The sequence below is a fragment of the Pogoniulus pusillus genome, chromosome 24, assembly GCF_015220805.1.
Source record: "Pogoniulus pusillus isolate bPogPus1 chromosome 24, bPogPus1.pri, whole genome shotgun sequence".
NCBI lineage: Eukaryota > Metazoa > Chordata > Aves > Piciformes > Lybiidae > Pogoniulus > Pogoniulus pusillus.
This window is the reverse complement of record NC_087287.1, coordinates 15,314,019-15,577,604: the sequence shown is the minus strand read 5'-3', so window position 1 is coordinate 15,577,604 and position 263,586 is coordinate 15,314,019. Positions and strand designations below refer to the sequence as shown.

The 263,586-nt window shown below is 41.6% G+C and overlaps 2 protein-coding genes and 2 long non-coding RNA genes across 9 annotated transcripts; 1 reads left to right on the top strand and 3 right to left on the bottom strand.

Moving 5' to 3' along the window:
* Positions 1-23,346: 23,346 nt before the first annotated feature.
* Positions 23,347-25,563, bottom strand: LOC135186217 (uncharacterized). Its single transcript, XR_010306769.1, has 3 exons — positions 25,430-25,563; positions 24,174-24,516; positions 23,347-23,621 (listed from the first exon to the last, which is right to left on the bottom strand). It is a non-coding gene; the product is annotated as an uncharacterized LOC135186217 (long non-coding RNA).
* Positions 25,564-25,864: 301 nt separating this feature from the next.
* On the top strand, positions 25,865-107,352 carry LOC135186215 (uncharacterized). The gene is made up of 6 exons (XR_010306767.1): positions 25,865-26,022; positions 87,816-87,984; positions 102,014-102,212; positions 102,358-102,495; positions 103,727-103,827; positions 107,059-107,352. It is a non-coding gene; the product is annotated as an uncharacterized LOC135186215 (long non-coding RNA).
* RASSF10 (Ras association domain family member 10) lies at positions 68,973-70,719 on the bottom strand. Its single transcript, XM_064163769.1, has one exon. It carries the CDS (start codon positions 70,418-70,420, stop codon positions 69,071-69,073), a length of 1,350 nt encoding a protein of 449 aa, XP_064019839.1. The 5' UTR covers positions 70,421-70,719; the 3' UTR covers positions 68,973-69,070.
* Positions 102,600-259,788, bottom strand: TEAD1 (TEA domain transcription factor 1). Of its 6 annotated transcripts, XM_064163773.1 has the most exons (14): positions 259,695-259,788; positions 201,366-201,619; positions 147,237-147,301; positions 144,460-144,522; positions 144,309-144,371; positions 136,747-136,758; positions 135,400-135,534; positions 135,162-135,208; positions 134,189-134,250; positions 132,133-132,257; positions 121,812-121,985; positions 110,996-111,136; positions 109,466-109,618; positions 102,600-108,522 (listed from the first exon to the last, which is right to left on the bottom strand). In XM_064163773.1, exons 2-14 carry the CDS (start codon positions 201,511-201,513, stop codon positions 108,409-108,411), a joined length of 1,302 nt encoding a protein of 433 aa, XP_064019843.1. In that variant the 5' UTR covers positions 201,514-201,619; positions 259,695-259,788; the 3' UTR covers positions 102,600-108,408. The 6 variants fall into 6 exon arrangements, with proteins under 6 accessions (XP_064019843.1, XP_064019845.1, XP_064019846.1 ...); XM_064163775.1 differs by lacking the exon at positions 144,460-144,522; XM_064163776.1 differs by lacking the exons at positions 136,747-136,758; positions 144,460-144,522.
* Positions 259,789-263,586: the final 3,798 nt, after the last annotated feature.

The following is a 263,586-nucleotide window of genomic DNA, read 5'->3' as shown; positions in this document are numbered from 1 at the left end:
TTTCCAGATTCAAACTTCATGGAGATTGAAACACTTTCAAAGTACTAACAGTGTGCCCAGGTGGGCAAGAGAGCCAATGGCATCCTGGCCTGGATCAGGAAATGTGGCCAGTAGGATGAGGGAGGTTATTCTTCCCCTGTACTCAACAGTGCTCAGGCCACACCTTGAGTCCTGTGTCCAGTTCTGGGCCCCTCAATTCAAGAGACACAATGAGGTGCTGGAATGTGTCCAGAGAAGGGCAACAAAGCTGGTGAGAGGCCTGGAACACAAACCCTATGAGGAGAGGCTGAGGGAGCTGGGGTTGTTTAGCTTGGAGAAGAGGAGGCTCAGGGGAGACCTCATTGCTGTCTACAACTACCTGAAGGGACATTGTAGCCAGGTGGGGGGTGGCCTCTTCTCCCAGGCAACCAGCAATAGAACAAGGGGACACAGTCTCAAGTTGTGCTGGGGAAAGTATAGGCTGGATGTTAGGAGAAAGTTATTTACAGAGAGAGTGATTTGCATTGGTATGGGCTGCCCAGGGAGGTGGTGGAGTCACCATCCCTGGAGGTGTTCAAGAAAAGCCTGGATGAGGCATTTAGTGCCATGGTCTGGTTGACTGGCTAGGGCTCGGGGATGGGTTGGACTGGATGATCTTGGAGGTCTCTTCCAACCTGGTTGATTCTATGAAAGTATTTACTCCATTAAAACTACGTAAAGTAAAATCAGTGTTTCAGAGAAACAGTGTTCAGAGAAAATCTGAACTTGAACAAGAGATGGCAAATTTTAAATATGTTACTAAAATTTTAGAGAGTAAAATACTTTAAAAATCTTGAAGACTCCAGTCTTCAAATAACATTTTTCCATTAGAGGCTTGTCTTCCTTTTATTTTTTTAAACTTATTTATTTATTATTAAATATTTACTAAAGTTTTGTTTACCATTTTGTTGATTTACAAAAAATGTCTCCAATCTTGGAGTAATTTTGATTTAACACATCATGTATAAACTTAGAGTTAGCTGTTGTGTGATTCTTGTCTTCTCCCAGAAAAAAGAATAGAAAACTCTGGAAGCCATTTGAAGGTTTGAAGAGTAATTTTTCAAAAATGGATTAACAGCCACAGACTCTATTAATGAAGTCTAATAGCCTCCCTTTTATAAATTGGAAAAACAGGCCTGGAGATTAAATGAGTTGGCCAGGGTTGCACCCACATAGTAAGTCAGATGCAAAGCCACAGTTAGAACTGGAGTACTCACTAGCAACCTTCTGGAATGTCTAGTAAGCCACTCAGTACCTCTGGTTATTTTTTCATCTCAATTACACAAAATAGTTTAGGTGTTTTCCAGATATAAGGAAAACATGATGCTTAGGACACATATCCTGAAAAGAAGCTATGAAATATTTTAAAACTCAGGCCTTGATTCCATTTTCAGATATTACTGATAACTCTAAAAAGCTTAACATTCCATGGTTCTGTTAGAGGATAGTGTGATTTGAATCAATTCATTTAGGATTTCCAGAGTGAAAGACTGTAACACGACTGGGCCCAGTGGGACAGTGATTTTATTTTGTGCTATTTTGTCTTGTAAATACATTAGACTTTTTTCTGAAGTTTTTAAGTAATTCTCAGGCAGTCAAAATTCAGAACTGATTTCATATTGATTCCATTGGGCATTTGGAGTAAGGCCTGCAAGGTGAAGCACACAGAGTAAGTTGTACTTCCCCATAGGATTGTGTTTCTGTACTTTTGACAGTGTTTAAAAGCAACATACTTCTGCAGTTGCAATGAGCTGCAGACAGGAACCATAGTTTAAAAAGAACAGTGCATCTTTGATGTTCACAGTGAGCTATGATTTCTTCATTGTCTTCAGACAATTAGTTAAGTGGTCTGTTAATATTGCTTTGATATATTAACATCAGTTCAACAGCTTTTTTTTTTTTTTCCAGAGAAAAATGCATGATGTTCTAAAACCAGAGCAAACACAGACTATTTCCAAGGCTTATGGATGTCTCAACCAGTAGGTGTGCCTGGCATGTTGTAAATGGGAAAGGTAGGAGGACTCCTTCTTGTTATTAGTACATGCAGAAAGACAGGAAGTACTTAGGGAAGGTTTCCCTCTTGTTCTGAGTTCCAGGAAAGTTATTCAGCCAAATACATGAATCACAAAGCAGGCTAGGAGGGAGTTTCCAAGTGGCATGAAAATAACAACTGCATTTTGAAGCCTGAAAAGTCAATCTGGTGCTTTTTCACGGCAAATAGCAACCCCAGGAATATTTGACAATGAAAATCTTACTCCATGAAATGTGAAGTTTATATAAGAGATACCATCTTACTCATCAGCTGTGCTATTTTAAACCCTGCTCAGCAAGGGGACTTTCATTTTGTGATCTATTTGGACAGCAGCTGGTACATTAGAGTTTTACGTTAGCTGACATCTTCACAATCTAAAGGATACTTAACATAATCCTGTAAAATCTAGTCTCAGTCACTCATATTCCATCCTAGTGGAAAAATGGTCAGTGTGTTAACAGCATTGAAGCTAGTCCACAGTAATGTTTTGCTGTGATAAGATCAATATATATATATACAGCATATGCCATAAAATAGATGTGCCATTTCAGTCACTGAAAAAGGCAACAAAAAGGAATCCATAGTAACATATGTTGGTGATAAATTCCAGTAACTTGCACAAATAACAGAGAAGAGAGCATGTGTTAATTAATTATGTACAAAGCTACATACATGATTTAGATTTGCTTGTAAATATTTGTGTTGTGAAGTACAAAATGAATGCCAAGTTGCAACCTAGTTCCAAAATCTGACAATTATCAAGTAGTTTGTCTGTTACTATGAAGTCCTAGGGCTTCTTCTACCCATTCATGCAAAAATGAAAGTCTTTTACATCTCTGTGGATTTGAAATTCCTGTCAGCTCTTAGCATAAAACAAAACAGTCACAACAGAATCTTAAAATAGCTGTTCCTGAAGACACTTGGTAGGAAGATTGATGAGAAGAAAGCTAAAAATCATGGGCACTGTTGAGGTGTGGCAGGCATTGGACTCTTACAGACAGTATGAAGTGGGGCTACCTGTCCAGCCAACTTGCAGTGCTTTTCCCTGATTCTCCTATCTTCATCCCTGGGCATACCAGCCCTTGAACCCTGATGTAGTCATCTGACTTGCATGCTCAAGAGTTATGTGCTATAGTATGTGAAGAGTGAGAACTGAAGCTGGACATACCAGAATGTCATACTGGTGAGTTCAGGTGCTGCAAGGGTAATCTGACTCTTTTCAGAGTGTGTTAATGAAGGAAAACAAGGGGACCACTTCCTCACCATTAGTGATAGCCAAGAGTTTCTGCATCATGACTCCTAGTGTGTTCACACAGCCACGCAGCTCTACTTCCATGCTGGACTTGCATACACCACTCACTTCTGCAGTTGCCCAAATGACTACAGCCCAGGAGTGGTATAGACTGACTGACCAACCTTGAAGAGGGAGACTGAAGTTCCACCCTATTTTTTGCTGTGTGTAGTATGTGCTTCTGAGTCTGCAAGTCACAGGAAATGAAATTTGCCATAAGGCTTGACCTTACTTTGCTGTAGTAAATTTGCACTTGAAGCAGAGCTGCCACATCTGATACAGGTCCCACCCTCTCCCCACCCACCTTAGTGCCTTCATAAATCTGATTATTAATTATATGCATGTCACTGGGAGTGGCATAAATTGTAACTGTTATTGTATATTGCACTCTTTTGATATCCATCTGCTATTTATACTTCCCCAAGTGGCCACAAACATGAAAATTAGGGCCTTTACAGAATGGTTTCTACGAATATAAAGTATTTTTCTTTTCTTTGTAAGGAATTATTTTTTCTTTTAACCTCTGAAGAGAACAGCAGTTCTCAAGCAGTGCAAAGAGCAAAAGCACTGTGAGATCAGAAAGACTGTGAATGTCTCCTGCTGTACTATTCATCTGAGACATAGCATAGACCTATCCATTCATCTATGAACATATGTTTGGAGACAGGCAAAGATGGAGACTAAAATTCATACTGTTCTTAAGTGAGTTCTACTCAAGTATTTCAGAAGTATGATAATGCAGCTTGAACATGGATTTAGTCAGAGTCAATGGAGGGAGCATGACAAAAAAATGTTCATCATTGCCAGCTAATGAAGGGACCGGGAGTTTGTCTCACAGTCTCAGGGCAGTGCAGGTGGTAGAGACTGAGCAGAGGACTATGGCTTGCTCTGGCTGCAGCAGATTTCTCAAGGATATGTTAATCAACACAAAACCTGCATTTGTTTTAAATCAGAAAATGATAATAATCAGTTGCACTTCTTGGCCATTATTATTACTTTAGTGACTTTCATATAAAGTCAGTTACATTTAAGATAATTTGTGTATTGATATACTGTGTTTATTTTTCCTGCCATTTCTTTGCTTGCTTTGATGTGTGGGAAGTTGTCTATATTTAAAAGGTTCATACCATTGTCTTCTGGATCAATGTATGGACCAGAGATTTACAGGTAATGCATGAAGCCACTAAGAGTCTTAAAAACTTGGTGACAGACAAACTCGCAGCTCCTAACAAAGTAAAACTTAATTCAGTGGCTCTTCACGTGCTCCTCCTGCAGGCTGTCTTGGTCAGAGAGCTGAACCAAACTGAGCCTGCCTCCATGGCAAAGTTGGTATGATACCTAGAACTCTTTTCTTTTGATGAAAAGAAATTCCATGCTAAAAGTTTTCTCTGACTTTCAGGTATGTGGTTTTCTACTGTCATTTCAGACTTGATCTTTCAATTAATCCAAACTCCAAGTTGGAAGTAGCAGCTTGGAATAGCCAATTGTTTTGGATTTTCTTGGATTTGCTCCCATAATCCTCATGTTGTGTCATACTTAATTACATTGATGGCAGTTTTTACTATATACTTATTTTAATTTTGTCTTGGAAAATGCTAAGCCTGTAATAAATCAGACTTATATAATCCCTAGTATAATTTTATTTAAATATAAGCATTAACTGTGCAGTTTCATCAAGCTCCTTTTACTACAGATTTTAAGGAGCCTAGGTTTGACTGTTCTCTAATGCATTGTTTATGTTTAGTATCAGCTATTTGTTACATGACTCCAAAACCTATTTAAAAAAGAAAAGTTCTATTGCATGTATAAAAGCCAAGCATGAGAGAATTGGTAAAGGTGGATAAATATGCTCTTTACAGCACACACTTGGCTGAAATAATTGAATGTCTGCTTATTAGAAATATAATCTACATATCATTAAGTCAATTGAAAGACTCCCCTAAGTGATCTTTGGTGAAAGAAAGAAACATTCCTGTGTGTTTCTTTCAGGCTTTTATGTTTTGGGAATTGGATGCAAAGCTGTTGTTTAAGCCAAAGACAGTATCTGTAAGTGTGCAGATGAAATTAGTGAGTAATGAAATGCAGTCCACAGAAAGAGCAGAAAGACTGCCAGTGTTCCTAGCTTGTGTCCTGGTTTTAACTCAGTCAGCAGCTGAGCCGTGGCAGTCCAGTTTCAACAGAGGGGTTTCTTCTTCCTGTCTCCCCTGCCTCCAGTGTGAGCACACAGGAGAGGAGATGGAGGCCTAGGTGTCAGTTGAGATAAAGATAATTTCTCGATCTGTGTCTCTGACTTTTTGCTTGTTTGTAGTTAAAAGGAGGCAATGCTACTTGACTTTGGATATTGCTTCAATGCATCCCTTTAAAGTATTTTTAGTCTCTAAAGATTCTCAGTTGAAATGCAACATAAAAATCATCATCATGGTCTTCTTGACAGGGTGCTGTTGTGGTACATTTAATTCTTCTTTTGTGTTGTCTTTTTGTTTGTGATATTAGATACTAGCTTGAGATTCAGAGGATAAAAGGCTAGGAAGACATTCTTTACAGTGAGGGTGATGAGACACTGGAACAGGTTGTGGTTGCCCCCTCCCTAGAGGTGTTGAAGGCCAGGTTGAACAAGACCTTGAGCCACCTGCTCTAGTGGAAAGTGTCCCTGCCCATCGCAGGGGGATTGGAAGTAGATGATCTTTAAGACTGCTTCCAACCCAAACTGTTTTATGCATCTATGAATCTATGAAACAATATTTTAGGATAATCAGTAATTTTCTTAATTAGCTGGTATGAAAGTTTTACCTCTGTAGAAAAAAAAACAGACTTCTATTACTCAGCCTCTGTTCAAACATTTCTACTCATCACAGTTGCTGTTTCTCATGAATATTTAATTAGTGATTTCCCAAATATGACTCAAAATATAAATTCATCACACACCAAATAGAAGTATGAAGCACAGCCAAGATTCTCTTGAAACACTAGAAATTCTGCTGTGAGTTACATCTCTTGTAGCTCTACAGAATCCATTCATATTTTGTAATAAACCATTTATATTTTGCGATACTTTTGTGTTACGATTCTAATACATTACTTTTACTGCAGTAATTAAATTAGTGCAGCAGGAACTCCCATTAGAAGTGGGTGCTAGTATGCCAGATATTGTACCAGCTAATCTCTTTGAGAGTGTTTAAGCAGCATAGGAACCTGTTCCAGTTTTAAATATTTAGCCTGGCTTGGAGATGAACTTGGCTTGCTTGAAGTCAGGAGGGGAACTGGATGAGAGTACTGATTCTGTGCAAGGAAGAAAGGCAAAGAGGCAAATCTAACCAGTTTATCTGATGATGCTAATTGAGAGAATATCTGTTTGATTATGTTGACACATTTTGGCTTTTTTGAGTCATGACACACCTGTGTAACATAAGTAATAGGCAGATATATTGCTTGGGTTGGTTTTTTCCTGTCTGTATTTATCATTTTATTTTCTGAGAAGATGTAATTCATTGAGATGTAGTACTCAGATTTTTCTTCTGCTTATCCCTTATTGCAGAAAGGGATATATATTACCCTCTTTCCTTAAAGGTGCCTCTTTTTGAACATGACCATGTTTAAGGACTGTGATTGTCGCTGGTTAAACAATGTTTTGTGGGTTTGGGCTGTCACACAGAAGGCAGTTAAATATGCTGAAGCCTTATTACAAAACAGATAGTTATTTTGGTCAATAAATTATCATCTGAGTGGTTGGTTGTCTTGGGTGTTTCTCTGTCTGTTAAATTTGGGGATTTCTCCAGATTCTGAGAAAACATTCTTGATGATGCTTATTACAGGCTAACACAGACGTCACTGGCCATTTGTTGCATAATCTGTAACTACAGTCTGAGTCAAAGAAAATCCTTCTTCATGGTGGCCTTTTCAGACTTTTTGTGCACATTGTTACTGTTCCTGTTCAACTAGTAACTATTTTTGCCTCATTTCATCTCTGCTTTTCAACTAGTTCAGATGCACTCGGTGCTTTCTACACAAACCTTTAAAGGCATTCCCCTTTGTTTTCGCTGAGAAGTAAATGCTGAATGCTTTTAAGCATTCAGAAGGCTTTGCTTTCTGTGTTGTTAATGCAGTTGGTACAGATTCAGATAGCTTTTATGTGTATCAAATTCATCATATATCTATTTTCTGTCTCAGCACCTCTGTTAGTTTGATGTTGAGCTCTGACTAGCTCTTTATATTTCCATGGTTACAAGTAGTCACAAGGGTTCTGTTAACCCCCAAAGGCAGAGTGATTATGTCTCTCTCTCTCTCTCTCTCCTCTCTCTCTTTTTTTTTTTCTATAAGAAGCATAAAATAAACAAATTGGGCTATGTATATGTATGAAAATATTATTTTTAACATTTCAGTAGGACCTTTGAAAGTTAATTTTCATCCAGTCAAATAATGTTTGAGTCTTCGCCACCACTGTAACTATGTTGCATTTTTGTGCAGGTGAGTTTCTGTTCAAAAACTTGGAGGATTTTAGTTTCTTTCCTTTTCAATTTTGATTGAAATTTGCAATAGATTTTGAAGGCAGAGGATTTAGAGCAAACAGTGCAGGTTCAGACCTGTCCTATAATGAAATAATCACCAATGGGCATTAATTAGTATGTGCATTGTTGTTTGTTTTTAAAGATAGAAAACATGGAGGTAAGGAGCACACTGACTTACTGGAGAACACAGATGTGGACAGATCCAAACCAGACTAAGAATTTCAGATCTCAAAATGCTGTATTTCTTTCTAACAAAAGACTGACAGGAAGCCCTTTCTGACTTTGATCTCTAGTCAAAGCCTAGATTCTTCCCAGTAAATTAAATGCAGAGAGTTGCATCTTCTATGAGTAAGAGGTGTTACAGACTCTTCATAGGAGAAGGTAGCTGAAAGAGCAGTTGTTTTCCAAGGGTCTTTCTTTAGGTAAGATTAAAGAAGTAGTAACTTCAGGGATTTTTATAAAGAATAGACTTGTGTAGCTGTTATTTATTATAGTGTCTTGTGATGAAGAGCTCTGAATCAAGAAGATTCTGGATCTTCCCTGGACAGAGCAGTCAGTGAGTAACTGAGGTCAGAGGGATAATAGGGAGTGATGAAAGAAAACTGGAGCAAAGTCTGTAGTAGGAAGATAAAATCTTGGGTACAAAAAAGTTTTTGTACAGTGACAGAAGCATAAAACGTGACCCTGTTTAGTAGTGGAACAAAACTCTGCCAGGAAAGAGACAGAAACTCTCTGTCATCACATATATAGCATTGTTGCATCAATGCATGCAGCAGAAGCACTAGCATCTTCCTAATTGATGTTGCAGAAAGCAATCTGCAGTATCTCCTGTTCATAAGTCATAAAGCAGTAGATGAAGTGAAACTTCATCATTTTAACCTCCTTAAGCAGAGAATACTACTCAGATACCCGAGCATGTCGTTGTCTCTCAGAACTCTCATTAACTGTTTATCGAAGTTACGTGAAGAAAAGTACATCAGATTCAGAGGGGGGAAATATTTAGCAAGTATAAAATAAAGCATTAGTGAAGACCTTTTTACAAATAAAGCAACAGCAAAACCAGAACTGCAGTTTACTTTTGTTTCATAAATACATGATAGAAAGATCCCCTTCTAACCGCGAAGTCTTAATGCATGATAGATCAGAACCCAGAGACGTGATCGTCAGCCAGTTTAGTACCCTGTAACCTCCAGCAAATTACCCTTTGGCTACATTGCTGCTGTTCACATCAGTTCGCGATGTCTCTTGCATGTGTTAAGTAGACCAGGAGGGGGCAGAACCGCCTAAGTGTAGTCACTCGGATATGACTTCTGAGACCTCTGTCCCGTGTGGTTGAATGAAAATAAATTTGAAGCTGATCTATGAAAAAGGTTTCGAGATAAGTGTAGTTTAATGTTTACCTAAAATCAATTACTCAGATATTCCGAAACTGCTTATATGTGTTTTCTGTACAGGTCTTGCCTTGCTGAACACTGTCAAATGAACTTTTCAGAAGGAAATGTTTCCTAGGCATCAGTTGCGCTGCTAGCTCAAGCATTTAACAGGATTATTCAGTGTACATATAAACCAGAGTTGCCATTTTCACTATTGAAGGTCACTGTGAATCTAGTTTATTTTTGCTTAATTTATTTTGCTTCTAACTGTAGTCTTGCTTCTCTTACAGTTTCTAGAGAAATTAGTTTTGTGGGAGTTTTGTTTTCTGTTTGTTTTCCTTCTTGGTTTAGAGTAGAAGGTTTTAAACCAAAGTGCTTGTTGTTAATATACAATAAAATATTAGCCACATTAACTATAAAGCAGATTAAATTCAGTGCTTGTCTTGGGAAGTTGAATGGAATGGAGTGCAACAGTTATTTTTGCTTTCTGGAGAATCTAACAGTTATTTTTGCTTTGTGGAGAATCTAATTTAAAGACCATTCATTTAAATCAGTCAGTGTACTTTGTGTAAACTAAGCTGTGGATACAGCGTTGGGTTCTTCTCAGAACAAAGGCTGAGCTTCTTCCCAAACACTTTGCAGTTTGAGTAAAGAGAAGGGATGTCAGTCACAGAGCAGGTCTTGAGGTGAAGGAATGAGTGGATGAAGAACACCTGGGGTCACAGTGAGATTCACTGTTTGCTTTAATACAGTTTTTTAATTGTTGCAGACATTAGCAACAGGTTCTGTTGCTTTTCTTCTGGAGATTAGACTGAACCATATAATCAAAGAATGTTAAAATATGTGCTCAAAAACATGCATTCTAATAGTAAGCAGCTTCTGCTGTAGTAAGCCTTGTTTTATAAGGATGCTGCAGGTATTGGTTTTGAGCCTTTTGGTGACTTTGAAAAATGGCAGGAGTGCTTAAGCAAGTTCTTGAGCTCTGCAGTGTACCATAGTGAGCTGAATGTATTATCAAAATGAAATGGCTAAAATGATGTCATCATCTTCATAGTCTGGATGTGGAGCAAGGAAAAGGATTCTGGAGTCACTCAGTAAAAGCAAAACAATCTTCTGGAGGCAAATAATATCAGTATTACACTATGTTGCAGAAGTTCTTTTAGGACTTATAAATAGTCAACATTGACCTATGTCTAAACTAAGAGAAATTGGTTTGATTTTTGTTTAAAATTGTGGATCAAGAATGCAATCTTTGATATATATGATCATATAGGGGCTGCTGATATGTCTCTTCATCTGGCCCATCAGCAAGCTGAAGAAAGATTGGTCTACCAGAATCTCTGTTCTAAGAGTGATGCCAGATCAAATCTTTGTATTTGGGCTTATTGGACAAGTCTCATGTCATCTGCATGAACAATTTTGACCACAGTGCTGTACTGTCTACTAATTTGGAATGATATTACTGCTGTAATTCCTTGGTTACTTTTTTAAAATGAGCACTAAAAATACTGCTGGCATTGTGACTTAGATGCCTCCAACAGCAAATAACTTGTTATGGATTGTGTGACCTCTGTTCTTGAAACTGATTCAACAAGCTCATGTAGTTGTGTAGTATTTTAATACCAGCCCCATTACAGTATATCTGTATCTGTGAAATACAAACCCAGTACCTATCTGATGTGAAACAATTAAGATCCTTAATATATTGCAGGCACAGGATGCAAGTTTTCCCATTGAACCATGCAGAGCATCCAGCTGGTCATTTTAAGAGTGTTATTATGTGGGAGGACAAATCTCAAGAATCTGAACTGAGTGTGAACTGATGCAGTTTATGTTCCTGCATTTGCAAGCCAAACGATTTGAAAGGCCATCCGCCTTTGGTTTTTGGCATGTGAACTTGGCAACCCAAGCTTGACAATTGCTATGCCCACATTCATTTTCACTTCAAATCACTTTAGCTAAAGCATCCAGCTAGAAGTTTTAAATGCCTTTAATATTAACTCTGTTCTTTGGCAAATTCACCTGTCAAATTAGCGTTTGACAGGGATATGTATTCTGAAGGCCAAAATAGCACTGTATTATCACAGTATCACCAGGGTTGGAAGAGACCTCATAGATCATCAAGTCCAACCCTTTACCACAGAGCTCAAGGCTAGACCATGGCACCAAGTGCCACGTCCAATCCTGCCTTGAACAGCTCCAGGGACGGCGACTCCACCACCTCCCCGGGCAGCCCATTCCAGTGCCCAATGACTCTCTCAGTGAAGAACTTTCTCCTCACCTCGAGCCTAAATTTCCCCTGGCGTAGCTTGAGAGGACCCCAAATAAATATAGCATGTAGGACTAATTTTTAGGTGCTTGAAATGCAAATAAACACTCATCAATGTAAACTTGCTGGATGGTTCAGATGAACAGATGAAGCTGAGGCTGTAATTCTCTGAAAACACTATTTTAAGAATAGAATCTGTAGATTTTTCTACAGACCTAGGACAGGGTTTTGGGTTTCTTTTAAATTTGTAAGGATCTTAAACAGGTTTAGATGTGAAATGCAGTATTAAACTTTTGAATGTAAAAATATTGCTAAAATTAGTACTGTCAACCCCAAAAGTGAGCACTTCTTTTCAGTCACATTCACTGAAAGCTCTTAATACTAGAGTGTTATAGTTCCTCTTTTTTTGTGTGTGTGTGATGTGCATTTGCATGAAAGAACCTAAACGATACTGTAACTGGCAATTGTGAAGGCAGCATTCCCCTCACCCCCACACTGGCTAAAATAGTAGTTTGTTTTGCAAGTCACACATTGAAACAGTACATAGATTTACAAAAATGGTGGTTTTTTAGGAGGTATTATATAGAAAACGTTATTGAGCAATGGTTTCTGCTCAGGTTTATTTCAGAATCCTTAACTCCTTGCATATGAGGTGCCACAAATTTTCTAAGTGACTATAGATTTATTACTTGGTCTCATAATAGATGTGCTCAGTACTATCAGAGTGATAGTAAGAAGGTGAGTAGAGCTGAGCAAAATTTTATTGAATCTAGAGAAATTGGTAGCTTTCTAGAAGCTCTGGCTTCTTCAGAGAAACAAGAGCATGTAGCCTCAGAATGATAAAACTATGTTTTCCATGACTGGCTTCCTACCCTGTGTCTGAATCTTAAAAATTCAGTGATAGTGACAAGTTCTCATTATTTCAGTCTAGATGATCATGATTTGCATCATGCTTGAGAGAAGTTTTCCTTTCTTAGTGAAAAAAACACAAGATGTGTGTTTCTCTTTGCTTTTCAGTTTGTCTTCTCCAGTCTGACTATAATTGTAGCAGCATAAGGAAGTAAAGATATCCCTATGTAAATATTTCTTTTGTTCATGACTTCTAATGGAAAGTGGTCTTCTAATATAAATTGTTAATGAATGGATAATGTTTGAAGCCCTGAACATTTATGGTCGGTGTATTCAATTTACTCTCACCTGTAATCTGGCATATTGTTTATTACCTCTTTGGAATTTTAAAACCTTAAGAACTGCCTCAAGCATTTCCTCTCATGTGCTTCTCTGTCAGATAAACTGCCACATAACCTAATGAACTTCAGAGAAAGTAGCTTGTTGAAACTCCTTTTCTTTCACAGTTCCCAAAATTTGTACTACAGTCCACATCAGGGTAAAAACTTGCTTCAGTTCTACAGTGCAAGCTCTGCTGCTAGTCTGGGCTTTCTGATGTAGCCTTGTCTCATGAGAATTTTTTTAGGTGGCTTCTATGAGAAATTTCTCTCATCAGGCTAACAGTCATAAAAATAAGAGCAGCCCAGATATGCTGTTCTGCCCTGTGAACAGCATAGGGCCCACTGCAGCATCAGCTGTGTCAAAACTCCCCTCTGCCCTGCCTGTGATTTGCTCAAAACTTTTGCCACTGATGGGAGTTTTGCAGTATGCTTTGTCACATTGCCAGGTTATATGCACACACGGGCATGAAGTTACAAAGCACTGTGTGCCTCGATTCCAAACGTACCTGTTACAATCAAGGGGCCCTTTTTCCTTCTCCCATTCTTGTAAGCTGAGAGAAGTCACTAGGCCTTTCCAGGTATCAGGAATGGCTCTGTGCCACCACATCATTATGCAAATATGGGGCTTAGAGCAATCTTGATAAATGGTATGTACATGTAAATAGTTAACAGCTGTATTTCCTCTTTGTTTTGCAGCAGTAACTCCCTTGTGAGCATCCCAGCAGTGGCAGGTATCTAGCAGATTCCCTGTAACTTCAGGCAGAGCTTTCTCTTAGGGAATTATATGCTCAATTTGATGATTTCTGACAATAAGCTATTTTGGAACCCCTTTCCCAATGGGTAGAGATACATGATGGGTTTAAAAGTATCAGGCTGTCAGCTGTGCCAAAAAATTCTCTGGCAAACATCTAATTATGTCCACTGATAAGAGTCTGACAAAAATTTGCTTCAAGCCACAAGTCAGAGGCTTAACCATTGTTTGTGCCAAGTTACTTTACAGCTCTTGATTTCGGTTAGTTGGGTGGGAATGTGGCTGTCAAGCAGTGCTCTTTGTTTAGGACACAGGCCCCTGCTTTAGCCAGCTTACGGAGCCATCCGTAAAATGGCCTCTTTGCTTTCACTTAACAGGATGCTGTTCACCTTTCTGCTCTGCTGAGCACCATTTCATGACTTCACAGCCCAGGAATTAAACCCAACGCACAAAGCAGCTTTACCAGTAATTGTCTGCAGATTAAATTAAAAGCCTGTCCTCATACAGTGTCTCTGAATTGTATCAGACCCACTTCTCAGTTTACACACTTGTTCCTGTCAGTAAGAGGCAGCCACTGAAAAACGCTGCGGTCCTTGGGAGCTCACCTCTCAGTGATTCGATGAAAGTACTGGGGATTTTGTGTGTTCAACGTGATGTTAATTCTATTGTGTTTCATAACGACAAAAACAGCTTAGTCTGTCAGTGTAACACCACTGTATTTCGTTGAGGTAGCCAGTGCAGTAGCTCTGGTTTCTGCTGCAACTTACAAATTCTCACTGTCACAACAGGGTTTGCTAATTCGAAATCTTGGATTTATTGATGCTCAAAATTTTGAAGAGTGGTTGAAACTCAGAACTTTTTTTTTTAATTAGATGAATTGACATAAAATAATCCTGGCTAGTTTAATTAAGTTGACACTTTTCCTTTTACATTTGTGCAACTACATTTTCGTGTGGAGTATCTAAAGTTATTCATTTTAGGATGAAAACACTTACACATAACAAAATGAAAGACCCAGCCAGTTTGTGCTGAAGTGCATCTATGTGTGCATCTCTACTGTTTTTAACTTGTTTGTGATTGTTTACTGTATAACTGAATTGTGCAACTGCTTCAGAAATTCTAGACTCAGAATGTGTTGCAGCCTGCTTTTTGCTTAAAACATTTCTCTCACCACTAACTGTCCAGCTGGTGTAGGTGGCAAATAAGACTTTAGGGCTGTTCATCTTAAACCATCACAACCTCTAATTTCTCATTAATAGTGTGCTTCATGGTTGCCAAATTTATCCCACTGATCTGTCAAAGACCAGTACATTATGACATTAGTCAATACAATCTTTGCAGTTTCTGTAATGATATATAAGTGAAAGCCAACTCAAAACTTGAATCTAGTGCTGTATTCCAAACAGATGCAAAGTGATGATGGATTTTACCTTCCCTTTACTTAATGCAGAGGAGTCTGGTGAAAACTTGACCCTAATTATAGAGTCATGCAATTGTTTCAGTTGGAAATAACTTCTAAGACCATCGAGCCCAACCATTATCTAACTCTACCAAGACCTGAGTCAGATTTTATAAATGCCCCTGAGCTGTGATGGTTTGGTTTACGAAAAATGCCAAAGATCACTCCTTTCAAAAGAATGGTGCAGTCTTTAATGACCAGCCTTAAGAGTGAGGTGATTTTTAACAGTAAAGTTTTCATTCTTCCAAGTCTTAACATGTTCTTGTGAAACAGCTAATCAATTGGACAACACTGAGTCATTTTAGGAGTGGGTCAAGAATTAAGGTGGTTTTTTTAAATTGCACACTGCTTCCTAGTCAGCAAAAGATACAGATATTATTTTAAATGAATGCAGGTTACTTGTCTTCTCATAATCTTTTACCTTTAAAACAAAGCAAACTCCAAAAGGCCCAACAAAAACTGATTAAGCTTTTCTTAGTGTATAGAATATGGAACTTTACATGCTGAAGGAAAAAAACACTTTTTTTTCTCTTAAAATCTCATGTAATAGCATTATAAAGAAGACTTACAGTAAATTGTTTTGTTTACTAGTGTGCAGGCATCTTCAGGCAACTTCTCTTGCCTTTGTTTAAACTGATACTTCTGGAAATAACTGGTGAGTAGCTGGGAACACAAGATCCTCTCTGAGGGCTACTGAACTTAAAATATTTTGGCAGAAGAACCTTCATTCCAAAATCACGGCAAGTTTTGGCTCTAAACTGAGAGAATATTTATGTATTCATTCCTGAACAAAGTGTCAAGGCCTGTCAGATGGGTATCAATGCTCTTTAAAATCATGGCTTTGTCAGAGTTTGGAGGGGAATATCACATTGTAGTAGTGGAAGTCATCAGTATAATGAGGAAGGTATTCTTGCCAGCAGCACAGAAAGGACTTCAAGAAAGAAAAAGAAAATATAAGGAGTATATTTCTACTAAGACTGTGATGTTAGGAAAATCCTGAGGTTGTATGTCTTGTGTCTGCAGAACCAGCTGCTTAGACTCCTTCCTGAAAATAATTTGTGTTTGTCCAGCCTGGCTTTGCTACAGTTAGGAAGCTGAAAGTATCAGCAAAATGAGAACCCATGAGAACCACGTTGTTACCTTAAATGCCATGCTATCGGGGCAGTACGTGCGTGATTATACATGTTATTCCATGCTAGACTTCACTTCATTGCCTTTGGTTGGTTTTTTGGGGGGGTTCTTTTTGGTTGTTTGGGTTTTTTTGTTGTTTTGTTTTGTTGTTTTTTAGGGGGGGGTTTGGGTGGGGGTGTTTGGGGTTTTTTTAGTTGCTTACATGGTAGATTTACTTCTAAACTACTCAGTCTCAGTCTGATTCAGCCTTTGTTCTGCATTCACATGACCAGAACTCTCACCCAGGACCTTATCATTTCATGTCTTGACAGCTCTAATAACCTTCATTCTAGTCTCAACAGATACTGGCTTGCAACATTAGTATATTTTAAAATATTTTCCTTGTTATTTTGATGTTGCCTTGTTCCCTCTCGTACTGTAAGATTATTTGCTTTAACTTTGTAGACCACACCTTACCACCTCTTACACCCTCCAACTACTGACTGTATGGCATCTGCAGTGCCAGCCTGTATCATCCTTTTAAGTGTTTCCAACAAATACCTTTAAATTTCCCCCTATGCTATTCAATGCAGGTTTTTTTTTAATCCTCAGTGCTATATCATTGTCCTTACATTCCTTCCTAACAAGGAAGTTTTCTGACATATGGCTATGGTCTTTTCCCTCATGCATGCCAGTATGGTATAAACACCTAATTGCCATTTAGATACCTCGGCCTACGAGTTTCCTCTGAAAGCCTCAAAACTACTTAATAACAGCTTTAAAATGTCAGACACCCAAATTTCTGAATATTATCTGTTCTTTTGGATACCAAGTTACTTTAAAAGTTTGCCATGCATGATCAGCTCCTGTGCACTATGCAGAAGTGCAGCCTGGCAGCTAAACTCTCCTTAGGATTTTTACCCATAAGTGTTCACCTGTCTCCTTCCCCCAGGTAGAGTTGTCTCCACCAGCACAATGGATGGTGACTTTTGAGGCTGACATGCTACATACTTCCTTCATCTGGCTGGGGTTTGCTTTGAGTTTTTGTTCCTGTAAGGAAAGTATTGGCTTGGCTCAAATTCTTGGTGCCAAGAGAGCATTTTCATTTCAGACAAATCAATGAGGCATGGAGCTGGATATGATCTGTCGAGTTATCTTCTCCTATATTTATTGTAATCACTAGCATAAGTAGCTTCTTCACATTACTTTGTGTTCTTGGTGATCTCTTTGTGAGGTGCTTTGCTTTGCCCAGGCATTTTGTACAGGTCCTGTGTGTCTGTCTTAAAGTGCTGATTTCCATTATGTAGCCAGACACTTACAATTAGGCATTGCAGTGGTGAATGGAACAGCACTGAAAGCCTTCTGTGCATTCTAGTGTAAATCTCTTCTGAAAATGAGAATTAGGGTCACATGTACAGGAATCTAGAACATGTCTAATGGGGAAGGTAGGCAATGGTGTTTCCAAAGACATACAGGGAGCTTATAGTGGTTTTGCATAGCTGGATAATTTTGTGAAATTCCAGGTCATTCTCGCTGCTTTCTGTCTGCCTGTGAAATCCTACAGGTCTGTAAGTCAGAATATTTGGATGAAAAGCAAATGGAAGAGAAATTTATCTACAATTATCTACTTATGGATCAGAGTGGCTTTGAACTACTTCATTACATGTTCATTAGTTCATGTTACAGTTGATACCAAGTTAATCCTATTAGTATTTAGTATGTTACACAGCTTTGGAAGTGATAATAAGAGAAGCTCCTGGAAGGAAGCACTTTGTAGCCTTAGATTGCTATGAAAGATTTCTTGCCTTCATTCCAAGCTGGGAGAAGGAAACCATGGGCAAAGTGTCTTAGGGATCATGAAGATTACATTATTATAGAAAACAACAGTATTTTTGTTACAAGCAACTGTACTATAAGCTACCATAAAAGAGTAATGTATTGAACTACTCTAAGTAAATTTCTCAATGGCAACTTGGTAAGTACTTATTTCTCTTTCTAATTAATGATAGCATGATTGTGAGCTATCAAATTTTAATTTATTTAATTTCAAATGCATAATAATATGTCAGTTATTTCTGACAGCTTTAAATGTGAAAAGGTCTATAGGAAAGTCATCTGAAATTTAAATATGTGGATAAGTATTGGACCAAGAATTAGTGTAGCATTGTATGAAAAGTAGAAAGTAAGGAAAACATAGCAATAAAAAGGGGTGGGACAAAGTCTGCCAAAGTATTCCCATGTCTGTGCTCATTAATAAATGCAGTTTGTGAATAATCTTTAATGTTTTTATTATATTCTAATACCAAGCAAACTTGCATTAGAAAGTGTTTATGTGTAGATTTAGAATATTTAAAGAAATATTCCTTTATATCTGGGATTGAAACTATGTTTGTAGACAATGTCATAAGTGCAAGAGGGATATCCTGTGAAATGGACCTTTATTAAGCTTGATCACTGCAAAATAAAAATCCAATTAAGGTATTGAAAAGATAAAGAAAGACCATCTGTGAGGGAATTTGCCACAGATCTAATGGTAAGCTAATTTTTCAGATGAAGTGAGTACTATCCTTTGCAGGGGATAAAGCAGAGAAGCTAGAAATCATTTTAGATTGGGTTTTTCCAGGAATATGAACAAATGGGATAAAAGCAATGTGAAAAAAAAACCTTGCAAGTCAAACACAGGGTCACAAACACATTCTTTCTTTCTAGATGGTAACATTGCATTCCACCTTCTTTCTGCAAACACCTTTTTGCAATACTGCTGAAGTGAATTAAGTTTGTAAGAGGTCTAAACCATCACCTAATCCAGAGGTGGCTGTATATAAGAGTTGTGCCATCCTTCCTAGCCATTGTAACTGATCTCTGAGGCACAGTAGTCAAGCTGAATCTAAAGGAGTTATTGTCACTGTAGTCAGAGTTAATAAGTTAATGTCACTATAGTTAGAGGCCGGACCTGAAGTACATATATGCATGTGTCTCTGTTTACCTCTAATATATTTTCTATAGAAAATTCTGTCCTGATACATATTTTTGCAGTCTGCAGTGATAATAAGAACTCTACAAGCTGTAATACCCACTCTGTAATACATGCAGTATTTGTTCTATTCTTAACATGCCTTACTTATTTTGTACCAAACCCATTAGCCCCTATCTACCAAAGCTCTTAAGGGATTCCATATAAAAACAAGGGACATTTAATTAGTACTGGTTCTATGTAAAACTCAAACTATCAAAAAAACCTAATTTGTGCTACGTGTGTTTAGTTTTGGTAGCCCAACTAGTCTTTTTCTTTAAGCAAAATTGTGTTAGGCACAACAAATGAGATATATTTGTCAGTCTGGACATGAGTTCTTAGTTATTGAAGAGAAAATGGAAGGGATTTGCTGATAATTGTTCCAATCAAAAGAGAAATCAAACTAGAGGGACTGCATTTCTGCACTAAGAGAAACTGGGGTAAAGTCTGGTCTGTCTTACTTTAGAAGCCTCTCAGATATTTTTTGTGTTGGTCTCAAAGATGCTTTGCAGAAAACGTGGTGTCAGTAAGCCTACTGGCATTTTACAAGCAAAGATGATCCCTACCAATTTCAGATAATGCGCTTAAATCTATAGTCTGAAAGAAAGACTTGGGGTTTAATAGTAATAATCCTTTAATTGACTGGGTGTGGAAACACCACAGGGCCTCTTCTGGCTTCCCTGGAGAGAGGCTTTCTGTGTATAATCTGTTGCAGATGTTTTTTTGAAAATCCCTGTTACAAAGCTCAGTAAGTTTTAAATATTTTCTTTGAATATTGTAAAGCAGTTACTTTCAAAACATTTAATCATACAAACACACTTTACGCACCAGATGCTCAGGTACTTGGATGAAATAAGAGTTTAACAGAAACCAGAAGCAAGTTTTCATTTTGTCCACTGGGAAAAACAATCTTTTAGAACCAAATATAAAGAAAATGTAAATTATGTTGGAAAGAGAATTAGAAAGTAAGAATATAGGCTTCTTCAAATTAGTTTTGATTGTCCTGTGAATGTGTGCAACAAATTTGTAGTAGAATATTTACCAATAATACTGTTTGCTATGCTGTCATTTTGAGCACCTTAAAGTAACCTAGGAATAACAAGCAACATCTTTTTGACACACAGCAGCTTGAGCCAACAGAATAACACAAGACTGGATGAGGCACTTAGTGCCATGGTCTAGTTGATTAGCTAGGGCTGGGGGGATAGGTTGGACTGGATGATCTTGGAGGTCTCTTCCAACCTGGTTGATTCTATGATTCTAATTATCCTGGCTATCAAGAGCAGAAAACACTATATTAGCTCAGGAAATCTTATGCAATGTCTGTCCCGTGTGTGATACTTGATGATGTTTTGTCAAGTACTGTATATAATTTTGCTGCAACACTTTGCTTCTGGAATTAGAGATTAACTGTCTAACATTTCCTATCTGTTCAAGATACTCTTGCCAAGATAATATCCTTAAGAGCTAAAAGAATAGAATTTTAACCTCAGTTTTATATACTCTACCATTGTAACAAGAGAAGATTTTCATACTGTAACAGACATGTGGGAGATGCACCTATTTGAGAAGAAATTGATTCTCAAGGACTGTGCTGGGTTTAGAAGTCTGTTCTGGGGAAAACATCAAGTCATGTCAAAGAAGCAGCAGGAAAATCCTTATATGAATATTATGTGCATGTTAATTCAATTCTCAGCAACATTGTTTACTAGCTATCACTGAAGTTGGTATTAACAAAGACTAACAGCTTGCCACAACAGAACAATTTGGTGTGGAGAGTAGTCATTCCTTTTCTGTGCTGCCTTAAGACAATGATCTCAGAAGTCTGAGTGAACAGGACCTACTACTTTGGATGTTTTGCATTCCTCTTACTGATTTTGGGGGAATTCTGTGTAAATCAGCATTTTAATTAAACTGTTCAGATAGCTCTTTCTAATACGAGCATGGCTGTTTTAATATAGATGTGTATCTTGTGCATGTATTGTCAAATTAATCATAAATTTAGTTTCTGAAAGTTGGAATTCTTCATGTTGGAACATGAGCTTTTCTTTGCCTGCCAGAAAAGTGAATTTTTGAACTAGACTACTGTTTGTAGCTGTTAGAGAAGCACCCTAACAGTGCAGACACATGCATGTTTATGAATGCACATATTGCTTTGTGGAAATGCCTGTATTCATTTCCAGTTGTTCTGTGAATGCTGCTGTGGTTCTACCCTTAAGTACTTATTTCTTCTGGTCATGTTTTATTCTTAAATATAGGAACTTGAAATAATTAGCCAGACCAATAGTAAAGGTAATTTTATTTTGCTGGATGTTTCATTTTGCTCTGTTAACAGAGTAATATGGTAGCACAGATTCACTTCACGAAACACACCAGATGTACAGCAGGAGTTCAGGTATTGGGATGGTGTCTGTTGGTGTCAGGAAAAGGAAAGCCAGTGCTTAGCAGGAAAAGACTGTCTCAAATCAAAACATTACTTGTCTTTCCACTCTTTTGCCTTTGTTTTGATTTGTGTTGTTTGTGGCCCCAGTGGTACTTTTGTATTTAGTCAATCAACACAGAGGATCTCCTTTTTCGTTATGCATAGAATTTTTCTTTCCCCCTCTAGTTTAGTGAAGCACTGCTTCTTTAGAGCCTCAGTAGCTGTCCATACTCCCATCAGCACTGCACAATTGCTAACTCATCTCTAAATCCTTTCCCACCTCCACACTATCAGTATCTGATGGTTTGTCTGCCACTCAGGCTTTTCTGATGACTAATCTAATGCTTTCAGTCTTAACTTTGCTGGCTGGCTGAGATTCTGACCAACTGCCTCTCTAGGTCTTTCGCTCTATTTTTCTTCCCAGCTTCAAGCCCCAGTACAGCTTCTTCTTTGCATTAATGCCCTGTTTCTGTGCCAGCTTGTATGGTCCTTTATCACCTAATCCTTTATTTGGCATGTTCCACTTATAGTTTGAGTCACAAGGCTACACAGATTTTCTCACACTTTTTCACTTGCTTTTCTGCTTCCATGCCTTATTTGATTCCTCTCCTGCTTCCTTCTTTTGGTCTTAACTTCTCATCTGTCTATGTTCATCTCATCTTATCAGCAACGTATTCTTGCTACTAGCTCCTTGACCATTGCCAACCAATCCCCATTGTTTCTTTTCTCTCTAAATAATTTCTGGCCAATATGCCATATCCAACTGTCCTTTTGCTTTCCTTCTTTAGTTACTTGCATTAATGCATGTCTCTTCTTACATTATGGACTTTAAAAGGTGAGAAATTTGAAGTCAATGTGAAACATTATTTGGGGGCAGCACATTGTTCATGGAACATCAATATGACATGGATTATGTTTCCTTTCAGTCAACACTAAATGATCTGCTGATGTGGACAGGAGCAGTTGTGTGCTAAAAAAGTGTGTGCTCTAAAGCGTGTGTTTATATCATGCATTGTACAGCTGTGGGACTCTCTCTCTCTGTTAGACACAGAAAAGTCAGTGAGACCTAGTTCACATTCCTACATCCTGAATGGGACACATCTGCTCTGATGTTTAATGACTTCTAACTGTCATATGCTTTATAGTTTGTGAACGTTAAGGCATGAATCAATTACCTTTTAAAGAAGATAGGAATAGATTACAGAATAGGTGTTGCTATGCATTCTTGACATGCTGAGAAAGCTTGTCTAACCTGTAATACTGCTATGTGCTTCTCTAAATGGAAAAGCAAAATTCATAGTTCTGGTCATAAGTTTGTGTTGTTTGAAAAGATAGCATATAAAGTAGTTCTACAAACACCTACAAAAAGCCTCAATTTGTACTCCTGGATATAATCACTGTTATGCAGGCCATAAACAGCAGATGGCTGATATGTTGTGGCTTACTGCTATGCTTATACCTTTTGCTGTACTTTTGTGACTTAAGGCCTCATTCTAGTATAAGCTTCATTTTGTAGATGTGTGGTAGCCCAGATTCTGCTTTGGAAAAGCAACTTTTCATAAGCTCTCTGTCAATGTGGTTGGTTTCAAATTACTTTTCATATGAGAGTTCTTCAACCACCAGCTCTGCAAACTTGTTCTGGTTACTTAGAGCCAAGGCTGTGCACCTTTCAGTAGTAAAGATGCATCAGACAGAATGTAGGTACCAGTCATAGAAACTGTTTCACGCTGCTTCCAGACTTGGGGCACTAATTAACCGTTCTGTAAATGACACATGAGATAAGGGGCTATATAGATAAGACCAAAGACATGGAGAGCAAATGTCTATGGTAGAAACATACTATTTTATATATATATATATATTTCTCTGATTTTATTTCCATTTTAGTCACGTTAGTTTAATAGAGAATGGCAAATTTTCCATTAAAAAAATATATATACAACTGAAAATTAGTAGAGGTAGGAAGACCTTTATAAAAGGGAGGGCAGGAGGAAGGCAGAACAGGGGTTCAACAATTCACTAGCATGTGATTTTTTGTACACACAGCATGAGTCAATACCAACAGGGGCCTTAAGTCTTCTGCATCCCTCCACTCCTGGTAATTTCACTCCTTAAGTGTGTTGTCAGCAGCAAGTAGAAAGACATTTTCCTATTGAAGAAGAGAAAAGAAAAATCTGCTGGGCTTTACTCAGAGCCACATTAAAAGGAGAGCTTGCTTCCTTGTGGCATTACTTGTCACTGTCTAAGCATGTTATCCTTAGTGTACACTAAATCATTTGCTCTCTATGTGTCATGGCTCTGGAGCATGGGAAATAGTATAAAAAGTGGTATTACAATCTTAATGTATGAGAAGAGCTTATTAGCTGACTTGGAAGAGATTTCTTTTTCTAGCAGAAAAGCATCATTCCAAGGTCTATTAAACATGAAAAAAAATAAAATCACAGTCAGGAAAAAAAAATAAGATCACAGTTTAGTTTTCTCACAGGTTTGTAATAGGTGGTGTAGCTTAGCTGCTGGCATCTTCTTAGATCACTGTATTTCAGCAGAGGATTTTGTCTTAGGCAGACTGTGCCATACAGGATCCCTGCTACAGGAAGAAGGGGATGTTGATGATATTCCCACTTATCCTTTAGTTCTTATCATAATTAACAGCAAAGCTGACTGTGGTCCTAAGCCCACTTTTACAGTCAGTATCACTGACCTGTGTGACATAGCAGAGATCTGTCCACTGCCTTGTACGTGTACTCTCCAATAATCATTTTAACAGTCCCTCTTCCCTCTAGCAGCAATGCTTTCCCACAGAAATTTGCAGAGAGCAAAGGATTGCCTTACACTAGTATTTAGACTGCAGTTGAAGGCTTTGAGATTTTTCATCTAGCATTGATGATATCTCTTTGTAGCTCATTAAGCTCTGTAACCCAAATGAAAGACGCCAAAGGAGTTGTCTGTGAAGTAAATGTGCACTTGATTCTTGCTGTGGTGTTATGGTGCACTTAATGCTGTGTGGTTATCTCGAATGATAACATTTGGCAGCAAGAAGAAAACTGTGGAGATAGTGGAGAGAGGTCTTTTTAGTGTGAACTCATGTCACCCTTCTTTTTGTAACTTATTGTCTGTTGATGAATATTAAAGAAGCCCTTAAGGATTTGGCACAGAATAAAAGCATTATGTGAGCTTCTTATGTCAGACTATCCTTTCACCCTACTGTACACCCAAACCTGCTTTGTGTTGCTTGTTTCTTTCTCAGCTGGACTGATGAAAGAACTTGAATTAAAAAAGAGAAAACTGGAAATGGTTTGCATCATTCTGAAAGTCATGTTTTCTGACAGTCTAATTTAGGGTAGTTCTGTAAAACTCTCTCCACCTGTTATAGGTAACATCTTTTTTGTAACCGGTGCTACAGGCACTTTAAGTGATTATTACCTCGTGCAGACTGATCTTCAGAAGCCATCAGTCCATTCTGACAGAATTAGATGTACTTGTGATGAATAGGACAAAGGCTGGATTTAGCTACTAGTTTTAGCATTGCTGAACTTTACTTTTCAAACTGACAGTGCTTTGCCACTGTACAAATAGCTGCACAGCTATTTGAAAATCAGAAGATTGAATCATTAACTTATTAGACAAAAATTGGCATCTATTTTTCACCTGTCTTTTACATTCTGATACAGTAGAGGCTGTCTTCCTTCAGTACACAATCCTGCAAGTACTTGATTTGCTTTTCCAGTGTCTTTCCACTGCCAACAGTTTTACTGTCACTTATGACCCATTTTTGTCAGAAAAATGTGCCATGAGAGATACTAACCATTTAGCAACCACAACAGATTTACAGTAGCTGTAGTTCTGGCAGTGGTATCAATACATTTTCATATTTTTATTATACATTAAATTCTTCATCCAGAAAGTCTAAACAAGAAGTGGAACCCCTCACTGTACAGATTTTAACACTACTATTACCAAAGACCTCTCATCTTTAGTGCTGACAATCTGGTAACCAGACAACTCAGTAGCACCTTTTCTGCTCTTCTTTCCAGTGTTCCTTTGCTGTTCTGGGCCCTTATGACTCCCTGGTAGAGGTCAGGGAGAGCCCCTCCCCTGCTCTAACAAGATAGTTAATGCAAAACAGGTGGGCATCCAGGGGAAGCTCTCCTTTAGCCTGGGTGGAAAGTTGTGCTGGTCAGGGAGAGCCCCTCCCCTGCTCTAACAAGATGGCTAATGCAAAACAGGTGGGCATCCAGGGGAAGCTCTCCTTTAGCCTGAGTGGAAAGTTGCACTGGTCAGGGAGAGCCTCTCACCTGCTCTAACAAGATGGTTAATGCAAAACAGGTGGGCATCCTGGGGAAGCTCTCTTTTAGCCTGTGTGGAAAGTTGCACTGGTCAGGGAGAGTCTCTCCCCTGCTCTAATAAGATGGTTAATGCAAAACAGGTGGGCATCCAGTCTGGGTGAAAGATTGGGCTGGTGTTTTTCAGTACAGGGTCTGACTTCCTGACTTAGAGATCTACTTGCATATTGGACTTCACAGAGGCAACATCAGAGCAGAGCTTTTGGGGTAAGGAATGACTGGCTGTGTTTTTGCTCTTTATTTAGTAGATAGAGAATGCAGCTGAAAACAACTAAAAATGATAGGATTTTACTGTTTCTAAGTTGATAAGCAGATGCTTTGGGTATCTTAAGTACATATATTCAGCTCTTCATGGTTGTTTAATGTTCTCAGTTTGTTTGCCCTTGAGAGACTTAAAAGTGTTCAATATCTCTGAGAAGTGCTGAGGCATTGTAGAGGTTATCCTTAATATCTTTGGTGTGTTTCACTTTGCTCTGTTAAAGTGGCCTTATTGCTACAGACTGTGGCACTTTAAGAATAAGCACAGACATGTTGGTGTGTTAACTGTTAATGGATAAATTGGTCTCTTCAAGTCTATCTGTATTAGATACTCCTTGGAATAATTACTTGCACTACATTAAAATAAGGAGTGGGCCAGAAAAGCAAGGAGTTCATGAGAGACCTGTAGCACAGGTGTGATTGTTCAGGCAAATTCTAGAACAAACTTTGGGCTCTAATGAGTTCAAAGCAAACTGTAAAAGCTGCTGTGCAAGAAATCACACTGCTAAAATGTTTATATGGGCTAATGAGCCCTGACTTTATTTCAGAGGTTTCTACAGAGTTCTGTTCATGTGTTGTTGAAGTATAAGTCTCTGGAGAGTTTACCTGCTTAGGTTATTACATTCCTCAATCTCTTCAGTTTTACATACATGTGCTAACTACATTTCAAAAGCTTTCCTTTTCACTAGTGGCTAGAATTTGGCCACCTCTTTGTGTTGCTGTTACAGCTTTGCTTCATAACGAGCAGCCTTACTGCTAGGCTTTCGAAAGAGCACTGTGTTCTGGAGAGCTAACCTCCCCTTTTACCATGTCCACATAAAGCTCCCTACTCTGTTTTTGCAACCATTGGATTTAGAGGCTGACTTACAACCTGGAAGGCCTGAATTGCTGGTTTATTTGATCTTGTTCTAATGTAGTGCAGGGGTTATGCTGTTGGAAAAATTGTGGTGATGTGTCTGGGATTTAAGTCTGGGTTGTGTGAGCTATAACTGGCATCTAGTTTTGTTGATGTGGGAAAAAGGTTGACATTCTGGAGGCTGTCTGGGTTTGCCTTCATCTGGCTGAAACAAGGGATGTATTTTCATTCATAATATTGCTCAAGGAGTAATAATGTCCCAGAACTTCTTTCAAGGACAGATTCTGTTTCTGGTGAAATGCTTCTATTAATATTTAGCACAAGACTTAAGAAGTGACAAAGCTTACCAAATCACCAATACTCTATGAATCCTTTTAGAACATGACAATTAGAATTTTTAGTGTTACATAAATATTGAGTATGTCCACAAGGGTTTATCATCTCTCCCTCCTCCTCTTCTCTGTTTGAGTAGGGGAGGAGCAAAGAAAATTGCCATTAGCTGCTGAGGAGGAGTAAAGTGGAGTTTCTGCTCTTGATCTTGCAGCTGCTGGTAGCTAGGAAGGAGGGAAGCAAAGGTGGTGGCTCTGGGGCTGGGCTGGCTGCTGTTTCCCAGGAAGAAAAAAACTTTATGTGTCATGGGACACACATACTGTATTTATTCTGTCTTCCCAAAGCACTTGAAACTGGAAAGGTCTACAGAGTATCTTGAATCTCTGACATTAAAAAAGGGGCCAGAACAAGACCCCAGTCCCCTTTTCCTTGAATCTCCATAACTAATTGTGTTATATTTTGTTGGGGGCTTTTTTTGCTTGGAGTTGTTTTTTTTTTAAGAGTCAGTGAAGCTGTAAAATTTTTCTTCTACTTCACATTTTTCTTCTGATGGGATTTAACATGAAATTCTGGTTTGTTTTACCCTTTGATAGCTCATCTGAGTGATTTATAAAAACTTTTACTGAGGCACCACCATCTTTGATGCTTTGTTAGGAAGCCAAATCCCTCCAGGTGGCTTAGACAGATGCTAGCACCTTGGCTACGCCCTAGTTTGTATACTGTTTTAATGGTTACTAATTACCTATTCAATGTCATTACCATGTTTCTGGTTTTGGCACAAAATTAGAGAGCAAGTTACAACAGTCACACAAAGATCACTCTGTATTCTGCCAACAGGAGACAATAAGAATTGTTAGGATGCTTGCAAGGTATGCTGAGAAGTTGGTGTGTGTACTTTGCTCTTAGAATGGGTGTTTATTTTGGACTTTCTGCATTCTCTATGATTTGTTCCATGACTGGAATTGGAGAACCTGAAAAATTACTTCCTTTTACATGCTAGACAGCAGGTCCATTCTGGAGAAACAGTATATTCCTTATAGTTTGGGATCTGCCAGCAAGCAAAATGAAATCTCCTCAGATGGTTTTCAAAGATCTGTGAATTTTCAAAAGATGTAGTGCCAAATATTATTCTAAGATCAAGGTTAATTAAGGCCAAAATCCCCCCAAACAGTCACCTATATTGCTAGAAAATATTCTCTGTAGTAAATTAATCCTACTTTACAGTGGAAAGAGATAATCCTTGATAAAATATAAAGGAGAAGAAAATTTTTTTGGTTTTCATTTATCTCCCCTGACTGCTGCATGTCAAACTGGAATTTAAAAAACAGTTTATTTCCTTTTTCATGCCTCTTTCTGAAAAGTTTCCTAGTGAATGTCTTGTAGAGAGAGATGGTTTCAGCAGGTCTAATTACTTGAGGCAGAGCACCATGTTAAGGCAGATGCTTTTAGCTTTAGCACTGCCCTGTTTGACACTACCCTATGGGTATGTGCCAATGCTGCACTGCGCTGGGTAACCACACATGAAATACCTTTCTTTGCAGATTGGGTAGAACTTCAGATCTGATTAATTGTCTGTCTACAGCAGGAAGATTTCCTGGCATAACTAAGATGATTAGTACTGTGATTTGTTTTGGGAGCATTGCTATGCTCATAACAGACCATTTTATTTTTATGAAATGCAGCAGTGGAAACACCGTGAGCATTTTGGCTGACTTAAGTTAAACAGAAAAGAATTCATAGTGAAAAGTCAACCAGCCCCCTCTTTAGTAAGATATTATCTACAGTACAATACCTAAGTTCTGCATTTAAATTGTTGTTTAGTTTTCAGAGATCACTTCTACGTGAAAGATGCAATTAATTGTCTGGGGTGCTTTTGATGCAAAAATTGTTGTGCTTGAATTTATCAACTCGTGGTTCACATCTTGAAATGTAGCTTTTGTGTATGTCATCTAGCAAGTCTTTAATGCCTTTGTCCTTCTTGGTTTAGTAGTAATCCATGGAAGAATAAGAGTAATGCTCCCTGTGAATAACAGTAAAGGAGTTGAGCCCATCATCTATAAAAGAACATGCAGATTCTGGGTCACAGGACCCTTTCCCTATGCTGCTGCCATTGGGCAGAAATATGCCTCAGTCAGCTCTCTTGGGGTTGGAGGAAGTTTTATCATACAAAGATTTACTTTTTTTAATCTATTGCTGCTTATTTCTCATTGGTGCTTTGTCTGAATTTTCAACTGAAACTAGTTAAAAGCTTGCAAAAACAAGGGGAGAGATTTTGTTTTAATACTACTGTCAGTATCTGACAGCATATTTACATTGCAGGCCCGATTTGAGATGCAGCCTGCCATAAATTTGGGGGTGGGGTTTTTTGTGGTTAGTGCAGATTAAAACTTTGTTGCCTTGTAAACTGAACTAGCATAATATTTATCCTCTGAAATGCAAGCTCTGGTGGCCTGGGAGGGAGGGGAGACCTTCAGCTAGAGGCTGTGGTGCAAAATCATGCAGGAGACCCTGGGGAGCTTGCTGTACCTCATAGAATTAATTCCTGGGTAATTCAATCTTGTGCCTTAATCATCACATTGCAGAGATCCATTTGAATTGTCACATCCTCAGTGGTGATTCTGTGTGTACCATTGGTGTTTCTGGAGATGTAGCTTGCTTCTTTTTGCACAGGACTGAAACCTTAAAGCTCCCATACTTTTTTTTCACAATGAACTGTGGGGAAAATGTGACTCCTTGTAAGTTTGTTGGGGAAAGGATGTGGGAGGTCAAGTAGCAACAATTAGCCTTAGGCTTTACAGTCCTTTTAAATATGAAAGGAAGATTTATTTTTTTATTTGTGGGTGAGAAAGGGCAGCAGCCAAATAGGAGCCTGGGGTAACTGCAGTGAAAGCATATCCTCAGGTTAACACGGCCAAGAGCACAGCATAGGCTGTTTCCTATTCTGCTGCTTTTTGGACAGCATCCTCTCCTTTATGGAACAGCATTCACCACGGAGCTATATCAGAATGTAAAGTGAAAAGATTATGAAATGGGCATATATGAAATTCAGCTTGCAGGCTAAAGAATAAAGTATCTTGGTTCTTTTAAAAACATCTTTCTTCTTTTTGTTGCCTTTCCTAGAATAAGGGTGACTGCTTTAAATGTCATGGATCTTTAATTCTTGGTGAAGCCATGTTTATTTCTTGGCTACGTTAGGGCTATGCAGACATGCTTAGAACACTCCCTGGCTTTAATGGATGTATGAATTTAAAGTACTTGGAGCCAGCACATTTGTTGTTTCCCAGTTAAGGAAGCTGGCAAATGATGTTACAAATTTTTGGAAGAATTGTGGTTTTGCAGACAATGAAAGCAGTAGTTAGAGCAACACAATGGAGAGATGGTATGGCTGAGAACATAATTATGATCGGTTTTCTCTTGTATAACTGATAAGTAATATGAAGACCTCAAATAAATTATAACTGCAGGATGACACAACAAACAGCTCTGAAGTCTGGCATTTGCTAGATCTAAAAGGCTATGTGAGATCTTGCATATTCTTCATTAAAGGAGCAGTTTAATGACACAGCAGCTATATGCACTGTACCATCCAGGCAAACAAAGCTTACACAGAAACTTGTTCAGAACTAGCAGTTTGTTACCCAAGCTCTGAAAATCCAACAGAGATGAGCACATGTTGCAAATGTTGGCATTTGGAGATTATTCATTTCCATAATGCATGATCTTAATTTTTAAGAGTGTTTTATATTTTTTTTAAAGCTATATTTACACCACTAGAAAGCCCTACAAGCACCTGGCAATTATTCTATATGCTAACCTCACTGGGATGTTTTTAATAAAAAATACTTGCTTTGTAGTTATATGGTAGCAAAGTATGTTTGGCTTAAAAAATTAATTTATAGTATATTTCTTGATGCAGAGTTGTTTGTAGTTTTTCTCATACAAGACTTGCTGTTTATTTTGATATTTGCAAGTTGCAAGTGCTCTGAGAATCGAAGTAGTACTTGGATTTAAAGATACTACACCTACTGAGTAGTCTTCTGTTGCTTTGATTATTAGAGAAGAGAGGGGAAAAGGTCCATGTTTGCCTTCTGTCCATCTTTGCACAATCAAGATAATGGTTTCTAGGATTTTTATTTCTGAATCACATGAGAAATAAGAGAAAGGCCTGCTGTCTTTTATGTTATATACTTGAAAAAAATCTAGCAGTGCATACAGCCATAATGTAGACTATAATGCAGTAGTGGAAACTCCCAGCTCATAATACTTGTGTTTTATTAGGAAAAGGGTTAATTCATGACAGGAATATGTTTTTAATTTTAAGGAATAAATAAAGGAAATGGTTGCATCTTAACAGCTGGCCAAGAGTATTCAGAAAGGCTTGCAAGCTCCTACAGCAATTAATCCACATCAAGAGAAGATTAACTTTGAAGTTTAAAATATCCTCTGTGCCTGAGGAGGGACCAGTTTAAAGTGAATGGGGTGGATTGCAGATATGTAAGAGTGGGAGTTAATTTATGGATATGAAATCTGCTTATTGACTTTGCAGTATGGACTTCTAGATCTTAGTCTTCTATAGTGGATCAGAAGCCTGAGTGAATATGGAGTAAAAAATATCATATATTATCTTTGACTGTTATAGACCGTAAGGAGTATAAATTGCTTGCCTTGCTATATTCATTGCCTGAGCCTTCAGTGTGAGTTTTACAACTTCTAATAATCAATATTTCTAAGTAGACCAACAGTAAACTTGGAAAAGGTACAAATCTTTGTTTGTTTACTCACAATTTTATTCTGCTTTAGACCGAAGAATATCTTGATTTAAGAAAAATAAACAAACCAAGAACTATAGAGGGGAGGGTGAATATTTATAATGAGTGCAGTACCCTGCTCATTACAGAGCAGGAAAATGTAGAGTGAAACCAGTGTAGTTGTCTGAAAGGCAAGAAAATATGTATGCACCCTAATTTGAAGTGGTAGGCAAGTGGAAATGTGCACAAACCATAATAAATTTAGGAATTGCACACCTGGGAGCGGTTTAGAGAAATGTGTCTTCAGAGATGGAATTCCTCTGCAGCCCTGCTCAGCCAGAGAAGTTAGGAGGTGGGCTGAGGTCAGGATGGCTTTGCTGCCCAGTCTATTCTTGCGTCTGGACTCTCCCTTCTGTGCTTCAATCTAAGTTTAGGATTATGGAAGCAAGGTCTTACAAGCAGGATCTCCAGTGGAGTCCTGCTCCACCTGAAGAATGGGGTAGGGTCTTGGCTCAGGATAAAGGTGTGGGTCAACAAATATTTGAAGCTAGATAAGTGATATGTTCTGCTTTGGGATAATGGTGGTGGGTTTCAGAGATGGGATTGCATTGGAGTCTTGTCCAATCCAGAGAGCTGATGGTACAGTGTGGAGTTTAAAGGCTGATACTGATAAGCATTATGTCACAGGAAAGAAAAATCTTCCCATTTGTGAATGCCTTGCTGTAAGAGAATGCCTAAATGGTGCATGCTTCTGGCAATATCCAAATTCACACCTAGTTATTATGCTTCTCATTTAAAAGAGATTTTCTTTTCAAATCTGTAAGTTGAATTGAACATTTTATGCAACTCCAGGATATTTGTTTAATGTTAACTGTTAATGTGTTGAGTGATAGATCTTTATCACCTACTTAAGCCTGAAACATATTTTTCATGTTATTTATTTTGGAAAACCTACTTTAGTGCACTTCTCACTAGTTGAAATAAAGAACAACTTGGCATTTGCTGTGATCAAGCTGTCTGACTTAGAGTGGAATAGCAATTCATTCAGCACAAGCCAAAACTGGGAGGTTTCACAGAAAGTCAGCATCACCATGTAGCAAGGAACTATGCCAATTCAGGAATGCAAATCTTCTGAAAGAAAATTCTGCAGAACTTGGCCTGTATCATGTATTGGCCCTGGCTGGTTTAATTTTTCTGGCATGTTCTCAACTCTGACACTAGCTGATGATGATACTCAAAAGAAAATGGTGGGGAGAAGTATTATCATCGTTGCACCGCTGGTTTTATATACATGCACCTTCTATGTCATAGAGTAATATGCTGACAGATGGTACTTAGTCACCTGTTATGTCTGTTGATTATATGCTTTGATCTAAAATTCATTTTGCTGTTCTTGGCAGCTGAGCTGTGTCTTAATCCATTGATAAAACCTGCTTAATAAGCACTTAGAAAGAGATTGACATCACCAGAAACAGACTGTGTTGGTGAAATCATGACGTGATGCCCATAAACCCGAAAGAAGCCTTGTATTCAAGGCTTCAAGCAAAAAGCTTTTTACGAGAAATAACTAACAAAGCAGTTTTATTCTTGCTTTGCATAGTGAAGTCTGATGCTTCCTTGTATTTGTTTCAATAAGGAGAGGACAGTTCAAATAGGTGCTTTCTTACAAGGAATCTCTATCTTGCCATGCTAGAAGCTTCCTTTTCAATGTGTTAAAGACTATTTGAAACTTTTTTCATCTCCCTTAATTATGTGGGTAAATATAGTTTTGTTGCATGAAACAGCTTTAAGAGCCATTACCTTATCTTAGGGTGGCTTGCTGTGACTATAAGGAACTGACAGTTTGCCATGAGAAATGCAAGTGGCTAAATTTGGGGTTTTTTTTTTGGGGGGGGGTTTCTTGGCTTTTTTGTGTTGATGTCTTCTGAAAAGGTAAATCTTTCTGGGTTTTGATTTTGAGAGCCATGTTACTAATTAAATTCCTTTGGTAATGACAGTGTGACTAATAAGAAGCAGTTACAGTAATCTTTATAAACCTTGGCAAGAGCGAGTTATAAAATTTTTGATCTCTCCAGGACTTTATTGCATTAGCATTTTAGCAAAATCAGGTCTTTCCTACTAATCTCCACAGCTATCTCTGGCCAACTTGTACTGTTACCAAGCTTCCCTGAGAGGGTCATGCAATGCAGTTTTGCTTGCCGTCAGCTGGCTGGCAAGTCCCTTCATCCAATTATGAAGGCATATTTTGTCAGCATGTAAGCACTGTCTTTTGCCAGCTCCTGAGAGCTTTCCAGTCTTGAAGATGGGCAAAGCTGCAGCGAGGAAAAGGCTTTTGCTTAGCGTTCTCTTTGCCTAGGCAACTTGCTTGATGTCCTGTGAAGGAGTGTTGGAGAGAGCCTAGGTATTTAATTTAAACTAGGTGGGTAAAACTACATGACGTGATCCTGTAAGAGGTTGTCTCCATCCTCAGATGAATTAGTGAAAACTGATAGATTCCTTCCAAAGAAGTTATGTTTGTTTTAATGCAAGAAATACAAAATAGTAGACAATGATTGCAGCAGATTTCTGACATATTTAATTCTGAATCCAGCCACAGTATGACGCAGTGCTGTTGCTTAGATTCACATTGAGTTGTGTTCAGACCACCTCTTCTGCCTTTTAAACCAAAGGGACAAGGAATTTATTATTTTATTGCTCCTGTGGGGTGCTCTCTTGAAAATAGGAGCTAAGCATACTTACAAATTTTGCCATATGTGATTATGCAAGTTGTGTCTTTAAAGGTATAGTTCCTGTATTCTTTTTTTCCTTTGATATAAAGAGGAATCTGTTAAAATTCCTGAGCAGATGCTTAAAAAGATGAGTTCAAATTTAATTTATTTTCTTTACAAAGCATATTTAAAATATACTTTTTCCCCCCCCTGATTTGGCACAGGAAAGGCTGATTTTAAAATACAGGCCAGAAGACTATTAGTTAAACTGTAAAATTCTGAGAAGCATGTTAAGGCATGACATTGTTGCACAGTTAACGATCATTTTTTTTGCCTCATTGCTTCCAGAGGCACACTAAAAAGGGAAGGAGAAGGGGGGTTAGGCAAGCAATTCAGAGCTCATACTTAAATGCAGATAGGTTTTAAAAAACAAACAACAAAAAAGGCTCAAAATGCAACCTTTCAGAAACTCCCCAGTCCCTGGAAATCCATAATAAGAAATGCTCTTCTTTATCAGATATTTTTGCATGCCAGCCTTGGGGACATGTGAACTGCCAGACATACCATCTGTCACACAGCCATTTCAGTGTTTGGCTCTGCCAGGAATGTTTACACAACGCAGGGTACAGCAAGGGGTAGATGAATACTAGGGTGGAATAATGCCTACTTGAAACTTGCCTTTTTTTTTTCTGGAAGGAGAAAAATGGATTTTGTATGCATGTGTTAGGGGGAAAGGTCATAGGTATTTCATCTTAGGAAGCTCTCAACTGAAGAAAGGGAATGGACTTTGTAGGCTTTTTCCTTTAGGAAGGCTTTCCGATTCCACATGGGATAAAAAGACACACGAGAGGGAAAAAACCTCCACAATTTAAATGTGCACTTCAGGTATTTAAAAAAATATTTTGTGATAAATGTTCATCCTCTCTGTAGTGACTGCTAGGATAAATTCAACAGCTGTGGGTTTACCCTGTATTTAGGACTATGGCAATTAAAACTTCCAGTAGTTGTCCTCATTTGGGTTTTTTGGGGGTTTTGTTGTTGTTTGGTTGGTTTTATTGGTTTGGGATTTAGTTTTTGTGTGTGTTTTTGGGGGGTTTATTTTTTGGGGGGGGTTGTTAGGTTTTGGTTGTTTGGTCAGTATTTTTGGTGTTTGTTCTTTGCAGCTAAGTTGATTTTATCAAAAAGCTTTTGTTTCTGGGTTATTTTTTTCTCTTTACAACAATAATTATAAATGTGACATGCTAACGGAAAAACATTCTAAAGAGGGCCAGGAGTCAAACATTCCACATCAGTCTGCCAGATTAAAATGTTTGTAGTTTAGCATTTTACACAGTTTTTATTGGCATCTATCCAGATGTTTGCATGCAAAGAATTATTGCCCAATGACAAATTGTGTTGATACAATCTAGTATGTCAGGAAATTTCCACTCTAATATGGTTATGTGCCAAGAATGATACCTTTTGGGAGTAATAAAATAAGTGATGTCTTTTAGGCTCAAAAGATAAATGAGCAGCAAAACAGCAATTTACTGTAATTTTGAAAACATCAGTTTCTTTATCCCTAATCAGAGGTGATAAATATTTTTGCAAGTTTGTGGCTGAAGCCACAAATAATCTGTAGATGTCTGTAAAATACTCTTCCTTTCTGGTCCTGAATAGCAATTTCTGCCTAAGCAGTTCAGATGCCATTGTGCAAATTGCTTTGTGGATGTGGTTTGCAAAATTGGGGTCTGGCTGCGTGGCAGTGAAAAAAAGAAAACAAAGCACTAAGGACTGGATTGTTTCACCACATTCTTCTCTGTGTGTTGGAACCAGTTTCTTTTCAGAGCAGGGACTGGTTTTTCCTCAATGTTTAGGAACTGCTGTGTGTACAGAGTTGCTACTCAACTGCAAACGGAGTAACTCCTCAGTATTTCTAAAAGTACTCCAGCACATTGTTCTAATGGCTTTCAGAGCTGCACTAAATGGAAATCATTTATTTGACAGTTAACCAGAGCCAAGCATGAACTGACAAGAGTAAATGTAACCTGTGATAGGCAAGCTAATGTACTCTGCTAGCTAATGGATGCTATTTTAAATCTGCTCTCCTATCATTTGTCTTGCTTATTTTCTACTGTATAAATACTGGTTTGGAGTTTGTTAGTGGACACTTGTTTCTCCACCTCATTCACCTCCCAGAGCTGTAAGCAGCAGAGCTCTGCTTCTAATCATGACAAAGCTACTGAAATTTTTTGGTGACAATAACCCAATCCTGTAGTTAAGTGCAGCATATCTGGTAGTATTTTCATAAAGCTTCTTCTAAACCTTTGGGCAAACTGCAATAGTGTAAGTAATGTTCATATGCTGAAGTGGTCTGCTTGTGAGAGCCTGATCTTACCAGGCTGACATGCATCTGACAGAAAAGTTTGAACAAGTGCAGATCTGATTCAAAGACTGCTGCAGCCATGCAGGTACATTTTAAGCACAATGGCTGCTGGGTCAGATCTTTTCACTTTAAGTATTTTTTTGTTTCTAAGGAGTTCTAGACCAGGCACACACTGGTCATGGAGAACTGAAAGATATTTCTGTGTTCTGGATTTTAGAACCAGGTGCTGAAAGTCAGTCAGGAAGCTTTGTATGAGAAATCTAAGACCTCTTTGACAAGCTTGCCTTGCAGGTAGTAGTCTTAAGTTCCTTACAGTTTTCCTCTCTGTCTTTGCAGCAAAATCTGCACAGAAGAAGCTAAGCCTGAGAAAGGTGTATGCAAACAAAATGTATTTGTTGTACCTAAGTAGCATTCTTTTGCCTTTTTGGTAATAGAAATATTTCAGTGGAATAAAATGCCAGCTTTTAAGCTAAGAAAGGAAAGATCTTTTCCAATAGAGTTTTAGGCTGAAAATTCTGTTTTCTGAAATAACTTAGTATGTGATGTCTAGGATTTTGGTATTAACTTCAATGGGGACTTTCAGATAATTTAATTCACTTGTTGTCTTTTTATTTGACAGTAAAACAATTGTAAGAACAAGGATTAGTTTGTGTGCTCTGAGAAGAGATTACACTTACAATTTATTGCATTTCATGTTTATGTTGTAATACCACTGACATCACAAAGTAAGTTGAAAAGGCTTAACTTTTAAAATGACAGCCGAAGTCTTAGTGCCGTAAGCTCTTCAGTGATTAGGAGAAATGTTTTCTCTTGAGGAAGAGTGATATGGAAAAATAAAATGCTAGTGGGATTCAGGCCTCTGTCAACATTTTCATTACACAGCTCATGGGTTTTAATCGCTATACTTAAGTCTTGATTTGTGCATACCTCATATTCCTTTATGTTATTTTTTAGTTGTTGCCTGCTGACGGCTGGGCTATGTCACTCTGATGCAGTCAGTAACAATGTAAATGCCACTTTAAAAGAGCAGACTTTGTGTGTTTGTTTTGGTTTGATGTGGCTTTGGAGTGGGGTTTTTGGTTGTCTTGGTTGTTTGCTGTGGTGATTCTTTTCTTTTTGATGCAGTGAAGGGAAAGGTTTCCACGGTAAATTCTTACTAGTTTGCTGGCGTATGATTATAAATGTTTTGTCAAGTCTCATGTAAACTCCTCCTTCACCTATTCTGTCCCTGTGTGATGAGATTTGTGTACCAGTTTGCATGGTGATAGCTCTGTATGTGATTGATTCCATGGTTGCATTGTTGACATAAGATATTGGCTCACATGCCTTGTGAGGAGAAGATAAGTGTCTTTGGTTTCAAGGGCTAGCTCTGTTTGTATGGCGCTGATGATACCACTCTTAACCTATTCAACACCTTTCTTAAAATGGCCTACCAGAATACAGGTAAATAGTCTACTTGGCATGAAGCATTTCTGCCCTTGTAAGAATGCCAGTAACAACTAACTAATCTAACCATCTCTTGAGACATTCTTTTTAAGCAGGCATAATACATATACAGATGTGCATGTCAATCCTGCCTGCTTCATGTCTTACAGTCCTGAAAGGCTGGAAATAACCACATTTAAAACCTGTAAATATATTGCTGTTAAGTAACAAATACAGTTTTAGTGGCTTACTAACAGTTCAGTGTAGTTTATTTACGTCTTGAACTCCATAGACAATTTTATCTATTTATGAAGATGCTGTGGCAGAAATCTAGCCAGAAGTGATGCAAACTGGTCAAAAACTAGAAGAAACGTGGGAAAATGATGGTTTACTTTCTTCAGTAGCATCCTGGCATTGAGATGACACAGGCATATACAACTTTGCTTAAACAAAACAACTGTGTAGAGAAGGAAACAGAAAAAGCATCATAGTTTGCTGCTTTGCCTGTGCCAAGACCTTGAAAAGTTTGCTGCTGCTGTGAGGAGTCTGCATACAGATAGAGGCAGTTACTGCTGGGGAGGCAGAGCCACTTCAAAAGCTGTGCTTGGTCTTTCCATTTATGTACCACTTCAGCTGGCTTATCATTGTTCTCAACTCCCTTTCTTCCTGTTCCTGCTAAATCAGACTGGCCCTGGTCCCATATTCTCATTCAGGCTTGCTTCTGCTGCAGAGAAGCCCCGAAATGATTTGGATGTGTTGGCTGCCCAGTGATTTATGTAGAATGAGTTACTGACCTTTCCACTTCCTTAGAGGCAGCGATTACTTCACAGCTGACATTACATGGTGTAAATAACATAGCTGAGAGCTGTAGGAACTGAATGAGTGAGCAGGAAAACTGAGTGAGCTTTCAGTTCAGCCCAGCGTGACACAGCCAGTGTGTGGGGAGCAGTTTGTTTGCCTTCCCTTCAGAGGAGTTCCACTCTTGGGATGAGCAGCCTACCTTGTTCTCCAGTACATGCAGCCAATTCCAGTTTGATGAAACACAACACAGAACACATTCAACCTCCTTGGTTTATAGAAAGCATCACACAGTGCTGACACCAATAAGGATACTGCTACATGATGATATTTCATAGACTTTGTTGCAGGACATCTCAGTAAGAGAAATAATAACAAGTGGTTTGGGCTGTTTGTTTTAATATCTACTTTTGTTATAGAGTGAGTGACCTTCTGCAATTTCTTCTTGTTGCCTGTAGTCTCCCTTTTCAGTTGCCTTGCTTTCTGAAGACTTTTTCAAGAAACAAATCTGTTTATGTTCATCTATTGATAAGCAAGAAAAAGTCAGATCTATGTCAAGCTGAAAGCCAAAAGTTCTCCATGCTTATAATAAAACAGCAGCAATAACCCAACACTTGAGAGCAAAACATTGCTGCTGCCATTTGTTACCAAATGTTATGGAACAGGGTATATAAGCCAAACAGGAGTCTTGTTCAGTAGTAGATCTTGTAGTATTTTTCTTGGCAATCATATTCATCTTCATCTCTCTTTTTTTTTTCTCTGCTTCAACTTAGTTACTTATTGAGTAAGCTGTCCTAACAGGAGTTCCCTTTTCTTGGTACAAAAATTGGTAACATTATTAAACCTTCCTTCAGTTACTTGCTCTTACGAGAAAGTGTTGTTTGGTATTTCTTTTTCTCATCCTACTATGAGGTCTTCCAATTATTCCTTTCTTTAGTCTTGTACTTCATTTCTCATCAGCTTGCAGCATGCTAAGAGCTTGCTGGTTTCAGACATGTGCTAGTACTTTTGAACTGGTTGCTGTTTACATGTCAAACGTTAACAGAGATGGTTACTAGAATTTCATTGCTGTCTGTTTGCAAAGAATGTGATTTTTATGATGGTGTTTATGGACGCAATGATACTGGGCCCACTTGTGTGCACAGCAGAGGTTACACAAGTGAGAAAGGACAGGACCTTCATCGTGAGTTAAAAGGCCTTTTAAGAAAGGCTTCCATCTCCTTTCAGGCCTTGACAGAGTTGCTCATCTGTGAAAGTTTTACCAGTAGAAACTTGTTGGAAGGAAAGCAGATCCAGGAGCCTATTGTGTAAATGTGGGGAGACCTTGTCTGAAAGGGAAAGTAGATGTTTTAGCTTGTCCTGGACTCTAGGGCTGTTTTTACGTATTTGAGAGAGTTCTCCATGAGAAATTGAATATTTGTGACTAAATGAATCTGACTGAAGTTATGTATTACTCTTTATCCCTGCTCTCACAAACACTTATGTAGTATCTGTGTGTCCATCCAAGGGTCATTAGAATAGGAAAGGAAAATAAGAGTTTTGTTTCCCTGTTGGAAAAAATGGCCAGAATTAATGAAAACAAGAGATTTCACCAAACCACTGGGGACATGTAACTGAACACTGACAGGAAAATGGATTCAACTTGTACCTGTCTGTTGGCTAGAGTTGTTTTTCAGTACATTTTGAGCATAGATGATTTAAACTTTTATTATTACTGAATATTTTTTGGGTTTGTTGGAGGGATGACGCATACTTCCTTGTGGGTTTTTGTTGTTGTTGTTTGGGGCTTTTATTAAGAACTACTTAATTTCATCCTCCAGTAAAATTCTTTTCTGCCTGAGTGATTTTAGCTTCATTTTGAGCAAAATACGGGTTGCTACTTTGACCTATTCAAAGAAGTGTCTGTGCACACGTATCACATCACACACAAATACCCACATCAGTCTTTAGGCAAAATATCAGGCTTTATTTTCCAGAATTAGAAACAAAGCTGTAATGGAAATTCCATAACCATATGTTGACACTCCATTTTCTCTAGGAAGAAAAAATAATTGACTATGATTTTTTTTTTAATGAAGAAGCTTGTGAATTTTGTGTTTAATATTAAGAGAACAAAAATTCATAAGTAAATGAAAAAAGTGTGTCATTTTTTTTAATATAACAGAATTCTAAATCCATTCAATTAACAAGCTGATTTTACTTGATTTAAGAAGGTTAACTAATAGTCAAAGAATATCTGAAAGTTTTTACTTGACTTTTTTTGTTGTTGCTGTTCATAAGTGGTGTTCAGTCAATGAGTGTCATTGAGTAGTGAAGCAGTATTGCCTTTGCGAGGGCCAACTCTTTATAGATTGTTGTGTGCGCTTTTTGTGGAGTTATCTCTGTGGACTGCAAATGCCAGATCACCATTCTCTGATGAGGGTAGCTTCCTTTGGCAGATCTGATGCCACTTTTTGTTCCTGCTTATTCTGCATGTTTTGTATAGGGGAGGTGGTTGGGAAAAGGAGTGGCTCGGTGTGCTCAGTATCTACTGAATTATACTTACCATTTAGATCAGAACGATTAATGCCTGTTACCCTGCTTAGATTTCCACTGGCTTGGGTTGAGCTGCGCAATGCATAGCTGCAGTTGTGCTCAGCTGTAGATATAACATTCCCCAAGAATTCCAGTTTCGGGTCAGCAGCCTTGTCTCTGTACAGTATATACGAATTTCAGTGCATGCTATTTCATTAGCCTTGGTAAGCTGAAATCAATATGGGTTCCTGCACTTCTAAGCAACGTACTCTATAAGCAACTATGCAAGACAATCTCTCGGGGGAATTCTCCTTTGTTGTCACTTGAACTATATGTAATGAGAACCACAGAAAAAAAAAACGTCCCTTCAAAGAACATATTCACTGAAGTGCTTGGTGTGATTCAGCACTGCCTTGAAGGCCAGGGCAAAAAATATCTTAAAAGGAGGGGGGAGGAAGAGGGACATACACAGACACATGATTGTATCCAGTCACTTGAGGCAAATGTCAACAGCTTCAGGCAACACAAGTCAGGTATTTGTGTCATAATGCTTAGATTAGAGAAAAATAAGTGTTTTCTTTCAGAATGAGGGTGTGTACAAGATACAGGAGGATTAATTCTGGATACAATTACTGTTAAAAAAACCTAACATGTACGAGTTGAAACGCTACTCACAAGCATCTCACAGGCAATTACTTCTATCTGTAGAGGTTGAAATGAATTGTGTCATTTGATTTACAGAAGCAAAATTATTTTAAACAAAAACACCTGCTGTTTATTGAATACTTGCAGACCCCTTGTGTTTTGAGAAGGTGAGAATTAGTTAACAGCAAGTAGAAAAGTGTGCTCTTTTATCTGAGAAGTAAATTTCAGCCAAGACAGCAAAACAAATGGAAAAAAAAACAACAAATTTGTATTTTGTTTTACAAAATCTTCAGTTTGACTGTACTGGCTACTCAAACAATGCCTGGAAACAATTCCATTTAAATAAATAAACTTTAGGAAAAAAATTAATACCTGATAGAAAGTAAACCAAGAAACTTTTGTTTTGCAGATCAAGTTTTAAAAGTCATGACTTTGCCTTTTGTAGGCTGTGCATTGTAAGTATGTTTTACAATTGCTTCTTAGATTGGAAATGCAACCTCTTTTCTATCAGGAGCATCTCTACAAAGTAGGGATTTTTTAATCTTTTCACAATTCAACACAGTAATGTATCCAATTTATTTGAAGATTTTCAAAATCCCAGTGGCTAGATAAAAGCAGCCACCACAAAATCACCTCCACTTTAGCTGAATGACCTGCAGAACGAGTAGTATCCCGTCACTTGAGGCAAATGTCAACAGCTTCAGGCAACACAAGTCAGGTATTTGTGTCATAATGCTTAGATTAGAGAAAAATAGTTGGGAAATAGGATCCTGAATTTGACTTCCTCTACCACTCCTTTTGGATTTTCAACTTGCTGTAAAAAGTGGCAGGACTGAACTTGTGCAAGCAGGCCGAGGTCTTTCTGAGTGTGTCTGAGAAGCACAGGGAAAAGGATGTATAAAATGTTTCTCTTGCTCTTGCGTAACTGCATCAACCCACTGGGTATGTGCTTCCCTCAGTCCCTGAGCAAAATTGGACAGAGGAGCAAAGCTATGGTGCTCTCCCAGCTCAGTGAGCAGTGTTAGCATTGCCTTCTGTACATGACTTTATCTTTGAGCATAAAGAAATGTATGCCTTACTGAGTTAAAAGCATAATTAAGCCCATAAAAGAAGGATAATTCTGTCCTTTCGTAGTGATTAATATTGTTCTTTGGAGCAGGGGAAGGAGGCAGGCTCTCAAAGCCAAGTCATTTAATCTCAGAGTTTGTTGAAAGCATATTGGAATCAGATTCATTCTGTCATGTAGTTACCATGGCTTTGAGGATGCTGCAACTGCAAACAAGCGATGCTGGAAGATATGCTCATGGGTTTCTCTGCTGCTGTTTATTTGGGCTGTGCCACAGGCTGCAGTGAGCACAGAGAACAGGTGCCTTGGCCCGTGTAACAAATGATTATACATATAGTGGTTATTATATGTATAAAACAAATATTGGTTCCTGTTTGGAATATACTTCTGCAAGATTAGTTTGCAGTGGAGGGCAAGTGGATAAACAAGAGGTGGAACTTGCTTTGTTTTTTTGGCTAGGACTGGTGATGTCCTTGTTCAGTTAGTGTGTAACTGAGAATCATGACTTCATTTTGAAGAGTAGAAAACCAGTAGTTGATTATTAGAGCAAATTTTCTTAAACTCTTAATCTACTCTGTATCTGATAGTGCAACACAAATTGCACTTCTCCAGTACACAGGTAGGTTAGACATTGCAATTACCTACAGTCTGTGTCCATCCCTTTATTATTACTGCAACAAGAAAAAAGGCAGGATAGATGCAATTTTCCTATTAGAAAAAAAGCCAAATGTTTCCAGAGACAAGTGGCAGGGCTTTATGCTCTTTAAAGATTCTGGAATAATGCTTCAGGAAGAACAATATGCTCCTGTTTTGTTTGTTTTCCTCCAGGATGGCTGTGGATTTTTTTTTTGGCTCATGTATAACACTTGAGGTGCATCCCTTTAATGATTTGAACATACGTTTGGAGGATGCCACTTGCACAGCACTGTAACTTACCTAGTCATCGTTGCATGCCTTGTGAATAGGAATTCTTTCAATGCCTTCATTTCTGAGGAGCTGCAAGTAGTAAAGGAGGGATAATAAATGATGTCTGCTCAAAGCTTGCTTTTAGTTGTATGTATGTTAGAAGAAGTAAACTGAAAAGGGATTATCTTAGAACATGCTAAAAGCAGAAGCGTGTGACACTTAAAAACGCCTGATTCAGAAGAGAAAGGCTTTGGAGCTGGCTACATACTGGGGTACTTCACTTAAGCTTAGGTACCCACTTATGAAATACTGTCCCTAGGCTACTTGCCCTTGTGAGCATGCAGCCTTTGTTATCTTTTTACATGACTTTTAAGGCAACAAATGGCAAAAGAATGTGTGGAAGCCTCCTCGGCGCATCCTTAATACTCTTCTGTAGTTTTCAACTTTTCAAGGCCACGCAAACAAAGGCATCCCCCTCTCCTTGCGCCTGCAGGCGGTTAGGGAGTGCTGCCGAGGCGGCAGCTGCCCGGCGAGACAGACCTGCGAGTCCCAGCAGCCCCGGGGCTAGGGACGGGGGACGGCAAGCACCAGAAGCGTCGCCTGGGAGGATTGCCGTCTGCTGCTGGTACATGTGCACTCGTGCGCCTGTGTCGGGCGCTGGGCTTTGGCAGATCTGCGTCTTTGACAGCGTATTCTAGGCTTTAGAATTCAAAGCACTTGCTATGTACTTACTTATTTTTAGGGTGGCGTCATCTCTCTCCTGGCCCGACCTCACTGTTGAGAGTATTTTTCACAGGTTTCTGGCAAAAGTTTTGGTGCTTGCAAAGTATCTCACAAAAGCTAGCACTTTGTAGCTGTGGTCTAGCAGACGGGAATGAAAGTATGGAAACTAGAGGAGTCTTTTAATTCTTTTCACTGCAATAAGCCCATACCAGTGATGTTAGAAAACGTTAATGGTATGACACAGGTAATACTCTGATTTGATTCCATTGCTGCATGGAGAACGGAAAGCCAGACACTGGCCTTAGTTTTTTCTATAGAGCTGAGTATTTATAACTGCATTTATTGCATATTGTTTACATAACTAGTAATTACAGAGTGGTTATGAAAATTCCAGCTCTTTGTACCTGAATAAAGAAGTCTTCTCCATCCAAAGTGCTTCCATTCTTCACCTTTTTGAATTGCAACTTATGGCATAAGGATTTCTGTTCTTATTTGGGTCAAGACTTGATGTGTGACCTCTGTCACCACTTTGCAATTCATTTTTTTAATTACAATAGAGAAAACACAGTACAACCTGAAAAACTTTGTGAATTAGACAATCCTTCTGTTTCAGTCCAATGAGATCAATTACTATAGCCTTCACAATCTGAGGTATGAGACAATTTTAAAATAGATCACTTTTTGGAAACTTTGGTTATTACTTTAATTTCACATCCATCCTATTTTAAAACTAGGATCAATAGCCCTCTGAAGCTTGGCGTGGGGACTCATTTATTGCTTGGCAGTACAAGTGCAGTGTTAGCATCAAGACATCTTTGTTATCAGCAGAAATTGGAATAGTTATGGCAACCCAGGCAGGAGCTAGTGAACAAATTTGCCTGCACTTCTTGTTTCTCCTTTATAGAATGGTGCTGTGCTTATTGGCTGGGTGGTGTTCACTGTACTAAAAGTGTCATATAGAGACTCTGTCTATCTTAAAAGCAATCTCTATGAGTAGGTTGTTAGTTCGTCACCACCATGGTATTTATGCCCTGTTAGAATGATAAAAGCTAACCCATCCTCACTCCTACGTACTGCCTTCAGAGTGTTTCATCCTGCAGCTTCTTAGAAGTTGTAAATACGTGCATCTGAGGAGGAGGGGTCACCAAAAGAAATCCATTTCTGTTTTCTTCCAGTTCTTTAGCTGGCATTCAGGCAGTAACTGTCTCCTCGGGAGGTAAATGGGATCTCTTCCTTCCAGAACAGCTGCAGTCAGTGCAGCCTGATATGCTGGGCAAAGGGCTCTCAAGAATAATGCTAGGTACTTCCCCATCCCATGCTTCCAGCAACAAAGGGGGTGAAGTATCTGACGCTGGCAGAATCTGCTGTCGTGTGCTGAGGGGAACTGAGAAGAATCATCAGTCACTTTTTTAAATGACTGATGGGTAGGAAATCATTTGATGTTCATCTGTGAACAATTCCTAAGATGTACCGAGAAGTATCTGGAAGCAGTATATCCTTGTTGTATTATGGATACTAATGTACCACAAGATATTCTGAAACATGTGCTGCTGTGAGGTAACTACCATCCTCCAGGTACATGAGGAATAAATTGGAAATTACCCTGTTTTTCAAGCTGGTTCTGTGGTTTATGTCAATTTTTACCTTTCTTGAAGCAGGGAAGTAGATGATGCTGTATCTGCTGCTGTTCTTCTCCACAAGCAGGTATGGGCAGGTTGAGAGAGTGAATTGCCTTCATAGGTTGGCAATGTTGGACAGAAAACAGGTTGCAAGTGTGTATACTGTGTGGGGAAAAAAAATAGCACAGCTCTTTTCCTTCCAGTGTTGAAGTCTGCTCCTCTGAAGATCAGTTTTCTTAGTTCTTCCTTCAGTGGTAGGGCTTTAGGCTCTTAGCTACTGCCTTTTGCAGTGTCACTACAAAAATCTTACTCTAAAATATAAATGGCTTAAAAGAACTGACACTGGCTATATCAGTTTCTCATTCTGATACCATTCATAATGACTAGTTTCATCACTGGTACATTGAGACTGCGTATGTAGTACATGTTCTCTTCCATAGACTACATAAGAAAAAGTGCAATAGCACCTATTGGATTGTCTTTCTATTTTTTTCTGTCTCTGACTTTGAAGTATTTCAAAGAATCTCTGTGGCAATCCATTATTGATCTGCATAAAAGTGTGGAAAGCACTTCCCTTCAGTGCCTGATCCCCCAGATTACACCGTGTGAAACTAACCACCTAGTAACCTGCAGAGGTGAAATCAGTGAGCTATTCCACTACAGAATTGTTGGTTAGAATCTGAAGCATTTTTTTTAAACTAATGTTTACTTGCAGATGATCAATAGTGACACATTGTGACCTTCCTTAGCTAGAGTCAACAAGTACTTCATACTACTGTGTATTAAATCCTTCCTGGTCTACAACAAATGTGCCATTCATTTTCTTCAGTTAGTCGTGACTAGCCTGACAGTAGAGGGCTTTCACTCCTGTTTGCATGGCCATCCTTTGTATGTGACTGCTAAACAATGATGCACTAACTGCAGAGAATGATGTGATCAATTCATAATCTCAGAGCTACCAACAGCTATATCTATTTCAGTGGGCATGTTAATGAACTCTTAACCTGTTAGTAAAGTCGTTGCAAACACCAGACTGATCTCCTAACTTCACTTACTTAAGTTAAAGAATGTTCTTCAATGTAGAAAAATAACTGTGGTTAATACTAAGGCTGCATAAATTATACAGTTAATGTTGTTAGTGTCTACAATTCAAAGCTTCCTGTTTCACACTGAGCTTTTGGTACATCTCTGTATTCATGTGTGCTATTTAATGCTCTATTAAGCAATGTTAAAATGCCAGAATCATCCAACAATACAAATCATTCAGCAGTAGCATCCAAAGCCTATTCATAGTTCACTGAGACCAGGCATTTCCTGGCTTGTTTTTGTTTGCAGTTGTATGGGATGCTTTCATCTGCTGGATTACACCTATTGTTGTTTGTATTCAAATGATACCTAAGAGAACACCAAACTTAGCAAACATGGATGGAAAAATTCAGAACAACAGTCGTGAAAACAGTCTTTTCTATTTCACTTTCACTTCTTGAGGTGCTTGCATATGTCTCTTGATGTTCTTGCTTATTGTCTTTTTGCAGCTCATGGAGAACCAGTAAAATTAACTTTATTACTCTCTTTCAGGAGTTGACCAATAAACAGAGCTTTATCAAACTTCTTTACAGTTGAATATTAACGTCTATAAAAACATTAATTCTTTGATTATTTAAGCAAAATGCTTACAACCTGTCTGGGTAAACATCTCACGGCAATTAAAATGAGTCATGACCTAATTAAGTGATTTCCTACTTCATGCAGTCATCCGACTGTGACATCTCCATCACTATTTCCATGCAACCTCAGCCAAGAATTTGGGACATTTGTTTGAAGGAAACGGCTAAAGCAGAATTTATCTATGTGATACTTACCACCATCAAGTCCACAAGTGTCACATTTCTGGTCTGTCTAGAGGCACTCAATGTAAAATACATCTTCTAAAATAATGAGGATGGCAGAAGAACAATATACTTACTGCAGGCTTACAAAGACTCCTCTCAATATTGTTTCACTGTACTCAAAGGGTGTACCCCAATAATATATAATTTTTGAACCACGAATTTATTGCAGATACATTTTAGTGTGAAAGTATTCAAAAATAGAAAGGCAAAACCTAGTGCTTGGTCAAGCTGGTCATTTGGTTGGTTGGTTTTTAATCAGACTTGGTAAAAGTAGCAGAATTGATGGCTCAGAATTTGCTTTCCTGCTTTGCATAGAACAGGCCTTTTGTTTCTTGTGTGTAACTCGACCTTCTCTCTCTTATTCATTCCTTCTGTTTTTCCCAGTTTCTTTCATTACAGCTGTCTGTCGCCTGTTTATTTTCACAATCTGTAAAAATTCTAAGCCAAAATGTTATCTATCACTTCTTTCCTAACATCCATATCTTGTACAATCATTTATGTCTATATGTCCATTTTTCTTACACTCATTGTGAAAAGAAGTTTCTAGCTTTCTGCTGGATGCTGTAGCATGAAAACACTTCAGCTGAAGGTTACAGTGTGGAATGGTTCCCTGGTGCTCTGGGCATGCCACGGGGAGAGACTGTGCAGCACTGAATTAATACATCTTGCGAGAGGATTTTAAGGCCAGGTTAGATGGGGCTCTGAGCAACCTGATCCAATGTGAGGTGTCCCTGCCCATGGCAGAGGGGCTGGAGCTAGTTGATCCTTGAGATCCCTTCCAGCCCAGACAATTCTGTGATTCTATGAAATCTAGGGATAGTCTATGATTTTTTTTTCTTCTCTGGGTTCTGGTCAGCTGCCTTTTTCATTATTTCTTCTGGGGCAGGTGTGTGTGTGTGTGTGACAAATAATACATCTTAAGAGTATCTTTTTTTCTTCTTTGTCTGAGAGTACCATGTGTGCACTATTTTTTTCTTAGATGATGACACTTTCTTTTCCCTCTTCCCACTTCAAGCCTCTGTGAATGTCTTTGAGTCCTTTGCTTCAGTCACACAGTTTGAACACTATGCTGTTGTATGAGACTACCAGCTTGCTTACAACATTTTTCCAGAACAAAGTATAAATTATACTAGCGAAGCTCATTTTCTGTTTGCAAGCATTTTTTTTTTAATGAAAAGTGCTTTGATTATGAGAAATTGATTTTTGCATACCTGCAATTTCTGGGTGTGAAGGGGTTCATTCAGTACAAAGAGGAAATTTGTGGTGTGGTTTTTTTTTTTCTATGACCATAAAGACTGAGTAATTAGTGGAAACCTATGCATCCAGCAAGGAATCTGGGACACTGTCTGGTCTTAAATTATCTGTGCAGACATATCTCTGTTCTTCGTTTTGTTCTCCCTATGGGCAGCTCATGCTCCTTCAAGAAACTACATAGTAATTGTATTCCATTAGCTTCTTGCATCCTCTGCTTGTTTTTCAAGGTTTTTCTTTTCCCTGCAAGCATCTTAAACAGATGAGAAATTCAGTTATGATCAGGAGATCGTTCGAAAGTGATCAGACATGAATTGATTTAAAATAGAGCACAATGTGTTTGTGTCAGAAACTTCCAAGTCATTACAAACAACACATTTTTCTGACAACAAGGTAAATGCAGATAAATGCATCCTTTGGGTTCAGAGGACAGCTTATATGCAGGATGCTTTGGTCTTGTCCCTTCAGAATATCCTGCAGCTTCTCCCCTGACATTTTGGTTACACGGTGTTTATATGGCAAGGCCTGCAAAAACAAGGAGTGGTGCAACAGGGAGCAGGGATGACTCTATTCACCCCCGGCTGCTGTGCATCTGGACATGGATGCAGAATCCTTCCCCCCTTCTGAAAGGGACCTTGATGTTTAGGAGTGTTTTGAAATATTTGCTTTATAATTTGGAAACCCTCACATACAATTTGCTGTGTTTTGGAAAACTGGACATGTTCAATCTGGATGTGTGATAACTAAAATGCTTTGTAGTTCTTAATGATATAATTAATCAAGTAGTTTGAAAGGAAGATAAAATCAAGCACACTGTGACTAAACATTGATTTCTAGATGAAAAAGCTATTTCATGCTCCTAGTTTGCCAAGATTTTAAAATAGAGCTGAGAGAAGTGTTTAGAAATCATCTGTTAATGATTCAGATCTCTTCTAGAAGTAAGTTTTTCAAGCAGGCCAGAGCTGCTCTGCTTTTGAATGCTAACTACTGGAAACTGATCTTTGTTATACTGCTCCTTTATAATACAGGGTGTTCTAGGAATTGAATGTCAACTTAGTGTCCTGTGCAAGGCGCTTTTGTGACTCTGTACCTGTTTTATTGTAGTAGTTGAAAGGAGGGTTATCTGTTTAAAATCCTTTCCACCGCTCCTCTATTCACAATCATCTTGTCCTCCTGCCATGTCAGATGGTAAGATTACAGTTCCCGACCATTACCAAATGAAAGGTATTCAGACAAGTTGTGGGCAGTCACCAAACAGAGGAACAATGAAATATCTGTTCCCTGGGTGGGAGCAAAGAGATTCATCCTCTTTCTTTTGTCAGCTAGTGGAACACGCTAAGCTCTTGCAATCTGGATTTTCTGTTTTCTCCTTTGTTACTAATCTTTTAAGTATAGCAAGAAAAGTTTGCTGGAGAGCTCAGCTACTGTCTGTAAGAGTTCTAAGAGTGAGTAACAAATCCCTTGAGCCCATTAATGTATTTGTTTATGAGCAGTAAAAAAGTACTCGGAAGTATTAAATAACTCTTCTAATTTCCAGAATACAAATCCTTGAAAGAAAAGGCACAGAAGCTACTGCAAGAAACTGGATTGTGTTAAGAATTGGATCTATCTCATTCGAAGTGTGATTGCTCTTTTTACCTTTATGGGCCTGAAACCTGTGCTCAGTAAAAACATATTTTTGCCACTGATTTAGTGGCAGCATGCTAGTACCAGTAAATATTAGAATAGCTATGTAGATATCATGGTGTTATTTCACTCAGTAAACTTCTTTTTTGTTTAATATACTTCTGAAGTTTTCAAAACCTATCAAAAACTAACAGTTGATGAGATCTCAAAATACATATATTTTGATATGTTCTTAGGGAGAGATGAAGAACAAGCACTCAACAGCCATCCTGGCACTTAACCTTTCACCAGAGTTCTTCAAAGCAAAACAAATCGGGGAAAGGAAATGCAGTATATCCAGATTAAAGCTTTTTCTGTTTTAAGTGGAACTCTTTCTTGTCCAGAGCAGTTTGTAGGCTTCCTCGCTGCAGTCATATGGGATAAATAGGTTGTGGCTGATGTAGCACTGAATTTACACTAATTAGCTGTCTTAATTTTACATTCACCAAAGCTTATTGGCACGGAGAATAATCACCCTATGCAATTTGGTGCCCTCAGATGTTCTCCAAGAACCCTCCCCAGAGTTGATTTTCCCCCTACAGAATTTATGTAACACCAAATGCAATTAACTCTATGGGCTCAAGGCCTTCAGAAGTTGGGAGCTCCAAAGCTTTAGCATGTGGATGAACATCTTCCATCAGCTCTGCTCTGAGACAGAGTGCAGTTCATAGGTGGCATGTGAGGTACTCTGGGCACTTGTATCTTTTAGTCTATCAGTCTTATAAATATTATGTTTCCATGTTCCAATGGCTTGGTTTTAAAGGTATTTTACATTCAGAAAACCTCACTGAGTTAGTGAAGTGCTGTTTCCTTTTAATAGAGGGGAACAGAGGCATAAAGAAGGGGCTGATGTGGAGAGTTAGAGTCCCAAGGGCAGCTTCTTACAGGGACTTGAGAGCATGAGAGGACCTGGAGCTCAGTGAAGGAAGCCACCAGCCCCAGAGAGCACCATTAGGTAGCCCTGCATGAGGGGTGTGTGTAAAACCACACCTCGGGGCGTGTGAGTAGGAGAGGACAAGTAGTCCCAGCTTTGAAGTCTCATCCAGAAAGCAGGTTACCCAGGTTTAGATCCCTCCTTTGCCTAAAGGGATCCAAACCCACTGTTCCCACCTTCTTTTGGAGCTCCTTAATCTTTGTGCTATGGGCCGTTCTTGGGTGGCAGTTATCTCCACCCTTCCTGCTGAAGCTGTGCCCACACAAGGTCCTTGCAAAAGCATCCTAACTTTTCCTCTCCTATCTCCAGAGAGTACCAGAAGCTGCTTTGTGTACCTATTCCTTGTTGTAGGCTGAATGTGTCCTACTGTAATGGAAGTGCTGGTTAGAATTGGCATGCACAAGCAGGGTACCAGCCTGATGTAGTATGGCATCTGGGCACATACACAATGGAAAAGGCTCTGTTTATCCACAGCACAATATTGGAAGACATTCTTCAGGCATCTTTTTTTTTTTTGCATGAAAAGGATGTAAAACAAAAAGAGCTTCCACCTCAAGGTGGAAAACCTTCGTTGGGAAGCATCTGTGCAAGGCCACGTGACTTTTGACATATTTTCACATGTCTGGATGTAGGTTTGATTTGTTTTATATTCCGTATTTTTCAAGTGGAACTGTACAATCTAGGGCTAATTAATGCCAGTGTGAGAAAGAAAAGGCATCTGGGACTCTTTTCTGATCACAAAGTTAATAGATTTTAACACTAAAAGCTTTGGATGGGACACTGTATGAAATTTTATGCCAGTACAATTTGCTAAACCATGACATTAAACTCACCATTTATACATAATGTTCCAGCTGATATTAGGCACTTAATAAGCTTTTAATCTGGAGAGCTAAGTGTGTTATACAAACAGTAATTTATTTGAGCTTTCCTATGTCCTGAGAAATTTCAAATTGTAGCTTTTTAAGAAACAAAACTAATAAAGTAGGTTTTACCTGGGGAGTAGCTTGTTCGTCTAACCTTAATGTTACCCTAGCAAAGTTCTGGGTTTGTCTGTACTAAAAGAAATAGAGAAAAGGTTTTTCTTCTTTCACAGCCAGCCTCTTAAAACCTGAATTTAGGAGTGAATTGTGGAGTAGTCTGCCTGATTTGTATTAGTAAGAGCCATATATTTTCCCTACAAGTTGCATCTAATTCACTGCTGGGCCCATGAACATGTATCCCAACCTTTTTTCCCCAAGGTTGTGGGGGTGCAGAGTAGCATGGTAAATTTCTTAACAAAAGCAGTTGTTATGCCTTATTGAGCTCTTCTTGCTGTTACTTTTCTCAGCTTCTAGAAGCTACTGCATAAAACTCAGAGGTGTTTTGCATAGTCTTGACTAGAGCTCATATGTGCTTAGCGTGGATGCAAATGTTCAGAATGGAAATACATTCTGATTGTAAGATTAAAGTGTGTCTGGTGTAGAGCAACTGAAGTAGCTGGTATGCAAACTCACTGTCACATACATCTCTCCTAATGGCTGAAGACTGGTTCCCTGCATATGGGCAGGGCTTGTTCTTATGGAAAACTCTGTAGGAAAGGGAAAGGCTTCTCCTTACTTTTCTTGAGAGCTGCATTTAGTGAGACTTTTCAGTGAGAATATGGGATGTAAAGATTTCTTGAAATTAACTGTTACAGATATTTTCATGGTAGTCCAGCCTAACATATTGTAACCCACACAACAGGCTTGGTTCTGTTTAGCTCTCTGCTTTTCATGGGTCACAAAATAGCACACTCCAAAGATACCAGTTCAGGTTGTGTTAGATGAAGGAAGGCAGTTCCAAAGCCCAGGATTTATCCAGCCAGTAACTGCTTTCATTTAAGGCATATAAATATTTAATTTTAAGCTACAGTGTTGAAACCAAATGAAGTTAGAATTATAGATTAGTTTTAAGGACCATAAATTCTACCTCAGATATATCCTAGAGATTGACTGGGAGTAGTGCCAGTAACAGCACTTTGCTACTGAGTTCTTTTATTAGGTAAATCTTCGCAACTGTTTTGGGAGTTGCCTCCCTTCCATCATGTGTTCTAGTAAGACTTTCTCTCCTGTGTTCAATGTAAGAAAGAATTGGTCATAATTGCATATTACAGGCAGAAAAAAGCCCCAGTTTTATAATAGTTACAACTGGAATATGTAGAATCATTAGAAGATTTGATAATACTCCTAAGCCTTGCTTTTCCCAAGGTGGTGGAGAAATGCTAAACAAGACATAATGTATCATCCTTGTAGTTTCCTGTGGTTTCTCTGCTAATTCCTGTAGGAATGAAGTTGTGAGGCAGAGTTACAGACAGCACTTCTCCAGGTTTGTAGCCCAGTTAAATGCCTGGTAAGTGGCTCAGTTACACGGTTCTGCTCCTGGTTTGGCAGCAACAAAGTAGAGATAAAGAGCATCTGAATGAATAATTAACGTACACCTATAAAAGTGAAATCTCCTAGGGGGAGAGTCTCTATTCAGAAGAAATATTGCTATGGGACTTGCACTGTGCTGTTCCAAGGCTTTGAATTCCTGAAGAAACCTGGTGTTTTGCTTGAAGTTGTTCCTCCTGTTGCTCACCTTTCCCCAAGAGCTGGCTGCTCGTCTTCTTCCCAGCCTGCTCTCAGTGCCTCAAGGTAACTGACACTTAGCCAAGTTTGAGCCAAAGGAGTGCTGAGGGGACTGGTGCCTTGCTTTAAGGTCTGCCAATGCAGAAGGCAAAGGGAGAAAGAGAATATACACAGCAGGAAGAGAATGCAGGTGAACACATTTGTGTACAGAAGATGCAGCCACACTAAGACAGCAGATGTTATCACTGCTGACATGGATTGAGTTGTTAAGTATTGATTATATCTTGTAGCAATTCTCATGACTCTAACACACATCAAAATTGCCTACAATGCACTAGATTGTTTCTATAAAAGATTAGTATATTTTGTTTGCCTAATAAGGGCCCTTGGCAAGATGCTGCAGCTTTGCTGCTGTTCAAATTTGTTTGCTTCCCTTAAAGGTGTTCTCCAGAGCTATAGGACTTCTCCTTGCTTCCCAGCAAAAAAAAATGTTACTTCTGCACTCAACCTCAGCTCTCCTCTCAGCCAGAGAAAGTGAAACACAGGCATGTCTGCAGTATTGTTCCACTTTGAGTTAATTGCTTGCTGTTTAGAAAGGCCAGTCTGGACACTCCCTGAATGTTTGTTTCCAGGCTATAAATGCTGAAGATGAGTTTATAAAGCTGTCTAGATTTTTGTTTATGAATATGTGGTGATATGGTCTTACCTCTTAATTTGCTGATATAAACTTTTGGCAGCTTTTTCTTCTATGAAATATTCCCTGAGTTAAGAGGGGTTTGTTTTGTTTTAATGTTTCAAGTAATCACTTTTGGCTAGAAGTCCATCCAACAACAGGGACTAAGATTCTTCTGTTCCCTTTGGCAAATCATAGAAAAAATGGAGAGATTTATAGCAAAGCCTTACACTTGTGTCTAAGTGGATTTCTTCTTCTAGATTGTTTTACCAGAGTAAGATTAATGTTAAAGCTTTCTATAAACATTTGTTTTCGTGCAATTTTGCTCCATAGACATCTTGAAACTATCAGTGTAGCACATCTTGGGGATCTCCATGTGCATCTCTCCTCCCTACTTTTATGTACTGTAGTAAAGTCAGGACAAGTTGGGACAGAGTCAAAAATGGCACCCTGTATGGCATGATTCTCTGAAGTCAGATTACTGTTTGAGTTCATGTTTTGTGTGGATGCAACTTTTCCCACAGTCCTGAGTGTTAAATCCCTTGAAGTTGGTAGAATTATGGGTTCTAGTTCCTTCTCTGGGTAGGCTTATAGCACAAAATAATAAATATTTTTTCACTCCCTTGGCCAGTATTTAAAGCATGAACTTCAGACACAGGTTTGGTCTTGCATCTATAAGTTACTGATGGATTCTTTTTATTCAGTGAAACGATACTTGATTAGTTTATACCAGTAGGAAAAGACTGGGCTGGACAGCAGAACAGTGACTTTTGTTAGCTTGTTGACCTGGTAGTCTTGGATCCATTAGCAGTGGAACTGTAAGTTAGTGTCAGGAGCACATGAACTTGAGAGCTAGCCCTGCTTGCATGCTCTGCCCCTCTGTCAGACAAGCGGGCCACTTGCAGATATCTGTTAGTAATCTCGTGTGTTCAAGGCGATGGATCTGCCTATGCTGCCAAAGCAATTTGGTTACCACTGCTGCCATTCTGTACTGCCAATTACAGCAGGCTAGAACCCTTGCTGTCTTGAATAACAGATTGCACTGCTGAGAATTTTTGTATCTTGATCAAAGACACTCACAGGCTCCCACAGCTGGAACTGAGCATTCACATGCAGTGTTGTTTCTTACAGCTACTTTTAGATTACATCTCACTTGTGGGATCCCAGTGGAGCAGTAGAGCTAAACTTATGTCTTCTATAGTGACAGCTCTTGTCTTCAGTTTCATTCTGTGAAAGTAAACTAGCTATGGGAGTATTTCTTAGGAAGAGCTGTGACAATATATGTTTTTCAGTGTATGAAATTGCAAAAATTCTCAATACAAAAGTTTTCTCCTGATCTAAGTCAACACACTTTCCCTTCTTATTAGTTTACAGTTTAAGTATCAAAAGCATACAATTTTAATTGTGTAGCCAGGCTGCAATTCTGAAAAAGAATTTAGGTGACTTTTGGACACATTCCCATGTGGTTATCAAAAGTAACAACCTTTTGGATGACAGGTCTCACTGGAAGTCAAAGATACACGAGCCTGTAGTTGTTCTGAAAGCAAGACTTGGGTTCCAAAGTTGAGACGTGGCTTGGGTGTCTTATCCACGCCCTCTCGCCCCTCAGCAAATCTCACAAAGGAATCCCCTGCAGGCATATTCTGGGGTGGAGATGATGTTTGATTTGAAGTCAATGACTGTCAGTCCTGCCAGACTGGTTGGCTTGTGCTAATACTTCTTCAGAAACAGAGCCAAGCTTAGGCATGATACTCTAAATGGCGTGGTGTTTGCTTAGCATCAGGGAAGATGGTTGAATGCAGTCACTTGGGGACTACTGTTCTATTATTTTTTGAAATGAGTAATTGCTTTTTGGGGGGGTAGGCATATAGAGGATAATGCTGTTTGCTGAAAAGAAAATTGTGCATGGGTGTGTCCAAGTGACAAGTGAGCAACAGACTTCTCAAGCAACACTGGAGAACGTTTTGTTGTAGGCTTATATTTGTTTGCAGATAGACTATGCTCAGATGTGAATCTATGACATGAAAGTCATGGAAATTTTAGCATGTGTACCTTGGGCTGGAATTTGACCCTTAGTACTGCTACTGAAATGTGCAGTGGATTGTTCAGCTGCATTTCATACCATTAAGGATTTTCAATTAATTAAAAAAAAAACCACACCAACAAAACCACAAAAGCAGCAGCCACAAACAAACAAAAAAACCCAAAACAAACCCAACACCACCCCCCCCAAAAAAAAGAAAAATAAGAAAAAGAAAATGAAATGCACAAAAATATAGTTTTGACCAGTGTTTATATACTAGAAGGTCTTCTGTATATAGCTGGATCTTGTAACTTTTGCACTTGTATGTGTTTAGGCTTCATTTGCCAGAGCATAATAACAGATTATTTAATTAAGACTGATTACACATTGCTTACAAACATTCCACACTGAAATTAAGTTAATTTTTCTCCTTAGTAATTTGAATTTGTACTTGTCCTTCATTGGCATACTTTTAATCTACTGGTGTCTAAATGGTATTCATGCTTTAAATATTGGATGAGGAAGGAAAATTAAATCAACCTTAGTCATCTTGTGTTTAACTAAGTAGCTTAGGAGTACGAGTTTGGAATTTTTGCAAATGTTATGCTATTGGAAGAATTTGTTGGGAACTGTGAGGTACTTTTGAAGCCTCCTGCTTCAATTCGAAGAGTACACTGACATGCAAAGGATTTCTTCTAAAGAAGTCTTGATTACTTGTCAACTTCAAAGAAAAGGGCTGAAATAAGACCTTTTTTCATTGTTATCTCCTCATAGATTGATTAGAATTTTACTTTAATAACTGACTACATCACGATTAGTATGTGTGGTTACATTCATGATCAGTTAACTTTCAAATACACTTATTGCTTTTGAAGTTAATTTTTAAGAAAGGTCTTGCAAGACTTTAATCTGTTTTAGCAAGTGTTACTGCTGTAAGAGGAGACACAATCTGAAACAACAAAGCAGCAGGAAAAGAGCATATACATAAAGCCATATGAAATATTGAAAGCAAGTTCCATATGCACCATTTTCCCATGACTTCCATCATTTGCATCTTTCCATCTGGTAACTAACTATTCAGTGTCTGCTCTGACTAAAGCACAGAACTCAATCCCTAAAATATTTGCAGACTTCTGCACTAGGTTTGGTGCTTTCCGTTCTTGTGTTTGATATTATTTTATTCATTAGCAGTTTGAATAAAAATGGACATTTCTCAGGTTAATTATAAACTACATCATGGCTACCTTCCCACATGCAACCTTTTGGTGAGGGACCAAACTGTTTGGAACTTGAAGAGCACTAATCACAGTGGGTTTCTGGACTACAAAACCAGCCATGATGTTCACTTGTATTCTACAATAAGTAGGGCTTTCATCGCCACAGATCAAAAGATACGTGATAGTGTTTGGAGTTGCTGCTTTTGAGCCTTAATGAATCTTTCTTAGTATAAAATATTAGTGTAACAAAGCTTTTTGTGGCAATATAGAACATCACAGCATTGCCCTTCAGTAACTTTAAAAACCCATATAAATGGAATATTTTTAAGTAAAGAACCTCAGGACTGAGCTCAGTTCAAATGGCTGTGCTGGCAATAGTCTGTTTGAAAGAAATAATCTTGTTTCAGATGCTGTAGCTGCTGATACTGATCCGTGATGGAAAATGAGAAACTTTTATGTTGACAGCCACAGCTCAGACAGAAAAACAATAGCTAGAGAACTTGGAGTGATACCTGCCCACTGGGTGAACCACTTTTGTCAGTGTTGGCCTTCACAAATTGTTTTGCTTTTTCTATAATGGCAGACTAAAATAAGAGCCTCGTATGAACTTCCCCAGTGAACTCTGCTCTTCACTGTACATCATGTGAAAATTAATTAGCTCTTCACTAAGGCATGTTTTAATGCACTAGTCTGGCTGTTTTGATGAACAATGTGAGTATCCCAATTTCTGATACCCTGTCATAGCTATCTCAGACATTAGGCCAAACTTCTGTTTGCGTTTCCCTGGAGCTACTGAAAATGTATTGGTGTTGCTTGGACTTTAATTTATCTGAGAGAAATCTTCAGATATATGATATTGATTGCTGTATAACAGAAATATGTAACAGTTGTACATAAAGAAGAAAAACTACAGAGCTGAAGTCCTAAGTGAAACATAGGCTTTTTTTTTGTTTGTTTCAGTGTTAAGATTTCCAAAGCCATAGATTTGCTAAGTATATGTTGCTAACAATATGGAAAACTTTGGTTGGAAAATTTAGCTTGTGGAGAGATCTTTACAGTAGGTGATCTTCTCCTTGTTGCAGAAAGAAATACAGATATTCAGGACATGCAGAATGAAACACCTTTAAAGAAACAGCTGCTATTTATGCCCCTAACATGTAAATGAATCAAAAATCTTCTTCAAACCACAAATTCTCAAAACATAAAATTATAGGCTTGAGACTATTAGGAAACATGGTTATGAAATTTAATAGTCTAGTACAATGCTTTCCTAATACTCTTTGACCTCCTCTACTTCTTCAATAGCTTGAATAAGTCTCCACATGTTACCTGGTATATGGCTCCTGGGGCAGTAATGGGGTGGAGATGAATTTATACCTGGCCTGTTCTCTGTACTTTATCATAGGCTGGAAGTGTGACTCTAGCAAAGAAGAAAATGTATTGGGAATCAGAAGAGCTGACTTCTGCTCTCATCTTGGTTACTAACCTGTTGCACAGTTCCTGTGTCTGTTATCTCAGTCAAAGTCTGGCTTGTCTATCTGTGCTGTGGTCTCATCAGACCAAGGGCTGCCTTGTCCTGTGTCTTTTTAAAAAACATATTATCACTTTCTGTCTTGTGTGGTCTTATTGCTGTACAAGCACTGCTAAGAATGATACTATTTAACTCTAGTTGAATATGTACAAGTAAATTTCAGAGGTAACTGTGTACAACTCATGTTTTGTAACTTGTAAACCAGCAAAGGCTGTGCCATTCTGCATAAACTGGTTGTCTGGTGACCCACCTTTGAACCAGGATAATGTCCATTCTGTAGTTCTGTCAGGAAAAGAAGGCCTAGAGACTGGTGTGAAAGCAGGTCAGCTGGAATAACTGTGGCTTAGAAGTTGTAAGCCTTGAGTTTAAAATGCATGGCAGATGACTTCTCAACAGGAAGATATCTCTTTTCCTTGTTATTTGCAAAGATGAATGCAAATGGCTAATGACTGGAGGAAAAGAAAAAGGCTGGAAATTCTGTAGGGAAAATTATTAGAGGGAGGAGCAACCAGGGAGACATTAATAATGAAATATATGTTCTATAAAGGTAAAGTATTCCTTGAGGCACTTTAAAGACATAGGAGTTGATAATTATGGTGTTGGTTATGAAGGTGAAATGCAGAAAGGAGTTTAAGTACAGGTCCAATTAATATTGTCAAAACATGGTAATTGTGTTCATTAATTAGATTAAGTGATCTACATGTGAATCACTTCAGTGATACATGATGAGAGACTTGAAACAACTCAAATCTGGCTCAGTTGGCTTGTTTTACACAATCTAGTTTGCAAAATATACTTAGAAATGTCATTGCATATGGTTTTCAAGCTGGCCTGTGTAAACTGGAGCAATAGGTTTGGATTTGCTTTTACCTTAAGCTTGCCTGTTAAATTAAGCTAAGTGCCCTGTTTACTTTGTGCCACTGTACTGGGAAGTCATGTAGATAAACACTTAGGGCAACATAACAGCAATCCAGCTAGGGCTTAGTGTTCTAGGAAAGTAGTGAGTTGCAGAGAAACTTGGATATAAACTATCTGTTACCTAGGGAAATGCTCATTCCCCCATACTTACCAAATGGAAGCTAAAAGGGAAAGAAAAAAAAACCCAAACCAATATGAGAGTGACATTTCATCCTCACACTCAGCATGCTGGCATACTGCCCATTCTGCAGTCACTGGCCTTTACAGATGAGTTAACAAAACCTGAGGAAAGCTATAGAAATTTCCTTGACCTCTGTACTGTTCACCTGCCCACTGTGCTGATAGGCTGTGAAGATACTGTGCTGTGGACTCCTTTTCCTTACAGGATGCTGTTTGCTACATGGTAGAAGTGAACCAGCTTGAAGTACAAAATGCACAGTGGTTATCACAGACTCTTTTCTCCATTGTTACAATGCAGGATTTGTGCTTCCTGCTACCTTCCTGTCTTGTCCTTTCTTGTTCAATCCCTTTAACTACCTCCTTACCAGTCTGTATTTCTTCTGTTCAGTCTGGACATGCTCTTGTTCTCCATGCCCTTGTCCCTGTCCATCTCCAAATCAATTAGTGCAGAAGCAGGAAAGTTTTCCTTCTCCAACAGAACAGGTTGCTCATTGCAACCCTATATGGTTTATAGATCCCTTTAAGCCAGAATGCTGCCATTTAGAGAGTAGGGAATACCATTTGAACAAAAAAAAAAAACCACAACCTAAACCAAACACACTTTGAATTAGGTAAATGTGTACAAATTAATTCAAAATCATCAGATGATCAGGTTATTTGGTTTCACATTGGAATCATCTGCTGAAACTCATTGCTTACCCCTGCCAAGGCTAAGAATAAATAATTCATAATATTCTGCTTCTAACCTGCTGCTTTTGTGTGAGCCTAGGAAAGTAATTTCCAACCAACTGATACCTGTGGGTGGTGCACAGTTGTATGTACCGTTCTGTGTGTCACAGACACAGGACACCTGGAGCTGAATGTGCTCTATCTTCCTTTGAAGGATGGTAAAGCCTGAGTGCCCAATCTTCTATTATCTGGTCAGAGTCATACTTTTTGAGATGAAGCAGAAAAAGTAAGAGACAGAAAATGTGCAGGGCCAGGATTAGAAAAAAAGATTACAATCAGGGCTTTAAGCTTTTAACTTACTGATGATTCATGAGTCATCTGAATGCTCCAATAAGGAAACCTCTGCTAGAATCATGGAGAGACCTTACTCTGAGAAAGGGAGGAGTAACTGCAAAGCGACAGGAAACATAAAGGAGCTAGAAGTTTGCAGATGAAAGCAAGTAATTTGCTTCTCTGCTAGTGGTAGGAAGAACAACCACCAATGTTTTCAAAAGATAATCCACATCTCTCTTCATTTCCAAAGGGACTTTTCATCTGTTCTTATAACATGTCTATCAAGTGGAGATTCAGTGCAAGGCAGGGGAAAAAAGTATTATTGGGCTACACTGAAAATTAACTGCATAAACTAATTGCCCAATTACATGTTAAAAAAATACATTGCAAGAGATTAAAACAAGAGGATTATATTAAATTGAAATGAGGATTAAAAGGTTTTTCTCAAAGGCTTTAAACACATTTTTCCAAGGACCTGTTTATAAGAATAATTTGGCTGATGAAAAGTATTTCTTTTAGAGATAGTAGACTAAATAATCACATAATTAAGCCACGTGCAGTACTAATAAGCTTGATAATATGTAAGAGCTCCTTCTGTAGATTTATGTATTTTGCTGGAGAGGGTTTTTTTGGTGGTGGTTTTGGTTGGTGGTTGTGGTTTATTCTCCTTAGTAAACTCTATAAAATCCAAAGACTGATTTTAGCAGGATTATATTCTGAGATCACTTTGCAGCACTCTGATTTCACTGAGCTTTTAAATGAGAGAGATGATTTGAAATCATTGAGAAAAAGGAAGCACATGCATTTCAATGTTAGGGGAACTGAACACATTGAGAGTGAAATTATGTGACATTTTCATTATAACAGTACCTAGAAGGCCTGGAGTAGATTAGGCCACCTTCTGCCAGATGGTGTGCAATCACACAGTAAATATCTTCATCAAAAGCTTATGCTCCAAGGGAAATAAGATACCACTCATTACTCAAGTTATTCTTCAGGAACAGAAACTTTATCTCCCTACTCCAATGCTCCACAGTGATGCTCTCTCCAGGATATCTTTTGAGGAGCTGTGTGTCATCCTCATGTGAGAAATGCTTGTCTCAAAATAAGAGAAGGGGAAAATTTAGAAGGTAACTTAAAAACATGATTTAAAAAAAAAGGGGGGAGAAATGAGGGAGAGGCAGGCAGAGGAGAGGGAGCTAAGCAACAGCAGTGTAAAACTGTTGAGAATACATCCTTCATTCCTATGACATGTTATTACATAAAGGAACAATGAGTTTTTGCCAAGACATAGAAAGGAACTTTCTTACCAAGTAGGATCCTAATATGGAATCCATGGACTCCCACTAATCTGAAAGAGACTATTCATGAAATTCAGGGTAGGTGCTGATGAGAAAGGGAGGAGTATGTCAGCAAGAAGAGAAACTGTCTTTTCCTGGAACATCAATGGGTTTCTAAGTCATTTATTAAAATGTCTTTCCCTCAGTTTAAAAAGACTTCCTGACTAACGCTTTAAGTGTAAACAAACTGATATGTAGATAGTGTGTAAAGCCTGTAGGAGTTCTGGTTTAAGCATATATTCTAATGCCATGGTGGAGTTGCTACAGTGCACTGTAAGAAAGTGATGGTCAACTCAGTTTTGTTATTCAGCACACGAGAGGGTGCGACAGTCTATATCCTTTGAAATTTGACACAGTTAATGTAGTAAAAGATGCAAACAGTGTTTTTAAAAAGACTGTGTGGCAATTCTGCTCAAAGATATTTTGGCTTATTTGCATATAAGGCTGAATTCTGCTTTGAGTTTATTAAATTTTCTATTCTGTGAAGCTTCCAAGTTAATTTAACAACGTGAGTTTGTATCAAAGTACTAATATCTATGTAGACTCCTTGCACTTTGCAGTGCTCGTTTCTTTAAACTTTGTATGCCAGCTCAGGAGCAGTAATATCAAGTGACTTCAAAGAACCACTGCTTCCAACAATCCACAATAGCTTGCATTTCAATTCAGTAACCAGCATAGCTCACCAGACCTGTTGTTTTATTTTAAGGGCTGTGCTGCTCTCTTTACATATTGAGCTACAGTCGGTGCAAATGAAAGGGGGAGCATGGGGAGTGGAGAAGCCCAAAGCAGAGCAGAATCTCTCCAGACACAGGCATGCAGACTGTTTTTAAAGTAAACCCAGAAAATGTTTCATGCAAGCAGTCAATAGTGAAGCTCGATGGTGTGCTTTATACCCACTTATTTTCTTCCCTCCTTCAGCTACATCTTCTCAGAAACCAAGGTTCTTTGGAAAAGGATCTGTCACTGTAAATCAACCAGACTGATTTGGCTGGCTACATGCTGCTTTAGAATAAATAGCGTTAATTAATAGGTCATTCATCTTGCTTGTCAGTGGTGTTCATTACAGTAAATGTATTTGCCTCTCCTCTTCCCATTTAAGGCATTAAATGATATCCATACAAAGTGCTTATTCAAACTGGCAGATTTCTTATATGTGTTAAGAACTAGAAATGTATTGAATTTGACACAGTCTTCATTCTGGTAAAATTGCTTGATGGTGGGCTTCTGAAACAAGGTCAAGGATAAAAGCTGGATAATTTGACTCATGTTGGGTTTAATATGGGTAGCTGTAATTGATGTCAATGGAGCTTCAGTTCCAGCCTAACTCTTCCCCCAAAAAATCTTCTCTTCAGGCTGTGAGTTGGGACATATGCACAGTTTGAACTAAGAAGCTTTTGCTAATGTGCAGGTCAGCACAAGGCAGTGCCCTTTGCTGAAAAAAAGTCTGTTCCACCTATCCAATTGCTTTCAATTTCTCACTTTTACCACCCTGCCTTGTCACTGGCAGAAGCATTTGTGTGACTACGTTGAGCCACATCAGGAACACACCTAAATGAAAACTCATCAATTTTCTGATCTGCTTTGCTATCTGGTCCCACAAACTCTTGTACAGGCACAATTGAAAGTGCCATGTAGGGTCAGAAATACTGTGGCCAGGGGCAGCAACAAGACAGGACTTGTGTTGTAGTAATTGATAATGTTTGTTTAAAGGGTGCCTGAAACTAAGATCTGATTCTGCTCTGATTATGTCTCCCTGACAAAACTTCCTTTGATTTCTGTGGGTATTGTGTCTGGGAAAGGCCTGGCTGCCTCAGTCCTCGGTGATTGCTTTGAGAAGCAGATAGTGTTGAATAAATAGGGCAGTGTGGTGCAGTACACAGATTTATCTTAAATAGTTAATAATTATGTTAGATTTGTGTTTAATTCATGGCTGTAGCTTCTTGTCTGCTCTTAGGACAAGAGAAAGATTACGCTAGACTTGACTGTGGAAGCTAGAATTGAGTAGTATTTAAACAAGCAGGTGTTGGTTGGAGCTTTCACCTTTTCTTGGTGGTCGTGGAAAGTAGACTTCTGCCATGGTGTTGGTTGTTATGGTTTTGTGGTAGCGTGGTGGTTTTGTTCCATTCTCTCAGAAATAGAGACAGAATCCTGCCCTTCTACCTGTGATTCTGAATCAGCTTTCCTAACCATTGGCAATATGCCTGGCAAAACTCCAAAGCCAAATTTTCTGTCAAGGGAAGCATCCTGTGGCTTGTCTCTATTGAATTGAGTATATACAAGTCTAGAAGAAGTGGGAATGGAGAAATACCTGCTCCAGTCCAAAGAGTGATTTTTATCTTGTATACTACTATTTTAGTAATGGTTTCAGAGAAAGAGGGATTTGTGCAGATGTTTGAATTCACAGTGTGCAGGAATGAAAGCTGAGCCTATTGCATTTGTAACAATTTAAATACTAAATAAATATAACAAGTTTCACCGGCATGATATGAGACTATATTCAAATATATGCTTGTAGGAAGTTACCCAAAACCTTGAGATTAGAGTGCCATCTGCAGTGTTCTCACCCCTGCCCTCGTGGGACAGGGGGTCAGCAGCTCAGCAGGTCATAATCTAATCCATCATATTTGGGGTACCAAGAGCAAGTGCTGTGTGATGTTCTACAAGTGTAGATCTAGAGCAAAAGCAGTTTTGTCCTGGGTTTAAGGCTTTCTTTAGCTGAGGACAAGTAAGTAGATTTTGCTTTTCAACTTTGAATTTCTTGGCTTACTTCACCTCAAGCCCCACAAAATACCTGACGCCTGTATCAATAGTATAATGATGTTCAGCCTGTTGCAGCTTAGTTCTATGTGCTTGTTTTTTATTTGCTTGGTGTGGCTAATGAGAGAACTTACGTAAAGCAGTTTCAGGTTTATTGCTTACATCAGTCACTAGAGTAAACTATCAACAGATACTTGCATCACCTACCCACTACATCTGTGCTGGTTAATACAATGTGGGGCAAAAATGCCACTCCCCAACCCCCCCCCCCCCAGCTTATTCTTCAGCTTTACTCCCATACAAATGCTTCTAATTGCAGAGCAGGGTGAAATTCTATACTCTGGACATGTGCCAACTTCTGAATGCCCCTGCGCTAGCCCTGCAGTTACTAGATCAGAGGAACACACACTTGTACCTGAGGGAGCCCCTTGTGCCATCAGAAAGCGAGGGACGCTGCTGTCATGAGGCAGACTGCAGAGGTTTGCCTTAGTCTCTCTCTCTCTCCTTGTTTTGCAAGAAGGTAAATGATACCACAAGATAACACAGCAAAATCCCAGACCTGATGTGTGCGCATGTTTGTGGATATCTATATATATATATGCATACACTTAATCACTTTAGTCTTACTAAGAGTTTTATTAGCTCTAAAAATAGGTTCTTAAATATTTTCCAAGGTTGACTAAAATATGAAAAACTATTACACAATCACTGTTTAAAATAAACCAGGGTGTTATAACTGAGACCCATCCAGTGGAATAATGTTTATCAGGAATGACAGCATACAGGGAATTGTACAGCCTCCACAAATCCACAGACAGCACTTCTCTGATTGCTTTCAAACTGACCAGCTGCAGTCTCATCCTCTGTTGTCCAATAGAATTTATACAAGCAACCTGGTCTTCATGTGAGCAAATTGTAGGTGTTCTATGGAAAATAAGAAAACTGGTCTGTTAGTTTACCCTTTTTTAAAAATATACTTTCTTATTGTTAAATGAAGACTCTCATAAATAGCCTTAAATAAATCTCAAGTTTTAAGAAGTTCACATGGTCAGTCAGACCTGACTTGACATTCTCTGGTCTCTCGCTGCTTAAACTGTTTCCGCAATTATTCTGAAATAGAAGAATCCTTAATGTCTCTTACTATAAGAGCAGATAATACAAATTCAGTACGAGTTAAGCAGCAGAGGAAGATTTGGCAGTTAAGTGAAATGCATGTTACAGCTGATGCTATTTGGGTTTTTTATTGGACTAACTGAAAAATTAAGCTATAGTGCAGGTAGGGCTTGAGTCATGCTTTTATCATTGTATCTCTTGGCCTGATATGAACTATGCTATTAAAAATGGTAGCTCAAAGTAGAAAATCAGCTTATCTACAACCAACTTCAGCCAATATCAGGTAGCCTAGTGAAAAATACGGAGTTGAAGGCTCTGTACGTAGAGGCACTGCTAATTACTTTCAATGACTATCAAATGAACATTGACACTAATAGATTTCTTAGTATGCCCTTTAAACAAAGCACTCGTCTATGCATAAGAAAAAGCACTATGCAGAGTTAATACAACACATCTGTATTTTGATTCATCTTGTTTTTTTTTTTTTAAAGATGATTTATAACCAAAAGGAACTGCAGTACCTTTCAAAAGCAAGAGCCCAGTGCCAGTTTCAGTAGCATTGACACTTCTTTTCCTCTGTAGTGTTTAAATGATCAGCAGCTTTAGTCGCAGTGACTTTTTGCCTGTAAAAAGAGCCTGGTAAATGACAGCCCGTGTGACTTGGCCATGCTGAGCACCTGGGCAGATAACGGGCTGACCCTATGGAGCGCGCGTCCTGGGGTTCTAGTGGCAGAGATTGGTGTAGCCTGGACTAGAAGGGGTACCGAGGGAAGTGCAGGGTGGCGAGGGCCAGCGAGGAAACCTTCAAGCAGGCGGCAGGATTTTAAGAGGCGAGCAATCCCAGACGTGAGCGAGACACAAACAGGGATAAAAGTACCGGCGAGCTAGCCTCAACGCTGCCCGCGGATGACTAGTTTGAACAAGTTTAAACTCCAGAGCTAAAATTAAAGCGTTTTCCCGATATGCCTGCCTCCTGCACCGGCAGTTTTCACGCCCACCTCACACCTGCCCGTGGTTCTCCACCACTCTCAGCCTCGCTCCGCCTGCCCGCCTCCTGTCGAGCCCCGCACCGGCCGCGACCCTGTGCAGCGCTGCCCGGCGGGCGATGAACAGCGGGTTGGACCCGCACCGTGCCCGGTTCCGCTGCGAATCGGGCCGGAGTCCGCCCTCCGTTCCCGGGAGCTGCGGGGCCCGACGGGGTGGGCGGGCGCTAAACAAGAGACTCGCAGACGGGCACCGAGTCCGAGTCTTGGCTGTGCATGGAGCTCAGCCCCGTGTCCGAGTCCTCGTCGTTGTCGGCGCGGTCCTTGCGCAGAGAGCGCGCTTGCTCCAGCCACCCGCCCGCGCTGCCCCCCGCTCCCGGCCGTCCCCCGCCCGCCGCCCCGCGGGGCTCCGCCGGCGCCTCCGCCACGTCCAGCGTGCCTAGCGTCTCCAGCAGGCGCTGCAGCTCCCGCTCCTTGTCCTCCCACGCCCGCTGCGTGTAGTCCAGGTCGGTTTTGACGGCCTCCAGGTCCGTGCTCAGCTTGAGGCCGATGTAGAGGCTGGTGCTCAGTTGGGTCTTCACCCGTTCGTGCTCCAGGTGCAGCTCGCCTTCCCCGCCGCCGCTCAACTCCGTTGTGTCGCGGTCCGCCTCGGCCAGCCCGGGCCCCGCCGCCAGCTCCAACTCCTCCCGCCGCCGCTTCATCCAGCGCTCGTTGAGTTCCTCCTGGATCTCGGCGGCCAGGTGCTCCAGCAGCTCCTCCTGCTGCGCCCGCTGCTCCTGCAGCTGCAGCACTTCCTCGCACTTCCTGGCGTAGTCCTCCTCGGGGCGGCCGGCGACTGGCTGAGCTGTTCCGCTCGGCTCCCGGGCCGGTTCCGGCTCCCCGCCGCCGGACCCCACCAGGTAGGTGTCCTGCACGTAGTTGACGCCGTGCCGCCTCATGCGGTCCAGGTGGATCCTGGCCTCGTAGCGGTCGATCTCCCGGTCTAGCTCGCGGAGCCGCTGAATCTGCTGTCTGATGGTGTGGTCCTGCGAGAGGACCAGGTGTACCAGCGTCTCCATCCTTTCCGCCGCCGAGGCCTCCCGGGCCAGCGGTTGCTGCCGCCTCTTGTTTATCTTGGCCAGCTTGCGGAAGGCTTTCCTCACCACCCGCCGCTGCCGCTCTTGAGTGAGCGCCAGGCTGGCACGGGCCGCCCCCAGGCCGTGGCCGGGGCGCTCCTTGCTCAGCACCACCCGCGCCTCTGCGCTCCGCGGCCCCGCGTTGGGCAGCGAAGCCTCGCTGCGCACCAGCACGAAGCGCACGTTCTCCTGTTCGTCCCCCCACGCCACCCAGAGCCGCAGGATCTTCGTTTTGTTAGGCAGGATCCGTTCGAAGCCGCGCCACTTCTCCACGATGCAGTACGAGTGCGGCGGCCCCGACAGCATCCCGCCGCCAGGCTCGGGCAGCGCCGGCCGCCGGTGGTGACTGTCCTCCAGTAGTACCCGCACCACGTCCGAGCAGGTGGTCCGCCGGGAGAGCCCAGAGATCAGCTTCTCTTCTTGGCAGATCCACACGGAGATCTTGCGCTCCTCGGGCTCCATTGGGGACAGCAGCGGGCGAGCGGCCGGGACGGCCGTCTCAGGGTTGGCAGGGCAGCCGCTCCATGGGGAGCGCTCAGGGGAGGAGCGGCGCCGCTCGCCCGCTCGGTTTCAGCATGGCCAAGGTGCCTGCCCGCCTGCGGCACCCCGCCCGTAAGCTCCGCTCGGCCGCTCCACCCCTTCCTGCCCGGTGCGGCGGTCCGCCGGCAGGGGCTCGTCCCGGTGAGGAGCGGAGCCCAAAGCGGCTCCCACCCGTCGCCGCCGCCTGCGCTCTGCTGAGTCGCGCTGCTGCCGCCGCCGGGTTTTCCTCCGCCACCACGTGGGCGCCCCCCGCGGCTCACGCCCCGGCGGCGGCCGGCAGCCTCGGACAGCACCGCCCCGGCTCTCCGCGCCGGAATCCGTCGGCGCGGAAACTTAAAGGCAGGTCACCGTCGTCTCTGCTTTCCTCCCTGTCTTGCCTCTGCCGCGAACGAGAGGCGTCGAGGGATCTTCCAAACTGCCGAGGGACAAGAGCGAATCCTGGAGCTTCAAAGAGAGAGCCAGAACTAGGGAGGAATTTCCAGTTTTAGTAAATCACCCGCCTGTAATTAGGAAATTCGTGTTTATAAAGCGCTTCACAGATGAAATATGCAAAGGACGGGAACGTCTAAGCGTTATTAAAATACTAGCTGAGCCAGATTTTAATGGGAGCTTGCTGTGTACTTTGAGAACAGGATCGGTCTCCGAGTGTGGATTACAATGAGGAGATGTAAAAGGTGGCAATAAAACACAGGGTTGTGGCGCTGATTTTCGTGGTGCAATTGCATCGTGGGCGTTCACGGACCTGTGCTGTTCTGTGTGGCTAGAAAGCATTATAATGGGTAAAGGGGGTGAACTTTAAAAGCTGAAGGCTGATCTGTACCTTCTGGGGGACCTTTAGAGCCAATAAAATCGGTGTGCTGTGTGGAGAGGATTTTTTGTGTCAGTGTAGTTCACGTCCCAGTCAGCAGAAGGGAACGGGCTTAGGATATTGTAGCCTAGTGTTGCGATTGTGCTATTTGAAACAGCGGTGTTGGGACACAGTTTAACAATTCTGCAGCCCAATGGTCTCTTTTACCCCAGAGTACACAGGCTCCGTGTGGGCAGCTGCTGTGCTAGGCTCTGTATTTGCCTGGAAGGAGCAGTCCCAGGAAAGATCGCCTGCCTTCTGCTCTGTCTGAAGGCAGCTAATAACCATTGTGGTTTGTGCCGTGCAGCCTTCAGTCCCGCAAGGAAGTGGGCTGAGGGACTACCAAATGCCAGCATTCCTGGAGCTGAAGATCACGCAGATCATGTGCCGGCGACTTACGTCCCTTTCCTGTACTATGGCAGGTTGAACAATTCCAAACCGAAGTGGCCAGTGCATGTTGCAATAAGGACATGCAAGATAGGGATGTCGGAAACTGGCTGGGTTTTGCCACCTTACGTTACAGTTGCCTATCCTATCCGGTGGTTAAAGTCTGTCACGGCTAAAGTAGCGTTTCTCTTGTGATGTGTCACGAGTGTGAGAGTGCTATGCTTGCTCTGTACAGAGGAAAATGTTTGCTGATGGAAGGTTGTTCCTAAAGCGTGCAGGCTTTTTCTTCAGTGTGTTGATTATGCCTAAAAGCATCGTTTACTCGAGGGCAGAGGAAGGTGGACTGCAATGTTTTATTCTCCCACAGGAGAACAAAATAGCCTTGACAAAAGGGGTCGTGAGGACTATGGACAAACCCAGCAGCTCTCAATGACCCAAAATGATAGTGTGTGAAATGGGACTGTACTATTCAGATTTGCCTTCGAAATGCCCAAGGTAAAAAACCCCAAATACTTAAGGATAGAAAAAGAAAAAAAAAAAAAAACCAACAAAAAAAACAAAACCAAACTTGTTTGCTCTTATCAGAGTGGCAGACAAATGGAAAAAAAACATCCCTTCTTGTCCTCTGCAGCATCAGGTGCAGCAAAAGGGGTAACAAGGAAGTGAGAAATTGTCTGAATCTTTTATTGGTGGTTTCTTGCCATTCCCTTTTAGTTTTTACTTCATCTAACATTTATTTCCTATGGGAATGTCCGTACCTACTTTGTTCTGGTAAAGAGCAATACGAGAAGAGCAGGGTGTGATGTGAAGAAACATTGTATGCTCCCCACAGGTCAAGCTGCTCCAACTTGTCTGACTGCCTGTATCTATCCAACATCCAAGCCTGGCTTTGTGCAATGAAATTGGAGGGTGATTATTGCATCTTTTCTTGACCGCATCTCTGTGTACAAAAAAACTGGCTCTGCCTCCCTGGTGCATCCCCCCAGGCAGCATTGCCAGAGAGAGAATGAAGATGTTAGCAGTTTGGTTGCAGGCAGTAAGATTAAGTAAACACTTTGGTAGGATAAGCCTATCGGATGAGTAGGTATATAATCTGTGGTTAAAAAGCTGGCATAAGAAATGTCCATTGTTAGATTTCAAGTTTAGCCCTCAGGAATTTTGTTTCATGCTGTCTGCAGATTCAAGAAAATGCCACCAAAGCTTCAAAACTTTGAGAGGTTAAGCACATAGGCACTTATCTGAAGCAAAGTTTGGGCCCTGCCACACTGAATCCCCAAAGGCAACTGAGTGCAGGCAACCCTTTGCCTCTCCTCCAAGGATCTGAAAGCATCCTATAGAGGAAGGTAGGATCTCATTTCTCAGAAATAGAAATGCTAGAAATATAAATGCTATGGCATAAAGGAATTTAGTTCCTCATCTAAGGTTATATAGCAAGGCAGTAGCAGTGTTATGAAGCAAATCAGATTTCTTCACTCTGGTGCCATTAGTCACTGAACTTGACTGTCCAGTGTGCTGCCTCCATCCTCTCCTTCTTTTAATTATGAGAAAGGGAGATGAGGAAGTGTGCATTAGCTAGACAGCTACAGAGAATGATAAAATGAAAGTGCAAACTCAGCAGACTGTATTCTCTACCTCTGATGAGGCAGTAGGAGGCAGTGGCATTACAAGCTACTTCAGACATCTCCTGCCTGGTGAAGGCAAATCTTCTGCTTCACTCCATTGTACCTGCAGACCTAAAAGCCTCTGCAGTGATGTACACCCCTGTCATTAAACTACCAAATGCAGGGAAAGACAGTTGTTCCTCTTGTGACTTCTTTACCTACAGAGCAGTGATATGTGAGGTCTTTTATAATTTCCAAGACAAATGTATTGCACAATTAAAAGTCTGAAATGTAATAAATTTGACTTCTGCAATCCAGAGGCAGTCAGCAGGCTCTGCACTGAAGCAAAAACTTCCTTCACAGAATGCTATCCAGAACATCATTGCATAGAATGCATTTCTTTGGTTTATTAATTGCAGAAATTCAAAGTCCATGGTTCTTTTAACATCTGTCTAACCCTGAAAATGAGATTTATGAGCTTAGCATTTTAGACTGTGCTGGAAAGTCCAGGCCCAGGTATAAACAACTTTATTTTTGTCCACTACAGAGGAATTATAAAGCTCAGTAATGGGAAACCACTTGTATTCTGGCATTTCACAGAAAGTTCTTTTTTCCTCCTTTTCATTAAGGTGTGAAATCAAATTAGTAAGTCTTGTGTGCTAAGAACAACATTTCCCTTCATAGGACTGGATAGTGAGGTGTCTGGTTCTTTTCTTAGATTTACTTTTTTTTTTTTTTTTTTAAAGATGATTTATCAGAATGAAAATACAGCCCTGACATTTTTAATAAATAAAATGATGCAAGACTACTTTGAATACAAACCAAATAAAAAAACTCCAAACAATATTTCCTGCTTCCCCAATCCATATAGCAGGAAAGTGGAAGAAGTCTTAGAAAACTTTGAGACAAAATTAATTTCTTTCAAAAACATTTAAATGGAGAAACTGTAAGAATTCAATATTCAGGTTCGTTTTCTTCATTATTTTTTTTTTCCACAGTGAAGTTGCTTTTACTTTTTAGATCACTCTCAGGACAATTTACTTCTTTTTCTTGAGGTTACTGTTCAAAAGAATACAGCCTAAGTGAGATGAGTAAAGGCAGGCAGCAACTAGTAATCTGTTGAGCCATCACTGTCTGGAGAAGTTATTCTTTGTTGTGATGCTGAACTTGCCGCTTTCCCTGCTTCTTTTCTGATATTCTTTTTAATCTTATTTTGCAAGGTTTAGCTGTTGGTCCCTTATATCCATTTCTTTCTTACTTTTTGCCTCAGCAAACACTGATGAAGTCCTAAGACATCATTTGAGTCAATGTTAGTGACTTCTGCAGTGCTTGCTTAGCTTTACAGACACATGAGTAGTGGAAGGGGCTAATTGAGCTTAGAGATCATTCTCTCATGAATGCTTTTTTCTTTTGTACCTAGTTTTTCCTGAAAGTAAAAGCTGGCTAACCAAATCATGTTGTGAATAACCAAATCACTCCTAGTTAGCATGCACAGAATAATGTGCCTGAAAAACTACCTCGCTATTATCAGGAGTGTACAGACTTTAGTCAAAACAGTTTGTAGACTTAGACTTTAATTTGAAAGAAAGTAATTCGGTTTGCATCTGAACAGCTTTAGACATGAGATAAAGCTTCCTACGTTGAGGTTTTCTGTTGAAGCCACTGCAGGAACTGGCACTTTTCATATAGATGACTTGTAAGAAGGGTAATGAACTCGTCATCTGCTTCCTTCCGTTTCTTGAATCTGATGTGTGCTATCTTCCTTGTGAATGCCCCTATAGAGCCAGTACAGTCGACATACACAATCTGGAGTAATTATCTGCTTCATATCGCTGGTGATAGTTCTATGCTTGTGTGATCCATTTGGGAAGACCATGGTGTGGCCTGTTTGAGTAACAGCTGCTGATACTGGGTTATACTGCTTTGACTACTTTATCCAATTTCTTTTTTTAATATGCACACACCCAAAGTACAAATGAGTATGTCAGGAGGAAACTGTCTTTCAGTGAAATCAGTGGGGGCTGCATGGGTAAATCCCTCTGTAGCGCTTTGAAAATGCAGGTATGTCTATAGACTGCCATTAAAGAAAATGATGATGACTTGTATTAATGTTACAGTCCAGCCTGGAAGTCTCTGTGTTAGATGTAATGTAAATACACAGGAAGAGACTATCCCTGCCTTGAAGGCTTAACCAATCTTATACAGCAGGTTAAGGGCGCAGCAAAGATCAGTACAGAGAATACCAATTTCCAGCTTGTCTTTGAACACAGTCCATAACAAGTTGGATTTATTTGTTTGTTATGTGCCTGCAACTCTTAGGATAGAAAAGAAACCCTCTCCCTTCACACTTTGTTTCAGATTTTATTTTCTTAGCTAATGTTATTATACATTCAGTATTATTTGTGTTCTGCATTAATGAAGATCAGAAATAATTGAATAGATGAGACTTTTTTCCCTTATTATGTGCATGATAGACAAAGCTTTGATTCTAAGTCAGTGGAGTTTCACTAGTATGCTTTGGGGGGAAGTATAAGGAATGATCAGACCCAGACGATGGCAGTAACCTTCTGTCTCCAAATATGTTGAATGTATTTGAAAATGGTTTCATACTACTCTGATAGCTTAGTCTTAGCTTGAACACGCAGTCTTCATTGATTAAAAAAGGAATCAAGGATTAGATATAGTGACGTTCCCTTCCCTCAGCAGACGTCATCAGAGCAAATATGACAGTTTTAATTATTTAGCATATATAGCTTCTTTGCTTTTTCACTAAGCAGTTCTTTGTCCCTTGAGAAAATGTCTCTCGTGGTGACTGTTGCTTTTTGACCATTAAGTACGAAACAGAGATGCACTACATTCATTCATTATTTTGCTGAGATTTATTAGGGAGCCTTTTGACTACTTCAGGGCCAAAATAGCCTTGCTGCTTTTGTTTTTCCCTAGTAACTTGTGAATATCTATTAGAATATATCTTCAGAGTAAGTGAGCACTGTGGGCTCAGTAACACAGATGTTACAGTTTCCCATACTGACCTCTTTCGCAGGATAGTTTTGTATCTATGGAAGGAACTTTGGAGGCTTTCTGGCCTTAATGATAGTGACGGTTATGAAAAGTTGCCCTGTTTTTTTTTCTGTACAAGTCAGGTAGCAAAGCTGCCCTCTGTTTGCTGGGATCAATGGCAAAACTCTCAACAGGTTTCACTGGCAGCTGGCTGTAGAGCGGTAATAGTTGGAAACATTACATATGCATAAAGCAAACATCTGTTTTCATGCTGGCAGTGTGTCTAACATGGTTCCTCAGCATAACTACCGTGAAGAAAGAGGCCCCAGACCAGCCTTGGCATTGCATTTTGGCAAGCACGTCCAGCTCACATGTGCTCACAGGTACACTGTGTGTGTTACACTTCTGTAAGGTAATTCTTGCAGGTACAAAGAAAAGGGTTGAATTTAATTACATATTGTCTGAGCAGCAGAACAGTTAGTGATGTACATTCTCATCTGTGACTATGACGTATGCATTCTCATTTTGCCACCCTACATTTACTCAGAAGTGTGTAAGAATCAGAAGGTTTGTGTGCAAATGTAGGTATTGTCTACATATTGCATATGGATATCTTTTGTGGCTAGATTTAGTGACATCCTTTTTCTCCAGTGAAACACAGTGCAGGAAGCTTTCTGAAGGTGTCAGAAACCACCTTTAATTGAGAGATAATAAATTCAGGATGTATTTTCAGTAAGATGTTTTGGCAAATTAGAATGAATATAAAGGAATTTTTAATGTTGGGATGAACCAAACTTCCAGTATTACCATGAAACTGATTGATCTTGAAGTCTGTCCTGTGAATGTACTTAACAGGCAATTCATTTTACCTGTTCTATTTGTAGGTTCAGAGTTGTTTTCAGCTTTTATAGCACATAATTTTATCCAGATAAGGGTTTAAGCACATAGTTATGAATCTATATGTAAAAAGTATAATCTACTTTTCAAGTATAATGAAATCTTTACTGAATTAAGACTGTGAGATTATATTCTCCAACCTCATTCGAACTATGGCCTTTTTAAGTGCAGAAAACTTTCCAAACATCTTACTTGTGAACTTCTATATTACTACCTCAAGATATTTTACTTTGAACCTATTTCTAAACATTTTTCTTTTGTATTCTTTGTGGCCTAACTAAACTTCATAGGTGGATAAATAACAGTGCTTTACAAATCATTTCAACAAAAGATAATGCAGAAAGACTTAAGGAGAGTATGAAGCTGGATATAGACTCTGCATATTCATGCAGCCCCTGATCCCATTTTGACATTAACAGTGGCAGTTGAATTAGGTCTAGCGGCCAGGAGTCTCTTTAGAAAGCAAGTTGATAGCAATGATGCTGTGCTTTCCTTTGAGCAGAACCCTTCCTGGATGAGTTCCATGGACAGAAAATAAAATGGTATGTAGCTTAATTAAGCTGGTGGGGAAAATGGAGTGGTAATATGCAATGTGAGAAAGAAACCTAAAGTAATATGGAGTTAGATATATGCAGCAGAGAAACAGCGTGTGTTATTCCTTGAATCCTGCCTTTCCTCCAAGTCCTGGGAAGATGGTGTGATCTAAGGAAATGTCCATTTTTCCTCAAGATTGCCCAGTGTAGGAATGAAATACAACATTGCAGGAGAGACCTGAATTGTTTTGCACTTGTCACATTGCTATAAAAACAATGTCTGTGCTTTGTCCTTTCCTCAGCATAATAAGACAACATGATCCCTAGCTAAGCCATAAGTATGAAATTGTAATGAGAGCAAAGGAGAAATGACAGCAAGTACAGTACAAGTTAAATAATAGAAGAAAAATTCAGGGGATGTCAAGTAAATCAGTTGTATCTGGCATTTTCCAGAGTTTTCTTTTAAAGGAAGTGACAGCAGCATTGATAAAAACAGGAATTGACACAGCACTGTAAAATACAGTGAATGATCCTGGCAGAAATGGGGACAGTATCTAGAGCCTTTGTCTGTGTAGCAGCAACCGAGTTCTTAGAAGGCCTAAATTCTCTCAAAGCCATGCAGATATTTCATGGACTGAGTGAAAAGACTATTAACGTGCCTGCCCTTCCGTATAATGCTGTGCTTTTCACACAACAGATTTTTCAGGTTAGCTTACAAATTGACAACTGTATTAAAAGTGAGATTGTATCTGCTTCATTTACTTGTCATTCAGGAGAGAATGATACTCCATCCATCATCAGCTGCTTCTGCTGCAGTGGGCTGCTGCATTGTAATTCTTTTGTTATTGTAAAGAGCCTCCAGTCTTATCCTTTACTTTGTAAACCGTTCTTAGGGAGTCTCTTGGGGGTTTCTGAGGTGGGTGTGAGTTCTGCTGGCAACTGAGTGCTCTGGATGCCTTGCATGTGCTTGTAGTCACTTGTCAGAAGCTGACTATTCAGTGGGGAAAATAACACCTGCAGGACATTTACAATGCTTCCTGTTGACTGGCCATTAGTGACTGAAGAGTCAAGATTTTACTATTTACTAACTGGAAATACTGCTGTTGTAATGGAGTATATACTTATGACTTCTAGTGAGGAGTGAGGCCTTGAGACGTGTATATATCTAATTAGTACATATAAAATCCACCCAAATTAACCTTATTATTTTATGCAGAAAACAAAGACATCTGTTCCCTCTACAAGGAATATTCATAACAAATCAGATTTTTAGTATCTTAAAGTCATGCCTTCTTAAACTCCTTAAAGCCATGGTGACTTACATCAGCCTAAGAGTTGGTCCAGACACCTTTTTGAAGCTGCGTCTTCTTGTAATTCACAGTAACCTTTGAATCTTACCTATTTAATTTTAGCAAGGAAACCTACTTTGATTTCATTTACCAGGATAAAATATACTTGTAACTCTAAAACTGTCAGCATTTTAAAAGTAGAATACACTGTATAAACTGATTCGGTTTGAACTGATAAAAATCTTATCTACAGATTTTAAATCCCACATTGTTATGACAAGTCCTCTATTATTTCCAGTCTTTTATTCCTCCATTTAATTTCTCTCCTGCTTGTACCAGCATCAGTCATTGGTTTTGGCAGTGTTTCTTAACACAGATAATGAGAAGGAAAGACAACCTTTGAGTATGAAAAGTTAAGAGATTTTTCTCCATTCTAGAGTTTTAGCATTCTTGACAGCCTGAAGTCTGTTTTTCCTAAGGAACTTGCCAGTATTCGATGTACCACTCGTAGACACAGTCTTATACTTGTCAAATTGCTTACTGCTTATAGCTTTGGGTATCCAGTCTCCTAACATACTTCTTGGCTGCTGTTGTGCATGATCTAGCTCTGCTGAGCCACTACTTCTCTGGACTATGAAATGTGCTATATAAAAATAACAAAGCAAACCAATCAGTTAAGAAAAAAACAACCAAACTAAACAAACAAAAAAAGAAAATTAAAAAACCCTGAACCCATTGCTGCATTTTCATTTATTTTAAACAAAAAGAAGACAGGAAAACAAATATGCATCACATATTTGGCAGAAGCCCTTACTCACATTAGTAGCATAGAAGCAGTGTCAGGAAAGAAAAATTACCTTATTGAAAACCCCAGGGAAGTTACTTTCTGAATGAAGGCTTGATCCAGAGAGATATTGCGTTGCTGACACAGGCTTCAATGAAAGCTGAATATGTTCAGAATTATATGACATAATCCTCCAATCTTCATAGTTTAGGAAAGATTCAGGTCTCGTATTTCCCTTCTTAGAATATATGCTTAGTCATACTGCAGCCCAAGTTAGTGATATAAAGCCAAAAGTTGGAAGGAAGCTGAAACCCTGTGTCAGGTTGTTTGACAGTGACAGACTAAATGCTGAAAATGCCCTGCTGTAACACAGTGACTGGTGTAAAAAACATCTAGATGTCCACAGAGCTCTCACCATCTTTAATGAGGCTGGATCTATGTGAAAACTTTGCATCTAAGGATTGAAATGAAACCCGAGTGCAGAACGTGTTGAGTAATTCCCTCAATATATTTCACTCTGTTGTATAGAGTTTTCTTTATTCTTAGGGACAATAGTGTATTCCAAACAGTGGGTTGGAAGCCTTCATGTAGGTAGACGCCCAGAGAGATCACAGCAAGGGCCACACTCCTGTCAGAATGGTTACTGTATAGGCACATAGGTAGCGATGTATACCGCTCAGGAGTGGAAAAAGAGCAACTACAATTCTGTTTTACACAGACAAGGGCAAGGATGCAGAAATGTACCAGGCTCTGGAGTTCTAATTTGTGCCTTTGAAAGACAGCTTGTCAGTGGTGGGATTGTCTGAGTCTAGGGGAGAGTTAAGCTGGCAACCCCAGCCCAGGACAGAATCAGCTTTGTACTCTGGAGCTAGAGTGCCATCACCTTCGCTGCTGCTGCCCTCACTGCACTACTACTGGCCATGAGAAGCCGGTGCAGGCCAGCAAATGACGAGGCGGTGACTCCCACAACTTTTCCTTTGGGGATATTGCCCTTTAGTGGCCTGTTTCAACGACACTGTAGCACTACTTGAAACCTGAGTTTGTCTGAGGAGTAAAGGTTGGTGTGAGCAGGACGTAGGATGAATATGGATGTGTAATGGAATTGACTTGAATGCTCTCTAGCACTATTTGGCTTCTACTTGTCTTTTCCTTTTCAATCCAGTAGAAAGTTCTTTTGAAGGGAGATAATTTTACAAAGTGCTGAGTTCAGTGTTCCAGAGCCTCTGGCATTCAGCAGCAGTCTTGCATGCTTTTAATCTATCTCCTGTGTTCCTATATTAAAGGAAATGTTTTCAAAGTGATTCCAGTAGGTTACTTGCGTGAAACCTCTTAACAAATAATAGGATGTACATGTGTAACAGTTATTTCAATCTCAAAGTTTGCCCTTAGGAGCAGAAAAAAAATCTTATTGGTAGAAATACTTTCCTTTATATTTCTTTTTTCTTTCTTTCTTTCTTTTTTTTTTTTTTAAGAAAAAAAGAAAGACAAAGTTTCTTGTTTTCATTCTGTCTTTCTTCTGCTGATTTCAGTCAAACCTCTTGTCAAAGTCTAGGGGAGTTCTAGCTGAGTTACAAGCTACATGAACTGGGAAGTTGATGAAGATTTAGTGACTGTCTCTATAGGACTGAGCGACAATGGAGGCAAGAAGCAAATCTCAAACCCAGAGATCTCAATTGTTTCCCCTTCACCAATGTTTCATTTCTTGAGAGAGAAGATCCCCAGCATCTAAAGGGAGAATTCTGTAAGAGATCCTGCCCACACGGGTGCAGCATTTTCCTCTCAAAGACTTCACCTTGTAACTGCATTTAGGATGGTGAACACTCCCATTTCCCACTGGATTAGCGAATACTGAAGTAATTAAGACCCACAGGCAGTTTTGATAGGCTGTAAGCAACATGGAAATGGTGTTGTAAGTATGCATGTCTCTTTTTCCAATTAACAAGTGAATAGGACAAGAGAAAACAGCCTCAAATTATGCCTGGGGAGGTTTAGGTTGGATATTAGGAAAAATTTAATCACCAAAACAGTTGTCAAGCACTGGAACAGACTGCCCAGGGAAATGATTGAGTCACTATCCTGGGAAAGAAATATAGATGTGGTTCTTAGTGGCATGGTTCAGTGGTGGACATGGCAGTTTTAGATTTAACAATAGGGCTCAGTGATCTTGAAGGTCTTTTCCAAGCTAAAGAAATCTATGATTCTGTGGATGATGTTGCTTCTTATGAGCATGAAGTAAGAAATAAGAAAATGTGGAGAGGTAATGCACAGGTAGTGGCAGTCAAAAATCATGGATAATAATGGGTAGTGATTGGACAGTCATGGAGCATCAGCCTTGTTTGTATCCATAAAAACATGTGCCCCAGCAGCAGACTGCTAGAATAAAACATGTCATTGTTTGTTTTCATTTAGCATTACTTCCCATCAGGACTAACCGAGCAAAAGAGTTGGTGTCTTGATCTGACATCTGTAGGCCAAATAACTGCAGCCTGGTATTTGAAGCCCTGTTCTTCTGTGCTCACTCAGTGCCTTTCTGAAATAATAGGTGTCTGAGAACCTTTTAAGGTAGTTGTAGCTTTTAGCTAAGACTTTACTGATGTTCAGTACTTAGCAGGATCTTAGTTGTTCTGCATAGTGTGAATCTATAGGCCTGTGGTCAATCTCTAAACACTGTAATTATGAGTCCTCTTCAATTTCCTGAGCTGGTGGAAACTTCTCTAGGGATACAGTAGCAGGGACTATCAGTTATGAGTGAGGCTCAGAGTGCATTATTCTGAGGAACTCTCTGCTTCCCTTATCTGCTGTACTCAGCAGTGTACTCCACTGAGCTTGTCTCACCATACAGCAGGAAAGGCTGAGAGATTTGGTTGTGTCAAGAGCAATGTGACAGAGTTTAGAGGAGTTCTGTGTCAAAGAGATGGGTGTTGAGGAAAAGAAGTTTGTCTGCCAGGACAATGTCTTGCTGTTTCTGTGATTTTGGTCTAATAATAAAAGTGAAGGGTCCACAAAGTTAAAAAAAAACCTGTGAGGAAAGTGATATTGCTGTTAATGTTACTCTTTTGAATGCAGACTATGCACTTTGGGTGCACAGAGTATGTGCACTGCACTGTTGTTAAACTATTTCTGCTTGACTGACTTGAACTTTCCAGTTCCATTTTCCCAAATACATCTCTAGTGATAAAATATGGCAATGTAACTTAGCAGTTGTCCCTCCTGGCGAGAAAAGCCCGCTGCTGATTTTCTTATTTCACGTCTTCAGTACCTTTGCTACCACCCTGTTTTGTGTAGAAGTGATTTTTCTGCAAGTCTCTTCCATCATTAAAGCTCTTCCTAATTCAAAGAACTGCTCACACTGGTTAAGATGCCCACAGTGAAGTAATAGGATCTCCTTCCTAACAGATACTGGGGAGAGGATTTCTTCCTACCTTCTGCTCTGACCTGGCACCTTCATCTCATCTTACTCTGCTCCATGTGGTTCAGCTCCTTCTGCAATGTATCAATGCACCTGCTGTTGTCTTACCAATTTTTTTCTCTCATTGGCTTAGAATGGGTTAAAAGTAGGCTGTGATCCGTTCCATTTCAGGTGCTAAGTCAAGGTCATGCAGTGCTGAAGAGAAGGTTGCCCCTTTTTTACTGCTAGATGAAATTGATACTGTGTGAAATTAACGTTGTGCTGAGCCTGCTCCCAAGCTCAGTGCAGTCACTGGGAGTCATGGTGGCTGAGTCCAATCCATATTCCTCCTGCCACTATGGGAACTAACACATCACTTCTGAGGTCTGTGTTCCCCAGGCATATTAAATGTTTTGAATTGTATATCACAGACTGTAGTGGAATGGCTCAAAATCTACCTCACTGCCACCAATTTTCTAGTTGTCTTCTAGCTGGGCCTCAGGCAAGCACTGTGCCAGTGTGGGTGGCATGTCTTCTCCCTGTGGCAGTAGGCTCCACCTTTGGTTCTGGTTCTCCAGCCACTTCTAACATCACCAGCCAACAGGTCCTTCTGGCTTTCTCCTCAGAGAGAGTTTCGCTAGCGGTAAAATACATTCCTCGCGGATGCAAATGGGAACTGCCGTCCCAGGAGGTGTGGCACATGTCGTCCCACAAAGCTTTAACTCCATCACCAGGCTTCTGATACTGCCGATTTCCACAGCAGTGCCTGCTGTAGAAGGCTGGATGTACGTTGTACCTCTTCTCCGATTTCCGATTCCTCACAGCTTTTGGCTCCAGTCTGCGGTTCCCTGCCCAGTCTCCGCAGGGTCGTTAACTGGCACCGTCTGTCTGCGCGGCGCGACCAGCTGCGGGCACCTGCGCCGCCGCTGCCCGGTCTCTGCCGCCCTCTGCCGGCGCACGGCGGGAGCCGTTGGGGCAGCCGCTGGGGAGCCGTTAGGGGAGCTGCTGGGGGAGCCGAAGGACAGCTTTTGGGCAGCCGCTGGGGAGCCGTTAGGGGAGCTGCTGAGGGAGCCGAAGGGCAGCTGCTGGGGAGCCGTTAGGGAGCCATTGAGGGAAATGCTGGCGCGGCTTTTGGGGAACTGTTAGAGCAGCTGTTGGTGGAGCTTTTGGGGAGCTATTGGGGAACTGTTGAGGAGCCCCTGAGGGGTCTGTTGGGCAGCCATTAGGGGAGCCACTGTGAGCTGCTGGGTAGCTGTTGTGGGAACCAGTGGGACAGCCCTTGGATAGCCATTGGGAGAACCATTGGGGAGCCATTAGGGCAGCTGTTGGGGGTAGCTATAGGTCTGATTGCAAAAGCAAACAGTGAGTAGATTACAGCTTTTCCCTCTAAGAAAGGAATAAAATAGCAACGGCAGTCATGCTCTAACTCCTGATGGGCAACACTCAGCACCTCTGCAACATCCAGAGCAGGGCTAAGGCTGAGACCTCACAAGAAAGGCTCTGCTTGTGTTTAATTGCCCATCACATAACAAGTTGTTCTTCTATTTCACACCATCTTAGAATAAAATCTTCTGTCTGTGACACTTGGAGTCATTAAAAGTTGTGGAAGGTAAAGCCATATTCCAACACCTAATGTTAAGCTAGGCTTAACCCTAAGCCAATTTTTTCTCTGAAGTATCTGAGGCATGCTGACTGTAATGCTTTTGGAAGCTCTAGGTGCAGCATCTCTGCTGCCACAGGCAGGCAGATTGCTCACAAACAGGCCAGCTACCCACATCTGTACAGATGGGCCAAAAGCCCAAGGCAGACCCCAGCTCACCCATCTGTGCAGTGTATCCCTGCATAGGTGCGTTTGCAGTGGCCACTTTGCCAGGTGCCTGGCAGGCCAGGAATCAGAGTACCCCGAAAAGCAGACTGTTGCTATGAAAATGAAAGAAGGTGTCCTGTTAGGCGTTTCACGTCAGGCTGAGGATTTCACATTGCACTAAGGAATTACAATATCATATGAGATGTCCAGCAAACTGTATAGTCATTTTAAAACAAGGATCCAATGCGTAGGAGGATTTATGTCATGCTCACTGCTCTGTGCTATTGACTGTCATCATCACTAGCTCAATAGAAAGTATTACTGCATCACAGTCATTAAGCAAGGGCTCACTCTGACACGTTTTTTTCACTGTTAATCACAGGAACAGAGCCATGACTAGCTAAGGCATCACTTCAACGCCTCTGCTCAGCAAGCAGGAATCATTTCCATGTTAGAAGCCAAGACACTGAGGTAGATGGGCATGCTGCAGCTTGACAAAGGATGTCACCCTGAAAACTTGCAGCACCTCAGAGGCAGAAACCACAAGTGTCCCTTTAGCCTTTCTTTTTAGGTACTCTCCCATCCAATTTGCAGAAGAGACAGCATATTTTATCCTGACCCAAATCTGAGGATTTTATTGCACCTAAGCAGACATAAGAAGTTATTTCCTTGAGCATGTTGCTGCACACAGTTGTGTGAGCAGCCCCAGAGTCACACAGGACTAAACACAGTGTTATGCAGAGCTTCAATGGTATTTTAGAAGGCTTTCTCTTCCCAACTTGATTGATTCCTGTGTGCATAAACAGTGGGAGGCCAGGCAGACCTCAGGCATTTGGAGAGTTTATTTAAGTAAATTCTTAACTTTTTTTGTTTTGTTGTTTTGAGCATCAGGCATATCTGTATGTGGGTGTTGGGAGCTATTCATGACTTCTTAACTCCTCTGAAGATTTCTGTGTCAGAACTTTATGGTCAGCTCAAAGAATTTCTTGTCTTTCAACACAGAGAAAAAGGTGGAAAACATTGTTCTGAAACAAAGAGCAAATATTAAAACACCATCTTGGGACAGTGCCTTCATCGAGTCCTGAAGTAACCACAGGCCTCTGAGTTTCCCTCACTGTCTTCCCCTGTGTGATTCAAGGCTTTTAACAGCTTCTACTGTATCAGAAATGTTGCTGGAGGTGGAAGGGAAGAACTCTCAGTTCCAGCACTTCAACTGAAGAGCCTCCAAACACTTTTTGGAGGATGACAGCTAATAAGCCAAACTTTGAACCTAAATGCAGACGTTTACCACATGGCTCCTGCCGAGTACAGACTCTGGAATTTGGCATTGCTGCCTTGGGCTCTCCAGGATTTCAACAGATGTAGTGCATTGATTTAATGTTTAAAAGGAAACCCTGCTGTGGCTTCCACAGCTTGTTTCATCGCTTTAGAAATCAAGCAGTAACACACAAACAATACAAGCAATTTTGTGTTATAAACAACATCCAATGTTTAGGGAATTGGGATTAAAATAAAACGTCTTCAAGATTTTTGGCATTCTCCTGTCGTCCATCTGGAGATCATTTTCTTTTTTCCAGACTCTTCCCATTTTTGTCTATCTCTGAATTTTCAGTATGTTCATTATAATTTGTTCTTTTTTCCCCCTCCTTTCTTTTCTGTCTGTCTGCTTTTGTTTGTAACCACACAATTACCTTGACAGGGCTTGTTCTTTGCTCCAAACAGTTTGGAGCTAATAAAAAGGCTAACTCCACACAAATACAGTATTTGTGCAATGAGCACTGCACGGTGCTCCCTGCATTGTATGATGCTCACACGCAGTAAGACACAGCGCTCGCAATAAGGTCGTGTCTGTATTAACATCCATACTTTTTTCTGTGCATTCTTGGGACCTGATGATTAATATTAGGCTCTCTCAAAGTGCACGTGGTGTAGGGAGAAGGTCATTATGCTTCTGAAAACACTTCTAGAAGCTTTACTACATCTTTTACCATTTGCTTTCAAGAAGCTGCTTTCAGAAGCATTCGAAGGAGTAAGTCCAGGTTCCCTTACCACTGTGTCGTTGACATGATTACATCCCCAGAGATAAACAGCAGAGCTAGAAAAGATAAAGGCAGATAGGGTAGTAAAAGACATGGACCACCTTCTGTGCTGAGCATGTCATGGGGTTTTGCTGAGCATTATGTGAGGTTTTTAGCTCAAAAAAAAAAAAAAAAAGACAGCTAAGTGGGGATGAGTTACAAAAGTATGGAAGTCATGCATGGAATAGAGAATGTGACTAGAAAAGCATCATTTACCATTTCTCATAGTTCAAGAAATAGGTGTCAAATCTGAAAGAAATTAAGAGATACTTCTTCAAACACAATGTAGGAGCACTGTGAGACTTACTGTTAAGAGTTGATGTCAAAAGTTTAGGTGGATGTGGATTAGACCCATTCACAAGCTCCACCAAAAGCTGTTAAATACAAATGCTGCTGTCTCTGGTTTCAGAAATTATTCCCCTGTTTGTTTATCTCTTAAAGCTGAAAGTTTGTCAGAGAAAAAAGCACTGTATGCTTTTTCTTCCATTCTCTTAATCTTCTATCTACGGTTCTGTTGAGGCAGGATACTGGGCTTCCTGCTGTGAAGTCCAGAGATTTTTAATGTGTTTCTAGTCTTAAAGCTTAATTGCCTTCATCTTAGCTTCTTTTATTTTTATGTTGTGCAGTTTTTAATACTTTTTGGATTTTTCATCAACCCATATTTTATGCCTTCTTTACTAACTCTGGCATTTTCTACTTTCTTTAGGTCATCTTCAGAGATTGACCTGCTTGACCTGCAGTAGATCTTTTATGCAGAGACCTAGAAAAGAGTTTATCAGCATAACATCCATCTACTTGTTCTGGTTACCAGTGATTTGTGAGTCTTCAGAATGAAGTAGCCCAAAGATCAGTTGGAGTATTCACACCCTAAAAAAGTAAGTTTATATAAGGAATATCTATTCCAATTACCAAAGAATCATAACATGCAAGAATTTGGTTGTTGCTTCTATTTTATAATTGTTAAAGTGCTTGTTAAATTTGTGTGCCTTTAGCTGAGGGGTGATTTTTTAAAAGCAAGGTGTTGCGATTGCAATATTTGGCACAGTGGGGATCATGAAAAATACCAGATGGAATAAAATTATTCTAATTTTTTTTTCATCCACAAGGAGCCTGTCAGTCCTGCTGAGCATCCAGCAGCCCCCACTGAAATCAGTGGCCCCAGGCCAATCCTCCTAGGGACGCTTTGTTTAGTTCACTCAATTGACATTACTGCTGAACCTGCCTCACACACAGCTAAGCTTTAAGAATATAGAGGTGATAGTGTCAGTATGAAACAAGGAGGTGCAAAGAAGCCCCAGAGAAAGGCAAGAGATTGTTGCACAACTGTTCCTTTCTTTCTCTTTTGAAGCTCTTTTCCATTTTTAATTAAAGTGTTGAGTGTCCTTTCAGTTCACCATTGCTCTATTCTGTCAGATCTATTTTGATTTGGAAACCATAACTGATTCATAAATTTGTGTCTCAGCATTCTGAAGTCATACTTGCTGAACCTTTTCCCTATTTTTTTAGCACATTTGTATATCAGATTATGAGGGAAGATTCCTTGTGATCACACTTGATCATGGTACACTGGAGGCTGTGACTGCAGACAGCAGAGCAGTCCCTAAAAATACATTTAGGATTCAGTCATGAAGTTTATTTAAGGAATTGTTTAGTCTTCTGTTTTGCTTTAGAGTATTTTTCAGTCAGTAGTACAGTTTTGTTCTGAAGCACGTCAAAGCTCCAAATCAAAACACAGCTGAAACTGAAATAGTAAACTTCAGACCCAAACGTAAGGGTATTTGGATGTTTGTAACCATGTCTTGGCATTAGCCCACTCTTGAGAACAGTCAAAGTGTGATGCAGATTCATAGTCCAAACATAATTATTTTCTTTGAATCTATCTCTATATTAAAATAGCAAAATAATTACTGATAGAACTAGTAGTTTAGAGGAACAAGCATGCATACTCTGTTGAGGTGGTCTGTTGCTTTGTCTGCATGAGGGTAAACTGTTTTCAGAACAGAAGGATCTGTTCAAAATGTTTACAAGTAATAGAGACTGTATAAACTGCTCTCAGAAATGTAATCATATGCTCACCTGTGGACAGGGAGTGACATGAGTTCAAATTCACTTGAAGCACATCATGGACAGAAGGCTTTCTCTGAAAGCCAGCCTTCAGCATAAGCTGGTTTGAACTCTGCCATCTGCATGGTAAGACCTTTACATGAGATCGCATCAAAACTGAAGTCTTGCAAAAAGCATTAAAGTAACAGATTAGTTTTCCATAATGTTAGATTGTACATTTCCACATTTAAATTGCTTACAAACATGCTGTTTATGCTTCCAGCAACACCTTTCAGTCTAGACCACAATGCACCTAGGCTTGTGACGTATTAGTCTCCCAATTTGTATTGTAGAGAATGGTGATAGCTGGTAGAAAAGAAAAAATACTAGCAGAAGTAGGAATGGGAAACAGAAAGTGAGTGCTGGAAGCATTGCTAGTGGTTTCCCATGTGGAGATTATCAATCTGTAGGAGAGGCTAAGGCTGCTAATAATGGCTGTGGACAGTTATTGTTGTCAAAGATATGCAATTAAGCTGCTTGGAATGCCCAGTAATATATACAGTACTGGAGGTCTAGGATGTTTAATTGCCACTCTGCACCGTACCCATAAGTGCTGGTTACAATCCTCCTACCTTATGGCAGAGCTGCATGGCAAGTTTATAAATGCTCTGCCAACCCAGGTGTGTGCTTTCTGTGTGTTAGAAATTAAGCAGTTGGGGCAGGAGAAGGCTGGCCACCAAAGCCAGCAGATGGGCTTGTCCAGATGAGCCAAAGAAATCAAGTGTCTGAGAATTGCCAGCGAGCACCTGTAGCTAGGGCTGCCACATCTGAAGGAGCCAGACTTGAAGCTTTATCCCTGAGTTTTATGAGGCTTACAGGCAGCCCTTATAGGCAAAAGGGAAAACAAATGGAAATGAACATGATAGCAAGCTAATATTTTGCAGGTCTGATTGCTTTTTGATGTCACATAACATCATGCACAATTCTCCAGATGGTCAGGGCCTCCCTCCAGCTGTGCTTTGAGAGTGGGCTATAGGAGAATGGGATCTTCTGGCAAGTAGTTGCAGCATAGGAAGCTCATATTGGAATGTTGTAACTCTCTGTTTGCAGTTTTGACTGCCAGACTTGAACAGGCTACTTCTTTGTGTTTGCTTGCACTAATTTATAGCTTTTGGTGGCCAAGTTTTGCTTAGTCTATAGCCAGTGGGCAACTGTTTGCCTTGCACTTTTGTCAGCCTTCCTCTATGCCTGGGAAAGACAGTCTGTGCAAACTGTTACTGTCACAATGTTGTTATCCAGCTCTTACTCCAGTGGGAGGCAGTGAAAAGGTGTGTTTTCACCTAGCTTTAATAAGTGTATCTACAGATGAGACAGATGAGAGCTATGTGAGAGAATGAGGTGTGGTTGCTTACACCAGTTTACAACTGGAGGCAGATAAAAAGATGATGTGTTCAGGACTGGTCTTTATATGGTACTATGATGATTTTACTTTTTTTTTACAGAAAAAAAATCAAACAAAACCCCAACAGTTTATGCTGAAGGGCAGTTTTTCCTTTTGTGGGAGACATGGTGCAGCCTTTTCACAAGGTGGACTGTGCTTTGAACATTCAGAACAATTACTTGGGATTTTTTTCTGACTTCTGGCTATCTAAAGGCTTCTATATATAATGATGATGCATCCCTCCAGCCTCCTGGAGTGGCTGTTGAAATAGCTGGGCACAAATCCTGAAGCAAGTAAGCAAAGAAAAATAAGCTGCCTGTATTGTATGTGTGTATGAGCCCTGACTCTTCACACAAAGTAAGCGTGCTATCTCCTTTTCAGAGCTCTAGCTGTACTGTCTGCGTTGGCATAACATACTTTGCCTATCGCTCTCGGCTGACGGTTGCTCTGGCTCTCAGTTCTGAGTCTGCAGCTTGGAAAAGGCACTTGCCAATACACTGGCTGCTGTTCAGTGCAGAAATGGGGTTATTTGTGTCTGCTTGCATGGGGTTATTGGTCCCTGTAAATGTGTGCTTTATTCAATGCTGACAATTCCCACAGTTTTATGATATGGCTCAATATTCAGCCCTGGCCTAAGAGCCAGACCTGGAGCATTGTGTGAGACGTGTAGAAGTCTTGTGGTTATAAATATTTAAAGGGATGCTTTCTATTCTTGAATACAGTAGATTGGAAACACTAGAAAAGGGAATTTTCCCTCAAAACTATTCTTTTTACAATTTCTATCTCATACTTTTTGGGTGTGTGACACAGTTTTGTGCTGGCTGAAGCTAACAAGGCTGCATTCATCTGTCTTCAGTGAAAACATGGTAAAGTCAGTGTCTGCCTTGGCACCGCCTGCAGTTGGATTACGCACTGAAGCATCACAGATTTAGCAGCACGATGTTACTTTGTGGTGTTTTCTGCTTGCACATATCAGCTGCAGTTTATGCTCAGCATAAACGATGCTACTGGATGCGGTGGCATTTGGGGCAGAAAAGGACTGACACAGGGAGATGCTTCTTGCTGCTGACCTGGCTGATGAAGCACGACCACACTCAGGAGTTTGTTAACTGCCTCTCCTAGCGGTGTGATTGGTACCAGGCAGAGCAGAGATAAGGATGGTGGCCAGTGGCGATGGTGTGTTGTGTAATAAAGATAGAGAGCACTTTAAAAGTAGGTCTTCCGGCCAGGCAGAGACAACAGAGAAGCTATTAACTTGCCAACAGAATCTCAGGTTTAAACCCAGAAGGATTCACAGTGATAATGTCATCTGATTTCCTGTAGAATGTAAATTGTGGAACCTGCCTGGCTTGATTCCTGCTCCGTGCTCACCCTGTATGTCAGCATAAACACGACTGTTAGACAACTGTCCGAAAGCAATTTAAACGTTCCCAGTGACGGCAGCCGCCTCGTAGTCCTTGACCAGCGGTTGTAGCCATGGGGTGGGGTAGCGCAGCTGGGGTGCGCGGCTCCGTCGCTTTGCAGTCCCGCCGCAGGATCCCCAGGCTGTCTCTGCCGGGGCCCGGGGCCTGCCTGGCCGCCGCTTAAGCAGTGCGGGAATTGCGGGCAGCCGTCCGGGGACACCGGCGAGGGCTATGGGAGGCCGCTGGGGGGCGCTGTGGAGTCGCAGAGGCAGCGACTGCCGCTCCCGCCCCGCCGTGGGGCTTCCGCTGTGAGCTCCGCGTCGCCGCCCCGGAGATGTGCTGCCGGGAGTGGCTTCTGCTGCCGCGGGAGGCCGGAGCGAAGCGCTGCGGGGCGTGCGCCTGGCCCGCTGTCGGGGCCGGCTGCTTCTCTCACTTACTGCAGGGCACTCACCTCTCTCTTTACTACCTATCAGAGATGACATTTCTTCCAGTGACTTATTTTTACATGGAAAGTCCATCTGCTCTCCAGTCCATCTCGCTGGGCTAGTTATCTGTCGTTCTTACGGTATTGGAAAGCGCGAACTAGCCAAAAACCTGGTGACGATGGGAAGCACAGATCGCCCAGGCTGACTCAACTCTTTGCCGGGAGGTTTCTCCAGCTTGGACTGTTGTCTGTCTAAAAAGACATGTACTGGGTGCTGAAAATCGGGCTGCAGAGGGAGCTAGGCTCAAGGTAAAACTCCCTCCGTGCCCTTTTGCTGGCAGTTGATGTGATCCCTCAGGTTGTTCTCAATGCTGCAGAGGCTACTGAAAATCCAGTTTCCCTCAAAATATACCTCACGTTGTTCCCTAACATGGCTGTTTCCCAGGCCTTGTTTGAAGGTCGACACTTGATCTTGGATTTTGTTACAAGGGAGTGGATGAAGCAGTACTTTGGAGCGACGAACCAGCCAGAAAGAGGTGTTGGCAGAGCACTGCAAATATGTGCACCAGTACAGATCCAGAGGGTCTGATGGAGCCTTGGATATGCTGGACAGATGCTGCACAGATGGTCAGAGTAAACACGATGTAGTCAGAACGAATCTACCACACGTGTTTGTATTTCTGTGTGGAAAGGCAGCAACTCGGGGATCTGCTGACGACCACAATGACAAATCAGTCTGAGGATTGTAAAGCCAACGGCGCTCAGCCTTCTGGTGATCTCTGGGCAGCTCAGTACAGCAGAGATTTGCAGTTGCAAAGCCAGTTCAATTGCTCTCAACACTTACAGTACTGCTCTCAACACTTATGGTTGTCATTTTGCCTCTTCTTCTGCAACACAGTAGTAGGAGCTTACGTTATGTCCTTTGGCTTAGAGTATGGCTACTCCACAGCCTCAGCTGGAAATTGTGTCTTTCCTTCACTAGCTTTTAAAAAAACAAAAGGGGAGCATAAAGTGAAGAAAATGGTTCTCAGCTGGGCAGATTTCAGGCTGCTCTCTCATAGGAGGTGATGGTAGCTGTTAGCTCCATGTCGTGGTCTTGTGGTCTGGTCATCTGAAATGGACAAAGTCTGCCTCAACTCCCACCCCATGGCAGGAGGTGGCACTTAGTTTTCATCTGTCTTTGGTTGCTTTGCCTCTGGCTGTGCAACTGTACACAAAGTGTTTTAAATCTAAGTGGAGCCAGATTCCTCTTGACCATGGAAACTTACAAAATCACAAGTGAACAAAGTCTGATAATGCCAGAAACAGGGAATGGGATGCAAAGATTTTGACCCCCATATCCTCATCTTGGCAGATGCTGTTTTGTCTGAGTTTTTTTGTGGTCTGTGTTGTAGGGTCAGCTCCTACTTCATCTGCTCTACAGCCAGCAGGCAATCACAATGCAGTGCACTTGGATGAGCATCATGTCTTTATTTCTGGGATGTGCTGAGCTGAAGTGGTTTGCCAGAGGTCATGCAGGTGGTCAGTGACAGAGATGAGAGTAGATCTCTTTATCTTAGCTCTAGCCTGGTGCAGTAGTTACCAGACTCTGCTTGTCTCATGGCTCTGCACAGCTACAACCCATGCCAACATTTCAAAATCATTCTCTGTAGTTTTTCTGCATGAGCAAGCTGACAGACCCCCTTTTCCATTTTGTCTGAGTTTCATATCCACAAAAACCATAATTCTGCTTTCTCCTTTTTAACTTCTCTTTAAAGTTTTTCTTATCAGAATTGAAAAATAATCTATTTGACACTATTTATCATAACCTGTCTGTGTATATCAGTAACAGAGAAGCAAATGAAAACAAAGGTTCTAATGACAAAGCAAACTGTTTCAGAAATAGTTTGTTTCAGGCTGCAGTGTTATATACTTGTGCGTAGGAGCCCAAAAGCAAATGCTACAAGGAGTAGAAATAGGAGTCCATGTCCATCCTGTGTTGAAATTAAACCTATTTCTCAGCATGTCTCAGGCTTTGGCTGGTGGGTTGGCTTTCAGTAACAGAAAGTCTGCTCAGCACAGCTAGAAACCTTCACAGCCCCAGGAATCCTTGGTGCTTGGAGGTGGGGGAGTGCTGCTGGCACTGACTGCTCCTCACCAAAGGGGAATGCTGTACTGGGTCTGCACCACACACTGTACCAAAACAAAGCCTGTCAGCATCTGTGGCAGAGAAGTCACCAGTTGCCATATGTCATTCTGCTGTGCATATGTTAAGTGGGCCCAACCAATCGCATTTGCACATTCCCTGTGTGACTTGTTGTCCCACACAATGAGTGCCCTGTTGTCACCAGTGCTAATGCTATGCAATCTGCTCTGCCTGCTGCAGCAGGCAGCTCGCCTCTCCTGTCGCAGCACATTTTGCCACACAAGCGTGGCCCCCTGTACCTCCGGATGCTCTGCAATCTGCTGCTCTGCCGAGTGCAGACCCTGCTGTCACGTTCGCTGCAGCCCGGTGGGCCACAAAGGGGCAGGCAGGCTGCAGGCACAGGCACGCTCTGCTCAGCTGCTGTCTTGGAGCTGCACAGCTCCTGCACGGTGTCTGGGTTGCTTAGCAAGAATCGGTTATACAGCAGGAGTGATGGGTGCTGGTAAGAAGCTTCACCACTCTACTGTCCATAACGAATATTTTCTGTTATTTTTATTTGCATTTATTCCATATATGACAAGCACATCCCAGACTGTGAGTCAGTCTGACTTGCACAAACAGAGGAAATGGGGTACTTAGGTTACTTGAAGCACCTCTTATGCAGACAGCTGATGTAAGCAGGGTAGAGTAGTTGTCCAGTAGCCTTCTATGAGCTCACTGAATATTTGTTGAGAAACTTTGTGCACCATTGTATAAATCAAGTGTCAGAGACATACAAGACTTTCACCTTGTGAATTTCACTGAGACAAACCTCTGAGTGGCACAGCCTACCTAAGGATTGCAGGCTGAGCTTCTGCTCAGAGGAGCCTCAGAACAGTAAATACATGCCTCTGAATAATCACATACCATAAAGACCTTCTCCAGAATAGTCAGTGGTCCTAGGGCCACCTGTTGACCAGTGACGATGTGACAAATACTGAAAAGCTTGTGCTTTCAGATGTACCACCAAAGCTACTGACATCCATCTGCAGGTTGTAGAGTAATGTGTGTATACATGGAACCTAAATTAGGGCTGGGAGGGCAGATGTGATTTAGGCATGCCCTGAGACTAGGTTCTTGGTTCCCAGCCTGTAATTCCTTATTGTAGCTTTTCTCAATGCAGGACAGTTGGCCCTCCTGCCTGTAGTGTCTTTTGATGTAAAGTTGTATACAGTCAGAAAAACCCTCCTAATTTAGCAGTGTAAGTTTATAACCTTGACACGTCTGTTTCCACTGAAGGCTTTGAAGCCCAGGAAAATTGTTACAATAGAAAAGACACAAAGGAAAAAACCTGTCTGTAAAAACGTGACTAATGCTCAGACCTGTCTGTACTTGTTAAAATGTGCTAGAATGACAATATTAACAGCTTGGCAAAACATCAGAAAATCACTGCTTCATCTGATGCTGTTAGCCGAGTTATTCAGTGAAGGCAGAGCTGGAAAAACAGTGATGCCTCCCTGGGCCTCAGGGTGAAGTGGCAGAAGATCTCACACATGAGACTAAGAGATGCTAATCAGAGTCTGGACCCTTACACAAGCTGCCCCACACACTGTCTTGAGTGACCTGGTACCATTGGGCCTAAAAAGGTCTACTTAGCCAACAATCTGGAAGGCATGTAACACTAGGGACCCTTCAGAAAGACACAAAACCAGCACTTGTCAGGCTGTGTTCAGGCTGAACAAGAAATGTCTGGGCGAGTCACTGGCCACCCTGAGAATCAGCTGTGTGCCTGATAATCACTTTCCAGTGTTTCACTTCCTTGAGGGTGGGATGTTTGAACAGGAATACAAATCCCTATCAGCTTTAGTCATAGAATTTGAACAGTTGTATTTCTGCAGCATCAACACTAACAGTGGGATCTGTCTGGTGTTTTTCTTTGCCTATTCAAAGGCACACCTTTGGGAGGTGAAGGAGCTGATCTTTGGATTTGTGCCTCACAGATCTCCTAAAATGCTGTGCGCTGCCTTCAGGTTACAGGCCCTGTCATGTCTGTCTTCCAGTGAGGCATGACTCTCACCTGCCTGGTTGAGAGTGGGGGAGATCTGCCAGGTTGTGTTTGTGCCAAATCCCATCTAGCCAAGTGTTGTCCCCTGAGCAAAAAGTGATGCAGAAGAGGGAGTCTGTGATAAAGGTAGAGGTGCTTTATGCTGCAGCTTCATGGTTCCTGGAATTGTCTCTAGGAATAAAGGACAGTGCTTCAAACAGCACTTGCTGTAGGCATGCATTTCATTTATGTTCTTCATGCAAGGACATACTGAAATCAGTTCAAAGAGAGAAGAAAAACCATCTTGCAGTAACCAGAGATCAGATCATTTGGTAAGTACAAAAGCCTTTTGAGTAATATTGTGGAGAGTCAGACGGTTTCTATATACTTAGTAGTCTTAGTTTCCCTTGAACTTTGTAATTCAAGTGAGGTGCCTCATGAGCTCTTAAACCATCTCACCATCTCATGCCAACGTATCACCACACTGCTGCGTTCCCAGGCTGGCAAAGCTGCCAAGTATCTTGCAAGGCCAGAATCTGCAGTTTGGCCTTCGTCGTCTTTGGAGTGATATGAAAATAGTCCGACTGACTAATGGCCAAGTTGGTCTCCTCCAGTGACCTACCTTTGACAGTAGTTGGAAGCAAGGCCAGAATGAAATGGGTGCTCTATATTTCTGTTTGTGGTCCAGAGGTACTTAGACATCTTGAGAAGAGACAGAGCCTCTGTTGGTTTATGTGCCATGAGACACAGAGTATCACATAGGCTAGGTGATAGAGGATTCAGGTCCAGACATTTGGATGACTGTTGGCAGTGGTGTAGAGAAATACACAGAAATAAGTGGTTGACCTGAAATAGCACTAAAATTAGAGGGCTTTAAAGAAATAAAAAGGTTCTATTTGCTGTCTCAGCAGAAGCCAAGAAGCCAGTATGTTATGGTAACTGGTACGGTTTTCCTTCTTTTCAGCAGAGCTGAGTGTTAAATTGGTTTAGCAACTGAAAGTGGCAGTTAAGATGCTCTGGTGCTGGGAAGAGTTTTGGAAGGAAAAGACAATGTATTACATTTGCTTTACATCAATAGGTGCCTTGAAATACACATAGACTGAGGGAGTAGATACTATTACTGAGTACCAAACTGTGTTGCTGAACCAGGCCACAGTGAGAAAGGGGAAGAGGACCAACAGGCACTTCTCTGTAGAAGCTGTTCAGGTGGATCAAATCTTTCCAACCCTGGTGCCTAGTTTATGTTGATAGATAATTTTCTGCATTATATATGCAAGCTGTGCTGCAGAAGGCTGAGAAAACCAATCTTACCAAATCCTTCTCACTCTGTGCTGCAGCTCCTACTCAAAATGCTTGCTAATCATCTAGGCAGAAATCAGCCCAACTCCCAGAAAGGCTCGGAAGAGTTGCTTCTCATAGTTATTAATGATGAATGTTGCAACTAGCTCTTTCTGAACAGAGGTCCAGAAACAAGAAGGGAGATTACTCTCAGGACTTAGAGAGGATCAAAGGAAGTCATGTGGAAGGAAGGAATAAAGGTGAGAAGTTTCTGCTAAAGCACAGCAGTGACCTCTCTGCCTGCAGGTCTCCAGAATCTTTAAATTGGTAGTTCTTTCATGCTAATTAGTAGGGAATACAGTGGAAGTGCTTCAATTCAGTTAGACAAGAAGGTAGCCTGTGCCTTTTCAGGTATTCTTTTAGGGTAAACTCTTCTATTAGCACAATGTATTATCTAGGGATTGACCCTTCACTCGAGATGGTGGAAAACTTCCTGTGCCCCAGCTAGGGTCACAAGTGCATGCAGAAAGATGACAGACAGAGGCCTCTTGCGTTCCAGGATGTGTCCTAGCATTGAATGCACACACACAGAGCACTCTGAACAGATGGGTCATGATTTGTTTGTACTGCCTATATGTCCCATATATCTCTATGATTCTTATTTGGCCATTTACACTGATTCCCTTTATTTAAACATCCTCTAAATTCTATCTGCTTGTTTGCGCCTCCAGGAAAATCAATCTATGTAGGGTACTGAGCACAACTGTAATAAAGGGGAAAGAAATAAAATAGACAGTGAAATATGATGTGCCTTCTCCAGAAGGGAAAGTAGAAGCCTCAAGCCAAAGTCCAAAGGTTATGTACCATGGTAATGGTCTTATCTAACCTGGTTATGCCTAATACTTGCAGGTAAACAGATTGAGTCAAGAAATTACTACAGCGAAGCCTGGTAAGATGCACTGCTATCTCATGCCCTATTTTAGGGCAGTAGCTAGTATCAGAATACTTCAAGATCTAACTCTTCTCTTAGGGACATATCCTTCTTTTGGGCATCCTCCAAGATTTGGGCTGCTTCAGTGGAGGGTCTGCAGAGAAAATATGGAACATGCTTGAGGCTCCTGGCTGAGGGACTTTGTCAGATGTTCACATCACAAAGTGATACTTCACATAAGCACAAACCCCAACTTTGTTCTTACATGGAGGCTTAATACCAGTTCCACTAGAGAATGATACAGTCTTAAAGTGAAAGGAAGTAAGAGTTAATGTGGGGTTTTTTAAAGATACTTTGGGTCATACCTTGATCTTTCAAGCATGTCTCTCTCAAGCCTTTTTTTTTTTTTTTTTTGTTCACTTGCTGGCAGAGAGGTTTCTACTCTTTTATGTCTCAGGATGGCCTCTGTATGCCTGGCATACATATGCCTATATGAAGTGGGGCTGTGCACACTCTCAGCACTGGGGATGTTTCCTAGTTTTCAGCATTTCTGAGCTGTGCATACTGAGTCTTAGTCTCATCATGTACTGAACAGCATCTTTGTGCTTAAACTTTGAACAGAAAGTTTATTATACAGAATTTCTCTTTTCCTATTTGTCAAACAAACTGGCCACTCTCCCATGTACATCACTGCATGCCTGTTATTTGGGAGCTATGAGGGTAAGAAACCATTCCCACTGCACAAATGTCTTAATTATACTGTGCTGGTATCAATGTCTGTAGGTCTCTTTTGTAATCATGGCCATCTCTTATGCACAAATACTTGTCTGTCTTGTTAAGAGGCAGCTGAAAGCAAGCTCCAGATGACGTGCTGGTTTTCAGTCATGCCTCTGCACTTGGAGAGCTGTTAAGTCTTGCCACTTTCCTGTTCCCTATTTTGCAGACACAAGCACATCATGCTGCCTCCTACCACCGCATGCTCTTCTAGCAAGGAAGAGCTGGTTGCTGAAGCTGACGGACCATTTCACAGGCCTGTACTGTGCAGCTCTTGTCTCCATGGCTTTTATCTCCTCGATCCCCTCAGCCTCCTATCTGTCTCACTCCCAGGGAACCTGTGGGCAGTCCTGATTTTCACCTCTCCATCCTCTCCCAGATCTTTCTTGTCTGTAAATCTCACTACTCTTGCATCTACAACTTTCCCATGCGTCTCACGGGCACACTTGAGAAAGCTTAATGTCTGCAGCAACTTCTGATGTTGACAATGTTATTCATGACTATTTAGCCACTTGAAAACAGAGTTCTGCACCTGTTTTTTTAAGTATTTCAAGGATTTAATGATCTCCTCCCCTTCGGTGTTTTGTTTGCGTGGAAAAATGCTATGCTGATGGCAGAACTGGGCCCCAGTGCTCTGCATGCCCTGTGATGCCTCAGGCAGAGTGAAGACCAGTTGTATGAGCCTGGTGATCCTAGTCTCAAGTAGCAGCCTTTCAGAGGTGGATTCTGCAAAAATGAGGGGGTCTCAGCTCTTGAGAGCTCCCTGTTCATGTGCTAGTTCAGTCCCCACATGATATATTGTCCTTTTGTTGTCTGGGAGATGGATGAAAGCAAGCAGGAAACTGAAGTTTTGGAGTTTGCTTCTTACTGCACCACTTCTACCTGTTCCTTTGCAATTATCCAAAGCCTATCATCACTGGAGAGTCTTGGGGCACCTCCCAAATGTTACTCACCATCACCTCCCTCACACCAGATCATTGGAGGAGATAGGGGAATACAAACCCTGCTGAGACTAGTGTTCTGTCTCCACACTATTGCTGTGAATTCTGGAGGTGAACTGCCCTGTTGAATTTCCACTCTCCTGTTGCTCTGATGCTAAGGCTTATATTAACCCCTAACACAGTACAGTATCTGTAGTTTTACAATGAACCCATCAAGTTCTCTGCATCATGGCATAGTGTCATATGTGTGCAATGTAGCTGAATCTAGTACTTAATTTCCTTGATTTGTCGTACGTGGGTTGTTTAAAATGAATGGAAAGGCCAATATGTTTAATTGTAGCCTTTAGCTTTAGTTCCCCCTCCTTCTGATGGACTTTCTTGTTGGACTTCAAATGATTCTTTCCCTCCTTTCTTCCTTCCTATTTTCTGCTTTCCTCAGCCTTTCATTTTCTTTGAAAAGCAATACCCTGCTACTAATTGGTTTCCATGCTCCCTCTGCTCCTGGAACAGTCTATTACTCCCTTCTGCCTGTCCTACCTTCACAAGTTTCTAACGTCGCCAGCACAGCTCTAGCTCTCGCAAAGCAACAGCAATCGTGTAACAATTTACAACCATTAACCAATTAAGTGTCATACTTCTCTGCAAGGTAGGTAATTATCGATGAACAGGGCTAAGCTGCTGCTGTTTGGTGTTAACAGATTGTTCAGCTGTTTCTGCTCAAAGTGCCCCAGTCAACAATAGTAAGGCTCTGAAAGGTCAGGGTTGGGATGAGCTGTGAGAGGCAACTGTGGACATCTGCTAACACAGTGCTTAGCTCTGACCTCTCCTTTTGCTCTTGGGCTTATGAGTACTAAATGTGTTCTGTAGTGCCAAACAGGCTTCGTCTTTAAGGAAAAGGAGAAGTCTGTGGACCACACAGAGCTCATCATTCTACAGTTCCTAAGATGACATGAAGTAACTGGTCTGTGTTCTTTGCTCCCTGCCTATGCTGCCATGTCCACATAAACCAGACTGTGCTTAGACAGGCTGTTGTGCCTGCTGAAGGCCACTTGTTAATCAAGTGACCTTACATGGGGACCACCAGCCTGCAATGCTACATGGAAGATTTATAGTTTTTAAGAAGCAGAACCTTAATTGAGAAGCAGGTTGCTTTTGAAACAGCTAACCCACTTCAAAGGGATGAAGCTGTATACCTAATAGGGAACAAAGAAGAGAAAACAGGGTCAAAACAGACCCTATCTGTGTGTTGTTCTCAACCCATTCATCTTGCACATGGGGGGTGCGCTGCTGGCATTTTAAACATGGCAGCAGAACATCTGCCACCCAAAAGGAGAATTGGGGTGTGTGGGAGGGGCAAGTGGTTTATTCAAAAGCTATTGCTCCCCTTTTGATGCAGAAGATGAGCCAGATGTACCATTTTTTTCCTCTGCCAAGTCTTTGTCATGTTCCCATTGATTTCAGCTGATTCAGGATCTCTCTCTTACTCTAATTTTCCTGTCTTTATTCCTTTGTTTTTCCTAGCTAGGTGATTTCCACTTCATGAATGTGGCAGGCAAGTTGATCTGGTTTCAGCCTCTTATACCAGGCAGAGCTGCTAGCTGAGGAGCAAGTGGTTTAAGAAACCCCAGAAATCTGTCTTTTGGAAAAAATGAAACTATTTTAAGACCTCAGAGTTCCTACAGAGCTCAGTATCCTTCTGGAAGGAACACCTTAACCTCAGGTAACTACTGTATTCCTCAGTCAGTGCCAGTTGCCAGCTCTGTGATGTGTTTAATGCCATTTATTATGTAAGATTTTAAATAGGTCATTCCTGGAGGACAGGCCTTTTTTCCCATGCAAACAGTATGCTTTAAATGCTGTTTCAGGAAAAAAAACACCACCAGTTCTTCAGGAAGACACAGAAGCTAGAAGCAGTCACCACCTTCTTCCGAACAGCGCCTGTGGAGCTGCTGCTGAATTGTCTTCCAGACATGCCAGCCTGCTGGATTCCACTGCACCTTTAGGTAGGTGTGCAGGCATGGCTGCAAGTCTGGCCTTGTGCTACTCTGGGAAAGGCTTCTGAAAGCTGCACCCGAGGTTCAAAAGAGACTGATGGAAGAGATTAAGCTCAATGCACAAACCACTTTCATTTTCTTTATTTTCAATCGATACTGTATGAATACAAAGTTTCTAGAAAGCTACAAAAATTCTACCACTTTATCAAGAAGGCATCAAAATGTGTCACTTTGCAAAGACATGAAAACACCTGCAGTAACCGACACAAAAATAGCATTTTTAGAGTGATGAAATAATTGCACTTAACTGTCATGGATATTAAAGTTATCACACATATGTACCGCCAAAGCTAGAATACATTATTTTTTTTTTCCTTTTTTTTACAAAGCACTTTATAAAAAAATTCTCTGCACACAAAACCTATAATTTTCATATTACTATCATACTAAAGATAAATTCACTTTAAAGCCAACACTTAAAACATTTGAAACAAAACAAAAAAAAAAAGAAAGGTACCAGTACCTACACACAGACAATAACAAATACAAGAATACTGTACTGCCAAGAGGTTTGACTGAAACTCCTTTTGAAAGCTTCTGCAAATATGTTAAGAAAACATTGGAGAACATTCACTTTTTTTTCCCAAGAGCCTTCCCTCGCTGTCTAACCTAGAGGTACTTTATCATCAAAAGGCAAGTTCTACATCAAAAGTTACCAGCAGCAGTACAATATTAAAGTAACCACTGACCATATATGAATATGCTTAAGTCACAAACCCATTTTATACACATTACACAAATAAACATAAAGTGAGAATTCCATTAAGTCATTTACAAATGTGAACAAATGCACATGGCAAAAAAAAAAATTACCCCAAAACAAAACCAAAACCCAACCTGTTTTACATAAAAGGTACTGAAGAATTAAAGGCTATTCAGGTTTTCAATGTTATAAAATTCTTTTGTCTTTTTTTTTTTTTCAGGCACATATTGTATTTTTTGTCTGCAGTCATGAGCCTGAATCAGAGGCCCATAAAAAACAAAACAAAACCAAAACACATATTCTGTAAGGAGGTAACAGGGATCCATCTCCTTTTAGTCAGCTGAGTGCATTTAAGATTTAATTTACACACTAAAACTAATTACATGATCTCAGTGAGAATGACCTGAAAAGATTAAATGATTAAGATAACCAAAGTGTTCCTTGTACTTTGACTTATCCAGCCTCAATCTTTTTTAGGGGGCTAAACATCTCCTTATGAAAGATAAGCAGGGGGAAAAGAGATCATCCTGAGAAAAGTACAAAAGTGGACTCCACTGCGCACATCTGCTGTGTGACCGGTAAGTGTATCAGAATGGGTCAATAAAGGGGGGACAAAGGTTTCTCAGTGTGACTGAGTGATCTGGGAGAACGATGAGGGGAACTGCTTCAGAAGGCAAGTATGGCCTAGGACTTGCAGTGGGAAAATAAATAGGTATGGATTAGCACGTCAAATGTTGTATCTGCCTGGAGCTGGCCAGTTACTTACATTCAACATTAATGTACACCCTTCATTATTTCAAATAGCCTATTACTGTGCAGGTTGTAACGGAAGAAGCTACTGCCAACCTTACTGAGCTGTAGCTGTGGTAGAAAGGGAAGGTGAGCAATAGGCATTGTATCTGCAATTCCTTCACAATAGTGGTGCAGTACCTAGACGAGATCATTTTGGAATTCAAGTAAGTAAAACTACATTTGTTAGTAGTAATTTTGACAGCCCCAAATGGTACCATTATGCTTGGTTTAGTATTTTAACGAGACAGAAGTGTGGTTTATCACAACTGTTGACTAGTACAGCTGAAAGGTTTGGTAGTAACCGAAAGGATATGCTCTGCCTGTGGGGCAAAAGTGCCTTTGCCCTACCTCAGTCTCATTGAATTCAACAGGATTACTTGTCTTATAGAGGTAAGTGAGATTTAGAACTTGAAGGAATAACAAAAATAATATTTGAGAGACAGGGAACTTGAATTATCACAATATTTACCACATAGTGTCACAATATTCCTCTATATAAAAAGTTAATCTTGGTTTTCAGCAAATATTTTAAAAATCAAGGTAAAATTGTATTCACAACTCTATAATCCCTCTGACAGCTTTTGGTTTTGCTGATATTTCTTGTTTCTAACATTGTTTCCTTAAAATCCTGCTCCTCTTCTCATCAGTTTCAGTTGCAGTGTACAGTATGGCCCCCGTTCACAGAAGATATGAGATACAGACAATAGTAAGAGGAGCTAGTCGCTTTTTTTTCCTAGACATTATCTGGGAGAAAAAAAACAACAAAACCAAAATAAAACAACCCTGTGTTTTGAATCGTGCTGGCCAGAGTTCCTCTAACAGCACCTTCCTCCACAATGCTTCACGCTCAACATCTCAACGCTTATGAGCGAGCACACAATTGCGTTTACCCAAGCTATTCTCTGCTCTCCATTTTCTTCTTGATTTCTGCATCTGACTTTCAGTGTAAACAAAATCTCTTGTCTAAACAAAAAAATCATCTTCACAGATATAAAAATATCATTAAAGGAGAACAATAAAGTCACCTTTGTCCACTGCCTGAAATTCTGCAGTACATGGATCTCTTGTTATGCAGACGCATGACAGGATGAAGAGAATATAAACGTGAATCATTTTCACTTTTATGTCACAAACAAATCAGTTGCTGGTTTGCAATGCTGTCAGAAATGGCAAACAGTAGATTATTCTTCAGCAGGCTGATCACTAGCAAAATTGCCTTGCTATGAATGGTGCTTTTTAGTGAATGGAGGCCTGTAGATTCAACTTATTCCAATAAACCAAAGGCATTACGGTGATAACTAAATATTTTTGGTCTCTCTACAAATTGTCATTATGGCAGCACTTTTCTAAGCTGGAATTTCAAACCAAAGGCACTTTCATGCTAGAGTGCAGAAGAGTCACAATTAATTATTTGGTCATGAAATTTAAAAAGGCAGCATTTATTAATACAATTCACTTTTCAGGGAGAACTAAGACTCTGTAACCTTTCCTTTTGGTATAGGCATTTAACTGCGTAGTAATGACACTGACTTACAGAAGGTTGGTTTAGACCAAGCAGTCAAAGCGTGTTTCTGTGGGGAAAAAATACAGGTATTTAAAAAAAATGGAACCAATTAGTAAAACAATATATAAAATTTATGTTAAGAGGCTAAAGGTACTTCTAATATAATGCTAAGGCACTGCATATTGTAATGCTTTGGCAGCTCAATTAAAAGGTTCCTACAAAAAAGTAACAGTAACAAGATAAGTACTTCCAGCTTACAAAAGAGCTCACAGTTTACAGGCAGCCTGTTGGACTACACACCCCACACTGAACAGTTAGTTGAAGGATTAAGGCTTTTAAGAATTAACATATATAGGGTATGGATCATTTACAGAAGTGTAAAGAAAAGACGATGGAAGTAGTTTCCCTAGCATTACATATGTGAACACCAATAAACATTGTGACTTTTTATATCCTAGAGTCATGGCATATGTAGTGTGCCAGATTCTATTAAGAGACTGTACCTGGTTTTGCAGATTCACTTACATACTTTATATGCCTCAAAGAGTTTGCTTTGTCATTAAAAAAACAATTAAAATCACCAAAACCACAATTCAAACCCTAAATAAAAAAAACAACTTTTGAACAAAATACAACAAAAAAAGTAGTTTTTGACTTGTAACACCAAGTGCTTAGAGTAAAGGGCTACCGTTAGGCTGTTACAATGCAGTGCTTTTCCTGATGTGATTTGTCAGTGTTAAAAATTAGCGTTAAAAGAGACCTTACCATGGACATATTCCTCTGTTCAGTTCACAGAATATAAACTGAAAGATCATCAGCCCTAATATCCACAAGAAGGTAACAGCTAGACATCTCAGCAATGAGCCACCTGCTAGAGGTGACCTGGAGCTAGATCAGAGGCAGGCTAAGGAATTTCAGCAGTCACCCTTCCCCTCAGTGATGTCTGTATCATCCTCTAACCTGAGTCTTCACCAGTGTTAGGTATGAACATGATCTGACGCAGACATAGAGCAGCCCACTACCTCATCTAGGCTATATGCTTGTCTTGATAATTGCACAGCAAGCACTGTGCAGAAATAGAGCATAAAAAAATAAGACTGACTCTCTTAAAGACTACAGCACTGGGCCTGGGAGTCAATTCTGGACTTAAATTGTGCATGGACATGGATCAGTAAAGTGTAGGGAGAAGGGACCTGCTAAATGTTAACTTCTTTGACTCAGGACTGGAAAAAAAAAACTTCCCGTGAACTCTCTTTGCTGACACCTCACAACTGATCTTTAAGGTGGCTTGTGCTTGGCTGGGCAGCCCTCAGCCTTTCAGACAAATGTTTCACATAAGCGCCTACTGCTGGCCCAGCAGCTGCTGAAACAACTGCTGCCTGGACAACTGAAGGGCAGTGCTGGGTGTGCAGCAGAGCAACACGCTGGCATGGCCAGGAGGAATGAGATTTCTCTTTACGTGTGTACCTCAGACAATCACTCACACCTACATCCATGGTTCGAATCCTTACAGCATTAAAATATCTCCAGCTGTACTTTACTTCCTGGAGTCTTCCCTGAATATACCTGAAGGATGAATACTACCACATCTAGATGCAGAAGGACATCAGACCCCACGTGGTACTCACATGGTTGTCGCATGTAAGGTCTTTGCCAGCTGGAACTGGAGAGACAACTGGGAGAGGTGTAAAAGCACCATGAGAAAGAGGAAAAGGAGAAAAAAAATCTCCACTTCCCAATCTTCTTTGCCTGATCTTGGTTGTGATTTTCTAGCATCTCATAGATATTAAAGCTGTTGATCCTTTCAGAGGTCTACATCTTCTTCTTCCAAACACATCAGTGTTTTGCTTTCAGTTTGCAAACTACTCCATGCTGTTGCAGTGTCAGATGTTTCCATTCATCTGTTCCTTTCAGAGTTGCAAGTTTTGCGCTCAACTTATTAGAAAACATAGTTGTCCGTATAAAATATAACTGCACACACAAGACTACATATAATGCAAGTCTAAATCTTCAGTATTTACCTACTTATTGCAAAATGAGCCATCTTTTTTCATTAAATAATCAAATTTTCATATTAGTACAATACAACTTTATACTCTTTTTAAAATACACTAGATACGTTAGGGATAAAGGGATGCTGTTTTCTTTCTCTGCAATACCTGTCTGAAAGTTTAATGGATTAGAAGATTAGTTTCAGTGTTGAGAAAAAAAATACAAAATTTGCCTAATTTTAGGTCCTGTCTGTTTCTATCAGGCAATTTCTTAAGGCTCTGTTTTTCATTTGGTTTCAAACAGAAAAATGCTTCCTTTTAAAAAATAATTTAGTGAATTACATTCGTCCATAGCTTCCATCCTAATTCGTTACAAAGATAATCATCTAAAGGTTATTCGCTTTGTGTACTCATTTACAGTTATAGCTAAAGATTCATTTCAATTTCACTTGCATCGTAAAACAAGTATTTCACGAGGGGAAAAAAAAAACCAAACCAAAACCAAACCCAAACCAAAATAAATTCTTAGAAATGCTGTCAGTTTTTCCCCATGGCAAATGCTCTCTCATACATTTTTCTATCAGCATTAAAAATATGCCTCCACAGACAGAGGCGTCAGGTTCTTAAATACAGTCTTCCCAAAAGAACTGCCGTTTACAAATTTGAAGAACACTTAAGTTTTAGAAATAATTTTTACAACTGTACCAGAATTTCACAGCTACAATTATATATGAACACATTAAAAATGACTTCACTGAAACAGGCTTTAGAAAAATGTGAAAGTCGGGCCAGAGGCACTGCCACTTAGTGTTGAGGTTTACAGTCTGTGTTTTGATAAAGAAGTGAAATGAAGTGTATATATAAATAACTGCTCAGTCCTTTACAAGCCTGTAAATATGATGCTGTGCTCCATGTTCGCTGTTCGACACTTCAAATACACAAGCCATGCAGAGCAGGGTTTCTTGTGTATCCCTGTTTGTTACCACCTGTGTGAGGGGAAGGAAGAGGCAGACAGAGCGTTACAGACTGGGAAACACCCGAACCAGAAATGACATTGGCTCAATTGAGACACTCTCAGGCTGTGACTGCTTGAAACGTGTCCTCTTGCTCCATGGCAATTCAAACTGACCTCCACAACAGTGCTCACCTGCTGTGCTCTGGGGCAGTCGCTCCCAGTGGAGGACATGAGACAGCCCACCCTGGCGGCTGGACCTTGATTTGCCATCATGTGGTTTCAGCTCAGCCTTCCTCAACCTGAGCCCCACTTCAGGAAAGGGAAACCAGCGCACCTTTGTCACCAAAGGCAGCTAAGGGGCAGCACATAGCGCAATGCTTGTGGCACTACTTCTGCCCTGTGCCACCAGCCCTTGGTCCTGCTTGAATCCTCGGAGAGCTATGTACTGCTGCTGCTACAAGTACTCGGCTGAGGTGCTGCTACAAAGCCACAGCAAAAGCAAGCTGAGTAACTGGAAGAAACTGGCTTTAAGGCCACTGTGCGGCCACTCTTCAGGCATTAGATCACCTGCTGGGCGCACCCATTGCTGCGTGCGCTCCTGGCCCGAGAACCAATTCACACCACTGACGTTTACAGCATTATAACTGGCAGCTCACTAAGTGCACATGAGATGAATAGGAAGGTTCAAAGTTACTGCCTCAGGCTCTCTGCAAATGCCAGACAGAGTCCTGTATGGCAAAGAGAGGTAAGCTGAATTTTTGGAAAGGAACAAAGCTATTTTCTCGTGTTCTCAGCCAGCTTGGCCTTTTCATCCTTAGCGTCTGTAGCACACAATTCCAAGACACTACTCTGAAGTCAGTGAGGTGATTTGTTTAGTAAGCAACATGACTAAGGGGTTCTACATGGCACAGGTCGAGCAGGATGCCCGAAGCCTGCGAGCTTGCTAAGAGTGCAGAAATAAAAGGCGTGCGTACCAGTAAAATGGTGAAGTTTTCCAGGACGCTGTTCATCATGTATTTCTCCGGTAAATGCTTCAGCTTGTGGATAAAGTTGATCATATATTCACACATGGGAGAGCGATTTATCCTGTACACGAACCGGCCGTTCTCAAACCTTGCATATTCAGTCTAGAAAGAACAGAAAGAGAGTGTTCAGAGTAAGAGAGTTCAGCAATAGGAAAGAAAAAGTCTCTCGATCTGTTTGGGCAGAAGAAAGAGGAAGTGTCTCTCAAATATACACACCCCTACTGGCTAGCTCCCTGCCTGAGCTATGCCACTGTCTTGCTAAAAATGCAAAAGCCCTTAATTACTAAAAGCTCGAATAGAACTCCTTGTTCTCTAACCTGTGAATTGAAAAGCTGAACAGATGAGAATTACACAGAGGTAAGCTCAAGTCAAGTAAAAATTAATTAAGCAGAAAACTCTGTGGTAAGATGATTTTACAGTAGTTTCGAGGCAACTGTCTGCAAAAAGGAACCACAAAAATAAGCCTACATATTTATGTGTAACCATACAGCTACAAACATAGCTGTATTACTGTGTGATGTAACAGGCAGTTTATGAACTGCAGGAAGATGCAAGCCTACAGCTGGAAGAAAGCCAGAATGGTTTAGATTGTGGGAGCTCACAAGGGGCTGTAGGAGGATAAGGCTGTGGCTCTTGGACTCCTGCTGCCTAGCTACCAATTGCTCAGATGTGGGTTTTCCTTTTTTCTCTTTCTATAAGCTTGGGGTTAGGGAAATGATGGAAAACATTTTTATGGTCACCCGACACAGAAACATATTTAGTTAACCAAGGACTTGAACAAGTGACCAGGCCATACAAAGGCTTAACCTGCATTGCCAGACAAATTCCCACACAAAAACTGTCCTGCAGACAACAGATGTAGGTGTGAAGACAAGTTAAACAGCTGCAGTACCATTGCACAATAAAGCAGAGTCACCTGACCACACCATACAGTTCCGTGCTTAGAAAGGTAAAAAAGTGAAGAGCTCACATGTTAAATACACAACTTTGTATTCAAAAGCTGCTGGTGACTGGGCAAGTTGTGCCCTTGTGTCCATATCATAAGATAAAATAAGCATGGGTATAGACAAAACATAGGACACAAGCCATGGCTTTAAATGTTTCCAAAATGTAGATGGCAGAGGCTAGCTTGTCACTGCAGTATGGCTGCAGATGTGGCTGGTGAAGCATTTGGGAGTGGGAGCAAAAGCTTCAACTCTTTTCTGCCGCTTGACGGAGGAGGCAGCACTGATGTCAGCTGCAGGTTCCTCACTCAAAGGTGCCACAGGCAGAGTGTGGAAGGGTCTCCAACAGGTAACCATAGTGTCACCAGTCACATGGTGATTTAAGAGGAATGCAGACACTACTGGGAAGGAAAATACTCTTCCAGGAAGGAAGGAAAATCCAGAGAAGAGCAAAGTAAAGATAAGAGAAAGAAAAACCCAAGGAAAATGAAAGGGAACCAGAGAATCATCCCACATATCTCAGCACAACACCTACCTCTACTTTTTCTACTACTTGCTTCCCAAACGAGCAGACTTTGGTGGAACAGGTGATTGTCATGTTTTCTGAGCTCTCATACTGACTAGTGACTCCATAAAATGCTCCTGTGTCATCTTGAATGTTGCAGTTTAAGTCAGCCTGTTGAGGAAAAGTGATAGCCGTTGATTTGATGTTTCAGCTGACGTAAGTAGCACAGGCTCTAATTAGCTCATGATTATTTTCAGCAATAAAGGAGAGAGGAAGGAGTTTTATAGTGACAACAGTGACAAAAGGCTGTCAGGAAAGTTGCAGAATAAGCTTATGGGAAGCAGGCATTTCTTCAAACTTTAAACAACAAAAGACAATCCAGTATTCCTCTGGGCTGCAGGTGATGTTCTCATTTGGCAGAGAGCTGATGAAGTCCCTGGAGCAAAGGAATGATCACCTGCGAGGAGCCTGGCTCCAGAGCTGACTCCTGCAGGGAACCTGCCCCATGGCCTCAAATTCAAGCCATGCGGGTCCTGAAGGGCTACAGTTCACTTTCTCCTTTTCCTTTCTTAAAGCAATAAAATCCTCGTGGCAAAGGGAGACAGTTGCTGAACATGGAATCAATGTCTGATAAGACTCTGTCAAGCCATATGGCCCTGATTCAGCAAAAGGCTTGACTTCGTGGAGCCATCTGACACAATTCACAGGCTGCCTCACCTGAGCTGTGTGCGCAGAGCTGTGCCTACCACGCTGGCAGGACACGCTGGGAAGCATTTGCTTTCTCTCAGTATTTCTCTGCAGTCTGAAAAACTAACCAGCTGCCTTGGGTATCAACCAACAGAGACTGAGACCTGCAGGATCAAGTAAGGCACAGTGCTACCTTTAATTATTTATAACCAAATCCAAGTCCTGTGCACAGCGTGATTAATTTGGCTACAAAGCAGCAGCAGAGGTCACATGCTGAATCCGCCTCCCCCTCGGCCTGCAGCAGCACTGAAGCTGTTCTGCCACTGTGCTCTTTGTCGTCGTGAATTCATTTTCAAAGGCCCTCAACTTAAAAGCACGCTAATATGGACACAGGCAGAGTCCAGGGATGTCCACAGCTGGATTTGTTGATTCAGGCATTAGCTTTGCTGACATCTCTGATGCCCAAGGGGAGAGTGGACAGGGTTGCCTTTTCATGTGGAAATAGCTGATCAGCTACTCCAGCATGACATCTAAGAATTTTTTACTTACTCTGAGACGAGTGTTTCAGCAGGGAAATGCACTTTTGCCCCAACTGCACTTGCAAGTCTATCTCTGCTTGCTAAAGCACTAAGAGAGGTATTTAACACAAAAACTTTGAGAGACACCTTCATGTTCTGCCTTGGGACTTTCTGCAAACCCCATCTACAAGCTTGCACTTACTAGTTAGCATGGCACATTTATAATCCTGCCTTCACTATAGGTCAGGTCATTTGTAACTGCTATTTAATTTTTAACTAGGCAACAACTCATTAATTCTACTTAGTGTCTACAGTCCTTACTTGTGGTACAATGCTCCAAGGCACTGCACTGATAATAGCGCATACTGAGCAGTTTGTGGTAGAGAGAAGACACAGGTCTAAGATTACTTCAGTCTGGCTTTGGTAAATTAATCAGCAGAGAAGTCTCCTGAGGTTTGCACACAGTAACACAAACAGGCCTATAGTCACGTCTTTTGCATGAAAGAAAGAAATCCTATCGCTGCTACACCTTGTTTCTTGCACATGTTTTGCATGAGGTCAGCAGTTAATGTTTAATGCCCTGCTTTAAACCTAAAGCGGTGCGTTCCCAGTGAGCTGTAAGAAATTGTTCCAAGCTAACAGTAAATAAGCAATTTGCCATCGCAGCTGGCTTGCCATTGAAACATGACAAACATCTAAACGTGACAAACTGTAGCAGCCATCAGCCATGCCACAGCTGCTCCACCGGAATTTCTGAGAGAAGAGTTTCATTGTTGTAAATAATAATAAATAATAAATACTACTGCCACTCATTTTTCAACAAGTGGTTATTCCTGGTGCTACCACGATTGTATTTTTACTATCCATTTTTCTTTGTTCCTTTTCAGATACAGGCAAAAAAAAAAAAAGTTAAGAAATTCTAGCTAAAATGCAAACAATTCCGTGTTGTCAAAGGAGCCAGCCACACAGACCTCACAGTTCGAGCTGCAGTAACAACTGCTGACTAAAATGAAAACCAAAGGACTTCTAATCTGCTGCCTTCTGATTTTGAAGCCCACTGGAAAAAAACCCCAAACCTAATTGTTGTATTTACATGCTGACATTTAACCTGGGAAAGTAACACATGTGGCCATCTGGCACCCTGTTGATCACTTCTACAGCTCCTCCAGCTCTTGCTGAACTGACCAGGACTCCTGTGTACACAAAAAACACAGGCTGGGGCCATGATGTCTGAACGAGTAACACTTGAAATGATCACTCAAATGTCAGGATTTACTCTTAGGCAATCACAACATTATTGCAAATGCCTCGTGATGGTAAGACAGATTAGAATTACCTTTCTTTGCTCTATTTCTCCTTTGATTTTTTTGAGGCTAGCACACAATAAACCTTCTTTCAAGGAAGGATGTAATTTTCCTTTTAAATCAAAGTTTCCATGTTCAACAAATTAGAAAATGCTGAGAGCTGAAGCTTTAGGACTCCGCCAGAGATTATTAACACCAACATAAAAATATCATTAAGAGTTGTCTACAGCAAATATGCACAAATGAAGGCTTCACCAAAGCTTCTTTTAGCACTGAAAGAATTTTGTCCCATCTCCTTTACTAAAACAACTCTTTCCCCTCAGTCTAGTTTCTAATGTACACATGAACACCAGTGTTGAGTGTGTATCACTATGAAGAGGGACTGGTCACATCAAGGAAGTATTCTGAACCAGGTGCTGAAAGCTTTGTTCCATGCCAATTACCTTCAGAAATTAAGGAAAGAAAATCACCGCTAGTAAAAGATGAAATTATAGTTCAAACATTATGGGGAAGGACTTGCTAATTCTATGGTTTACATAGCAAGGGCTTCATCAAAACACAAAATACCTGTAAGTAAAGTTGCATTTCTTGAAATGCTGAAAGCTGCTCAGCATTAAAATTCATTTGTTTGGGTTCTTTTTCTTCTGAAAAGGTTGTGGGAATAATAAAAAATATAATAATAACAATAATACTTTTTAAAGGCTATGGTAAACATGGGCACTGTTGTGGCTTTGAGCAGGAATAAAGTGATGTTTCACTTTGAGTAGGCTCCTTACTAGAGTATTGGGGAAGTGTTCAGAAGAGAGTTAAAAGAATGATTTCAGGTCTGGAAAACATCCTTTGTAGTGAATGACTAATGAAAACTCCATCTACTTACTTTTTCCAAGGGAAGTTTTTCCACCACTTTGTCATAGCCTACAAGTTGCTACATGGGGAAGAGTCTTCTGATAGATTAAATCTTGCAGAAAAGGACATCAGAAGACAGCAAGCTAAAGCTATGCAAAAGCTAAATGAGGAACAAAGCAGAGGCTGGTAACCCTGGTGGCAATAAAATGCTGGCATCATTTTCCAGTGTGGTGGAGTCACCACTGCTTGGGGTCTTTATTAACCAAGCTCAAATACCTAACTAGCAGGGATGCTCTTGTTCACGTTTTGTTCTTCAAGGCTTATTGTCTGGACACAGACATTACATAGTGAGGTTCACTGCCTACATTAGAGGCAAGACTAGATAAATGTAACAACAGCAAGACTGAAATATAGGAGTTTATCTTATTAACCTCAAGTTAACCCTCCTCTTAATAATTTTCCTTTTTCAAGGATCCTGGTGAAAAACATAACCAGCCAAGCTTCTGGAGTGCTGTGCTTCCAGCCTCCCATGCTGCAACCACCTTTGTCTCGTTATTTCCTTGGCACTCTGTCTTTTGCTGTTCTCTTGCATTTCAGACTCAGACTGAAAGCCTTTCCAGGCTCTAAAGCAACCTTCCCTTCTGTACAGCTTCTCATGCAACTATGCTTGGACCCATGGCTCCAGGAATTGGGGTTGGTGAGCTCTGTTGCAGCATATACAGATACACCTTTTGAATGTTGCTTTCAAATATGATGCCATTTCAAGTATCATGGTATGATCACATGTGATAAGTGGAAGTCCATTTATTCATCAAATTCACAATATGAGACCAATGCAATTTAGGAAAAATAACCCCAACAACTTAAAAACACAGATGGCTTTTTTTTTTTTACTTTCAAGAGTAAATGTCTAACTCTGATTTATTTCTAAGAGCTGAGATTTAGATTAGCTGAATGCATTTGGAGACAGGAGAGGCACTCAGTTTCCTGGCACCCTGTCTACAATGGTTGTGTAAGAGCATGATTAATTCATTAATAAAGCACAGCTTGTCAATGGGTGGCACTGAAAATATTACATATTAAGAGCACCAAGTGTTTGACACTGCATGGAGAAGCTTCTGCCAGTGTGCCACAGCAAGCAGCACAACAGACTTGGCTGCAACCAAAAGAAAGAGTGAAACTAAATTAAAAAAATCTATCTTCACATTCGCATCAGAAGAGCTCTCAGGCTCTCTGCTAAAGGAGGGCAGAGTGCTTGTGTAATACTAACAGCTTTGGCTAACAAAAAAGCAACTCCAGCAAAACTGCTGAGAAGAGTCTAAATCCTTCCTGCTGAGTAGAAGGAAAACAGCACCTACTGAAACAGTGGGACTTGGGGAGGGCCAGAACAATTTACACTGGCATTCGGTAGTTAACGTTAAGCACATAAGGTCAATTATTAACAACATCTAGGCTTTAACAACTGCTGACTGCAGGGAGGTGTGTTACGCATATGACCACATCATGCCTCCCCCCCTCCTCTCCAAAGAGTGATCAAAGAGCTGAGAGTCCAAATTGTGAAGCAATTTTTTCCAAGGGGAGCATCTGGGCTGTTGGCACGTTTCACTGCGCGTTACACTGCAGCGCAGGAATTGCGTCCAGGTCTGCCACATGGTTGGGCTTGTGATGGACAGGCCAAGCTGCTCCGGCTTCCCAGCTGCTCGGCCCCTTCCACTCATTATCCAGCCCCAAGCGCTAATGCCCTTGCATCAGATTGCGAAAGGCTCCTCCACACAAGCACCACGTGAGCTCCCTGCTTCAAGAGGGTTGCGACGGGGAAAAGAAAATGGATGTCTGCTTTCTTCCATATCTAATTTGCTTTGCATACATTTGCATGCTGGCCACAGACCCATTCACATTACGGATCCCATTTGTGATTGCAGATCATTTGCCAGTCAAAGCTGGCGAGTGTGCAAGTGCGTGTGTGTGTGTGTAGGGAAATCCAAGACTCTAGATTGTGCAACATAAATTACATCTAAAAACAGAAAGGGAGGGGGGGGAGGGAAAAAGGATGGCAGTAGCCACAATTGTGTGTGTATGAACGAAGGACACAAAGAATCTCCGCACCTTTTAAGACGGCTGCAGGCACATGGGGATAAATTCAGGAGGGGGTGGGAAGTGCAAGCCATTTCTGAGCACTGATTACATGGGTAAATTGTTTGTTCCAGTATATCACAAAGAGAAGGAGCATTATTTTTCATGCCACAGCTGTTTTGAATAAGAATAGGAATAAACTTAACCATCCTCCTCATGTTACTTACCACTAATTATGGCATATATTTACATCTATAAAACAGTGAAATTTTGGGAGACATAATTTAATGCCCTTTTATTGTGTAGATTCCTTTATTTCCATCCCACATTTGAATTTCAAAAATGTTTAGGACTTCAAAGCATCTTTAAAAGCTTGCTCTGATTATAATACGCATTACTTTCTAAAACTCCTAGTTTGCATTGCAGATTCCTGCAAACAGAGGCATTCATTTTAAACATCAATTAATAGCATCCGTGCATCTTCAGATGAGTTTGGGTCTTTATTTCAAAGTGGCATTGAGCTCTGACTAAGCTTTCATCAGGCTGAAGAACAGTTCAAGCTACTGTAAACATTGTAGATGGAGCCAGTGGATCAGATCAGTAGAAAGCCTGACAGCTCAATATTACTTTCTATCTGCTGGCTTTCTCCTGTCTCACTAGTTAGAAAACATCCCTCCTCCTTTCAGACATACTCAGTTCCCACATCTGTTCCTGCAGCTGCAGAAGGCAGAGTTCAGGCTTGGCACAGGGTGTTAGGCAGTGTCCCACACACAAAATCCACTTTTGCATTACTACAGGGTGTGCTTACAGCAGCACTAAGAAGCCAAACAGAGGCATGGACCCACTGCATGATACCGTAGGCTATGTAGAAAAGAAAAGTCCTGCCTCAGAATTTGCAGTCAAGGATTGAGGCGAAACATTGGAGAAATAATTAATGTTTTAGACATGTATTGGGGAAAAGTTGGATGTGCAATCTATCATTGAGTCTGATCTCTTTCAGAAGGCCTAAGTGTACTACTTAGTATTACATAATGTAAGAATAGTAGTGAGTAATCAGTTGGGACAGCATTAGATATCAACTGAGTAGAACTTCCACCATACAAAAGAAACCAAGAGAGGCAATATCTGTTGACTTAGCTAATCAGACCTTCAAAGAGCAGAAAACACTGGGGCTTTTCTCAAGTCACAAAACCAGAGCACAAACTAAGCAACAGCTCTGTTGACCTTGCTCAAATTAACATTAGATGGCATGAATCATATCTGAGATTTGGCTGATTTTGCTAGTGAGCCAGGTAAGAGAGGCAGGGCTGTGCAACCCAGGAGAAGGTTTCATCTGCAGATACTCCACAGCCTTGCTGCAATTCTTTGCCAGTGTTCTAGGAAATAACTTTAAAATTTATTAGGCACATTTTCATTCTACACTGCTGTAATCTCAAGTTCACATCACTGTCACACAACTTTCCCCTCACCATGTCGTTACCACGGTCCTTATTTTCTCATTGTACTGAGAGCACAACATAGCAAGTGAAGCTCCTATCTATTACTGCAAAAGTCTGTCTCTGGAGTGACTTCCCTGAACCCTAGTTCCCAGAAGAAGAGTCACTGCATTCAAGTGTAAGACAAGGACCAGGAAATTGCTTTGTACGACTGTAAGGTTGGTTGTTGGTGTAAAGTAGAAGTCTCTTGCTTTTATAACTCCTGCACTGCTAGGCAGGAAGAGGCCCAAAGGTGTGACATCCAAATGCATCACCAGGACTGAGGCCAGAAGCTCATCCATTCCCAGCATCAGGCTATATTTCACAGGAGATAGGATCTGTATGAACCAATAAATCTCTGCAAAGCAAAGCAATACTTTGCTTTGTACTTCATACCTGTGATGCTTTGCAAAGTCAACTCCACAATTGCCAAACATCTTCTTGCAAGATGTCAGACCTTTCCCTCCCACTGTTTTTGCAACTAAATCTTACGACCTTTATCACAGGGAAAACCATGCTGCTGTGAAGCCTCAAGCAGAACTGAACAGGAAAGAGCAAGAAAAGTACTTTTCCCAGAGCTTTACCAGAGCTAAGCCGCATTCTGCCTTAGTCATCCTCAGTGTGAGTGCTCATCTCTGGTCTTCCTGTTTCCCATCCTTCTTCCCCACACTAGATTTAATGTCTAAACACAATACCCTTTGTGCTGCCTTCAGCCACATGCCAGCCTCTCTGTTTACAGGCTCACAGTCCCTTCTGGCATCACCTCCTCACCTTTCTTTTCAAACTTCCACATGCCATGACATCTGCTTGCTTTCCTTCTCTGGCTTCCCTTGACTTCTTTCACTTGCAGTCCCTGGCTTTATTTGGTGATTCTCCTTAGGCTGCTTGCTCACCTGTACTTATTTGCCCAACACAAATTCCTGTTCCTCTTTTACACACATTACAATCGAGCTCCCACCATAAGGTGGACCCTCACTGAACACTGATGCTCGGATGCAGTCGCTTACATCGCTAAGCACACTAATGATAATGAAGGGAGGGGGTAAGTGCTTAAATAAAGGGTGAGAGGAAGAATTTAGAGTAAACAATGACCATGCAACATGAACTGAACCTGAGAAAATAGGAGCTTTCAGAGTAGGAGGAAGTAGTGGATAGTATGGAGAGAGTGCATACTGATTCAGAAGCAGATACTTAATTTAACAGAAAAGGAGAAGAACAACAAAAAAATCTGCTTTCATAGTAATAAACCTCAAGTTGCTACTAAGGTAAAAACCAATTGTCAGATCTTTGCCAGCTTTACACTAGTAATATATAACTGTTTGGAACAGTTTCTTTACACTCCTGATAAAAATGGGAACAGTGTACTTTTTTTAATGAACAAATGTGCTGTCGAGGTGAAAGAAATTAAGGACAGTGAGCTGACAGTACAGAATCCAATTTTCATGTGACTTACTACTTCTGATTTTCCAGTACATATTTTTACATGGGAGGCACTGGTGTGAAGTTTACTCTTAGGAGGGGATTCATTGTGACTGTGCTATACCCAGAACACTGCTCCTGGCACACTCCCTTTGCCTCGCTCACTTGAGAGAGAAAATCCACTGGCCTGTTTTCAGATCATCGCTCAGGAAGGCATTCTCACCACATTTTTAATGTATAACTCAGTAGGATATTAGCTCTGTATGTTTGTTAATCTCTACAATTACACAACACAAAATTGTATTAAAAAAAACATTATGTTAGAAGGCACAGTGAGGTTAGGAAATGTTGGACTGAAGTTGCCTGCACAGCCTCACTGCTCAGCAGCATCTTTAGACTGCACACTTGCCCTCTGAGCATCTGTCAATATTTCTTTGTCTTCATTATTCAGCACAGCTTAATCCCTAGTTCTTGCACACTGCTCAATATCTGTGCTGAACACAGAATTATTAACTTATGAAGGTTTTCTTCCTGGCATTATCTTGATTCTTTATAAACAGCCATGAGTTTGATTTCTCAGTGATGACCTGAGGGGAAGCGATCGTTGTCACCCCCATATTACAGATGGTCAACTGAGGTAAGAGTGTTAAAGGTGTGCAGTGTCTGTAGATCAAACAGAGAAGGCTGGTGCTTAAAATTTCAAAGTTGTGAGTACAACACAGAGTGTAATGATTCAAAGAAGATCTCTAACTGGCTTTAGATAGATTTTTGAGCATCTAACACACCTGAAAATCTATTTCCCTATTGAGAAAAAGCAGAACATACAACACCTCAATGACTGCCATAGCAAATCTCTGCTGCCTCTATGTCTAATATAAAGGCTGAGGCTTGTCATTCCCTGTGGGAGCTGAGAACAGGCAAGTGAGGTGAGGACACCCCTTTTGCCAGTGGGTTTCACAAGTATTTACTATGCAAAGTGGATTGGTGAGATGAAGGTCCTCAGTTCAGGCCCAAGTCTTCAAAGACGTGCCTGTAGTGGTTACAGACCCTTAACCTCCAATTCTTCTGCAGCCAGATTTCTTCTGCTCTTATGCTCGCTTTGCTCCTGTCTCTCACATATCTGTTTCTGCTGTGTGTCTTTACCCCTGTTTTCTCACAAGCCAAATGTTCCCTTTTCCTACTGCCTCCCTCTTTCTGACCCTACATCATCACCTACCTTTGCCAGGCTCCTGGTGCTTGCTGTGTGCCAGATCCAGTTCTCTGCTGCCTCCTGTTCCTGGCCTCTTTGCTCAGCCAGTTCAGATATGCTTTGTCTATGGCTCCCATGCTCAGTATTAAGCCCCATAAATCTCTCAATGGATTTCTTCAGCAGTCCAGCATAGCTCCTGCTAGGTGGTTTATCCCTTCTACACCCAGATTTGAGAAGAGAGACCCTCCCTTATTCCCAGTTTCTAGTTCCAAATCTGGTGCCACAGGAGGTCTTGGCAAGATAGGAAGTCTGGAGTGTGTACAAGGTGGAGAGTGTTTCAGGTCACACAGATAAACTCCAACTGAAAGCAACAAACGCCAGGAAATCTGGTCATGAGCAGTGGCTCCAGATCAAGCTTTTATGAGTTCAGCCTCAACCTGTCTACCCTGTACTTTATGCACCTTTCACTGAAGTTTTAAAATACAAAACTAAAATGTTTAAATGGGCATTGTTGCTACGAAAAGGAGTATTGCACAAAAAATACTCTAACAAATTGATCAGTAGAAAAAGCTTTAGTATAAGATCTAGCCTGGAGATTTGGTGATCTCTTTGGACTATCCTTTAGCATTGTTAATGTGAAATTTTGTAAATACAGTAAGAAAAATCTGATTTATCAATTCAATGTATCACAACTAAATCAACATACAACACCTCAGCCTGCCAACCAAATTCTCTTTTCACTCTTGCTCACAACTGATATGAACAGATAAAACTTTTGGAGTCTTGTGGCTGACTGACAAAAGGCAAGGGAAAAGCAGATATGCTCTTGGAACCACAAAATGCTTAAGAAAAGCTCTGGAGCCCTCCCAGGCTCACAGTCATCCTGCTGCACACTTGATTCAAATCCTGCTTGCTCCTATCTGCATAAGTGTGGCCTGATTGCAGGACTGGTACTTGTTCTATTTGCATTTGGCAGGAGTTCAACGTCTGAAACACGAAAAAGCAGCTCCTCCGTTCCCGCGGCTCCCTCGTTTTCCCCTGGACCACTAGATGGCAGTTCCCCATCTACAAATGGGCCCTGGTACCTGCTTGCTCCTGCCCAGCAGCTGTGTCAAGCATAGCTGAGGCACACACCTGCCCTTGCACGTCATCTGGAACACACACCTTACGGAGCTGGCAACAAGAGTGGCTCTGGGCCAGCGTCCTACCTGCAGGACATACAGCTCCGTGCTTTAAATGATGACAGAAGACACTTCACAAGCACCCCAGAAGGTGCTAAACGCTAACCACAGGCCTCACCGACACGGCAGGTTCTCCACATCAGGTCCTACTCACCCAGAACTTGACGAGGAAGAAAGCGTTCTGGGGCCCCTTCCCGAACAGCTCCTTCAGCCCACCCTTCTTCTCAGGAAACTTGTCGTAGATCTGGCGGATGTCCACGGACTCGAGCAGGGGGTCGCTGTAGGAGTGGTTGGCGTGCCCGATGTGCACGAAGAGGTGCTTGTTGTACTGCAGGGGAGAGACGGCCAGGTCAGCGCTCTGCAGGAGGAGCGCTGCGCTGCAGCGCTTGCAGGCATTCAACCACTCACACGTTCCTCTGGGGACTGTGATGTTCTGCAGTGTGACTTCCATGCACAACTTCAGTGATCGTGCCATAGCCCCTTGTGATAGCCAGGTAGATATCAAAGCCCCTGCCCCCCTATACAGCAGACCACAAAACACGGTCACCTTCAAGGTGAGCCCTTCACACAGCATAGTAACATGGATATAAGGAAAACCAAACCTACTCCTGCCTCTGTTTTAATGCCCCACGTTCTGCTAGCTCCACACAGTACACACACACACATCTCCTGTTTGCCCATTAAAACCCCCAAACCTCTATCCAGAGCGTATGTAAATACTAAAAGAGAAGGAAGAGATTTTCACTCCAGAACGACACTAAGGAGTTACTGTGTTACTGTTCACACAGCAGGGAGGCTCCCTGTAGGTCCTCCAGTGTTTTAACCCTTGTAATATTAAAGAGAGAAACTCTTCTCAGGAGCTAGCTCTCTAGATGACCATCTCTGCCAAAACACACTCAGCTTTCCTTTCCTACTTTTAAACTTCATCCTATTGCCCCTCATTATAGTCCTGGGAACCACCTCAGCAATTCTTTTCCTGCCTGGGAGAAATCCTTGGCCACTGAAGTCCAGCAGCCCCTGCTGAGTCCAATACAGTTCTTCAGGGGCTGCCATTTCTCCAAGACGAGAGCATGTGAAAGTGGAAGGATGAACCCCGAAGGTCCCCCAGCAGTCAACCAGCAGCTGCGAGCGTCATGCGAGCCGAGAGATGAAATGCAAGAATGGCAGCATTACATATTGGGGGTTTTAACCACGCAGATCACAAAACATTTTGCCAGCTCAGTTAAAGGAAAGATGACATGCACTCAGTGAAGGCCAGAAAAAGCTGCCTTCTGGAACAGATGCTGTATATAAGGGGCAATTCCCCAAAGCTAATCACAAATAAAATATTTAAAACCTCAAAGCAGACCTCATTTAAGCTATTTTGTTTACAATATACCTGCTGAATGAACAAATTGAGATGACAAATCTAAATTAATTGGACATCCACTCAGAGCTTTCCTTCAGTGTAAGCAGAGTCTTCCCTAGCAGATGTCCAAAACTCTGGGGAAAAGGAAAAGGACTGGCTAGATTTCTGCACTTAGGAAATTAAATTGAAATCTATTTACAAGTCATCTAGCACAGCAAAACATGGATTTACAATCAGAGAACACTCATTTGCACGGGGCACCAGAAATGAGAGATGGTCCACGCTTTTTAGAGAGTTGCACTGCTTTTTTAATGTTGTGGAAAGGAAGAGGGAAGTAGCACACTTTATGGTTTGCACAAGCAGGTCCAAGTCTGAGAGCACCAGTTCCACAGACCTTCCCTGCAGCCCTCTTTCAAAATAATGCCATCTATGCACAAGGGAAAGCCTTGCCCAGCTTTTAGTTAGTGCATGTGCAAGACAAAAGGGGCAGAACTACACCCAAAGAAGCTGTTTCTACCTTGAAGAGGGAAATGATTGTGACAGAGGCAGATGAGAAGCACAACACTTGTGGGCAGCAGTGAGTGTGCCCGAGAACATGCACCAGCTAACCCTCACTCAGCACCAGTTCATTTTGCACAACCATCATTCACACACAGCACAGGAAATGACTCTGCCTACCATAACAGTGTCTGAGGGCAGATTTTGCACGTTACTTTAACCAGCAGAGGCAAAAGAGGACAAAGCAGACATTTGAACGTGACAAGTTAAAACAGAAGTAGTAAGAAAAAGCACCATGGCTCCAGCACTAGGAGTTTTGACACTGACACCTGTTTAGCTTGTGGTACTGTAAGGAAGTAACTAAAAGTCACACTGAACATTTTTTTATGTAGCTTGCTGCCTAGTGAAAATGGATCAGTGCCCATATACCTGGGAACTGGCCAGGAATGCAAGAAAGGGAGTCCAGAAACCTGCTCCTGTTGTGTTCCTGAGGTACCAGGGATGAAGAGCAGGACAAGGCACAGGATGGGTCACTGAACACGGCTGTCAATGGAAGCCTATCTAAGATCAGGCAAACACCTCTATTTTTCAAGCAGAATTATAAAGTATCCCTTATTCAGAGTAAGGGCTTGAAAAACCATTTCCATTATTTATTTTGATCTTGTTCCCTCTCAGTCTTCTCTGCTGTTCCAGAGTTTGTACAAATAACCAGGTTTTTATAGGGACAGAAGCGAGAGCTCAGTTCTCCTCCATCCAGGAAAACGTCCTCCCCAAACGGCACTCTCCAAGGCCCAAGGGTGGCTGTGGTGTGAAGGGGGAAGGGAGACCTGTGTTCCACAGTTTGGCAACTGCACATTCCCATGAGGATCGACACACTGTAGCTTATTCTGCAAACCAGGGAAACGTACAAATTGCTCTGTAGCCACACCTCAGTAAAAGCAAACACATTTACAGGAACGGGGAGCACGAAGTCTTAACACTGTTCAAATACAAAAGTGAAGTTGAAGGCAGCTGTAAAGCTACCACAGTTGTCCGTGGAGCTCGCCAAAAGACCAGATGCTGCTGCAGCAAAATTTCCAAGTGGGCACAGTAGGACAGATGGTATGACATCACCTGACAATGTTCTTAGGACAGAAATGTTTATTTTGATATTGCAATGTGTGATTATTTTCTCCTTATGTTGCTGCAATTCCTATGCTAAGTACAATCATTACTGATCTAATTAGATATGGCATATTTCTGCAAACCTAGGAATGATAATATCACATTCAAAGCAGGGCAAACAGACACTGAGATGATCCCTGTCCCACACTCTCTGACAGAAATTTATGCATAGATAAAAGCAAAAAAGCCAAGTTTTATGCTTGTGCTTCTGAACCCATTAGTGCCTGAAAAGCTTAAAAACATCCTCATTATATTAAGAATTCACCATTATTTTAGCTTGAGTATTCCAGAGTCATTGAAGTATATTAGGTGCTGAGGAATTTACTACAGCATTTAAAGTGTTTGCATCCGGCACTGGGGTAATAACATGCTTTAGATACTGTAAACACTGCAAGTAAAACCCTGCATTTTCTGAGGGTAGAAACTACACAAAGATACAAGGAACATCTCCAGCTGCATCCTGAACGTCTGCATTACATGGCATGCCCTGGAGATGGCCATCTCTTACTGAGCTCCTTTCCTTCAAAACATTCTAACTATCCCAAGAATGCAGCAAAGCCATGATATATGACTGTTGTCAAATAATACCACCAGAAAAATTATAATCCACTTAGGAATTTAAAAGAACCCAGACAAATTGCCAATGGCAGGGGATGCAAGCGTTTAAGGTGGTGCGGAACAAAGACAAACCACCTACATTTGTTTTATCAGCCAGCATACATATTTGTAACAGCTCCTCACCAATTCTGCACTTGCATTCTAAGGCCTCTCCAGTCCACAAAATGCTACAGTCTCTCCCTGAGGCAGCTCTGCGCTCCCTCACACCTGTGGAGCTAATGCCAAGCCTTGACAAGCCTGTATGGGACCAGGTTTTTTATGGAACAGCGATGGCCAAGATGTGGATAGCAGCGATGCCAGCCCTCCTGCACTCCTGGTGCAGGCAAGCTGGGCAAGCCAAGCTGCTGGAGTGCCCTCTCCTGCACTGCTCCTGTCCTCTGGGGCTGTGTGGCCTCACATAACCATACTGGGCAGCACACAAGAGGCAAGTGGGCCTGCTGAGGCTGGGTGACAAGGATGCAGAGCAAGAGGAAAGGCAGATGGCCTAAGAGGGCCCTCAGCAGCTGCTTCAGCAGGGGTGACCTTGCTCACGGACACAGCCCTCTGACTGCAAGGGCACTGTATCCTGCTGCTCTCAGGGGCACAGCTGTGATTTAATCCCCCTGAATTGCACTCGTATGCCTGGCAGTCACCCCCACACCAATGTGGGTGGTGTAAGCTCCTCTGGAAACACTTCTGGCCCTGGAGCAGGGCAGCAAGCTGGTGGTTTGCTGGACCCTGCACATGGGATGGTCGAGAAGGGCAAGGAGGTAGCAGCATTCTGCTGCCTTGTCTGCCGTGCACTGTGTAATAACAATACCTTGCTAGCTGGGCTGCCCTGTGAGACCTGTAGGTTCCTGAAACCTCAAGCACAACAACCAGGAGGGTGAGGCCACCTAAATCATTACTTGCACCAACACATCTCTATGAAAAGTACCATGGGAAGAGGTTGGCCACTTGAACAGATCAGTTTTGTGTGCCCAAAGAAACTCCACCACCCAAAGGAGAAGTGCATGAAAAAGGCTCTGCTGCAGGTCTTCTCTCTCCCTGACACAGGGACAGCCTCTCATCTCTCTTTGGACCAAATGCACTCTGTACTGGAGGTCGGATGAACTACTGCTGCAGCTCAAAGGGACAGGGGAGTGGAAGGAAGGTGAGACAGTATGAGCTTTCACTGAAAGGAGATAAACCAGAACTGCTCAAGCACCTGGTATCATGCAGTGATTCTCTCTGTACCTCCACAGGCCAGTCCAACCCATCTCTAAAAATGTACTGCTGCCTGGTCAGCAAGTGTGCTTTTGGATAATAAAGGAGGCAGGTGGGGTAGACTGACAAAAACCAATCGCTGGTGTATCTGCAGTCTGCATGTGGCTCTATCCTGCACCCTACCCAGCCACAGCTCTGCTGCCTCGCTGTATCTCGTAAATCTGACACTCTTTAATTTCCTGCTGATGCAAGAAAATCATTTGGCCTGCCAACAATTTTTCTTGTTCCTACCAAAACATTGGTAACTGAATATTTCATTCCTGTTGCTCTTCTCCCCTACTGACGCAGACTGGGAGTTATAACATTTTAATGCACCAACTCCTGTAGTCAATTGAGCTTTCTGTGCTTGTACTCTGTGATAGAACTGCCAGGTCATCCCAGCCTTTCAGATGCATGTCTTGACCTACTCAGAGACTTATTCAGGAATGTGAAGTAAAAGCAGACATTTGGCTACTTCATGGTGGCAGAAATAAGGATGAATATGATGAGCAAGAGCTATTTCCAGCCCTGACAAATTAATGTTGCCCAGCACTTGCCAGCTACTGCCACAGGAGTACCAGTATGAAACTGGGACTTGCTGGTTAGGCAAAGTGCTCACGCAACATTTTCATCAGCTTCTCTGCAACAGTAAAGAATGCATCCTTCAGCTCTGGCCTGTCTGATTTGAGACACTGCAGTCCCAATTCCACAAGGGCTGAGTGCTCAGATGGGAAAATTATCTCTGAATATAGGAAGCTCTCAATATCGCTAAGTATTCTGCAAAATCAGGCTCATGACAAATCAAAGGGGACTCTCAAAATCAGTGGTCCATTCATTCTTTTGCACCTGAACTTCTTGGTTTGTCAAATGTGAGTAATAATGCTCCTTCATTAAAAAAAAAAAAAAAAGACTGCTAATACATCTGTGAAATGCAAATGGGGCATCTATTAATTCTGTTTGGAGGAGAGGTTAGGCAGAGCACAGCGCGAAGGGCACAGGGCCACGCATTTCAACGACAGAAGAAAACAAACTACTGAATAGTTGCTTATCAAAGAAGGGCCATCTACACTGAATGGAGCAGGAACAAATAAACACGTGAGCGTGTAATTAACTGCTGCATTGTAGAACAGATGCATGAGGACATTTCCCAACTTCTGAGAGCTTGACTTTGCAGGCTAGCTACACCATTTTGGGTCGGGGGTGTATGGGTGGGAGAAGCTGCAGTGGAATGAGATGGGAAAGCGTGGGGCAGAGGCACAGCCAGGTGCAAAGCCCCTCGGGCCAAGCACGAGGGTGGATGCTTGGGGTGCAGCAGAGGCAGCTGTGGGGAGATGCACAGCTGTAGCCCACCACACTGCCAATGCCAGCCCAGCCTATGTGCTGCTCCACTTCTCTAACCCCAGAAGCAGCACAGTGCTGCATGAGGCTCCCCACTGAGATGACTCCCCTGATTCTACAGCTCTCCTGAGCTCACCACAGGGGCTGTGTGCCAAGGCTCTGCTCCAGCTGCCCCACAGCCTCACTCTCTCACTCCCTGATTCCATATTTCCCTGGCCGGGGCCTTGTGTAATACTGGGCAGCTACCTTTGCCATAGCTATTTCCAGCTCCCAAGATCTGGGTGAAAGTAGGTTGGGACACAGGCAGAGGGAAGCTGCCATTGCCACTCCTCAGCCATGCAAAAGCAGCACTTACAACTTTCCTGGGGACTCCCAGCAGCAGTGGTGGGGTTTGAGAAGAGGGAGAGAGCAGGCATGAAAGCAGCTGTGAGAGCACAGCCTTTCCACATCCTCAGCGCTTAATGTGGGCCAGCTTCATGGAGTAAACTGCTCAGTCTCTCTAGCACTCCACTGCCTTTTCACCCCAGGACTCTCCTTTGAAGACCCCGTGTCTTGACCCTACAACTAGGTTGGAGGCACTGGTGCAGGCCTCCTGCACCTCTCCATGAGGTCCCCTAGGAACAGCGCCAGCAAGAGGTTGTTGCAGTGCCATGGCTTCAGGACTCTGTTAATACTGGAGCCTGTTAAAGTGGTTTCTTGGCACTTCCAACCAAGTTGGCACTTCCAGCTAAGGACACCTGAACACGAACATTTTACAGAGTATGACATTCATTTCCCAGGGCCAACACACAGGCCTCCAGCACTGCAAAATAAATGACCCTTGCATTCAGTTAAACTTTGGTTCCAGATTAAAATGACCTCAAATCCTTAGACAGCCACTCTAAGACATTCATTCTGATGTGGGTTTGCTTCCTTATCCTTTCACATCACAAAGACACTAAACCAAGCTGAAATGCTGAACTGCTTTCTATATTGTTTCCAGGGAATAGGAAAAGATAAACAGTGCTTGTAACAATGGATTTTGTTCAAAGATGGAGGGCTTCTTTTGAAAAGATCTCATTTATTTTTCATCACTTAGGTGGTTTGATTAACTTTGTTGAATTTTACTGCATTTGGCTAATGATGGCAGGCTGGTTTTATGGCCCTTGAGCAATTGCCTTCACTTTCTGGTTCTCAGGCACAATTCTCCCTGGGCTCACAAAGCCCTTTTACAACAACAATAAAAAACGAATTAAAACATAAAGAATATTTTATTTCTCCACCACTTTAAAAATATATAGTTGGAAATTTAGATCTAATACAATCTGGATAGGTGGATTAATACTGAAAATGCCCATCAGCCATGTTCTTTACAGCCACGTGTGTATATCTATAGAGATAGATGCAAAGCTGCCTGGAGTGCTCACAGCCAAAATAACTGGTGGCAAGGGCAAGGAACCCAAGATGAAGATAAGAAAGTCTTGGATTTTTTTTAAATTGGGGGCTGGCAGAGTGTTTTGCCTAACTGGAAAGCATGCCTGAACACACACACACACACACATGTATCTAATGAAACTATTTGAATTATTATCATTTCAGTGTTACAGTCTTTGAATTTTCTGCCCTGTGCCTCTTCAGCAAATGTCCTTCTGCCCTGGGAACTGGTCACACTGCTTTGGGATTTTTCTTCCTATGCCCTCATTTAAGACCCAAATAATCAAATTTTATCTAAACAATGCTTCCCCTTCTCCTGACTCTCCTCTCTCAGGCAGTGGTGGTGGCACACTGCCCATGGGGGCTCATCCCTTGGCTGCCCATGGTGCCTGCCTGGCTGGATGAGGCTGCCCCCATCCAGCTCTCATACAGTGCTGCCCTACTGCACTTGAAGCACAGATACAAAGATCTACATTGGGAATAATGCATGACTGGGAACTGACTGTTCTTTGTGTCTTGTTTTTGCAGTGCTACAGCACACAAGGAACTTTTTTCTAAAACAAGTCTGGGTGGTTTGATGCTCTTGATTCTCTGGTAAACCTCCTGCATAAGTGCTTTGCATTTACTAGGTGCACTTTCTTAGCAGCATGCTTGCAAGCTGGGACAAGCTCAGATGGGCCTTGCTGCACTCTCAGGAATTCCAAATAATATTAGTTTACTCCAAAAAAGGCTTTTTAGACTACAGAACTGTCCTGGGCAGCTGTGTTTCTATTAAGGACTCCACTCTTCCACTGCAATGCAAAGGGACGTGGTACATCCCCCAGAGCCCAAACCTGCCTGAAAAGTGAGAGCCCCAACCCATTCCCAAGCCACCAGCCCAAGCATTATGTGTGGGCATGACCAGCTCCAAGTCATGCCACTGTGACAGAGTGGAGCCCATGGCTCCTTCCTCTGCCAAAGCAGCACCTTCTCATTTTCAGTCTGCCAGCAATGTTGCAAAGGAATTCATGTCACTCAACTGGTTTCATGTCACAGATACCAGTGATGTGATGGGCAACCAGATGGTAGCTCTTTGGAGCACACTTGGTTTGCTGAGCTCTCGTTCACTCTCTTCTTCACAAAGCCACATAGAAACTCTGCACCATATTAGTCTTGCAAATAGCTTTGCATTACAAAAACACATGGAAAAAGGACAATCAGGTGGTATACCAGCAAAACAACAAATCAGACTAGACTGAAATGCCATTTCATCCACACACAGCACAGTAACGCTGAGCGTTACATGGCCACGTCCCGTTCTCCCAGTTACCTCAGGGCGCACACACACCATCCTGGTGTGCAGCAACCTGGGTAGGGAAGAGCCCATAAATCTGCAGGACACATTACACGGGGTCAGCAAGCCAAGGACTCCAAAAGCTGTGTATCAATAAGGCTGTCTGATGAGATAACTTGGAGGTTGTGTTTCTGTAGCAGAAATACACAGTGTTGTCTGGATGAACTCAGGGCTGGGAATGAAGAAGGTGTTCCAACTATGGATTAGTCTGGACGAGACTTAGGTAAAGCTTTAGCCCACCAGAGCCAGAATTGCTAGGAGTCAAAGGGATTCCAGGGAAACCTAGCAGTCAGGTAAGCACTGAGATAGCTGTACCTGCTGCCAAACATCTCCACCCTCACAGTTAATTCAACCTGGCAAAACATGACATTTAGTAAACAACACGCTGCCACATATTTAGTATATGAATAGCTGAGATATGGTATATTTTCATTGGGATGTTTCTCTGCCAGGAGCATTCCTCTGTTGTAAGGTTTCTGGGCTATGTCTCCAATCTCCATTATGCAGAGTAAACACTCCCTGGATAACATCCCTGGCCAGAGCCCATAAATGCTATGGTTTCCAGTGCTGAATTGTAAAGAGCAAGTGATAGCTTTCTCTCTGCTCCAAGCTGCTGTATTTTACCAAGAATCTGAACGAGACTGGCCCATCTACATCATCCATTCATGACAGCTTTTGCTTTTCAGAAATTACCTCAGCAAAAATTCTGACTGAGGTTCGAGTGGAAAAAAGCCCTTTTGATTTATTCACAGTGCAGCAGAAACAGTGCTGGGCTACTAACTTGTTCTGGGCAAACACACAATTATTAAGATCAAGATTCAAGACTTTCTGGAGTAACTGAAGCATCACAGCCAACCTCATAAACTACCCTTACTGGTAATGCAGACTAAATATCAAAACAAACAAAAAAACTTCCTTAGAAAATACCAAAGACTTTTTTTTTTTCCAAACCTTGAACTGGACTCCTCAACACAATTAAAGATCAAGGAAAACTGAATCATTGGACATTCAGAGAGGCAATCTCAGTTGAAACAAAACCAACCAACCAACAACAACAAAAAGAAAAACAAACACCCCCAGACATGTGATCCAGTTAAATGGTGTATACTTGGGAGGCTGGAAGCAAAAGGGACATTCCCAACACTTGGAGGCCATCCCAAATGTCTGATACTGAAAATTGCATGCATAGGTTCTATGCAAGTCCTTGTTTTTGTGTCTGTTTAGGCTTCAACCTAAAGAACTGAACGAATGCCAAAAGCACAATGGAATTTGGTACAACTGCTAAATTAGGCTAACAATGAGACAGGCACCACAGAGAACTGTGCCTGCTTTCAAAGGGGGCTCCCAGTTCTGCAAAGGGGGAAAAGTGGGCAAGAAAAGGACGTACAGTACTACCGTGAAAGCGAGTATTACACTGAGCAGCAGCGAATGCAGAAACACTGAGTGTATTCCATCATGCTTAACCCTGGAAAACATCCTCAGAGGGTGGGGAGCAATGAAGTTAAGCTACAGATGTGTAGATGTGAGGGCAACACTTACTGATTCAGGATCCCTCTGCTGTTCAAGGAAAGCTGAAAACTCTACCAGCCTGAGCTTGGTCGTACCGATTGATCGGCCCTGCCACGCAGGGACTGATGGAGCTGGAGCTGACGTAGGCTCAAATCCTAAACAGAAGAGACATTACCATGAAGATGTTGACAATTCCTCAGTTTGTATTTTCTGAATTAAATATAATTGGGAATTATGCATGTAGCCCTTGGATGTTTATATTAATTTCAGCAAATAATGAATTCAGAATGAGTTTGAATTGGAAAAACAAAGAACAATATGCAGAAAAAGAGGTCCCCACCCAGCAAGTTAAGAAGAGGGCAAATAAAAGATCTGCTTCTTTCTTTCCTTGGGGCTGTAACTCACTGCAGATTTTTTGTTTATATTATGTATTAAATTATAGAGATTTATAAAGACCTCATATAGACTTACAGATGACCCTTCCCTGGAAACTGGCAGCAAGACTCATTGCCAGGAGATAGTACTGCCTTGGGAGTCAAGAGAACTGGCCTTCATTTCTGGCTCCTAATGTGCCACACGTTACAACTAAATCACCTCTTTTTGCCTGCTCCTTCTGCCACTCTCAATTCCCCTCACCTATTTAGAGTATAAGGCTTACAAGGCAGAGACTGTCTCTTACTATGTATTTGCACATTGTGCCTTTGACTTCTTTTGGAGCTTTTAGGCAGCATTATATTACAGATAATAATAAATAATTACTGTAGAGAGCTGAATCATACCCTAAAAAGAAAAAAGAAGGTTTTAAATTGATAATAAAGAGGGAATGACATGATCTAGACAGAGAAGAGATGTTAACCACCATCTCTAATTCACCTGAAGAGAAAGACTAAATGCTATCTCTTGCTCCTTATCATGGAAAATTAGATAAGAAGGAAACAAAACAGCAAAAGAAATGGGGAAAGGCAAAGCTGATCTTGAGAGAGGCACAGTCTCAAGGAAGGCAGAAGAGAGGCACCAAAGGTTAGAAAACAAAGATAAGCCTGAACTAGGTTGGAGACCATAGAGAAGTCACAGATAGTGGGTGTCCATACCACAGAACTGCAGTATTGTTTCAGCTGGAAACTACCCCTAAGGTCAATGAGTCCAACCATCAACCCAAGATCACCATGGCCATTAAACCACGTCCCCAGGTGCCAATATGCACATGTTTCTTGAACACCTCCTTAGAAAACACTGTTTTCAAATGTTTCAAGAAAGGGAAATAACCAGGGATGCAAAAAGATAGTCTTAAGTTTTAAGCATTAAGTAGAAGTTAGAAAATCTCAGAAACTGGGTAAGAGTCAGAAAACTGCAGCTCAAAAAGAGTCAGAAGCATGCTGTCATTCAGCAAGGGAAATCTAAAATTAGTTATCATCTGCAAAGAAATAATGACCTTTCCTGAAATCACCATGACACCAGCTTGGGAAAAAAGAGTAGGAAAATAGCCATGGGAAAGGATTTGAGCAATGGAAATCAGAATAAACATTACCCACTTATCAAAGTGGTACCAGGTACAGCAGAACTGTCAGGAGTCGAAAGAGTTACCAACAACCAGATATACAGATATACCCTCCTGTTTTATACTTTAGGCTAAACATAAATGGTTTTGTACAAGTTTTTAGCCTCATTAAAGCTTACTCTTGTTACAGATGGAAACAAGATTTAAGCTATTCAAAAAGAAACATGCATCCTACTACTAATTTTTCACTGTTTCCCTACAATATGGACTGCTGACTAGAGTTCACATATCACAGCTCTTCAAGTATACATTAGTGCTTCCTACCTTGAAATGGGAAAAACTCCTAAACCAACCAACCAGCCAACAAAAAAACCCAAACCCAAAGATTTCCCCTCAGATATAATCATAGAATCAACCAGGTTGGAAGAGACCTCCAAGATCATCCAGTCCAACCTGTGATTGGTGTTTGGTTTGGCTACAGGGATCATTAGATATGGAATAGCAGCTCTGTCCTTCTCAGAAACTAATACATCACATTCAGTATACAATTCAAGTTTTTTTAAAGGAGAGCAATAATGGGAGAATTACCTGAAATGGGAGCTGTGACTGATGGCTGTATAGGATAGGCCTGCTGAACAAATGGCTTTACACTAGAATAAAGAGTTACAGACAGATCACACACCATGCCATTCACAGTAAATCCCATTAAGAGTCACACAGTATAAGAAAATACATAGTTAATGACCTTTACCCACAAACATGTCTCTTCCTTGCATAGCACAGTTAACAGACAGACAGCACAAAAGTAATAGAAAGAGAGGGATGAGAATTACACCCAACACCTTAACGGGAAGAGTTCATCTGTGCTCAGTCACAACAGGAAACCTGACCTGCCTGTAGCAAGTGTCACTGAAGACATGCATGGTGATTTGTTTTCCAACAAAGGCAGAGGACACTGAACTACAGGGGCACAAAGACTCTCATGGACCTCAAAAGAATAAGGTGAGGAGAAACTGAAAAAATAAGTCTGGGAAGCATAACCCCAGAAACCACCACAGGGCTGAAAATGTAACACCTGACAGTGGGCAAAGGCTTCCTTCCCCATATGGTGCTGTTGCTACCGTGGTGCCAAAAGGCAGTAACCCCACTAATGGGCCTCAAGTAGTCATCTCCTACTCTGTAGAAAAATACATCCCACTTGCCTCCAGTATTACTCACATATTTAAAAAAGGATGGAAGTATTTGTGCTGGAAATGTATTCACAGGCAAAACCTTACCAGCTGCTTCCTTGGCATTATTATTGCATCTCACTGTGCAAACGGAGAAAAAAAAGGAGTGTGCCCATTAGATATTCAGCCTCAGCTTTCAGCTCTGGGACCCCTTCTAACTTTTGGAATGCGAGCTCACATCACTGTAAAGGCTCTTCCCTTCCACACAACTACCTCCTCTTCCTTTTCTGAAAAAAACTGCAAGCTCTTGCTTCACTGATACCTTCTGGCAGCAAAGAGCACAAGCCAGCCCCACACTGCATCCAGACACACATTCTAATTTCCAGACTTACTCTTGTGAGGATCCAGGCTGCCCCGTTTGAATCATGCCCGGCCAAAACTGAAAGAGGAAAAACAAACAGACAGACCCACAATTGTTTTCTTCCTTAAAAGGTTTTGGATATTTCTGAACAAGCATGACTCCTCTTCCAAACACAACTGAAAGCATGAATCCGTTCATTCAGCCTTAGTTTTCCACTGAACATTGTCAGAAAAAACAGGGATTTTTTGGGGACTCGGCTAACAACTTACCCCAGGTGCCCCAGGAAATGTAGGACGGGGAATTCCTGGCAGGCCCAGTTTGTTGTGAATAGCAGTAGCTGAGACTATCTGAGCTGATGACATTGCTGCCATGTGCTGGAGTGCTTTGTCCTTTGCTGTCTGATCCTTTAACATGACAATTACATGGAGTCTTAAAACATTTGGCACAACAAACGATGTTAAATAACTGCAGCTATAAGCACATAACTAAAAACTTAAAAAGCCACACAGATAATGCAAAAATAGCAAACCATGCAGGAAAAAAAATACAGCACGGAGGCTAACACTCAAACTACCTCAAGGCAAAACCTCCTCTCAGACATGCATGGTAGACCTGAATTCTCAGTCTGCTCTGCCAAGATGCAGGAAGCTCCGGGAGAGCAAACTACTGCCCACTTGTTTATCTGGGCAAATTCTGCTGATTTTAAATCAGGCTAGACTAAATGAGGACTGCTGCTAAGGCTGTCTGCAGGACAGGGAGCACTGAGATTTGAGCTCTATCACTTAGATCTAAGAGAAGTTTGCCTTTCACGTTACGCTGTAAAATGAGGACACAGGACTGCGACTGGCTCGCAAACAACGACAGATTTTTTTTTCTTCATGCTTATAGCTTTAGAAACATTTTGGATTCTGTTTTAAGGCAAGTTTTATAAAGTTATTTCACCAAAAAAAAAAAAAAATGTGGATAACATTCTAAACTTCCAGTGGTGTTGTTCTGCTGATTTACAGCGTTCCCAAAGAAAACAATCAGCCGCAACATTTTTGCTGTTTTCAAGCACACAAATTTGTCACAAATTTAGGAAAAGCTAAGTTATTGGTTACTTCTGTTAGAGCAGCACTTGGGATTTCTAGCCACTGCCCATCACATATGAACATAGACTAGAAATAAATAGGTACCTTAAGGCAACAGAATTAACTAAGTGGATACCTCAGGTCAGGTACAATAAGTAAACGACAGATTGTTACTGTCTGGTGAAGCGAGGTTCTTCATCCAGAAGTACTGTATTAATAAGTGCTACTATTTAGGAAGGTGACTTAGAACGAAGGAACACAAGCAGTTATTAGGCAAGGGTATTCTGGTTGTTTTTTTCTGGCTTTATTTTACAAGCAAAGTAGCAAGCATGCTGGCAAGGGATGCATGCTCTTATATATGTGACATATGCCTGCACATACGCTCCCCCTTTAAAGCTTGTATGTAGTAGTACTATAGGTGAGCAGCTTCTTCCTTTGAGTAGCTCCTTCAGAAACAGCACAGGCTGAGAGTACAGGAAAAGCTAGCCAAAAATTCTGCCAAGCACAGCTAAGGTACATAATACTTGGTTTAGTTAAAATACTTACCATGCTTGTTACCTGGATACAACAACAAACAGTTTATTAAAATGCTTGTGTAGAACAGCAGACTCTTAGCAAAATATGAACATAATAGTAAGATACAAAGGAAGAGCAGTTTGCTCAGCATTAAATATCAGCTCAAAACGAATGCATTATTTTCACCTAGGGACTGATTCATTAAAAGGATTAAAAAAGATCAAAACCAAACGACAAAACACTGGGGGGAAATAACCCCCACCTCCCTGTGTGAAAGCTGCAGAGAGTGAATGAAGGGATTGTTCCTGAGCTCGTGTCCCTGAGCTGTGCAAGGAGCTCCTGTGGGTGCCTCTGTGGGACGCAGCCCGGGAGAGCGGCAGGTGGAGCAGGGGAGTAGCTGCTCCTGCAGCACCTCGAGTTCAGGATATGAGCCTGAAACAAAACCTGCTGCGGTGCTGCCTGCAGCAGCCTCAACGCCTGCGGACTCACCTGCACTGCCTCCCGCGCAGCAGCACCGGACACTGCTGCCTGACCTGCCTAAGCCTCGGCACTGCCTCGCCACAGCTGAGTGCATCTACAGCGCAGCTTCTGTGCTGCTGCTGTGCGGCAGGCAGGAGCACAGGTATTCATCAGTGCACGAGCACAATTTGGTCATTTCTCAGACTTGTAGCATTTCCTACAGCCACAGCCAATTCAGTGGGTAAAAGGTGGAAGTCAGCTCTGGTTCTGCTGGCTGCTGATATTCACCTCTGCCTGCCCCAGCACAGGACGGCACACGTGGGTTTGTGCAAGGCATGTTTTACTGGCTGCCTTTGGATATCTGCAGACCACTGGGATGAAAAATATTTTGGGGGGTGTTAAGAGGTGGCAGCATCCTGAGATTCATGCAGCTCTCCAGAAACCAGCCCCTCTGCACAGTAAGAAAGATGCTCCATCATGAACACAAGGAGCTGTCCTTATGCAATATGGAGATGCCACCTCGTGAGACTTTTCTGTTCCTTCCCCCTCTCTTTTTTATTAAGTGAGCTGCCTTGGAAATGCTAAACCATGCAAGCCTCACTTGCAGCCTGCTGGCACATAACTAAACCCAAACATACAGGGAACTGATATCATGATTCAAGAGATGTGTGTCTCTTGGTCCCAGTAACCTTCAAAAAGTTTTAAGTACTATTTTTGTGGCTACCTTGTAGTTCTCCAGAACTGCTGTGGCACTACAGCCTCCTCTCCTGCACTGCCCCCTGGATGCAAACAGCCATGCCAGTGCCACCAAATGAAGGTGCAGCCAGCACCTGTTTGGGTCAAGCTCCCAAACTCATACTGTTCTACTGCTAGAATGGCCTTTACGTAGATCTAAACTAAAGAAGGATTTAAAAGTTACAGCTTTGTTAGGGATACAAAAGTCCATACTTGGGAGTTGCCTGAGCAACACGTTCATCCTGCTTTACATTAGCCGCCTAAAGTTCCCAGCCTTGCGACAAGGCCAGTCTTGATTTTCCATGACTCCAACAGTTTCCCAATGGTGACAAATCCACCAGCTCTGCTGAACATCAGTAGATGGAGGCCAACACAGAGCAGTAGGAAGTTTCCCCATTTGTAGGCTTAGGAAACTGCACATAATTCGAAGATTAGTTTTTCTCAAAGTAACTGAAACTTCACATACGAATATGAGAGAACAAATTCAAAATCAAATACTAACACCTGAGAGGTCCTGAATTCTACTGGCAGAAGAGCACCTTCAGCTCCAGGAATGTTTTGGAGAGTTGCAAGTTGTATAATCAGCCAGACTTAACAGTCTTCAAAAACAAGCAGGAAAACTACATTTAAAAGCTGATTATTTAAACTGGCACATGAGCTTGTCTGTCACTTTAAAAAGCCAAGTATATGTTGGGGTTTTGTTACATTGCAGCATAGTGGAGAGCATCTTAACTAGGAGGGAATGAGTCTTTCTACCTATCACTGCAACACGGCTGCTTCTGGGGTGAAACTTGGTAACTGATTAATAACACACAATGGTATTACATCACAGTTTAGGCAGCAAGAAAAGTAATATATCCAATTAAAACGGCAGGGGTAATTTAAACAGGCAGATTACAGTAATTACCCAGGTTGGAACGGGGCCAGGACAAATGGGTTAACACTTCTACTCTAAACAGGCACGTTGTGGGATTTTTAATGACCACAAATAGTTAAGACTTTGATTTGCTATCTTGTCCAAGACAGAAAGAAGTTGTTTTTCCTCTCACTTGCGCTGCTGTGCAAAGCTGAAATAAATCCTTTCAGGTCAATACCGTTTATGCTGATGTATGTAAAATAAAAGTTTGGCCCAGCGTGCTGCAGAGTTCCGTGCTGAGGTTCAGCAGAGGCTTAGGGGGACAGTACCTCCTACTGAATCATTAAATCCTTCTGGAGTTTAAGATATTCCTTGGATAGGTCCCATCTGGCCCTGACCTAGCTTGACCCTATTTAAATTTATGATCTCTGATGGGATTGCCACTGCCCAGGAATGACACTGCGGTAAGCAACAAACTGCATCTTAGGCTGTTGTCTTCCCCTCCCTTCTTAAAGGTATTCTGTGCTGTGGTATACAATTAGTAATGAACGTTACCATGGTGGATTTAGAGTACAATCAGTGGAAGTCTGGTCACGTTTCACTAAATCCCTAAAATATCCTCACTGTAAGGGAGCTCAGGATTTGCCTCAGGTTTTAGCTGACTGCTTCCGGCTGCAGAGGCAAACACTTTGTTTCTGGAAGGCACAAGTGCTAAGAGTCTAATGCAATATAACTTTTAATGAATCAGGCCCTTGAGGTTCATGTAACACCCATTAGTTTTGGAATGCAAAATACATAAATTAGATAATAATAATTTCCCAGTATCATCCAATTTTAAATCTTAGTATCTATAAAAGCCCCACATGAAACGAGAGTTCTACATGACAAGCATAAAAGTATTTGTGCTTGACTTTCTTTTAATCCAACATAAACAGAAGAATAATTCAATCAATCATTTCAAACAAGTTCTACAGCAAAACAAAAAGAAAAGCTGTTATCCTAGAATGATAAATGGGGCTCTGAATATCATGTTATCTATGACTTTGTGGGGGAAAAAAAGAAAATCTAAGACAGAACAAGGAAAAATGAGCACAAGTGAACACAGTATTAATTCAAGAAGCCCTAAAACCTGTACCAGTATTTAAACCACAGAACTTTTCGTGGAAGGAAAAAGAATTAGGTAAGAGAAGGAACAACAATTTGCTCACAAAATGGATGTTACAGTTACACTAACATAAAATAGATTCCTAATAAGCATTTTTGCAGATGTTATTTCTGCTCAGATCTCATATTGATTCAAATAACCTTTGCAATAATTAGCTGTAGCTCAAAAAAGATAAACAAATCATGAAAATATACAATTGTTCTGGACAAAAGATAGAGAGCACTTCAGTGTTTCTAGGCCTGATCTCCAATTTGCTTATTATTAGAGAAGACAGGAGTAAATACAAAAGCTGGCTATTTCAGCCAGGCAATAGCTAATGCCAAGAAGAGAATGCGCATTCAAAGCTGTCCCAACTTGCTGCCTAATGAATAGCAATTAATCCATCTTATTGTATTTCAAAATGCTGAAGACTCCATTCACATCAAAGGGAAATTTCAAGGCTTTTATCATTGTTCATTTAAAAAGTATAGAGCTATCTTTAGCATTTTATAATTGACAACAATATTTTCTTTTTATCCCTCAATGTGGAATGTAGAACAATGGATTTTAAAACATGTAATACATGTGAACTGTAGGCATTTTAATGTTTCTTTTTGTCTCTAATTAATCTTGCACTGTGAAAATATATCTGAAATGAAAGCCTAAGGTAGAGTCCTGATGTGAAGATCTTTATTTATGCACAACTTTCAATCTATTTTTTCTCCTGAATGGACAGAGGAGACTTTGGCTCCCTGACAGTGCAAAGGTGGGAAGTGCTGCAACCTAACACTATGGACTGCTGTATTTGACATGGAAATACAATACCAGATCATAAAAGTTCTGCTTTGCCTCCTCCGGTCTCTGCAGTAGAGGAAATGTCACAAAGGGGAACTGCCTTTCAGATCTGTCTCTAAGGATAGCTTTATCTCCACCTCTCTTTCAATTTTATGAAGTGAAATTTCTCAGACTTCAGAAAGGCTCTGACTGCTTCAGACAACTGAGATAAAAAATATCTAAACCAGGAGTATTTTCTTGCTGAATTGAAATGTACAACATCCCTGGAAGGGCTGATGGGACATTCTTACTGGTGGTCTTGAAATGCAGCAACAGTATTTACAGGCAAAATTTCTCTTTCTTGCAGGCTAAGGATCCATCCATCCAGAGTGACTGTAGGCACAAAGAGAAGGGACTTTGCTGGACCAAGCAGACTTTATGGAATGCAGGTGGGATTTGTGCCTACTCAGTAAGCTTCGGCATTGCTCTATCCAATGCCATGGGTGCAAGATTACTCTGAAATCCTTCCATCCATTTGGATTTTTGCAGGAGATAAGCACTAGAAGATTTGCCCGTATCTTCTCCCTGACATGGGCAGAATTCAGACCATGGTGAGACAAAAAGATTTCTTGGGATAAAACAGACCCAAGCAGGTACTTAACAAACAAGAGTTATTTGTGCATCGGAGGTGCGCAGAGATGTCTGGTGGGAAAGAGAAAGAACCGTGGGAGATGGACTCAGGTCTGAGCTCACTGAACTTACAGCTATGGACTGGCAGGAAGGATCTGATCATTAATCCACAGGGTTATTTCCCTTCACGCTTTAGGTAACAAACCTGACATCAGATACATGTGGGTTTTTTTTAGTAATAACTGCCCCTCAAGACGCCACCAATCACAGGTTTTAGAGAGTAATGGCAAGTGGCAGCTCACTGTTAAAAGGACAAGCGTGGCTTGGATCAAAAGCAATGCTTTCCTTGGGTATCTTCTTCTTAGTCACCCCTTCACCAAGAAACATGACCAGCACTCACTCCAGGGGAACAAGAGTCCATGATCTTCCTGAGGGAAGCCCATCATCTTCAGCCCAGACTGCTGCCAAAATGGCCCCACTGAAACAACAGACACTCACAGATGCCGGAATGTGTTCACCTTGTTCTCCTTCCACATTAGTGATGTCTTTCTCAGGCAATTTTCAAAGGACATTTGACCGTAGAGATGGCTCGATACAGGAATATTAAGAAAAACGGGTGTCAGAACTAACAAAATATTTTGAGGAGGCAGTATTTCATCTTGGGTCCATGGCTGCTTCTTCCAGGGAATAAGTGCAGAAAACAAATGAGGGCTCTCTTTTCACACAAAAGCAGCACCTTCTTGTGTCAAGGCTTCGGATCGTCCGCGTGGAGAGAAAAATGTCTGTGGGAGGCTGCAACTTCTCCCAAAAGGGCACGTGCAAGGTGGGCAGATGTCACTCCATCACAGCGTGTTAACTGAGACCAAGAATGGCATGAAAAAGGGGAGGTGGATGGATGGAACCTGGATTCTTTCCTCTTCCTATGCACCGTTTAGGCTGGAGGTTGTGGAGGAGTCACCCAGGGCCTGTCAGGGCTCTTGGGGGAGCTAAATCCTGGGGACAGCATGAAGATCCAGGAGCAGGAGGAGCAACCCGGGCCAGCAAGGCCAGGGGCTGGCAAACGTTTCTCATCAATGTGCTTCTGTCCTCAATGTGTAGTCAGTGTAGAATGGAAGCAAATGCCCCTCCTGAGCGTCAGAAGCGTGCTGGTGGGGGATTCTTCCTAAAGCAATCAATTCCTTGCGCCAAAACGGCAGCTCCCCACTTTTCTACTCAGGAGCTGCAACCCACTGATGGGTAGGAAGGGGCAGCAAGGTCTGAAGCCTAAAAGATTTTTTTTTTTTTTTTAGGTGACTTTTTAAAATGAAAAATCTCTCTGGATCTCGATTTACTGCAAATCTAGGCTAGTGGTCTCAGATGTATTTAGTGCTTAGCTATCTTCTTTCTTCTTTGGAAAGCTTTAATGAAAATCAGACAGCAGGTGCAGTACTTACAAATATTTTTTGCTTTGTAATTGTCTTCACATTTTAAGCTATCTGGGGCATTCAGAAAGGAAAATATTTCTTAACAGTAAAGCCAATATTTTTGTTAGGCTTCTAGGTCTGTAATTTAGCAACTAAGTGGGCTTCCTGATTTTTGTAATCCTAAGTGCTCACCAGTCCTATCAAAGTTCCTGCGAGCTGCTAGTGCTGAGCACCTCTGGAAGCAGGGCCACCTATTTACATACTTAATCTTAGGCATCAAGGATCGACAATTTAAGCTTAAAATGCTACATATCTCTGTATTATTGCACCCTCGGTTAAAAAGCAGTATGTTTAAGTTGTCTTAGTTGTTCTTTAAGAACCCCAACTGCTCAGCCAGTGCAGCTAAAAAGCCAGCCACCAACAGCCATACAAGCTTGCCAGCATGCTGCCCACTGCGGACGAAAAACCCAGTGCTTCTGTCAAGGAGGCCTGTTACAAAGCCAGGCTGTTATTTATACGCTGCAGTTCCAGGATTGTGGTAAGCATCCGCAGTGCTCACCCCTTAGCATTGTGCAATTACTTTCTGAAGCAGTTTTTGCTTTTCAGCTAGAACAAAAATGTGATTTGTTCTAATCTGGGGGGGGAGGGGAGGTAAAATGATAAAAGAAAAAAAGGAGGGAAGTAAAAGATTTACAAGTTCCTTTGCTTTTTATTAAGAAGAAAAAAATCAATAGCAAAAACTGCTAAACTCCCCCTTCCACTTTTTTTTTTGTGTGAAAACAAAACAATAAGGGTCTCAAGATCACTGCTGGAAAACTTCAAAATCCAAGCAATCCAAGAAACCCCTATTAAGTACTTCAAAGAATTTCTTTTTAACATTAGAATATATTTTATGGGAAGCAGAGAAAACAGGGACGTGTAGGATTCATCACATCACATTAAGCAAACATGCTTAATATTCCCTGAACAGGACTCCAACTGAGGCTTCTCCAAAGATTAAATGTCAATATTTTAATTTTAAAAAATAATCCCAGGGAACCTTGCAAATAATACATAACTTGAGATGATTCCAGATTGTACTCTAGAAACACCTTATAGTTAGAGCAATCCTGGTTAAGTTCTGCTCTCTGGCAGTTGGAATAAATTATCTATTTTAAGTATTCTTGATAGCATTTCAAAAACACAGGCAAAAAAAAAACATTTTGGGATGGAAAACAACTACCCAAACTACCTCTCTGGAAAAAGCAAAAAAATCCCCAAACTTCTACACAACTGCATAAAACCCCTGTGTATTTAAATGCACTTCTAGCATTCAACTGTCAAGAACTAGAGGAATGGGTTAAAAATCAGGTTTAGGTGCTGAGCTGTTACAAAGAGTAGTTCACTTTGCATTTGGACAGTGTTAAAACAACGTTTTTAATGTAGATGCTAGTGCAGAAACCAGAGATTAAACACAAAGAGACACAGACAGCTACCACATGCAGGAAAACGAGGTTACAGGCACAGCAGCACCAGGCGCTTGCCCATCACCGCGGGGAGGAGGAAGGGACAGGCATAGCAACCACAAGCCCAAAAGCAGAAAAGCGCATACCTTCAGCTTGGAATGAAAATCACGAGATTTCCTTCTGGCAAGAACCTGAATGTGACTAGACACCTGCAGGGTAGGGGAAGGGAGGAAACAAAGGAAAAGCCTGTAACCATGGAGATGAAAAGCCCCCTACAACTGGGCAAGCCAAACGTACCTTAATGGCGGCTTGAATTTCTCGAACTTTCTTTCTTGCTAAGACCTGTATGTGACTAGACACCTACATTGTTCAGGTTTATAGGGAAAAAAACAAAACAAAACAAAACAAAAACAAAACAAACAAAAGAAAAACAAAAAGCAAATCAAATTTAAGATGTCTAATTTTTTTCTTTAAAAGAAAAAAAAAAATAACGTTTCTGAGGGAAGGAAGTTATTTGCATCTTCAGTAAGCTCTGCTGTTACAGATACCACATTCCCAGCCAGATACCAAGCTCTTAGCACTGAGGCTTAACAATACAGGTCATCACTGCAGTGACTTGATTAAGGGGAGGAAAAAAAAAAAGAGAGAAGAAGAGTGTAACCCACCAGTCTGTGCATTCAGCTACAAGACAGAAGACACAGCTCGCAGCTGGACGCAGCCCACGCGTGCTTTGGTACCGATCCGTGGCCAGGCCCCGCACTCTTGTGCAGGGAGCCAAGAGGATTTCCACCCCATCTGCTGGAGATGCAGATGCGCATTCTGACCCACTTGCCACTAGCCTAACTTGGCACCCAGAGGTTTTATTAATTATTTATTTTGTTCTGCAGCTCCAATGGAGAGCCTCAGGCTGCATTATGACCCCACTGGCATGTTTTAAATTCTGGCACAGATGACAAAATGCTGGCACAACAGAGGTGCCTGAACATGCGCTACCTTCCTCAGTAATCTCAGCATCAAGGCAGATCACAAAACACTCTTGAAAGTGGGAACCTGTAACTTGACATCAGCTTCAGTGGTCTCCAGGTTTGGTCTATTATCATTACATTTTGTCAAGAAATTTGTGTAAACCCAGTCTTGCACTAGACCAGAAGTTGTTGCCTGTGCATTGAAGGCTCTGGTCCCAGACTCACTTTCCTGTTTACTCAGTCACATACTGAAGTCTGCGTTGATGATGAGGGTTTGATGATGCTGCCCAGCACCATCACATGGTAGTGCTCAGCATCCCATAGCCCTCTGTTGTGAAAATTTAAAACCTTCAGTGATGGCAAAATAACACTGAAGAGAAAACTGCTGTTCTCATTTGAACTTGAGCATACTGTATCGGCTGGCGTACATTTTTCCTAACTTAGCTACAATTCCTCTCTGGAAAGAACAAAGCAAAAGAAAAGGAGAAACAAAACTTGACTTCCTTCCTCTGTAAGACTATTTCATGACAACTGTACCACTATTTCACGACAACTGTACCAAGAGCCTGTGTTTTTCATGGGGAAGCAAACAATGAATAAGCTTAGGCCCTGAAGAACACCTGCAGAGACTTTTTAAAGCAGCAGCTCAGGAATGAGCTTGCAGTAAATTCAGCTACAATACTGCTTACTAAGCAATTTTGTAGCTAAACACGTAGATCAAGTTTTCACACATCTTCATTTGTTTTGCTCCAGTGGGATTTTAGTGGTGTTAAAGGTTATGCAAGATACACAATCATAACATTTAACTGATCAGCTAAAACTCAACATTAACAACAATCCAAATTCTATAAACACTCAGCCTACAATGATTTATGAATCACTATAGAGGGATGGACATGTACAGAGGCAGAACACCACCATAGCTCTACCAGCACACGTTGGCCAAGGATCTGGCTCCAAGGTTTGCATTTTGACTCCTGATGTAATTTTGAGATCCCATCATAACTCCTGACTCTTGGGAGCTTGCACTGGCATAGCAGGGCAGAATGGGGGACTTTGTGTTTTGTTTCAGATTTCTTTGCCAATCTTCTGTTTGTTTCTTCTTTATGTGCTGTGGTTTCTCTCCTCTCTCATGGCTTTTTTCATCCTTGTACATATGTTGTCTTCCTAACTGACAAAAGACACCACCCAGGGCAAAATATCAGCCAGTTCAAAGTGCGTTAAATCCAAGCACTGGCAGCAGGCCATCTTTGTGTGTGCCGACTCAGTGTCACCTTTCCCTGCACTACAAAACATGCATAGCATGCAAGTATGTGAGCCTCTGCCTTCCCCTTGGTCACACACGTGGCTGCAGAGAAGGAGAATCTTGCACTTAAGGTTACAGCAGGTGAGTGGATTGTGCAATTTGCAAAGCATTTTGAAACAGTATGAGGATTTAGTAAGTACCACAAACTACACAGAGAGTGTGCCTTCTGTGAGGCTTCTCAACACCGTGGATATTATCAATTAGAGGATTTAGTCATATGAGGTAAGGCAATAGTGATGTGATAACCATCTGAAAAATACTTATGACTGGTTAGAGGTTTATTCTGACTCTGACGAATGAAATCTTACCACTGTCACAAACCAGGAGCCTGTAGCATGTTAGCAGAATTTTAAAATTATCATTACAGTCAGTCCTGCTAAGAAGTTTTTATTTATTTGTCTCTCATATCCAAGGATCATAACCTCCATTATGTAGGCAAATTGGCTGGACTTTCAGAAGTTCCATTATTCACCGTCTCAAAATAATCATATTCTGTAACTGTCCTTATAGAGAAATAAGGCACAGTGCTTTATACTTCTGCTTCATCTATTTTCTCCCCAAATATGGAGGATAATAGCTTCCCACACACATAGGTTAATAAAAAATACATCCTCAAACTGCCACTGAAATGATGCGCAACTTAATGTAACAGAGTTTTAAGTATTTCCTAAACAGATGCTATTCCATCTGAACAGTCAAGTCACTACATCATCTCAGACTTGAAGCACAGAAAGCCCCTGCAGCCAAAAATGCCATGTTTTGTGATTCACTGACATGCATAGTTCCCCACTGGGTTATTTTACCTGCTTCCTGGTCCGTGTCTTCCCTGTTCTAAGTTTGATGTATCTGGCTATCAATTCATTCCTACCTGAAACAAAGAAAAGTTCATGATAAGGGACAAGCAGCACCACATCCACAACCATCAAAATACCACATTTAAACCTATAAGCTTTATGCATATGAGGCTCATGTTGTCATCTCACCTACTCCACTTTTCCTTTGCAAACTGTTAAGCAGCATTTCTCACTGTCAGTACTTCTCTTCCCTCTCCTTAGCAGACATTGTGCACACACACTATGCAGAGGGCTACGGGTTCAGTGCTTTCCCACCAGAAACTGTCCTGCACCTCTTTGCAGGCCAAGAGACACCTCCTTGGCCAGGTGGCACTCAGAATGATCTCTCACTGGAGAAGCCCCTAATGCTAAGGGCTGATACTGGTCTGGGCTCCTCTGGTTTTGTGTCTGACTGCATCGGGTGGTGTCTGCCCACCGCAGACTCTGCTGGGAGGAGCAGCTGCTCTTGAGAAGGTTGTGTGCTGCCCTAGATGAAGTGCCAATCACCCAGATGTTACAGCTTTACATCAGCTTCTCTCCAAGTTTTAATTCTACTAGGTGGACAGCAAAAATCTATCCTTTCTGCCAGGAAGCACTCTGTCTCCTTCACTGGCAGAAATCCCTGTCCCAGTTCAGCAGGGTATCAGCCACATCCTTAACGCTATGTATGAGAGCGATCACCCTCCAGTGCCAAAGCTGCTGCAGCAGTGGGGCTGATCAACACTGTGGTTTGTTATTCAGAGCTCTATTTCTCTTGGAAACACAGAGTATTTCCAAGTTGCTAAAATGGCTATTTGACTCCTCTTCAGTCACACACATTATGCCACCTAGTACAAACATACATGTTCTTTCCCAATCATTTCCTTCCTAAATGTTGCTGACATGCAAGGTAGCAGTTTCATGTGGTGTCCTGTTTATTTTCACTCTATGTTACTTCTCCATGACTCATTATAATAATTTAAATATACTTTTGCAACAAGTCCTGAGTTACAAAGCTATTTGCACTCAGCACAGGTGATAAGCAGCCCATATGTAGAAAATGAAGAAATTGATTTAGCAGCAAGCTGAAAACAAGGAGGTTAAAGCAAAAAGTACGTAAGTACATAGCTGAGGAATGCAGAAAGCTACTACATTGTTCCACAGAACTTGGGAAAAGGAATTGACAGAGAAGTCAAGAAGAGCTTGAGGCTAAGGCAATGAGAAGGGAGAGGAAAACGTACACAATGATGGCACATCATAGTAAATGCGTTTGGAATGAGATTTTTCCTCAATATTCTTCCTTGGTAATTTTTATGCCCCTACAGTGTCCCTTTAGTGAGTACCAGGCTAGCAGACAGCAAAGTGGTGCAAAAAAAAAATTAAAAGGAAAACAATAAGCTGTATTTCACCTGCCAGTGGGGAGCCTGAAGAGGTGACAGCCTGCAAGAGCAGCCCTCTGCTGTGTGGTGAGGTTCATAGATCACCATACTCTTCAGTCACTGGTATGATAAGAAATATGCACATTTTGATTCAGTGGGAGAATGACTCCTTTCCAGAAAGTACCTTCTTTGCATATTTTTAAGTATGTGCACACACTGAGCGCCTAGAATAGGTCTTTTTGGGTGTAAATCACATCAGGCTGTCCTTATCAGCAGAGAGTGAGTCTGTAAGGTGACAGAAGGGATGTATTGCCATCCTCTGTTCCTCTGCCTATACTGAACATGTTTCAGATATGTGGTCACAGCACATGTCACTCCAGTCAGCACTTGTACACTAAAGCAGCCCTATGCAGCCCTCAGCCATAGTGAGGAAGGAAAAGTTAACTGTATGATTTCACAGTTTACTTCCCTGTCAAGAAAGCTAAAGAACTGTTTTAAAAGGAAAGCTCAGATTTCCAGGCAGCTGCTTAACCAGAAAAGCAGCTTTGTAAAGAACACCAAGCGCTGAAAGTCCAGACTGTATTATTCAAAACACCAGTCAAGTGCTGTCTCCAGTTGAGCCCCAGTGCATCCATGAAGTGTTTTGGCTTGAATCAGCTTGGGATTTCTCTAGCCACTAGCTCGCTCGGCAGGGGTATGGCTAACAAGCCTGTGGCTTTACAAAGCGATCACTTGCCTTAAGATGAAGTCTAGCTGGAATCTACCTCAAGAAGAGCCAACAGTGAGAAAATTCATAAAGAAAAAACCTAAAGAGGAGGAACTCTACAAGGTACCATGCAAAGTGGTTGAGGAAAGGCCTCATGTTTTCTTTACAGTCATGCTTTCAATACAGCAAAAAAACATGCATCAGTTTTAGCCAGAGCAGGCAAAACTGTAGCCTCATGAGGCTCACTAAATGAGCTGGGCTCTGCTCAGCCACAATGATCTGAAAAGACTCGATTCCCTTTTATGACTACCAAAAAGCCACAAACACAGACATAAACGGTGCCTGACAAATACAAGTTAGACATCCCCGCCTAGAGGTTTACATCCTTTATGTTACCTACCAAACGCTGGTGCTCCTCTTTACCAGCTCTGGCTGACACTAACAGAAGAGACCTTATGTCCTGGTCAGCTAAGGCCCAGGGAGGATTTTCAAGAACAGAAGGCCTAAAAATCCTAAAAACTCCCTTTACAGCTCTTGGGAATGAAAGGAGTCTGAAACAAGTGGAGGCTCAAGAACTTCTTTAATTGGCCATCAGAAAACACAGGTTGAGAAAAGCTCACTAATAAATAGAGCTGTTTCTCTCTAAGGATAGCTCAGTGGTGGAAATACTTTTCCACAGATGCCCTCCCTCTCTCTCCCTGTCATACGTATCTGGGAAATCGCTTGGCAGGAGAGGCCAGGATTATGAACTGTAAATGTTCAGCTCCTTCTTCTTATCATCCTGCTTTGACAGTCTCCTACTTCGAGTGTTTTGGTACAAGTATCAAAGACAGGTGTGGGGATGTGCCCCGTCAGATAAAACACATTCACAGCACAGGAATCTTTCCCAAGGATCTTGAAAAGATCAGGAAAGGAGCATTACAAATATTTCATATAAGCGGTTTCTTGTGGTTTCCTTTTGGGTTTTTTCAACCTTTTAAATTCAGGCTGTATTTGTCATGTCCCTCTCTGCTGTCAGTGCAATTGCAAACTACGTGTCTCCCTGGACTAATGCTGAGGAAGAGGCATTTTACACAGCAAAGTATCTTCTATAATACTGGTAGAAAGTAAAAAGGGAGTTCGGATAGAAAACAGTGCAGGTGCTAAAAATCCCCAGGGCAGCCCTGCTCCTGCCAACCAGTGGGACACAGGCTCCTTTGCCTTCCCAAATTAATGTCCCATCCCTGAGGGGCATCATCCTAAACAAGGGAGTGTGTGGTGATCCTGGAAACCTCAAAGGCAGCATGAGGACTGACATTTCTGCTCTTCTTATTCAAAATAAGTAGAAGCAGCTGCAAAGTGGGGAGGGTCACACCCGCCTCTCCCTAGGGGAGGCAGTTGTTGTTCTGACAGAGGGCCCTTGTGCAGGGAAGCCTCCTCTACCAAAGCTATTTCCAAAACCAGCCTGAAGGAGACAAGCATTAGCCCCAACAAAGGCCTCCGGAAGACTGCAGGATGTCATCCTCGGTCCCATTTGCCAAGAGTGGACAAGTACTCTGAAGGTGAAAATCACCCCTGAATGATGAGGGTGTAACTGGCAATCCCTCCAGGGGCTGCAGATAGCACCAGCACCCCTGCACTGGAGCCACCGGGCCACCACCGGCATCTCTACCAGGACCTACACTAGTCGCGGACCCAACCCCAGCCACGTCAGATCCCTTTCTTCGGGTCCCAGCTACAGATGACACTGCTCAAATCTGGTCCCCACCAGCGCCAGGGCAGCGAGCCGGCGCATCGCGTCCCTGCGGAGCCACCAGCCACATGGCGGGCAGGCATCTTTATTTAGAACATTAATGACAGAAATTAAACCTCCGCCCTCCCAGCAACAGGCACCATCCAAATGCGATAAAAATAGGCAAGTGTGGGAAATCAGGCCAGTTAGCAATTTGGAAACAGACAGCTAACGTGAAAAAGTTCTGATACTCTGCAAAGCCATTCCAGCAAGGACCGAGCAGGAACGCCTGTTCTTTCAGAGGACGGCGTGCTGTGCCGTTCTTCAGCTTCTGTGACACTGCCTTGATGCAGGAGCTTCATACCCTAACGGCAGAGTCTGGAGACAGACCTGCACATGCATCCCACCTCACAACTCTTGCACATGTCTGCACGTTTGCCATGGCAAAGCTTTTCGTCTGGTTCTGGTAACCTCCATTTCTGGTCGCCTCTCTGCTCAAAGCTGTTACAAGGGCCTGGTGATGAAAAAATGCTGTGCATGTGCCCATGGGCCAGATCTGGACAGCTAGAGGGAATTTTACTTGATGAGGAGCCCGCTGAGGAGCTTGCTGCACCTCAGGCGAGCGCTCTCCTGGACAGCCTCTGTGCGCAGCACTGAGCCCTTTGTCTCGCTGCTGAGCAGGGGCTGGCTCCAGCTCCAGAACCTGTGCGTGGGCACAGCCAGCAGCCAGGGGCTGTTCCTCTGTCAGAAGGTGGCCATGCGGCCCTGGAGCAGCCCGCGGAGGAATCGCTGCTCCCCCGCGGCACCCAGCCTCGGCGCTGTTCTGCTCCATTTTGCTGGCGGAAGATCCGGCGCGGCAGAGCTCGCTGAAATTTGCTGGTGCTGCCTTCTGAGCCTGTTTTAAAGCTAAACTGGCTAAGAAAAAAGCCTCTTGTAGATAAAAGAGCTCTGCGAGTCAACAACTGGCTAAGCAGTTCAGACCCTGAAGTAAGGCATCCTCTATTTAAACGTCCTGCGCAAATCTGATTTAAGCTCTCAGAAGTGCGAGGGGCAGGTGCCTGAGCCGTGCGCAGGCTGCGCGGGGCGCGGCGCGGCGCGGGCGGGCGGGCAGCGTTTTGTCCGGACAAGCTCTCCGCGCCGGCGCATGTGACGCGGGCCAAACAAACAGCATCTGGGGATTTTCAATTACAGACCTTCCCCCAGCATGCCTGCACTGTAATCTCTACCAGATGAGGCTCAGGCCTCACTATTTTCAATAATTCACACACTGTGTACACATAACATGACAATAAGGGCATTCATGCAACCGCCTGATTCGCACATCAAAGCTCCCAAATGGCCAGCTGTAAGCATGCTTACTGCTGAATAATTCATTCTTTTCACAGGCTTGAAAAAACGCTCAGCGGGAGTTGGCAAGCTTGTGTTCTTTCCTGTGTGGTATGCTAAACTCAAATTTTGAAAGAGGTACAGCCCCGCTAAAAAAAGAGTCAGAGATCCAACTATTTAAATGTGCATTTGCAAGCTTTCGGATGGCTGCTCGCAATAACAAAAAACACAACACAAAACCAACAAAAAAACACCCCCACAACCAACCGGCAAGAAAAAGCAGTGCTACGTCTCCGAGTGGGTAGTGAAGATAAGATGAAATAGTCTACGTGTTTTCTGGAGCAGGTGTTTAATAGAAATAAAATGACAAAACAGTTTCCCAGATGGTAATTTTTTTTTTTAAGAGATATTATTCCTCACTAAGTATCTTAGATATACCAGAGGCAGTTAACAAGTTCAGTAGACTTGAAAATTCAACATACTTAGCATAAACGTTCTACTGTAAGGCAGAAAGGGTTTTAGCTAAGACTAACACGCATGAAAAAAGCAAACACAGAAACACCAGAGCTAATTCTGTAACTCCTGTTTACTGTTCTCACAGATAGGGGTTGAATACTAATTTCTAGGTGATATTTTAACAACTCTGAATTTGCAGCTGTGTCTCTAGCTTGCAACCAGTGAGTGGTCCAGATTTTGAAAATACTTTGGCTTTGCACACCAGAAGCATCATTTCTTTAAGAAAAAAAAAAATAAAGAAAATGTTTAAAAAAATTAAAAAGAGAGAGGAAAGAAGGGTCTGCTTCTTAATATCAAGTTTTCTTGACTGTCAGTCAGCTCCAGGACCAGCAGGATCAACTAGTCGTGACCTCTCCTTATAGCAAACACATGCTGCTTACCAGCTGTGGACTGTGTTTTTTACACCCTTTTCTCTATCATTCAGAATGGCTTCCTCCTAATCACAGTAATCCCAAAAGTGCTAAAACATATCAATCGTCCTCTAAGCCCTGCCTACAAAAGGCCAGCCGTCCAGCCTTTATGGGCTTGTCCAGCAGCAGCTGATACTTCATTCAACTACAAATCCAATTTAGCAGTTACAAGAGGTTTAGCATCACTGGAAAAATATTGGTGTTGATCCTGCACTCTTAAGTCAGCAAATATTCCTTTACCATATTGTTTAGCTTTTTCTGCCATATTTACACTTCTGCTGGATTTCCCTGAATGACTTCAACGACAGCATTTAACCTCTGAACTGGTAATATTTACCGTTGATCAAACAGTGATTTCTAAAATACGTTTACCACAATTACAGAAATATAAAGCCTATTTATATTCCAGCTGTTACAATTCTGAAAAACAACCCCAACCAACAACCCTAAAAACCAAACAAACAGTCATTTCATTCAAACCATAGAGGAGACTCTATGTGCTACTTATGTGGGATGTTATTTGTTATAGCCCTTTGGGCACGCTCATGGCAACTCTTTCACTTACGTATTTTTAATTGCCAAATGCAAACACTTCCTGGATCCCCCTTCACTTTTTCCCTTCCCTTTTTTTTTCCTCATGTTTTCCTCTTGCCTTAAAATTAGGAGTGGAGATCCAACCTAGGAAATTCACTATTCCCTAGCCCAAATCCGTGAATCTGTGGGACCACTAAGTTTATGCAGCTTTTATTAATGGGAATATATGGCAGGAGGTATCTCCTCGGGCTGTGTGGAAGAGAACAGGAGTTGATTTTCACTTGCTTTGTAGCAAAAATAACCTTAAAGCTGCATCAAGCACAGGATTCCCATCTCTCTGCACAGACATGCCAGAGGGCTGGGGCAGAGACAATGATGCAAGGCAGGTCCCCCCACATTATCCCAGGGAATGGAGTGGAGACAAAAAAAACCCCACCAAAACCACCAACCAAACAAACCCCAAACAAAAGTGATTTAGACTTGCTGGAGCTTGTATAACTCTGCACCAAGCTCTTGAACCAAGGCTGCATTTAGGTAGGGACTGTGCACAAACATGGGCATCCCAGGACAGGACTGGGAAGAGACAAAGACTGCAGGCTTCCTAAAATGGGTTGTAAGGGCTAGCTGAGTGCTGCGGGTGTAAGCCGGCACACACACACAAGATTACAATAAGCCACTTAAGTATTATTATACACAAATTATCTGCTTGCAAAGTGTACAGTAACTGGGTTGCCCAAGAGGACAAGGGAAAGAAAAGATCCAAGAAACAAAATAACTGAAATAATCCCCTTGGATTCTAATGAGTGAACAATTACAATGACTCACTGAAGTTATATCATAATGATACTTCCAAAGAAAAGAACTTTTTGTATGTTCTATTAAAATCAACAACAATAAAATGATTCTAGATTGAAGCAGTACCACAACTTAATTTATATAGCAAAAAGGAAATGATCTAAGAGTAAGACTGAAAGATACTCTTCTCATGCCAAGTCTCAAACTTGTGGGTTTTGTCCCAGGTCCAGTTTTAAAGACCACAACAAAAAAGACCTATGGATCAATCTGGTTCAAAAGTCTTCATTGACTTTAATGCAGTGCATTGGATTCTGTATGGCAGAATTCGTACTGGGGAATATTCCACACAAGCAATGTTCTTCTGCATTTTTGAAAACACAGAACACATTTAAAAGAGAGAGAAATGATCCAGAGGTCTCTCTTGAAAATTCATTAATATTTTGTTGGTGTCAGTTGCCTCAACAAAAGAAGGTTTTACAATTTACCCTAAGTCCCATTTAATTAAACTTTAAATGTTAGCAGAATATATGGAAATGTATTGTAATCCCCTGTAATTATATTATTTTCTACTTACTGGATTTTACTGCAACCAAAAATGCATTTCAAAAATATCAGCAATTTTTGGGCTTCAGAATATACAAAGAAATGCCCATAGGGAAAAAAAATAAATCCCCAAACTTGACCTTTGCCATCTCTCTGGATCAGCTACAGATGTTTTGTAGATTATACAAAACCCTACATGTCCTTAATCTGACATTCTGGGTTTTTTTTCCCCCTGCTAGGGTAGGAACTCTCAGTAACCTATGTGCAAAGGCCCCGTGTGACTTGCACATGCATACGTAATTGCTGTGCTGTTTTCCAAGGTACCTGCAATTTTTCAGAGGTGTGAGCAGTTCAGAAAGGAGAAGACTCTTGCCCAGTGCTACTGACAGAAAGTTTGGACAGGAATCCTTCAAATACACAGACAATGGGCTGCCTGACCTGTCATGCATGATGGATGAGTTAAAGGGATTAAACCCACTATTTGCATTAGAATAGACAAAAATTAGCAAAATAGAATTTTGCACTAGGTGGCTTCAGTTCTGTTTGTTCTCTTAGGCAAAATGAAGTTCATTTTTAAAGGATTTACGATTGTTTAAGTACTGCTTATTTGCAAAGGATAAGTTCTGGATGCCAGTTTGCTTTCCAGTGTTTACACTTTAAGAAATCCACTTTGCAGTATCCTTTTTTTTCCTCGCTTAATAGTAAAATAGCTGCAACTTTCTGATGGCTTTAAAATGTATGTAAATCTAAATGCTTACATACCACTAAGCTGCCTATACCCAAAATTCGATTTTGAGTTCACAAAGGTGATCAATAAGACCCCAAAATTACTTCAGCTTATGTTGATGCTTCACTGAGGTTCTAAGTACAAGCCAGTGACTCTCAAACTCTTAAGAGGCAGACACTTGAAATACTGCATGCTTCTTTTAACTAGATTTATACTGCATGCAGTGGTGGTACTTAAGAGTCAGAGATGGCTGCACAAAGTAATATAATGAAAGACTTGCCTTACAGCACAACATCATATTGTTTATACAATACGACTTTGAAAGAAACCCATATGAACAAGTCAGTACACACGAGCAGGCAAACAGATGTAAAAGCTCCAGAAACAGCCATGGACCATCTCCCCTCACTCCTACAGAGTGCAACCAAGATTTACCCATCAAACAAGACTTGCAAAAGAAATGGAGGTTCTCCTGTCTGCAAACCTCACACATCCAATTTGCAGACAACCAGCAGACTCCACAAAATCCAGCACACTTTAAAATACATCTGCATACTGCCAAATAAGTTTCGGAATCCCACACCCGTTTTAACAGTGAGCTGCAGTCAGACTGGTGATGGATTCCACCGTGCCCTGAAGCAGCATCAATGGAAAGCGCAGCTCCGACATTAAGGAGGTAAATGTCTTCCATTGAAGACATTACAAACAGGAAAAGCTGTGACATGAGTTCTCAACTCAGCATTTACTATAATGAGATTTTAAGAGAGCAGATCACTTCTTTTGCTCAGTGATGAGGTCCTGGCCAGATCCAGAGTCTCTATAAACCAGGCCAGTGCCAGAGCCTGCAGCCAGGGATGGGATCTGACCATACGGCTCCCAGGGAGGCCACATTCATCTGCATGCAAGGGAGGGCCCCATGATCTGCCTTCATTTTCAGCTCCACAGATCCTACGCTGCTATTTCATGCAGTTCTTTGCAAAAACTGTTTATTTAGCTTATGAATTATTTGTTATCTGTGTCCCATGCAGTTAAGATGCTTTATTTTCACAGCAGGTGCAACGAGGTATTTAAATCTGCATTATGTCCAGGGTACTTGGACTCAGTTTGTGTTAGATGACAGCTTCTGACAGCAGATGGACCAAGTGGAGAAATGTTTGACTGGCGTATGAAAGAGCTTGGTATACATCCAAGACTAACCTTGGTTTCCAAGCTATTTCACAAGCACAAAGTAACATTTTGTGGAGACTTTATAGCTAACAATGTCATTCTAGCTATAGTACAATAAATATTTTCCTCAAATTATGAAGCCACTAGAGAGACCCAGAACACACTCAAGCTACAGGGTAAGTCATTCCTTGCAAACCCAGTCTCAAAGCATGCTTAAAATTAGGACCTCTTTAACTCATTTTCAGCCAGAAGAAAGACCTGTCCATGCTTGCAGATGCGATACAGACCTGTCCAGATCAGTTATACACTCCCACCTCACTGGTGATCCCATCTGGCCACTGGTGTTTAAGTGGGTAACAATATCCCTGCACTTCTGAAGGATCTCAGCCCAAGGGGAGAAAAAGAAACCTTAATGCCATCTTGAACTCGGGTATGAGAACACAACAGGCCATTAAAAGAACAGAAGATGCTGCTGCTTACTTTGAAGCTCAGCTCTGAGACAGCAGGGAGGAGCTGAATAATCAAATAATGCTGCGCCACAAGGCATTTTGTTTAAGTTTGGAAGTGGTCCTCATAACCTGCTCAATCATCAGCATGAGAAGTGCCTCCTTGACTCCTACCTGTCTCCCAGGCTCCAAGGCCTCCAACAATTCCAACAGTCCACAGTGCATCCCAAGAGGTGCAAATACCATGTTGCTGATCCCATCATCGTTGAAAACTGTACTTGTGCCTTTCAACATCTGCAGCTTTATCTTTGAGAATCACAAGAAAATGCTGCTTTGTGTATTTGCCAAATGTGGGACAGTCCTACCATTTCTAATTTTTGCTGTAAATCTCCTTAAGGTGGTTGTTTTGGATGATGAGAACTTTTAGAGTTCTAGACATGTCAGAGAACCAAAGTAAGAGTTATTTATGATCTTTCTACCACTTATTTGTTTCTACAGTAAATCACTACTTTTCCCTTCCGGCTTATGCCTTTACATAACATTTATCCAAAAGCTGTACATTTGAAAACCTTTGCTTTGCTTTGGATAAATGAGTCATGGGGTGCAGACATGGTCTTATGTGCAATTCTTAATCCCATTTGCTTTAGGCCTGATGCAGTAGGAGAGAAACTTTACAGCCAGGTTTTTCTTGTGACTATTAATGTGGGACTGGGAGAAGAGACTGACCTTCCAGCCACAGTTCTGCCACAATCAATTTCCATGCTTTCTTCACAGGTTTTGCCTGTAACAGAGGTCAGCTCTCTTAAACTGTGGTGAAAAAGGCGCAGAAAAGACCAGTCCCACTCTCTACTTGATGTACCACCCACATACATACAAACATGGTTTATCATACTGAACAATCATATTAGTTCAACTTTAAAGGTCACTGCTCTTCTGCCCAGCCCATGTTGTACTGACTCTCCCCTAGTGAACATCCAGGCTGCTGCACACCATGGGCAGGTTATATTGCAGGTGGTACTTCCTAATGGGCAAAGCCTTGAGGAAGATTCCTGCATCTTCCTTCTAATGTGACCAGTGGCTGGCTGGATGCATCTTGACACATGGAGAACTGCAGTATGGAACAAGGGAGCAGTCCTGAGCATCACCAGTGAGCAGTTCCACAGACAAATGATAAAGGGTTTAAAATGCTAAATACTGTGTGGTTGGTTTCACTCTCCTGGCACTGTCCCCTTGGCAGAAAGGTATTTCAGATCAGTACCAGCGTGATCAACATCACCCTTCCCAATTCACAAGTCTCTCTGCCTATGCAAGCACTCAGTGCTTTGCTTGAATGCAGGCAGTGTACACAGTACTAGACTGTTCCTAAACTTCTGTCAAGTCCACCTGGTACCCAGTTTCTTAGTTGTACAAATATCCAAGTGCTCTACAATATTTTGATATTTTTATAGTAGATATAACTGGTCATTAAGGCATTTTCAATGAGGCAACTGGCAAACTCATCCTGATCTTGGCAGTCACACCAGCATCAACATTTTAGCACAGACTAGGTTTTAGCTATTAAAAGACATAAAGAAATGGTCACTGAGTCAGCCAAAGAAATTCTGCCTGACATCAGGCATAGCTAGAACATATGCACAAAGAGATTAAATTAGTGCTGCAGAGACTTACTCAGAGTGCTAGTGAGTGACATCCCTTTCTCTTTTTGTGAGATGCATATGAATATACCAGCACCCACCCCTCTAGACACTAAACTGAGCCATAGGCTGGTTTTCCATAAGAACACAGGGGCTTGGTAATGTTAGCTTAGTGGTCGGACCTGATCTTAAGGGTCTTTTCCAATCTAAATGATTCTATGATATAAGAACAAGAAGTTAAAAAATATACTGAATTACCTCTGAGGCTCACAAATGTTTATATGAAGTTATTAAAAAGCTGAGATTTAAAACAACACATTCATTTAAAAGAAAATGGAAGGCTGTTTCTGGTATGGCTGAGGCAGTTGTGATTTCTGTTGGGGGAAATTTATAGCCATATTATTGCTGTCAAGGAGGGTAGTGAGCCACAAGGATTTCCAGATGCCATGTGTGAAGTTTCTCATTTCCCCAACCATACTAAAGTACATTATCACCTGAATGCAAACAACCTTTAAAAAGTAACTGTCATTGAAACACGTGTGGTAGGAAAATTACAGCCAGAAAATCTTATGAGTGAACTTTGTTCCCAAGTGGATTTGTTTTTCAAAAAGGAAACAGAATATATGCAAAGGTCCAGCACAATGGTGCTGAAAGGAAGACAGAGATGGAACTATGAGAAGGCTGATGCTGCATAGTCCACACTAATTTTTTACTTACAGTGACAGCTGAGTCTTAAAGCAAGTGTTTTGTTAAATGATGTTAAACTGTAATCTTTTCCCTGAAGATGAAAACTACATGGGAGATGGAGAGCCCAAAACAGAGCTGTCCCTTCTGACTCACAACTGGAAACCTAACAGCCACAAGATCTTGAGTGGGAGCAAAAAAACTCTGTTTTGCTCAAACTCAGAATGAAATAGAAAGTCTGTTGAGAAAATAGGGACATGCTGGCATTCCTCACTCCAGCTAGAGCAATTCCACACTTCTATGGGCACAAAGCTTCCGAGATATGCTTAGCAAAATGAAGGCTGAGAAGGGCCCCATGCCAACACCAACCAAAATTACTGTATGCCAGTTTTATCACACAAGCTTTTGTCCATTATCTCAAGAGACAGTTTCCATGTCTCAGATCTTTCTTACAGTCCTCCTAAAGAGGGTATCCACGGCATAAACCTTAAAAGGACTAAAGCAAATCCCTGAAATTGTTTTAATAATCACATCAGACACTTGGCTTGCAGTTACGCTACAGCATTTACTGAAAGAAACTGAGATCTGAGTAACAAAAAAATGGTCCCTCAGAAACTCTCATGCTCCACATTGAGAAGAACTGAACCTCTGCTGTAGCAACAACTACAAATAGCTGAAGACTGAAGTGCAGAGTATGCACATTTGACACAACAGAAAACTGCCAATCCATTTATTTCCAGAAACTTAAGACAAGTGAATATGGACAAGTCCCCTTGCAAACCTACACAGGGTAAGTAAATGTCTTGCTGTAGTGTCATAATTGAAGCTGAACTGCCCAAGTCATCATGGCACTCACTTATAGCTAAAGGAACTCATCCAGAGTGCCTGCTGCACCTGTTGGTTCTCGAGACTCCAGTCTTGTCAAAAATCCAAGTTAGTACATTGAAAACAAAAGTGTCATTACAGTGCTTCTGAAACAATCACTCAGGCTTCTCCTTCATCTTTTCATTTCCACGAGATTAAAGACTTCAATTAAAATACAAGCCAATTTACTGAAGTTTTTTTTAATTCAGTAACTCAGCTTTTTCTGTTCTAGTATTTCTTTTGCATTGTAACATCTTGCATTGAGGCAGGATTTTGTTTGCATCTTTTCCCATTCTTATCTAGGCTCTTTTTTATTCTCCAGATTAAAAAAATAAAGATGTCCTAAATAAAGTTTTTCAGTGGTGAATATGAGCTAAACAGCCTCAGCAGCTCTAAAGTGGTTTACAAACTGCTATGCCTGAATTACTTGCTGATTCTCTGAGCACCATAAATACTTTAACTATGTGAGAAAGTGAATCTCCACAGATGTCAGATTTCAGTCCATTTTTTTTCCCTGTACTTTTCCAAGCAAGCCACCCACCCAAATGCTCCTGCCTGCCAGTCAAGAGAGAGGTGTAAATATCCTGCTATTCACATGAAAGAGAATGCAGTCAGGCTGATCTACATCTACCAGGCAGGCTCACACTGTTGTGCAAGGGAGACAGAGGACCATGTTGCAGCAGGATCAAGGTCTTGCCTTTCCTTAGCCTGCCTTTGCTGATGAGCTGCTGACTTTTATCTTCCTCCCATAGTCCATCCTGCCAGCATTATCTCTTAAATTAAGGGTTGCCCCTGTGCTGCTGCCAACGGTAGGCTTGAAAAAATACTTCTGTAAGCAGCAGAACTAAGGAAGCCTGCTGTCACATTAGTCTGGGTCCTGACATGGAGCTTTTGCGTGGATTCTTGTGCCTCACCTCCCAGTGACTACCAGCCTTGCCCTTGCAAGACACTCATAGGCACTCTCTCATTTCCCTGTTTTCAGGGAGCTTCCAAAGAAGTTTCCTAAAGATCATCATCTCTCCAGTTTGGTTAAACACTGAGCAAAGGATCTGCAGAAGCAACTGGGTAGAACTGACAGGCAGACATCTATACAAATATTTTCTCTTTTAAACCTGCACTTTGATGGCAGCGCTTGAGCAGAGGAGATAACGGAAACATGGGATAAAGCTCTTTATGCTGGAGACATTAGTAGACAAAAATAACAAATTCAGCCCCAGTTCCATATAGCTGATAGTTCATAACACAGAGCTCTTAGAAGAGTTTAGGATTTCATAGAAATTATTATTTCCAAGTGCAAAAAATGTTCATGGCTGAAGTAAAATTGTTGACCTTACAACACTACAAGACTAAACAAATGTTTGTCCACCTTTAAGAATGAGTCCATTGCACCAAGCAATATTAGCTGCTATAATTTAACAAATTTAAGCAAATTTAATACCTATGCTTAAGCTTCCTTAAGGTCAATCACATTCTTTGGAAAAGGAAAGGTTTCAATGAAGTTGTCATTAGCACTTCAAGGTATATATAAAATGAAGAGCTTAATTTTAAATACAGGCAGTTTTTTTTAAATTGCTGTCATAAAATAAAAGCATACTTAAAAATTCCTGTTTTCCTTCACATAAATTCCTTTTCTTTTTCCTGCAATGTGGGAAGTAAACCCATCTAGTATGCGATACCAGGCTCATTAGAAATCATTGGCCTGAAAATTCAGCATTGCTTTCTACAACATAAAATCTCATACATCCAATAACAGATCATGTTAAATTTGACCTAACCAGTGACAGGGTGCTTTATCCAGAAATAACACCCTTTTGCACAAAATGTTATTTTCAAAGTAAAGTGATCTATGGAAATAGAATGCCTCTTGGATTCCCAAGATTACACTAAACCAAAGCATTGTATGTGCTCACATCCTATAAGGCAGGAATATCTACTAAGCCTCAAGTATAAACACCCAACACTTTTTTCACCAACAAAGAAACTATGCTACTTCACCCAACAACAGTCTCCTTCAAATACGACCCAATCTGCAAGAAGAAATGACTCAATTCACAAGAAATGGACACATTTCCAGGAGACTTTCTTTGCTCAAGGTTTTCCCAGTTTTCCTTTATCAATCCACTAAACCTACAGTGCAAATGCAAGCTTTGGTTAAAAAAAAAACAACCCAAACCCAAAATAAAACCTCAGTATGCTGAAGGCATCTGAGAGAGTAGTAAATTACTAGGAGATTGGAAAGATTGATTCGTGATGAAGTTACAACAAAGTGGGACATTGCAATCAGCATGTAGATGGTGCAGAGGCTGAGTCTGGCAGCAATCTCTGAATGCCCTCGATTCCCAGCAGCAGACTGAAATCAGTGGGAGCTCAGGACATTCAACAATTCACAAAAATTAAAGCTGGGCAGCAACTGTTTATATTGTTTGTTCTTGGCAGTACCCTGGAAGAGCTAGAAGCAGAAGGAATGCATGATCTATGTTGTGACAACTTTGCAATTTAGAAAGATTTAAGCACAAGGGATAGGGTAGTGAAAAGGGGTGTACCAAGTGAATGAAGTCCTCAAAGCTGATGATGGTTGGCATTCTCTATTAATACAGCAATCTCTGTATTATGGGTAGAGACTATTCCCAAAGCAGCTCACCCTACCCATTATTGACATACTCATTTCCTACAAATCACAGTGAAAGTGCTTCGTGTGTGCTTCAGAAAGCTGTAATCTAGAGGATTGTGGGTGTTGTATGTGGAGAGGTTTGTAGGCCATGGCCAGCAGTATGATGTGCTCACAAGTGAGGCATGCAGCAGGACGTACCCACCGCAGGGGTGGGAGTGAAATGGGCTGATGGAAGGAAGCAAAGAGCAGCACAGGGTCCAAGGGCTGTTGCAAGGGCACAGGCAAGAGCACTGCAGGCTGCAGCATGAGGGAAGACACTGGAGTTGCATAGAGACAGAAGCTGAAAGAGAATTTTTTTTAACCTCATATGTGAGAATATACACAGAGGGATGGTCTTAAGGCACAGTTTAAATATTAAGCAATAAAAAACCTTCCAGATTTAAAACAGGATCCAAAAAATGTCCCATGTTGAGGCACTCGAAACTAAACTGGGTAATGCAGTAGGAAATGCAGTGACAGGAGGAACCTTCCACCTTTTTTTCCAGGAGATGCATATTTCATACTTTCTTCCTGTATGACCTAAAAATCTACACCTGTAAGAGAGCCCCAGGTGATAGGCAAACCATAAACCATGTGATGGGCCTGTAACACAAATATCCTTGAATCAGGCCAATCTCAAACTCTATGGTGCCAGTACTGTTATTTGACTCATATAGTTTCATTTTAGGTAGTCTGCGAGGTGCAGGGAGTTGGATCTGATGATCCTTGTGGATCCCTTTCAGCTCAAGATATTCTATGACTCTCTTCAGTTACATTTCTCTAAACCTGGGAGTTTAAAGTCATACCCAGCAGGCACTTTTGGCTTACCTTCCTGGTTTTCTTACATAAAACAAAGAGTAAGAAAAGTAGGAGGTGATAAATCATTGGATGAGTCCTCTTCAAGAATAGCTGTGGCAAGTTAGCATTGCACTGATGTCCCTGTTCTTGTTTATCTCACTTTTTCTAAGAAATTACACTTTTAATTTAAGCACAGACTCTGCATTTCTTACATAGCCAGAATATGCCAACATACTTCCACAAGTCATCTCCTTTTCTTGGAGGGAAAAATAAAGAAGGATCTACAATTCTGTGGTCTACTGTAAGTGGAGCTGCCTCACCTTTAACTTCCTTCTAACACATAACACCAGGCTTAAAAATTGTACACAGAAGCTGAAACACCACAAGCAGCCCTTCCATCTACTTTGCTTTACACATTAAACCACGATTCAAACAAGAGTCCATTAAGGCATCTAAATGTGACTTACCACATGTGTTAATTGGGTGGGGGAAAAAAAAGGAAAACACAACCCTTGAATGTGGACATTTATGTGTTCTCATTATTCAGACCCTCTTGATGCCACAATCTCCCACTTCTATAGTTTATAAATGTTTGATTTAAAATATAGCCATTTTATCATTTGTACCACATTTACCTCATCTTACCACTATTGTGACTGGATGAGAAGCTAATGTAGCCTACACTGTCTGGTCAATTATTGCATGGACACCAGGGACCAATTAATGCTATCCATAAAAGCCTGAATCATTCTGTCAATTAACTAGAACTAACTATGTCATCAGATATATTACTGGTGAGCAAGTCTATTTGGTTGCAATATGTCTTGAAGGAGAGCAGTATCAAATGAATCACAATTGACTTGGACAACTGCTAGCATAATTTCAGAAGATGAAAAGACAAATGTGGTAGTTATTAGTGGTCCCCTGAGGAATTACGGCCAAGCAATTGTAATGTGCTAAGACTGTACTAGCAGGTGCCCACAGCACAAATCAGGCAGAGGGTTAAATCAATATTTTCAATTTCTTAGGATCAATCCAGTGTTTGAACAAGATGGAAACTTGTTAGCAATTGGCAGAATGTGTAAATGAAAAGTCAAACTTCTTATTATTTGTTAAAAAGGAATCGGTGCTCTGCGTCATGCCCTTGGCACCAGGTAATGCTTTCATGATCCAGTTGCTTGGGCATTCACTAAACCTCTGGCAGTTCTTAAATTTTAATAGAGTGCAAAAGGTTACTTTAATACATGCCCAACATTCAGGATCTTTAAAAATGATTGAAGTGTCAATAGGAAAGTTTTTGAGCTGTGACAGCAACATAGTTATTAATGATTAGTGCAGAAAGCAGAAGAAAACTTGATTGCTTTAAGAAAGTCTCACCAGGAATGCAGCTTGACATCTTTGGTGCAGCTTCACATTTAGTCTGTTTCATACAAATAACCTTAAGCTCATTAAGTGACCCATTACCAATTAAGAGAGAGAAAAAGAGAAGTAGCCTTACAAATTGATTTCATTTATCACTGCTGAGTTTAAAGATGCCCATAGCAGGACTTAAAATGTCGGCATCGTATCCTTTAGTTTTAACACAAAGGTGTCAAATGAACCCTTATATCTTATTATTGCTTTACAAAAAGAATTCTCCAGCTACCCTGACAATAAGGGTTTGGATAATACACAAATTTGAGTTAAGAAGGCATACCCTTAAAACAACATCTTGGACAGGGCACAGCCAAATCTCTGAAAGCAGAAAACCAGCAAGTAACATTATCGTATCTGGGAAAAAAGCAGGTGATGGGCAGGAAAGCTACTTGTACACTTAACTCTATAACCTCATTATTTCAAACAGATCAGAAACATGAACCATTTTTCATGTTAGAAAACTAATGTAGTGATTATTAGGAAAAAAAAAAAAAGAAATCCTGATGGCTAATTAAAAAGAGGAAACACCACATAAGAGCTTTGAAACACATCTGTCTAAAGAAAGCACCTACGCCTCAGAAACGAACACACCTCTCTATCTTGGCTAGTATAGGACTTCTTTGTATTGTCTTCAGTGTTTGGATATCAGCTCACAGACAACTGAAGAAGTAGGTGAAGCTTCTCTTTGCCAGGGACAGAAATACTGGTCTGAATATGCTTTGTTGACTGCTCTGTAATTGTGAAGATAACAATGATCATGACTTAGGAAAACAGTTCATCTAACTGGAGTGTCTTTCATCCAAAAGATTTTGGGGCACCCTTAGCACCAGAGCAGGGAGATAATCTCTTGCTCATCATATGTTCAACCTGTGAATTCACTGTTACAGGAAGTTATTAGCAACACCTCTCTAGCTGATGTTTTTAAGTCAAAATAATAAAGAACATTTGAACTTCAAGAATCTGCACTCTTTAAAAGCTTTACATAAAAGCAAATGAAGTAGGAGATAGTTCTTCTTTCTCAGCCTTTGACCAGGGTGCTGAGCCAAATGAAATTTAAAAAGAGCAAAGTAGGTTTCCTTATTTCAGGGTTGATCCTGTTAATCTGTTATCAGTGTCTAACTCACTGCAGCTTTGTCTGATTCACAGAATACATTTGTCAAGATGACCTTTTCTTCGATGTACATTTAACACAACATGGGGGGATGTGCTCTGCTGTGAGACAAGTAAGCTAAATCTGTGGGATGCAAAATGTTGCAGTACTTCCTATTAAATTAGTCCCTATTAATCACACACACAAAAAAAGAGAAAGTACTCAATAATGATATAACTATTCTCTGAAGAATCGTGTAGTGAAAGTAAACCCTTTAATCCAAGATACAGAGTCAAGAGCTTTTTTTTTCCTTGCCTCACACCTTTGTGTGCTGTGTATCAGTGTAACAATGTGTATTTGGCACATCCTTGGATGAAAACCACTAGGTGGCTTTACGGAGGATACAGCATACATGCACTTCCTTCTGTTGGACTGGGGGATCTTGAAGAACCTAAGAAGCATAGTGAACAAGTGCAATCACTCGAAACCGAGGTTCAGCAAATGGGAGGCAATAAAACAGAGGGTAACTTGAAACCAGCCCACGCACTGCCCAAGAGAACTCTGCAGGCTGTCTCGCTCTCAGACACACCCTTGCAGCTCTTCTGGAAAGCTGTGCCCTGTTCACCAGACAAGGAGCTAATTGATTCAATCGCCTTCTGTATGCGCAACTATAAAATAAAGTGCCTAAAGAACAGCACGGACATAGAGCTCAGCTGACTGCATTGACAGACTCTGCTGTCTAACAACGTGCCCATCACAGAACAAGCGCCGCAATTGTTCCTGCCAGACGCCACCGGACCAAGAATGCATAATTTCAGTACTTGTGTGTCCAGCAGTAGGATATACTGGCAGCAGAATAGCAAACCAGCATCAAGTTCAGCCATCATTAACATTTTCCTCTACCATCTATGGAGTTACTGAGACAGTGCAGAAGCGGGGCTGGTCCATCCTCCACCACCAGCTCGCACACCTGCCAGAATGCCTCCTCTCCCTGCACGCAGCAACAGAATGTTGTCTTTACAAAGTGGCATTTTAGTTCCATCTAGAAATTGCATTCTTTAACTTCCTGTGTAATAACCTTTTTAGTTGGAGTCTCCACAGTTACACAAAACCAGAGAAAACAAAGTCAGTCCTTTGGACTGAAACCAACAGACCACTCACACCTCCATATCCTTTTTGTAATAGAGGCTCCTGAAATGGATGCAGTACTCAACGTGGGGTCTCACCAGAGTGGAGCAGAGGGAAAGAATCACCTCAACATTGTGGTTTTCCTTCCCTTACCTCTTTGCTCAAGCCTCAAGCCCAATGAAAGATAACAATCCATACAGTCAGCCGTACGTGTGATACAAGAAATTGAATCTGATCTGCTATTAATGCTCTTATCCTTAACTTGTCTTTCACTAATCTTTTAACATACCTGGGATTTGATTTTCCTCCCCTCCTGCATTTTATGACTCTCTAACTTTATCGTGACTTTGAGTACCCATAATGAAACTTCTCCTTCCCCATCAACCAGCCTCACAGATTGAATTCTTTTCATCTCCTCTGGTAGCAGCATGATCTATCTTGATCTTGCCACATCATCTTAGTAGGGTGTTCTGTCACATTACAGGTAAGATCCCAACATCTGCCCATGGTAAGCTAGGCAGTTATCCCACACTGCCTAGGAGACAGGGAAGGCAGGAAGTAGGAACGCTCTACAAGGCTAGACTGTGGCATAGTAGCCTTTGGGCTGCACCTTAAGAGGGGACAATTGTGATGGTCTTTTGCCCCTCAGCGAAGGTGGGAGAGCAGCAAATGAATGTCCATATGAACACCCAAAAGGACATTTACAAAGAGAGTAAAGCCAAGATTTCTCAAAAGTGTTGCTATACATACTCTATTATTTCTTCTATTTACTGTTACTGCTAATATTGTTTCCAGCATGTTACCAGTACTTTTCTGCTATGTAAAAACATACTCAAATTAAAAAACAACATATATTTTCTTTCCTAAATTACACACTTTAAAAAGCAGAATAGTAACTCTGTAGATTATTTCTTTGATTAGTTTCTCTCCTGTAATGCTGTGAAGTAGAGAACAGATTTTTACCTTGATCTATTCACATTTTTCTAGGAGGTGCTGATGCTGTTAGCCAAAACAAGAGACTGATCATCATCCAGGAAAGACACCAGAACCAGAAAAACCACTGCAACTAAATAACACCACTCCTTAACCAATCACAGTCATTTTGTGCTATACTTTGTTTCATACATTTAATTAAAATAGTCATTAAAATGTAGCTGGTTATTTACAATTCAGGCATTGTGTGCAAGGTTAAAATTGAATCCAGTACCTACTGAAGTCTGCTTAAAGGAAAAGGAGACCTCTGTAGCTTTGAAATCAGTCGAGAAGTTACTCATGCTCCCACGTAACTCAAATGCTGGTGAATGCTGATTTTATTCAGAAGGCAGTGCCAAATTAAAAAAGGAGAAAAGCTGTGTTGCCTGTTAACCTATGATGTTGATGATGCTGAACTGCTGTGTCACGTGGGTGATGTTCTGCAAGACAGATGTGTGTAGCCTGCATGATTTAGGCTTAGCATAATAAACATTGTTTTAATGTTAGATCAGAGTAAATCAGTGAAATCCAAGTCTGAGGGAATGAAGTTGTATCCCTAGACTTATTCACAGAAATACATCCAACCACTTCTGGATTCATGCAGATTTTGCTTACAGAGAAGAGGTGACTTCCTGCTTAACTTTGCACAAGTTAAATCTCTGGGAAAAAAAATCCCACAATTATAGGTGCAGTATCATTCACTGAAGACAACAGCATTTTGAATTTAATTACAAACCCTAAATGTACTTAGCTAATCAGATCAATTGCAACTAACAGTAAAGCACATTCTAATTTTCAAGATAGATGAAATTTTGCCACTCTCAGCTGCTGTGAGAGCCAAGACCAGGTGCAAACTAAGATAAAACAGACAGTGCAGTTTTCCAAGCACCACATTGTGGTGAATTTTATGGCCGTGTCTACAAGGACGTTCCCTGTAGATTTTTGATTTGCTAAGGCTGGTTTTACCTTGCCAACCCTCTACTGAGCAGCCACCACTCTTTTGAGGAGGCAACAATACTTTTGAGAGGTCACATCATGCTTTCCTGCAGCAGACCAGTTCTCAGATGCCTCTTTATGAATTTATGGGGGCAGAACTGAATTTCCACATATAGAAACATAAGTTAAATCTCAAAATATCTCCTAAGAGGCCCTGCTGCAGACCATAATTGCTGTGCTCATTACTCATGACAGACTTGTAGTAGACTGAAGTCACATCTTTCTTCAGGCCCTTGTTCCAGCAACAGGACTTGCTGTCTACAACTACCTGAAGGGTGGTTGTGGCCAGGAGGAGGTTGCTCTCTTCTCTCAGGTGGCCAGCACCAGAACGAGAGGACACAGCCTCAGGCTGCGCCAGGGGAGATTTAGGCTGGAGGTGAGGAGAAAGTTCTCCACTGAGAGAGTCATTGGACACTGGAATGGGCTGCCCGGGGAGGTGGTGGAGTCGCCGTCCCTGGGGCTGTTCAAGGCAGGATTGGACATGGCACTTGGTGCCATGGTCTAGCCTTGAGCTGTGTGGTAAAGGGTTGGACTTGATGATCTGTGAGGTCTCTTCCAACCCTGATGATACTGTGATACTGTGACTTTGCTACTGTTCTGCTGCTGCTAAGCTGGGGATGCTGTCATTTCAAGCCACCTCTGCATGATGACCACTGAATAACCAACCCCTCACAAGAGGAAGGTGGCTGATGTGCTGTGATTCTGGATCATCAAACACTTCTGGCTTCTGATTTATCTTTTCTGTAATATCAACTCTTCCTCTTTTCTGCAACAGTGAGTTTTTGGAGATGGGAACCACCTCCTCCTTGTAACTGTGCAGTGATTAGCATAATGAAAAATAAGCTTAAGAGTACAGCAGGACAGTCATATTTCTAGTGCTTCAGCTAGGTAACAAGCCAGCAGACAACGTGATACACAGCATCTCTCTTCACAAGCCTCGGGTAATTCTGCTTTGGTTGCACATGCTGTCATTCATATGAATGTTGTCTGGAGGGTACTCTGGGGAAAAAAGGCAAAACTGAGTCCAAAACAAATGGTTTGTAAAAGCTAAGATCATTACTGCAGCCAGTGTACTGTAAACAGAAGGGGGAAAATTAGCATATACAATAATTGGCAGTTTGTTACATGGTTGCATTTCCCTTTATTGTAAACATCATCTTAAAAGCTCCTGATGACACAGCAGTTGCAAAATGAACTGCTCTAATCGCAGCACACTCTCAGGTTGACACAAAGGCACTCTTCAAAGGAACTAGTATCAACATTATAATTACATGACTGTAATGCTATTTATTATTTGCAATAGTTGCAGTTACTTTGAGGTCTCAATTCCTCGTTCTGGCTGTTTAAAAGCAGTTTCTCAAAGACCTTGTTTAGCACAGAGAATCAGAGACAACAGGTAGATGTAATGGGCAGGTGAAAGGCACAGCAGAGAGAAAAGAACAGCCTGACAGCTGTGCCAGATAAACTAACCAGTATTTTCCTCCTCTTACATAAATTTTGGCACACACAGGGGCAGGCAAATCGAAGCAATTCAAACACTGCCAGAGCCCTATTGACATCTATACAGTGTGCTGCTTCTCTATGAAAAAATGAATTTCCTCCAAAACACTCCACGTCCTCCAAGGATGAGAGATGTGCCCCAGCATCACCATCTCTAATCTCAAACAAAGACAGGAAGCCTGGACTGAGAGAAACCCACTAAGAGGCATGAGGATCACAAGGAACATCAAACAGGTGGATGATCAGGAGCAAGGAGAGCACAAGAAAAAACACTGAATATGGTCCCACACATGAGATGAGGCTGGACCTGGCCAAAGCCTGGTGAGTCCAGTGTCTCACCTGTAACTAATGGAGGTTGAATGTGAAGAAGACTCAAGAAAGGTCTCCCAAATTCAATAACTTGCAGAAACACAGTGTCTGGAGCCAGAAGCAGTGCTTCTGGATATGACATAGGATTTTGCTTCTGTCCATTTGCTTTCTGATCCTACATAAGCATTTTGCTTCCACTGTATCTTCCAAAGAGTTCACAGTTGAACTGCCTTGTATAGAGAGCTAGTGCCTTTTGTTTGTTTTGACCCTGTCACCTAAACTTTAAATCGCTGCACAAACAGCAGTGAGCAGCTGCTCCTCATTCACCTTCTCAGTGCAACCTGATTTTACAGACTCTGGCCCTGTCCTCCTTTAGTCATCTCATGTGAAGTAGAGGTGCAGTCCACTGAGTCACTGTCTGTGCTGAAGCTGCTCAGAGGGAAAAATCTTTGATCCCCCTTGTCACCCTCTTTGAATCTTATCCAGGTTTGCTGTTCTCCTTTTTGAGAGGAAGAATGGAAGTGCACAGCCTATGTAAGGCTGTCCTGGCTTCCAGACACAGCAAACCTCCCCAGTCCTGCAGCACAAAGGAAAAGGCAGACTTCTCAAAAACAATCCTGGAGCACTTTGTGCACTGTTGCCACAAATATTCTCAGTTCTATCTCCTAATAAAATGTAAAGCTAAAAGTCAAACCATCACTTGGCACATTTATTTCCTCACATTTTTTTGCTTACTTGCAAGTATGGGAACATTTGCATGGACAGGACTGTTTCAGTATTTGAAACATACAGTCCTCTCACAAAGTCATTTGATGTTTTATGGACCTCCAGACATCCACAGACCACATGCTGAGTAACGCAGCTTTTCAGTGCTTTAACAAACAGCCAAATGGGAGTTAAGGGGACCAAACAATTTTGACTCAAACTGCCCTCTACAGTACGACTAACTGCTCAGGAATTTTGTGTGTATATTCAAAACCACTTGCATATAATTGGATGCTCATTTCCCATACTACAGATTCACACGTGCACACTTGAGCGTGGTTCACTGTCTTGGACCTGAGGCACAAAAGAGATTAGCGCTTGCTTGTGAAGATGAATCTTAATATGGAGGCAAACCCAAGAACCACAGGGTTCGTCACTGAACTAGCTATGAACCTCCAGACACAGCATGAAAAATATGGCCAAACCCCAGTGAGAAGCATTCTGCCTGTGATTTTAGAGCAAATAATAACAAACACCAACTATTTTCTCACAGTAGCTGACCTATGTGCAATTTTTTTTACGACTGGCTGAAAACTTGGAACAGCTGTAAGAAATGGCCAGTAAACTTAAGCAAGGCCAAAGTGGATTAGCAATTGTACTGAAACAAAATGTTACAAACCTGAGTGACAAATTGCATGATGCCCAGAATGGAAGGCTTGAGGCTGCTGTTGCAAAGGATCACCCATGAAGACAGAATCACTGAACAAGAAACAAAGTCAATATGTTCTTGTGTATTTAACTGTTTTATTGCTTCTCTCTAGCCTCGATAACTTTGTCGATCATAAACTGGAGAAATTCTAACTGAAGGAATGAAAATGTTACATTTATTTGAATGTATCACTGACTGACATCACAGTTCCAGCAATTCATAAATTTCCACACTGGTCAGCACACTACGACCCAACAAGGAAAATGTTATGCTGACCTCACTGCAACAGCAATGCCAAAACCTAGGAGACACAGAATTACCAATGTTTTAGCAAGGGCATTTAGATTGATTCAACTGCTTGAAAAACTACTATGATACTCAAAGGCAGATGTTGGAGTCGAGGACAAGAAAATGATTGAGGCCATATGTTATGGAAAAATACACGGGATAACAGCTCCTTGGGAAGAAGGCTGCAGAGACTAAATTTAATACTTAAAATCTAGGTAACTAAATGTTATAAATATTTATTTTATATTATTTAGACCTACTGATAGAACTAAGGAAGCCACAAAGAAGTTTACACTGAAAGAAAGTCTAGTCAAAGGCAACAATTCAAACAAAATCCCTGAAACTCTACAATGTAGGATTATGGCAACGTTCTTAGCATTTGATATGATGTATTCCCCAGGAAACATAAGAACTCTTATTCCACCTCAATAGCTCACCTATTTTAATACCCTGTTTCTATTAGTTATGAGCTTTAGATGTTCCAAATAAAGTTTAAATGACAGAGGAACTTGTCCACAGTTTATTTCCAGTTTGCAACATGAAGAACTATCCTCATCAGTTCCTGGACATATGCAGAGGAGAGTGAGAGAAGTGAACTAAGTCCCAGAGTTGTAGGGAGCAGAAGCACCCAGCCTATGCTCCAGTAGTGCTGTAAGACTCCCTCAGCCTTCACTTCAGGGCTGAGCACCTCTCCCCCTTTCAGGAAGGTTTATGTGTTTAATTACAGGCAGGTGCCAAGAGAGAGCCCAGCACTGAGTTTCCCCCTTCTCTGCCTCGTTATATTTGCAATACTTAATGTTCCATAATTGATTACATGCAAGCTGTACCAGCTGTAGCTACAAGGTTGTGCAGATTCACTTTGGATGTAGATGCAGTCAAATTAGAAATGCTCAGGCCACAGTGCAATTCAGTGACTATGTTTGGCAAGACAGAAACAAAAGAATTAGAGCACTGGAAACTAACCTTTCAGGAGCAAGAAAGGTTTACTTTGAGCATTTATTCTGAAAGGAATGAGGCTGTAGCTTCAGTCTTTAATAGTATTCATCATAAAAGCACTACAGATAATATCCCATAATCAGTGATTTCTGATCAGGAGAGTCCAATAAGCAATTTTCCAGCACATACTGGAACTAAACTACAGCTATAATCTGAAGAAAAAATAAACAAAACAAGGCTCCAGTCTACATATACCAACACAAAACAGGGGCAAAACAATTTAAATGTTTTGGCTGTTGAGCCATTTGAGGGACTAGCCACATCTTCCATTAAAATTAGCACTCAAACCCTCCTGTGCTTTGGAGCACTCACACTTGGAGTTTCTTAGTGTGTACAAAACATCATCTTTTATTGTTGCTTAGCAGTGGTGACTCCCTCAGTACCAGTCTTGGTCCAGAAAAGTAAAACTATGCTAATGTAATGCAAATTACTTTTTGATCTCTCTTGTTGGAAAAACTGTTGGAAAAAAACCAAAACAGTTCAAATTAAACTCAGTTCATCAGGACATTTCAATTTTACATCCTCTCTTTAAAATCAGTGTATATGGTTATTATTAATTTCTGGGTCACACCACGTGCACTTTCCTACAATAACTGCTAGCTGAAGTCAACAACAGTACTGTCATCCATTTTAATGGGCTGGGTTCACGCCACAAGACACAAAATAAAGACACTTCTTGTTTCAAAGTGCTTAGAATCAAAACAAGAAAAACACAAGAGATGCCCTGGGAAACCCAGAGGGATGAATGACTAGGAATTTAATTTCTCATTTATTGCTAATATTATTGTTGACTTGCTTGTTAATGTAACGGAGCACTTACATTAACGGATCTGTGTCAGAGTGACCCACTAATGATAATTTGTATCTGCTGCCAGGAGAGGCGGACATAGAAGAGACTATTTCAGTGGTGTTCAGGGGCTATTTCCCTGTCATTTAGGGGATTTAAAGCTCTTAAGCAGTTATGGCCTTGTTTATTTTTTAATAATTAGAGTTGGTTGGATGGTGAGTCCAGGAAGGCAGAGGCAGCACACAGGGCCTCTGACATCCGCAGAGCAGTTGCAGCACGAAGCAGAAAGCAGGTGTTACAAAATTGGGTTTCCTCGCCTCCTCGCTAGATGGGGAGTATGAAAGAGCCTCCTAATTCTCTTGCACAATGTCTCAGCCAGCATAGCTGTGTCCCTCTGCAGGTAAAGGCAGCTTTGCAGCCCCAAAGCAAAACAAAGGACAGGATTTCCTAAACCACAGCTCTCAGTGTGCGTGATTGGTGTTTATTCCTCACGCAGGACTGAGCAGACCTCCCTGCTGCACCTTTTCTGTGCGGTTCCAGTAGGCACTGTCTCTAGCTGCGAACTTGGCCGCATGCTCCCGACACAACCGAAACAGTCTGCTCAAACTGAGCTGCCACAGGAGCACACTCCGGCTCCCTGCTCATAAATCACCTTGGCTTCCAGGTTAGGATGGTCAGCACCATGAAGCCCTTGCAGAGGATCAAAGGCAGCTGGGGAAGGGGCCGTGGCAGGAGAGGAGAAAGAAATATCAACTGGACCAAACACTGGATCTAGTGAAGCCATAACTAACTAGCAAAACAAAACCCAAAAAAACCTAGCATGGACATCTGGGTATATTTGTTTAAAGTACAAGCATCAGGCAGTGACAAATACCCTCTTTTGCCAGAACAACCTGCATTCCTCATGGAGGGTCTGTCAGTAGAGCTGTGCTAATGAACCTTTCCTAGCATGCACAAGCCTAAAAGTCACATAAATACACCTCCAACCCAAGCTTTTGGAAACACCTTCCATCACATTTATTCTTTATTAGGGGTCACTGATCATGATCGCATAACAAAAGGCACAAGGGGGATACATACTTGGAAATGTCAAGACAAGATAAAAACAGCTGCTTGTAATGGCAGGCATGGATGGATGCACAAGGAAGACTGCCCTAAAAGCAGCTTGGTTTGGTTTTGTCTGCTCGCCTTGCAAAGCAGTATGCTTACTATTCCATCTAGGAAACTGGTATCACTTACTGGCAAAATCTGCAAACCTTTACCACAGTGAGCATTCATGGACACAAGCATCCAAGCAGAATAGGCCGATTAAAATAGGCAGAACACAATTAAAAATGTTTGAGTGGTACCTAAACAACTGCTGCTTTTAATCATGGGTGATGTTTATATCTGTGCAAGTGGGTGTAAAATTCTTTTGTTATTAAGGCAAAGCAGTGGGGAACCAAGCCTGTGGCTTGCACTGCAACAGCAATTATGTTACCCCGTCTCCCATCCTTGGCCTCCACTACGCCTAAGGAGAGCCAATACCAGCAGTAAATCAGTAACTCTCTACTCTTCACATCTTTGTTTTAATATCAGGATCATACAGAAGCCCTTATATATCTGTAGCAAACACTGGAAGGAGAACCAGGCAAGAGATATTATCCAGGCTCTTGCAAAGCAGTTGCAAACCAACAGTGCATCTTGCTGTTCTTCCCTTAACCAGGCTGGAGCTTTATCCACCCCATCTATGAGTATTTAGACTGCAGGCTCTTCAGGCCAGGGACCACCTACAGCGTGCATGTTCCTACAGTCCCTGAAACAAGGCTTCCATTTTTTCTGGTTCTCCTTAGGCTAGACCATAATAAATATGATTATTTTAACAATAACACACATTAATAATCGTTTATGCATTGCTTGAATTTCCCTTTGAAATGCAATCTGCACTCTCCTCCCTCTCAGCAGTTTAATAGTTGGCTGAACTCTTCTCAGTTAACTGTAAGTGCCATAGGTAAAACCCTCTCCATTATCAGCGCTTCTAATCTTCGAGTAATTTAAAGCAAACATCTTTCTCTATGGTTGCAAATGAGTCCAACGGTTGAGGCTTTTGTTCTGTTCGGTTCTTTTGTTTGTTTGTTTGGTGTGGTGAGGGGTTTTTTAAATATTTGTTACTTTTCTGAACATCTGAGTTATTTTCTAACAGCAACCTGTCCTGGCAGCAGTAGCACAGACATGACATAATGCTGGTTGTTCATGGCTACCTCACCCTGACTGTCAGCTCTCCCCATTTCAGTGAGTGCTCTCAGACCCTCTTGTGCCTACACCAAGCTCTTTGTGCTCCCAGGCTTGGCCGGAGCCACAGCTCTGTATAAGACAGTCAGCTCCTCTCGAAGCCTGTGTCTTCCTGGGCTCAGGAATGGAGCTCTACCTCACTTCAGCATACTGGGCTGTCTGCTCTTTCACAGGCATCTTCGAGTTCCCGGGGCTGTGAGAGGCCACACACCATTCTCGGCCTTCCAGCACGTCGCTCTAGGAGCGGGTCCGTGCCTGCAGCACTGGAAAGCGTGCGGGGGCAGAGGGGTGCCAGGGAACAGCTGCCTGCTGCAGAGCGATCACCTTTCTGGGCAGGCGTCTGCAGCCAGAAAAGTCTGCATAAATGTTATGAACTTTGCTGGCATGCTGAGGAAGTCAACCAATGCCTCCCTAGCCCTGAAAATAGCCTCACAGCCAGGCTGCTGGTTGGCCTCTGGCTCCCGCATGCCTGCGAAAGAGCACAGCGGTGTCACCGTGCTGGACGGGTCTGTCCCCGCTATGCTGCCTGTGCATGCAGCTCTGCCGTGCCCATCTGTGCCAGTGGTCAGCTGCACATTACAGGGGAAAAAAAATTGTCCAGTCTCCTCCAGGAGAAAACCACCCAGCATTTCAGCTGGCTGTTTAGATTGTAAAGAACTGCTTTCCTCTCATCTCACTTGACATCAAACACAATTCTGTGTAAGAGTAGTAAGGATGACATAGGGACCGAGGGGCCCCATCATGGACCTAAACCCCACTGCGCTAAGCACTGTACAAATACAGAGCAAAGAGATGATCCTTTCCCCAAAGAGCTTACATCTAAGCATAAAATGAAAAAATCTCATTATTGACAGATTAATGACAATCTGTCAGAGCAACCATTCTTACTAGGAGAGTCTTGTGCAGAAAAGTAGTACAGGGCCCCTATAATTAGCCAAGGATAACTAATCTCATGTGAAAATCGAACAGTTAAAATCAAGGACTCATATCTCCATGGCAATATTACATTAAAAAATGTTGATATAAGCACACTGAAACATTTAAAACACAACATGCAGACAGGTAAACTCCCAGTGAAGAAGCCAAGGGATGGATTTCTTCTGTGAACTTTATGAAAACATGCAACATGTCCTTAGAAGTGGTGTTTAAGTAACATCTGTGAATTTTCCTTTTCCCAGTCCATGTTTCTAAACTAGCTCTAATACTACTGCTGCGAAGACAACACATCACTGATAGGCTATGGGTTGGAGGCTTTTTGCATATTAGTGCTATGTTAGATATTTCTGCAAAAGGATTTCCCTCAAATTAGTGCTTTTGCTGATCATCTGTAATTAAGTTACTATTAGACAAACACAGTGCTAAACTTCCTGAGTTACATGGCTTCCAGAATTACAAACGTTAGTACAGAAAAGGTCATGAGTATTTGTTCTGCACATACAAACTGCATCCACACGCAGGGCTTGCAAGAACCTAAAGACAATTTCACACTCCTCTTGTTCAGTCTCACAGTTGCCACCTGAGATTGAGAAGCCTTTTGATATTCAATACAATATCTGATAGTGTCAGCACTTAGATGAAATCTAAGTATATGTCAAGAAACACAACTAGAAGAAGTAGCTTGTGGAAAAAATGATCGTACATCCCCATGAGGTGTAAAAAAGGCACACACTCGTGCACACCAGTGAAAATCGTGCTGATTTACAGGATGTGAACATCTGGCTCTTTTCCAAGGGTAGGACTTACTGCCCAAGGGCAAGAAACAGCCTATGACACTATTTCACGTGAGAACATGATTTTCCCTGCACTATTACTGGGCAACTCTCCCATCCTCAGAAAGGAAAGATTTTGACCTCAACTTCAAATGAAATTATTCAGATTGAAATTACCTTGGACATAAAATGTTTAGGCTACCAGCTAGGGCCTGAAGCACTCTGGTTGCAGCATCAGTTCTAACTGGAATATTAGATCTTGTGAATTTTCACACATTTCACAGAATCACAGAATCAACCAGGTTGGAAGAGACTTCCAAGATCATCCAGTCCAACCTAACACCCAGCCCTATCCAATCAACTAGACCATGGCACTAAGTGCCTCTTCCAGGCTTTTCTTGAACACCTCCAGGCACAGTGAGTCCACCACTTTCCTGGGCAGCCCATTCCAGTGCTGATCACTCTCTGTGAAGAACTTCCTCCTAACATCCAGCCTATACCTTCCCTGGCACAACTTGAGACTGTGTCCCCTTGTTCTGTTGCTGGGTGCCTGGGAGAAGAGACCAACCCCACCTGGCTACAGCCTCCCTTCAGGTAGTTGTAGACAACAGCGAGGTCACCCCTGAGCCTCCTCTTCTCCAGGCTGCACACCCCCAGCTCCCTCAGCCTCTCCTCACAGGGCTGTGCTCCAGGCCTCTCACCAGCTTCATTGCCCTTCTCTGGACACGTTCCAGCACCTCAACATCTCTCTTGAATTGAAGAGCCCAGAACTGGACACAGAACTCAAGGTGTGGCCTGACCAGTGCTGAGTACAGGGGCAGAATAACCTCCCTTGTCCTGCTGGCCACACTGTTCCTGATACAGGCCAGGATGCCATTGGCTCTGCTGCCCACCTGGGCACACTGCTGGCTCATCTTCAGCTACTATCTGCCAGTACCCCCAGGTTCCTTTCTGCCTGGCTGCTCTCCAGTCACTCTGTCCCCAGCCTGTAGCACTGCTTGGGGTTGTTGTGGCCAAAGGGTAGAATCCTGCTCTTGGCCTTGTTAAATCTCATCTCATTGGCCTCTACCCACTCATCCAGCCTGTCAGGGTCCCTCTGCAGGGCTCTCCTACCCTCCAACAGATCCACACCTGCTCCTAGCTTGGTGTCATCTGCAAACTTACTGATGATGGAGTCAGTGCCCTGGTCCAGGTCATCAAGAAAGATATTGAACAGGACCAGGCCCAGCACTGATCACTGGGGCACACCACTAGTGACTGGCTGCCAACTGGACGTGGCATCATTCACCACCACTCTCTGGGCCCAGCCCTCCAGCCAGTTCTTAACCCATTTCAGAGTGAATCTATCCAAGTCACAAGCTGCCAGCTTTGCCAGGAGCTTGTTGTGGCAGATGGAGTCAAAGGCTTTGCTGAAGTCCTGCTATTTACTCCTGTTATATGATCACCAGGATACATACAGTGTTTAGGTCAAATCATGCAGTTCTGACATTAAAGAACACTCCAACCACCCAAAATTCAGTTTCACTACTGCATTAAGACTTTCACTGCAGACCTGTGAAAGCTGTCTGAAACCAAGCATCACAGAAGAAAGCAAATCCTTTGGTGCTGAATTAAAAATACACACATTTTCAGCAGTTCAACTAAACCAAGGCAATAGTTCTAAAGTGCTTGCTGATCAAGAGGACAAAATGAATGTGAACTTAGAATTAACTGAAAGCATATGACAGAAGGCAAATAGTGCAGTTCTGCTTCTCTAAAAACTAAGATTTGTCAGATTTTGAAATGACAGCCATTGGTACTGAAAGAATTGTATTTAAAGCTTAAGCACTGCTTTAAAAGACTTCCAGAAATGAAGAAGAAAGAGTTCCAGATTTCATACAGTTAATATATTGTACCAGAAAATGCTTATTATTGATGATTTTAACTGACACACACTGATAGACATTATGCCATTTGAAAAACTAAAAAAAACCAACAGCTTTGTCTGTACTTAACTACAAGGCACAGGTAAGAAACAGCTAAAGCATAAAACCCTAAGGACAGGGCTTCAGTGTGAGCATTAAATAATTATTACAATGCAAAATTAGTCAGAGTAATATCTCTGCTTTACTTCAAGCAATATGAGGTCTGATCCAGAGCTGAATTTACTATCAACACTTCTTTTTTCCTTATCATTCAAGGGGCAAAATAAATTTTACTTTTTAATCACCCAGTTTAATTTCTTAAGTCCAGTTTCTGGTAAGAATTCATTTTAGAATGTAAACTTGCCCTGGTTTTATACCTAAGTGTATTTGAGTTTGTTTCATATGTAAAATGCTCTTTTCCACTAGCAATTGACTATGCAGGTTTCTGCCTGTCTTCCCTGAAAAATCACAAATAAATATTATTAGGAATTTGGAATTAATAATTTTGTGGGGAAAATAATGTTCTTCTAACACCCTCATAATTTTTACACAACAGTAGATGCAACATAGGGCCTTGCAGCTGGCACTATACTTCCAAATAACACGTGTATCAAAATTCAGTCAGCTTGTATATTTGCCAAAAGGAACCTGGTACATAAATTCTTCTTGGTGGAGGAGCTGTGGAATCAACTTACAAAAAATGTTGCATTAAATTGAATGTTAGCACTAAGAAATCTGCTACATACCTATCTGATTATTATTTATATTGAGTAGCACCCTCCATTTCAAATCCAAGAGCAGAACCTTGCTGTGCTAGGTTGAAAAAAAAGTGAATAAATGAATGAATAAACAGACTGCAGCAGGTCCAATTGGCAGGGCCAGCAGGGCTAATTGCCTTATGCTTCTTCCGTGGCTTGGAAACAAAGAAGCCCATACCTGAAAGCAAGGCCAAAAAATCCTGTCATGAGTGGCCTGCCACCCAAAGCCTGTACTGAGGGGTCCTGCAGTCCCACAGCACAGGTCTTTTCCTTGAGGAAACAGGTTCTTTTTTTTCCCTAGAGTGTATGCAGATCCAAAACAATGACAGCTGAAATATCTGTCATTCTAATGGGTTCTGTCATAACTGGGCATAACAGAGCAATGTTAGAAAGCATTCATCAGAGATATGACAGGGCTTTCAAATTACGCTGCCTTTCAACTCACTGCTTAATAGAAATGTGCAAAGTGATACACCACCACCTCATCAGCAGCACTAGCAGCAATAGACTTATTTTCTTTGGGAGCAGCTATTCAAAAGTGTCTTGACTGAACTTGAGAGTTGTAGAAACTACAGTTGAGGGATTAAAAAAACCAAACAACAACTACACTGCCTGTGTGACAAAGTAATTATATAAAACTGTTCTCTTTAAAACAAACATTTCAGCTCTAGTAAAGTTGCTTGCTCTCCTTTCACAAGATGAGCAAAAATTCCCTTGTTCATACCTAAGGGCTGCAGCATGGGCTCCCAACACCTCCACAGGACTCTTGCCACCTGAACAGACTTGGATAGTAAACTCTCTTGAGCTTCCTACTCAGTGTTTCTTACATGCTACCTTAGTGCAAGTAAGAGTAAAGAATATATTACTGTACATTTTCAAAAGCTTTCTATGAGGGTCACACCTTGTATGCCCTTAGAAATCAAGACCCCCAGCTGGGGTCAGGAGTCAGGGAAGCTCACCCCCCACTGAAGACAGTGAGAAGTTCTCACTAATTTCAGCTATGGAAACAAGCCCCCATCTAGTGTCACCCTTCAAGTACACACCAAAGATTTGTTTTAACACATACACAAGAAATCTCCTTCAAAGTCTAGATTCTAATTAAACCAAGAGCTCCCCAGCAGTGTTTGATGGACTGCAGTCCATCAAAGTATGCAAGCACATGTCCAGCATTAGTTGCTTTGGAGTCTTCTGGCTAGCTTTTGAGGGGTGAAATGTTCTCAGCCACAAGCCTGTACAGAGCAGTTCATTGTAAAGCTCTGGTTACCAAGGTGGCACATCAACTCACTATGAGCATTTGTGACTGGCAGGCTTCTTTGGTTCTTGCTTCTTTATGGATTTAGACATCTAGATTTAAGCAATTAGTTTTGCACATTTTGCCTTTTGGGTCTGAATCTGACTATTATGCCAGCACATTAAAAAACCCTGTTTATATCTTAATTGTTACATATGAAGAACTCCACTGCTTACAAACACACTTATGTTTCCTTACCTAGTAAATTAGTGAATTATGGGCATCTTTCTCTCTGCTTAATACCAACTTAAAGCCAAGAACCCTAACACCAAATTTCCATTGCTTAAGTTGCACTTGCTTTACATTTGTCTCACAGCTATTTCACTTCCTGTCTTCTACTTCCAGCACAGGAACAGAGCCAAAATCCAAATTCACCTCAGTTTCTGAAAACTTCCTTCTCCAGTTCCCCATTTCCTTATTTCTACAGTGGTTTGTTTTTTTTTTCAGTTTGTTCTTATGTTCCACAGCCATTCTTGTTTAACCCACTCTGACTGCTTCTGTTAAAGCCCTAAGTCTGCAAGCCAGGTTGTGAGATGTGACCCATCAGCTGTCGCAGGGCTTTTTGCAGGCACCTATGTCATCTTCCTGCAGAAAGCAATACACTTAGATTCCCAGTATGGATGTTCTGCCACAGAAAGAAGGAACCTTACTGCTGCCATGGATGCACTGGGATGCTGAAGAGGACAGCGTGCCCTGAAGGGGCAAAATCTTCCCTTTCAAAAAACTGTTACCAAGTCCACAGATTTCTGGGTGGAATTTTGAAGTTGCCCATGCAGCAAAGAACTCAGGCACTTGAATAGATACCAGTATTACAAGCTTGAATTGGACTAATACTAGATGATAAACAGCCTTGCTCTGTATCTACACACAGGCTTCCACTTCCTTCTAAGTGAGACACTAGTGTAGGTAACCCAGATACAAAATCTGTGTCTCTCCCTGGGCTTTCATTTAAGTGCCAGACCCTCCTATCTCTAGCTCACCACACTGACGGATCTGAGGAGTCACCACACCAGCACAACTCAGCCCCCACCAGAGTCTTGGTATCACAGATTATGAATAAAGAGGGCAATGCCTCTTCCTTGCTGATTTCTTTCAGAGCTCCTAGTAAGATGCATTATGACAAGACACACAGGCACACACAGACGCGCACGCACACCCCTATTTATCAGGCACAGAGCCTTTAGACTTAAGGTAGTACATCAGAGCCCTGACCAGAACTTTTAGTTCATATATTAAGCAACCGTTCCTTTGGCAAGACATTAATTTGAGCTTCTGTTTTCAACAAGTTACTGATTTCTTATGAGTTCTTCTGGAGTATTCAGACTAAACCATGCATGGCACAGGTGTTCAGCCCTAGCTGCCTGAAGGGACCTCCGGCAGAGCAGCAGCTACCCAGACAAGAGGACTGCTGGGCACACTGTGCATAGTGGGCTGGGTTTCTCAAGCATGCTGCACCTTCACATCCACAACCCTAAGTTGAAGGGAACGCCATTAAAAATAACCCATGACCTCAGTCCAGCCTTCCACGGCCACACAGTTTTGCCTGACAGTGGTCTTTTACTTAAATCCAACGTGAAATAAAACAAGCACCCTGCCAATTTTCATACAACATGGAATTCTGGCTTGTAACATCCTGCAACAGAGCAGTGAGAAATATATGCAAAAAAAAAAATCCTTGTCAGCACTCTCCTAACTGCAGTGGCTATGGGCCAGGTTTTTCATGATGCAATTTCCCAGAGGAGCTGGTTTTCACCTCATCTGTTCTGAAGGAACTCCACTGGAGCTGCATGAGTGAAACTGGTTTTTATATGTAACCTGCTATCACATTTTTGTCCAGAGAATTTTGTTCTCTATTTTAGCGTAATTCTTTGTAACCAGCTGCAAGACAATTTTCTTCAAAGAAAGCACTTATTAGGCTTTGTATCTATGACCTTAGGTTATCTTTTACAGTTTAAATGACACAAGCTTGGAAATCAAGTTTTGCCTGTGGTAGCCAGCCCATCAATTCACTCGATTGTCCAGTACAACTTGCAATTCTCACAAGCAATTTGGCAATTGCAAGTATTTCATACTGCATGTTATGGAGTCTAGTGCTGCAAAAATAATGATGCCTGGAATTGCACACAGCATTGCAAGTCTACTCATTTAACCATGAATTTCCAGGTAATTTAGATGTTTTGATAACAGCCATACTATAGGCCAACCTGTCACATTACTCTTATCCCAAAAATGTCATGTGCCAGTCTCCTAGCTTGCACACCTGTCAGCTCTCAGGCTCTCACCAAACCTTCCCCTAATTCACAGGCTACATAAGAAAAAAATATATATTTTGAATGTATGGTTTCATAAACAGTTGAGCCTCCCAGCCACTAAATAATGCCTGCAAGTAATGTACTACGATTTGTAATTTATTGAGATAAATATACGACTCTTCCTTAATGGGAAAGGCAGAAGAAACCCGGGTGAGCCTGGTCCCCTAGAGGCAAAGACCTGGACTCTGTTCCTGGTGGCTTCTGTTAAAAGCAGGTGAGGAGAGGTATCCTGCATGCTCCACAAAAAGGCGCCTTGCTTGCCTATCCTGGAGCGAAATAACAGTGCAGGCTGGAGAGCTACGCCCTGTGGCCACCCACTCCAACCCTTTGCTAGGTGTTAGGACACTTTTCACTGGCTCTTGATGAGTGGACTGGCCACCACACATCTTCTGCACATCTGCTGCCAAGAAAAGAACTTCTCATGGTCAAAGGTGGCCCATAAGGCAGAAGGGGACAGTGGTGGCCAGGAATTGCTTGGTCATGAGTCACCATGGCAGGGCAGCAAGCCCAGAGCTCCTGGTGGAAACTGAGGTAGAGGTATCTCACCCCAGCTGCCAGGTCAGGGTGCCCAGGTGCCCCGGGCAGGATCAGGACTCCTGGCAGCAGTGATGCTGCAGGTAGTGGCACCATAAATAACACGAATTAGGGAACATGAAGATTTTTTTTTTAATGCCACATGATTACAGTAAATCATAGGTTAATTCATAAATAAATATTAAAAAAGAAAAAGGCAGCCACCCAGCTCTAGAGACCAGAGAGCAGTCTCGGCTCACCACACCCACACAGTTATGGGTGGCTGTCCCACATCACCAGACAGCTTCTCTCCCACTTTGTCCTCCTGGCTAAAGCCCTGCCTGCCTGGGTGGGAACTGGGACAGGCTGCCCCCAGGCATAGCTCAGCGCCCACCCTGGGAATGTGACTTCACAACTGTTTGCACGACCCAAGTTTAGCAACCTGTAACAATATCTTGAATCCCTCTTACTGCTGTATTTAGTTAGCTTTACTTCTGACTGCTTTTATTTCTGCCATTAATTTGCAGCTTGGGGCCAGTGAACACTGAAGCCTTACAATATGCTGTAGTATGGGGTTAACCTGCAGGATCTCCTTAAATTACATGGATGGTTTCATTCAAAGAAAAATAAGCAGGTACAGAAAAGTCAGCCTGAAAGCAGATTGTAAACACTGCGTTGCTTTCAGCAAGTTCAATTCACTTCCCATTCCAATCGGATATTTTTGTAATGAATTTGTCAAGTTGATGCCATGCAATGGGATAAGTGAGCAGTGAGCTTTGTTGTTCAGGCTTTGTTTTCATGTTGACAACAACAACAAAGGAACCCAAATAAAAACAACTCACCCCCAACAAACAAGTAATTAATGGGAAACATTAAAACATAAGAGTGCAACAGCTTTTAAACATACGGGAGCCCTCATCTGAGCAAGAAATTTCCCTGGAAAAGGCTGAGGTGAGCTCACAACTTTCAATCAACGATCTCTCTATTTCTACAAAGCTTAGATCACACTGGTTAAAGTTATCACAGAGTAGGTGAATGTACCCAGCTCTGCAGCCTGGCTTCACTAGAATGAATTATTCATACCTTACTTTCATAAGTGAACAACTTGCAAAAACCAGTGTACAGTATGTTTGACTGCTGCAAGCTCTGCAGGCTTGTGGCAACTGTGGGAAAGTAAGCCCAGTTCTTTCTCTGACAGAACATCAATGAAGACAGGACTGTAAAGGGTACAATTATTTTGGAAATGGATCAGTCTTCAAATGTTAAAAACCATTTCTGTAGCTGGACCCTACTGATAATACATGTGGCCTTATAACTCATTTTCCTGTTTTCAGAAGTTTTTTCTCTTCCTTGCTACTTGACAGAAGCTGAACATCTATTTTAGTGGAGCTCTGCCACTTCATACAAGCTGAGGATGTGGCCCATATTTTCAAAAAGGGAGGTTCTTTCCACTGTTTTGCCATCTGCCAAGTCCTACTTTGAGCTAATTAAATAACGTCAAGTTCTAGCAGGCATTTTCAAGCCATTGGAGTTTTCCATTTCTGGACTGCTAAAGATGCCTAGCTTCAGGAGAACTGAGCTACAGATTCAAACATGCTGACAATTCTAAGTCTTTTAAAAAGGTCAGAAAACACTCTGAGTGATTTCCATCCAAAGTAAGTTTGTGTGAGATCTGCAAATGTGAGCAAACAGTCTTATACATTTGGAGTCACTAGAGGATTGCCTTCAAGCACCTGTTGTTTCAACTCTGGCAGTCACTAAATTGGGTAGCATTGGAAACAAACTTGCGTGATGCCTCATGGTAGATTGGAGGGTACAGACAGCTTACTCCTGATAAATAGTGAGGCTATTAATCACATTGAATTGTTCCCCCCTTCAGTAGTCCTTGTGTTGCCAGCCATAGTCCATCACCTCCACAAATTGCTTTACCCACTGCCTCTCCCCACATTGAGCCCTCTGACTTCCCCATAGCACCCCTACAGCTGCCACACTGGCTGCAGGGAGAAGCAGCAGCAACTGGTCACCCACAAAAAGAAGAGTATTTTACTTACCTTCTACTCTACAGTTACGACCATAACAAGCATTAAATGCCTCAGAGATACCTAAATGAACAGTCATTCAATGTAACCATGGATTTCATATCATTCATAGCATTTTCTTTCTCTCTTTGCTATTCATATGATAAACCTACTTACGCTACTGGTCTTAGAACAGACTGTAAACAGCCAGAGCAGAGACTGTCTCATCTTGTGTGCACAAGACCTACTACAATGGAGCCTTTATCCTGCCTGCAGACTTTCAGCACTGCTATAATTCAAATACTACTAATAACGATAGTGAATGTAGAATGAGACATTAACATGAACAGAAAATAATCCTCTATCAACCAGAAGCTTTACAGGAATAATGGAGTACACCAGCAACACTGGCAGGGTGTGCATGCGTCCTGCTTTTTGATCCTGAAGGAGCCCTAAACACCTTCTCAAATCTATGGAAAGACTGTTTCAAACGCATCATATCGAATGCAGCCTTTTATCAAGATTCAGCAGGCCCACATGCCATTGGGGGATGAAAAGGCAAACAGTCTTTGCCAGCTGAAACTGCCACTGGAAAAGGGAATGGAGGTCAGCACATACCACCATGGTTGAATGACAATCTCTGGCTTCTGGTCTGCCTAGGATAAAACAAGAATTACACCAGTCTAAATCAACCTCTCATCTACTGTACTCACAACTAAAAAAACACAACCAACCAAACCAAAACCAACCAACAACAGAAAAAAAAAAAAAACAAGCCAACAAAACAAAACCAACAAGCCAAGCATTAATAATCAAGATGTCCAGCAAACAAAAAAAACCAGTACCTATCACCCAGCCCTTCCTGCCAGGAGCATCCTGGTTTCAGGCCAGACATAAATGTCAGATCAAGACACCAGTAAGACTTCACCACTGTTTCAGGGACACACTCACTCCTTCAAGTCAGCCTGCATAGAGGTGTGTGCATGTGTGGACACACCTCTGTATATGATTCAAACATGATTTAAGTATGTCATCCTACACCAACAAAGGCATATTAGTACAAATCCATGCCTACTGTAACTGAGTCACATGAACACACAGCAGATGTTTTAACACCATTTTAATAGCTAATATAAAGAAGCCTAAATCTCTACCATACTTTGATTTATATGACCACAAGAGCTCTCTTCCTTCCTTTCCTAATTAACGTATCATATAGAACCTACGCTCAGAGATTTTCCTTGGAACCATGTTAATGCACAGGGAAACAAATAGGATTTTAATGAGAGATGAGGCTGATCAGGGTACATAGATGTCCACTTACTGGACAAGCTGAAGCTGCCTGAATCTGCCCAGTTTGGAAGGAGGCAAGTGTCCCCACAGATCTGCATGAAGGTCTGCCTGTACCTGCAAGGCTCACAGGTTTGGGAGTGCATTACAGACAAGGGAACACCCTGTGGGGCAGGCTGCAAGACAAAAGGCCCAGAAGTAAGGCAGAGTTGTAAAATGCACAGTACTCCTGGCAAGTCACATGCTTTAAAACTGGATGTAAATTACTGCAAACTTCAGCTTCTATTTCCACAGAACTTTTCAAATGTTTTTGCTTTCACACACAGGGCCCTGTTCAGCATCTTGCTGCCATGGTGTTTTTCTATCTTGACAATTCACTTCCGTGAGCAGGCATGCAGCCAACTCAAATGAGACTCAACGCAGTGAAAAGCCCTTCAGGTAAACAGTGTGATAAGCTAAACTGCAGAAAGGAGACAATGTTTTTGGACTATGAGGCAGTTGCTATGGAGACGGTTGCTAATTAACTGCATTCAGCCAAGAGAACAAAGGGTTTAAGGGCAGACAGGACTCTGTATCTTAGAGTGAGCAATGCATAACATCTTATGCAATCTGCACATCTCTCATATCTGGAATACCTGAGCCTTTGCTTAGGCTGCAAAATACCTCAAGAAATTACAAAAGGATTTTTTTTTCTTTTAAATTTGAGCTAATTTTTAGGTAATTAATGATCTATTATTGCTTTTAAAACAAAATCCATACTTATAAGTCAAAAGTATGGCAATGAATGCATCAAGTGAGGACTCTATTAAACACTGAAATGATATATGTTCATTCAGAGTCACTGCTTTCAGAGCTAATAAAAATGCCATTGAAAAATCACTTCTAAGAAAATATAAGGTACCTAATTTATTATTCTCTCTTGCATCTTAAGCTTACAATGGTTGGAAAGCTTAGAATAATTAATTCTTTAATTCCATCCTAAATGAAGTTCTTAGCAATATAACTTGGACATAAATACTGTATTTACATTCAAATGGACTGTTCTGAACAGACACCAAATTACATTAAAGGGCTTATATTTTGAGATAGCTATGTATTATAATTCTTTGCTATTTCTATAACTCACTGTAGACCTACACTACTCTAGAAAACACACAGATTTGTCAGAAGTGGCACAAATCCCAGTGCCACTCACAGTTCCAGCTTATGGGGTGGTCCCCACATGTCACTGGAGAAATTGCACCTCCTGCAAACCCAAGGGCCAGGGCATTCACCAAGACCTGGCGAGAGCTGCACAGACTAAGCTTGGGCCAGACCAGGAACCTTGTGCCGTAGATGGGCAGATCCTAGCTCTTTAATGATGGAGGCTGCAAGAGTTGACCTCTTTTCTTTAGTGAAAGCTGATGAAAGAAAAAAAAAACCCATCCATTTATTAGAAAGCCCCTTCCATTAGAGATGAAAAGCCAATGGATAAAACACATCTCTACTAACACAAGATCTCTTGAGGTCTGGATAAATAAAGCAACATTTTTCCTTTTAAAGTCATTAAATACATGATTTAAAGAAAAACAAGCCAGGGGATCTTATTATTATCATTATTATTATTACTATTTAGATGCTGTTAAGATTTAAAGGGTCACAGTCAACTCTGAAATGAAGTCCTTACTAAGGGGAATGGGATGAGTTCACACCTCATGTAAGGATATTACTTCAGCAAAGCTTGCTGCACACTGAACAAGCAGTATATTAATTTACTACCCAAAGGCCTAAGGTTTGGGTTTTTTTGACATTTTAAATTATGAGGCATCTGCAAACAGATCCTAAATCTGAATTGCACATGGATTTTCCACACCAGCCAATTCAGATTGCCCCTAAACACCCCCTGCAGCATTAATCACTCACCCACACAACCATAGTTCATATTTCTTTTACAGAAACAGAGGTCTGCAAGATTCTTAAACTCTTGCCTAGAAAACTGAAATTATTACTTATGTGGCAAACTAAGTTTTAAACATAAGGGACCCAATTCTGCCTTCAGATACACTGTCATAAATCTTTAACAACTCCATTAGATTTATAACAGTGTAACTTAGGAGGAAATTGAGCCCAAGATATTTTCTAAATCAGTAATTAAATAGAATTTTATCTTGGCACAGAGTAAAGACTCTTAGATTATGTCTTTGGATAAGTCTACATACTTTTTTGTTTCTTGAATAATGATGTTATGAAGAAATTAAATCATCTTATTTTCACCAGCCCTCTACACTGCTGTGTGGAAGGACCACATTGTCTCATGGAGCATCAGGGTGGGGCTAAATACTGCCTTACTTTCCCATCCACCTCCTCTGACTCTTCTCCATATAAATGTTAAGAGTTACAGCTGCCTGTTATTTGTATGTGGTATATGGCACCTCAAGGACCTTTTCTTATTTGGTTTCAAGGAACTCCTATATTAAACAAATGTATAATGATTATAAAATGGCATTTAGCCATCTCCTTTAGTAAAGGTACAAGGCATCTTGTGGTCACATTAGACTGTACTTGTCAGAAGACGCATGCAGCCTGCTCTCCTAGTGCACAGGATGTGGTGCAGGAAACATGGTTTTGCCACAGTAGCCCTAAGCTCCCCAAGGGCCACTGGATAAACTGTGAAAGGGGCCCCTTCACTATTAAAACATAGATGGCACTGGGGCAAAGAGAGCTCAATTCCCAGCTCTGCCATAAAACTCTTGATGACATCAGACAAGTTATTTAATCTCTCCAGACTTCATTTCTTCATTGGGATGAAGGCAGCCTGTAAAACTTACTGTCTTGTAATTTTAATAGAAGCAAGGGGTTTTATGGACATTTCACTTAATTCTTATATTTTTCAGTATTTCCAGTTCTAAAGCATCTTTCCTATTATTTCCCGTTTTGATAACCTCTTACTCCAGCATCCACAGTCCCCACCAGCTCTTATAGAGGTGAGTAGGAGACACTAATTGGCTACCAACTGGGGACTTAAGACACCAGTGGACTTTGAGGCATCCAAGGCAGGCTTTCTGAACTGTCCCCCCCTGCTAGTGACACTCCCTTCTGCGGAGCCCCAGTGGCCTTTTTTTCACTGTCTCACAGGATGGAAAATTCTGCAGATGGCTCCTCTGTACACTATCCCTTACAGTAGTTCTCCCTCAGCACTTTGACAGCCTCTGGTGATTAGATCTCCTATATTTAAAAATACATCGTGCAGTCTGAATATGTAACAGTCAATGTATGCCTGCATATCTCACCTACATAAACATACGCCTATATATCTAAGAACTACTATGAATATGAATCCTATTTCTTTGCAGATAGCTCTCACAGCAGGTTGCATTCAGTCAAAGCAAAGAAGGGAAGTCCCAGCCAAGAGTTAGCCAGTTCATTGTGTACAGATCTCCTTGCTGAGGTCTCTTACATACATGTTAATTGGCTGGAAGGGAACACATTCTATTCACACACACACATTTGCACATGTATGTGTGCAGATATGTATGTAGCCATTAGTAAGTACTTATTTAACCATCAATTGTGCTAAAAGCTTTGTTGCTGACAATCTATCCAAGAAAAACCAAACAAATGAAATGCCAATTATTGTTCAAAGAATTAAATGCTGAAGTTGCAGAAAACATGAAGGCACCTGTTTAAATGATTTGAAGACTACTTTCACAAGGAAAATTATTTTGCTACTTATCTACCATTGTCAACAACCATAAACAACAGCAAGCCTGCTGTACCCAACCACCTGTTGGAAACTCTTGGATTAATGTTTTTTTTCCAATGTCCAAGTCAGTAGTGTCATCTGTTAAAGGTAAACCTGATGCTGAATTCAAATGGCTGAGGATGCTTTCTTCATCTGTGTTCCCTATTCATCTGCATTACTAGCATGACATGAAAGGTAATTTAAACTACGATTTCTATTTAAGCAATGCCTTTTTTTTCCAGGCTAGACAAACACCAATTGATGATAAGGTATAAGGAAGCAAAAGTGCAGCAGCTTTAGGCTAATAAGCTTTAAATGTTTCAGCTTTGCTGCAGTGATTCGGCATGTTGAAAAAGCATTTCATTCCTCATCTGCAAATGTAGCATATTCTACCTCACCTACTCCCACAGATTACTAGAATATGCTCCCTAACAACACCAGGCATGTATTCTGTGCTGCTATCCTCCAGACTAGCAGACATCGTCTGATACTGCTGTCTACAGACAAACCAAGATTCAGCCTAAGTCAAATCCATTGCTGCCTGTTGGGTGTTCCAGCTATCCCCTCCAAAGAAGGCAAGAAGACAAGAAACTGAGTTGATGATCTATTCCTTTCTGATGGCCCACACACACTCTGGCAAGTTTACTGGCCCCTTACAAAGGCAGGTCAGGTTTGGTGTCAACTGAAATCCTGTGCCAAGTTCCTAAATTCTACCAGACTGTGTGGGTGCAAGATGGGCTAGTCTGATCATTGGATTTCTTTTCCCCTTCCCAATCCTCCTTTGACCTGCATCCCCACCCTGACACCTTTTTAAAAAACAACAACATGGATATCAATAAAAGTAGATCTTGATAAAAGCATGAAATCTGCCTACAGCCAAAGAAATCCTCAAGAGCTTGGCCTTGGTTGAGATGGTTGTTGTAGGAAGGCTGTAATTAAGCAACTGCAATAGTGACACTGACTTCTCACACCAGAGAATACTGTGTTGACCACAGTTTCCATTAACAGTGTTTGAATCCTTTGCAGGTAAAATTGCAATGATGTTTCCTTGACATCTCAGCAACTTTCACAGTATGCAATGCTTCCTCAGGATTTTAATGTCCTCATGAATTTGGGAAGCATTGTTACCCATTTCACAAGAGGTCTAAGAACCCTACCAGTCTACTTCCCTATGCTTCAAAGGGCATTCATGAGATGGCATTAGCATATTTATGTTCATCTGTCTCCTCCTTCCCCAGTTTGTATTATTCTTGCTTACAAAAACATGTCCTTTTATTATCCAATGTAAAAATCTCAGTATGCCTAGAACAAATCCAGAAAAGGCTCAGAGGAGCCTTGTTCTGTTAGCTAGACCATTACTTCTACTGTAGGTCTGTAAACTGTTAATCTGTGTCCAGTTCCTTAAACTATATGGTCAGACTAAAACCCTCACAAAGTCTGGAGCCTGAAGTGCTTCTTTCTGATGTTCCAGGCAAAGTGTCCCACATTAAGTTGTTTGTAAGACAGGAAAATATTCATACAATAGTATGAATCTCAAGGCATCTCAAGGGCACCACACAAAAAAAATCCTGTAAGCATCTGTGAGGAAATCCCTTGTAAGACACAGTTAAGAGACATAATAATTTTGAATAGCATGGCCCTCAGGGAATTGTGCAAGACTCATGTCACAACAACCACAGTGTTTACATGCCAACAGTTAGCCTAGGCTCACTCCTGTGAGGTGTACAGTGGGATATAAGCCTACTTCTCAGGAGACAAAGATGCAGGAAGGTGCCACTGGTCCTTGTTCATGATTACACCCACAGTGTGCAAATTCACTGGAAGAACAGGAGGAACACTGGGATGAAGTTTCCCTCTCAACATGGTTCAGATGCCTGGCTTTCACCACTCATTTCACTGGTCCCAGATGAGCCTGGCCTGAACAGCTGGTTTTAAGTCTCCTATTCCAACAGCTCTTGGATGCTGGTGCAAGCCATAGTGATTGGTGCTGCCGGTAGCTAAGGGGTCAATTTTTAAACCCCTTTTTGTTACTAACCATGTGAGATACTGCCTGCACTGTCCAAGCCTCTTTCTTTATGAAACAACAATGTCTATGTTTTCTTAGCTCTTTTCCTTCTGTAAGGACATCCAGGAGTGCCTAACAAATATAAGTCACCTTCCACATCCCTACATAAGCACTTCAGTGGGGATTTGGGGCAATGGCCTTTGATATGATTAAGTGAGATATTTCAGCTGGTATTTGAAGCTCGTAAGAAAGAAGACACTTCTACCATAATGTCACACTGGTCTCATGAAGACAAATATAAACCTGACATCCTACCATAACCCCCAAGAGCATGCAGGCCTTACTTGTCTAACTAAAGTTGTCTGCATGTTGTCTGAACCAGGTGGGATCCCAGTTCTGCAAGGAATGAGATCAAATAAAGTAGTACTTTTCTGGGGGTTTGTTTTTTTAATGGCAACGACATTTCTGTTACCTTAAGCTCTCAGTACTGTGCAACCAACTAACATACTACAGCAGCCTGATCGAGGTTGTTTTAACTACCTCCTAGAGCAACAATCTTAGGGCCACGAAACTGTGCCTTCTGCAATTATAGGACAAGTTCATCTTGTAAAATCAATGCTGGAAGAAAAATGGGCCAATATAAATCATACTAGATAATCACCTAAACACATCCTGGATGTTTTAGTGAAGTTGCATCACTTCAGTGCTCTCATGCTAACATGCGTCATTTCTAAACAAGGGTTTTACTAAAGGAACAAAGCCATAAAGGAAAAACATCCTCTTAATCTGTTTAGTAGAGCCATCTGAATAGGGCTAGCCATTAAATTACTCTAAAGTGGTCAAATGTCTGATCTGAACCTACCCTTGTACCTCCCACTTAGTTCCAGGCAAGAATTAATGTTGCTAGTAACTATACAAGGGTACCTACTAAACGGTGGAAGACTTAGGTAGCAGCCATACAGTTTACCTGCCATTGTTTCCTACAAACAGGCTATAAATAACATCTTCTTTATGGGTAACTGAAGAGAACACACTTAATACAGAGAGGATAAACCCCAAAGTGCTAAAAACATGCTTCCAAACGACATCCTGCATACATTTTCACCAGAACTTCCTAGTATAACTTCCTGTCTCCTTTGGAATACGTAAGTCTCCTGATCCAACACCACCAAACCTGGTCACTGTGCCATATGCTTGCACAACATTACTCACGCTTTCAGATGTGGTGCTTCCCAAAGCCTGCTCCCCAGGTAAGGGCTGACAGCCTTTATCATGCACAGCTCTTACAGTCCCACATAGATTTTTCCCTTGAGGATAGCAGCAGGAAAAAGAAAAAAAACTTAAAATGTCTCTCTCATGAAAATTCTGCCACTTTATCCCAGATCGCTGACAATTTACTCTTGAAAGCCCAGACAGAAAGATTAAACTGTTCCTTCACCTTTCAGCAATTCTCAACAGATAGGCCCCGTATACTTAACTTCCATTGGCAGCAGTGCCTATTACTCAGCTCAGAAAACCAAACTGCCTTCCTGCAACCACAGCAAGCTGATGTTGCAAGAGCATTACCAGACTGCAAAAATGTTTAAAGGCAGATTTTTTTCATAATCTGAGGAATTTAAGAAGTTACTTTTCAAACAGACACTGTATCTGTGGACCTTCCTTCACTTTTAACTGATTGCTCAGCACAGGCTTGCAGCCTGCCTTCATGCATGCCCTGTGCCATGACGTAACACAGTCAGCAATCACAGGATTGCAAGCATGTTTCTAGACAGATTTGTTTACAAACCAAGAAACCCAAGTAGACACTTTCAGAATAGAAGTCCTACCTCCAATGCATTTTGTGTATGCTGCTGTGAGACCAAAAAGAAAGAAAACCCACCAGACTCTAAAGAACATCTCTTTGTACAATGATTGTAGTAACAGATGAATAAACATGCAACCTGATACTTCACATCTGGTATTTCACCACTCCAAATACCTTAGTCACATTCAAACATACTCAGTACTGTGGAAACTTTATAAGGTAGTGATGTCTTTATAGAGGCAGCAACTTGTATGGAACTTTTAAAATAAATACTAAAAGTAATTTGCAACATTTTACTGTATTCTTCATAAAGCTAATTCCCTTGCAGTTTCCTAACAGAAACTCAGGAGGACACCCAATAATAGCAGCTAGCTGCAGAATCACACAAGCCCACAGAACAGGATTTCTTTTACTGATGTACTAGTTCGAAGTTCAACTTTAATGTTCAGCTTATACAAGATGTTTTGGAAATTAGAATTATTATTACTCATCATGCAGAAATTTTATCATCTTAACATTAGTTTGTATGAAAGTATCATTTTCCCTTTACTGTAATGGTAATGCAGGCCAGGAGATTTCATGCATGACATAAACCCCATACACAACAGTTCTGCAAGGCTGCTATGCACCTTCTCATGTTAATTAGATCTCATTCTTCTCTGTAAAATAACAAGCTAATTTTTTTTTTCTTTTAAAACAATCATTAATATGCTCTCAGCTCTAGTGCAGAGATGTATACCTCACAAATTATGATGACTAATTACTCTTCATAATTGAAGAGCTGTTTACAGGTCTCAAAAGTCAGGATTAATTTTTTCTTATCTTAGAGGCAAAAGCTACTTTTGCTACCTTGAGAGTAAGTTAGCAGTGCTGATAGTCACATGCACATTCCAGTTAATAACTGGCATTATTCCAGTTGCTAGCAACTTATGTTTCTTTGGCATCTTCTCTGGAAGTGGACTAAAGCTACTTCTCACTATATTAAAACACTGAAAATGAATAAAGAAAATAAAACATGCACACAGGGACAAATCCATCCCCGTGGCAACTCCGGTGACTTCAGTGTTACACTAGGGATAAAAGTAGGGCTGCGTTTCACAGCAGCTTTCATTCTTGTAATCTTTTCCAAAACACTCTCCCAGGAGCAAAGACAAGCACAAATATCCTGCCAATAAGTGAGTTCACAGAAATTGCTACAAGGAACTAAACTGTCAGCAGTAAAAGAGCAACAACTGGAACAAAGTACAAATGCAGGACAGCCAATGCCCTCTAATGGGCTGGAGTTTTGCTATGTGCAATGGGGACAGAGAAATTAATCAGAATGGATCTATGGGAAGGGAGGCAAACTGTAGGGTGTTCCACTTCAAGCTAGTGGATATTTGTGTTTTATCAATACTTCTTTTGAAACAGTACAGATGAAAAAAATTCTCACTGGTACCTTGCAAGACAAATGAAAATGGGTCTGAGAGTTGAATCTTTCCTTTATGGGCTACATATAACTGCTTCCACACAGAGTGCAAGCATCAATTTACTTCTTCAAGCTTTTGTATTTATTCCCTCCTTGTTTCTTTTTATTTATTTCTAGTCAGTACTTTACTAGGAGCAAACCCAAGACTGGAAGACCATCACAACCGCAGGCACAGGAAGGGGGAAAAGGATGAATACAGCCTTCCTGCTGAAACCTTATCACTGATCCCTTGACCTTACAGAGTACTCACTTCTCTCATGAATTTCCAAACTAAGGTTCCTGGAATTTGCCCCTCTGAACCAAAACAAGTCTCTGTGCTTCTTACCCAATCATTTCCTATAAATTTTAAAACAAGGGTTTCATTAAATTTACATTTTGTTTGCTGAGGGTTTCTTCAAGGAGCCATAACCCTGTACGGGTGGCAGGGTCAGCAGAAGCCTGATATGCTCCTGGTCATACATACAGGTCACAGCTTTGTCCTCCTTACAGCCTGTGGATGACACAGGCAAAAAGAAAAAAATCCCTCCCAAGCCACAGGGCCCTGCAACCCTTTACTGTGGGAGTAGGAAAGTCTTTTGTCCTCATAGTCCTCTGGTGTCACAGGTTACTTCTTTGGGAATGTAAAGGGAGAGGAAAATGCTCTCCCCTCCCCTTCTCCATCCAAGATCATAGCCATAGAGGAACAGCTGAAGCAACCTGGGCTGCCCAAAGAGGTCACACTGTACCACTGGGGTGGCTCTGCCAGCATTGAGCACCACTGCTGCTGCCCAGGTGGCACCACAGGCAAACATTATTCAGCCACCCACTCCACACCTCCTGGATTTCACTCCCCCCCATCCCCCCGAGTCCTGCTCCAGCCATTCTCTGCATCCCCCCCCCCAGGCAACTGACCAGGAGCCTGTGCATAGTCCTCTTTAAAATACCACTTTCAAGGACAGTTTTAGACCACTACAAAGAACAGTGAAGAAACTCTACCTTCTGTTTACACCAATGTCACAAAGCTCTCATTAAATCAGAAGGCAGAGACTTAAAGTATTTCTTCAAGCTAAATCTCTGCTCTTTGTAAAGTCTCTCTCCAAAGATAAAAAAACTGCAATTGCTTAACTTAATCCACACAGCGTGATCATTACATTTGCTTCTGTAAAGCTCATATTTGTTCTAGTGCCTATATCTAAAGGTAATTTCAGTTAGAAAATGAAATCGTGCTCTCTCGACCTTTTGTCTTACATGGTTCATGAATTACTGACGCATTACAATATCCCCCAACACTACAGAAGCTTAGAGATACTGCAGTGTCTCTCTCGTAAGTGAAATAAACTTGGTGTGCCGCTAAAAGGCATTAAATTATTTTCATTATGCCACACAGAATCTAAAACACTTACACTGTTTTGATTTCAAAATCCTTGGAGAACAATTATGCTCTCAGGGCCATAAGACTCTATTAGAAAGTCCTCAGAAACCTAGCATGGTTTCAATAAATCCGCAAACACTACAAAGCAGTTACTCAGCTTGAAGAATGAAAACATGAGTTCATCCACTGCAAAGCCAGGATGTAAATTCTGCTCATACAAAACCCTGCACTGCCTAACATCTTTTTTTTTCCCTCTTCCCATTCAGGGTGATGTTTTAAACCAAGTTTTCAGTATCAAACACACACATATCTTTAATTGAAAATAAGTAATACTTGAATTAGGATGAGAACAAATGTATGAGACGTGCATATACACTTATAGCCTTACTACCTTGCAACATTCATGAGCAATTAGAAAGGCTTAGATTTGTACAGCTAAAATTTATCCCATGTTAACACTCAGGATTAGAGAGCCATCAAATCAGTGACTGTGGAAATGAACGGATAAATATGGTAATTTCTTGCATTCATATGACAGCATAAAGAACGCTTCAAAACACTGAAAATTGGATTTTGAGGTGATTGCTGTGGTTTTAGGATCCCCACTTAAAACAACGCAGCCACCGAAGCTTTGCAAGCCTAAGTGGAGCTTTTGAACACAAATCCACAAGAAGCCTGTTTGTATATACGTTTGTATGCCCTCCTAGAAAAAGCACAACCTTCTAGCGCAGCAAGCCACCGCCTCTTCCTGATGAAAACAACACCCAACTGCAACCCCAACACGCCCCGAAGGGTGAGCAGCGGGAGAGGACAAGAGAAATGCTACTCGCCTGTGCAGGGAGAAAAGGGAGGCGGTGAAGAAAGAGGACAAAACCCAAACACCCAGGCAGGAAACTTTCTGCCACGGGCAGCTGAGATGTTTCATCCCAACTCTTCTCCAGAGCGTTTGGTGTGGCCGCAGGGTCCCATGGCAGCTGCGAGGGCCTCCCCCGCCCCGCCGGCAGCAGCAGTGTCCCTGTTGCCGTGACCTCGGAGGGGGCCGGGGGCACAGCTGGTGGCAGCTGCAGCGCCATCTGTTCGGGGCTGTGCCCCGGGGCCGGCCTCTCCCTGTTGCCCCATCCCATCCCCGGGCCTCGGGACAGTCCGGCCAGGTAGGGGCAAAGCCGCCTGTCAGTGTAAACCGCCTCCAACACACACAGCCGGCCCAGCACAGCCTCCGCCCGCCCCCGGGGAGCGGGAAGGCAGGCGGGAAGGCAGGCGGGAAGGCAGGCTGAGCCGCGGCCAAGGGAAGTCTGCGGAACGGGAAAGAAAAGGCGACGGGGAGAGAGAGCCCCGGCCAGGGCGTGCAGATGTCAGCATCCCTCCCCCGAGCCTGTATTTATGGAATGCTGTCATCTGATTTATAGCAGTGAGCATAGAGGGAAGGGGAAAGGAGAAAAAGGGAAAGAAAGGCACAAAAGCATCCTTAACTCATCTGTTTCATCGAGAGGCTTCTGAATGCGTCAAGAACTTTATCACTTTGTTATTTAATGTTGCATGTTCTGCCATGCACACTGTATTTCACATTCCCTTTCTTCACCATACATTGAAAAGTAATCTGCTTGCTCCCTTTTTTTTTTTGTTTTACGATGGTAGTGACACGTCTAAAAACTTCTCTTAAACATTCCCATTCAGTCACAGCACAACGTTCGCTAAAGGACAGAATTCTGCACCAGTATTGCCTCCCAGCAAAGGGACTGGTTCAAACAGTCCCAATCAACACATCAACCCAGTCGAGCTCCCTTAGCTTCACAGATTTTGTCAAGATTTACAGCAAAAATACCAGAATCAGCAGCAGGGATTTTGTGTAAAAACAAGCTGGGCTTTTTATAGTTCTCACTGGGACAACTGTTTCCAAAGGCTAAATGTGTACCACTTACCATACATTTTGCCTTCATCTGATAAGATGATTTTCCTCCTCCCACACGGTGGATAGATAGCTAGAGCCTCCTGAAAGCTCTGTTCAATGTCAGGGCTCCAGACACCTTCTGCATCGTTGTCAATAGGTTTATCTGCAGAATCACTCATTCTTTCAATATCTTCGGCAGGACTCTCGCTGCCGCTCCAGCTGCTGGGCTCAATGGTGATGGTTGGGGTCTCCAAGCCTAAGCCTGGAGTCTCAAATGAAATAAACCTACAAAACAAACAAACAATCCATCAATCCCAGGAGGCATTAAAAACGTGGAACTTCAGGAAAACATTTCTGTCTACTTCCAATAGTAAGTTAAGAGCAGCTGAGCAGTAATGACAACACAAGCATGGGAAGCACTCAGTAACAATTGTTCTACCTCAGATTGGCAGAGATGGAGAAGGGGAACTCTACCACATTTACTGTGTACTTTTACATGAAGGCATAGGGCATCAGGTTATTTTTCACAGGCAGTCAAAGTGGGTTTTATTAGTGTGGAAAACTGTGGCACATGATGTACTTCAGCTGGCTGAAAGCTGGCACCCTTAAAATAACGAGATCCTCAGGCAGGGGTAAATCAGCATACTTCCACTGGCAGGAAGGGAAGCACACCAGTTTATGCCACAGAGACCACCAGAGCTTAAAACCCCTTAAACCTAAAAACAAAAGCAAGCACTATTGTTCACATTTGTCCGGATGTCAGTGGAGTAAATGGAATTACACTCGCAATGACACAGCTCAATGTGATTAACTGGAAAAGGCTGTGATTTTCAGGTCTTTCCCAAATAAATAATACAATCACAATCTCAGCTACATAGAACTCTTTACAGTGATAATATCAGAGAAAGGAATTACGAGAAAAGATATATATACTTTGACTGTTCTAAAAGGTCTCTGTCACAGAACCATAGCAGAACAAAAATTACAAGCTTCAAGTTGCTGAATCAATTTAATAAGAAATAATTTAATATAGCTGCACCTGCTCACACCACCAGAGCTGCAGATCTGTCAGTGTTGCTTTTATATTTTTTGAGAGAAATACAACTCTGCTATAAAGACTTGCTCCAGGCAAAAAAAGCTGCTATACCAGACCAAATTCACCTCTGCTGTAATTCTTCAGTAAATCAGAGAAATAACACCAGGAAGAGATTTGGCTCAACATGTCAAGGCATAATGCAGTTTTATTTTGAAAAACGAAGAAGTTTGGTGACTAACTGGTCTAGGTGGATGAGAGTGTTCAAACATGCCTGTGTGAGCTGCACACATTTAAAAATTCAGTTAGCTGGCTAAATACTAATAAAAAAAAACCAAACCCTAAACTACCACATTTTTATCCTGCTGGAGGAGATAAGAGCAGGCCCTTTTGGCAAGCTTCCTTTCCTGCGCACCTCTCTGTGGGGGGTCTCAGTACATCCTAATGTAACAGATGAAAAGTGGCAGAATTGCATTCACCCTATGGATGAAGAAAGGGAGGCTGTATGATGAAGACAGCTCTGATGAAATACCTTTGGGCCGGAGAAAACTCCTTGAAAGAAGAAGTATTTACAGCAGCCCTCGCCCAAACTAACCAATCACTAGAGATAACCAAAACCTGATTGTCCGGTCTCTCAGGGGCTAGTGTCTTGCAAGAAACAAGCACAACTGAAACTTGAGAAGTAGTCTCTCAGTCTTGCTAACCAACGATATTGGTTAGCATCTGGATGAGGCATTTAGTGCCATGGTCTAGATGACTGGATAGGGCTGGGTGCTAGGTTGGACTGGATGATCTTGGAGGTCTTTTCCAACCTGGTTGATTCTATGATCTGACATTCAAAGTCAGACCAGTACCGTGGAAGTATTTCCACTTCCCCAGGCTCTAACAGGAGATTGGGGGGATCAGTACCTGCAAAATGGGCTTCAAAGATCTTTATTATCCTTACTTTCTTGTGTGTTTCCACAAAGAGGTATTTCTTTGCACTGGTTTGCACATTTCAGCACAGCTCATGGAAATGTTAGCACCTACCCTCCACTAATACCAAGGCTAATCAGTGTCTCAAACGCCTTTTAATAACTGATAATGAGGGAGCAGATGGATTCACAGGGAACTACCCACAAATGACAAGCGAGTGGGAAGTCTAGACAAATACATCACTTAGTCTGGGAAATCCAAAAGGTAGAAAGTCTCAAGACAAAAAGAGATATGTAAACCTTTGTAAAATAGTGGGACACAATGCTTCATAATTCTCAAAAGTCCAAAGGGTCGATTCAAGTCTTGCAAGCTCTGAATCTTGTACAAAAGATTTAGCCAAACTGTAAACACAGCAAGACTGGAAAATAACTGACAAAAACAATCACATCCACTTAAGGGAATTTTAGGTAAATGAGAGGTGATTTAAGGTTGACTGAGATAATTAAGGGGGTTTCAGTTTTATTACCACAGTGCGGAGAAAATGGCTACTGAAGATTTTATTGGCCTCACATGATTGAGAACACACCAGAAGACAGCACGCAGTGGGACTGTTTGCAGGGTCAGTTCTTCAAAGGTGACTCTGGGAGAAAACCCTACTCACCCACCCCAGCACAACAGCATGCAGTGTACTGCACAGCCATGTGCATCTTTCACCCAGCCCAACAACCCTCTGCTTACAAAATCTGCCACAGCCATAGCCTGAAGTCTTATTATTGTCCCATAAACCAGCCCTTGTTATTACATTATGCTGAAACAGTAATTAAAATGCACACAAGTAAAACAGAGAGGCTCTAAAGTAATTACTGTTACTTGATATTCATGTTAGATCTTGCATTGTGTTTACTGGTGAATTTTCACTAATGTGCTATCTCCCTTCCCATTCCTTTCTACCTGCTTGAATGTCATCTTGAGACATCAGTAGCTACTCCTCCAGCCTCTAAAATGTAAGGCAACCAAGTGTTTCTTCCAGAACATCTGTACAACAGGGGCAGGGAGCACCTCTCCTACTAATGGTTGCTTTTAGTGACTTCCATTTTGGTGAATGCTCACACTGCAGATCATGCTAGAGGACCAAGGAGTAAAAAACCTTATTCTGCAATCACTAAATGGCTCCCTCTTATTTCAGGGAAATAATGAGCTACTCAGTTAATCACTTCCCGCTCAGCGCTACATACCTAAAGGTAAATCCACCTCCTCCTTAGCTTGAATTCTAAGGACCCAACTGCGATGAAACATTTCAGACCTGTTATGCTGGAGTTCAACATGATTATCAAAAATAATACAAGCTGTCAAGAGATGACCTTTGTCATGTGATATTTAGAGCTCATTAGAAATGTAGGAAATGTGGATTTACAGTCCAGCTTATTAAAAAAATTAAAAGGTGCCCCCTTTTTTTTTTTAGAGCAAGCTTCCTTACGTTGGCAAATTCCAAATCCTACAACACCAGCTTGCAGTGGATAAAGAGTTAATCTCTTGGAGGCAATTAACCCCACCTCCCCAAAAGCAGAGCTTGCACACATGACAGTTTCCCTTTTAACATTAACCTCCTTCTCTTACATATTTCAAGACAACTTCCCCTGTGCATAAAACTCTTCGTTGCAAATTTCTTTCTTGCAGCTGGTTTCTACTCTTTCCAGCTAAGCCTATTCTCAGTTAATCTGGTTTTCTCATGTAGTTAACACACTTTTTCTAAACATGGCAGAGGCATGTTCCCCACCCCCAAACAATGCACTGTTACTTTGAGCAATGGAGAAACTGTTAGGGACAACACTGGATTTTATCAATAGGTTTTACAGCCAATCCATTCCATACAGCCTCATGAGGTAGAAGATATTCCTTTTATTCTTCCAGAAAGCTTTTTTAAAAGCTCTCAGAAACAAGGATAACTATTGTCAGAGCTGATCAAACCAATGAATTTAACAAAACCCAAATGATACTCTGCAACATCTCATCAAGGGAATAATTTCTTTTGCTTGCATAAAACATTCTCTCATGCCTTCATTTTATGAGCAATGCAAACCTGGACTTGCCCAGAAAGTTGCTGCTCACAGACCAACAACTGAGATCAATAGATCTTCACAGGAGTGTAGGACAAGTGCAGATTAAAGCCCTTGATATGTTTCATATCCTTCAATACTTGCACAATGAACTAATGTGGAAACACTGTCTTTCAGAAGTCAGCGCTGCATCTTCTTTTACAATAGCTTGCAAAAGTTAAACTATTTTCTCTGTTTAATTAATTTACTTTCTTGAATTTCAGTCCACAGGTGCTGAATGATGCCTTCACTGAGGTATCACATAGCCACTGGAAGAGATTTAATACTCTGCAGGTATTGGCGCAGAAACATGAGAAAGACTTAAAACATGCCTTGATTCTGAGAGAAGCCTGAGGAAAAAAACAACCAATTACATCCCTCCAGTCTTCTAAACTGTGTCTGCGTGAAGGGGACCCAAGACAGGTATTTTTGAAATGCTCTACAATGGCACTTTCAAGAGTTTGCAGGTGAGAAAGCATCAGTGTTGTTATCCATGCTGATCTTTTGGCCACAAATGGGTGCAGAAGGCTACCAAAATTCTTGCAACCAGCCTAATATTTGTGAAACAATGAGCCCATTAATTCAACAAGCTTTTTATAAAGATCTAGATGATAATGAGCAGATGAGAGAAAAACAAACCAACTAAATTTGTAGATGGCAAGTTTTTTCTCGAGGCTTGAAAAGTTACAGGCCCATGGGATTTTTCTTTTGCTTTGTTCAGCAGTGCAAATGCACAGCTGGAGCGCTAAGACTTCAGGAAAGAACGGCTGGAGAGAATCCAGAGGAAGAAAATTATCAGATCTAGAAAACATGACCTACCAAGAAAGGAATTAGGTTTGTTTAAATTTAGAGAAGACTGATGTGAGAAGATAACCACTTTCAAATAAAAGAAAGGTAAAAGCAAAGCAGAGAAGCAGCTCTTGGCCTATTCTACCACGGGTAGAATAAGAAGCAAAAGAGCTTTAAGAAAACCATAGACTGGGCATTTGGAAGCCTGTTCTGACCCTACCAACAGTTATACACCAGAAGTGATGAGTCTGGGGCAATGAAAAGAATTTCTAGAGTGAGAGAGCTTGTTAAGAACAGGTGACACAAACCTTTCTCAAGAATATTGCAGCTACCTGAGGTAGAGGAATGAAACTGATGATGCCAGAAGACTCGGCAGACAAGACAGAATGGAAAAAAGTCCCAGAGGGAAGCCTGCTGTAGGAGCACATCCTTGACTAGGCATAGGGGAACCCAGATGCCCAAGAGGCTTCACAGATGTCCTAGTGACCAGACAGCTTTGTCAGCTGCAGGGCAGAAATCCAAGGGAAATGAGGAATCCTGCTGCCAGTGCCTGTGGAACTGTGTGCTCCTTTGCTCTGCATGGTTTCCTTGCGCAGCTGCTGGGCAGTCTGTTGCATGAACATTACAGACAAATGCCACCTGTGAAGTAGCTCGTCAAGACAGGAAGGATGAGGAGGGAGAGCAAACCACCAGGCTGGGCACAAAAGAGCTCCTTCTTAGGGTGTTTGGGGAGATGAGGTTGCTTCATCTCCAGCCACCCTGCTCTCCTTCCAGATACTTGTTGAACTGAGGGACCCCTCTATATCACATCTGGATTCTCAAGATCTTTCAGCATTGATTGAAGTAAATACAGGACTGGTAGAAAGCTTGAATTTTACTGTATTTCTAATTTGCCAGTAAAACTATCTTTGTGGTGTTTATACAATTCAAGCAACATGCTCAAACTTAAAAAAAAAATCATTTACTTTTCTATTTAAAACAAATTCATACTCTGGATTTTGTAGCTGTGATGTGTAAGTGCATATGGATTTTTCTTTGAGATATGGAATTACCTTTAGGAAAACACTAAATATATATTCCAGCCATTTTACATATAATGTAGTTTTATGGGGAAAGGATCTAACACAGTATGAGGAATAAAAGTGTAAATCATTTACAGAGTATCCAATGACAAAATCATTAGCTTAAAACGACTTTATATTGTATTTTTGTTACAAGGTGTACCTATTGGCAATTATTCTCCTCTAAGAAGAATGAACACCAGGACAGACAATCAGCCAATTTCTAAGATAAAGTATTTCTTTAAAACTCAGCCAGACTAATTCAGCCATTCACTTCTGCCATTGAAATAAAATAGAAAGATTTTTTTTTTCTCTGACTGTTCAGGAAGAAATTCAAATGCTGTGCTTCTCTGGTGACCAAATGACCATATGTCATGATGCCTCCATGTACTTCCTATCACTCGCATAAACCACGTTCTCCTTGGATTGAAGTTGCCATTACTTGCTTAGGAGTCAACCTATTTACTGACTGTCAGCTACCTACTTCAGAGTCTGGGATCTGTGGTAGAATAACATGAACAGTTCATCTACAGAGCATGTGTGAAGAGCAGCACGATGTATTTCCTGAAGCCAGAATGTTAGGCAGCGAGTGAATTCAGGAATTACTTTGTTCCCCCGAGCTACTGCACTCAGAGTCTGCACAAAAGTAGCAGGAAAACAGTGCCCTGCAAGTGTGCAAAACACTAAAAATATGTAGCTTCAGTAAAGTGATTGTTTCCTTCAAGTATAACTGTACCCTGCTCATCTGAGAAGATTTAGATGTGTATTTTCACAAATCGTAAGGGAACTTACTGAGCAAAGAACTGTCTTACATCTGCAGGAGTAGGCAACATATGGGACTAAATGTGCAATTAGGATGATATGAACCATTTCTATAAAGAAACAGTGCATTCTCCTTGAACTGAATTTCTTTTGCTTATAGAAACAGATTACTCAGCAAAGAGTAGGCTCATGTTAATACATAGGAATTCTTCCTTTTGCAAACAGCATTCATCTCCCTGCACTCTTTATCCAACTGAAACGAGTATTTTGTACCACTCTGAGGGCCTAATTTTTTTTCCCAAAGCTACTCTTGCTGATATATAATTATTGTTGTAAGGATGCTGAGTCATTGATTCCAAACCAATTTTCTTTTCCATTAGTTTAATTTCATACAATTAATAAAATGGTTGTCTTCTCAGTGGGCAAATAACTGCATTCTGACTGTGACTATACCACACTCGAGGGCTCTATTGGCTTTGTGCTTGGCTCACCAGGATGCCTTCTGCAAGCAGCTACAGCTTCAAACCATCCAGGAGATCTAGCTAGTGCCCAGCAATGCAGCATGCAAAGTGCTTTGTAAGGGGCTACACATGACTTGTGATCCATGGTCTGCACTGATTACCAAGTCATCAGGATAGGTGAATCCTTGCATACACATTGTGAATCCCTATCTCATTACAGTCACAGCTGTTTGAGGAACAATTCTTTCCTCCTGATACTGAAGTAGTCACATTCATCCTAGGTGGGAGCACTTATTTATGCCCAGCTGCTTTCAATTATAAGAGTGTTCCTGGGATTTAACCCAGCTCAAATACTGCATTGTGCTGGGAACCAACAAAGATTATTCTAAATATGACTTGGCACTCAGTGGAAAGAAGAATAGCAAGCATCATCTCTGACTTGCTTTTGCTAATTATCAACATGAAGCAAAGGAAAGGATAAAATATTTAGCAGCTCTCAGGAGAAGCCATTCTTCCTGTAACTGCAGGAGGCAACTGTGCAACAACCCAGCTGCTGTGCTATGCAGCAGGGGCTGATCGTGCACCTACCGTCACCCAACAGGGATGGCTTGCGGATGGCAACGGCAACATCTATTACCAGTGTAACACCATGGCATGGTGTGCTTACCCCAGCTGTATTACAGCTGTGACTCTTCTATGGTAAAAGCTGCTATATTGGGAAGTGGGGATTATTATTATTTCACCCATTTGCCAATTATGCAGCTTTTAGAAGAATACTGTGAGACTTAGGCTGGTCTACCTATTCCTGGAGGAGTTCTGCTGCTAGGGCGAGTGAATTGTTCAGGCTGGCTGAAGGGCAATTCTTTGCCACTGAAAATACCTGTCCCCAAACTACCACACGGCAGCTCTACAAGGAACACTCCATAGCCCTGAAAGCCATAAGTACACAGTACAGACCATAGTATAGTCACTCAGGGTAAGGTCTGCAGCCACTGCTCTGCTTGGGCATATTTATGGAGCATGTGTTTTTCAGGTCCCTATAATTCATGCTGCTGTCAATGTGCTAGTTTGAAGCAAGCTAGAATGTTTTGGTAACAGAACTAGATAACAGGCAGTGAAATCAAAACAATTGATGTCAACTTCTCTCACAGTTACGCTGAGAACTCTGGGAAGAAGAAAGACTTTTTCTCCATTTTGTTTCTCACTCTTGCTTTGGCCTTAGTCCTGGTCACATCTCATTAACCCTGCTCCTACTAACCTTGCTCCCTAACCTCTTGGCTGCACCTCTCTTCTTCCTGAGAACTGGGGTAAGGTTGAGAGGGCCGGGGGGAGGTGTTGGGGTGGTTTTGAGAGCCCCTCCTGGGGACTCAGGTTTCTGGGAGGGGAGTTGTGCTTTTGTATTGTTTATCCTTTGTATATTTCTGTATATAATTGTATATAACTGTATATATTGTAAATAGCTGCTTGTAAATTCTGCTAGCTGTAAATAAATTGCTTCATCTATATTCCCAGGGTCCGTCTGAGTTAGCTGGGGCAAATTCAAAAGTGTGGGGGGGCGGGGTAACCCCCAAACCATCACATTTTTCATTGGCGCCCAACGTGGGGCTAGAGATTTCAGTGAGTGGAAATTAGCTCTGGGAATTAAGATGAAGCTAATCAAGCAGCTATTGTACTTGGTGGGGATTGCTGTGTGGCCTGTTTTCTGGTTTTTTGTGTACAACTGGATCAAAGATCAAATTGGTTATTTCTTACTTCATGTAGTTTTTAAGAAGGCTAAAGTTAAGCTTTCAAACATGTTCTGGAGCTGGGGTGATTTTATTCTTGGTTATGCTGGTTTTAGTGTCACTGAGAATATTACTAGTGATATTACAAGAGTTTTTGTCAATAATGTTACAATCAATCGAGAGTCTGCTTTATCTACTGCTCTCATGAGGGTCATCCAGCCCCAAACTGAAATGCCAAATCCATGCAAGGATTTCTACTCGAAACAGAGCATGGCAGGGATGCTGGGCATTATACTGGCTCTTGTAGTTTTAAATTTCATATTAATTTTGGCATTATTGGTGAAAAATTCAAAACCAGCTTCTGTAAGAGCTAGAAAAAATTCTGTGTCTCAGAAGCAGTCTCTTTCACAGCAAAACAAGGGAACACAGTTATCGGCTTCCCCCTTGCCAGCCTCTGCCCCTCCTTCTCCAAGTGCTGGGAACGCGGCCAATGTTCCCGCCACTAACGTAAACAATGATAGCAAAAACAAAAATAATGGTCAGAGTTTAGCAGGAGCCTCAGGAGCACAGACAGGTACCCAAAATCAGAATGTTCCTAGCAAAAATGAAAACACCTCAGGGTTGGCAGGCATCCCAGGAGGACAGGCAAATAATCCCACTAATGCTACTGCTAATGCTGGTAACGCTAGCCCAGTCAGTCCAAATCCTAATGACACCAGCTCAGCCAATTCGAACCCCCAGCCAGCAGACCAGAACCAAAATCCTCCTGTTAAAAGCAAGGCAGATCTGAACTCACAAGCTCCAAGTCAGACCTCCAATAATTCAAATGCTCCAGGTCAGACTCCTAAGGATTCAAACCCTCCAAGTCAGACTCCTAAAGATTCAAATCCTCCAGCAGACACATCCAAGTCTGTTGCTGCTCAGGCCCTTCTGGCACCTGCTAAGGCAAAAGCTAAAACAAAGAGTGGTTCGCAGGAGGATGTAAGACAGGGGACATCTGGTGATCAGCAGCAAGAGGAGGAAGAGGAGGCAGTTAGTCTGCGAGACCTTGTAGATGTGCTGAGACAACAATACTCAAGTGAGAGGAGTGCTGTGAGGTTAGCTGCCAAGAGAGAGGATGGTTCCCATGAGTTTAGGAATGCTATGAGGAAGATTGTGTTAGGCCCGGCACCACCAGAACAACAGGAGGAAGAGGAGGAGGAAGATGACATCCAGGGTTCCAAGGATCCACTCAGAGAGGTCAGGGAAGTTAGGAAGGAATACACAAGGGAATCAGGTGAGCCAATCCTAAGCTGGTTAGTGAGATGCCGTGGCATTGGTGCTAATGCCCTGCAGGTAGGAGACAAGTCTGCCAAGCAGCTGGGACCACTCACTAAGGAGAGTGGAGTGGACAAACACCTAGCAAGTCCTCTTGGTAGGGTTAGCTTGTGGACACGCCTTCTGTTGGCTGTGGCTATGAGATATCCTTCCCGAGATGATTTGCCATGGGCTGCCAAGAAGTGGAACACCGTTGAGCAGGGAATTAAGCTTCTGAAGGAGTTTGCTGTGAAGGAAGTGCTTTATGGAGATCATGGCACTCATGAGCCTGATGATATTCCTTTGGGAACAGGTCTCATGAAGAAGCTGATTAAGCTTGCTCCTTCATCCTATGCTAACATCTTGGCCAGTAAGTTTCTAGCAAGGAGTGATAATGGAAGATCTTTCACTGTTGGTGAATTCACTGACCAGCTCAGGCAGATTGAGGACAGCTTGTCCCATTCTGGTATAATCTGTGCCATAAAGACTATGACTACAGAGTTTAAAGATACCATGAAAGAACTGAAGGAGGATCTCAAAAACATTACTAATCTGGTAAAGGATACCATTCCTGCATCATCTGAATGGGTGCATGTTTCTGCAGTCAGGAACAGACGCCCACCTCCTGCAAGGCAATTCCAGCCCAGGAGGAGACAAATTCCACCCAGACAGCAGCAATCACGTGCGTCACTGTGGATACTTCTGCGTGACACATACGGGGAGAACATGAACAAGTGGGATGGTAAACCTACTTCAGCTCTTTCAAAGAGGGTCAAGGAACTGCAGAGTGGCAGAAACAGAGGCAGCAATGCCCGAAAAGTAGCTGTCACTTCTTCAGCTCCTGAGAGCAACTGCAATTGTTCCAACAGTTGCAATTCCTCTCGCAACAACAACAATCACTGTGTACACCCTACATGCCATGTTCAGCATTAGGGGTGCCCTGCCTCCAGCCAGGAGGAGGAAAGGGATAGTGGAGAAAACCGAATCTATTGGAATGTATTCATTAGGTGGCCTGGCAGTTCAAGAGTTCGGAAATACAGGGCTTTAGTTGACACAGGTGCTCAGTGTACTTTGTTGCCATCTAATTGCAAAGGGACAGAGTCCATTTCTATCTTTGGAATCACTGGTGGATCTCAAGAGTTAACTAAGGTACAGGCTGAGATCAGTTTAACTGGTAAAGAGTGGAAGACACATACTATTGTAACTGGTCCTGATGCGCCTTGCATTCTGGGAATTGACTTTTTGAGACAAGGTTGTTTCAAAGATCCTAAGGGTCATAAATGGGCTTTTGGAATAGCATCTGTAGAGATTGAGGATGATAAATTGAAATTGTCCATTAGACCTGAACTTTCTGATGAATCTGCAGTTGTGGGACATCATGACATAGAGGACCTGGAAGTGCCAATTGCAACTCAAACTGTTCATCATAGGCAGTACAGAACTAACCGTGACTCTTTGTTGCCCATTCATCAGCTGATTCGTCAATTGGAGAGTCAGGCTGTCATCGAGAAAGCTCATTCACCTTTCAACAGTCCCATCTGGCCTGTGCGTAAACCTACGGGCGACTGGAGACTGACAGTTGACTTTCGTGCCCTCAACGAGGTGACTCCACCCATGAGCGCAGCTGTGCCGGACATGCTGGAACTCCAGTACGAGCTGGAATCGAAGGAGGCTAAGTGGTATGCAACCATAGACATTGCTAATGCTTTCTTCTCTATTCCCATAGCAAAGGAGTGCAGGCCTCAGTTTGCATTCACCTGGAGAGGAATCCAGTATCAGTTCAACCGTTTGCCTCAGGGGTGGAAACACAGCTCAACCATCTGTCACTCAGTCATCCACAATGCACTGGAGAAAGGTAAAGCTCCAGAGCACATCCAGTACATCGACGACATCATTGTGTGGGGCCAAACTGCTGAGGAAGTCTTCGAGAAAGGTAACAAAATCATTGACATTCTGTTGCAAGCAGGTTTTGCCATTAAGAGAGACAAGGTCAAAGGACCTGCCAGAGAAATTCAGTTTCTGGGAGTGCGGTGGCAGGATGGTCGCCGTTACATTCCTCAGGATGTGATCAACAAAGTCTCTACCATGGCAGTTCCCACCAGTAAGAAGGACACACTTTCTTTTCTTGGTGTGGTGGGATTTTGGAGACTACACATTCCTGGTTTCAGTCAGATTGTCAAACCTCTGCATGATGTGACTCGTAAGAGAAACAATTTCGAGTGGGGACCTGAACAACAAGCAGCCTTTGATCAGATCAAGCGAGAAGTAGTCCATGCAGTGGGCTTGGGTCCTGTGAGATCTGGTCCGGACATTAAGAACATTCTGTACACGGCTGCCAGTGACAATGGTCCAACTTGGAGTCTTTGGCAGAGAGCTCCAAATGAGACACGTGGTCGTCCTCTTGGTTTCTGGGGACGTTGTTACAGAGGTTCAGAGACAAATTACACTGCAACTGAAAAAGAGATACTAGCAGCCTATGAGGGAGTGAAAGCAGCTTCTGAAGTGATTGGAACTGAGTCACAATTGCTTTTAGCTCCTAGACTGCCAGTTCTTAACTGGATGTTCAAAGGCAAGGGTTCATCACCACATCATGCCACAGATGCAACCTGGTCCAAATGGATGGCTTTGATAACCCAACGAGCGCGAATGGGTAATCTTGACCGACCTGGTCTGGTGGAGGTGATCACCAACTGGCCGGAAGGCACAGACTGTTCCAAACCTCCAGAGGAGAAAATAACTCGTGCTGAGGAAGCTCCTCCCTATGGTGATCTCTCTGATCAGGAAAAGAACTATGCTTTGTTCACAGACGGTTCCTGTCGTCTTGTTGGGAACAAGCGAATATGGAAGTCAGCGGTCTGGAGTCCAACCAGGAGAGTTACCGAAACGAAAGATGGCGAAGGAGAATCCAGTCAGTTCGCTGAGGTAAAAGCTGTTCAACTTGCTCTTGATGTGGCTGAACGTGAGAATTGGCCTATCCTTTACCTCTACACCGACTCGTGGATGGTAGCCAATGCTCTATGGGGTTGGCTAAAGGACTGGAAGAAGAATGGTTGGCAGAGGAAAGGAAAGCCTATTTGGTGTGCTGATCTATGGCAGGACATTGATGCACGACTGGAGAAAACTCCAGTGAAGGTGCGGCATGTAGATGCACACATGCCTAAGAGCAGAGCCACTGAGGAACATCAACATAACCAGAAGGCAGACCAAGCTGCTAAGATTGCTCAAGTTGATACCAACTCTGAACTTGACATTGACCTTGATCGGAAACACCGAGGTGAGTTGTTCTTAGCTCGGTGGGCCCATGACTCATCTGGACATCAAGGCAGAGATGGAACATACCGATGGGCTCGCGATAGGTCAATTGACTTATCCATGGACGCTATCACCCAAGTCATCTATGACTGTGACATTTGTGCTGCTATTAAGCAGGCTAAGCGAATCAAGCCCTTATGGTATGGGGATAGATGGTCAAAGTACAAGTATGGTGAAGCCTGGCAGATTGACTACATCACTTTACCTCGATCTCGTTCTGGCAAGCAGTATGTGCTGACGATGGTAGAAGCCAGCACTGGATGGTTGGAAACCTATCCAGTTCCACATGCTACTGCACGTAACACCATTGTTGGTTTGGAGAGACAAATCTTGTGGAGACATGGAACTCCAGAGAGAATCGAGTCAGACAATGGTACTCATTTCAAGAACAATCTTGTGAAAAACTGGGCCAAAGAGCATGGTATTGAATGGATCTATCACATACCCTACTATGCACCAGCTTCAGGGAAGATTGAACGCTACAATGGTTTGCTGAAAACCACCCTAAAAGCCATGGGGGGTGGAACTCTAAAAAACTGGGACAAACATTTAGCACAAGCTACCTGGTTGGTAAATAGTAGAGGTTCAGTAAATAGAGCAGGACCTGCACAATCAGATTTGGTCCAAACAGTAGACGGTGATAAAGTTCCTGTTGTACATGAGAAGAATCTGTTAGGGAAAACTGTTTGGGTATTTTCTCCTTCGGGCGAAGGGAAACCTGTCCGAGGGGTGGTTTCTGCTGAAGGTCCTGGTCATACCTACTGGGTAATGCAGAAGAATGGTGAAATTCAGTGCATTCCACAGAGAAATTTAACCTTAGCTGAGAGAGTTTAAATTTAAGTTGTTAGGAGTTTTCTGTTTTAGGTAACATCGGCGCCCAACACTGAGAAAATCTACGATAGAATCTACAGTACGTGAGCACGAACACATCTGGGAGTCCCTGTTCTGAGCTTTTGAATCACCTACATCTGATTGAAGTGTGAACTGAACTTGTATATATTGTTTTAGTGTAAATATTGGTTTGAATTAGATTGGATAATTCTCAGCGATACTCTGAGCGAAGTAGACAGGGGTGGATTGTGCTAGTTTGAAGCAAGCTAGAATGTTTTGGTAACAGAACTAGATAACAGGCAGTGAAATCAAAACAATTGATGTCAACTTCTCTCACAGTTACGCTGAGAACTCTGGGAAGAAGAAAGACTTTTTCTCCATTTTGTTTCTCACTCTTGCTTTGGCCTTAGTCCTGGTCACATCTCATTAACCCTGCTCCTACTAACCTTGCTCCCTAACCTCTTGGCTGCACCTCTCTTCTTCCTGAGAACTGGGGTAAGGTTGAGAGGGCCGGGGGGAGGTGTTGGGGTGGTTTTGAGAGCCCCTCCTGGGGACTCAGGTTTCTGGGAGGGGAGTTGTGCTTTTGTATTGTTTATCCTTTGTATATTTCTGTATATAATTGTATATAACTGTATATATTGTAAATAGCTGCTTGTAAATTCTGCTAGCTGTAAATAAATTGCTTCATCTATATTCCCAGGGTCCGTCTGAGTTAGCTGGGGCAAATTCAAAAGTGTGGGGGGGCGGGGTAACCCCCAAACCATCACAGTCAACATACATAAACAGAAAATGAAAACTAGTATATGCAGCTATCAGGACAGCAGGCGTGTTTTACATACAAGACTAAAAGAGAGGACACAAAAATAGATGTAATTCTTGCTACACACAACAGCTGTTTATTCCTTGAATGCCTTAAGTTCAGTCACCCAGTGGAGGCTGAGGCAGGGATTCAGCCTGCAGAGGCTCTGTGCCTTTTCCAGTGAATCCACAAGCTACGAATTACAGTCTAAAGGCTCAAAGAAAAGAGCCACTCGCTCTCCCTTCAGCTCCAGTGGTGCTCATCTCTCCATATGCCTCCATACACATGACATTAGCATCTAGAGACAGACACAAACACCCTGAATAGCTTCTCAGCTAGCTGTTTTGCGCTGTGCATCTAATGGTGGTTTTGCCACTGGTTCAGTCCCATCTACCTGGGACTATGTGAATGATATAAACATGGCAAATGATTTCTGTATGTGCAAACAATCTCTTCTTTGTAGCAGCTGCCCTCCTACAGCACCACTGAGAAGGACTCATTACTTTGTACCCCAGAAGTGAAACTGGAACCATTAGTCCCACATACCAAGTCCTACAGATATTACAACCAGGTACCTCCTTGATCTCTGGTGTGTTACTAGCTTCCTGCTGTGACCACATGTGATTTATTGCCCATGCATGACAGACCTGGCAGCAAGTTGCTCTGTCTAGCCTTGAAATCATTTATTCCCTGGATTCCCTAAGCCTCTCCAACTGCATTGGAGTTTTCTTGTCACAGACATTTGCAAACCAAGATTCAGTCCTTCATGTCCATAGTTCCCTTATTCTCTTCTTGGCATATGGCCAGCCAGTTTTTTATTCCAATATTAGATGTACTTTTTCCTCCCCCCCCCTTTTTTTTTTCAATAACTTGTTTTCAGGATGAAAAGATTCTCTCCAAAATGGCTACAAAACCACAAGTGTTCACTCCACCAGCTCTGAGAGAGGTAAGAAAAGAGACAGACAGAAAACCACCTGCTTGAACAACTTTATGTAAGATCAAGTCAGGAAAACTATTACTATTCGAAGGGTGGTCTAACATCCGACTGGCTCATATGTAACATAAAACTTCCACCTATATAAAAAATATTTTATATAATTATTTAAATATTCTCTTAAAAAGGTACAAAAAAGCCATAGTAAAGTAAAAGGTTCATTCATTTACTCAGGTGCATTTGTTTAAACAAGAAATAGCCACAAGATTAACTCTTTCCCTATTCCATGCTGAAGAAGGACTCTTACTTTATGAAACAGGAGAAAGGTAAGGTTTGGACTAAAAGCAATACTCAATTGGCCAAAAGCAGCCCTGGAATCCACTTGGCATCTTTTATCTCTCAAGTTCACTTGCTCTCTGCTTTGCAGATATTATTCAAACACTCCTGTGCCTAAATGCAAACACAGATACTTTCCCAAATATTTGCTGAAAGCCAAATTTTAGCTAAAATTCATTTTGTAAGTTAAGAAATTCTGACAAACACCATCTATAAGCTCTATCCCTTTAAATCTGCTGCAGAAGGTTGTGAATGCCTCAAGTGCACCTGAATGTGCTGATTTCACACCAGGCAAAACCGGGAGGAAACAGTTTTATTTTGCTTTGGTGTTACTACTTGAGCTGCCGCCTCGAGCTCTGATTCTGCCAACACAGAACCATTTGAATAATCACTCCAAATGTAATGAAGCTCCTCACATCTCCATTAGCAATTGTTTTGGCTGGAAAAAAGCCCTGCCCTATCAGCCCTGGAGGAGCCTGGAAATAGAGGAGTGATAATACTGGAGGGCTCACTGGGAAAGGCTGTGGCTTTCTGGTGATAGGACACAGAATCACAATCACAGACATTAAAAAAGGAAAGGGTGAAATGACAGCACCGTGGCCTTCAGCAGCTCTGAGATTCCAGCCCAGATTTCTGGCCTTGCTTTCACCAACTCTAACCCGAAAGAGATTTCAGAAACCAGCACATGAGATCAGAAAGGACTTGGGGTCCATGTCGACCGGTCACAACATGTCTTCACCACAAGCAAACACTGGAAACTCCACCTTGTGTTTTTGTGTACAAAGGAAAATCAAGGCAGCAGTTCCGTTTGCAAATGCACTAGCTGTCAAATAAAAATATTTCAACTCATTTTGTTTTCCAGTTGCTAGCAGTAGTGTTACAGGCAAACTATGAGCCAAATTAAATTTAAAGACTAAGTCATTTATCTACCTGGTACAAAGGAAGCCTCCTATGTAAGGAAATGAGCACTACTAACAGAGCATTTCTACACTTAGGCTTCTTTCTTCTGTCTCCCACTTGCTCCCAACACCTATACTTCCACAGACAGTGAATGCATCTGCATCAGCTTTACTCTGCCATTCTGTTTCATAGATAATGACAGATCTATCACTTGCATTTTGTCCATAATATAAAAAACCATTTCTGATATCTCAAGTAAGATTCTCTTGACAAGTAGAAAACATTCTCCTGCTGAGATACAGAAACAATCCCAAACTGTGGCAGTCTTTAATTGCTAAATACAAGTAAAACCTCCATTGGCTATGGTTATAGCCACAGCACTCTCAAAACTCAGTATAATAGTTATGTAGTTATTCTGTACTTGTAGTTATCACTTGCTGAGGAAACAATTTCTGTCTTAAGCTCTGACTTATGTTTCCAGTCTATTTCAACTCCTTATTCACTGTAGTTTAATCTTGCTTCAGGTGGTGTCAATTTGCCACAAAAATAACTTTGCAACCATTAGAATTGTGAATTCACTGGATGCTGGCAGAGTTAAAGAGATGGTGTGGAAAAAAAAAAAGAAACACAAAACAAAAGCAAACAAAAAGTACAAGCCTAGGAACTAATCCTTGTAATTCTACTGGACTTTTAAAATCTTGAATTTAACAGAAATATTGATTTCACAGCACACTGTCATTTCTGCCACAGCACCCCTTTCTCTCCTCTGCTCACTGTTGACAATTTCACAGGCAATCATCACTTGCTTCTCATGCTACCTAAAACCAGTTTGCCTGTCAAAGACCTCGTTTCTTATTTCCAGCTCTATCAGCAGGCCCAAAAGCCACTCACGAGCTGCTCTGATAAAGGTGTGCTAAACCTGTGGTGAGGCAGTGACCAGAACACCAGCATCTTCCCAAGCTGGGTGGGTGTGTGGGAGCAGAGCCCTGGCATCTTCCCTCACTGCAGCTAGAGCTGCTTTGTAGAAAGGGAGTGTTGGACTCATCCAACCACACATGGAGGTCTGTGCTGGAGATTTCCATTTCTGTCTGCTCACTTATGCCTGGGACTTAATCTGTCCCTACCACATGTGGAAGATCAGCATGGGAAATTAACACAAACAGAAAGTCTTGCAGAAAAGAGCCTGTCCAAGGCAATGAGAGCAACCCACAGAGTATAACAGAGAAAGAGAAAAGAAACACATGGACACGTATTGTCCTTTATTGCTCTTTGCTTGGGAACATCCACCTCCTCCCTGTCTGTTAGTCGTCCTCCATTTGGTGGAAGGGAAAAAAAAGGGAAGAGTACCCTTGGCAAGGCTGGTTTTAGTTCTCTCTCTGCATGAGCAATCGCCCCAACAGCTGGGTCATGTTTTCTCCATTTTCCAGAATGAAGCTGGCACTGTGCCCTCAGACAACTGCATGCTGCAAGCTCAGGGTTGCTTTGTCACTCACTTGTGAAGACCAAGTGCCTGGTCAGGCTTCTGCAGCCAAAGCACACCCAGCTCTCCCACTCAGCACCTTCTCCTGCATGGAAAAACAGCAACCAGCTGAAACGGTCACACAAGATGCATGGGTGCACCTCAGCTGGAGGGCTGGTGCTGTCAGCAGGATGATGATAACTGCCTGGTGTAACTGTTTTCTCCCTAAGACTCAAAGACCTGAAGCAGCTGTGTCAGCCACCACTGCATGCGCTGCTCCCAAAACGGTGCAGGCACCCATTATGTGACCAAGGTGGATAAAAATACCTTCCCAGACCAGCACTGTTATTTAGACTGCAAGGTCTCTGAAGGAAATAGATGGTGGGTTCTCATTTTTTTACAGTATAGTTTTTTGTAGTATGAAAATAGATTAAATTCTACAGATTCCCCAAGGGAAGAAGAATATGCCATAAAATGCCAATAATGTCTTGAGTGACAGAACTGTCACTGCCCAGAGTGGTTGAGAATATCTTGCTAAGAGCAGCTGATAGTTGCACTGTCTAGTATAAACACAGTGCCTCTAAGACAAGCATTATCTAGTATCTGAAGGTTAGACAGTATCAAAGTCTCTCTATGAAAAACACACAATGCTTGCACAGGCAGTTTTACATGAAATGTTTGTCAAGCTCAGAAGGATAAATACTCAATTATTTATACTTACAAATTATGCTAAAACAATTTGCTCTTCATATTTACCTCTGTATTTTATAATGTTGTCTATACACAAAATTTCCTTTCATTGTAGAGAAAACTGAGTGGTTATAGCATGGCTTCTCTAACACATTTCAAATTAGAGGTTAAGGGTAGTTTCATGTGGATTTAATTCACCACCACAAAACAACACTGAACTCTCTACTTTTGTCTTTTTAAATTCAAGGTTGCAGGCCCTCTGGACCTTGCAGGGTAGACCTCCCTTTGAGTCAGGACAATTTCTGGAATTGCATGGTAGACAAATATCTAAATTCTAAATGGCAAGTCTCTGGGAGATCTGATTATCAATCTTGAACCACCTAGTGGCATTTCCAGTAAATCTAATGTTACATGAAAAGGTTTAGACTGCCCTTGATTCTACACCTACTTAGCCACTTACTTGCTTTATGATTCTTAAACTTTCCCATGCTTTACCATTTGCCATAGCCTCTTTGTCAAGAAACTTGATCAGGCTGTGATCCAGTGCCTTCAAAACCAAGCAGGCCTTATTCTACTTACTGCCAGTTAAATCCTTGGAAATCCTAGACAGATGTATTTCATATGAGTATTTCTATTATTATTAAAGGAATACGAAGAAGAAGAAGAAGAAGAGTGTCCCAGAAAAGGAATGCACCAGGAAGCGACCCAGAGAAAATACAGTATTTTGGCTTCCTTCCTCAGACTACTAGTTGGATTTCCTCAGTTGACATTTAAAAAAATCTGAAAGTATGCATTTGAAAAGAATGCTGATGAACATTACAATAGCAGTAAGCTTGGCCTTTGGTAGAGAAACATCATGTCTTAGAGCCAGGGACATTTATTTTTCATATTTGAACTGTTTTTTGAACTGGCTCAGTGTCACTGCACCAGAGAGAGACAGGATAGCAAGCAGGCATATGAAGTTTTAGATCAACAAGAAGGCTGCTTTTACAATTAACACATTTGTTGTCAGAGCTCAGAAGTGGTTTTATGTCTGTTATGCATGGAAGATGTTCTATTACACACTGTTTTACTAATACACTTTTCTTTTTGAAGCAGAATATAATTCTAATGCTTTGACACTTCAGCTGCAATTTGATAGTTGGATTTGCTACCCATGTGGATTTACATTAACAAACTCCACAATTTTCTTCCCCTCCCTAGCTCACCTTTCTGCGACTTTGATTTATTTCCACTTCACAGCTGTGCCTACCAAAGGATTCTTACACTTTTCCACCTCTTTCTGCTGATGATTCAAACTAAACCAATTTTTCTTCTGGAAATGTGAAATTAAAGAGTTCTCACAGCAAGAATATAACATATGGAACCATGGAGAACAATTTTCCTGTGGTAAATTGGCAAACCAAATCTGAAGGCTAACGGTTCAAATTTAGAAAAGTCAAAAAAGTTTGCTTAGATTCTACCATCATCAATCACCACAGCACACCAATAACAATCCCACAGACTGTATGGGCTTCATCCACCTCTGATATTTACAGCACTAGCCACCATATGCAGTAATTGCTTGAGTTACTTAAATGTAGTCACAAGCCCCAAGCATTCCACTCTCTAGATTGGTATTGCTTCTATTAAAACTGGCACCAGAAAAACCTTAGTAGCACAAATATGATCCAAAATACAAAGCAATCCAAACAAATAATGAAAACCAGATCAAAAGCAAAGAACAAGAGAGCACAGAGGAGCCACAACATGAAATTAATAGGTACCATAATGAAGAAAACGGAGGCACTCTGCTCTCAGCTCCTTCCCTATAAGACCTCTTCCACAGGGCTACAGATGTGAAGAAGACCTGGATTGCAGGTACAGGGAACACCTGAACTCTTTGGGCTTGTTCAGCCCTGTGCCTCATCCAGCAGAGCTTCTTCTCCAGTGTTACACAGAATTCAAAAAGGCAGGCAAAAGATGAAACTGTAGCCCTGTGTTTACATATTAATTACTGAAAAGTTACTTAACCTTGAGCCATATCCTAATGTAATGAGCTTGGGCATTCTTAAGCGTCTCAGAAAGGGAGCTGAAGGCAAACCTTCTGGCTTGCCTTTACTTCCGAGCTGCCTCTGGGCCTTTCTTTATAGGTACTCGAGACACTACCAGCCAAAGGCAGGCTCTGACAGACCAGTAAAATGTGCAAATTTCAATTACAGGGGTTCTGCACTTTCAGTGCAGCCCAGCTGCCAACCACACAGAGATCTGCAGCGATAACAATTACACTTTAAAAGCGTCACTACACGTTTGAATGCATTTACAGATTCTCCTTTTACTCTCCATTTATTATTAATGGCAACTCAACTAACATCAAGACCCCAGTGTGTTTGGCACTGTAGGTGTACAGAAGGACAGCAAGTTCTTGTTCTGAGGAGTTTACAGTCTAATTACAAATGACAGCAGATGGAGGGTAAACATTATGAGCTGTTCTGCTTTTCATCAGGAAATTTAACCCGGGTAACAATTTTTAACAAGATAGAAACAATTGCACATTGAATCGTGCACCACAGGCTAGGCTGCAGGCATATCTCAGTCAATCTTATACACCGTGGTGACAGTGGTCACTTCCGAAACAGATAATCAGGTTAGAGAAGATTCAGGGCTTTACAGGCATCCACCTGTATTTGCAGCAACCAAATGGGAAACGTAGCTTTATTCAGTGAAGCCACATTGATGCTTACACACATGCATTTATTTAAATCCATGCCCATCCACCAAAGACTTCCATATGCAAGCCCAGCACAAGCATCTGATGGCATTTTGCACTTCCTCACATTTTCAGGTGTCATTTCGAAGTCCACCATAAACTATCTGCCTATGAAACTTCATATTAATTCAGCTAGATCAGAAAAGTCACATGTGATTGTTAAAGATCTCCACAAAGAATGACTTTGAAGATGTAACTGGCAACAGGTTGTGCCCCTGAGGACCATATTTGCCATTCACCAGGAGACTGTTTCACGCACCCTGAAACCTTACACCCATCTTTGCTGTGATGGCAGTTTGCAGAACCTTAAAAGAGACGTCACACCCTGTGAAGCTAGGTTTGAGCTGAACATTATGATTTGAGGAGCCCCTCAACAGACAGATAAGCAAGCACTAGGGACTGAGTTGGAGATAACAATAGTTGTGGGAGAAGAGAGTTCTAGAACACTAGAAACAGAGGGTGAAATCTCAAAGATGAGAAGGGTTTTTTTCTATCTCCCACACTGCATTTGAGAAGTAGATTTTCTAGGAAGCTCCCGTCTCTGCTGCAACACACAAACCAACTTGTGGCAGCCCAGCTCATCATCAGGACTTACCCAGATGCCGAGTAACTCCACTTTAGCAGTTGTTAGCTAGGGGATGTCTCACCAAAACCATAAAGCAGAACTGTACAGTGGGACCTGGTGATACAGATTAAGGAATCCACAAGTGGCTTTCTGCTGCCCAGCATTCTCCACCACATCAGTTAGAAGCTGGCAAAAATCCTTCCCCTCTGGCTTTCTCAGGTTTTCAGTAAACTCCAAGGACGGGAAGGGCACTTCGGCTTGCAGTACCACATGCCTGGTCCCCTCTCTCTTTCACTCAGACAATGAAGTTTCTGAAGGACTATCAGCAGAGTCAGGGCTAACAGCATAAACTGTTTAACAGTGGAAGAATCTGGACATGAGATGTCTGTCAGTAGGCACTGTGGGTCAGGGAGAGCCAATTCTGAATGATTCCTACCAGTTTCAGTGTGACTCAAGAGATGATACAATACTTTTGAAAAGCAGCCCAAGACACACATAAGACTTGTGCAAATGGCCTTAGTATTGGACACACCTCCACTTAACCCAGGAAATGGCTGTGGAGCACTGGCTACACGTAAAGGTTTTCCTTAACGTGCAGACTGCTTTCACAGGAATATTAAGGAACATAGGGAAAACAAATACATGCACGCATTCATGTGCAGCTGGGAAAAAATAGTTAAATCCTTGAAATGAAGGAATTGTTCAGTCCTGTTACTGGCTCCAGAGTCACTGTGCAGCACGGAATATTTAATTTCTATATCCTATTCTGACAAAGTTGCTCTGATTTGCAGCAAGTTTGGCTTCTACAATAGGGTGGACATGATTATGAATGATTTGCATGAGGGACTTTCCCAGGCATGCTTTATGTGATCACTAAGACTTCTGAAATCATGTCAGTCTTGTCTGTCCCACAGCAAAACTTTAAGATTTCTTTCCCAGGGACTCAGAACTGTGTGCACAGTACTTTGCTGTTAAGTGAAAAACTTCTCTACAAAAAACATGCAAAAATCATAGCATCTGTATCTCCTGTCTTGCCCTTCTCTTGTATTTCTCCCACAGTTTAAATGTCCTAAGTTCTGCAAACAAGTATTCTTTGGGCAAAAATTAGGAAATGTTCTTTCCAGGCAGGCACTTAGCACTGAATCTTTATCTATGCTCTATGAGCCCACTGAGAGTTTCACATAAATTCCAATTGCTTTTCCACTCTGCTCATTTTTCCATTCTTGAAGATGGTTGTTGCATAAAGGACTGTAGGACTCTAATTTTTTTTTTATTTTCTTGCTATATAAATTATTTATTTCTGTTATTCTTTTCCTTTCAATTATTTACTTTCCTATGAAGAAGGGAGAAGGAAATAGCAAGTTTCAAATATGCAAGCAAATACTCAGATAACTGCAGGAACAGTCCAGTAACTACACAACAGGAGATAGAAATCAGAACTAGAAAGAACAGCATGTAAATAACAAAAGCTGTCTCTCGATAGACACATCATGAGGCTGCTGTGACCTCAGACCTGTGGTCACAGAAGCCAAAATCAGTTAAAACCTGCAGAGCACATTGCAGATTCTATTTAAGATTTTCACTGAGCTCCTGACATTAGAAACTGCTATTATTTTCATTCTTGATTGATGTTTGAATGTTTAACTTCATTTTCCTTTTGCCTTTTTTTTAATTTAATGAACACCACCTAACGATTTCATTACTATCTTCAGGGTGGTATTTGTTTCATGTGCAAAGCAAACATTTAGCAAAGGGTGTGATTGCGGCCAAACAAGGAAATGTATTACAGAGATAGCTTAGAAGCTACAGCACAATAAAACAAGCAGGTATTTAGAATCATAGAATCAACCAGGTTAGAAGAGACCTCCAAGAACATCCAGTCCTGAAAAGCTAACCTGCATGTGTGCCTTGACTCACCCCATCTTCTTTTTCACTTGTTCTATTACTTTGCTTGCTATTTCATTCAAAACCACAAAAGAAATATATTGGGAGAAAAGAAATATTTTCAATCCTAAAATGAGTCCCAGTGCCCAGTTTTTTAAGAGGGTGTTGTCCATAGTATGCAATCTAAATAGAATTTACTCAAATTGCCCTCAGTAAGTATGGCAGAGTGTAAAAAAGGGGTAAGGGCAAACATTTGTGCATCTTAAGACTTTCAGCAACTGCTGAAACAACAGAATATATGTTTACCTCCAGCATTTACCCAGTAACTTGCCAGGAAGTAAACAGAAATGATGGTCTCTCAAAGGGACATTTATGGCCAGACATGAAGTTATCAGAGGGAGGGAAGATTTCTAATCCACTTCATTGAGGAATACCCAGTCATTGTTCAAGACGCACAGAGCCAAATCAGAGAGAGAAGCAGCAGGTCTGGACTCTTCTCCAGCTATTTTGCTCTGTCCCACAGCAGGGAATGTTTTGCCAGCACAGCACACCCCACAGCACATGGTACCCCTCCAGAGTCTGGCACTCAAGCCCAGGCAGGGGGTGAGGGGCTGGCTGGCAGGATTTTGTGGCGGGAACGCTGGCAGCACCAGGTGGCGGCTGAGCGCGGGCCAGGTAGCAGCCCGTGCCGAGCCATCTGCGCGGCACAGATACACCCACGGGCGTACAGCAGCAGCGGCCCAGGACTCGGCTTTCTCTGCAGGAAAACCGCTCACAAGACAAAACAGGGAGGTTGCTGCTAAACTGAAGAGAAAGTAATCATCGAGGGCAAAATCATTGGGGGCTAGCTACTGCATGTTTAAATCTAGGGAGTTTTCTTCGCAAAAAAAAGTGCCCACAAAATCCTTGCTGCTCCTATTTATGACAGTTTATGGAGAGGAGGGAAAACGCAGGACAGGCAGTAAATCAGCCTCCTAACTGATGCAGAGTCTATTAGCAAATGTTTTTCATTACAAGTATGGCTTCACTAGTTTCTGCAATGCATTGTAGGCTATTTCTGGAAGCTTTAAAGCTGCATGATGCTTCTGCATTGTAATACTTAACGGTATAGTTATTTTAGTTTATTAAACAAAAAAGGGGGAAATCTGCTGAACTCCAACTGGCTTTCATGTCACGAAAGGACTAAGCCTGTGCAAAAGTGGCCAAGCAGGAACCCTATTTAAGTCCACCATGAAGAAAACTTTTCTGACCTCTTATACCAATTAGGATAATCTAGGCCTTTTGATGTTAAAATCCCCAGGAATCATATGGAAATCATATTTAAAAAAAAACAAAACACCAAAACAGTATTTAAAACAGATTCAGAATGCAGATAAAATATTTTTTCCTTCCTAACAGTTTCACCAAAGCTGGGGGGACCATCAGCTAACAGATTCTCCATAAAGCTTACGTCACTTGTACCTCACTGTTTGCTTTTGGGCAGGGGAAATGAGGGAGGCTATTTCTAAAAGTAGCTACTCATAAAAGAGAGCACCTGGGAGGCAAAGCTGAGACGGGCAGGCACCGGGGCAAGTGGCAAGACCAGATCCTGTTCACAAGCTGTTTCCCACCAGGGGAAAGGTGACTGAACAATCGCACAACGCAATCCACTGGCTAGCTTCTGGAGTCTCAGCCCTTGGACGCTTTGGCGGGCTTTGCCCAGGCTTCCCTAAATGAAGGGCATCCTTCCTGAACATAAACAGGAGCTAGAGGCACTGAAATAACATGCCTGAATCTGTACAATGAGCTATCTTTAGGTGAAAAGCACTTAAGCCTTGCATTTTTTTTCTTTGTATTGGAGTATTTCTGAAGCACCCAAACTTCTGTAAGTGTCCTACTTTACACGGAAACTTGAGGCAAGACTTCTGTTTGCACTGACAGTACAAAAAAGCACTACAGGCAGGAAAGCAAGGAATGTTTTGCTGGATGTAGAGCTGGAGAGGTGTTCTAATTTCTTTATATAAAATTCTGATCAACAGCATTTTGCTGTGAAATCTGACACAGCAGCAAACCTTTGCCAAAACCATATACATAATATGAGAGAGAGAGACAGAAGGTAATTTTCTCTGTCCTTTGAGACTGTCACATAGCATTTTCTGTAATGGGAGAGGTTAAACACACCTTCTTGTGCAACAGAAAGCATCAACACAGCCTCCCTACAGAACTAGTTGCACACTCTTACTACATATGCGTAAGCTGTTGTACAATACAGTTTCCCCAGAGGCAACGAGAGCAAGAGCTGAAAAGACCAGGGTGGATGGGCACACACAGCTTGAGAACCTTACATTGGCATCTGAATAAATTGAAAAGTAAGCAAAAGTGTTCGTGTTTATACAAGCAACTTGACTGTGCTCTAACAGAGGACAAGGGTATGAAACTATGTCCTTATAAAGTAACGCTCATCTTTTACTTATCTAACAAAAAGAAACACAGGAGAGGGTCAGAGGCTGCTGAAGGAAAAACACCCAAGTGTTAAGGCCGGAGAAATAGAAAACAAAGTTTGCAAATGCTCCTATCTTTGTTAGATAGAGTGCAGACAAAAAAAACCCACCCTTAAACACTGCTTATTTTTATATTAAAATAAATATTGAATGCTGTTGCCAGTGGTATACACATCTCTCTAACAACCTGGTATTTAAATTCCCGGTTTAACAACCTACAAACATTATGTTAAAGACTAGCTTTGCAGTTCGAGTACAGCTATAAAAAGCAAATTGGCAGTACTGTTACATTATGAATGTGAAATCAGCCTAACTTATCATTCTGATTTTCAGTTATGTGTTATGAAATTCTCCTACAGATTTTGGATTTCCTTTCATGTCTTCTGGTAATACTAGAACTATAATTAACATTAATTACGACTCCGTAATTTCTCAGTGCCTAAATTGTTTGCTATTCCTAGCCTATGTAGGAAACAAGTCATGCAGTTCCTGACACAAATATTATTCCTTATTCGCTTTGCAGCTGAATAATATTCAGCCTGTAACAGAATCCTCCTAGGGCTGAAAAGTACTCTTGTGCACACGGATATACGCACAAAAACAACAACTAAAAGCAAACTTGCTGAGAACTTCTGGGTCAGCTTTTGACATCACCCATAGGAATGAAATCAGACACCCACCAATCAGGCACCATGAGGCTGGCAGCACAAAATAAACAAAAGCTGGGCCCAGGGCTCCACAATGAGCGAGGGAAGTGGAAGAGACTATTGTTCCAAAAGCTTTAAAATGATGCTGCTTTATTTATTTCTTTTGACAATGCCTGAACTGAATCTTTTAAAAGGGAAAGGACCCTCCCCCTCCCGGGAGCTGTTAAAACAGAACTGGGGGGTTGGAGGGGGCGGGGGGTGTCGTTCCCCTGTTGCTATTTGTTCTCTTTAACAATGTTTTGCGAGCCCTGTAAAGCAAACAGCGCTATCCCGGCGTGGCGTGTGGGAAGGCAGCGTTCTTCCCAGCATCTCGGCAGAGCCTCAGCGCCAACACTTGGTGCCAGATTTTCTGAAAAGCTGGGCAGGCTGGGTGCTAAGCTCTTTTCAAACTCTGACCCTTACTTCAGTGCCTTCCAGGAAGCCGAGGGCTTTAGAAATCTGGCAATGCGCATAGATCCCGGGCATTTCGGGAAGCTGGGGCAAGACCCGCACAACGAAACCACCTAGCTGTGTGCCTCCCCAGAAAGAACGTGTCTGCGTTCTGGGGGGCTTTTTGCACTGTGCCTTGCTGGAACATGCCCAGGCTGAAAGCCCTACTTATTCAGACAAGCGGGCTGAGGAGGACAATGCCCCGTGCAGCGTCAGAGCTGCGGCCAGCGTACAGCCGATGATTCACTTCTTGGACACTCTAACCTGCCACTGAAATCAAAAGATTTAGGATTAGGCCCAGAGTTCACTAAAAGCACACACGGTGTTTTTTCAAAGTTCAGCTCAGCTCAACAAAGCTAGCTGGATCACTTCAATCCTCTCAGTGCTTCCCCAAGGGAAAGAAAAGGCCACACGTCTACAGCTTGAACTGGACGTGTCACCTCTTTCCCATTTCTAACCATGCCACCTACTCAAGTGTACAGGGGCACGTAAACGCACTCCAGAAGCAAAAGATAAACTCATAGGTCCTGGAGCTGCACAGGTAAAGAATATCAGTCTTTCTTACATCTTAAATAAAACAGACCTTTTTCTACTCTTGTCAAGAAAATTAGTCCTAAGGTGCACACAAATAATTACATATTGCAGAACAGTGAATTATTACCAATGCCACAGAATTCAGGCAGCCCCAAGTCTGGGCCAGATTTTCGAATGTTTTGCAGATGTTTACGGTTTGCTGCAAGACTTTTGTCGAGTTACCCACACCACACAGCATTTAGTGAACGATTTTGGCACGTGGTAATGCATCTTCTTTATGCAGGTGTTGCATTCCAGAAATATTTTGTCTTCTTTTAGAAGACTGCTGGAACTCTACTTAATAAAAACAAACAACAAACCTCACGATGAAAGAAACAGATAGGAGAGAAAAATGCATACACACACTCCAACTCAGTTCATTGGCCTTTTCTTCCTTTTCAGGTAACAAAAAACCCTCTTACAGGTAAAAATCTATTCAAAGTCTGTTACAGCTGTCTGGTATTGATGCAGAATCCACGTATTGGAAAGCACAATCCACCTCAGCACGAAGCCCCTGGTTCTCTGATAAAGAGGTTTTACTTACTGGAAGCTCAGAGTTAGTGGGACTATTAAGGCCTAACTCTTGGAGGCCTGCCTAAGGCTACTCTAAATCTGGGGCTTGCTGAACAAAGTCTTCTTCCTTGACTGCAGTAAACTCACCATAGGAGACTTTGTCCACCAAGCTCCGGACAGAGCCACAGTGGGGCCCCTGCAGGCAAGCAGGCAAAGCTGCTGTAGGCAGCATCAGCATCCCCACACGAATCTGCAATGGTCCTCCTCAACCTCACCACAAAGGCACCACATGCACTCCCAACACTCCCCTTTGTCATAAGCCTTTATTCCACACTGCGTGGTGCAGGAAGCGAAACACAAAACGGGGCTATGCAGCACTTTGGACCTTTCCTTGACTGATAAGTTGCCTGGAGGCAAAGTGAAGTGAAACCCTTGGGACTTAACAACTTGCCCTTTTAAGCATATGGACATTAAACATTAAACCTAAAAAAAAATCCAGGAGCAGATACGAATTCAGATATGACTTTGTATATATGGAAAAATACAACCAGCTATCTTTGACTTCCTAGACATACAAGCTTTCCTTCAGGGTAGGAAAGCAAAGACGAAAATGCCAAAGGACTGTTAACCTTTAGAGACACATTTTAAAAGATAACATGACTGAACCCAGATAAATTGTCATTAAATTTAATCAACCTCCCACTCCCTAGCTACAGTATCAGAGGAGAAAAAAAAAAAATCTACAATTAGGAAAGAAACAGAAGGAAATACAGACATCTTAAACTGAGCAAGGTCCCATCCATGCTGTGCAGTTTTGCTGATGATACTAAATACTGCAGTTCCCACATGCAGTATTACAGACTTGCTGTCTTAACAGTCCTCGTAGAGGTAATTAGAGGAGGGGAATATTTAAGTAATATTTTGAAGCACATATCTAGATTTGGCTGTTCTCTCCTTTAGAACAAAAAGGATCCAAGTTTAGAATCTAAATACTTTCCATCAAATCCTTAAATCACCTCTCTTATTCTGTCAATGGAGATGTTAACATCTATCTGGTAGCTATGACTCGCTAATTCATGAGATCCACTACAGTGGCTAAGAATATATAATCCTTTAATCTTTCGTTCTGTGACTCCACCTACAGCTCCCTGGCACTAATTTCAGAATACGGACCATGATGCTTTTAATGAGCAAAACATTAAAGAAAGACTGACAGCCACAGTCCACATTCTGTTGCAAAATGTGCATGTGGAAGTTAAATGGGTATAAAATACAACAGAAATATTAGTTTTTAATTAACAGATGAGTATTCCATCACAAATACAGAAGCCTACCTCAGAAAGAATTTAAAAGATGTATTACTTAAAGACAAATCCTCCTATTGAGTTCAACTTTTTCTAAGTAAAACTGCTAAGTTATAATAACCTGTATTATATTTTACCTTATTCAAAACTTCCTTAGAAATGTGATTTCATGCTATGTTGAAGCTGTATGTGTGCCACTGTTCAACTTGTTATTTTTTCTGGAGAAAGCTAAACCACTGAATGGATAGCTTTCACTGCCTAGGCACCTAAACCAGTTTGTTGATGCTTCACTTTTTGTCCAGCAGTACTTTATCCATAAATCACAGCAATTATTCATTTTCAGCTAGTTCAGTTTATAATTATTTCTTAATAAGTTAGGGAAACAATTAGGAAAGCAGGAAAGCTTGTTTTCATGTTTCCATGGATTAATAACATTGGTATATGCAGCAGTAGACTACTTAAGAAGTTCAAAAAACTTTAAGTACTTGGTGCCCAGAAACAACAGGCACAGCACATTATCTGTAGGTAGTAAACCAGAACATCATAATTAAGCCACCAAAGCAGCCTGAAATGGTACTTTTTAGTGTTTTAATCAAATTAAAACCACAGCACTTTGCTGTAGTTTAAAAATATTTGTTATTTCTATTAAGAAATGTGATTTGCTATTTTTTAGCATAAAAGGAATGTAAAAATTTAGAACACAAGTGTATGTATGTAAGCAGCACGTGTAGAGAAACCCAATTGTGTACAACAAACAAGTCTGGTTAGGAAATTATATTGACCAATAAAAGAGCCTTTGTTTAGGAAAAAAGCTGGAAAGCAAAAATGCAAAACAAGATTACACTTAATTATTTAAATCAAAGTGCTCTGCTTGTTGATTTAAATTCTGATTAAAATCAGGGATTTAAATTAATCTACTCTGGATTGCATAAACATCATATTAATAAGAGGGAGCTGTAACTTCATCATCTAAGAAGTCATTCAGGAAAAGCATTGTGACAGAGAGCAAAGAAAGACTGAAAGAGTTTGTTAATAGATATTCCTCTGGTGCCTGAAGTCTCCAGTTTCTCCCAGAGGGAGAGAAAGCAAAATGTGAGTGGGAAGAAGTGTTTACAAGACTGTGCATGCACAAAAACATGTACAGGTACTAAGAGGGAAATTAACGACGATAATTTTTCATTAGACACAGGACTTCTCTCCTCAAACAAAGTGGATTACTCATGCATTCCAGTTATTCTTACTTATTTCTAGTGTCCCTAGAGTACTCCATGTTCATACTTTTATGAAGATGGAACATACTCCCTCTTTACCTGATGGTGACATTAATCGATAGAAATCAATACTAAATACTACATTGAAAAGGATTTAGGTCTGCAACGAGGTACCTACACCCAATTCCTGTTTCAGCTTCTACCAAACTGGACTCTGCATTTCCCCCTAGACAGCAGGGAGGCAACTAGCACAAACCAAATGGTACAACCTAATGTTGAAGGAGATCTACTCCAATTTATCCAAAAGTCCAACACGTTGCCTTAGTGACTATAAACTAAAGTATTTAACAATGCAACCCATGGCATATTTTCCCCAAAGTCGGTTTAATACCTTCCACAAAAACAACCTTTCAAACACTATGGTGTTTTTTTTCAGCAGAGGTCCAATTACAGTTGAAATAAAGGAAAGCAGAATGCCTTTCTTCTTTCTGCTTTGCAGCTTGAGAGGGAAGGACAAACTACACTAGCCGAGCCCACTTCTAATAGGAACTAGTTTTCTTTCTTGGTTTTACAAGAAAGTGTTTTACAATCCAGAGAGGATGAGTCATCAGAAAAATCCTTGTCTAGTTGCCAAAAACCTGCCCCTCTTCATTATGAACATAAAGATAAAAGCTCTTACAGTACATTAGCTGGCATACGCCTACACAGACAGTAAATAAATTAATTGTGCCTAGCCTCAAACATCCAAAGAGGTGTAGTAGGAGCTCAGTCCATCTTGTTTCATTAACAAATTAAACTGTAATAGAGCATCAACAGTTCTCTACCATACATAAGCTTAGTTTTGCAAGCATCATGCTTTCTTACATACATAGCAGTTATTCTAATATTTACATTAGCTTGCACACACTGCATAAATAGTAACAAACCCAGCATGTATTAGGAAAAAAAAAATACATATCTTCAAGTAAGTCTGTTGGTTGTCCTACAAAGCTATTCAGGAACTGCATAGTTTTTCTGAGCCACAGACTGAGGTAGTGATGTTTCCCAAAAAGGAGTTGTGAAGTATGCCACTGTTTTACATGTGTGAAAGGTACAAAATACTTTGCATCTGACAAGAAAGGCAAGTATTTTTGGAGGGGTAAGAGGACTCTGGCTGGTCTGCTATACTCAGGTTCCAATGAAAAGGAAACAACCTGCAAGCATCAAGGCTACTTCATAAATATACACACACACATATGTATTTTAAAATCCAGCCAAGAAGAGTACAGATCAGAAGTAAAGTTGCTGTACATGAAGCCAGAATTACTGGAAATAATCAACATTTACCATCAAACTCCTGCTACAGCTGAACTGTTTTCCTTCTGGAATGCTCACAATCTTTAGCATGAGAAAGTTATACACAACCAACTTGAAAAACAAGTTTAACTCTACTTAGCCACAAGCTAAGATTACACCCTCAAACACACCTTTCTAAGATTTCTTACGAGAGGTTTGTTTGTGCAATCCAGTTAAAGGCAATTTGTTAAAATTGCTCTGTGATTTTCTTTATCCTTTAACTGCATAATTTAAGCAACCTGCATTTTAAGTTCAAAGATTTTGTTTTTAGTAATTATTTTTCTTTTTATCTGCTAAAAAATGAGAAGGTGTAGAGAAAGGAGACAGCTAAAAGAAATGGAAGACAGAAGTTGAGTTTGATCTATCTCAGAGAGCAACTTCTTCATTAACGAGAACGGAAAGTGAGTTAACATAAAATACAACAGTTAGGAATGATCTGTTACTGCTGCTCTGCCTTCTTGGCTGCAACTCCGGGGCTGGGAAAAGCCACAGAGACTTCTCTGGAAGCTGCATACCACTGATACTTAAAGTCCAGCAGCTCCCACCTGTCCAAAGCTTAATGATTCACATACAGAGGATTTAATCCTCTGTGTTTTGGTCAGGCAGTTGTTAATATCCCTCTCAGGTTATTACTGTGGCTGTGACACTCTGGCTTGCTCTCAACCAGGACTTCTAGCTTTGTTCCCTCTTAATTTTCACTTTGTGTCTTCAACCAGAGGCAGTACTTTTCTTCTCCTCCTCCCCCAAGAAAGCACACCGCCGCGATCTGACGTTAGTAGTTGTTGGGACCCGGCCTCAGGGGTTACGTTTGCAGAGCCCCGCACGCCCCGTGAGGGGCCGAGCAGCGAGAGCGAAGCCGCGGACGTGTCCCTCGCAGCACTCCGTGCCTCACTCCCGGCGTTGCGCGTGTTTTTCTGCGGAGATCGGTTCTGACAGGCACCAAGGCCAGAGCAGACACACTGGCCCACACTCGTGACATCACCTGATTAATAAATCCGGGGCAGGCTTGGCAGCTCTGGCTACAGGCAGCCAGCCTGTGGGAGAGCGGCGGCCACGCATCAGCTAACGCGACGCTAACTCGCTGCTCCGCGCAGCGCTCAGTCAATAACGCTGCTTTCTCACAAGCCTCCCAAGCTAACCAGCACTTGGCGCGGCCCCTCCTCCTCTAGGCCCCGAAGACCTCGCACAAACCAAGCTCTGTCAGCCACCACCGCAGCGGCAGAGCTCCCGCTTCTGTCTCCCCAGCCAGGGGGACACATGGGACAGTGAGGACATCATCCTCATGGCAGCAAATGCAGTACTGCTGACAGGGAGGGGGCAAAGAGTCCCGGGACTGTGACTTTGCACTCACCGAGCGGAAGCCTGCTCTGCCCCGGCTCCAGTGAATTGCTCGGAGCCTGCTTGAGCCCCCTCTGCCCCTCAGCACCCAGCTGGGCTCACAGCCTTCAAAAGTGAGGCCTCTATAGGTCCTGTTCTTCTTTTAAGTCCTTTACAAACGGTGCCTCATTATTGCGGCATAATGCAAGTTCTTAATTAGTGCTATGAGTTAATCACTGTGCCTCAAGAGTTTCCCTCTCTTTCATAAAGGAAGCCAGCCCAGCTTCCGTTATCCAGCTCCCAGCACCGGCTCAAACAAAGCTCCATCTTCAGCTGAAGTCAACCACAGCCATCGCACAGATACACAGTGCCCGATGTGTGACTGCAGATATCCTTTCTTTTATGGGGTTAATGCTTGCCCTCGGGGAGAACTGTGCAGGACTCTAGATGAGAGATTTCCATAAAAGGCAGTAAGAGTCACCCAGCTAAAACCACACATAACTCAAGCTAGTTTACCTCTTTGCATTATTTAAATGTCTCCCTTTCATCTGAATGCATCAGTTTAAAGGCACAAGGCTGCCATTGCTTGCAGCAGACAGCTCCTCTCCGGCGACCCAACATGCCTCTGTAGAATTTACATTTGCATGCATTTCAAAAACTGTGCTATTCCCAGGCCTCCTGGGCTGTCACAAAGTGAGGTGCAAGCCTGCCCTTCATGCAGCTGTCAAAGCACAGTGCCAGGTTTGCAGCACCCCTTTATCTAGGTGCCTGAGAGGTGCACCAGATGTGGATACTGAAAACCAACCATACTGCCATGTTAAAATGCTGGTGATTCTCCTGGCAACTTCCTGAATGGACTCAGGGAAGGAAGAGGAACCATTGGCCACTGACATTTCCACCCTGCTTCCCTCTTCCTGGAGTGCTGACTCTGGCTCGTGCCTTCCCTGCAAAGGCTTCTGCTAAATCAAAACTTATACCAGTACATGTGGGTAAACTGAGACTTCTCCAAATTACCTACAGCTGGGCCTTCCATTTTAAGAGTAATTTTTTTAACAGCTTTATTTCTAGTGTATATTTTTACAAAGAGGACCAGCAAGCAATTAATGAAATTTACATTAACATTATTTTCTTAATTGTTTTGGTTTCAATGTTAAAAACGCTCAAAGAGCAATGAGACTGAGGTAGAAATGCTTTCACTTGCTTGCACGTCTCTTTCTCTGACTACATGCATGAACTTGTTTCCTGGTCAAGGGGAATTGCTGCGGGTAAGAGAAAATAATTCTGCCATCCACTCAGTCTCCAAGTATCTTGTTTTTACACAGCGCAAAGGTTTCGTAGTCAGGTTACCTAGGAGTGAAAGTTATGTCTCATAATCCGTAATTCTGTTGCCTATTACACACCATCTGGTGACTTAGTCAAAGATAATCTGATTTTTGCCTTTTAAAAACATCCCATAGCTGTATCATATGGTGCGTGCAATACGATAAATTGCTTCAGTGTTTCTGCATAGTTTGTGCATCCTGCTGAATTGGAAGTAATTTTAAGCAGGGCTTTTTGATTTGAAATATCTGAGTACCCAGCTCAGGGTTTTATCTGTTTACAGTTACACCTACCATTAGACGTTAGCTGTTTAATCATACAATCTAACCCATCTTTAAGAAGCTGTTACTGGAATTTTTACAAGGGACTTTTCACAAAGGCTTGTAGTGATACGATGAGAGGGAATGGCTTTAAGTTTGAGAAGGGCAGAGATTTAGTCTGGATTCTTAGAAGAAATTCTTTACATTGAGAGTGGTGAGACACTGGGACAGGCTGCCCAGGGAGGTCGTTGATGCCACCTCCCTGTCAGTGCTCAGCGCCAGGCTGGATGAAGCTTTAAGCAACCTGGGCTAGTGGAAGGTGTCCCTGGACACGGCAAGGAGGTTGGAAGTAGACAATCTTTAAGATCCCTTCCAACTTAAACCATTCTATGAATCTACGAATCCAAAACTCTGCATTTCCAGTGGACGAAATACAATGAAAAGGCAATGGCCTATTGCAGTTCCTTTGCTAGGAAGAGCCTGATATAATTTAAACTACTTGTCTGATGTGATACAGGTGGTCTTGAGTATTTCAAGCAGATTCTGGGAGTGTACCCATAAAGATCTCCTTGCACAGTCTGTCAATATGGCTGCAGGTTTGCAGCAGATTTGATTTTGTCACTTTATTTTCAGTCTCCAAAAGTAATCAAAATAGTTATTGGGTTGCCAGAAGTTGTAACCTCACAAAACAAATAGAAGACAAGGCAGAATCAATCAGGCTCAGGAAAAAGTTCTCACACAATGAACTTGATGAAGGGAAATTAGCCATTTGCTGTTGCTCAACTCCTTTACCAAACTATTTCACTGACCCTTACATTCTCAAAGGCCAACTTCAAACAACAATCTCATCCCTTTCTGATGCGCGAGACACACCCAAAACATTTTTAGGAGGAGTGGAAAGCAGTAAAAGAAGATTTCTGTGATTTGCAGTCAGGTTCTTCTGGGAAGATTACATATTTCTAGGAGATTATAACATACAGACACATCTGTACCTCAGATACAATCACACAATCAGTATTCAACTCTAGTAGCTATTTTCCCGTGTAGATGTTTATTTCTCTTCCTGGAATTCTTAATCACTTCAGGGATTTTTTTTAACTTAGGAACTCAAGGCTTAATTTTCATTTGAATCTTCAATTACAATTAGGAATAATTCCCACTTTTCTTACAAGTCAGTTTTAGATCAGCCTACCAGGCCTTTGTGTCCTTTTGGAGTGACACGTTTTGTTCCCACCAGAACCTCATAGCAAGCCAAAACCAAAGTACATCCCTACAATAATCTCATTTAGTGATGCACCTGCCATACCAGAAGCTTCCACAGTCTCAGGCTTAGTTTAGCAGAAGGCAGGCAGTAATGATGAAAGACAATCCCTCACAGAGTTTTGTGTTGGGTGATGGCTCACTAGCTGCTCAGCTGCTGGGATGCCAGACCATGCACCATGGGGGGACAGGGAATGTTTCTGGAACCTGGGCAGCACAGAAATGGGACACGACCCCCAGGTGCCAGGTCACAGGTCTTCCATTACATTGCCCCTCTCTCACCCGCTCCTACAGAGCCCTAAAAGCACCAGTCCTCATCCACAAAGGATAGGAAGTTTGCTCCATTTCCTCTGCCCTCTTAATGTAATTATCCTGTTCTTGCTCCCTATGACCAGATTGCTGAGCTGCCCATCAGGTACGTTCTGCTACTAGAAGTGATGTGAATAAAAGCATTTAAGTATCTGGCAAGCATTTTCTTTAATGAAGAAATGCTATGAACTAGGCAATCATATTTTCAGCTGTTCTGCCTGCCAGAGAAGTGCACAAGCTTCCAATAGCAAAGAAATGAGGTCAGTTTGGTCTACTGCCAAAATCAGCACATTTCCTCTTTTGGTTCTGGATGCTGCACCTCTACACTGTGACAAGTTGTGAAAGGAAGGTGCAGTCTTTCAGAAAAGGAAATAAAAAGATAAAAACAGTTGATGTTATTAAACAAAGGGATGTGGGAGGAAAAAGGGGGGAGGGGGGAAAATCACAAAGCATCTTGATGTCCAATGACCTCCTGAAGATCTACTTAACTGTATTCTAATATAACATTTCTAAGGAGATATGTATCTTGATACTGCAGAAATGTAAACCTCATCCTGTTAGAGGAATCTGTGTGATGCAACTCTTGGTTAGAAAGCTGGACTGGAATTTAGCAGATCAGGATTAAATCCTGGTTTTGCCACAAGTTCCTATACATCTTGAGCAAAACTAACTTCCCTTGCCTGGGACCCTATCTTGTAACTGTAAAAACTGAGCTGGGAGTAGGTCTTTACAGTAGGGCTGAGTCTGGAACAGCAGGCTTTGGATGCTCACTTAGGTCGTTTAATGCTAATGCAGCACAAACCAAAATGACAGTAGTAGTAGTAATAAGAATAATAATAGTAATTACCTCTCAGTCTTTATTTTCAAGTTATTGTCTGCCAAAAAGTGTTAGAGAGATTTCTTATTGTGGCAACTACTATATTTATATGTGTAATTTACAAGCAGCTCATCTGAATAATTTTAATTTTTTATTAAGATTATTTTCTCATTTTCCATTAGGGAGCCTTCTTACATACTGACTCACATTCAGCCTTGTAGGGAATAGTGCCAAGCATTTGTTTTTCTTATGTCTCCAGTAGTTATTTGACTCCTGAATCAAACTCAGCAAAGCCAAAACTGAGTAGGAACAACCTTAATTTAACTATTAAATGTATTTCAAGCTTCACCACGATTTTAAGGAGATCTTTCATGTGGGATAGTGGAAATAAGCCAGAGAAATCTGAAAAAATTCTCTGTGTAATACTCTCCACTCTTCTATTCTTTCAGCCTCTCTCAAAAGGAGGTTGGGTGAACTCAAATCTAGCACAGCTTGGTTGAGCTACTTTCACTTCAGGTTTGCTAGAGAAAAAAAGAGGCATGGGGCATCATGCCAAGCCTGCCACTTTTAGGATAAATATGACTTTCTTTCAGCAAGAGGCTCATATACTATGGCAATTCAATTGCAGGTTTAGCTATGCAGCAGCTGCCACTGCTTCATTGTAAACAACAGCTCACTCTGAAGTTCCCTTAAAGAAGTTTACAAAAAGGACAGTGTATTATCTGACGTCTGTTACAGCGGTGTGGAGATACACAGATGGCTTTTGACTCACCTTCATCTCAAAGTCAAAACCAGTTGTACAGAAAAGGTTAGACCTTAAATTTGCCTGTTCTTTTCCTTATGACACTCCCCTCATCTATTTGATGATTAGAGCAAGCTTACTTTCCTTGGGAGGGTCAGATTGGCAGATGAACTAGCCAGGAGAGGAAGCAAGTTAAGTATGAAAACATTCTCATGAGCTCTCACAGAAAAAGGATGTAGCTAACAATAAACGAGAACACTGCACTTCTCTGCCAAACTTTGTCATACAAGATTATGCATTTCCAGAATTACATTTATGCCAGTTAAGCATCAATAGTGCTACACATACAGGAGGCATAACCTGAAATCCTTTTCCTTTATTCCCCACGGTAAGTCAGTTCTGAAGATGTCTTTTTGAGGTTAGCACTAGACAAACATATCACCCCCTCACTTCACTCGGGATACTACCAGAGTGCTGGAAGTTACAAAGAGAGCCGTTTCGTGCTGTCTGACCAGTCCTGCGAGTGATCTCTCACAGGGAACACCTCCAAGAGCCACTCAGGCAAGGCTGTCAGACTGCTTGAAGCAAGCTTCATTCACTAGATCCTCACCCGTAGTATTGATGGCCTGGCCTCCTGCCAGGCACAAATACTGTTTGCTGCGCAGCTGGAAGGCTAATTACTTAAGGTTCATCCTTCCTCCTCTGGGGTTGTTCCCAGCACTTCTTCAGTTCTGAAAAAACTGGTACGGTAAAGCCAAAGAGCTGATAAAAGTATGGTCTGGTCATGGCTTTATGCTGCTTGCCTCTGCTTAGCTTCACAACCACACCATTTGCTGTTTCGCTGAATAGCTTCAGCTCTGACTGTTCTGGCCCAGTTTCACAGCTTTCAGTACCTTTCCAGGGAGCAAGCCAAACAATGTTTTCATAGCCCATCTCTAGTACAAGCAGTATTCCCAGAAATGCACTATCCAGCAGAGACCTATTGACCTCTGCCTGCTGTCCTCAGTGCCATCAGGACACCTAGTTTTGACTCATTCCTCATTTTGTTCACCTGTAAACCGAGTCAAACAGGCAGCACGGGTGAATTTTCCTCCACAAAGGCTCCCAAGGCAGTCATTTGCAGGCTGCCCTCAGTTTACGTTCAGCATCTGACTGGTGTAGTGAATGCCCAAAGTCAGTATCAGTTTTACAAGTGCAAAAGAAAAGCTGCTGGCAGCTCATTCTCAGAATGGGATACAGGGGGCTCTGAAACTTGCCTGATCCTCATGGATCTGGAATTGCTAAGAAAGCAAGCCTCTGAACATTTCACCAGCAAGCCTGCTTGCAGATTCTATGTCCTAAATTATGAATATGACTTTTTTCCTTGTTTGGTGACTATTAGTTTAGTGGAAAGTCTAAATTATTGTTATTACACCTCTAACTGAGGATTTTTTTAAAAATATTATTTGAATTTAAAAGGAAAAAAAACCCAACTGAATAAAAACCAAAACCCCATCACCACCAAAACCAAAATCCTCAGCAAGAATATCTGAAAAACTTGTGATCCTCCTCTGAGCAGTCTTAAATACTAATGTGGTATTTCTTCTGGTCCTGGGATACACTAGTTTCAGCATGTTACTTCAGAAGAGAATCAGCTTTTCAGCAAGTACCAAGACCTATGCATGGGTTGCCTTGCTTAAAAATGGTTCTTCACATGCATTTCCATAATAAAGCACTTTATAACTATTACCCAATTATTGCTTACAGCATTAAGTAACAAGGTATTATTACTCCAATTTTACAGATGGGAACGAAGCATGAAATCTGAAATACTTTTTTCTGCTTTTGCGTAGGCTTTCTCATATTAATTAATTATGAGACTTAATTACACTCAATCTCACCACTCCAAGCCAATTACAGAAAATTGTGTAAAGCAAAGCAGGGAAATCTGTCTCTGAGACAATCACTTACACTGGCAGCACTTTCCACTAAGGTATAGAAAAGGAATCCTACACTTGATGCAAAGGCATGGTTTTCTCTCCAGTTTTATCCCAGCTGCCCCTGCTCTAGTAATCTGAGCAAGGAACACTCCTTTCAGCTTCCCCCACTCAACTCTGCCCCAGAAACTGAATGTAAACCTCTGCCCCTGACTTGTGCCTTAATCACATGATCACCTTTCTTCCCAGAAGCAGTAAAAAAAATCCCCAGGCACGTTAAAAGCACCAGAGTAAATTTTAATCCAATGACTTTAAACGTGGGATGGCTAAAAATTAGTATACTCCATAGATAGACACATATAAAAATATGTTGCAAAATACTTTAAAACTTCCTATTTCAAATCTACAGCAATTTTATCTATTGAAGCTTAGCCATCAAGGGGAATGGTAAATCTTCTAAAACATCACTTCAACAGTTTTTGTTCCACTGAAGTACCTATGAACACTTCTGCATCCTATGTTGAAAGGTTAATTCACGATTTCCCACAGGGATTCACGACACATTTCTGTGCCTTCAACAGAAGCAGCATTCGGTGGGGCAACCATTCTGCTATTTCCAAGTCATGTATTTTATGAAGATGGACTAATCCACGGCAAACTGGCCTTTTTATATTAATAACAATCAATCCTTCCATAAAACATGCATATGTAAAATGAGAGGAGAAGCAAGAGCAATTGTCATCGCTGCCAGTTTGTCTGAAGAGAGCTATGAGCTCAAGTAAAGTCTACTTAGTTAAAACTAGGGAGAGACATTGAACTGACAAATATTAATCTGAGTTTCCTCAATTACTCTGTTTGCCAGTGAATGAAAGTTGCTCTAAGAGACTCTGCACGAGTAAAGGTGTCAATGTGGAAAAGACTCCATTTGTTTATGACTTTGACTCCTTTGGAGCCAACATTTCCCCCCAGTCTTCACAGTTATGACATTTTGTATTCAGTCTGGCCTACTTCAGCAGAACATTCAGTCTGTGCTTCTCACAATTATGCCTTGTTTGCATCACACCATAACAAGCATGCTACAAGACTTTCATACACTGGAACCTACAACAGAGTATTTAAAATGCTTTCCAGTTGTCTAAGTCAGCCTCATGGCACAGCAGCAGAATTAAATACAATGGGATCTATTAGGCTGCACTCACAGGATTATGCTGTAAAAAGGGGAAAATAAACATTAACTTTTGACCATTTCTTACAATTTTTCTTAATACTCTTCAGTGGAATGGAAGTGTTTTGCTGAACCTGAAAAACAAAGAGTTCGCAGGCACAGTTTTATCAGGCACCTTTCAAATATGCATTCCTCCTTGCTCAGCAAAGCTGAATATAGAGAGAAATAGAAAATCCAAGCTTCAGAACAGACATGTTCCTTGAAAACGCAAACTGTAAACTGCAAGGGTAACATTAAAGCATTAACCTACACCTACCTAACTAATATCAGCACAAATTCTGTAGATTCCATGGGAACCTGGGGAAGAATTTTTTCACTGCGAGGACGACAAAGCACTGGAACCAGCTGCCCAGGGAGGTTGTGGAGTCTCTCTCTCTCTGGAGATACTGAAGAACCATATGAATATGTTCCATTGTGATCTGCTCTAGGTGATCTTGCTCTGGAAGCAGGGCTGGACAAGAGGATCTTTCGAGGTCCCTTACAGCCCCTGACATTCTGTGATTTAAGTGACAGAGTTGTGTGTTCTCTGTGCTTTTAATACTAACCCCTGAGCTTAATTATGATATTTGGTGTATGGGGCAGCACCACTCATCATCAGTCCAGCAATTAATTGCATACCACTGACCTTTATAGAACACCATGGAAATTTTATTACTGTACAACTCAGCTGCATTTCATACAACAATGTCCCATAACTATGTCTTCTTACCAAAACCAAAAAACAAACCCCATGTGCTTACAAAAGGAATAGTTGAGCCAACTGGACTATTTATAATTTGCAGGGGGAAAAAATTCACAAGGTTTGCAACACAAGAAAAAAGAAACCTCTGCAGCCTTAATACAAGACAAATGTTACCAAGATTCACATTATAGACAAATGTGGAATGGAAAATATTCCCTGAAGTCATAATGGCAGGGTTATGCAGTATGCTATTTAAAAGCTATTCACCAATGTCCTTTTCCTTCTAGCCAGAACCCTATGGTAGAAATTCAGCTATAGAAAGTCAATTATTTGAAATTGTGGTTCTACAACTGAGGAACTGGATACGTAAGATGAAGCAGCTGAAGGAAGGACATTCTGTATACTATTCAGTACTAGAAAAGAGGGTCAGTAGTCATAGCCTATATCTCCTACCTTGGAGTCAACTGCTCTGCAAGTTTGACACTTTGAGGGGGCTACATCCTGCTTATGTCCTCTCACCGCTTGTTTTTAAGGAAATGCTGCTACTCAGGATGCTTCTAATTTCAAGAGCCCCCTTGTTCATTTTCCAAACCAAAGAGTTCACAAAATAAATAATTACTGCATGGCTATTCAAACTTAAGATTGCCATATTAAAATAATTCAGGGCAATGTATGTGCCAAAACAGAATGTAATTCAGGGCAAGGCAACTTTCTACCTGGAATCAAGGGCTACATCCAGGATGGAGTAGCTTCCAAGTTCCCAGACCAAAGATACTCTACAGGACACAACCACACTAATGCATCTGTACCAGCCAGAGACTCAGAAAAGGAACAGGAATAGGGCAGCAGGTGGCGATGGCCTTAGAAAGGTGCACACGTGCACCAAGGAGCCCCAAGAGCTGCTGTTTCATTTATCTGCACTATCCTTGTGCACTTCTGAGTCATCCTCCAAATTTCTTACTGGAGCCAGTAGTAGACATGGTGCTGGCAACAAGCCCACATGCACGGTGAGGTGAATCACCTATGCTCTGAAGTCAAAATCCTAAGAACATGAAGCGAGATCAATGGAGTAAGGTGGAGGTCACTACCAAACTGTCCCACAAATCAAATTAGTAAGATGTTACACTTTCAAATACTGCATCTCCCAAACACCTTCTTCAGTTTTCCACAGGCAACGAAAAAGCTCTCCACGGCAAGTTCCACACATCTCAGGAAAAGCATTTAATGTCACCAAAATGCAGTTACAATTGCATGTACCACATTAATCCAGCTTCAGACCTTATTAGGTTAATGATTCGTAACCTATACTGCCAACATCACTAAGATTTAGCTAACAAAACTTGCCCACAACGCTCTGCTTTGAAGAGCTGCCTACATATTGAATGGATTATGTCTCCAAGAGCTATATGAGGTTAGGGCTTTGGGTTTGTGGGTTTTTTTTAAAGAAGTTCATTTTTTTTCAGTTGATATCAATGATTTATTACCACCTGTTTTCAAAGATTCTTTCATTTCTACAATAGAGTGAAGGAAAGGTGAAATTAAACTAGTTTCATCATAATAAAAGGAGATATAATTCACTTTTCTCCCTAATCACAAATGCACAGAGAGCACAAACTAGGGAAGATATAAAGTGATGCTGTAACATAGCATTGTTTCCTGTAGTAGCATGGGTTAGAAATTAACAGTGGAGTACACAGATTATTGAAGTCATGGGCAAGGCAACAACACTGCTCTGTTTGAAAACAGATCAAAATTCCCATTGATTGTTTATACCTTGTCTTAGATATTATTGAGGCCTGATCACAGAGCATAATAATACACATATAGGTGCCCAGAATAACCTGCTATACAACTCGATGTAAGAAGAAGTTACAGAATGAGTGCAAAGATGACAGGCAAGCCCCTCCTCTCCCAGCCAGGAAAGCTTTTATTGCCATCTCTTCAACACTTTCACTCCTGCCAGAAGTCCCTTCTGCCCACATGGCCCCTCCAGCTGTTCAAAGTGCCTCCCTCCAGACAGTACTGCTGAGCAGGCGGAGCATGGATTAAACAGCATTAAATGTTCTTTCTGTCATTATGTTTTCAGTAATTTAGAACATTATTTTTCTTGTTGGGAATATTATTAAATGGGGTGAAGGATATGTTACAGAAAAAAAAAAACCTAAGAACTGCCAAGATCAGAATCTATCAGAAGCTTGACCAAACTAAGTGCCCATGAATATGTACAGAAACACACACATGCATGGACACACACATGAAGATTACAGTCAAGTCTTCTGGATGATGCTCACCAATTTTTTTTTATAAAGCCATGTTCAAAATGGAGAGTCCATTTACTGTAGGACTAAAGCAAGGTGCTGTCATTTGCATAGATCACTTGCAGTGACAGCAATTTATCAATTTCCCCCATAAAAATCGTGCTAGATTTTGTCTAAAGCAACACATTCCTTGCAGATCACAGTGTCTTTCTCATGCTGGTAATAAGATAATCTGTTACATGAGGCTTACAAATCCATTTAAATTGATTTTAATTAATGAATCAATCACTAGCTACTGATGACTTGGTCCACAGACAGCAAGCAATTCAAAGCCCCAGGCCTCTAATCCCAAACCCAAATCTACATTAGAGCAACAGGACATGCCTCTGATCAATGGTAATACAAAGATGTTCGGTTCGTACACATTTAAAGTGCATGAACTTAATCAAAATGTATCTCCAGATCTTATGGTTTACAGTTCCCACATTCAGGACTGTTCAGCTAGGATAACAATACTAAATCATTTACATTTTTTTTGCAAGTGAAATAAATCAAACAGAACTATAACCTGCTTCTAAACTTTTAGATGCTTATACAACCTTAAGATTTGAGGTTTGTTCTTAGACAATCAGTTGCTTAACATTAATTAATACAAAATCACACTTCATGAGGTCACAAACATGAACAATGCCTTTTATGTATGCTTTGATCTTGTGAAAATTCACTGCTGTTCTCCACTGCTAAAGTGCTTAATTTTTTCTTTAAAGAGAAAGCAAGAAAGGAGAAAGATTTCTGTCCCAAAAGCAGGATGCAGAGGCAGCGTGAAGAACATACTTGTTTCAGTAAGTTAATTATTATAATTATTGTTATTATAAGAAGTTAATTATAATACAGTTAAGTTAAAGCCACGATAAGTGGTGTGATGCTGAATGCTGCAATCCCTAAAGCATCAGCATGTGGCTGCCCATAAGGAGAGGGGACACACCTGAGTGAGGCTTCTTTTAATACATACACAAACAGCTGGTACTCCAGCACAGCATCTGTGAATAAAGCACTACTTCAGAAAGGAGAAAGGAAGAAAGAATGGCCTCTAGCCCTCCTTTCAAAGGCTGCTCCTTTTACTTAAAACGTGACAGAGAAGGAAGGATGAGACAAGTCAGTTCGCTCCAAAACAGTCTTGCTGCTTCCACAGTTACACTGTGCTAAGCCCAAGCTCACATAGTGCTCTACACAAACTCAAAGGTACAGAACTCTGCTTGCATGGGACACCTACTGAGTCCCTTCTGAGCTCCTCCACCTGATACCAACTTGTCTTCAGAAGCAAACCAGCAGGTACTTGGAGAAATTTAACATGAAAAATATACTACAGGAAGTTTGTAGAGATAGAGGAGCTGGTGCTGTGAGACCTGCAGTCGTGGACCAAGTAACAAATTTTTGTTTTTTAAATGCTATCTGCATCTTCATAGTTCTGTAGCCTCCCATTAAATATTCTACAAGTCGTCCAAATTCCCCTCAATTCATGAAATAATTTGCTTGTGTGCTCACTACTGGGCTGAAAGTCCCAGCAACCCACCTCCGGCATAGCTGCATTATAACAACACATCCAGTGGCCTGTCCATGGATGGATACTATCAGCCCTGCTGTGGGGGAAAAGAGCAGTTGGCATGGGCCATTGGAAGAGTGTCCATGAAATCTGTACTGATGCAAGCCTGTCAACCAGAAGAGTCTGTTTCTTTCCCTCAAGGGCAGCCTCACTCATAACTCAGCAGTCCCTCAAAGGCTCCAGTGTAATTTTCTGGGCAAGGGATTGACCCTCTCTGGGTCTTTCCCAGGGGCATGGAATTGTACAGAATGAGAGATGAGGTAGGAAAAATCTCTATCATGGGTCTCCATATGAAAAGGACCTCAGCATTCAGCTGCCTTCAAGGCAGTCTGTGTTCCTTTCTTTTTGCCCAGCCCAATCTTCTCCCACGCTGCCTGACAAGCACAAGACGTATGGGATCACCCATGGCAGCTCGGCATTTATTTTATCAATACAGGATATGTAGTTTAACCAATGCCACCAAAAGCAGCTTTTTTAAAGCAGTCTCTCATTTAGTGCTGTATTAGTTTAAGCTGACCGGCCCCAGAAGGAGGAACAAGGTGCAACATGCAGATGGGCTCTAGATCAAGGGGTGGCCTTAACCATGGACATTATTGCACAGGTTATCCATGAATGTGAAATGTGTGCTGCAATCAAATAGGCCAAGTGGGTAAAGCCTCTGTGGTGTGGGGAAGAGTAGCTGAAATATAAACATGGGGAAGCCTGGCAGATTGATTGGAAGAGCTAAGAGAATGGTTGGACTCAACGATCTTAAAGATATCTTCCAACCAAAACAATGTTATGATTCTATGATTTTCCAGTTTCATCAGCCAGGTATGATGGTACCTTTTCTCCTGAGGTGTTTGGGCTTTTTTGGTGAGCATGTTTTGGGGATTTTTTGTTTATCTTTGCATAATCTGATATCCCTGCAACAGAGTAGTAAATTGTCCTTATCTCAACTGACATTTTGGCTTTCCTAGCTCCCTTCCCACCTAAAGGAGAGTGGGGTGGAGAGAGGAAAGAAGAAAACCCCCCTGTCATAATTGGACTGCCAGGACTCAGCTGCCAGCTGAGTTAAACCAGAACAATTGCTCTCAATGCTTGTGTTTTCCCACTTTGTTATAAACAAACCATGTTTTAGAGGGAAGAACAAAAAGAGTAATTAAATCAGGTAAGTTTGGCTTCTGTGTTGCTAATTAGAGGGATGAATTAACCAAATAATAAGTACAAGATATGAAACTACCTTTCAGTGTTTAAGAAAAACAAAGAGTTGAATACTTTCCAGGTGTAAACGTATTAAGGATCAATGTACCAAATCTGAATCTGGCCCAGTTAGCTCAAAGAAGCAAACAGTGCATCCTCTCATCACACAGACTGTTGCAGTGTAGAGGCACTCAACATTTAAAGAGACAGATTTTGCAGCAAACAACGCTCCACTGACATAGTGATAATCAATGTGTCCTTGATTATGAGGAGGCAAACAGTTTTCATTACCAAAAAAAAGGAGAGGCAGACTGAAAAACAAATCATGTGTTTTGATTTTACAAGCTCCAAGTTTGGGTTGGGTTTTTTTCAAGGCCTTTTTGGAGTACTGAAACAGAATAAAAATAGTTTGCTGCACAAGTATAAAACAAAGTAATGGCTAATAAGCATCTTAAATTTACCCCTATGCATTCAGCTCTTGGTCCCATTACTCCTCAGGAGTTGGATGACATCACTAAAATATCTTCCCATTTTCTGGTAAACTGATTAGATGGGTTTTGTCCAACAATTGTACCATAAATACGTTCTCCCTTTCATAGTCTGACTATCACTGCTGGAAAACATACTGCAGCACAGAATGTAGTATATGCCAATATATCCTGACATTCAAATCAAGACCACAAATTATAAACAGTTTCAGCAAATTGACTTGAGTGCCTTTGTTCCTCAGACATACATCTTCCTATTGCTTACAAAAGCAGCATATACTAACCACTAACGCTGCTATAGCCAGTACTGGGAAAGGAAGTTATTGAAGCCTGGATTTCCTGCTTTCAGTCCTAGCCAAGAACTGTGAGGCTTGTAGTGGTTTCAGGAACTGAGTCATCTAATGATTCATGGATAAGATACTGGTTTTAATATATTTCTGATCATAAGACTTAAACTTCAAAACCAGGGATGCTTAATTTCCATTTTAAAAGTTAAAAAAATGTAGCACATAAATCAAGTAAACAAGTATTGTCACGGGACACACAGGCTAATAATTATAACTGCATTTTACAGTGCTCTGTTTTTAAAGTAGTATCTTAAGCTTCCTGGAAATCCAAGAGAATGTCGACAATTAATTCAAAATCCACTGTCAAACCCCCAAGTACTTTTGTTGCTGTTCTGACACAGCTGAAATTCAAGTGGAGGTCAGGTGGGATATCAATTGCATTTTTAGACACATCCTTAGGTACTTGTATCTCTACTGCTGCACATTAATCAATGAATCCAAGAGCTACGATTGTTAATACATGTGGTACAGTCAAAAGATCAGCTGGTAGTGATGTATTTGAGTGATTGAAACAACAAGAAAGTTTTGTTTCTGGAATCACTGGGGCTGCAAAGGGCAGTTTTAAAGCTATGGCTACCAGTGGATGGTAGGCACTCACAAACAGATGCATTTTGTGATAATTCAGAATCCAAAACCAGTCATTCTCACATGTTTAGTCCTTCCAGAGGGAAGCATGCCCTTCAGTGCAGCAAAACGGGGTTTTTTGCCCACAACACATCTCATCAGTATGCTGTAACTTGAACTACCAGGCTCTTGCACCTAAAAAATAGCTTGTGATGGAAGCCTGATTCTGTTAGGCTCACGTATGGAAAAGTACTGGTTTACTTTTTAATTTTTCAACTGCAAGCTGCAGCTACTCACTTGCTATGCACAGTGCTGCAGGAAGGGAGGGGGGTGTTAGCATTTCTGTATTTCACCATGTGCAAAACTAGCGCGCACACACACAAAAATACAACAAAGTGCATGTTGCTTGGAGGAAAAAGAAAAAAGAAAAACCCAGCAGTTAAAACAGTTGACAAGAAAAGGCCAAAGTGCGCTCAGTGGCTGGCAGTCATTTTATGGCTATAGTCCTACAGCAGATTTACTTAGATGACGTCAGTGGCTCAAATCCAGCTTTTCTTTGGTAGCATTTACCATTTGCCTCTTGAAGCCTCCACTATGCTACAGAGCAGTAGACCATAATCAAAATTCCCTTTGTGAAATAGAGTTTACCTCAGGGCATAGAGGCATTGCTAGCTGAATTGCAGGCTCTTCACCCTGTACTACATGCCCAGAAATAAATAACCTACAATACTGTACTTCCCTTAATACAGAAGAACCATTAAAAGCAGTCTGCTACCTAAACAACAGTTCTTTAATTTGTTTCCAAAATCTCAGAGGCCAGAAGATTAGTTTTCCAAGCAACCAAGAACTATGATAATTCTACTACCCTTTTTTACAGATTTTGAAGGATAAAGTCATTTATGGGTCACTGTTCCACCACCAAAAAAAAATATAAATACTACTAATGCTAGAGGTTAAAGTGAATTGATGTATGGGAAGCTGCATATTTTAAAACTGTCCTTCAAATGTGCCCTTCAACTGCTCATCCACATCTGGTCACTAACCATACAGTAAATATGCCAACAAAACTGAACAAGAAATTACTATGCATAAATAACAGTCAATTTAAAGAGCAAAAGGCACACTCTTTGGAGCTATGGATTTCCTATCACAAAATGATAACTGGAACCAATGAAACACGAGGAAAGCCACATCAAGCAGATATCAAATCAACTGAAACTTCATAGGCTCTGAACTAAATAAACAAACAACAAAAAACCCAACCACCAAACAAAACAAAACCACCACCAAACCAAAACCAAACCCCACAGTCATATGAAAGATGCATCTTACTGTACTAAATAAACAAAGATTTGTTATGTTTTAATGGACCCATCAGGCCAAAGACAACCAGACTCATTATGGGTGATAACTAGACACATTAGTGGACTGAAAATTGCCAGTCAAGCACTTAAAAATTACTTATAGGGCAGATGTGCGCACGCCTCAGAACTGGAAGTCTCAATAACTCTCCGTTCCCCAGCCTCCTTGCTTACCTTCCCCCTAATCACACCAGAATGAGAGATCACAGGTCTAAACCCCTCAAAGAAAAAAAAAGCTATTAACATGCAACTGCATGAGCTACATCATGAATCTGAACTCTAAGCACTTAAAATTTTAAGTGACCATCAAACTATTCAATGCCTGCCAGGTTGGCCTCTGCCAGCTCCAGCTTCTTCCATGCAGTTGAACTGGATGGACTTCAGTGGATACTAAAGAATGGCCACTCTTTCACAACCATATTGCTGTGTTTCAAAGAAATAGGAGAAAAATGTTCTTCTCTTTGACTTCCTTTCATTACTAAAAAAGTAGTGACAGGAAACAAATTTAGAAGATGACTGTACATTTGAGAAAGAATCTGGTCCCTTCTATTGGTCAATAAGGATCCTGGACATGAAAGGCACTGTGCAAGCACAACCAATCCTTTCTTTTCAATAGCCAGGGCAAGGAAAGAGTGGAAGCAACAAGGTGGTGAGGACGGGCAAAGAGATCCAACCAAAAGGCCACATCTGAGTGCAGCAACAGAAGAGACAGGATAAGGAGTACCTGGCAAGATAGTTAGCAAATGGAGGGTAACAAAGACACCAAACAAAAGAGACTTTTATCAAGTGATGGCCAAGAAAAAGTTCATAGCCAAGGAAAAAGGTTCAGACAACCAGAAACACATGCAGTGCCCTATAAGGAACAGCAAGATACAGCCTGTAGGGCAGAAGACGCAGAGGAATGTGCTGCAAGGTCAGAGAGCAAGGCAGACAGATGCAACCCTAAGGACATCACTGCAGTATTGAATGGAGGACTGTATTTATGGTTTAAGACTCTGCGAGAAAATAATTACAGCCAAAGAAAAGAGGGGGTAAGGGGAATATGAAAGAACCTCCACTGAATCTTGAAGTCTTCTGGAAGGCTTTCAGTTGACCGTAGAAAAAGCAGGAATAAATAACTTTAAAGATCAGCTGACAGCAAATATAGGGAGATGATTGGTTTTAAAGGTTAATGTATTTTTAAAGTATAAAAGTAAAACCAGGGCTGTAGAATGACAGTTTTGCCTTTTATTTTAAACTACCAAACAGTTTTAGGACACAAGTGTGTACACATGGTATTGGTAGATTAAACACCAGTAGAATTTCCTTTCTCCCATTAATTGTCTCCAAACCGATATATTTTTAGCTTTGAGATGCATTTAACAGAGGCTTTAATCCACTGAACCTTTATGAATTTACCTTTTCCTTCCAAAGTCTGTTCTGACATTTTCTCCTCTCAAAACTGAAATGTCATTCCTGAATGATAATCTCCCAACAGAAACACAACCACGTAAAAAAACCATGCCAGCTAATTCCAAATTAAGCGCCATTGTCCACAGCACCATGAGGTGAATGAATGGCCAGAGATTCCACCAAGGGAATAACTTTGATGTCTATAATGTTAAGGGAAAATCTGGCACCAAAAATACCCAAGGCCATACCGGTTGGCGATTCAAACACAAAGCATATCAAAACGCTACTGATAAGCTAAATTAACAGATAGCTTATCTGAAGCATATACTAGCCATATGGTGCCACAACTTCTGTTGCCTGTTGCTGGCATAACAATAGGCCAGTGCAGTCTTAGACTGGAAGCACTATTTGACAAACTGTCAACAGCATTTTTATTTTTCTGCAGGGCTCTAGGGCAATGGCACACTCGCCTATTTGCATTCTTTTTTAAACAGGTGAACAAAGAGTAAACCAGATGTCAACTTTAGAAATCGAGCTGTCTGGATCAGGAGATTTAACAGAGGCAGGCATACTGCTACAGCTCAAATCTAGACAATGAGCTTTTCTAAAAACACTCTGGCCTAGGGGAGTGGCTATTTAAAACACTTGGCTTCTTTTATTTCAGCACTATGGAAGTGAATTCTGCTCTTAAGTGCCAGCTCAAATGAAGTCATTTTGTTTCACTGAGGCTTTCTTTGCATTTTAGAAATGTAGCATGTACTGTAGCAAAGGGAAAGGCAAGTATGAAAAAAAAAATCATCTGATTCTTTTGCAGATAGAAGCTGAATAAAATGGGGGAGGTTGAAAGTAGCAATCTGATCACACAAAATAAAATCACTTTTAAAAAAAAAAATCAGTGAAAGGATAATTCGAGTGCAAGTTAAATGAAACGTAACTCTCATTGAAGGGGGAAAAAAAAAAAGGACCAAACAAAAAGCAGTCAAAGCCCACAAGACTTTTGAAAGCTTTAGTAAGAGCTGGTATATATGTTCCCAAGCTCTGCAAAGACAAGGTGTGGATACCCACCAACAAGGAAGATTCATAACGGGGCTTTAGTATGTTACAGAAACACATTTGTTTAATATATATTTAAGGGAAAAAGAAAAATCATAGAAGCTGTCTTGCTGCTTTCTTTCAGAAAATGCAATCACATCTTTGTTACTTTCATGCTGTTTGAGGGGGGGAGATCTTTTAACAGCAACATGGTAATCCACTCGATTTTCAAAATTGAAAAAATAAACCCTACTGCCAATCAACATACAGTAGATAAGTCTATGGTATTCAAGTATGGAAATGTGCTTTTAGTTCTGTTCTGTAGCAGTGTGAAAGACATAATGAGAGCAAAAGATAACTTTCTGTTCTAATAATCTATGCTGCTTTGATATGCAGTCATGGGGAACTTATTTATTCTCTGACTTATACCCAGCTAAGTATGTAGCATTTTTAGATTATCTTTTCAAATTGTTCTTGAACATTCTCGGTTTAAAAAAAAACCCAACACCAAAAAAACCCAAAACAACAACAAAAAAATACCCTCCTTTCATGTTAAGTTGAGATTGCACTTGAACTCTTTCCAAAAGCCAGAGCTGTACTGAATTATGATAATTAGAAAGCTGTGTGCATAAAAGGCAGCACAGTTGATGCATTTAAAAAAGTTCATGCCAGAGAATATAAGTTCAATATGTTCTCACATAATTAACATTTCCCATCATTAGCAGCAGTTTTCAGTTCATGTATCTGTAAAAACAGCACTCGTCATTGTTTTAGATTCCCAGTCAATAGCATTTTAATAGTTTTACACATAATCCTAAACTTTCCTTCCCTTCCCCCAATCCGGCGCAGAGGTTTCACATTTTACCTTCTGACCTGCTAGCAAATAAACTTGTATTTTCCCTCCTATGCTTCTGCTGCCACACAGGCAGTCTCCAATTCAAAAGTTTAGTGAAGAGTTAATAAGAGCTAGAAATCTAAGAAGGCCATTTGGAAAGGTACAACAGGATGCAACGGGAATAATCACGTAGTTCCAGTAAACAATGACAAGGAGACAAAGAACAAAAAGTTGTAGGTGATACCTTCGACTGGACAGGAGCCAAACTAAGAAGGGCTGCCTCTGATGAACCCAGACACAAGCTGAAAAGAGTAGGAAATGGGCTTGCAGCCCCAGAGCAGCCAGGCAAGCAGCTATAAAGCCCTTATACACAACACGTATTTCCACTGTGTTCCTAACATATGTACAGAAATTCAGCTAACAAACAGGGACATGTAGCACATGACGGGTTACTCCGAGACATTCGTGGGCTTCCTGTGTGGAGTAAACTCAAATTAGTTCTTAGGAACCAGATTTTGACACAGACTCATTGTCTTTTTTTCTCTTCACTCCATTCTTCAGCCCTTGTATTTTAACATTTATACAGTTCTGGTGGAACTTTTAATAACCTGATGTTTTTGCTTTACCAGCAACAAGATAAAACTCACAACTGCAGTAGGATCACGATTTTGTGCAAAACCAAGAGAGGTTCAGGGCATTAAATTAGAAAACTAGCTGAATGTTATGCAACAAATCTGAAGAGCAGATTTGAAGTTGGTGCCTCAGAAGACTGAGGTCTGCAACTTTTCACTGTCTTATACTCTGGAAATGAGCAATCATTACAACCAAACACAAAATTATTCCAGGAAATATTATTCCATCCTTGTTCCACTTGCAAAAGTCAAAGGGAGTTTTGTGCAAGAACAGAGACCAAGATATAGTCATAAAGTGGGAATTTATCACAGAGATCTTTCTTCTGAAAATGTGTCTTCAATGTGGCTTGGAGTCAGTTGGCTTTACAATAAATAATGCCATTTATCCATTCATATATCACAGGATACAACTTAAATTATACAGTACTTGCATAAACTGCCACAAAACCTCTAACAGCTGCTTCTTCCAGGGAGATGATTTACCTCTTACATGTTCTGGGGCTCTATTTATTTTTGGGTTTTTTTTTTAATAGTAAATGACTGTAGTTTAGGAATACAAAGCATTCATACTTGAGGCAAGCACTAGTGCTGAAGTGCAGCATGGTGGCAAACAGTAATTACATCTGGAGTCCCAGAAATAAGTAATGACTATTTCTCTCATGCAAAAGTAGGTCCCTCTGACAAATTGGGGATTTGAAAATATTTTTAAGTGGCCAATTTGCACCCTTATTACAGCCACTATAATACAGCAACAGGCCATATGAAGTTGATGAATTTAATCTGAGTTTAGAGCAGATTTTAAGCCACCCCTCACCTCCTATTTTCACATAAGAGCAATAATTGAACATCTGACAAACTTTTAATGAAAAAATTGCTTGCAAGTTTTAGACAAACAAGCAAAGCAGAACAACCCCATAGTAAAACTTGAAAAAGCCTATGAGTCAAATGTTGTATTTTTCTAATCAAAGACACAGAATAGTAGCCATGTCCTTCTTTAGACATCAGATATCATACTACCCATGTACATACTAGCCATGTATTTGATCCAGCAAATGTTTATTTCTATGAGTCATCCCAGTCACTTTACTCTGAGCAAGGACTCAGCAAACCTTTTCTTCTTTAATAAATGGGATCACTTTAGAAAGAGTTTTAAAAACTGTCTCTAGAAGACACAGAATTAATATTAACATCACAGCAAAACACTAGATAAAGAATGATGTATGCGTGTGTGTATATGCAGACAGGCACCATGTGCTCAAAACAGTGTTTGAAGGTAACCTTCTCCCAGGCAGACACATTCAGAACTGTACACAAAATCTTCGTGTTTTGGAAACAGTCTTAAGCACCTTTCAGTAAAACCAGATTACTTCTAGAGCAACAGTGTAACCATCCTACTTTATAGATTAAAAACTGACAGCCATGACATAATACAAAATCACATCTTTTTACCTTCCACCTTTTTTAAGGCACTCAAATTTATCTGTAGCTCCAGTATTACACTTTTACCTATAACCCATCTTAAAAGTTTTGCTTGCATATGATCTACAAAGGCAGCTCAAAAAGAAAGGAAGAAATATTTTTTGCTCTCTGCATGTGACTTTACCAAGGCACTTTTTCAGGCATGGACAAACAAAGCCTAAAAACCACTTTAACGATATCCAAAACCACTACATCGTCCAACAACAGCAACAGCAAAAAAACACTAGTTGCAAATTATACCAACCATGTTACACACATGCTTACACATCTCCACACAGCACAACACACTATCATTCCTCAGCTGGGAACTCATGGCGGGTCTGGTTGATAATTAAGTTTCTGTTCTTTTTTAGCTGTTTTAATTAAACTCCTTTAAGTAGAGGCTGTCTTTACCAAGACTCCTGTCAAATCAAAAATTTTCCTCTGCTTCATTACTCACAGACATCCCACTCAGCACTAAGAAATTGTGCAGAATACAAAGCCTGAATTTGAATCTCCAGAGCTGTTGTTACATACTCGTGGGTATAAAGGCTAAATAATATTTACTGCATCAAAGCAGCCATGTAAAACTGATGCTCAAAATACACCCAACATGTTTTGCAATAAAGTACTTTCCAAAGGTCTTTCTACATCACAGGCAAGAAAAATTGAAATAGTGCCTTCAAATTCAAAATTTCTGCTTGGTCAGCTGATAGAAATGCAGAATTATTCCTACTGGTATTGAAAATACCTTATGCCCTAATTAAAAAAACAGTGCAGTGTGAGAAGACACGTTTTACCATAATGGTGAAAAATAAATTCACCTTGAAAAAGTTTACCCTTGCTGGAACCCATTTCAAATAACTGGGTTTTAAAACTTGCAAGTTCAAAACATGAGCCAGAGACAAAATCTTCCACTCTGTGTTTTGAGAGCATTCATGGTATAAATTCCTGTATTTTTATTCCTAAACAAAGTGTGCTTATGTGCGTGTGCATACAAATATACACACACACACACACTCACACAACCTTTGCTCCCATGCCCAGAAGTAATTTAATATAAATGTCTGTGTCATTTTTGATAGCACCATTTTACCATCAGTACAATCTAATATTCATGTAATGGTATTCCCCAACTATTTATAGAGACAGAATACATCATACATTACAGGCACACATTTCCAATCTAGGGTTGTAAGAATAATCCTACATCACTTTAAATGAAGTCCTAATGCAATTATAATTATTTCTGTTTTCATATTCAATTGCAGGTAGCACTGATTTACATGAATTTTCCTGTAAAAGGCATTCCCACAGAGATTTCCATATTAGATGTACCACATAACTGAACCTTCAGCTGGAGAAAGCAGGGTTTTATCCACAGAGCTCTAAACTTTGCCATTATCCAGGTTAGGCATCTCTGTAAAACCGCTAACTGACAAGATAGTGCTTCTAAACTTTATCAGCACTCGGGGAAAGCAAATATGCTTCTGTTAGGACTACAGCTGGATAGATTTTTTTTTTTTTTCTGTTTCCCCCTAAGGATCTACCATTTCAGCTTACATGTCTTATATATACTATTTTACATCAGAAAATGCCACTGCAGTCTGATGTTTCCTGGCCTTTCTTTCCCAGGCGGTGTTCCAACAACGAACAGTTAAAAAACACCGGGAGCCATTTACATTCAGACAGCACAAGAGAGAACTGCTCCCTAACTTTCCAGCACTTCTGGAGGTCACTTTTCATTTCTTCCTATCAAAGGCAGGCACTTGTTTCTAATAAGTTAACTACTCTCCCGAGAAACGTGGGTGGCTGGCATTTCATTGTTTCATAAATAGTTTTATACTACAACACCATTCAACTTAAAACAGATTTCAAAAGGAGAAAAATCATGACTAGGATTACGTTCGGCTGAGGTGGGAGCACAAACTTCTTTTACATGGAAAAAAAACCTCGTATTTTTTGCCCCCTCTCGCATGATTTCTCTTCCTTGTTTTCGCCTAGCCGCTTGGAGGGGGCCGCTTTGTTGTAATTTGGTTACAAAAGCCGTACTGTAGAACTTTTCCCTCCCCCTCAGAAGTGTACTTCCTTTGAAAACACTCCTTCTGCGAACAAAGGCTGCCACCGGCCTCGCATCAGCGCCGAGGACATCTGCAGAAAAAACCTCTTCAAAACGGTACGGATAAAGAAAAAAAAACCCTACGGGTCCTACCGAAAGAAGTTTTCCAGGGACAATCTCCTCGGTGCTGTAGTAACTGCGACTTTGTCTTTTTTGGATACAATGTTTCTGCTGACTCCCGAAAATTTTCCACTTCAATGTGCAATTAACCAGCAGCAGCGGCAGCAGGGGCAGCTCTGGAGAAGGAGAAGCAGCGAAAAAGGACATTCCTTCTTTCATCTTTTAGAGAAAAATACAAGGGAGAGGGGAGAGGAAGGCAGAACCCGGGGCAGCGCACCGAGCAGAGCTCCGAGCCGGGCCGGGCCGGGCCGCTCGGCAGCCCGCACCGCCGGGGACTGCTCCTGAGGGCTGCGAGCCTCTGCGGCCAGCCTGGGGCCGCGCCGAAACTCCGTGCTGCTCGTGGAAAAAATGTGAAAAACGCCGAGGATGGGTGCGCGCTCGCGCGTGTGTGCGGTGCGTGTGGGGTGTGTGTGGTGTGTGTGTGTGTGGTGTGTGTGTGCGCGCCCCTGTGTGCGCGCCCGGCCGCAGAGCCGTGACTCAGGCAACTAAGTGCGAGCAGCGGCGGCGGCGCGGGGGAGCGGAGCGGCGCGGGGCGGGTAGCAGCCGCCTGTTGCAGCTCCGGCCGCGGCCCCGCAGCGCCACAAACTCCGCGGGAAACAACTTCTCCCCCTACCGCGGCCCCTCTCTCGCCTGCCTCGGCACCTGCGGGGGGGCGCCGGCCCCCCACCCACCCCTCGGGCCGACCCCTGGCGGGGGCCGACTACCACCCCACCCCCCCCGCCCCAGTGCACAAAGCGCCGGCGGCACGGCGTGCGCACCCGCGGCCCCCTCTTACCTCGGCGCCGCGGCCCCCCCTCCGCGCACCGCCAGCGCGCCGCGCTCCGACGGCAAAACTTCGCCCGCCGCCCCCGGGCCGCCCCTGGCTATTTATGGCCCCGCGCCTATTTTTAATCCGCCGCTCGGCTATTTATACCGCGGCGGTAGGTTGCCGCGGGCCGGCGGACGGAGCCCCTTGGAGGATGAGTTGCTGCCCGGCCGGCGGCGGGGCGGGCCGGGCTCCCGGCCGGGCTGCGCGGCGCCAGCGATGCGAGGAATGCGCGGAATGAGGGGAGGAATGAAATGAACGCGGGAGCGGGGCGGCCGCGGGGCGGAGCGCGGCCCGCCGCCCCCTGCGGCCGCGGGCGGGCGGGGCGGCGGGCGGGGCCTCCGCGCGCGCTGACCTCATAGGGGAGCCCGCGGGAGGGGGCCCGGCGGGAGGGGAGCGGGACCTGGGGCACTGCGCCCTCGGCCGCTCTACTGGTGGGCGGCTGCCCGCCCCGTCGTGCGATGGGGTCTGCAACGCCTCGTCGCGGAGTTGCGAAGTACCGGCGGCTACGGCGGTCTGCTGTGGGCCACAGAAGCCGGCTGAGTTCTGGACTCTGTTGGATGGGGGCGCTCCCCTAGGACGCCCAGCTTAACCACACACATACCCAATCCCTAGGTGCACTGTTGAACGCTGAGCAAACGAACCCAAGCCAGTGCCTAGGAAATGTAGGAAAGCACCTGGACGGCCACCTGCAACACCTCAGGGTCCAGCGGAGCCCCAGAGCAGGAAGGCTTGCTGCACGTCACATCCCAAATAAATGCAGGTGTAGCGCAGGCCAGGGATCCAGCCCTCACCCTGCACCCAAATCACAACCTTTCTCTCGAAACTGGCTCCAGCTTTAGATTTCATAACGTCAGTTTTGCACCACTCTACTTGTGAGCCTAAATGCCATTAGACTATCTTTACCCTTCTGGTACTGGCATAACCCATCCCCCAGCAGCGCTTTCCAAGCCTTATCATAAGGCACATCTCCTTCAGTCAGCAATCCGCTACCTCCTGGAAATAATCACAGGGCAGGCACAGCTGTTGTGCTTGTGAAAATTGGTATTTGCATAAGCAAAGCGGATAACGGGACACCTCCATGCCTGGTTGTGGAATAAACTGCCTATTCTGATGTGCAAACATACATTTTTATCCACCTTTGAAAGCTTGCCCAGCAGGGGTACCACTTTTGGAGATGTCAGGAAAATAACATTATTGCCTCAGAAGAAAAGCACATGTTGGTGTCATCAGACAGCATGCTCATGTTGCATGTAACCTCGTGGCATGCTGGTAGAATTTACAATAAAAGCCCTGTGCATTGCTTGTGCATGACATTAAGAAAAGATGCCAAGCATGTCTCTCCATGAATACCAGAAACATGTTCATCCTGATGCTCTCCCAGTACAGATCTTTTAAGACAGCCATGCTGATAGTAGCCACCGTTTCAGCCTGTGACTGACCCAGCAGCAGCCTCTTGGAAATGAGTCGCCTAAAGCTCATGTTGCAGTTCACATAGAGGCTGCAACTGTTTCTCACTTTTGTGGATCATTCACAGAGTGTGTGCCACAGGTAGTGCAGGCAAAAGATGCAACGTTCCCACTGCTCACACGAAGGATACTTTCAGAATTCTGCTAGAACTCTATTGAGTGAATTCTACCAGAACTTGGCCCTGCAGAAAGGGCATATGACAAATAAAGACAGCAAATTAAGCCAACACTAAGTAAATGCTGGCCCAAGGATTTTTGAGAATGCAAAAATGAACATATTTAGGCTGGGTTTCCCCCACATCATTCCACACTGGCTGTGTGCAATGCTTTGGAGGAATTTTTCCCCCAAAGCAGGCTGCAAGGAACCCCTTTGTGCACACGGAATTTCATTTCTCTTCCCCTTTTCCAAGTAATTCTAGTAGTATTGTCTAACAAGTAAGTGCCTGCACTGTCAGCAACATTCTATCATTTTGCAGACACTCATACAAAAGGCAGTCCCTTGAACGTAACCAAAGTGTAACCACTCTTTTTCATACCAGGTAGAGAACAATGGAGAAACCCCCCCCACACATGACATCCTAATACCTATTCCATTGATTTTTTTAGTTCATTGGACTTCAACTCACTTCACTATGGCCACTGCATGCACAGAAATGTGCAACAGCTTTAAGTGAACGTTTTGTTTTGTTTCTTTCCCATAAAGCTTGCAGAGAAAGTGCTAAGAACACTGACTCCTGTGTCTGTGCAGGGCCTGAAAGGTATCAAAACTCTGTAGATGTGGAGGGAGAATAGTGAAGTTTTGAACAATGAATAAAAAGAGTTTGAAAGCTTCTTTCCTACAGCAGTTCTCACAACTGAAAGCACTGAGAAATTTGCAGTACTATGTTACTCTAGTGAAAACTGGAAAAGGGAATTGTTTCTAAATCTGCGATTGTGGATGAACACAAATCAAACTCAAAACAAGTTGTTGCTGTTTGCCTGTATCTGCAGACAGACAATTCAGTACCTCTTTTGCCATTTACAACTCTTTCAAGGGGAATAATTACATTTACCTGATGTCTGCACATTTTGCTGTTAACCGAGGGCAGCAGAGAAAGCTCACAAAATTCTGACTGTATCTCTGAAGCTTTGTGTTCTTTGTAGGAAGCGAGGACTCAAAACCAAATGCTTGAGGAAGATTAGAGGTCTTCATTAGCACAATGTTTAAAAGTTCATCCACAACCCACAGTTCCAACTCAAGGCTCTATCCTGACTGTATCCTGCTCATAGGAAACTGTATCATTTAAACTGCCAAAACTGAGGCCAAGATGGACAGCAAACTAGTATGGTGACTACATCATGGCACCTGCTGAGCATAAGTCTGTGGGACAGCCAGGTCCAGATAAAACCAACAGCCTCTGAAGTCTGATGTAGGGAAATTTCATCAGGTTTCCTGCTTCCTATACCCTCTAGGCTATAACATCATGCCATGGAATGCCATTGCATACATCACCATGTTGGCATTCATTTTGATAAATACATACCTTGAATCTAAATTAATTTCTCACAGGTAAAAAAAAAAAAAAAAATGTGTCCTGGGAAGAGAAAGATA

Coding starts and splice junctions, on each gene's coding strand:
- RASSF10 (XM_064163769.1), bottom strand. CDS start 70,420: ATGGAGCCCGAGGAGCGCAAGATCTCCGTGTGGATCTGCCAAGAAGAG.
- TEAD1 (XM_064163773.1), bottom strand. CDS start 201,513: ATGAGTGATTCTGCAGATAAACCTATTGACAACGATGCAGAAGGTGTC. Junction 144,372..144,459: donor AAATTCAAGCCGCCATTAAG/GTACGTTTGGCT, acceptor CCTACCCTGCAG/GTGTCTAGTCACATTCAGGT. Junction 121,986..132,132: donor AGCAGAGGGATCCTGAATCA/GTAAGTGTTGCC, acceptor TCTCCCCTGCAG/TACAACAAGCACCTCTTCGT.